The 274,986-nt window shown below is 42.4% G+C and overlaps 12 protein-coding genes and 1 long non-coding RNA gene across 38 annotated transcripts; 9 read left to right on the top strand and 4 right to left on the bottom strand.

Annotated features, from left to right (window-relative positions):
- Nucleotides 1–364: 364 nt before the first annotated feature.
- Nucleotides 365–11,819, top strand: LOC135255665 (uncharacterized). The gene is made up of 3 exons (XR_010330230.1): nt 365–944; nt 3,376–3,402; nt 3,547–11,819. It is a non-coding gene; the product is annotated as an uncharacterized LOC135255665 (long non-coding RNA).
- Nucleotides 11,649–18,661, bottom strand: bco1 (beta-carotene oxygenase 1). 4 transcript variants are annotated; one of them, XM_064337141.1, is made up of 11 exons: nt 18,544–18,661; nt 18,048–18,176; nt 17,667–17,796; nt 17,310–17,457; nt 16,519–16,666; nt 15,642–15,862; nt 15,231–15,488; nt 15,039–15,141; nt 13,938–14,032; nt 13,505–13,616; nt 11,649–13,004 (listed from the first exon to the last, which is right to left on the bottom strand). In XM_064337141.1, the coding sequence occupies exons 1-11, from the start codon at nt 18,605–18,607 to the stop codon at nt 12,850–12,852; spliced, it is 1,563 nt and encodes a 520-aa protein (XP_064193211.1). In that variant the 5' UTR covers nt 18,608–18,661; the 3' UTR covers nt 11,649–12,849. The 4 variants fall into 4 exon arrangements, with proteins under 4 accessions (XP_064193211.1, XP_064193210.1, XP_064193212.1 ...); XM_064337140.1 differs by having other exon boundaries at nt 15,039–15,144; XM_064337142.1 differs by having other exon boundaries at nt 15,039–15,144; nt 18,495–18,590.
- Nucleotides 18,662–25,668: 7,007 nt separating this feature from the next.
- bco1l (beta-carotene oxygenase 1, like) lies at nt 25,669–37,760 on the bottom strand. 3 transcript variants are annotated; one of them, XM_064337145.1, is made up of 12 exons: nt 36,905–37,760; nt 31,621–31,749; nt 31,403–31,532; nt 31,050–31,197; nt 30,814–30,961; nt 30,239–30,456; nt 29,598–29,864; nt 29,342–29,447; nt 28,702–28,796; nt 27,486–27,597; nt 26,772–26,950; nt 25,669–26,701 (listed from the first exon to the last, which is right to left on the bottom strand). In XM_064337145.1, the coding sequence occupies exons 1-11, from the start codon at nt 36,969–36,971 to the stop codon at nt 26,790–26,792; spliced, it is 1,581 nt and encodes a 526-aa protein (XP_064193215.1). In that variant the 5' UTR covers nt 36,972–37,760; the 3' UTR covers nt 25,669–26,701; nt 26,772–26,789. The 3 variants fall into 3 exon arrangements, with proteins under 3 accessions (XP_064193215.1, XP_064193214.1, XP_064193216.1); XM_064337144.1 differs by having other exon boundaries at nt 25,669–26,950; nt 36,905–37,759; XM_064337146.1 differs by lacking the exons at nt 25,669–26,701; nt 26,772–26,950; nt 27,486–27,597 and adding an exon at nt 28,082–28,481.
- Nucleotides 37,761–41,274: 3,514 nt separating this feature from the next.
- On the top strand, nt 41,275–75,181 carry pkd1l2a (polycystic kidney disease 1 like 2a). Its single transcript, XM_064338008.1, has 34 exons — nt 41,275–42,403; nt 44,356–44,514; nt 44,825–45,013; nt 46,153–46,263; nt 48,171–48,318; nt 48,863–49,092; nt 49,534–49,944; nt 50,180–50,322; nt 51,124–51,271; nt 51,728–51,920; nt 54,044–54,152; nt 54,560–54,701; nt 55,224–55,421; nt 56,289–56,434; nt 57,207–57,389; nt 64,084–64,221; nt 64,798–64,953; nt 65,098–65,222; nt 67,545–67,662; nt 67,842–67,973; nt 68,321–68,546; nt 68,998–69,188; nt 69,578–69,808; nt 70,048–70,149; nt 70,411–70,589; nt 70,762–70,908; nt 70,984–71,183; nt 71,430–71,665; nt 71,967–72,183; nt 72,500–72,951; nt 73,452–73,548; nt 74,104–74,244; nt 74,537–74,722; nt 75,156–75,181. Exons 1-34 carry the CDS (start codon nt 42,046–42,048, stop codon nt 75,179–75,181), a joined length of 6,168 nt encoding a protein of 2,055 aa, XP_064194078.1. The 5' UTR covers nt 41,275–42,045.
- Nucleotides 57,487–62,619, bottom strand: LOC135255671 (cystein proteinase inhibitor protein salarin-like). Its single transcript, XM_064337170.1, has 5 exons — nt 62,444–62,619; nt 60,563–60,592; nt 59,625–59,690; nt 58,972–59,114; nt 57,487–57,838 (listed from the first exon to the last, which is right to left on the bottom strand). Exons 2-5 carry the CDS (start codon nt 60,588–60,590, stop codon nt 57,779–57,781), a joined length of 297 nt encoding a protein of 98 aa, XP_064193240.1. The 5' UTR covers nt 60,591–60,592; nt 62,444–62,619; the 3' UTR covers nt 57,487–57,778.
- A 57-nt stretch (nt 75,182–75,238) lies between the features above and the next one.
- LOC135255669 (polycystin-1-like protein 2) lies at nt 75,239–80,266 on the top strand. Its single transcript, XM_064337167.1, has 8 exons — nt 75,239–75,515; nt 76,206–76,339; nt 76,795–76,922; nt 77,039–77,199; nt 77,643–77,853; nt 78,343–78,444; nt 78,574–78,705; nt 79,277–80,266. Exons 1-8 carry the CDS (start codon nt 75,280–75,282, stop codon nt 79,418–79,420), a joined length of 1,248 nt encoding a protein of 415 aa, XP_064193237.1. The 5' UTR covers nt 75,239–75,279; the 3' UTR covers nt 79,421–80,266.
- Nucleotides 80,267–80,360: 94 nt separating this feature from the next.
- On the bottom strand, nt 80,361–84,450 carry LOC135255670 (26S proteasome non-ATPase regulatory subunit 7). The gene is made up of 7 exons (XM_064337168.1): nt 84,273–84,450; nt 83,443–83,534; nt 82,839–82,931; nt 82,594–82,691; nt 82,051–82,131; nt 81,677–81,768; nt 80,361–81,027 (listed from the first exon to the last, which is right to left on the bottom strand). Exons 1-7 carry the CDS (start codon nt 84,344–84,346, stop codon nt 80,577–80,579), a joined length of 981 nt encoding a protein of 326 aa, XP_064193238.1. The 5' UTR covers nt 84,347–84,450; the 3' UTR covers nt 80,361–80,576.
- Nucleotides 84,451–84,473: 23 nt separating this feature from the next.
- Nucleotides 84,474–148,206, top strand: LOC135255668 (nuclear factor of activated T-cells 5-like). 18 transcript variants are annotated; one of them, XM_064337154.1, is made up of 16 exons: nt 84,474–85,027; nt 85,790–85,989; nt 86,458–86,526; nt 119,075–119,200; nt 130,310–130,997; nt 133,169–133,358; nt 134,673–134,863; nt 135,353–135,525; nt 137,592–137,726; nt 138,083–138,135; nt 138,736–138,868; nt 140,038–140,115; nt 140,415–140,536; nt 141,216–142,755; nt 143,083–143,334; nt 143,630–148,206. In XM_064337154.1, the coding sequence occupies exons 3-15, from the start codon at nt 86,460–86,462 to the stop codon at nt 143,322–143,324; spliced, it is 3,738 nt and encodes a 1,245-aa protein (XP_064193224.1). In that variant the 5' UTR covers nt 84,474–85,027; nt 85,790–85,989; nt 86,458–86,459; the 3' UTR covers nt 143,325–143,334; nt 143,630–148,206. The 18 variants fall into 18 exon arrangements, with proteins under 18 accessions (XP_064193224.1, XP_064193220.1, XP_064193225.1 ...); XM_064337150.1 differs by having other exon boundaries at nt 85,790–85,919; XM_064337155.1 differs by having other exon boundaries at nt 85,907–85,989.
- A 4,841-nt stretch (nt 148,207–153,047) lies between these two features.
- gcshb (glycine cleavage system protein H (aminomethyl carrier), b) lies at nt 153,048–158,222 on the top strand. Its single transcript, XM_064337174.1, has 5 exons — nt 153,048–153,330; nt 155,932–156,011; nt 156,463–156,526; nt 156,628–156,759; nt 157,640–158,222. The coding sequence occupies exons 1-5, from the start codon at nt 153,180–153,182 to the stop codon at nt 157,735–157,737; spliced, it is 525 nt and encodes a 174-aa protein (XP_064193244.1). The 5' UTR covers nt 153,048–153,179; the 3' UTR covers nt 157,738–158,222.
- Nucleotides 158,223–160,776: 2,554 nt separating this feature from the next.
- On the top strand, nt 160,777–165,036 carry LOC135255673 (large ribosomal subunit protein eL13-like). Its single transcript, XM_064337173.1, has 6 exons — nt 160,777–160,873; nt 161,719–161,836; nt 162,171–162,312; nt 162,613–162,786; nt 164,138–164,194; nt 164,803–165,036. Exons 2-6 carry the CDS (start codon nt 161,733–161,735, stop codon nt 164,959–164,961), a joined length of 636 nt encoding a protein of 211 aa, XP_064193243.1. The 5' UTR covers nt 160,777–160,873; nt 161,719–161,732; the 3' UTR covers nt 164,962–165,036.
- A 658-nt stretch (nt 165,037–165,694) lies between these two features.
- Nucleotides 165,695–181,927, top strand: LOC135255675 (sodium- and chloride-dependent GABA transporter 2-like). Of its 2 annotated transcripts, XM_064337175.1 has the most exons (8): nt 165,695–167,164; nt 169,020–169,123; nt 170,855–170,963; nt 171,965–172,127; nt 175,705–176,014; nt 177,107–177,170; nt 180,302–180,415; nt 181,854–181,927. In XM_064337175.1, exons 1-4 carry the CDS (start codon nt 167,006–167,008, stop codon nt 172,061–172,063), a joined length of 471 nt encoding a protein of 156 aa, XP_064193245.1. In that variant the 5' UTR covers nt 165,695–167,005; the 3' UTR covers nt 172,064–172,127; nt 175,705–176,014; nt 177,107–177,170; nt 180,302–180,415; nt 181,854–181,927. The 2 variants fall into 2 exon arrangements, with proteins under 2 accessions (XP_064193245.1, XP_064193246.1); XM_064337176.1 differs by lacking the exon at nt 180,302–180,415.
- A 303-nt stretch (nt 181,928–182,230) lies between these two features.
- Nucleotides 182,231–196,309, top strand: LOC135255672 (sodium- and chloride-dependent GABA transporter 2-like). 2 transcript variants are annotated; one of them, XM_064337171.1, is made up of 16 exons: nt 182,246–182,445; nt 183,399–183,983; nt 186,732–186,953; nt 187,693–187,827; nt 188,817–188,957; nt 189,384–189,474; nt 189,769–189,901; nt 190,136–190,270; nt 190,569–190,672; nt 191,349–191,473; nt 191,675–191,787; nt 191,947–192,084; nt 192,480–192,582; nt 193,635–193,735; nt 194,292–194,462; nt 194,571–196,309. In XM_064337171.1, exons 3-16 carry the CDS (start codon nt 186,740–186,742, stop codon nt 194,724–194,726), a joined length of 1,860 nt encoding a protein of 619 aa, XP_064193241.1. In that variant the 5' UTR covers nt 182,246–182,445; nt 183,399–183,983; nt 186,732–186,739; the 3' UTR covers nt 194,727–196,309. The 2 variants fall into 2 exon arrangements, with proteins under 2 accessions (XP_064193242.1, XP_064193241.1); XM_064337172.1 differs by lacking the exon at nt 183,399–183,983 and having other exon boundaries at nt 182,231–182,445.
- Nucleotides 196,310–203,745: 7,436 nt separating this feature from the next.
- On the top strand, nt 203,746–250,653 carry LOC135255676 (copine-7-like). 2 transcript variants are annotated; one of them, XM_064337178.1, is made up of 16 exons: nt 203,746–203,881; nt 206,672–207,483; nt 218,654–218,836; nt 220,146–220,220; nt 224,061–224,135; nt 227,796–227,879; nt 228,115–228,204; nt 228,683–228,781; nt 228,975–229,061; nt 230,073–230,132; nt 235,878–236,011; nt 243,253–243,307; nt 246,511–246,562; nt 246,950–247,083; nt 248,913–249,149; nt 250,393–250,653. In XM_064337178.1, the coding sequence occupies exons 2-16, from the start codon at nt 207,307–207,309 to the stop codon at nt 250,531–250,533; spliced, it is 1,683 nt and encodes a 560-aa protein (XP_064193248.1). In that variant the 5' UTR covers nt 203,746–203,881; nt 206,672–207,306; the 3' UTR covers nt 250,534–250,653. The 2 variants fall into 2 exon arrangements, with proteins under 2 accessions (XP_064193248.1, XP_064193249.1); XM_064337179.1 differs by lacking the exon at nt 203,746–203,881 and adding an exon at nt 203,892–204,026.
- The last annotated feature ends 24,333 nt before the right edge of the window (nt 250,654–274,986 follow it).

The following is a 274,986-nucleotide window of genomic DNA, read 5'->3' on the forward strand; positions in this document are numbered from 1 at the left end:
AACACTCAGGCACCTGGAATTTATTCCCCCAACACTCCACCTGACCTCACTGGTCTACAGTAATCAACCGAAAGAGGACAGAGAGGCTGAATAACAGGAAGGCTTAGTACACTAACTAGGCTTAGTACACTGCTTGTCTGGCTTTTGGACATTTCAGCTATCAGGCTGAATCCAAAAAAATGCAACATGAAAACAAAAATGGTTTTTGCCAGACACTGAGGTCACATGCTGGTTTTGCATACTGTTCGTAAATACATATCTAACAGCATTTCTTCACAAACCCACTATAACAATAATAATAATAATAATAATAATAACAACAACAACAAAAGAGACGCAACATAAGCACTTTTTTTGGCCACCCTGAAAAAATGGATTTAATTAATACATTTGACTAAAACAGGCAATGAGATATGTCATTGCCCATTCAAAAAACAGGCATCAAAAGCATAGATTGCAAAAGTATAACTGAGTAGCTTTAAATGTAACTTCAATTGTAATATGTATGTAATCCCCCAAAATATGCTTGAACACAGCTACTAACAATGTGGAACGACTGCCCTCCAGTGGAGAGAATGATGGTGGTAATGGTAGTGAGGGGTGGGTAGGTGGTACTCAATCTCCGTTGTTTTAAATATCAGTTTTTGCAGTTTATTGCTTTCCATTTTCCCTTCTACAGACTATCAGACAATATCCGTGGGATAGTTTTTTGTTTTGTTTTGTTTTTTTTTACAGCAAAGCCAATTCTTTCCTTCGTGCACACATTTTTTACGGAAAAGGCGTTACCAGATGAAAGTGAAAGTAAGATTATGCTGTATAGGAACAACAGGCGCGGTCGCCTTTCATTGTATAAGCTACTTGTGTCAAAATGTAGAGGACTGTTCTGCAGTTTTATCCGATGCAAAGTGATTGTTCTCGTTATTTTACCCTGACTTCGGTTGAAGGTAAGCTTAATTTCCTCTGCTTTTAATCAGGTAAATGTAAAGTAATCAAAATCAAGTAAATCAGGTAAAGTATCAAAAATAAAGTAGGGTATAGCTGTTTTGCACACGTCTTTTTGTCGTAGGCCTAGGTCGTATTTATCAAAAACGTCGTCTTGCAGAAAAATATATAGTTACAGTGCAGTACGCCACTTGTCTTTTTTCACATTATAATCAGATTTACAGCAAATTATATAAGTTATGTAATTATTCAAATCAACCTTTTTTATTAATCAGAAGTCTCCGTGGACTTTATGTGAGTTACCCACTATGGCTGGTTTAAAGTGTTAATTATAAGTTAATTATAAAATCCGCATCGGAATTAAATTTACATATGGGTTAGCGTTGGACATTCAGATGCTTTCATGTCAGTGACTCCTGTGACATTCGATTCACTATAAAGATTCGTTCACTGATTCGTTAAGGAGTGGGTTTACTTTCTTTTAGGCTGCGCTACTTCCTTTTAAATGCTACACAGTTTTATGACAAAAAATAATAAAATAAAATGATCAAGAAAAATGCTAGCATACAAAACTCACAATATTTATTGATGTTTGTTATCCAGTTAAGACATTTCGTGATTGATAATCCAGAAATCTAAGTGGAAGCAGGTTGACACTATGTGAAAAAAGAAGTAACGTTAAATTTGAGGTTATTTCGTCTAATTTGAATAGAATAAAGCAGATATATATTTTGAAACGCATGTTTTGATAGCAATTTTTGCTTTTTGTTGGCGAGCGAGCCATTGTATAACCGGGATAATATTCGAGTGGTTGAACTGAGGGAAATGTCCCTGTGAAATTGTACCGTGTTTGTTATGAATAAGTGATAATAGTAATTCATATAAATTTATGCTTTGAGAGACATGCATACTCATAAACATGCAAACACACATACATTATATATGAAAGAAACACATGGCATGGATTCAGTCATTTTCCATGAATGAAAAATAAATTAAAAGGTTTGTCATATTTTTAAATGGAAATAAAATAAAGTTTTTAATGGGGTATTGTTTAGCCTACACGACAGACCTATTCATACTCTGTAGGCTATGTATAGAGGTAGGCTACTGTAGGGAAGGCTTCATTTAGAAATGTGCTGTTGCAGGGTAGCATAGCCTAGTTAAAAAATAGTTAATGTAGAAATGGCACTGTGAGCATTCTCACTAAGAAAATTGATATACCTGCTGTGAAGAAGTCATTATCTTTTGCCAGTTTCCATACTACCGGTAATGTTATCTACTAGACCAAATCGCAACACAAGATTTTGGTGATTCATTTCCAAGCTATCTGTACTAATGTTATACACTTGGTCTGTCAACTCTTTAGCAAGGTAGCTAACGTTAAACTCGGTTAAAATGGCAAAAGCAAAACTGTCTAAAGTGTGGGTGTATGTGATTTGGATTTAAGAAATATAAATGATTATGCAGTTGCAAAAGCAATAGTTAAAATTTTTTAGGCAATTATTAGTAAGCAAGCAAGCAAGCCAGCCAGACTTACAAGTTAAAAACTTGCCTGAGTCTAACAGGGATTTGAACCAGTACCTGCCACTCATTCAGACATCCCATTGGCAAGTGAGCTACCCAGTGAGCTACTAGTGAAGTAGCTGCTGGAGCTGCAAACTTTTTTTTTTGTTAAACATGTGTACTTCTATACAGTATATGTCAATTTTGCGTGTGTATCCAATGTTTTTATTGGCTGATGTAGCTAAATGTCCAATTAGGGAGACATATTCTTTGTAGGCCTGACGCAATTGTGATGATGTAATTGGCAGGAATAAGAAGAAGGAAAAACAAAATTCCCTTAAAGGAGTCACGTTCAACCACCATGTTACTCCTTTAAGTCTGGGGCTTTTTACCCCTCGTACACCTTTGGGTCAGGTCTCAGCTGCTTTATTGCCTTTTTCTGACCTATTTATCACGATGTGGAGGTAACTGTACATTGAGTGCAAAGTTCACTTTAGGGTGTGTTTTACAGTTTCTGCAAATGTGGTCTTTGAACTATGGCTATATCAATGGTAATAGATTTGAAATGTACCACTATACGCTTTAGAGGTGCATTATAAAATAAACATTGAACGTTGAAAGCAGGCACAATGTTAGGCTTTAGCTGGGTTTGTTAACCTTGGACTTTCTATTTTTTCAGGTATTTTCCCCTTAGTGCAGTTTGACAGTTTATGATAGTTCCCATCATTTTTCAGTTTCTCTCTGTGAAAATATCTGCAATTTATGCCTTTTTAAAAAAATTTTTTACAAGTTTTACATTTTCCCATTTACAGGGCCTGTTTTATGTATAATACTTTAATTAATTCAGCATTGTCTAAGTTACGCATTATCGTATATTTTCAATTGTTTCAGTAATATTTTAATTGTAGCAATATTTTCCCCCCACAGAGCATGGACATCTGGACATGATCCTTGGTAAGAATGTCATTTAAGTAACAAGTGTATGTTGCTGTATATTTTTAGTATTTCTTAAATGTATGCAATATATAAAAAGCTTCTTTGTGATTAATGTAGTTCTTTTGTTATGTAACTGTCAATTTCACATGAATTCTTGCCCAGAAAAACTGAGAACTCCACAATGGATGCTGAAGAATGCAGTCCTTCACCAGAGTCTGAAAAAGTTGCCGCCTTGCTGAAAGACATCAGTGAACTTAGACGAAGGGGCAAGAAAAGGGAAGCCACTGAAGTGCAGGATAAAGAGAAAGAGATTCAAAGCCTCTTGAGAGTGCCTGAAAACAAGTGGCCCCCTTTAGAAAGAACAATTTGCGAACTGGAAGACTTTGTTCAGAAATTTGTGATGGAGAACGAAGCTTCTGCACCATTCAGAGTGGCAAATCAGAGTGGCTCCGATGTAATCCGGAATGCATCAGGGGGATTGGCCCTAAGAGGGATTTTCTTAAGCAAGGATCCTCAGGTGCTGTCTAAAGAACGAAAAAAGGTTCTGGAAGTACCCGAGAATGTGGAACTCACCAGCGCAAGCAAGCCTCCGCAGGACTTGATAGTTAACTTTGAGAGTCTCGAGGAGGAGCAAAATTTCCAGCAGTGCGTACACAGAACGGGACTCAACATTTCTGGAGGAATCTCAGCCACTGTGTGGGGCCATGCGGTTAAAATCAAAGCAGAACATGACTCATCACAGCACTCAGATGAAAGTATGTCATCAAGAGGAGAAACAGAATATGCCTCCGTCACAAAGTACTCATCAGTCCCGATGGCGAGCTGTGATTTACACCCCAGGTGTCTCAGATTATCTCCGTTGGCACTGGACAGTCTCAAGCAGCTTCAGAATACCCTGAGGTATGAATGTTCCGATGAAAGCAAACACCGCCGATGTGCAGACTTTCTTTATTCCTATGGGTCACATGTAAACTGCGGTACTATTGTCTTTGGGGGTATTTTTGAAATGAAAGCAGAGACATCCAAGTACAAAAGGAGTGAGAAGAGCAACATCTTTCAAATGTTGAGCGATGTGTTGCGAATGTCTGCGAGTGTGACTGGAATAGTGACATTCAAAACGGACTTTACAGCAACGTCTTCATCTTGTACTCAAGGTAACAGCTATGCTTCAGAGCAACAGAAAAAGACCACAGTGTCAATTCAAAAATTGGGTGGTCTTTCGACAGCATCAGACCAAACTGAGTGGAAGAAAAGTTTGCTATCGCAACCAGAAACATGGCATGTGATTGACAGGGGTTCCCTTGATGAATTACTACCAGTTTGGGAAATACTGCAAAATCATGTAAATGACCTTGAGGACAGTGAACTGCTTGCTCAGAACTTGAGGAAGTGCTGGGAAAAGGAGACAAATCTTTTAAACCAGTATCCAGATGACAACCTGGTATATCCCTTAAAGGAAATTGAGAAGAAAATAGCAAGTATCCAAATCTGGAACAGCCAATCACAGGACACATTTCTCAAAAACTGTGAGAAATATGTGAGTGAATGCCAACATCTGAAATTATCCCTCATGTGCCCAAAATTAATGTGGTATGAAAAATTTATCTGTAACACAGAGGTACAGCGCTTTATCGAAAGTGCTACACAATGCATTGATCAGTGTGAAAATAAAACATATCTCACAATGATGACATCCAGTTTACTTGAACCTGTTAAACTTATTCAAGTCAATAAATTCCCAACCATTGCTCAAATTCTTTGCAAACTCGATGCCTGTGAAGAAGAGGTGAAACTTGCGTGCATCACATTGGAAGGTGCAATGGAAAGTGTGAGGAAGACAAAGATTGACTTTCTGAAGCTTGGACCTGAGGACACTGAAAGAGCTCGGCAACTATGCTTACATCTGTACAGGACAATTGGTGCACTACAGCGAAACCTCAAAGAAAAAGAGAAGTATGCTGATGCTTTGGTGACTGGGATTCTCATTCTACCATTTAATGGACCGCAAGAGAACTCAAAATATTCGCTGACTAAAAAAGACCTGGAGTCTCTCCTCTGTCAAATGGAAAAGATCGAGAGTATCTTGGAAATCCTGTACAATTTGAATGACACACAACGTCAAGCCTTTCTGATTTATGAGACTTTGAAAGGTTTCAGGGAAACTGGTTGGGCAGAGAAAGACTGCACCACTGGAGTCAAAATCATATGCAATAAGTTAGGAAAAGAGATCTCTCCAAAAATTAAGAGGGTGGTTCTTACTGAACATGGCAATGTCAAACATGACCTTGAATCCCTTGAAGAAGAACTGTTTTTCTTGTACAAAAATGAGCTTCCTATTGGTACCAGAAAAGCAACTGAACAAAAACAAGAACTTGTACAGTTCTTAAATTCCTTGGATCAGGCAAAGTGTACAGGTGCTGAATGTCAGTCCAGTAAAGGGAACAGTGACCCTGCAATACCAGAACTACTGCAACAGCTTGGAATGAATAAATACTACCCTGGAAAACTTTCACTTTGTGACGTATTGGATCTCAGAACAGATTCTCTTATGGATCAATTAGGAACTGAAACTAACAGTATCATCTGGAGCTTTGTTCAAAAACTGCTAATGGCTAATTCAATGGCACGTAAAGCAGAAATGCCCCCAGGAAAAGATGTTAATACAGAGACTGAGCTGAGACAGGCTGAAGAATCAGAGCTTCTGGATGTTGATGAATTATTTAAGAATGAAGAACAGTGCACAGACATCTCCTTTCACCCTCTTGACATCACTGTCATTACACTTCTCTGCTCAGACCAATTGTTGCAGCAAGAGATTATGTCTAAAATGGCAATGTGCCAGTTTGCGGTCCCACTTCTGTTGCCAAAAACCTTTAGACAAAAAGTTTCTTTCCTTCTGTGGGCACTGCGAAGCATTGTTAAAAAATGGACACCACAATCACTAATTCCAAGAAAAGGATTCATTGAGGATAATATGGTTGCCATCAAAATGCCAACAGTGTCATTTGTACGTCTTGGGAACTGTAAAGAATCAAAGTCAAAGATCCTCAATGAGGTTCTGAGCGATGGTCATCTTAGTTTCTTTGTTAATCGACATATGGAGCAAGGTGACATAAAAAGAAAAATGTCAGATGGAGTGGCAGAAATTTGCTGGTACCTTCCCAGTGGCAATACTACATTGGATGCATTCTCTGAGGCATTTTCTGTGATCAACCTTCGTGGCGATGCTTTCCAGTATAGTACCCAACTATGCGTTTTAGCAGAAGTATCTTCAGCCATATTCATATTTGTTGACAAAATTGGTGAAGAGGAAAAAGAATTCATCACATCACACTCAAGCTCTTCAAGATCCAAGCTCTTTCTTGTAATGAACATCTCAAAGAGTGATAGACCCGAAACATCAAAGAATCTGAAAAGTCTGATTGAACTGTTACAACTGAAGAAGGATCAATTTGTTCAGTTTGGAAAATCAAGCACAGACATCTTAAAGCACCTCCGTGAAAGAGTTACTAATGAAGTGATGCAGTCAATGAAAACACAGGAAACACTTTTTAGCTTAGAAGAAATGGCTGATGTTGCTAGAAAGCATGGAATTTTTGTAGATGAAGATGAAGACCACTTAAAGAAGGTCAAAGCAACTGTGAAAGAAATGATGGAAATATTTGATGAGCAAAGTGTAACAGATTTCAAGAAAGATAATCTGCATTATCAGGGAGAGCAGTGGAAAACATGGTCTAAGGTTGACAAGGAACAGTCTCGCTTGAAACATCGTGGAGCAGAACCATTTGGCCAATACATTGATGACTTAGAAGTAAAAAAGAAAAGACTTAGAGAAAAACAACTTGGATCTAAAGTCTCACCATTTATGACTAAGTTCATTGAGCAGATACACAGCCAAGACGATTCCAAAATGTTCTTCATACAGTGGCTGAAACTTGAAATTGACTCCAGGTCAAGGAAAAATCTGAAAAAGTTGCACAGTGATTATATGAATCTCTGTGACAATGCTAAACTATCCAGCAAGGACGACACACTGAAAAACATTGACAAGAAGATCTCAGAAAGCTCATTAGGGCTAGAGCACTTGCTGCGTGAAGTCGGCCAAATTTATGAAGCAACAACAAGTTGCAGCACACCGCAAGAGCGAAGCCACTATCAACAATTGCCACGGCAAGCAGCTCAGCTGTTGTTGGGTGGAGTGCCTTTGGAACTGATTGATGGCGATGCCTCTAACATTCCTCTGCAGTGGATCGCAAATGTCCTTGAGGAAATTGTCAGCATTGTTGGCAGAGAAAGCCGAATGTTGGTTGTGACGGTTTTGGGTATACAAAGTACTGGAAAATCCACCCTTTTAAACACCATGTTTGGCCTGCAATTTGCAGTAAGCAGTGGCCGCTGCACACGTGGGGCATTCATGCAGCTCCTTGGGGTCAAAGGTGACTTAAAGAAAAAACTGAGGTGTGACTTTGTGATGGTGATTGACACAGAAGGCCTAAAAGCACAAGAACTGGCCCAGCTGGATGACAGCTATGAGCATGATAACGAACTGGCAACTTTGGTAACTGGCCTGAGCGACCTGACCTTGGTGAACGTGTCCACAGAAAACTCCACAGATATGAAAGATGTGTTGCAAATTGTTGTTCATGCCTTCATTCGCATGAAAGAAGTTGGGAAACGACCGAATTGTCAGTTCATTCATCAGAATTCGGGAGATATTGCAGCTCATGAGAAGAATGTCAGGGACAGAATGTACTTCCTTGATCAACTCAATGAAATGACAAAAGTTGCAGCAAGGATGGAGGAAAGAGAAAGGGACTACTCTTCGTTTGGGGATGTGATGGAATATGACTCGTCGAAAAGTAATTGGTACATTGGTAGCCTTTGGCATGGGAATCCACCCATGGCAGCAGTGAGCACTGGCTACTCCAAGAACATCCTTGACCTAAAAAAGCACATCTTTGACTGCCTTGAACAGCGCCAGCAAAACCCTGGCACCATCCACGACTTTGGTGAGTGGCTGAAAAACATCTGGGCAGCAGTGAAAAAGGAGAACTTCTTATTCAGTTTCAAGAATTCTTTGGTTGCTGAGGCCTACAATCAACTTTCTCTCCAATACTGTGACTGGGAATGGGAGCTAAGGGAATTTGCAATGTCATGGACTCAGGAGTCTGAGAACAAAATAAAAAACTCATCACAAACCAACCTCTGTAACTTGGTTTCAGATCTTGAATGTGACTTAAATGCAAAGGTCAACGAAAAGATTGCTTCCTGCATAGAGAAACTCAATGGTTATTTCAGTAGTGGAAAAGATAATGTTCACTTGGTTGAGGGATACAAGGCAGAGTTTCATCTTGGCTTACAGGCATTGAGCAAGGAGCTAAGGAATAGCCCAATAAGCAAATGTACTGATACTGTTTCAAGACAGAAAGGGTTGCAAAAATTGACCCAAATTCAAAGAGGTTATCAACAGCAGATTGAGACTGAAGTGAATAGCCTCTTAATGTCCTGTAAAAAACAGAAAAGGGCATTGGAAGAAAATGAGCTGGAACATGCATTTGAAGACATGTGGCGTAAGGTCACATCCACATTTCCAAATTCATCCTCTGAGAGGAGGAATATTGCTTGTGACATGCAGAATGCTCTCTTCAAGACCTTGCAGGCACACTCACACTTAATTCTAGAAAACCTGAACCTGATCAAGGAGGACCATCTAAGTACATTCAGTCTGAAACACATCCACGTGCACTTCAAATCATACTGGAAGGGAAAAGCACCAGAAAAAGTTAAAAACTATTTAAATGTCATGGACTTGCCAGAACAAACACAGAAAATATTTGTCTACAACATCCAAAAGATTATTGGAGACAAAGTAAAAGAAAACATAAATTATGACCAAAACTTCTGCCTGGAAATACTGAGAGAAATCGATTTGCTTTTAAAAAATCATGAAAATGATTCTTTCAAATTCACAGACAATTTCAGGACAGATTTCAAACTGCATGTCAGTGGGCATGCAGTGAAACAATTTGAGGAAATGCAGGACAGGTTTTACAAAGAGAATGACCTTGTGGAGAAACTAGGAAGACAGAAAGGGACATATCTTGAAATTTTCATAGACACCTACTGCACACGGGACCAGACCCACAAAAAAGCAGAAATGTTTTGTGAAGGTTCTTTGAAGCCGGCAATGGTGGAGTGCGTTAAATCAAAGCTTGGGGCAGCATTGCTGGAAGACCTGAGGTGCAACAGGAAATCCCTTGCACTTTCCACAAGTAAGTTCTTCCATGCCTCTCTTTTAGCGAATCTAATGGAAGCTGATGATTTCACTGAGTACTACCGTTACATCAATCATTACGAAGACTACGCAACTGAATGGGTGAAAAAATGTGTTTTAAAACATTGTGTGGATCAGACAGATGAGGGGGAAACAAGAATAGTGGGACTTGCCTGTCACATTTTGAAACAATTATCATACACAGCTAAGGAAGTGATCAAAGATGCAGCGACTTGCACCAATTCAAATAAGATTTCTGACTTTATCAAAGCATTTGTGAATAAAATGGACAGGGACCTTGTGATCCCCGCTGACAATCTGGATCTAATTGCTTTCCAAAGTGATGGGAACCTGAAAGATTTTGCAGATGCAGTTCTCACTGGTGTTAATGATCTTGAGAAGGCCATTGAAGAGGAAATTGGCAAATGGGATGTGGAAAAATCCATCAGTGAACTTCCCACCAAACCCACAGAGGAGCTCATCAAGTCTTTGCTCAACTGCAAGAAGCAGTGCCCTTTTTGTGGAGTACCATGTGAACGAGCGGGCCTGAACCACTCAGATCATTTCTCTGAATATCACATCCCTGATGGCTTGTCTGGTTATTCGGACATTATATCAGGGAAGCTGTCCGCGAACGTTTGCACTGTTTCTGTGTCATCCGGGGAGACCTTCAAGAATGAAGACACAGACTACAAGTATGTGGCATACAAAAACTACAAATCTGTGAACAGCTTCTACAAGTCCTGGCAGATTCAGCTTGATTCCAGCTACAAAGCAACATCCTATTGGAAGTCTGTGTTTTACAGATTTAACAAGGACTTCGCAAAGAAATATGGTGCAGAGCCAGCTGATATTCCTGAAGGATGGAATATCAGCGAGGGGCAAGTGAGGAAAGATTTGGAGGAAACTTACCAAGTCAGTCTGAATTCCATTGTATAACAGGGAGAATGGTTGCAAGTCAAGTGTTTTTTCCTTCATGTTTCATGTATGTATGTACACATGCATATGCACAGATGATCAAAGAGGTTTCATGATTGAGTAATTACATTTTAATAATGAGTATATTAACAAACTGTATTGTTTTCTGACACTTAGTATTTACCTACAGCCAATCAAGCTGTAATCACAAATTTTTTTAAATGTATATTTGTGTCTTACATGCTCTATTTTATTTCTCTATTTTATGATTAATATTTCAGTATTTTGAATCTTGACATGAACGTGATGTAATATGATTATATACTCAAAGCAATCAACACAACACCAGTGTATGGTAATGCACTTTGAAACTGTAATTGAAATACAGAAACTGTGCTAATATTATGCACTGTTTGCACTGCAGGGATCTTGAGAGAATCACATGGGGAAAACCAAATTTGATACAAATCTCTTTGACTTCACTGCCATTTTGCAGATGTTCTTCCTCGTAGCAATTTAAAACACAAACAAAAGTGCAAAGATTAGGAAATGCAGTGATACAAAGAGCAGTAATTCTCTATAGGGGAAAAAATTCAGTTCCAAAGAATACAGCAAATGCAACAAGTGCACTCTGTAGCATGCCATATTAAACATGAAACTGAAGTTACTGTGAAGTGGAAAACTACCCTAATGTGCATAAAGCTGTATTAAATATACAGTACTGGTGTTTAACTGTGTATCAGGATTAGGGGAACTTTATTGCAGTGCAAAATTGGAGTTGGGTATCAGCTGATTCGTAGCAGATCTGCTAATCCAGAATGATGTTTTAGTGGTTGGTAACTGCAACTACAACTGCACTCTCTTATTAAAATGTATTGTGGATATCGATGCGATATCAAAAACAACACAGGGAATGATGCTGTGAGCAGCTGTGGGTTCTATAGCACTCAAGATAAAATCCACAATAATGACATCACAAGTCACTCTATGTGCTAAATGTTCCAGCTACCAAGGTACCAAACTTTCTCGATCTACCCAAGTACAATTGTGATTCAGAAACAACATGAAGCAGTTGTTTGTATGGCCATTTAATGATCATTTTCATTAGATGGGGGCAGGGGTTGGGAATTAGCTTTTGACAATGAACACTTAATACAGCGTATCTGATACTTGGTTTTAACGTTGCAACAATGTTTTTCAATGTTCTTAACTAATAAACACTGGCTTACTAGTGTAACCTCAATCAGCTTGGATTTTTTCTTTGAGAAACAAAAGTGTTACTCCCAAAACCTACACAACCTCATTCATTAAAACTTAGTGACAATGGAAACTGTAAAACTCCTGATTGTGACAACTGCTTTTGCAATCTTGCAGCTTTGAAAAAATTGTAATTTAATTTACAGCATTTCAATAAATTAAAAAAAAGTAACATTGGTGAAGAACAGCTGCCCATATATGGGGCCAATATGGTCACAGGTGGGAGAAATGACTTGAGAGATAGAGGGAGTTAAATGCCACAGGGTTAAGCCAAGCTGCACACAGAACAGAGGAGGGGAACTTATTTAATAAAATCACAACAAATTAAATATATGAAAGTACTGAAATTTCCAATGAAATGTACAGTATATATACCAAATTCCACGGCGAGGAATTATATTCAATTTTGGATTTTACACTATTGTAGTGTGCTTATCAATGTGGTTCAAGCCATTAGAATGTATCACTTAAAATAATGTATTGTCCAGGAAAATAAATAATATTTTCTGTGTGAAAATAAAGAGAAAACTATTTCCAGAGTTTTGAAAGTCTTTGAACCTCGGTAAATATGCAGTGTCCATGCATGGCTTGTATCTCATCTGTGGAAAAAATGGAAGAATTTCCAGGATCTAATATGCAAGGGAAGGAACAATGAATTCTGATCCACTACCAAAATGTCTATAGTGATGATACTATAATGAGTTTGATTCTATGGGAACGGCTGAGTGCATTTATCATTAAAGCATCACTAAAAGTTCTAGTTTTGGGCAGTATGCAGCTAACAAATAAACAGCTCCCCTCTCTGCAATTAACTATTACAATAAGATCAAACTCAATGTTTTTGCGATCAGACTAGTCTTAAAAATCAACATTTTTATGTGACACACAACTCTTATATCGCTAGACCAAAGCAGAATGTGTGTATAAAGGACTTTGTTTCATTCAAGTCATGTTTAATCCCATAAAATTTCTGGAGCAGAGTTAAAGTGCAGAGGTGTTGAGACAGTGTCTACACCCTAATTATACTGAGGGATGAAGTGTCCATGCATGTCTATGTGGAGGTCCGCGTCCACGTATGCCCGGGCGATCTCCGTAAACGACCTGCCATCCAGAACCAGCAGGAAGTTGGATTTCTCTGGGTCTGTACAGATGACTGAAGCCAAAACCACACCTGGGAATTTAGAAGAATCGCATTCCATTGCAGTTAACAATGTCTTCTGCACCACCCCTGCTGAACCCATGTGACGGTTTCCATCCCGTGCCCAGCTGCCCAGCTGGATGTGATTTCGGTCATGTTCAAGGGCAGATGAACAGATAAGCCCTAGGAACCCACCTAAAAATTGTGTGAGCTACTGCTATGAAGACAACATGAAATTCATCACTGTTAGAAATGAATTACTGTCGCCAGCCCCATAAGCAAGGAAATACTGAATACAAGTTATAATCGCCAAATGACAAGCCAGCCAGCCCAACCCCCCCACCATTAACTACAAGGTCTGACCAGTATTTGCCCCACCTGCCCCCTCCATAACTGTACCAACCTGCATTTGTGGCAAGAACTTCCAATTACTCTTCTAATGTACGCAACTGTGTTGAAAACATTGGCGTCACCACATATGGCTTCAAACCCCAAGCAGGTGGCTTTATGGTGCAGATTATAGACTGGCTTACCATCATCCTCTTCAATAGCCATGGGATTGCCAATGAACACAGGTTCACAGACTAAACAGTTTTCTTCTGTCCATTCCACCGACTTCCTTGTTTCCACCTCAAACTTCATTATCTAGCAAAAAAAAGAAAAGAAAAAAGAATTTAAGCACAATACCTTTCACAGATTAATAAAATTCAAATAAACGCATATGACATGCATTCATTTAGGGATGGATTTGCTAATTATTACGGCAACTGGAATTCCCTTGCAATAAATAACCACAAACCAATTTGTGCTTTAGTATTGGATATACCAACTACACTTCCTGTGGTTTGAAACACTGTCTCCATTTGACTTTGTCTTAAACCATGTTTAAACAGTCATTCAAATGAGCAGGGATAAGTTAAGCAACCTGGATCTAAAGTCAAAATTCTTGTCTGAAGTGTCTCCAACCTTTGAAGAAACGGGGGACATTTCTGCACTGGTCCAGTAGACATATCCATGCTTCTTGCCATTGAAGTTGTAGTTAATTCTGGGAAGCTCCACACCTGTTTTGTTACAATTATCAGAGTAAATGCAAAGAGTTTATTTGAATGTATTATCTTGTCTGGTAACATATTTACAACATATGATATTTCATGATTTTTATACCAATTGTAAACAGATGTCCAGTTGTACTCTTTGTCCCATCTTATTGCTGCAATCTCCACCATCATTTCGGGGGACATGCTACGCTATGCTTCACTGAAAAAGCCTCAAATCCTGTTGATTTGACTATGAATTCTGTGATTAATTGCCTAATTTCAGTATGTCCTTTCAATTAGCTTTCAGGTATTAGACCATGCTATTGTCAGCAGTTTAACCATTAATGATCAATTGTTATTAATGAAAACGATATCAGATTGGGTTGCGAAAAGCATGGATTGATATCTTTGGGTCATCGCGAAAAATCACTCAAAGTTCTCAACAATGAAGTATTTCCGGCAGACCGGGTCTGCTCGGAAAACCGCCATGCTTCGGAATTTCCTGGAAACTCAAACACATCACTTGCGCTAATGGAGGGGCAGTTCCGTCTAGGCTATTACTCCAATTATTCGTGGAATATAAAGCTCCATGTATATGCAGCTACTGCAAGGCTGGCCACAGTTGGCACTGGCATGGACTGGACTCAATACCAATATCACTGCACTCACAGGGATGACCCATCCAGCAAAGTAACGTCATTTAACGCTGACATAGAAATACTGAACCAAATGAAGCAGGGCAAGAAAGTTGAGTTCATCAGGAATAATTTTCAGACACGGCAATACTTTCTCTGGTACCTGAAGAAAATACAGTATGTATTTAATTTCAAAATGAAAGATGGGATTCGTGCTCGCTTTTTCCTGAGATTGACACATGAGCCCATCCACGTCTTTGTAGGCACTCTTAACGTCATTCACTGCAACCAAATTATCTTTGATGATTTCATTACTAAACCATTACTGTAATCTGAGTGAATGGAAAAACTGTCATCTCCACAGAGTTTTGCTGTGAGCAAAGCGTAGACTTTACCTTCACAAAGGATCTCAGGCTGGCAGTGTATTTTACCCTCCTTCTCTTTCACAGCACTGGCTGTTGTGAACTTGAGCTTCACTAGATCCTCTCCAATCGGAGCCTGCTATGGAAGCACACACAATCAGTTATTGGGTGATATGGGGTCAATGTTTAAATGCTGGCTGATACACTAATAATGACAGATAATACCGCATGTGTCTGTACAGGCAGGACGAATCTCTTGCACTTTGGTCTGGAGTAAGCTTTTCTGTTTTCTTCTGAATCCTCTTTTATTTTGCTCAGGTAGAACATATCATATAGGCTGTTGTCATTGTAGGCAATGACGTCGAACACCACGTGGCCATCCTCCTCAAATGCATTGACATGATGGTACACCACCATGGAATCTGTGAAGAATTTAGTCTCCACCTGCTTCCCAGTCTTTCTGTCGATGAGGTGAATCAGTGTCTGGATTTAACACACACACACACGCACAAAGAGTGTTCAAGTCAGTGATGAAAGGAAGTCATTATATAATTGGTTAACTGGTAACGTTTTTATCAATTCTGGGAAGTAACCTTCTAAATTACATCTCTAACGTGAAAGGATGCGTCTTTTTACATTGTCTTCAGGATGGAATTTGAGACAGCTGGCCCAGTTGACCCCTCTCATATATGCAGTGGCCATCTTCAGGATGTCGAGTTTGAACGGCTGCTCTATGAAGATGAAGTAGTTGTCTGTCATGCCAAAGCTGTGGTAATAGCTTGGAGTAAGCAGGGAGCGACACGGAATAGTGCTTATAACCTCCAGGTTCTTCAGAGCTGGGGTTTCCTGAGCGCTACCTGGAGAAACAGCACAAATGGTGGATAATATTTAATATATAGTAATAGTTTATTAGTATATACGGATATATTCACATAATACAATGCCAGAGCCTATCTCTCACAATACAAGGAAGTGTTTTTTTACACAAATATTTTCCAATGTTTAAAACAGCCTGCCAGGACTCTTGGATTCTCAGTTCCACGACTGACACAGTCTCTCTAGACTCTAGACAAATAATGGGCCTAAATAGGCCTAATGACCTGTTCTTTTCCTGGTAAATTCTTAAGTGCTTTCGATGTTCATGTACCCAACCATGTTTATGAATATATGGGGACGCTAAGAGTGTTAGTACCAGCTGGTGCAGGTAATCTGCATGTTTCCCACTGACCAGTGCACATGCTATTGTGAGAGGAGGTGGGGAATACCGTCCCATACTGATTGACATGATGGCCAACTTTGCTGGATGACACGGGATTCCCTGACACAGTTGGCACTCTCGCATGGTGAGGATGCAATGCTGGGCCATGGGACCCCTTAACAGACTGAGAACCAGTGCTTTTGATGGATTTACCACTTGAGTACAAAAACATATTCCAGTTCACTTTGTGCATTGCGTAATGATACAAAACAGAGTCAGGGTCAATAACAGTCAAAGCTATGCAAACTCTCTTACCCTCTGCAGCTGACGGGACCTTGAATATAGTATATTTTGTCTTGCCCTTCTCTGCTATTGTGGTGCCCATGTTAAACGTATTGCCCTCTTTATCATAATGTGGGTGTGATGTCACCAGGTTCACAGTCAAATACTTCAGGTAATCCACCTTAGAAGAGAATATGTATATCCTGTCAGCATTACTTTTTAAATAGAAGTAGATTAGCCTTTTTCAGACCAACTTAAAACAGTCAAAATAATTGCACTAACTACTAAAACACACATGTGCACCCCCCTCCCCCTACACACACACACACTCACTCAATGTAAATCAAACAAATTGTTGTACCTTTTTCAATTACACAATTTTACATTCTGCTTATAATATGTATGTACACAGTATAAAGTAATGATCTTTCAGAGCATTACATTTTTTAAAGTCATTTCTCTCTTACCTCAGCTTTAATTAAGGTACCATAAAATATCTGCGCACAACATTTTGAAAACATCAGTTGAAAAGAGGAACATGTTTCAAATACTTCAGCATACAGACTGAATCAGTAAAATTCTACTGTCATATTTTTTCTTACCTTAAACTCAAAACTGGCATCAAAACTGCTCAAATGTTTTCATTTTTATCAGAGGAAACACCTCCTTTCAGTACTCTACTGCTTATGTCAGCTGCAGAAGTGCTCAGTGTTTTGACCACACTCATGTGTGCCAGTGCCTGTTTTATACCACAGATACTAAAAATGTGGTTGATTGTCCCAATGACAAAAAGGAAGTTTTCTACTGATGTCACATCTCTGTACCTTGTCCAATGTCTCCAGAGTTTCTGGGTCAATTTTTCGGATATAGTTGGTTTCAGAGGTGGCATAGTAATCCTTCCCATATCTTATTATATTATTCCCACAGTTGTCTGTGAAGTCTGGGATGGTATGTGAAAGAAAGGTGATCACTCTAGAATAGCAAAATAACAAACATAAAATGTAATTCAGTAAGCATTTCACATATGTAACAATGTAACAGACAGAGTAGTTAATCCTAATCTATTCTTCACTTCCTTGTACACTGGTTTAAATTGACATTTCATGTGAATGTGAGATATACTATGTAAAATATGACAGCAAATTAGACAAACACACAAAAAGGCCAAACAGATCACTTACTTGGTGAATATACTTTTGCTAGTATCTGGGTAGGCCATTGTCCCCATTTCAGACACCACAATTCTTTTGGCTTCTGTGTTTGATTTATAGGTGTCACCACAAAGGTATCTGCTTCTGTAGATCACATCACCTGGGAGAAATATTAACTCCAAATCACATTGTACAATGCAGCTGATGAGGACAGAAAAAAAACAGTCAACTGCATTCACAAGGCCAGGGATTTAAAAAAAAATGAATGCATGACCATTCATGTAAATCATGAATTACCAGTGTGTTTATTAGCAACCGCAGATTCAGTGATAGGGACCCCAGTCAGAAGCCGGTCACTGTAGTGGTCCCTATCTAGACTGAGGAGGAGACAAGTTCGCAACTTTCCCTCACCGTTTTTGATCGTGAAGCTGTGCATCAACGCCATACCATCAAACCAGTGTTTGTAGCTAGTGTCTCCCACGGAGAACATCCCGGGGCCATTACGCAACAGCGTTCCCTGCAGCCACGAAGGTAGAGTGCCTGCATCCGCACACGAAAACAAATGCAAAATACCTTATTGAAGTCTTCCATGTTATTATTATTTTTAAATTAATGTTTGGTGGAAGTAATTCGCGGGTTTTCAGGTTTCTTCCGAGAGAATAATCTAGGCCTGCCGTTTTACGACTATACTCCAAATATCTCAGATACCGTTGAAAGCATTCACGCGCCGTGACCGCGCGTGCCTAAATGAAAACCACCCATTCTGTTGCTGTGGTTTGCAATTTGGTTGAACCGCAAGTAGAGATATGGCATTTCCATATGATTAAGAAATGCATGCATTCAAAATAAAGCACTCACGCGTCTACACTGTAGCCTACTTCGCTGGTCAGCAAGTTTGCTACTCTACCTTTGACTTCAGCCTTTATAGGATCGGGGTGTTCCACTCTGTTTTTGCTGTGATCGTACTGCATCGTATTTTTTCCGTTGGACAAGTCCTTGGTTGCCGACTTTCAGTCTGTCTAACTGAGGGGAGCTGGCGTTTTATATTCAGCGACTCGCTCTCCTCCCCTTTAAGACATTGTAAGTGAGTTCGAATGATAAGAGGGGTCAAAGATTGATAATGTACCCAAATCACAACACAACGGTGAATGTATGGAATATTCGGAAGAATATTGGTTGAAGTTTTGTGTAAGCTACCCTTTGGCAGCTGCACATCTAATAGTGACTCCATCAGTAACAATATTGCTACCCTAACTGCAGTAACCGAGCAGAGAAAAGGGGTTTTTGTTTAATTATATTAATGCTAAACAGTAACATCGCCGATTTGTATCAAGTATTGGAAAGATGAAACAAAAGAGTATAGGCCTACTCTTCAAAACAAAAGTTTTTCTTTTCTTAATTTCCCAGAACTAAGAAACTCACCAAGGGTTGTCCAATACGAGGGACGAACATTTTTGAATTCATGTTTTATTGCTCTCTGTGTGTCAAAGTTTTCACACAGGTTTCATGTACACAATAGATATGTGTTAAGTGTGTTGTCTTCTTACCAGGAAAGCTCTAATTAGGCAAAGAGATAAACTGCTGCTTATCATTTTTTATGTATTACTTTGCCTGTCTAATCAAGTGACACCAACAATGTTATTATGTTGTAAATGGCAATCTTACTGTTGTATAAAATGGCAAGAAGGACATTTTTGTGGGTTTGGAAAATATATTTTATGTAGTGCTGATTTAATTACTGCTCTTCCTTTGTGCCTTAACTGAATCAGCTTGTGGAATATTTTCCCTCTCACACATGCAAAAAATAGCTGTTTGTGCCATTTACACTGCTTTTAATCTAGTTTACAACATTATCAGGTGCGTAACACTTAATCTGTGTTTTACTAGTTAAAGCTAGGCTGTTTGGAGGTTAAGGGGGGATGTGGGTCCCTCATAACCCCCTTTTTACGGAGTTATCCATCGGTACTCGCAAGTCAGCCATTGGCCAGTTGACGGCTGCTTCTATCCCCTGCCAGGTCACAGTACTTCAGCAAGGGATAGATCAGCATATGGTAACATATGAAAGAAATGGTTATCTAATCTTAGATATGAAGCATAGTTGGATGGATTTGAAGCTGTATTTGGACCAAATATTAAAATATGTACAGAAAACAAAACACAATCGTTAGTTTTTTCACATATCGTAAGGGTTCCTTACATTAAATCCCAGGTATTTTGGAAGCCTCTTTATGTGTACATATCACTTTCAGTTTTATTGTTGCATTATAGTAATTGAGTAAACACAGATTATATTTAACTGGCCTGTTTACAATCCTGACGGTATCTTGAGCAATTTCTTATCTGCTGGACTCTAGAACCTCTGTCTCTATTCACAAAGATGAATTCCTTATGAAATGTGAAATAGGAGAATAAAGGTTCTTGTATGTCATGTTGACTAGTGCAAAGCAGACAGATGGGCAGTTCACTGAAGATGAATCAGCATTTAGCTATCATTCAGGAACAGACAAATAACATCCATCTCTACTGAATCATTTTAAGAACAAAATGGCTAAAGCTCCTGAACAGTATGATTTATTTATTTATTTTTATTTTTTGCCATTCTTTCCCATTTTCTCCCCAATTTAGTCGTTATACCAATTCTCGGTGTGTATCACAGTCCTGGTCGATGTGCTATCCTCTGTCGGTCTGGGGAGGGTGTAGACTACCACATGCCAGCCTTCGATACATGTGGAGTCACCAGCCGCTTCTTTTCACCTGACAGCGAAGAGTTTCACTGGGAGAGCGTAACATGTGCGAAGGTTCACGCTATCTCCCCCAGATCCCCTCCCTGCTGAACAGGCGCCCCGACCAACCAGTAGGAGTCGCTAATGCAACGATCAGGACTCATACCCTCACCGGCTTCCCACCCGCGAACACTGCTAATTGTGTTCGTAAGAACGTCTGACCAAGCCGGAAATACCGCTGCCGGGGATTGAACCTGGGTCTGATTAATTTTTTTAATTAGATAATTTCATCTGTTTTATAAGACAAATATCGCCTCAGCCTGGTTTACCAACTTTCTTTTGCTCATTATCTGTCCTAAGGATATAAAATGTTTTTTTTTTTTTCCACAAACCATCACAGCTAAGGTTAGTGTAGCCAACACATAACTTCAGCTCTTCGGTATTCTGTGTTCTGCCATTTTAATGTGTGCAGCTACTTGGAACAATACCAACCCAAAATATACAGGTCATGGGTGCTTCACAAGAATGATACACTGGTTTTTACATGTAAAACCATCATCTTTTGTTAGCCTCCATACAAACTATTGCATTGTACATTGAGTGGGTTAGGATTGGTCGATTTTATACGACATTGTAATGCAGTACAAAAATGCAGAGTAGGAATCCTAATATGCACCAGCCTCAATTCCAAAACATTGATAATTGAAGACTTTCAGTTGTCTGCAATGTCCTTGTAGCTAGGGAAGTCGAATTACAATAAAAAAGTTCCATGTTAAGTGCAGCTACAAATAATATAGGGATATTGCAGTGCACTTCTCCTATTGGTGATCAGGTCCTTATACAAACTGACTGAAGACTGCTCAGAATCTTGCATAACTGACTTTCACAAGACAAAAAATGGGTTAGTTAGAGTGACTGGGGGTTATCACTCTAATTAAGATAAAAGCACCCAAGGTCAGCCTGTCATACTTGGGCTTACTGTTGTAAAAGCATGTCAAGTTCATCTGCTTTGATCTGGTTAGCTGTACCAGCTGTTTTAATGCCACGGGAATAGAAATAACACTCAAAACTGTTGTTTATCAAGGGTGTGAATGAATTTTCTGGGCATTGTATATTGTATTATACATATGTTTTATATAAGTTATATATCGGCAATATTGAATTTCATATAGTAGCTACAAACATGACACTGTGCACCTTTCTAGTGCAAACAGGATAAATTGCTATTTTTCCATAATTATGTAGGTTTGAGTTTGAGCAAAATATTATCATTCCATATGCCTGCTAGAGGTGGAATGAGTTATCTGCAGTCAGTTGAACTGCAGAGTCACTCATTGAACCACTCACTCACCTTGGATTACAGGACATAGAAATGTCCATCATCACCAACAGTAATACCCAGAATTGGATCAGTCAGTAATCTGTGTGCAGCATTGTAGATTACACTGCGCTGTGGCACTGCACAGAAATTGTGTTTATTGGTAGTCCTCAGTCATGGGCTGAATTTTATATCAAGTTACTGAAGAATAGACATGCATTATACATGTGTCAAAATATACCCTATGGATAATCTAACTCACTGTCATTGATCTCAAGTGTTATTGATCTGAAGCACCATGAGTGCTAATAGCTGCCCTTTGTAGAGAATCTTCAGCCTGCGTGTGTGAGTTACAAGCCAGGTCCACGAGGTGCTTCACATCTAAAACAATTAATTAATTAAATGTTAAAAACATTAGCTGGGTTCCATTTGTTTTGTGAAGTGGGGGATAAATGGATTACATTTTTTGTTGAATAAAAATGAGCCACAATAAAGTTAATTGAATTGCCAGCTTTTTTCTATCTAGTTGTTATGAATAATATCTTTATCTTAGAGGGTGGTACCTTATTGGCAAGCTCACTAGATAAGATATTGCATTTGTTTCTGAGAGTAACACATATTTAGCCAAGTGCAATTTTATAAATGTGCAATTTTTAAAATATCAATTTGTTCGTTCCCAACAACATTGTTCTAAAAACTCCTCGTATGCTAAAATGACTGGGATGCCAGTAGATATGACAGGGCTAGTAATCTGGGTAAGGTGTTAAAGTTTATTATTATCTACAGCAGTCATGTGAATAATGGAGGTGGTCAGGACAGTATTTAAATGACACAGTGACAGACCTGAAAATCAGTGTATATATTCAAAAGTATATTCAAAGCGCAAGCACATGTATTTTAGTTTTAACCAATCTGCATAAATTATGGGTGTTGTATTAGATACTGTATGTTCATCCCGTGTTTTGCAAGGCATACTGTTTTGTGAGATGTTTTTTCATGAGTTATGATGAAAGCTGAATAATGATATTCCTTATCTTCTTGATTAAACATTCATATATCTATTCAGTTATACATTACATTATATGCAGTTGGTTGTCCAAAAGTCACTTTATATGACTGCCTAAGATGTGGCTGTTCTAAGGGTGGTATCAAACTCCAATAACTGCTTTTTACTGCCTTCTCTGAAAGGCTACAAGAATCAAGTTCATGCAAGGTGAATTAATTTCAATTGCTTGCAATTTATGTGAACTGCTATCACTGGAATCTTGACCGCACATTCTAAGGACAAAGCATAATTATCCAATCTCGTGCCATGTGAAACAGTCTTCAGAAATGTCCTTATGTACTGGTGATGTGATATTTATTTATAGGTAGCCGTGGTGTTGCCTTTCCAGGTGTAGGGTTCATTCCTGATTATAAAAGTATGAGAGTGAGCCTTGATGAATGGAGAGAATGAACCTTGGCCCAGGGGAACTTTTGGCTGCTGGGCTACGAAGATATCACCTGCAGTAATTAATCCGTGGGTCATTACTTCTTTTCAAGGACATTGTGTTGGTGCCAGTGTGTAATCGTTTTGGCTCAGTCAGCCATCATTACCTGTAAAGGGTCAGCAGACTAAAATAGAGGATTTGCAGTCTTCTGAATGATCTCCGATGTTGTTTGTTTAGAGTGTCATAGCGGAATACTCAAGAATGCTGGGAATTGTCCCCAGCTCCTATTCTGGTCGCCGGAATCAATGTTGACTCTAACTTGACTCTGACTCCATTAAGAAACATTATAAAACTGTTAGATGCCATTTGGAATGACTTTCTGAAAGGCAGGTAAGTTAATGCCCTATGGTACTGGACAGTTTACTTTTACATATAGCTATATGTATATACTAATTGTTCTGATTTCTTAAAATAACTTGGAGAGAAGTTTAAAAGTGTTGTGCTTCATGTGTCTGAAAGTTTTGCATGCAAATATATTTACATCAATATGCACTGATGCAAATGCATGACATTTCATTCATTAAAATTAAAAACGGCAAAAGCAGTGTAAGAAAAGCAATGTGGTGATAAAGGCGTACTCAATATGAAGGCATGACATCTCAACTGGTTAAGGTTTTTTTATTTTCATTGTATTTATTATACTGTTTCAGTAGTACTATTATTTTAAACATAAGTGAATCTGTCTTTTATGACCTTACACTATAATATACAATTGGAAGCATGCCACTTCTAGGTGATTACCTAGTAGTGGTAAAACAACTTACAGAAAAAAGACGACAGTAAATATGTAGAATAAATCAAACTTGAGAATATAATTTGAAGTAATATGCATTTTAAATGTTTACTGAAGAGAATTACGATTGTAGTGTATCAAGGTGTAATTACAAAATTTCTGTCAGTATTAGCAGCAACCTTATTGTGGGGTAAAAATGAAAAAAAAAATATTCCTTGTGTTCACAAGCAGACCTGCAACAAAAAAATTGTTGTATTTGAAGTTTTATTTGTCAATAGTAATTCTGACAAACAGTTTAAAATATACTCAGTGACCACTTTATTAGGTAAACCTACCTAGTAATGTGTAGAACCCGCCATTTTTCTTCAGAACAGCCTGAATTCATTGTGGCATGGATTGAACAAGGAGCTAAAATCATTCCTTAGGGATTTTGGTCCATACTGACTCAATAGCACCACGCAGCTCCTGCAGAATTTTATAGCCTCACATCATGCTGTGAACCTTGCTTTCCATCTAATTCCAAAGATGGTCTATCAGATTCAGCTTTGGGGACTGTGTAGGCCATTGGACTAAACTGAAGTCACTGTCATGTTTGTGGATCCAGCTCGAGATCATGTACACTTTGTGACAGGGCACACTATCCTGTTGGAAGTATCCTTTGGAAAATGATAGACTGTGGCCATAAAGGGACGCCATGATCAGAAACAATGCTCAGGTATGCTGTGGCATTCAAATGATGCTCAGATGGTATTAAAGAGCCTAAAATACGTAAAGAAAACTTTCCCCCCACCATCACACCACCACCAGCCTGCACCGTTGACACAAGGCAGGATGTTGCTTTGCACTAAATTCTGACCCTGTATCTACATGTTGCAGCAGGAATCACGATTCGTCAGACCAGGCGACATTTTCCCGTCTTCAGTCGTCTGGCTTTGGAGATGAAGTGTCCACTGTAGCCCCAGCTTCCTGTTCTAAGCTGACAGGAGTGGAGCTCGGCATGGTCTTCTGTCTCTATAGCCCATCCGCTTCAAGGTTTGGCGCATTGTGTGTTCACAGATACCCTTCTGCACATCAGTGTTGTACACAGTCATTTCAGCATTCCTGGCCTTTATGTTAGTTTGAACTAGACTGTTCTGATGAACTCTCTCTCGATAACAAGGTGTTTTTGGCCACACAACTGAAGCTCACTTTATATTTTTTGTTCATTGAACCATTGTCTGTAAAATTTCTAGAGTGACTGTACTGTCAGGACAGCTGTTTTCCAAGATGCTGGAACCACCACATCAGGTACCAACAATCATTCCATGGTCTAAGTCAGTTATATCGCGCATCTTGCTCATTCTAATGTTTCTTTGAGGACATTATATAGTCAGTTGCTGCCACGTTATTCGCAATTTGGAGTATCCGGCTATTCGTGTTAATGATCAGGTGTATCTAATAAAGAGGCCACTAAGTGCAAATATGATCAACTAAAGCAAATATTTGTTATAACACTGTCAGCAAGGTGAGGATTAATAGAAATGTTTAATTTTCTGAACCCAACAGTTTTAACTGTTAACACCCTCGTTTGACGTCCAGCACTCTGAATACCGAACACGAGTGCATCAACAGTTAAATATATTTTACATTTTGGATGAGTGAGCTGTTTTATTTGATTTAATTTGGTTATTATTATCAAAGATATCAATTATCAATTAAATCACCAAATCCATTGATAGGCAGAGCAAACTGTTGATTCAAACATCAAAATGTACAACTCACAACCAGATGAAAATTAAGAAATTTATAAAGTTACGACAAATATTCACGTCTAATCTAAAGACGAGGTTCAACTACCTTAAAACAATTCATAAAGGTTACAGACATGGATAGTCACACAAGAAATTAATGAAAGAAGACCACAGCTTATTTGTCCCAAAGAAATACAAAATTCAAAAACTAAAAGACAGCAGAATATTACAAAATAACCAGAGGTCAAATGCAGAAAGCCAGTCCTAGATGCAGGACTCAGATGCCCACTTCCGACTAACAGTTACAAACTTCTTTACAGGTTGCCCTGCTAACTAAAGGAAAGCCACATATTTTATCTAGTGAAAGAAAAGAGGGGGATAGACACCTCCTCTGACACACACACACACACACTCTACACACAGACACACATACACAGACACAGACACACCTGAAATTGCAACTCCCCCAGTTCCTGCTTCTTCTCTTCTGGCTATGCTGGCTGAGCACTTTGAAGCTTCCTATAGCTGAGAATGGCCAAATGGTGAATCACATGTCTGACACTACTCAAATATTTATCCCACTAAACAAATATATTTTAAAAGTATTTTAAAGAAATCTCACAAAAAACGTATTATTGAAAGTATGAATATTGATAAGTTAAAATAAGTTTGAATGTTTTAAACTACATTTATATTCAATATAAACATAGAAGATCCAAAACAGTTAAATTAATACATGATGACTGAGGAAGATCACAAATGAGGAGCAGAAACATAAAAAAGATGGTTAAACCTCCTTTGACTTCAGGTTAATTATTCACCTGCTGTATGCTAAAATTCCGTTTACAGTAGTCGAATGTATTGCAACTACTTTGTAATTATTTAAATATTTGTCTATGTTGCAATCAAATACAGTTAAACACACAGCTGCTTTCTGGAATGTGTTTTCAAAATAGTTTCGCAACAATTGCGTCCTGGGATCCGAAGGTATTCAAGTACTTTTGAACAGTTACTTTGCACAAACAATGTTTAATACTTGTTTTAAACAAAATGGTCACAACATTTCAGCAGGTAACAACAACCACTGCTGAAATGTTGTGACCATGTTCTTTGAAGCAAAATGGTCACAACATCTCAGCAGGTGACATCGACCGCCACCTTATTGAGGGTCTTGTCGAGGAACAAAGAGCCCGTGTAGGTCCATGTGTACGGTGGAGCTGATCTTAGCTCGCGCCAACTCTGTGAAACTCTTCGCATCGAGCACCAACATGAAGGGCGGTTTCTCGGGATTGAGTGAGACGACGGAGGACAGAATGACCCCTGAAACAAATAATGTACATAAGACTGCTCAAGGATGAAAACTGTATTGGCATATCCTGCAACTTTTGAATTGGTCGCTATGCTGGTCTGGTTGACAGCTGTAGTATTCAGCAGAATTACCTAGTAGTGTTTCTGAAACCATTAAAGATCAGGTACTGAACTACTGAACTCATACACATGAATTTCCTCTCTATATTGTCAGAAAAGCAGACGGAAAAAAAAATCAGTCTACCAAAGATGGTGATAATGATAGAGTCAGGCAATGGGTTTGAACAGGCTAGAACAAAGTTCAAGACACTGATTTTGGCCTGAGTCCTGATATTCAACCATGTCATAGTTTATAAATAATCTGTATGTACTGTATGCCTGTTTTACCTGGACTAATTGTTGGTGGTTCAGGTGAGTTTCCCCCCTTATCTTAGATGATGAGCTGAAAGTCTCATATCTTATTATAAATCAATGTGTAGTTGTATGCAGGTGTAAAATGATGAAAAAACAAAAAGTTGGGGTATGTGGGGGTGGGGGTGTCCCTCACCATCATCTTCCTCCACAGCACCTGGTGAAGCCACAAAGACAGGCTCGGAGGGATAGCACTCCTCCTCAGTCCACTCCACACACTGCCTTGTCACAATGTCCAATTTTCCAATCTGTCGGATGAAGTAATGCTTGGTGAAAAGATCCGGTTTTGGACTCTCAATGTTTTTTATAATATGACCTGCCAATCTGCCAGTATGCGGTCTGTCCAGTGGTGAATGTATTGTCCTGTCATATCCATCTGTATTGCATTACCTGTATTGTATTGGATGTTTTTTTCATGTCTATGTTCAAAGGTTAGAGGAGCACAATGGAAATAAGCCTGTTGGTTTTCTTGTGTTTCTACATCTTCTATCCTCGACAGTTTTTAAAGAATTGCTGTCTGCTATGCAGTCTTATGAAATCCTGTTTTTAAATTGTTAAAAGAATGAATTAATTCATTCACTCATACACTATATGGGGTTTCAGAAGTGGGGTGGGGATTATCTGACTGAATGTGCAGGAAGAGGACCGCATTTACAAGAAAAAAAAAACTGTAGCCCCCTTGGGAATCTTTCTGATATTCATGAAATGCAACAGGAGAGTGACCCTGTAAGCTAACAAATATGCATTTATTGAGTTTGCACATGCAATAGAGTACAGTCATTTTGCCAGTAGTTGGCAGGCTGTCACAAGTGACATCACTCCCTGAGACACGGAAAGCAATTGTTATCCTCTTTAGCTGGGTTCAAATGGGCTAACATGCTTTTCAGGTGTGTGGTTTGGTGTGCTGTGGTTTGATCCCCCCTGATCTTGCATAAACAGCATAGAATTCTTCCTAATGACCCAAATCCCAATCCTGGACATCCAGCTGAAGAACAAAAAACAATTATTCATCTACTTCATAGCAGGTCCATCTGCCATTGAAGACGCAGATGTGAAATTGGAATTCTTCAAGGGTGTAGTGTGCAAAAGTCTGCCTAATGTTGAGTCACTTTGCAGGGCTGGTCTGATAAACCTGATAAAATATAAAATAAACATACTTACCAATGACTGAGTATAATAGCACAAAGGCTAATCTGCAATCAGATGAAATTCCCACTTCTGTCTAGGCCAGTGGCCACAATGACTGTTACCATAACAACCACAAACATCCTCTCATACACGTTTCAGTCACACCCCACCCACTGTAAACGTAGGTAATTCAGGCCTTTCAGCCATCCAAAGGAAACGATTACCTTATTTGGGTGTGGTGACCACTCCACCCTCGAGCCATAAAAGTAGCGGTACTTTCTGCTGTTGAATTTGTAATTAATCCCAGGTAACTCCAGTCCTAAAGGGAGACACAAGGGGGCGCACTTGCTTCACCTGTTAATCATGTCAAAAGGCTGTCATTTCACATGATCACATTGTTGTCAAGCCATCCTGCATTCATTTAAAGAAAATTATCTAAACTGTGTTAGTATTCCAAATGTCCTGCAGGTAGCATGGAAATGAAAACAGTGCCTCCTCAGACCTGATTTGGACCCAGCAAACCACCGACATTTACATTTGATATTTATAGCCATTCAGCTGATGCTCTTATCCAGGGTGAATTAGAATTAGTGGCCAACATCACCTGTAGCTGTGGACTGAAAATAAATGGCAGCTGCCAGCTTACACTTTGATACAGCTGCAGCTGCAGTAGGATTGCAGGCACCAATCTGATCACAGGGGGCAGGCACTGTTGCTTGATGATAATGGGATAAACCTGCCCACTGTGACCTTCCATCCCTGGGTAACAGCACAGTCATTTGTACGTTCATTCCTTTCTTTACTTATGACCCAAATTCGACTATTACAATGCCTTACAACTGCATGCCGAATAGCATTCCTCACCGACTAATAACGTGTCAGGCTGGCAGTAGACAGATTTGTCCTTCTGCAACACTGCTGTGGCTGTTGTGTCATTGAGTTTCACCAAATTAGAGCCCACTGGTGCGTCCTGTGATCAACAAGAGCACATCAGGCTTTCCAGCAAAACTAAACAGGAAATTCCTCAGGGTTAGTTCAAATTCAAAAGGATTGAATGTGGTGAATCTGAGTAAAGTCCGCTCTGTCATAGCTGATTTGACACTTAGGATGTTCTCGTTACCTTTTCAATGTCGAGGGGAAGGACGAATCTCTGGCACACGGGCGGAGACCATTTCTCATTGGCTTTGGTGAAATCCTCAGCTTCACGCCCCATGTTTTGCAGGTAGAACATGTCATACAGGTTGCTGTCCTTGTACGTGATCATGTCGAAGACCACGTGGCCTTCGTCCTCGTAAGCATTGATGTGGTGGAACACTACCAGTGCGTCCGTATAGAACTTGGTGGAGAAGGCCTTACCGGTAGTTCTGTTGATCAGGTGGATCAGCGTCTGAGAAAAAGCCAAATAAGACAGCAGTGAGATTGTTGCAGTCTGCGTCACTCAAACTGAGGTTTACATTTTGCATTAACGCTTTGACGGCATTTTAAGGATAAAGAAGTTCAATTGTGTTTTTTGGCATACACTATAAACCAGCAAGGTAGCCACATTCATCTGTGATAATTCATTGGACATCATCGGGAATTACTTCAACCTAGTCATTAAAAAAGATGGAAGCAGTAATAGCAAATACCAAAAAATAAACTATTTTTACTGACGCTCAAACTATTTTTCTTTGCCTTTCCTGGAAGAATTTTAATGACCATGGATGAGAGGGAGACCTCAAATATGGAAAACAAAAACCGTTTTGGGGCGGTGCCTCTTACCTCATCGTCTTGGTCATACTTGAGGCAGGTGCCCCAGTTGATCCCTCGGAAGTAGGCGGTGGCCAGTTTGAGCATGTCTAGTTTAAAAGGCTGCTCGATGAAGATGATGTAGTTCTCTGTCATGCCGAAGCTGTGGAAGTAACTGGGGAACAGGCTGGACCGGCAGGGTACAGAGCACACTTGCTTAACGTTCTTCAAGGCCAAATTCCCCTTCTGACCTGAAAGGTAAGTGTGCATACGGTCAAGTGAATTGCTGAAAGAGTGTTTATAAGAACAAGTTCTTATACGGTTCTTTGACCGAGTCTCACTGAGGTGACACTCTTATCGTGTCAAGGTTCCCAGGCAACCACACAGAGGTTGACTTCTATTTTGGATCAGTACCCTGCAGAGGCACCCAAACCAAATGATTATTGATTTCAAAATGAATAGATATTTGGCATTATTTTTTCGGCATTTGCCTGGCAGGCCACTAGGTCTGTACAGAGCCACTCATATCCAACCAATCGATCCTGACCCACAGTTTACAAACGAATACATTTCAGTCCGCATTACAAAAACTTTGAAAGCCCACATACCTGAGGCATTAGCGGGGACCTTGAAGATAACATACTTGGGACCTCCGAAACTCATGATAGACGTGCCCATGTTGTAGGTGTTTCCATGCTCATCATAGTGAGGGTGGGCAGTTGCAAGGTTCAACGCAATGTAGTTTCTGTAATTAGCCTACAGCAAAAACTGGCCAGTAAGCCATGGCAAAAGGAAAAGGCATCAAACTGGCAACTATTCAGACTGTTAACTGGTCTGAACTCACCCTTCCCACAGTGTCCAGGGTCTCAGGGTCAATCTGATTGATGTAATTTACTTCAGCTGAGGCATAGTAGTCCTCACCATACCTTATGATGTTTATAAGGTTATTGTCTGTGAAGTCAGGAATTGCATTGCACAGATGTGTGAACATTCTGTAAAAAAGAAAACAGAAAAAAATAATCATATTTAAAGCAAAAACAAAAAAAGATAAAGAAACATATTTGTTTGTCTAAGTCATTTAAGGGACAAAGTCTTGTTGATTTCATCCAAGGTGGATAATTTTGCAGTGCACAAATAATCTGCTTCATTCTACTACTTGGTTTAAAGAGTATGATTTAAAGTTTTCTTTTTTTTTACTTTGAGAAGATGTTTTTGCAGGGGTCTGGGTAGATCATGGTCCCAAATTCAGACACAACAATCCTGTTGGCTGCAGTATTCTTTTTGTATGTCTTACTGCGGAGGAACTTACTCCGATAGAAGACTTCACCTGGAAAACAGACGCAGGTTGACACTGTAAGACTTGCATTAGTGTTCGGCGACGGCCCACAGTGACTCACTCCTTTCTCTTCTCATACCGTCTTTGAAGGTGTAACTGTGGATCAGCGCCATCCCATCAAACCAGTGGTTGTAGGTTTTGTCTCCGATAGAGAAAAGGCCAGGGCCATTGCGCAACAGGGTCCCTTGTAGCCAGTCAGGGACAGAGCCTGAGAAAACAATAACACACACATGAACACACACATGCACTAATACACCCGTGAACACACACATACATTAACACACACAAGAATACACACATACACTTACATACCCATGAACACACACATACACTAACACACACATGAACACATACATACACAAACACACCCATGAACACATACATACACTAACACACACATACAAAAACACACCCATGAACACACACATACACAAACACACACGAGCACACACATACACAAACACACCCATGAACACACACATACACTAACACACATGAACACACACATACACAAGCACACCCAAAAAAATTCAAACCTTTATTCACTTATCGGTTCATCAAGTCAGCTTTCTACGAAGACGTAGTTAATTAAAAAATGCACTGCATGGATCTGTCCTTTTCAGAAGCAAAGGGTATGACAATGGTACTCAAACTTGACCCAGGGGACCCCTGTGTATGCTGGTTTTCACTCCAAACACAACTGCTCTCAGAATTTTAACAAGCTGTTACTTTTTTTTGTAATTAGAAGCTGTTTATGTTTGGAAGACTTTTTTTACCCTCTTAAACCACATTCTGTGAGAAATAGCTATACATACCATGATGAATAAAAGTATCATATTCACATTGTGTTCATTTTAAATGATTATATAAAGAGAGGTAAACCATTTAAACAATTCAAATTAAAGACTGGGGTGAAGGCTCAATAGGCTCGGAGTCCTGATTTGAGAAGGTGTGGAATGGATGTCTGGCCACTGAAAATATCCATTTGGTTGATAATGAAGAATTCAAAGACAAAGCCGTTGATGACATGCCAAAACTACTTTGTGTTCATATGCATATATTTCATTTGAACTTTGGAGGAGACCCACTGCTAGACTTCCTATAAAAACTCAAAAGCATACCAGCTAGTCTAGCAATTATTATGGAAATATTGGGGGTGACACATTTGCATGTCTCTCCCCAAACCTACACATGAATGCGTAAAGGAAAAATTATGAAAACTTAAAATACATATGTTCAACAACATTGAGCAAGAGACTGGCTGTAACACAATCACCACACTAGGTGTCCCCATGACCAAGGTTTAGAACCACTGGGCGGTGAAACACTCACACTCGATTCATATAACTAACTAACTACCTAGCCTCCACCTATTGTATATAGTATAAATGACTTCCATATGTTGATGTAGCTAGTCCAGGATTGGCTCGTAATAGCCAGTTAGACTCTGTGCTCTTTGTGTCAGATTCAAATTATGGGCCACAATTTGGCTATAAAATGAGCGTATAGTATAGTGAGCTGCTTTTTGTGAGCGCAATGGCTCATAAAAGTGATCCGCCAGGCATGTCCTTTGCTGAGACTCACTAAAGTGAGGCTTCAGAAGTGAGTCTTCAAATTGAGGAAGAACCCTCACGCCTTCGAGAGAGACAGCCAGAGGGTATGAGTGAACGGAAGAAGACGACAGCGTGGATAGCCACCCCTCGGCGAGAAAGGGCTAGCGGCAAGGCGGGACTAATGGTTTTGCAGCTGGGCGAGACTAAGCAAGAATTCCACGAGCAAAAAGATGTAGCCCTGTAGCATGGTAATAGCAATATGCCGGCTGCGGACTGCGAGAACCCACCGCTTAGCCTACCGAACCCTACCAGCGAGTCGGTGGCACGTTGTTCATCATCTCTCAAAGAATGGCTGCCCCCGAAAGACAGGAGGCCCGGGGAGAAACTGGGCCGGAACGCTGTTGACATGCAGCGGCTAATCCAGCGGGCCTACCCACAACTCAGTGGCTCAGCTAGAGCCAGCTTGGCCCTCCACACGTTCCTAAGGGGACTCCGTCCGGTTCACACGAGGCAGCCGATCTGCCTCGCCCATCCAGCAGCCTCAGCGAGATGCCGGCTCAGGCTTAGGACTTAGAGGTGATCCTGCGCGACCAGCAGAGCAACAGCGCTCTTCTGAGAGTTCGCCGGGCGGTCAGCTCAGAAGAAGTTCCGGCTTGGGCAGTGACGAGACCCCGGCGTGACCCCAGTGCTGGTGTTGCATCAAGGAAGGAAACCTGATGAGAACGTATGTCCGGAGACTGTGGGATGATGAAGAAGGGCAGCGGTAGCTGGGAAACGGGGGCAGACTGATGTAGGCGGGGCACATTCCGTCTGTGGGCAGGAGCGCCCCACAGAAGAAAAGGGTGGGCCACCTGGGCTGCAGCGAGAATAGCATTCATGTGTGTTGTGAGGTAGCTGCACTAATCAACACAGGTTCTACTGTTAGTTTAATTCAGCCGGGACTATTACTTTGACTAGTCATCGGCATACCGACATGTTTTAAAAGAACATTTATCATACCAGTGCCTAAAAAAACACCAGTGACATGTCTAAATGATTATAGACCAGTCGCCTGAACTTCTGTAGTAGTTAAGTGTTTTGAGAAACTAGTTAAAACCTATGGAATATAATGTAATAATATACCAACCACCCAAGATCCATTAGTTTGCCTTCCAGTCAAATAGGTCTGTTGAAGATGCTGTTGTTCATAGATTATAGCTTTGCGTTCAACACCATTATGCCAGCAAAGCTGGTGGCCTAACTCGGAGGGCTAGGTCTAGGTAAGTCCATCTGCTTGGGTGTATGATGGTAGACCACAAACGGTGAGGCAGGGAGCAAACTACCCATCTACTCAGATACTTAACACAGGAGAACCAAGGTTGCAGCCTCAGCCCTCTGTTATATAACTTGTTTACATATGACTATGTTGTCAATTGCGATAATAACCAAATTGTGAAGTATGCAGATTATACCACAGTGATTGGACTGATCCATAGTGACAACAAAGACACTAATTGAACAGAGGTATGGGAGCTGCTCCAATGGTGTACAGATAATAACTTATTGATTAACGTGGGCAAAACCTAAGAAATGATCATAGCCTTCAGGAAGAATAAAGCCAGCCACATTCCATTAATTATGAATGGGAAGGCTGATGAGATTGAACTCCTTTAAGTTGTTAGGAATACAGGTCTGTGACTCTCTTACCTGGCCTGTTGACACCATGGGAATACTAAAGAAAGCTCAACAAAAGCTTTGCTTCTTTAGACTTATGTCTTCAGAAATTTGCCATGTCAACCAATACTGATGAAATCCTATACAGTAGATGCACCATCGAAAGCATTCTTATTGGTGGCCTTCTAGTGTGGTACAAGCAGCTTCAAAGAGTTATTAAACAGGCCTCTATGATAACAGGTAGCAACCTTGCACAACTGACAGAGAGCTATACCTTCTACTGCAGGAAGAGAGCACAGGGCATCATTAAAGATAGCACTTATCCTGGGCATCATCTGTGTACCTTATTATCATCATCAGGGCTATGTTACTGCAGTACAAATACACACACCACTCGTTTTTATAACAACAGGCTGTAAGGATTATTAACGGACAGGAATAAGTCCTACATACTTCCTCGCTTAGTTGCGGTGGTCGTGAAATGTATGTATACTGCTGTGCATATAAGTGTGTGTATTTGGAGAGCACAGATGAATTACGTATAATGTGTATGCATGTGCACATATATGAAAACACATATGAATATGTATGTGTGTTTATATCTGTGGTATATACTGTATGTGTATGGTGACAGTGTAATGTGTTTATTTATCCAGAGAGCAGCCCAGATGGGGTCATTCCTATGTTTCCAGGGTCCTATGTTCCCCAGCTCTACATGAAATCTTATCTGTGTTTAGTAGATAGAGACAGAGACAGTAAATCAATGATTTTCTGTCTTACTCCAGAAAACAATGTCAGCTAGGTGTATCAGCAAACAAATGGCTTAGCTATGCTCAGAAGTCCTCAATAATAATAGTATTTTCCAAGAAATTATGAAAAATTGTTCACAACGTTTTGTCAGGTTCAGTGTCTTTTACCACTACCACAGAGTGGTAAGTGAATGCAATGATGAGAAAACTTTTGGTTACGCTGAGATATAAAACAGTATTCCAAAAGCAAAATTAGACATGTTATATATCGTTATAAAGCCTATACTCTCACCTACTGAATAAATGAATTGTCAATAAAGACAGACTGTACTAAAAAGGGCGACAACATTGTTAACAATACGTGTGGTATTACACACAGGGTCATTAGAACTTACGACCCTGGGAACATAGATACGCTCCTGCGCAGAGCAGGGCACAAGTTGTTCTTTGTATTGGAATGCACTTGCTTTTAATGCACATGACAATAAATGACTTTACATAACTTGACAAGCTCACAGAACAGGACAGTCTAAAAGCTAAAATGGTAAAAGTGTGTAGTGCGTAAAAATCGTCTGTCCTCGGTTGCAAAACTCGCTACCGAGTTCCAGACAGTCTATGGAGGCAACGTCAGCACAAGAGCTGTTCATCGATAGCTTCATGAAAAGAGTTAACAAGGCCAAGCAACTGTGCACAAGCCTAAAATCACCATGCGCAATGCCAAGCGCCGGCTGGAGTAGTGTATAGCACACTACCATTAGAGTCTGGGAGTCTCTCAGCAGTGGAAATGCATTCTCTGCAGTGTAATTAGAGGTATCTTCAATTAGCGTTTTGACTAGTCATAAATGAAATACAGATATCAGGCTAATAAATGATAAAAGGGGCTGCCATATGGCTTCAGAAAGCCAATTTACTGCTCTCATTATTTCTTCTTATCCTTATTCCATAGCTATCATATGTCTGTACGCTAACCCCACAGCTTTAAAGACAGACCTACCAATTTTATATCGGAAAAATTCCTATTGGTTAACACTGATGGAACAATCTGAATACACTTGCAGCTGACGTCACAGCCGGCCGCTGCAGCTGCCACAGCATGTCTCTTGCAAAGCTTCTAATCTGGCAAGATAACGTTATTGCAACATAAATGCGAGTTCATTTCACACAAATATTAATTAGTTTTTTGTTATAACTCATGTGTATGCGTATTTGAAAATTAAACAAAATGTTTAGTCTTGCAAAACATTTACAGTAGTCGGTTCATATTTAGGCTATAAAACAAGCTACTTTGCTCACATTTAAAAAACTTTATTCTATTATATATTTCTACTAGTACAACTACCATGCTTTTCCCAGCCAACTTAAAACTTGTCCTCACACTTTCCTTTATAGTTTTACAATATGGACGTACCTTCAATGTCAGCTCTGACTGGCTCTGGAGTCTCAGTCCCATTCTTGCCGAATATCGTCTTCAACATATCCGTGCAACGTTCTGAACTATGATAGCTTCTCCCGAGAGGATCGATTACAGGGGTACCTCCGGTTTTTCACCGTCTGCTACTGTGCTCCGGGTAAGGTCATAAAAGCTACGGTTTTCTTGTTAATTGTATTTATTCTCCCAGTTATCTACCAATACGATGGTAGTGATTAACTTCGGCATCCAATGATAAGCCGAAATAGGCGGAACTAGCCATGAGCACAATATTTCTTAAACGAATGAGCCGTCTTCTGTCATTACAGTAAGAACATGTTCACATTTAATACTGTTGGGAAGTTCAATTCTTTAACATGAATCAGTACATTCGACTCCGTTGCCTACATCAGAAGGAATCGAACTTTAGATTCGTCCGAGTTATTTTCTCATACTTGGCCACTAATAAAACGCTAACTGTCGAATACACTAGTTACTTTTTCATCCTGCCTCTCCTGCTCTAGTTCTAAGTATTCACTCGCAGCCGCAAGCAAAACGTTGCTGGTCATGACAATGTGTCAAAATCATTAAAGAGAGACCATATTTTTTCTACCGCTTAAACACATCTAGGCTGAGCTCCATCTTTAAAAGACGTGAACGGCAGTCAGTGCAAAGACGTGTTTCGTACACACAGCCAACTCTCGCATGGCGTGAATTCACCCTTCGTCAATAACTATCTAAACAAAGGGTACTGCTAAGCACACTTTACGACTACAAAACTTGAACATTTTAGCAATAACAACATTTGTTCTGCAATAAGAATCTTCATCTTGCTGCGCCGCCTATGACTGGGGAAGTGGGCGGTGCTAACTAGTGGCTACAGGATGAAGCTTGAATGAAAAGCTATCGGTGGTGATGACGTCCCGGCTGTGCATAGGTGTATCAAAAAAATAAAATAAAATAAATAATAATAATGTTTTAAACGTGAAATGCCAAGTTAGTTACGCACGTAAAACACAGTCTATACGACGGTAATTAAAACACTAAATGTAAGCCTGCCATTAAAAGTACTGACATCGAAATGAGGCCAAGTTACAACAAACGATATCGGCTGTCTTAGCTCACAATGACTACACTATAGGTTTGAACGTCTGCATCCATTGCTTTGGGTGTATGAAAAGCACATCGCGAATAAAAGATTATTATTATTATTATTATTATTATTATTATTATTATTATTATTAATAATAATAATAATAATAATAATAATAATACATTACAGGCATTTGGCAGACGCTCTTATCCAGAGCGACGTACAACAAAGTGTATAACCATAACCAGGAACAAGTATGACGAAAACCCTAGAGAGAAGTACCGGTCCAAGTGCAGGGAACAACCGCATAGTTCAACTTGGACCCTGAAGGTTAAATTGATTAACACTAACACAACGAGAACTGCAACAACGCAGTCTATGGAAAAAATACAAGCAGTAGTTAAGACAGACAATGCACCTAAGTTACATACGAAACAGCTGCCTAGTTACAACCCTAAGCTTACAGTCATTTACAGGGAGGTAGGGAGGGATGGGGAGAGGTGCAGGTGTTCTGAATGTGCAGGTGCGAAGAGGGGGAGGTGCCAGGCGTCCTGAGGTAGCAGAATGGAGGGATCTGACTGGCATGTAGGGTTTGAATAATAATATTATTATTTTGTTGAGAAAATTGTGTTCACAAACAAGATTGTTTTATTTTACATATAAGAAACAATACTATTGCACTTATTTGTCTAAACTTTATATGACCCATCAGATGAAAAACACAGGGCCAAGTTACTTGAAATAATTTAGAAAGTATCAGGTAGCAGTGCTTTGGAATGTAACATTTTTGTGTTCAGTTGTGTGAGCTAAGATAGCCAATATTGGCTATCTTAACGACAGGCATAGATTTTGCAAGTTTTACACAAGGCACCAAAGGCAGACCTGGAATATCTGTTGGTGTTAAAGGTGCCATCTGATTACCTGTCATATCAAGATAGGACTACCTTGTCTTGTCAATAGCAGTGCGTTTGTTTGTGTTTTTATTGAGTAGATAATAATAGTTTAATTCATTATTACTGTTGCACACTGTAGTACACCCTTCCTGGACCAAGGCCTTGTTGTGGCGGAAGGGCTTGCAAGGTTTTATGATACCCAGAGCTATGTCGTTGGGGGCTTATTTGTCCCCCCAGTAGGGTCTCCAAAGGTGAACAGGTTTGGTGTGAGGACCCATATGAACATGATCCAAATTGACCCCTACTAAGGGTAAAAATAAATAAATAAAAAACCAAAAAAAAAAAAAAACCACAGAGCTCAGTTTACCCGAATAACAAATGTGCTACTATTTTTATGTCCAAATTCTGATTTTTCACTCTTGTTGCTCTGGTTTTCAACCCTGCGGTGTTGTCACCGAATATATAATGTCGAAGCGTAACTAACTTGGCTGTATCTCTTACGTCATTTTACGAATAGCTGAGTCCAGTGTCTTTTGACAGTTTCTAAGAATAACCAGGTGACCATCAGATTAGAAATGTTACACAACTTCAGACTGAGTCGCTAGAAAATAGTGAACAGATTTGAAAACTGTTAACCAGCCCAATCAGCCTGAAACCTGCCCGATCTTAAAAATTTATATCTTAAATAATTTGCATGAAGTCCACAACCCATTGACATCACCCAACGTTTGGTATCATTTGAAATGCTTTTCCAGGCCTTCACTGCAGCCGCTTTCAGTTGATCCTTGTTTTGAGGGTTTCTGTTTTCAGTCTCCTCTTCAGCAAGTAAAATTCATGCTTGATCAGATTTGAATCAGGTGATTCAAAACTTGTCCAGTCCAAAACTTTCCTCTTTTTCTCATTGATGAAGGCAGTGTGTTTGTGGTCATTGTCTTGCTGAAAGATGAAGCTGTTGAGGTTGGAGGAATTTCTTTGTGCATAACCAGACCAAAGTTTGTCTAATGTCTTCGAAATGTATCACACTACTGCTGTCCATTTAATCATCAATGAAGATGAGTGAGCCTGTTCCAGAAGCAGCCATAAATGCCCAGGCCATGTGACTACCTCTGTCATATTTCACAAATTAGTTGATATGCTTTGGATTATGGGCTGTTCCTTTCTTTCTGCACACTTTTGGCTTTCCATTGCATTCCTAAAGGTTCATTTTGGTCACATCTTGTCCATAAAACTTGGTTCCTTCTGGCTTATCTTTGTATTTTATTTTATTTTGCAACTTCTGATCTGGCCTTTTGATTCTTGCTGCTATCAAGAGGTTTGCATTGTGCAGCGTAGCCTCTGTAATTCTACTCTCAAATTCATCTGCGTACAGTAGAAGTGATATTTTCACTGTTGCCCTCCAGAGACTGCTGGTGATGTCACAGACTTTTGTTTTATGTTTTTCACAGCTCTTAGGATTTGTTTCTCATCAACTGCAGTTTTCTTGATTAATTGAAATATTTCTGACTTTCGTGTAAAATAGTGTCACAGCAGTATACATTATCATGTTTTAACACCATACTTTGGACTTGCAGTTGAAAGTGGGACTCTACGAGATAGAAAGTAATTTTATTCTTTGAACTATGAACTGTCCTTTGTTGTGTCAGACACTTTATCGTGGGGTGTTCTCTATGTGTTAGTGCTCGTGGGTTTACTTCAATACAACTTAAGCCAGTCCTTTGTAATAACAGATAAATTGGGCATTACAAAGTTTTTTGGTTTCAGTGATTCACTGTTAATGACCTGGGCTGGAGAATCCTGAATCCCAAATCCCAGCCTGGGCCTATCTGTGTGAGGTTTGCATGTTCTCCCTGTGTTTATGTGGGTACTTCGGTTTCCACAGTCCAAAGATGAGCAGCTAGGCTAGTCAGAGACCCATAGGTGTGAGTGCGTGAGTGAATGGTGAGTGTGCTCTGTGATAGATTGGCGACCCTATGCAAGCTGGGAAAGGCCCCAGCACCCCCGCGATCCTGACCAGGATAAGCGGGTATAGACAATAGATGGATGGATTACTATTACCCATTTTCTCTGTTGTTAGCCTCTTTTTGCAAAAGCTAAAAAGTACCTTTTATGCAAAAGTTAAAAGGTACCTCTTAGTCTTTTGTAAATGGGAGTTGAATTTGTCAAGCACTACATCCCGTAGACTCTGCCCACAGCTAGCCCAAAACACTAAGCCTCACAGATTCTGCCCACATCTGGCCCAAAGCACTAATCCCCACAGGCTCTGCCCACAGCTAGGCCAAAACACTAACCCCCACAAACTCTGCCAACATCTGGCCCAAAGCACTAATCCCCATAGGCCCTGCCCACAGCTTGCCCAAAGAAGTAAACCCCACAGATTCCACCTACACTCCGCTGTTGTCATAGACACTGCACCACTAGCAGTGCATTATACTACATTAATCTCACAATGTGCACTTGATGTGGGACTGCAGATCTCATGTGGCTAGAAGTGTGGTAGTTAATTAAGAAATTTAGGCAAATGTTTCTATATAAGACTCCGTTGAATCACTTGTTGGTTGAACAGAAGTCAAATCTTTTAAGGCATTGCATTGTTTCTAGAAGTAGCATAAGATATTGGAAAGAGGTGAGAAATACAGGTTTTATTGTGAGTGGTAAGTCCTTTTCCTGCCATGAAAAGTCTCCGCTTTGGATTCCTTTGATGTGGCTTTTACTTTTTCGGCCGAAAAAAAAACCTGGCTGACGGCTTAGATGTCACTGGTGGTACTGAACTGGAGCCCCTTTTTTTGTGAGCATGACATGGGCTTATCTCTCCCCACAGTTGGTCAGGAGCACGTTAATGGCTGCTTGTTGTGGCAGGGGCAAAACATAGGGATATTTACACAGGGTCCATGAGCCCTTATTGCGCATCTCATTATTGCTCTCACAATGGGCTGCCACTCTGTCTGTTTGCTGTCAGGGATAATGTGTCCCATTGGAACCTCACAAAGAAGGGCAATCAGGCGGCCAACCCATTGTTGGCAGACGAAGCGGGTCGTTCTGTGGAGGCCAAAAGTGGTGTCGAGTGGACTGGCTGTGACGTCATCCCCCTTTAAAAGGGCGGTTTGAAGCGAGGGCGCTACCAGTAGTCCTATGTGTGTTCAGACTGTGGTGCAGCGATGGGCGCCACTCTTCTTCTGAGTTTGCTCTCTGCCGCGGTGTTGTCCGCTAGCCTGTCCAATGCCACAGACGACCCCATGACCACTGCCAACCACGAGGCCCCCGTTGACCCTGTGGCCCCGTCTTGCCCAGAGCGCCAGGAGGCCTTTGACGGTTCCTGCTATGAGTTTGTGAGGCTGAAGCGCACCTTTTTGAGTGCCCAGAGCTGGTGTGAGAGGGGTGGCGGGCACCTGCCGTTCGTCCTCAATGACGAGACTCAGCAGTTTCTGCAGAAGCACCTGGATCCGGGGCTCGACTGGTGGCTGGGCCTGGCGCCCGCCTCCCAGAACCTCACCCTGGACCCCGCGGCTCCTGAAGGTAGGTTTCTGGCTACCAAGTTTGGGGTTAACAGAACAGTTCCTGGGAGTTTGTGTAGGTGTTCCCTGCATGTATATGTGCCAGGGTCCCTGTATGTCTCATCTACACAACTTTTAAATTAGATATTAAATTTCAGGGCTTTTTAGAGCATTATGCAGTTGTATTTTTCCAGTTAAAAATAGTAATTACAGGTTATACTGCAAGGTTTGCAGTGTTCAGAAAATTTTCTATTTTAATACTTACTGTTCTGAATGTTCGTAAAATTTAATTAACACTTATACTCCATCATGTTTTTTATAACTAAATTATAACCCTCAGAGAATGCTATGCAGATTTATATACAACATGCCTGGAATGTTTTTTTGTTTTTTAGTAGAACTTGTTGGAAGCTGTACATTTGTGCTTAGAATGTTTGTGGAACATTCTGACCAGAACAGCATCTCAGTGAAATTGTAATCAAACAGGACTGTACCCCAGTGTTCTTGAATTTTAAAAAAGGTTTTGTGTTAACTGGGGATATGTTTTATGAAGAGACCCTGTTTTAACTGACTGCGTTGGGGCGTGGGTCACACGCCTGAAATTTCCAGATCCCGCTTAAAATGTGATTCAAGGCAATGTATGCACCCAAAGAAAATCGTGTAACAACAATGGCCTTCTTTACAAAGTTGAACTTGCTGGATTAAGTTGTTTTCTGCTTTATGATCTGCCAGTATGCAGCGGTAGGGTCATATTAGACCCGAACAAACAGTGTGACCACATTGGTGAGACCGTAACGTTCCGCAGTCTTGGAACAATATTGGTGCCTCTTTCATGGTCATTTATGCACTTATTATGAACTTAGCTGTTGTTGTACATTTTGGTAACACTTTCTGTAAGTGATACAGTACTTCATACAAGCCATGTGACCAAGTGCATCATAAGCAATACATAAAACCTTCACAAGCACAACTCATTCATAAATGCCTGTCAATAACCATTGATAGGCATTTACTGTGTGTCATTTGGTATTGTCATGCTAATATAATTTTCTGCATCATGCTGCATCTTTTTACATCATATGTCTATTTGCAGTATTATCAAAATGTCCAAAGTGTTTAAAATGCCCCTATGGAAAACTGCTCGAGCTACTTTAAAATCAAAACAAAAAAAAACAAAAAATTAATGTTGAATGATTTTTCTAAAAAAAAAAATAATGTTTTGAGAACGGACATTTTTGGGTGTGACTAACAGGCTAGCAAACAAGATTAACAATCTTTTAAAACAACGTACAATTGGCCTCTGTGGACTTGAGACCATGAGATATGCTTTCAGAATAGAAGGGCTGGACTGGTTGTTGTTTGCGAGGGCATTTTGTGCATGGTGACTATCTCCAGTTGCAGCTGGCCATCCCATTATAGCTTTATCTACCTAACTCACCGGGTCATCAATAGACCCTCTTGTCTCATTCCTTATGGTTTATCTCTCTTTTTATCCATCAAACAAAGAATACGGACCCTTCCTTGTTTGTTACCATGACCACCAGTGCATCACAGCCATGACTCCGCCTTTGCGGAGTTATCTCGTAGCAGTACAGCTGTCGTTTCCGGCGGAGGTTGATCTTTTTTTGCCATGTTTTGTGGAACCACTTTCACTGATATCTGCTTGCCCGGCCAAGGAACAAAAGCTTGTTTTTTTCCAATACCTATGGAACAGCCCTTAGAGCTGAGTGAAGGTTTTAAATCACGTAACTTAAAAGATGGTTTATGGACTGACTCCACCCAACGATGCCGCTGGCATGGAGTTAATACACATGGTTTTCTACACTGGTATTAAAGAGCCTCTTTAAAGAAAGAACCAGACATGGAGCAACACAGACAGACTACAGCCCTATGTGGCCATTTTGTATGTACTCTGTTGCTCCAGAGGATTCTGGGTATATTGACACACAGCTTGATGTTGGTATGTGTCGGCAGGTCCCCTCTCCTGGCTTGATGGCTCCGACGTGAGCTATGCCAACTGGGTTAGGGACCCCCTGGATGGGGCTGGGTGTGGCCTCATCCTGAGGGACTCTGGGTTCCAGTGGGAGGCAACTGACAACTGCAGCCAAGAACTCGACTTCATCTGCGAGTTTGGTGAGGGCTGCTGTTAGTGTGTGTGTGTGTGTGCATGTGTGTGTTTGTGTGTATGCGTGTGTGCATAGCCTGTATGTGACACTGAGAAGACTGTGTTTGCATGTTAAAGAGAGATTACTTGTGTATGTGTGTGCATGATTTGGTGTGAGAGGGACAGAGAGTGCATATGTGTGCTTAACTGTATGTGCTTGTGTGTGTGTGTGTGTGTGTGGTGTGTGAGGAAGGAGGGACTGTGTGTGTGTGTGTGTGTGTGTGTCTCATGCCTGCTCACTCTGTGTGGACTGACATGTTCATCTCTGCCGTGTCCCAGAGTCTGGCCACGCCCTGGCCTGTGCGGATTACAACGCGACGCTCCAGTGCGGGTCCGGGCAGGTGGTTCAGATTGACGACGGCTTCTACGGCCGGAAGACCGTGCATTACTGCCAGGCGAGCCGGGGGACCTCGCCGTCAGCCGCCCAGGAGGAGTGCAGCTGGGTGGACGTGGTGGACTTGGTGAAAGGTGCTGTGCGAATCCAGCCGCCTCAGCAGCATGGTCCTATGCTGTGAAAATAAAGCGCTTCAGCCACCAGCTCTCTGGCTGCAAAAGTCTCAGAAATGTTGCAGGTCATGGCGGTGTTCTCGAGCTTTAAATGCTTGTGAAACACCAGCGTATGTAGTTGTACATAACAGTGCGCAAGTCCCGGCAATTATCAATTATACGCAAATGAACTGAAATGTCAGATACTTAAATGACAATTATTTACTCTCAATTTATTATTTATTATTGACACATATGCATTATTATATAACTTATCTAATTTTTTGGTTCATCAAATGTATATTTGGATTATTTAATATTTGATATTTTCATCAATACCAACACAACATTAGAAACTGTCACGTTGCTTCAGCCTATTGAGAAAAATAGGTTGTTGATAACGTGGTGCTGAAGCAGGCCGCTAATGAGAAACTCACCCACACCTCTGAAAGTTTCAGCAGTTGGTCATTGGTCAGTGAAGCAGGATACCACCTTGTGTGGGCACACTACACTGGGCAATCAGAGGGGGAAAAAAAAAACATAATGGGTTGCAGAAGGTCAATATGATTGGCTGATACCTCAATGCATTGTTGCCTGCTCCATTTCTGAAACACACAACAGAGCTGTTACTGATGCATAGTAAACATCACTTAACATACCTAACAGAGAGCTAAATGCAGCAGTAAAGAGCAACGAAACCCCTCTTTCAAATATAATTCCACTCATACAGACGCCTTACAGTGCGGATACAAAGATGACTTTGTATGTGACAAAGCCACAATAGCCGTACCCTGCACTTTGAAGGGACGGACTGCATCTGAAATCCAAATGCATTTTGATAAATATTGACTGAGGGATTTCTGACAAAGGCCCGCTTGTGTTTCCAGATGGTATTGCTTGGGGTGGAGCAGATATTACTCATAACTATTACTCTGTGATTGATTGGACTACATTTAGAATATTTGAATGATGATCCTCCACTTAATTCTGAATTTGTGTTCTTCACACGTGTACATTGTTGAAGTACCTTTGTGTTTTCGAAGCATGGACGCCCATTTTGTTGTGCTGGTTAAAGGAAAGAGCACCCTCCTGACCCCTCCCTGACCGCTCTGTGTACCCAGGACACTGCCATGGGCTGCAGGCGTGTCAGGTGGCCCTGGATGTGGCATCGCTTGGGGAGCCCTGTCCAGGACTGGGAAGCTATCTGTCTGTGGAGTACCACTGCAAAGACGGTCAGACCCCGCCAACCCCCAACCGCCCACCCCCGCACCACGCACCCCACGCTGTATACAGTGTTCTACTCAGAACACTCGATACTCTCACTGAAACTTCTGGAACGTTCTCTGTACTGCATGTCTCATGACTCACAACCCAAAACACTATCACAGAATATTCTGGGACATTCTAAACAGCCAGGGACTCAAAGTGCTTGCTGATTGGAGGTAATCTGTTCAAAGAATTTGATCGGCTGATAAAAAGGTAATGTACATAAAGTAATCAAATTATCTTTTTTATTACTTATGGTTGAATTGCTTGATTTACCTGGTAGCCTGATTTGTTTATTATCCCACATAGGTATGGTAAATGAATAAAGGAATGTAGAAAGTGCACCAATACTGTATGCGGGCATATGCTGTACAGTTAGCTGACTTCCATCAAGAGTGTTAATTTAGGTGCTAGATGGCTACTGGGATAAAGTGTTGTTATAGTAATGTATGTCTTACAATTAATGGTGCTGTTGATTAACTATGAAATATGAGGCACTGGAAAAGTAATAATAATAAACTTTATATATGCAGTGATAATCGGTGATAACCTTTGCCACAGCAGGGAAAGCTAATATGAGTTATGTAATGACAAATAGCATGGTGGAAATAATATTACAGTAATCATATTCCATCACAGAAAGGCAAAATTAGCCTTTCGGTATTTACATTACATTAATTTAAGCAGATGGCCTTATCCAGTGTGACTTACGATATAGGAGAAACAGAAGTGCACCTGATGAATATGATCAATTGGGCCCGACCTGACTAACAAAATTCCCCCGACCAATAACCAATAAGATGTGACATTACTAGAGCACAAGTAGTGTGAACCAATAACTAAAATCCATCCATTACAAGCCTTCAGAAGAGAAACATAAAGCCACAAAAATATAACCTTAAACCATAAAATACCTAAACTTGATGGGAGTCGAGCCAAGATGCTGTCTGAAAAGATATTCCATGCTATGTGTTCTTGTTGCTCTTATCACTCCTGTGTCACTTATTTAATGTATCCTGTTATGATAAGCTTGTTAAGGTGCTCTTTGGGGCAATAAAAGTATATTTGACACAAGGCTGTAAAAAAATTAACAGCGTACACCATAAACTTGCTAAACACTCTAGGTTTAGCATGCCTGTAGTTCCAGCTGGCCAGAGCTGAGGGTAGGGCCGTGGACACTGTGCGTACTTTAGACTGACTATCTGTGCGTGCGCTACGTGTCTGTTCTGTGAGTCCGAGCACATACTCACCCCCCCCCCCACCCACACACCTCACTGTAGGCTTATCTGCTGCTGAACTGAACATAGCAAATTAGATTAAATTTTCTTGTGTCATTGTAAACTGAAATGATTAAAAGTCCTCCAGAGGAGTTCAGTCAGTAAAGGTGCTCATCACAGGTGTGGGGTGGGCTGCATAGTTATTGCTTTGAGCTTTGCTCCCAGGTACTTCCTCTGTCCACTCTGACTGTGAGTGTTTCAGACAAACAAACAAAAAAGATCTGGGTTTATGGTTATTTTGGCCTAGGTTCAGCTCTTATGTGTTTTTTCCTTTACAAACACAGTTTGGTGAGTTTAGCAATCGCACTAAAATAAACTTGCCAATCTTTTTTTCAAGTACAAAAAAAGGATTTCATTATGATTTAAAAGGTAAGGTCAAATGCTGATTTTATCCTGGCCTTTCTGGTACATTGTTGTGAAAAACTACTTCCTACACAAATAAAGCTGGCACCATCTGGCAATTTGTGGATGATGCAGGTATGCTATATCGAGGCTCAGCTGCATTGCCATGTTTAAACTGTTGTAAAGATAACGCTGAAATTGAATTAAGTGAAATAAAAACCATCTAATGTCACTGTGACATCTGTTGCTGGCAGGTCTCCGACTGTTAATGAGCAAGCTGGCTGCCGTTTTTGACAATGTCACAATCACAGTCAAGTGGCTACTCCACCCATTCCAGGGAAATCTCACCTGCACCCTCAGCGCTGGCGATGGGCACACTGTCGACCCCTACAGTCCAGAGAAGTGAGTTGCACCATTTTGTCTTACGTCACTGGCAGCCTTGCTGAGAGCGCAACCATGGTGGCACGTTAAATGGGAGCTCTGCAATGTTGCCCATGGGGTGGGTTTCAGCATGTGGGTTTGTTCATGTCTCCTCGCACACCAGTGGCCTCCTCTGGTCAGTCAGGTACCTGCAGTCTGCCTGTGGCAGCCACACATGAGGTGTTCTCCTCTGAAACGATGAATGTTCAGCTGAGACGGTAGACTGCAACCCAGAAAGAAAGGGCGTCTGACCGCAGCACATGCTCTGAAGGAGTGTGCGTGCATTTCTGCACTCTCCTGTTCTGATTAAATGATTTGCAGCAATAAGAATGAAAAAGATATGAAAGTACACCTTCCAATTTGGGAGAAAAAAAACCTTTCAACAGTTTAAAATTCATGAGTATTAAGTAGAACTTTATTTAACGTGGGCATGTTGTGACAGCAGTCGCTGATACATAATGTTTTTTTGTCACACATGGTGAGTTCCTGGGTCTCATGTATGATGTCCATCTTGTCTTATGTTTAGGTCAGAAAGCAGCATGGTTCACAAGTATACCCGGCCTGGCATTTTCACGGTTGGGGTGGAGTGCACCACCAGCGAGTGGCATGTGACTGCACAGAAAACCATTACCATTCAAGAGCCAATCGGCGAGTTTGGTGTCATTCGGTGCTATGGTTTGAACCAATCAGGGGACAGCACAAACTGCAAGGCCCTTTATGGCAGCACTTTGAACATCCAGGTGGAGGTGGATGCAGGTAGATGGCTTGAATACTGTCAACATTTCTGACTTGTCCTAAAATGAATAAATGGATGTTTAATTGGCTTGTCGGTTGGTGAAGGTGAAAAAATAGGCATATTTTAACCATTCTAAAAATTAAGAGATTCTTGCTGTAACAGGTTATGAAGCTCTTGTAGTTCTGATAACTGGCAACAAAAAGTAATATATTGCCATAAACAGTACCTTTGTTCAAAGGCTTCAATCAGACTGTACAAGTACCTCTTACCTAGGAAACGGTATAGGAAATAGGAAGTTGCATAATCACACCAGTCATAGGAAAGCAAGGCTGGCAAAGGAAGCATAAACCTGTATACAACTTCCATATAAAGCAGATAATAAAGATACATAGATTCATGTACTAAAAGAGAACCCCTTTAATAATACACCTTAATTTAAAAAAAACTAAATGCGGTTCTAGGGACCAACATCACATACAAAGTCCAGAGCGGTCAGACCGTCCTGGCCACGGCGACCGCGGTGCGAGGGATCCACCCTGAGAACATCACAGTGGACCAGGACGCCCAGCTGCAGCTGGGACCGGGCTGCCACCAGCTCACCCTGCTGGCCTCCAATGAGGTGACCGCCGTGGATGTCTCTACGGAGATTCTGGCCTGCTTCCTGGAGCCGGTGGGGGGCCTGGAGGCCTGGCTGCTGTCGTCGGGGGACGAGCTGTGCACGGGGTCCGAGCTCCGGGTCAACGTCTCGCTGGCCCGTGGGTCTCCTGCGCGGCTGCTCTTCCGCATATCCAACGGCAACAGCAGCGTCTACGAGACGAGGGAGATGATGAACAGCAGCCTCCAGGAGTTTGGGGTCCCAGCTGATGCACAAGGTGTCTGTCTGTCTGTCTGTCTGGCATTTGCAATCATTTTAAATATATAAGCGTAGGTATCCATTAGCAGATTTTATGGCAGTGCCTATCCCAGTATATCACTCCGAGATTAAAAACAATGATTCATATTTTACGATTTGTCACCTTGGTGATGGCAGGATTAATTTTTGACAAGAGGTAAGCGTTCATGATCGATTAGAATGAAAAAATTATACGTTCTCTTTTTCAATTGCAGCAGACAGACTGGTGGATATTTACATGAAATATTTTCCAACTGCAACATTCCAAGTGAGTGTCAGAGCAGCAAATGACCTATCAGAGATGGACTTGGATGTGGGAAGCATAACTATGGTTTGCAACAGTTCTCAAACCAATGAGGTAAGATGAACATGCTATGGTTGATACAATTAAATTGTGCTGCGGGTCTGCAGGTTCACAAAGGATGATTTCATACTTCATATCATCTCCCTGCCAAACCCCTGCTTCCAAAACATGTTTCAAATCATGTTGTGCTATGGGCATTCACAAATGCAAGCCTCCCATAGCACACCATGCATGCCATGAAGTTCAGCAATGACATCATGCATGGACCATTGGTAGTGCGTTATTTAACTGAAAAGGGAATCACTGTCATCTACAGTACAGCTTTGCCGTCCATACCCCCTGATGTTCACAATCCCTTAAAATTGGTGATTTCCCATAATTATTATGGAATCATTTCTATCCTACAGTACAGTTCACAGAAGCTATTTAGTTTTTGCACTTTTCATTACGGACTACTTAAATTGGAAATAAGCATGCATCTCATATGGTAATGTTTTGTTACACTTCCAATGTCTGTTGGACTTCCAAAAAAATGATTTTCATAATTTTTTGATAAACCTTGCAGAAACATGAAGCCTTTTTGATCTTATAGCACACAGTGGACTACAATTATTATAAAGAAATAGCTGAATGTGTAGGTGTGGTGGCCACACTAATGGTAATATTTGCCACAGTGAATTTTTATTTTTGCACACTCTGCTTGATCCATTTATCTTCAAACTACGCAAAGAGACTCAGTGTCACCATCTTTTGATATTTCCAGAGTCCCAACAAATACTTACGCCATGCTAATGCCATGCTAATGATAAACTAAGTGTAAACCTTTGATTCTGAGGCATTTTCTGTTGTCGACAGACCAACGAACATTCCAGAGTCCCCCGGGACGATTCTAACGTTAATATCGAATTGTCACCAAAGAATCCAGTCATCGGTGACTCTGTTACACTCCAGGTGAAAGACCTGCCAAAAAGCAGTAGCGATTACAATTTTGCCTGGAACTGCAGTAAGTTAGAGTTTTTTTTTTTAATTGAAATAAATTTGGGGAAATTGTGACCTCTAGAGGGTAATAACCTCACAAGCTAAACCTAAATAGACAGGTTTCATGGGAGAGTTATTCTAAGTATATCACGCAGTCTAACTATGATAGAAGTGTGTGTTTTTTATTTTCTCAACTGATCAGAAAGGACCTTATCCTGATCTACTGTAATTGGTTGGTTCATTCAAGACTGAACCAAAAAAGTATAGATAGTAGTGAGCATCACAGTTAGATGGTTGATGACATCATGATTCATATTAGACCTGTCATGCTTAGGTATTTGTGTTTAATTGAGTATTATGGTAATGTGATAAAAACAATTATGTCATGGGCATTGTTGGTTTGATTTTGATGAGTTCTAAAAACTTCTGAACAATGCTTATAATAATGCTGGTCTTACCACTGTTCCATCTCTTACCATAGGTGGCGGGTGTAAAGATGGCTGCCCAACAGGCAATTTAGAAAAACTGAAAATTCCCAGTGACTGCATGCCAGACACATTTGACGTTGCTAAGTACACTGTCGAAGCATCCCTAAAAAACGGTGGTTCAGGCCCCGAGAGAGCATCCCAATGTATAATTGTAAAGCCAAAGGAGGATTTGAAAATAAGTATAAGGTAAGGACTGCATGGCAATTGTAGCCTTGTATAGCTGCTGGTTTGGCAGTATAATATAACGATTATAGCACAGGGCTTATATAGATAGAGTTCCATGGAACCACTCCTTACATTTCCATGCTCTAGTTCAGGGGTGGCCAACCCTGGTCCTGGAGAACTTCAGGTTGTCATTTTTTACCCAGCCCTTAATTGATTGATGAAAGCAATTAGTCACACAGTTGACTTACCTCACCTGGTATCTTAGGTCTGAAATGGAGTAAAAGCAAAAACCTTTCAGATCTTGTAGGTTTCCAGGACCAAGGTTGTTCCCCAAGGTATTGGCACTTTCTTTGAAAACATGAGTCAATGGGTCAAAATAGTTATTATAATGTATTTTGCAGAGATTACACCTCTCTGCAACTTTCCTTTTTTAACTACTGTTAGTTTTACTAGACCTAATTATTTTTTATATGTGATGTCAATTTTGTGTCCTACCCGTTGGTGTTGTAAGCTATTCCTATGCTGTAATATGACATTGTGAAGCCGTAGGCCGACTTCCTTGACCATTACCTGTATTTCCTGATCTGTAAATTTAAGTTTTCTTGTTTGTGGTTCCCTCGTTACCCGCTACTTGTGCCTCAGTGCTCCATATCTATTTCTTAGCGCCTAGTAATCTGAACATGTAAGCATGCCATATTGTTTCTGAACCTTTTAATGGGTGCCTCCTACCCCAAAATTGCAAATGAGGGTGTGTATTTATTTTATTAGTTTTGGTAAATCAGTCAATAATATGCCAGTATCTTCAACCGCAACGGAGACACAATATTGCGAATGTTTTTGAGCTGTGTCTATTTCCTTAGTAAATCTGGTCATTAGGGTCAGATGTACTAAGCGCTTTGTGACTAGTTTCAGACACGGATGTGATGCATTCTGCTCCAGAGACATGCATGTTAAGTACCAAACAGGTGCATGGAGCTGGAAGTGCAGTTTGCATGTTGTATATGTGAGTTATGGCAATGGCCGCTTCTATCATTAATGCAGTGCATTTAAGGGAGGATTGTGCATAAAACAGGCAGAGATATTATAAGTCTGGCTGATTATGTATTCCATTGAGTTTACTAAATTTACGCAATTAACGAGGGTTGATGTTTTGCATGAAATTTCTCCACCTCTAAAGAGCAGGTGTAAATGAAGACGAAAGGCCTAGAAATCTTTGCAACAAGAATCACACTGTTTCAACTCCCTGAACAATAAATCATCAAACGGTACAGATTAAGTAGTCACACAACTAACTACTCTTCTGGAAGAAATAAAAGATAGCCTAGAACCTCCCACAAAATGTTCCCATTCCATCCCGGAAATAGCCAAGCAACATTACTTTGTCTCTCCTCTGGATCATTTCAATCGACAACTGCCACCACAGAGGGAGCGTTTTGTTGTGTGCTGTCCGTAGTGCTGGATACACTCTCACTAGCAAATACATCAATTTCCTCACATCCAATGAAAATATTCAACGGAATAAGCAGGAGTTTAACTGTGCCTTCTGATCTCTACTTCATATGCAAAACTGTTTGCATGTACGCACTGTGCATACATGCAAACATTCCCTCATCAGGCTACAATTTGTGCTGCGAGTTTTGTGTATGTGCATCTGGTCTATATGACTTGTTCAAGATGGTAAACATTATTCTCTGAATATGAATGTGTAGATGTGGGTAATTGTTACAGTAAATGGTCTTCTAATCATTTACAGGTTTGTTAATGTTTTTTACATTTATATACGCAGCTGTGATTTGACTCCTTGAGGTTCAAAGTGTGAATATCTGATGATAACACTTGTGGTAGGTGCTGTCTAGGTCTGTTTACCATTTTCAGGCACATGTCTTGGGAAGTTTATTTTATAATGTCTTTTTGGAAGATGACCTCCACAATATATCATGTGTAATCACACACGGGTCCCCAGAAAAGCTACTCTTATTTGGATAAGATCAACTCCTCAACCCGAAATCAATCTCAAAGTGAAGTTTGGTCATGCCGTATTCTTGATGTTATATATCCAGTATACAAGTGATGCACAGTGAGAGTGACTGTACACTGAACAGTCTCTGCCCCTTAAGTGAAAACAAACATCCTTCACTCTGCAGCTGTTCTGCCTGCAACCCAGTGAACGCCAATCAAAACATTAACCTGCAACTGACCTGCGAGGGCTGCCAGACTATTAAATGGTACATAGTGGACATCAATAATGTGGAAGTAAGTAACCCTGCCTGCTGTACCTATTTATCTCACCATCAGACGTAATGCTTCTTGAACTAATATTAATATTATGCATGCTATTGTTTGTGTTCTTCATATTATGTATAAGCTTAATTGAATAAGATCATTCCGGCAAAATGATTTTAAACACATGGTCATGTTATAGTGTAAACACACAAAAAAATAATAGCAGGGAATTAATTTTTAGGGGACTGTGTAATGTAATGTATTTAGTGTAAGTGCAAAATATGATTGAATAAACAGTAAAACATTTTTTATCTCAAATCTCTAAATACCTTAAATAATCTAAGTATATAGAAAAAATAACAAATGTCACTCTACTGTTTCTATACTTTTGGAGGGCACTGTAACCGTCTGTGGTTGAACATGTTTTAATTTTTCAGGATGGCCTGAAGCGGTGTTATGATTCCAAGATGCCAGGGAAACTAATACCCAGGAGTACGGGCACCAGCAGTCTGGAACTGTCAAGTTCCGAGCTAAAAGCTGCCGAAAATCAAAAGGCGAATATCAAAGTTGTGGTCCTAGGTGGGGTTATGCACACGTACATTTGTCTAGTCTAGTTGCAGGTCAATTTAAAACACCTTTTCTTTAAAAGAAGTTGAAATTTAATACTCATCTACATTTTCTTAATGTATTAATGACCAAAAATTACCATTGTTAGGTCAGGTCAGAACTGTTACAGGCTTGACACTTATGTTAACACCTTCCAGAATTATAACAAATAAAGGGACATACACTAAGTAGCTAAAGCCAATAATTATGAACAGGATTGTAGGAGAAACTGTCACTGTCTCTCCCTGACAACTGATGGTCCGTGGGTGCCTGCCATGTTGTTTCGGGGGGGATTAATGCTAATGGAAACCAAAATAGCCCCGCCTTTACCAACTGAGTGCCTCAAAATTCTCTTTAAAAAACAAGGAAAATGTATACAAGGCATATTGTTTCCTGCTATTTTAATAGAGATAATTCATGTGAAATAACAATAATAATAGGAACTTAAATTTTTGGGGGGTTTTCTTCATGTCAGTACTCTTTGCTCTCATCCAGGCATAGCTAACGGGAAGTCTGGATCTGACACCTATACCATTGACCAGAATCAACCCAGCACCAGTCCCCCCTCTTCTGGCTTCACGTGTAGCATCGACCCTTCGAAGGGGACAATTCTGACACCTTTTACTGTGAACTGCTCCATGCCCATGCCATCCTGTTCAAGCCCCTGTACTTTCTGCCTCAGTGCTGGGAAAGGTGAGGGCCTCTTGGACCCTTCTTTTGTCTGCATTCGTTCAGCAAAGACTTTATCCATGTTTTATAGTGAGAAAATGATGTGTGCAATTGAAAATAGGCATTAAAATGAATGGATAAGATAAGAGCAGCAAAACCTCAAGAAATTGAGCGGTAAAACTCTTAAGGTAAGAAATCCTAGCCGAAATAAGATGGATTCAACTTTATAAACAACTCGACTGATAACTTTATTTAAATCAACAGACAACACACTCAGCTATTTGAAACTGATGAACAAGTAGTATGTTGGTAGTAACCACATTCCAACTTGAAGTTTTACCGAAAAGTTATTTTAATGCAGGGGTCTGCAAACATAGTCCTGAGAGCAGCAGGGTCAGTTGGTTTCTGTTGTTACTCAGCACTTATTCGATCAATTAATGTAGTTAGTCATAGTTATTATTATTATTATGATTATTATTATTATTATTATTATTAATAATAATAATAATAATAATAATAATTACATTTATATAGCACTTTTCCAAATGCTCAAAGTGCTTTACAGTGAAGGGGAACTCACGTCACCCACCACCAATGTGTAGCACCCACCTGGGTGATGCACGGCAGCCAATTTGCGCCAGAACGCTCACCACACATTAGCGAAGGTGGAAGTTAACTCACCTTTCCTGGTGCCTGTATCACAAAACAGGATGACTGAGTTAGCTAACTCTGTAACCTTGCCTTGCGATACAGGCCCATGATCTCCTGGGTCTAAACTAGTTACTGAATTTAAGGTAAAAACAAATATCAACATACTCTGTGCCCCTCCAGGACCAGAGTTGAGAATCCCTATACTAATGTGTTCTATTGTGCTCCTGTCTTTGCTTTCAGGTAAACATCTAGACTGTGGAAATGTTCCTGCCATGACGTCGCTCTTCCTCCCTCTCGGGGATAAGAAGAAGGACTACCGTCTGACTCTGTCTGCCACTGTGGAAAACAAGGCAGGGTTCAGCGAGAGCTACTCATTGACTACCCAGGTGCGTTATCAGGACATGGGTCTCAATTCAAGGTTCTACCACGATGATTTTAAGGAGAACCATCTCTGAATACTTGGACAGATTGTGTTTTGTGTGACCAATCTGAAACAGATCTTGCGCGTGAGGCTTCTCTGAAGATGCATGCATGTGAGGTTCCCGTCGCCTTCAATGTATTTCTCAGTGCACACAAGCTGATAGCGGATGGGTGCTTTGTAGGCGACGCCCAATTGGCCACAGTGTCGCCCAGGATGGGAGGGTCTCGGTGGGCAAACCCTCATCTTATTGTTCACGAGTGACTTCTCTGGTCAGACGGGCACCTACAGTCCGCCTGTGCCAACTCTGTGTGAAGTGGCCTTCTCCGACGCGTTGAGTGCTGGTGGTCTGCCGAGTGAAAGGGAGGGGTGACCGGTAGACTGCCCGGAGGCAAAGGCCCTACTGTACTGGCAACCAGGGCAGGGCCTAGTTTCATTTCAATTCAGCCAGTTCAGGAAATTCATTTAAATTCAGTCCATTAATTTGAAAAAACTTATTGGGATTTTTCTGAAATAATCTTATGGGGATTACTCAATTAAGTAACTGAACTGGAATAAATTTCCTGAATTTACTGCATTTAAATTCTATTTGCCCCAATGCTGCTGGCTGCTACTACTGACTGCAATTCTGATGTCATGAGATACCATGTTCTTTGCCTAAACCTTAATGGACACAATTTATCCATGTTTCTGTGGATAAGGAATAAATGCCTGAGTGTATGTGTTGGTGCTTGGTGCAGGTGACGGACACCAGTTCAGGCTCCAATGTGCAGGACCTGCAGACCCAGGTTTCAGAGCAGGTGTCAAAGCTGCAGCAGCAGGGCAAGCTCTCTGGGACAGTCCTGGCAAATATGTACCAATCTGTGTCCGCCAAGCTGAACGAGGGCACTGGAGGGGAAAAGGAAAAGAGCACCAGGATGGAGGTATGACAAGCAGTGTGTGCATGCGTGTGTGTGTGTTTTGTAGGAATTTCTTCACAAAAATGATGGTGTTGAAGATAAAGATAACAAACGACAGAGGTCCTTTAAGTACAGTCTTCAAAAATATAAAGTCAAATACATGAGTTTATATAGTTTTCAGAGACAAAGAACTGTTGTTCCAACCTATGAGATTCATTTAATCACCATATGCAGAGATTCCAGACATATGTGGAGGAGAAGACTGTTATATAGATTACTAGATTATATAAATCCAACTAGTGTTGGACACAGCTGAGCTAAATAAACAGGGTGCAACTGGCGCAAACCAAAGAGAAAAGCAAAAAACTGAAGGCAGAGACTGGTATTCACTCTCCAGGTGGGAATGGACAACCTCACCCTCTCTCCTCACTGGGACTTGAAAGATGTCCCATTGGAGGAAGTTCACCTGGAAGCTGTGGGAGGAAAGGAACAGAGTCAAATTGAAGTTACCCTGAACTGCTGCCCATCCCTTTCTTTAAAAAAAAAAAATTTAAACACAAAAATTTCTTCTCTCTCTCTCTCTCTTTCTCATGCTTTTGAAAACGCTTGACTCAATCTCCCGCTTGTTCACTTAAAAGTAAAGTTCCCTGGGCAAGGCCATTGACTAGCAGACCTCTGATGAGCTGACAGTGGTACGTGCACCAGGAGGTCTGCGATACCTGACATGCTTTCAAGACAGAGGCCGTTCGCAAACATATTTAAACATATTCAGACTTTTTTCTGTTCGCCACAAACATTAGCTAACGTTACCTAACAGTCTGAAAAGGCAGTGTGCCGCAAACAAAAATGGCTGCTGACAGGAAAGACACCAAGAGAACAAATAAGTTGACAATCATTTGGCTGTTATAATTCACTTTGATAAATGTATTATATGTTCTGACCTTTCAAAAAAATCCCATGTAAACAAAAAATCAGCTGGCTAGCATTATTAGACTTAATCTAGCTAGGTATTTTCCACTTTGATTAATGTTGGCCAAGTTGATTTTTTCCATTTAGTCACATCCAACTAAATGGAATGTTCATTTAAAATCGTTCAACTGTTAACTGCAAACTTGCCACGAACATTTGTCATCTTAAATGCACGTCTGTACAGTTGATGCAGACAGAACCCAAAATGTCTTTACTGAGTGCTATAAAATGATACCAATGAGTTGATAACCTGATGGAGATGACCTGTTTAAAATGCATACTGTCCCAGCTAATCACTGGACTACTATATAAACCCAGTAGTTAAATCCAGACCAGTGCTACTTCCTACATCCAACACTATACCTTAGTATTAACTGTTATTATTGTTATACATTTCAACATAGTATCCACTTATACAGCTAGATGATGCAATTTAGGTTAAGTACCTTAAGGGTATATATTGAACCTGCAACCTTTTGGTTACCAACCCAGTCCCCCAACCATCACACCACAGTGCTGTCCCCTGTACTGCTGTGCGTATTCTCCATGATGGCTTGGGCTTTATAGACCCACTAGCCACTCTGGATAGGAGCGCCTGCTAAAGGCCTAAATGTTAATGTAAAGAAAGGGACCATACCATGTCAGTGAACTGATTAACCCCCATGGAGTAACTTTCTCTTCCTTCCAGATACTCCTTGTTGTGCTCTGTTATTAAGGCCCGTGTGTCGAGCCATGCTTTCTTACGACGCTCCTCTTCTTCAGGGGTCCCGTAGGACTTCTCTGGTTGTGCAAAGAGAGGCAGAAAACAAGGGCAGGAAATATGACTTTGATAAGAACTAGATGGGTAAATTGTACTGGAGTTTAACATGCATGCATTACAGCCCCCCAAATCTGGAGTTTCACCACCATATTCTGTAATAGGGAGCCAGGGTCTATTGAATATTGCACACCAGTGCTTAAAAGGCCAGCAAAGTCCTTTCAAAGTTCTCACGGATTTTTTTTTAATGCAGTTTAGTACCAATGTAAAAGGTGAATTTCAGTGGCGCTAAAATGCTACCACCTTTCCTGAATATACCACCAAGTTCTTATGAAGAAAAAAAAATCTGAACTGAATAACACACAACATTCTATTTACATAATCATGAAAACTTATTACAAGTTTTATTCTATACATCTTTGATCAGATATTTGCCAAGTGAAGTTGTTGTTGGATTTCAGTTGCTTTGACAGAGTGAATAGTAAGTTAATTTTGTGTTTGAGTTAAATGAAACCCCAATGCTCCAGTCTTACCAAATGTCTGCTTCCACTCCTTCCAGGCTTTTTCTACTTCTTCTTTGTTGTCATTATCGTAAAGTTCTATGAAGACAGTGAGGTCACATACACAAATTAGACCATCCAAAATATAAGTAGCTAAAGTGGGCACTAAGTGTAAATTCTCAAAGTTAACAAGCAATTAACATCAGCATGGTCCAATTGGAACACAATCCTTTAAATAAATAAATAAATAAAACTCAACTATTCCATCAATCACTCCAGAATTTACAACCATAAATGATCACACCATAGTATTACATGAAAGTACATACAATATGCAGTGAAAACATTTTCTTTAAAAAATAATTTATTTTTTTTTTAAGATAAATGGATGTTAACTTGACAGGGGGTTTGAATCTTGCACACCCTCAAAGCCAGTTCAGATCAGAAATGCATCAGCCTATAAAATGTTTGGTAATGTTTATCAAATAAATTGTGAATTAATATTACCAGGTGATATTTTGTTCTGTGTGAGTTGCCCTAATTTAGAATGACTGTCCACGCCTGCTGTGGTCTGTGAGATTTAACACATGAAATTTGGAGTTCAGAGTTCAAACAAATCCACTAAACTAACTCAAAACTGGAAACAGTTATCTAATTTGTTGACTGTTATTTTGACTGAAGACTGTGTAGCTTTTCCTACATTTTTTTCTTATGAAATTTTGAGGTTGGCAGAGGGGTAAAGTCCAGAGGCCAGAAAGTTAAAGTACAAGCATATATTTCTTCCACCCATAAACTCAGCCAGTGGATTTCATTAACTAGTTCTACCCCATGGCTGAAGAATTGTGCTAATTAGCAAATCCAGGTGAACAGAATACTGCAGTGTGCTTTCACTTTCTGAACCTGGATTTTCCACTGTTGCTTGTTGGCTGTTGTAGTTTTGATCTGAATTGCTCTGTACACTCTCATCTTACCAGCTGTCCGTTCCAAATCATTGTCCATTGCTGTAAAAACAGAGAGGTCACACACTTTGCAACACAGACTACAATAAGAAGTTTGAAAAGAGACATTGTTCATTAAACAACATCAGTAATTTACTAATCCACTGTTGTTAATGTCCAGCCTTTGTTTTTTTCCAATCTGGCGCGAAATGTGGGGCTGACTATATACAATTCTGACCCAAATTTGTAATAGCCAATAGCTATTTTCAACTGCATTCTTGCGCAATCCTTCACCACCGTTTCGGGAGAGACGTCTGCAGTTCTCCTCTAGAACACTCGGTGTCCCCAGCCTGCTTCTTTTGACACCCGAGACTACTGCTACGCTTACAAATGTTACAGTTATCACGTCTTTTTTTTTGTAAGCCAACTCGGGAGTTACTTCCCCCATGGGTTGCCTCGGCAAATTTCCAATTCATGTTCCCATAGGGATTTCGTTTTCTGTCGAAAATAAGGTCTGTGGTTAACGTATGTCGACGAGAGTTACACGTTGTTCTACAAAATAAATTACACAATTAATATCCCAACCGTAAATTTAGAAGACGTTATGTGCTTTAAAAAAGTACGTTGCTAACAAGTTGCTCTATTGAAACTACAACGGTTGTCAGGTGCAGGCGGGCTAGTAGGGAAACTTGAGTGGCGATTGCTAGAAAGCGGCCATTGTTGTAGTTTCAATATAGGAACTTGTTAGCAACTTTTTTAAAAGCACATAGCTTAGAAATCCACGGTGGTGATAATAATGGGTGTAATTTATCTCGTAGAGCAAAACGTGGAGTTCTCTAAGGCTTACGTTCACGTTCAAGGTCTGTGACCTTATTTTTTAATGTATTGGAAATCTGACGAGGGAACCCATGGCTCAAAAAAGCGAACTTAATTGCGGATTTTAGGACTGGGTGATTCTTCAGTTAACGGAGTTTTTCTGTATCCCGGGTAGATTTTCAAGAAAAACAATATTTTATAGAAAAAACAATTATTGTATTTGTTAGGGTTAGGTTGTAGTAGCTATGAAAAAAAGAACTGTGTCTCAATGATAACATTTTAATACTTTTTCAGTATGTTGAAAATTCAAATGTGCCAGAATTTCACTGTTTGGGCCCATACTTTTTAACGTCGTTTCTATAATAAAGTAATAAAAATGGTTAAATTCATTAAAACTTTACTTTGCATTTTCTCATAACTTTAAAAGACATATTTCAAATTCATATGGTTTATATATGTGCAATTTGCACATTTTTTAGTCCTTACAAACACTATGCATGCATGCTTACAAACAAAATGTACACTATGCATGCATTTTTCAGTGGCTGTTAAATCTCACCGAACAAAACGCCAATGCCGTCCGCAGTTTCATTGCATTATTCTTTTAATAGTTCCAGTGGTAATCACCCATGTTTCGTTCTCTTTCCTGGAGCTTTGTCGGAGTCTTTTTTTTTTAAACCACTGACTCATTACTTCCTTTAAAAGCGGATCAAATTTTTCTGACCCGACCTTTCAAATTAATAAATAATATACATTTCTATCTTGGGTCTCACAAGATAAGAGATTTTACTACAGATTAAGGCAAATCTAGAATGAATATAGTTCCGAGGGATTTATGCAGACTCTTGTTCCACTGCATTTGATAAGATGCTCTGTGCGACATATCTTTGGAAAAACGTTTCAGATATAGGCTATATTTCCGCACACAAAACAAAACAGCATAGGCTATCTTTGCTTAAACAACACGCAATATGTTAACATTCCGCTGTTTACAGTCTCTCTTCTATATACACAGAAAACAGGTAACGTTTTGTTGTGTAAATTTGTCGTTTATGTTGTAGCCTATTTTAATGCCTGTAAGTGAAAAGTGAATCTTACCAGCGATGCCTTGTCACTCGAGCGGAGGCGAAGTCTGGAGGCGCGAGGATATGTATGGCGTCAATTCACTGCGAGAGCACAGAACTCACGCGTGTAAATTCCTACACCGCGAGTAAAACCAAGCGGCCAAACCCAGACTTCGTTTTTGAAGCTCATTTCCTGGTCTTGTTGTTCCTGGTTGCTCACTACCGCCACTACGGTTGGCTCCAGTATAGGTGTTTTCATGTCCGGTTTCCATGTAAGTCTACGGTACAAATGCGGTCAAAATACAAAGTCAATGATTTTTTCTCATGAGAACAAAGTCACAATATGTGTATTTTATTCGTCTTATGACTGTCCATGGGTCGATTTCATGATTTATTGTGTCATTTGGGCACTGTTATAATATTTGTTGTGGACCAATGAGGTACAGTTTGCGTCACTTCCTGACTACTGCAGGGGACTAAGCTACAGTAGGGGCTACAGTCTATGGTCACATGTTCTTCCCCTGTGGTTCATATTGCTAATGCGTGAGCTAACCACGGATAGCCTACCTAGCTCACTGGCAAGCTGATATGCTAGCTAAGCATATTCGTTTTGCTGAGAAACATAAATTGAAGATGACTGAACATAATTGTATTATTAATGTCATACATATAACGTGATTACATGACACAGTACAGTAACAAATGGAAATTAAACTCCGTAAACATTTGATAAATATATTTTAAAACATAACGGCAGACAGTCAGCTAGCCTTAAGTTCGTTCTGCAATCGTTCGTTCAGGTTGTGTCAATCACAATTGTAAAAATCACAGAACCGCTTAACTCTGGTTTTGGCTCCAAATCGACAACATGGCCGCGCCCGGACACAATGCAGTGTCTCTTGAAACCCAGCGTTTGGGTGGGTATTTAGTGGGTCGGCTGTAACGTCTTGACAGTTAGCTAACGTTATTAGCTAGCTAGCAAGTTAGCAACCGCTAACGTTTTTAGCTAGCTTGCAATCGTTTGCAATAGACCTGGCTGGTAGTTGTAAGTCTATATGTCTGCAAGGACGTTTCATGTAAATTACATTTGTTGTGTTGCAGTTGATTTAATCTAAAAAATAATAATAATAACTAAAAAAAAAAAACGTACAAAAACACCAAGTTGCATACTAACCACTCTCTATATGTCATGAATTAAATGTCTATGTTTTTAAGACATGAGAGTCTATAGTCATTGTGGTTATTTTTGTGTGAAACCCTGTAAAGTGCTAAACTCTTGGTCCCCCGACTGGCCGTAACTTGGCGGATGGCAAACCAGTCATACAAAAAATGTGTGTGTGTGTTTGTGCGTGCGTGTGTACATGTGTGTGAGGGAGAGTGGAGGTTGGAGATCTGTCTATGTATGTGATGGTGCAGGTATGAAGGTTTTTATGGGTATAGGTGGAGGCTGGAGGCATGTGTGTGAAAAATAACTAAACCTAAAATATTAATAAAATAATCCTTCAATGATTAATCATGTGACCAGTAGCTGCTCACATAGGATGTTCTAAATGGAATTATGGCCGTTAAATGCTTAAGTATGTGAGTATGGGTGGATATGTGCAGTACTCCTGAGTGTCTTTATAAAGACTTCATTACAGTGATGTGTGATGATCGGAATTTCTTCCTCTGAAGATGCGGGAGGAGATGCTGGCCAACATGTCTGCAGTGCTGCAGAGTGACCCCAGCGGTGATGGCCTGGACGTGCTGGCTACTGCTGTGGCCTTGGAAGGACTCACTCACCTGAGTGATGAGCTGACAGCCTCTGCTCAGGTACAGTGTCCTGAGGAGTAAGCTCAGCACTGAAAGGGTAGACCGTGGTGGGAGGGATGAGGGATGGTTTGGGATTGTGGGATATGTAGTCCCCTGTAGTAATTTGAAGTAATGTGGCAAGAAATTAATAGATAGCTAGGGAAAAATCCTAGTTGGGACATCAGGCAGTAATGCAAAGCATTTAACATTTAATTGCAAATGTCTACAGAGGTTATACATAATAATAATAATAATAATAATAATAATAATAATCATCATCATCATCATCATCATCATCAGAATCAGAATCAGAATCAGAATCAGGTTTTATTGCCAAGTAGGTTTACACATACGAGGAATTTGTTTTGGTCAACACACCGAGGCAGCCATCATCATCATCATAAATAGAGCAGTTCTCCAGCCCAGTGACTGCACAGCTCAGCTGGCAGACTACAGAATGAAAAAAATCAGTGGTAGTGATGGGACTGGCCTTCCAAATTGGGACAAAGATTCTAAAACAGGGGGATGAAGTATGTTCAAAGAGATCATGATTATTGCTGCTGTGGCCTTGCGGTCAGTTTTGTGGTTCTCCTCCAGATTCAGGCGAGCACACTGCTGTGCAACCTCAGCCTCATCCTGATGTCCGTTAACAGTTCCAACACGGAGGAGGCCGATCTAGTGAAAGAGGCGGCGGGGCCCATCATCATGACTGCCAGCAACATCTTAACGTCATCCTCCAGTTCAAGCAATAAGGTGCTTTACCGCTCTGGGGCCTGGGTCACAACAAGCAGCGCTCTTTGACACGGTGCTTCTCCGAGTTCCATTAGATTTTTTTTTGCATTTTAAGTAAAGCTTAAAAAACGAAAGGGAAAAGGTTCCTCTCTCTTTCTGTCACAGCGCGAGATCTCTGGTGTCCTGCTGAACACCATAGACCATGTGCAGTCCGCTCTACTGGATGGGACGAGCACCGGTGAAGAGCCTATCGTCTACAGCTCCCCAGAGATCACCGTTTACGTCAACAGGTCAGAAATCCACCTCTTCCCCAAATTATGGGCTACAACAAAAGGTGTAGCAGGGTTTATGATTATACTTTTTTAAACTACCTGATAAACAAATGCACTGTACAGGACAGCATAACGCCTGTGACAGTTTTACTATTTGACTAAGGGCTAGATCTTACTGAAGGCAGGCTATGTATAGATTTGCACATCATGTCTCTGAAAATGAAACCATTCCAATTTATTTGTCATTTCTGTGATTTCTTTAGTAGTAGTAAGAATAAGGCATTATCACTGGGAAAGTTATTTGGAGTATGATGCTCTTATATGGACCATACTGTATGTACAGTGAAAGCTAAGTTGACTGGCACAAAGAGCAGGGTTTCCCCCAGAAAAGGTGTTAGGCCCGGTGGCAAGTATCTTTTGACGGGGGCCGGCGGCCCGGCGGCCAAGTGTCTTTTTTGACGGGGGCCTGGCCAGTGACAGACTGATGGCAGGATTAAGGTAGGGCCCTATAGTTTCTGTGATAACAGAATTACGGACGGAATCGTGGAATTGAGAATTTAAAAAAGCTATAACACAGAATCCATAAGGCCCTTCATTGAGTCAGTGCTAAAAGCTGACTGGAGATTTGAAAATATGACTACGTAATGTGAATGTTGTTATAAATAAGTCATTTATTCAACACGCATTTAAAAAAATCAACAACTATTTACAGCATAGCAGAATCTTACAAAGAATCTGACAACAATGTACAGTCTCGCTGTGTTTAACAACAACAAAATTAATTAAATTAAATTAAATTAAAATAAATAATATCAAAATTTTTGCACTCTACAAAAAACTTGAAAAAAGTTCTGATTGGCTACTGAGTCTTACAACAAGCCTTGGAATGCTGGGCAAATTTAAATAGGCATGGGAATCGAGAACCGGTTCCAAGTTGTCCTATTCATTGGAATCGTATGCCTCCGAGCTTATCGATTCCGCTTATCGAAGCCAGCATGTTTTTACGACAGCTGCGCATTGCAAAACAATGACGTAACGCGTTGGGGAAGGCACGCACGCAGGCAGCCTCTCTCAGGTGTTTGTTTTGGACGGCAGCTGTCACAACAAATTTGATTCGGGCTGCCAGCCTTGATACATTCTGTTGCGATAAAGATTCTAAACCAACTCAGCAATTTCTCTGGATTAACGGATTATTTTCTAGCCTGAAATACGTATATATTTGTATTACTAAATAGCTACACACGTCATGTAACATGCAAGTAGTTGGCTATCTCTCTGGATATGAAGTAAATGTTTTTACCAATAAATAATTATAATAAATGCGATTTTATCCATGGAAATAGCTAAAAGTTTGCTCTCTTTGCAGTGGTTTGGGCTGGAAACGAGCTGGCGGGATATGCACAACACTGCCTATTGACTGGATACTGAATCTTACAACAATGTACAGCCTTGGAATGCAGGGCATATTTCAACAACAACAAAATATCTATGTATCTGTGCTACTGTTTGGTTAGCTAGCTAGCTAAATGACCACGTTGTTGTGCACATCAATGTCATCAAGTTAATAAACAAGTGAAGTCGTTATTTCGATGGCTATTAATAAGTCATGTAATGTTACAATGTATCGAACGTTACATTCATGCTATTCGTTTAAGGTTACCTACACACTGCTTAAGTTGATATAAAAAGAATGTACTTGCCGACGAGATGAAGTGATAACGCAGTTTCTAACGAGGTTAGCCTACTAAATAAGAAATATTGGCTTGCTAGGTAACGTTAGCTTGTGATAGTTGGAAGCGTGCTGAACGTCACTCTACGCCTATTTTTATGCGGTCTATGCTCTACGCACAATGAGGGTAAAGAACACTGATCACAGACCTGCTGTTGTCCTATAGTGCGTTCACGTTTTAACCAACAGATGTCGCTGGGGAGCTTTCCAACCGAGCCGCCCCACTGTATCTAGTTTTAAAAACATATTAAAAATACATTTAAAAAAATAATAAATTCCCCGATACTTAGGCCCGGTAGGGGGTCAACTTAGGCCCGGGCCGCTGAGATGCTACAGGACTGTATACAGCAGTGTGGCATAACGTGGACCGAGGTGCGGGAGGGCGCGTTGGTGCCACGGCCCGGCCTCCTCCTGCTCACCTTCCTCACCGCCACGTACATGCCCCACTTCTCCATGCTCACAGGTCTGACTGGCGGCATGACAGGGACAGCCAAACCTACCTTCTAGCCTCGCTTTTCCACCTGCAACTCAAGTGGAGATCAAGCTCAAGACCCTTGACTTCCTGATCTTAGTTCTGTGGTCCTTATGTATTTGCTGATGCTGCCTTTCAGGATGGAGCCAGATCAGCTCCAGAGTCAGGCCGTCAAAGTTCAGAACAGCACCACAGCCAGTTTCACCTTCCCTCCCATGCAGGAAGATCTGGTGTCTGGTGAACCTGTGGATGTGCGGGTGGGTTTGGCTTCACTGTGTGTGTGTGTGTGTGTGTGTGTGTGTGCATCTGAGTTTATGTGCTTGTTTGAAGGATCCTGAGAATAATGTCCATCCATTGATGACACTGAGTTTATTTCACGTGTCCTAATTCCCTGCTTGTTTCTGAGTCACCTGTCTCTCCTGTTACTGATCCTCAGATGATGAGCTTTGCGACAAACCCCTTCTCCTGGCATGAGGAGGAGCCAATCAGTGGGACAGTGGGATCCCTGTCCCTCACCAGAAATGACGGCTCTGTCATTCCTGTGGCGAATCTGACCAAAGAAATCGAGGTCAGAGCAATGTATCCCCTGGCAACAGTCCTACAGTCATATAAATGTGCATTGTGTAAGGTTTACTCATTTGAAAAAAGTAATAAGTAACAGAATAAATAAAAAAACATATGGGGCTTAGTACTTTCTTTTACAATGTAGTCAGTCTTGAATAATGATAAGAGGGGAAAATCCCTTTGGAGGAACATAAGTATTTGAACATACAAATACTTTGAGGGACAGCAAGGAGAGAGCTGAGCCTTGAGTGTCATGCTACAAATACAGTACACAAAGAAACATGCTTTACTTCACATTTCACATTGTACCTCACTCACTTGTTTGACTTGCGGCTCGTGCTCCTTCCCCAGATCTTCTTGCCAAGGCCCGATGGACAGCAGGTGAACAGCACAGTCCTGGACCTGAGAAACTTCAGCACGGTGGCCATTAACATGACCACGCCCAACATCTCCCTCGTGGTCCGGCTGGACCCCTCAGAAGACATCACCCTGCGCCTGCTCTTAGGGTTCCAGTACTACCCAAAGGACGCCCACTACGAGGCACAGACACAGCTGCCCCACCCAGATGTCCCGCCAGGTGATGTCCCCCCTATGCAGAGCAAAGGAATGGGGGAGGAGGTTTAGCAAGCAAGGCCCTCTGTTGATGATTGAGCTTTATCCTATTATAAGTGTCCTTGGGCGTCAGCTTAGTTATATATCAACAACTTATTTCATGATGATGATGCTGATTCCTTATTTTGATGATGGTGATGATGCTGATTGCTTATGATGATGATGATGATAATGATATTGATTATTACTATTATTTGAATTATTATTAGTAGTAGTATTAGTAGTTAGTAGTAGTAGTAGTTATTATTATTATTTGTAGTAGTAGTAGTAGTAGTAGTTGTAGTAGTGGTGTTAGCCTAATATGAGGAAGAAGACAAGAATTATAATTATATCAATAGGTGATATCAGCAATACGGTAATATTTTTATTATTATGAATGCACATGTCATTGATTGTGGGATGTCTTGTCTGTGCAGAGGAGCAGTACACATGGGTACTGGGTCCACAGGAACTGGCAGCGGGTGTTGGAGAGTACTTTATTTTGGTGAGACCCGTAGTGAGTGCGGGGGTTAACTCCACCAATGCCAGAGTGTCCGTCACCTCCATTGCCGCTCAGTGCAAGTACTGGGACGAGGCTGAAGCCGGCTGGAACAACCACGGATGCAGAGTAAGCAGTACACATGAACACATATGTCTCTGTTCTTCCTTATCTTTACTCTAGGTTCCCTCAGGACATAGGTGTAAGTGTCTGTGCACCTGTGCCATTTGTCATAAAAATACGAAAAAGGAAATGCAGCTAAGCCCATCCCCATGTTTTGCAGCCCCTGTGCTTGTCAATGTGCTACTTCTTGTAAATGAAATCATGTAATTTATATATCTTAGAAATGCATGAAAAAGTCATCAATGTCTAACTGTATCTATTATGCTATTCATGCTAAGATTAGAACTTGAATACAAGCAGTCGGGTCCATGACTTCATTCACTTTGTGCCATTAAATGGCAAGGGCCACCTGCTGCGCAATGCTCGCGTTCCATTGGATGGCTTTCCCCCCTCAGGTCGGCCCCCTCACCAATGCATCGGCCACTCAGTGCCTGTGCAACCACCTGACCTTCTTTGGGAGCTCCTTCTTTGTCATGCCCAACAAGGTGGACGTCTCGCGCACGGCCGAGCTCTTCGCCACCTTCGCCAACAACCCTGTGGTGGTCTGCTTCGTGGGCTCCCTCTTCCTGGCCTACCTGATAGTGGTGGTGTGGGCTCGCAGGAAGGACATTGCCGACACTGCCAAGGTCTCTGTTCAGTCACCTCCCGACCAATCACAATGCCAGTTGTGTACACATATTTGTGGTGTGTGTGTAGGTGTATGTCTGTATGATTTACATCACTTTTAATGTTGCTGAAGGACAGTATTGTACCGATGTTTTGTTTCTCGTGATTAGATCATCCACTCATTATTGAAGATTATTTAGTTCTGGTTTGTCAGTGTGTTTGGTTTTTGGTGAACTCTGCCCTCTGTGCCCCTCTGCAGTTGAAGGTGACCATGCTTCAGGATAACGACCCCCTGGCTCAGTACCGCTACATGTTGCACGTCAGCACAGGGCACCGGCGGGGGGCATCCACTTCCGCACAGGTCAGCTGACATCGCACCTCATTCAGCGCCCAAAATTCACCTCTGAAGTATGAACCAAGGGGTTCGCTGGGTGGTTTGTCCTTGTAAAGCAGTGGTCCAGTAAGCTGATAACCCCCATAGGCTACTATTGAATCCCAACAGTCGTGATGGTTTATTGGTTTGTCTCCTTGGTTTATTGTACATCAGTGACTCCCTTGCTCTCCCTCTCTGCCGTTGCTCTCTGTGCCTCCCTCTCTATTACTCACTGGCGCCGCTCTGCAGGTCACTGTCACTCTGCTTGGATCGGAAGGGGAGAGCGAGCCGCACCACCTCACTGACACAGACAAGCCGGTGTTTGGGAGGGGAGACACGGACATGTTCCTGCTGACCACGCCCTTCTCCCTGGGGGAGCTGCAGAGCATCAGGCTGTGGCATGACAACTCGGGGAGCCACCCCGCCTGGTGAGGGGGGCTGGGAGGGAGGCGGTATCGCCCTTCTCATCAGTGACCGTATTTTTAAACGCTCTTCATGAAATGAGTATTTTTATCCAGTAAAAAAGTAAATGGATGTTATAAGAATGTCAAACTGAAGAGTTACTTGTGGGTCAGAACTTGAAAAGCATTTCTCCAACAGGTATGTGGACAAGGTGATGGTGCACGACCTTGAGACCGGACAGAAGTGGTTCTTCCTGTGTAGCTCCTGGCTGGCCATAGATATGGGTGATTTCCTCCTGGACAAAGTCTTCCCTGTCGCCACAGAGATGGATATGAAGAGGTTCAGGTGGGTTATCTTGGTTGCTGTTTTTTGTGCTCCTCGTTGTTGATATGATTGTGACACACGTCTGTCCTCTCGCAGCAATCTGTTCTTCATGAAGACAGCCAAGGACTTCCGCGACGGCCACATTTGGTTCTCTGTGGTCAGCCGGCCCCCGAACAGCAACTTCACCCGCGTGCAGCGAGTCTCCTGCTGCTTCTCCCTGCTGCTCTGTACCATGCTCACCAGCATCATGTTCTACGGCGTCCCCACCGACCCGTCTGAGCAGAAGATGGACCTGGGTATGTCTGTGACCATTTGACGGAAGCACTTGATTTTCTCTTTTATTGGCACTAATTATTATTATTATTATTATTATTATTATTGTTATTATTATATTATATTATTATAATAATAACAACAACAATAATAATAATAATAATAATAACAACAACAATAATAATAATAATAACAACAATAACAATAATGGTAATAATCATAGTAATGATACTATTTATTCATGGAGCACCTCTCTCTCCTTCCCCCAGGTCAGATTGAGTTCACCTGGCAGCAGGTGATGATTGGCATCCAGAGCTCCATAATAATGTTTCCCATAAACCTCTTCATCGTGAGCATCTTCCGGAACACCAGGCCGCGAGAGAGGAAGCCGAAGCAGCCCAAATCAGAGTCTGGCAAGCAGGGAAAGACGGGTCGGGTCTCCCCTTCCCAGCCTCCCTCTCCACAGACCGGCCACAGGGACATCACCCCCGATGCCATCATCAAGGTAAACCATGCCTCTGCTCAGGCTTTGGGTTCCAGTGTAATGATGCGCTCCATGGCTCCATATGAAATCCTGGCCGTACCAGTGCAGAACATGCCCAGTAGAACCGCCCGGGGCGGTGCATCATCAGTTGGCGGGATTGTGTTTGAGTTCTCTGTTGTTCTGCCTCCAACTCCCATAGTTGAGTAATAGCACAGTCCAGTCTCAAACCCACAATATGAAAACTGTAGGGCCTTGCCTGCACTCACCTTGATTGCTTTTATCAGCCATCTCCTGAAAAGATATACTTATGGAATTCTCTCAGGACATCAAGAGGATAGCGCAGTCACTCTCCAAGACCATGAAGAGCCCCATCCCAAAGCTGGAGACAGAATTCAGCAGGACGGCCGACATCAATGACCTGCTGTCGCTGGTGGAGGGTATCATCAGGCAGCATAACCGAGCGGGCGAAGAGTTCTACAGCGACAGCAGCAAGAAAGATGGAGCTCTGGTGCTCACCCTGGGAGCAGTCAACCTGCAAGGTACAACACCTCCACTCCGCTGTCACTCAAACCGGGGCAGGAATTTTATCGTTCTGCCCAGCAACACTGCAGGAAAATTTCAGCTGTGTAATATTTGAGTATGGGAAATTTGTGTGGCTGATTTGCAGTTGCCATGTTGCCATCAATTATCTAACAATAATAATGGTAATGGTATGCATAAAGCTTCTTGTAAGGGAGGATTTTGAAGCTGTTATGTATGTAATGTATAATGTATACATTACCTGGCTGGTATGCTAAAATCATATTGCTGATGTGAGGTTAAAAATCAGCTTGACTGTGACTCATGTTCTGGCAGAAAGCAGCCCCGGCGAGCGGCCGGACTCGGCGACGGGAAACGGCCAGCGGCGGAGCGACTACAGCCAGTACCTGCACCGGCAGCTGCTGCATGTGGAGAAGGAGCTTGAGCTGCTGGGCCCCGCCCGCTTCCCAGAGCCCCACAGCCACGCCCGGGCGGTGCAGCAGGTCCAGCACATGAAGGGCCTGCTGAAGTCTCACCTCTCCTCCTCCGGCTCCTCCTCCGAGGACCAGCCTGAAGGCGGAGGCACCAGCGGCGGCAAGTGCTGCAAAGGCGGCCTGCCCTGGTGGTTCGTGTTCGTGGGCTGGCTGCTGGTGGCGGCGACCAGCGTTGTCTCGGCCTACTTCACCATGATCTACGGGCTGACCTATGGGCTGCAGCGCTCGATCAGCTGGCTCATCTCCATGGTCGTGTCCTTCTTCGAGAGCATCTTCATCACCCAGCCGCTCAAGGTGCCACCCCAGTTCCACCCATAACCTACCCCCGATGTACCCGGAGCTGAGGCAGGGTCCAGTGCAAATTATTGAAGAGCGTAAATGATTATCATGATGCACATGAGTACAGTGGGTACAGCAAGGCAGGACATACCTTCATGCTTTGTAGGACCATACATGGTGATCATAGTTAAAAAAAGAGAAAACATTTTAATTGCTGTAGTCCCTCTCCTGACACAGAAATGGTGATCACCACTGTGCTGGTGCGTATACCCAGTGATAAGCCTTAACCCCATATGTACTTCAGGCACATAATTTGACTTTTGAGGCTTTTGGCTTTATTGCCTGCAAACCAGGTCAACTTTCTGGGATACTACAGGAGTCTCCGCGAATCACATTGTCAGTATTCTTTACAGTAGGCAGGACCACCACATGTTGTTATGCGGAGTTTAGTTATGCATCGGTATCGTATCAGTGTGAGGTTGGTGCTGATGTATTTATTGGATTTTACTCTGCAGGTCTTGGGTTTTGCTGTTTTCTTTGCCCTGGTTCTGAAAAAAGTTGATCAGGAGGAATATGGAGATGCTCCCGTCGAAGGAGCACTTGTAAACTCAGGTAACTCACTGTCCAAATATTTTTTTAAAGAAGCGCTTGAGGATCGTGTGATTCTTGAAAGGGGAACAGAAGCAGTCGGCAATGTGGTTTCTTTGCTTTTTACCTTGGATAAGATATGGCCCCGCATTCAAATCTGAAATTGGCCCATATTTGCTAGAAAACTAAAGTTAGCTTTTTTTATTGCATAAGGAAGGGTGCAGCCATCTTGGAACTAGCTAGGTTGTGATGTCACTGGCAGAATTTGTCTTGGCTGCTCAATGTATTCCTATTGCTAGATGGCCGACAGGTGGGCAGTGATGGAAGCGAATGATTTGTTCTTCAGGCCACAAACCGAATTAAGCCAGACGCTCTGATTTTGTGGCAGGGCAAAACTACTATCTTACGGTTGACTGGCTGGTTGCTGCCGTCTATCTGGCATAAGGAACCGACGACGCAGTAGTTGCGGTCTCGCCAGGGGCGACTACTTCAAATCACAAGTCTTAAAGAGGTCACTGTATTTTAGTATTGCTGCTGTAAAAATAGACAAATGTCTCTCACCCCTCCCCCAACCCCCAGATGACCCAGATGCAGTGCTGAGTGCTCGGCGGGACAGTACCTGCAGCTTCTACCAGCCCCCTCCCCCCACTGACATCGAGAAGATGAGGAGCAACATGATCAAGGAGCAGAAAGTGTTCGCACTCTTCCGGGAGATCATCAGTAAGACTGTCTTCTCTGCCACATTTAAAACTGCTCCCCATTTAAAGCTGCTTTTATTACAGCTGGGATAGCGGATAAAAGTCGAACTGTGCCAAAATGCTGACACAATGGCCTGAGCACAACTACAGTAGCACAAAGCGAATCGGTACAAGACTGTTTTCTTAGTATAGTGTCTCATTTTCTTTCCACTTTAATTTTGTACAATTACAATTACAATAGTTTAAAGCAGATTTATCCACAGCTCATTCTTTGTTGGATCCCTCCTTTATTGTGGCCTCTTTGTTCATTATAGCCTACTTGGGGTTCCTGTGGATGCTGCTCCTCATAGCTTACGGTCAGCGGGACCCCAATGCCTACTTCCTCACCCAACACATACAGCAGAGCTTCAGCAACGGGATCCCTGACACAATGAGCCAAAAAGACGTCTTCACTTGGGCAAACACCACCCTGCTCAGCAACCTCTTTGGAGAGTACCCAGGTAACAGCCTTTCCATTTAAACTGGCCTGTCAGTGAAAATAAATCTGTGGACACAAATGCAGCATGCAGCCTGCGGACATTTTACAAAATGCTGGAAATCGACTGTACTCCTCATATACAGGCCTCACCCTTGCAAAGGAGATTTCACTCTCTGGGAGACTCTCTAGCCAAGCTAAGGTTGAACAAAAATACAGTAAAATAAAAGAGAATCCATCATTGATGAGTTTCAAGAAGAGGTGGAGCAACTCTGTCGTGTTTTTCCAAAGATTGAGCTGATTACAATTCCAGGATCATTTAGATATTACATTGGATGTTACAGGACAGTGCTATGTTGTGACAAGCCTTTTTTCTGGTGTAAATGTGCCAGCAAGTCACAGGTTTCCATGAGGGGTCACAGGACTCGCTTTAACCTTTAAATTGACCTCTTGACAAGGATTCGAAACCACGGGAACGGTGTAAAGGAACAGTGCAATGCCTTTTGGTGGTTTGCCTGCAGGATTGCACGTGACGTTCGGCAAGTGAGGGTGCAGAGCAAGTCCTGCCCTATTGCCCGCTCCATGCGCCACTCCGTCCTGGACTGCCAGGCCCCGTACTCCTGGGATGTGGAGGACATGGGCTCGTATGGGCCAGGATGGAACAGCTCGGCCCACACCAACGTCTCGCTCCCCCCCAGCCCCTGGCAGTACCAGAGCCAGGGCAAGCTCCGGGCACCCCCCACATGGGGCAGCGTGGTTCTGTACAGAGGTGGGGGCTTTGTGGCTGACCTGGGGCCGGACCTTGAGACCGCCATGAGGTGAGCCAGTCATGGGCCAACAGTGACTGAAAATATTGATGGTAAATCCAAAATAGGGATGGAAAAAATAACCTCTGTATCAATTGTGAGACGGTCACTGATGTTTGTAACAGAGGGCAGGAAAAGGTTTTTTGTGAAACGATGATGTCACAAAACAGGGGTGGAGTCCTTTTTTATGTAGCTATGACACATCTATGAATTATTCCTGGGTTGTGAGACACTTTGTGCTGACTGATCCAGTGGACAGCTGCAATGCTATTGTTGTGAGATGCCTCTGGATTCGGCCAGACACCGAAGAAAAAAGACACACCTTCTAAATACAAAATAATATGGCATTCATTATAAAATTAATAAAATAGGCCTTTAAGCTGCTACAGACCAAATGGGCTAGAGGGAAAAATAATACAACAATGCATATAGAAGTGGCAACTAAACATTGTATAATTCCCACATGTATTAGTGCAAGGATTAGCATGCAACCCTCAAAACAGATGGGATACTGAGCAGACAGACAATAGCTACTATCTTGCACCCATGACAATGACTTCACTTGATTTACACAATTAAAATATTTTGCTGTATGCTCAGTAACAGACTTACAAGCCCCTGGTGCACTATGTGCTCGAATTCTCAGTATACTGAGCAGTCGTTTGTCTTTATCTGGAACATTAACTCCCCCCTGTTTGGCAGTGTCCTTCAGTACCTGTTTGACAACACTTGGTTGGATGTGTACACACGGGCGGTCTTTGTGGAGTTCACGGTCTACAACGCCAACATCAATCTCTTCTGCATCGTCACCATAATGATGGAGACCGCGGCTGTGGGTGAGGAGCACCTCTGGCTGCATACTTTATAGAAATTCATATTTTTCCTCCTGAGTGACAGGTGTAGTTGAGGTATCACAGAGTACAATTGGTCATAGTATTACCCAGGGAGGGAGGGTTTCAGACAGCAGGATATCTCCCTGCCTCATTGCTCATTAGCAACCAAATGTTCTACAGCCTTCCAGCATTGCAACTGGACAGCTGAGCTAGTGGGTTTTAGAGTGAAAATTGTCTGACTGCATGCATATCAGAACATATGGTTTACTTGCTTCTGTGTGCCCTACTGTATTGGCAGAGGACAATGCTGTGATGGGGCCTACAATTACAACTGGAGATGTGCACATTGAGGAGAAAAATGAGGAATAAAAACCATTGAATACAAAAAAAAAACAGTATGAAGGGATCTTTACATATTAATTGCCAGACATGATGACTAAACTATTGTCTCATACCAGGGGCTTTCCAGTTCTACTCTAAGCTGCAGGCTGTACGTCTCTACCAGTCAACTGGTGGCCTAAGCGCCTTCGTGATGGCCTCGGAGGCCATATACTTCCTCTTCATCCTCTACTATATGTTTGTTCAGGTCAGTCTCTGTCTAGGCACTTCCTCTCTCACCTGGTTCCACATAACATTGTTCTCAACTTTCAGCTATTTCACATTACAATACTGAAAATGGTTTCCTCCTGGCTGATGTCACAGGGGAAGCTGATGAAGCAGCAAAAGTGGGAATACTTCCGGTGCAAGTGGAACCTTCTTGAGCTGGCCATTATAATCCTGAGCTGGAGTGCACTGTCAGTCTTCATCAAGAGGACACTGCTAGGGAACCGTGACATGGAGTTCTACCATGACCACAAGGACGAGTGAGTGGGCCATTACTGCTGTTCCTCACCAGCACTGATCTGTGCTTACGTTTGGAGAATCTCCTAGAAGTTATGTGGGATGCTCTGGGAGAATGAGGTTCAATCAGTACTATATTCCAATATTAATCACACAATTATTACCCCTCTGGTCAGTTGGATGCCCTTGGTTCCAAAAATTAATTTTGCTATTACTGTTGCACTACACCTGGTATACCAATCTCTCAGGATATTTGACTTCATAAATCACTCCCTCTTCATGCAAGAGGGCTGCAGGTCTTATCAGGTGTTTTCCCAACCCCTTCCCTAAGCACTTGAGATATTGAGATGTCAACTTCTATACAAAATACCGCCCAACTTATTATGAATTAGTACTACATCTGCCATAGCAGTGGAGTTGCTGTGGCATGCCTTACCCTTTGCTCTGTGTGATCCGGCTCTGGCAGGTTTGCCAGTTTCTACGACACGGCGGCGGCAGACTCTGTCCTGGGTTACCTCATTGCCTTCCTGGTGCTTCTGGCCACCGTGAAGATGTGGCACCTGCTGAGACTCAACCCAAAGCTGCACATGATCACTGCCACGCTCCAGCGGGCGTGGACCGACATCTCCGGCTTCATCATCGTCATGATCATCATGTTCCTGGCTTACTCCGTCGCTGTGAGAACCCCACAGACCTGCCCATATCAGCAGAAGTTTCCATTAGGCATGACCTTCTGAACCACAGCTGTAGGAACCCTGGCTGTTTCTGTATCAGGAGCTGTTGTAGTTAGGCCTGGGCCACTCTATTGCTTGGTTTAAATTAGGCCTGGCCTGGTCCTTAGCTGTAAGGGCCCTGGTTGTTTGTACATAAGTAGCTTTTTCCATTAGATCTGTCGGCTCTATTGCTACACTGCCGTTGGGCCTGGTCTACTCCATCCTTTTGAGAGCTCTGGGTGAATACCTCTAGCTGTTACCCATTTTATGTGCACAAAATTGTGATTTGACCTTCTAAAGTAGCATGAATTCACACAAAATAATTCACACAATTCAGTTACTGCCAACAGTGCATGGGAAACAAATAGTGTTCAAAGGCTGTCAAACGTTTGAAGGAAGCAGGAGGTAGGCATGAGTCTGATATTATCTGTTTCCCACCTGTCCCTGTTGCAGTCAAATCTGATGTTTGGCTGGAAGCTGTATTCGTACAGGACCCTTATGGACGCAGTAGTGACAATGGTCAGCTTGCAGTTGGGCATCTTCAACTACGAAGAGGTGAGTGAGACTAGGATGTATTAAACTCTATTGAGAGTAATTGTTATCTGTAACTGTTTAGCCAGTGAAAAGAGCTTTATGATTGGTGATGCTTCATTTTTGTGATTGGTTGGTTGCTTCTCCCCCAAGGTTCTGGACTATAACCCTATGTTAGGTGCTTTCCTCATTGGCACCTGCATTGTCTTCATGACCTTTGTGGTGGTCAACCTCTTCATCTCTGTCATCCTGGTGGCATTCAGTGAAGAACAACAGTACCACAAGGTAGAAGTGGCAACCCCACTCTGATTTTAGAATTGCCGTGTGGCTTATCTGGCAATAACTAAATCTACTGTTCATGTTCTCTGTATCAAGAGTTTGTGAATATTCTGAATTTTTTTGCTGCGACTCTTTAGCAATACACAAGTTAAGCAAAAATATTTATGCACAGCTGAAATATTAGTTATGAAGGGAAAAAATGAAACGAGACAACTATGAAGAGATTATTCATAACTGACAAGTATAATTATATAATGCGTATTAATATCAATGCAGTTTTCACCATAATGTACCCAATCAACCTCTCAAAGTACTCCTAAGTCATAAGTCTACCCAGCTAAAACAAAAATTGCTGCCATGCAAAGGCAATGTTATAATATTCGCAAAACATTCCAGTAACATTATGAGAACATTTTGTGTTAGCTGGTAAGAGTTGTTGCTATGGCCATTATTAAAAGTGACACAACTTTGTTTTTCATGCAGTCAATTATAAATATTTTATTTGTAATATTTAGAAATACAGGCCCTGAAAAAACTGTGTATATTACCCAGCATTCCCTGTATTTCCCCCCCATAGCCCTCTGAAGAGGAGGAGATTGTGGACCTTATGCTCATGAAGATCTGCAGCCTCCTCGGAATCAAGTGTAAAAAACAAGAGAAAGATGAAGGGAAAGAAAACAACTGCACGGCCTCCGTGGGCAAAAAAGCCCCAGTGGATTAGCATTATAGATCTATCTTCACAAATAGTGTTGTACAACCTGAGAGATCATTTTCATGAGCTGTGAACTTTCTGCCTCTCAGATTCTCAAGTGTTTCTCTTTTAGACTACGATATGATTAAAGATTTGAATGCATATTAGACACTCTGTTTGAAATGTTGGAAATTTGTTTTCTCTTGTAATTCAGAATATAGCTGTTTTACAGCTTTTATGTAACAGACGAAAAAACAACTCACCCATAAAATGGGCCAGAAAAGAATGCTTGAAAAACCATGTTTCATGCATTACAAATATATTGATGGAAACTGTACTGTTAAGACATGACAGAAATGTGACTAAACAGCAGAATGTAATAAAGTGATCCTGCATTATGCAAGGGGAAAGTGCACATAATTTAGAGGCTCAGAATCCATGGCAGACTTTATGTTGAACTTTGCTGTATTGGTAACAAGCAGTTGTTGTTAATCTTATATCAGATCACTGCTTTGGGCATAATTGTATCATGTTGAAAATGTAAAGACTGTAATTCAAGTTTTAAGTAATCATGAACATGAAAAATATCTTGAGGTCCTACTTTTCACCAAGTTGACGTGGATTTATTTTCCTGTTCAAACCAACTCCCTTCTAACAAATCAAAATCCCTCATGCATATATGTCAGTGCTAAAATTCTGAAATGAGAATTTCAATCCTCAACTGCAACTGTGCACTGCCCTTTCACTTGCATTGTGACTAAAATACTGATTTACCCAGTTATGCACTTGTCCTTTTGCTCTTTGTCAAATGTGATTTGCAGTTCATAAATTTGCACTCTATTACTGTAGTAACTATTAAATAATGTGTACATGTAATTGGGTCACATATTATTTCTTTATTTTATGCCCTAAAAGATTAAATTCTATTTTCTGGAGAAGGGAAAAAACAAAACAAACAACAAAAAAAAAATCACAAAAGAAATCCATTTATTCCCTTCCGTCTTTTAATGAATACAGAAAACATGGAGTCCTTATCAAAAATGATAAATACAGTGCCCATCCAACTCTGCACAAGCTGGCGGGACCTTACAAATTCCAGCTACAAAAATGGAAAAAAACAAACAAACAGAAAAGTTAATCCTCCAACACTGCCGAAGTTGTGTCAGGAATGGCTGGCTGCACGAGTTCATTTCTTGTCCTTCTTGTCATCTTTCTTGGCTGCGGCATCTCCCTTCTCCTTCTCTTTCTCCTTCTCCTTTTCGTCCTTCTTCTCCTTCTTGCTGTCGTCCTTCTCCTGGCCCTCTTTCTTCTCAGCGTCGCGGTTGGCGATCTTGTTGTTGATGAGGTTGTGCAGGGCCACCACCGAGCGGATGAGGGAGGCCAGGTACACCACCAGCATCTGGTCGTTGGTCTTGAGGTAGAAGGCCTTGATGAACTCCTGCAGATTGACGTCGGGCAGCAGGTTGAAGACGTCCTGCAGCTGGTAGATTATCTGGTGGTTGATGGGCAGCTTGCCGGTGGCCACCTTCTCCAGGTAGCTCTTGATGTCCAGCAGCTTGGAGTTGAGCCCCTTCAGGCCGTGCACCTGGTTGGTGATGCGCTGGGACAGGGTGCCCACCGTCGTGTCCTTGATGTCTCTGCAGAAGTGCAGATGGGTCACAGTGAGAAAAAATAAAACACAAAAATGAATTGATGTTTGTAAATATGCATGCTTATGTTATAGAATTTTGCCAGCTGAAACCCACTGGTGCTGTGCCAGCAATAGCTAGCATAGGTCCATAACCACAACCACCAAGCTAAAGCTACCCTGTAAGTTAGCTGCATATGGAAGCAAAGTGGGCGCTTTTGCCATCGCATATGTCGGTTGAGCATTTACGCATACTTGTGACTGCATGACTGTGAATGCAGCTATTGCTATATATTTGAAAGAGACGTGATTCCAACATTGTGCAACATGATGCTATAAAGCTACCAATATAGCCAGCCAGAGCTACATCTAGTTGTTTCGTTGGTGTGTGAGTTTCGCCATCTTGGGTTGTAGGTGGGGCGGAGAATGAGGGAGACATTTTAAATTGTAAACACAGGAGCAAAGCAAGGAAAGAACTTCTGCATAGTATGTATTTACTCAGATGGGTCAATTAAGAAAAAAAATATTGTTTATTCTTTTGACATCCTGTAATTTGATTAAAACCCATTACATAAATTCTAACTGTTTTTAGAACGGTTATCATAATTGCGCATAGCGAACTCAATAAATGACCAGCAAACGAAGCACAGAACTGTTACCTGAGTAAGTGCTCCACACCAACTTCCTCTGCCTCCTCGGCCCCGATCTCGCTGGTCACATGTTCAAACGTCTTAGATGTGGGGGTGCCATCCTAGAGAAGAGCATCATTACTGTCAGGCGTTCTACTCATTGGCTACTTGATTAACTTGCTATAAATGAATATGTACATTGCATTGTATGTTGTGATATTTTCCATACTGAACAGCCTTTGGGGTAGCCTGTTCACAATGGTTCGACAATCATATTTCCTTTCAAAAATTTTGTAGTATGCAATACTGGGAAACATTCATTTGAGGTCCACTGAATTAAAAATTAATTACATATCATTTCTCTATTTTCATACAATCTTTGATATCAAGCAGAGGTTACTTACATCATGAACTTCCTCTACAGAGATATAGGCTTCAGTGGGTAGACCAAGGTCCTTTGGCTTTACATCAATAATAACTAAAACCTGAAAAACAGAAGTGCATAGAATATTTAATCTTCCCAATGTAGCAGAAATAACCTCAGGTTTGATTAAATCTATGTAAGCATGATTATTGCGTTAGCTAGAGAGCTGCACTGAGTAAAACCCTGAACCCTCCCAGATCTGTAACATGGTTTGAAGTAAAAGAGTAAAAGAGTTATCCAGCTAACTCACTAATTCTGTTTCATGAAACAGGAGCCTGGCCAAAAATCAGCAGTAAATGTATCATAACATTTGCACATAGAACACAACTGAGAAACCACATATATTTATGTCCAAGATATATAAACTCAGCATATTTTATTTTTGGCGTTAAGATATCCTTTGTAGCATCTAATAAAATATGCAAGGGTCACAGTCGAAGGGATTTTGTAGTGTAAAAGAGCATGACAGATTTTGTATTTTTTGATTTTGAGGAAATAGCTGAGATGTTAGGAACTGACTTACTGAATTCGAGCAGTACTGCTTCATGAGTTCATTGATGGCAATGTCATTCTTGTGTAGTTTTGGTCCAGTATGGTACCAACCAACTATCCTTTCTCGGGCTAGTTAAAAAAATAAAATAAAATAAAATTTAAAAAAAGTCAATTCACCAAAATATGTCACAACTGATGAAACTGACATTATAAGACAGGTGAGGAGAAACAAGGATTGAAAGGTGCTCATATGCACATATCCATCAATGCTCTTACCATTGACCTTTTTAAACATGCCATACATATTCTCCAAGTAGTCATGATCAAGGAACCAAACTGAATCATCCTTGTCGTCCTCATCAAAAGGCACTGCAAAGACAATCACAGTTACACAGCTACATCCATCAAACCCAATGCTACCAGTCAACACATATTTCAGCTCCCAGATTTCACTGGTTTTTTGGCAATATTGCATAATTATTAGAATACTTTATCTGCTTACTACAGAGACACCCTTATACAAAATTAAGTTCATTTATTTTTCTTTTTATACAAGGTTACTATAATACTAAGGTTACTATAATACAAGATGGTATTTGTTCTGAAGTCATTAAGTAAAGAAACGTGTTCATTGGGCACAAGGGCAGTTCCCACTGTGGGATCTGGACTAGTTTTTGGTCGTCATGCTGTTCAGATGCAAGTATCTTTCTGCTATGACCAGGCAGTGGGACACCTCGAAAAAGGTCAGCCCTCCAAGTGATTTTATGAGCATCATTCAGCGTGCCAAGACTGCATCTGCGCAGTATAACATAACGGATTAAAACAAAACCTGGTTGTCACAAGGACTCGTGCTGCTGCTGCAAGTCATGGTGAAACTCACCTGCAAAACTGTTGGACACATCAAGGATTTTCTTATGCCAGGAACCCAGTAGAACACCCACAACTCGCTTCTGGTTGCCAACTTTTCCTATTCTACACGAAATAATAAGACGATTACATTTTATTTCAGACTAACAAACAAAACTGATTATATGTGCTTCTTGGTAGTTCTGGGAGCGCAAGTATAAAATCGAGATTAAATCAGACAGCAGCTAGATAGTGACTGAACTGACATTCCTTGCTACTTGGTAACTTACTAACATCTTCACTGAAAACTGAGACCACTGGCTAGCTTAAATGGATAGCTAGCAATTTAACGAAGCTATCCACGTAACTTTGCTTCTTGGTTTTAGCTAGTTACTTCATAATGTTACACAGCTACTAAATTATCCGCATTTAACGTTACATACTGTGAGCCCGCAAGTCGGGTTTATGACGAGTGACTAACTCTGAAAAGCATAGACCATTCACATCAATTAACCAAAGTGATAACAGTGCAAGCTGGCTGGCTAAATATCTCCCTATACAATTATAGACAGATAGAAAAACTACGCTAACACGCCAGCTAACGTTAACTATCAACATGAAACGAACACAATTCAGTGTCAAATTATATTTGTAGAATACGCTAAATGCACTGTTATCAGATACAAAGTCGTCATAAGCACCAAACTAGCTAGCTAGATTCCGTACGTTAGCTTTTTGATTCCACTTTCTGTCAGCTAGCTAGCATGGCACAAGCTTGAAGACTGACTGGGCCTGCAGTCCACAACAATGAGTTCACAGTTTCATACAAATTCACAACTATCGCATTGTATCGAATCAGGTCACCTGTTAAAATGATCCACCACACTCAGCAACACCAACGGATGGACAACAACCCTCTCCACGGCTAATTCCGGCATTTTTATTCTGTAAAATGAATTCTAAATGAATGAAACTAGCCGCTGAAATCCTCACTGCGGACTGTCACGATTCCGCAATCCCATAATTCCCAGAGACACCGACACAAAGGTCACGTGCACAAAATACTTCGATGCAACCAATGAACTAGGATGCAACTACGTAGGTTGTATAAATTCCTTTTTCAGCGACTGCTGGGTTCGTCATATTAATGCCATATTCGTTATTTGAGATAGGTGCTATTTAGCAAACATTGTCACACGTATTTATTAAAAAAGGTCAATTTATCGCTATAGAGTTTTACAGTTTGTAGTCCTAAAACCCGGAAGTAAGTTCGCTTTTTGAGGCATGGGTTCCCTCGGGAGATTTCCAACGCATTTTTTCCCGTAGGGACTTCGTTTTTTGCCGAAAATAAGGTCTGTGGTGAACGTAAGCCTAAGAGAGTTCCACGTTTTGTTTTACGGGATGAATTATACCCATTAATATCACCACTGTGGATTTCGAAGCTGTTTTGTGCTTTTAAGAAGTAAGTTGCTAACGAGTTCATTGGCTTGGCTGTGTATGTACTACCTTGGTGAAGTCAGCAAAACTAGTGTGGCTAGTTTTCAGCCAGTGCAGATCCACTGCAATTTTCCACTCCCAGTAAGAAGGAGAAAACTGCAACAGACCATGTCCACGGCCTGGTGAGGCACTAAGCACACAGATGTCGTCGCATTGCCCTGCCCGTGCGCTACATGCTTTTCAAAATACAGTAAATTGCATTTGTTGACGGAAAGCATATGTGAAATGTTCTGAATTGTATTTGTGTTCACTATGCATGTCTGAGCAAGCAAATAATGTATGAAAAATATACAATTGTAATAATGTTAAATGCACTTTTGTATTACACATGCACTTTTTAAGGTGTCCACTAGAGGACAATCTAAGCAGCTACTGTGACTGTTCAGTTATAGTCTTGACAATTGAGTGCATATTTATTTGACAATACGCACTGGAAAATACATTTTGAAAATGCATTTTATTTATCCAGTGCAATTCATTAAATTAATTTGTCATGCTTTTAGACTATGCAAAAAAGTTTTGAGGAGATTTTTATAAACCAAACTAAGTTTATGTTTAAAAATAAATAAATAAATAAAGAAATTCCAGCAAGATACAGACTCCCCAGAGTGCAGATCCAGCCTGCTGGAAGATGTAATGATAATTACAGAAAGGGAGCTGTCAAAGTCCACTTGGAAGCTTTAATCCATTCTTCTTTAACCTTTTAAAAATGTATAAATCAAAGTATGTGTTCCATGCAATAGTAACAAAGATACAAAACAGGTCATTCACATCAAAACTGGGCTGCAATAGTCACAACAACTTGAATACGTTGCTAAATATGCACTGCACAAACTGTCTCACATCATTTTCTGTTTTATCTTTGCTTCCATTCATGTGCAAAGGTGCTCATGACCTTGTGCTGTGCCACGAGCATAGCTGAACGGAAATTCCATACATCGTGTCATCTGGGCTATTCATGAACAGCAGCCGTCTTTTCATTCTCTCTTGCTTCATGACAGATACCTCTGGGAGGTAAGATGAGGCCTTGCATCGTTTATCTATGGTTCCATTCACTGGAGTGGAGCTCTCTGGCAGTTCAGGGGTTAGTACAGCGTTGCCCTTGCTTGCTTTTTCCATGCCCTTCAGGCCGTGGGCCCCCTGCTCTGGTGGCATTGCCACATGCAGCACATGACCAGCCTCACTTGTGGTTTTTAGTTCTTCAATTTCAAATGTGTTAATTTTATGTTGCCAAATGTGTTGTGCCCAGGTTTTGCCTTTGGAGGTAGTATGTAATGGTTTTGAGCTCAAGAGAACTTATAGAAGGGTGTGAGTCTTGAGGATGGATTTTCCATTAGGTTAAAACTATTTCTCAATCAGTGCCAGTGTGTCTCAATCAGATTTTTACAGCAGAGATTAGAAATGTGTTACTGCTCTTTAAACTTTAGTGTATTAGTTAATAGTCTTTGTGAAATACAATGGTTTATGAAAGACTTCTCACCAAAAAACTCACTCACTCAGCTGTATTCATAACAATATCATACATATCTTGAAAATAATTTTATTCTTGCAGGAATGAGTCAGTATGTAGCCTATCTGAAAAAGGAACTAGAAGCACCAAGCAATCAACGATACACTACAGGTAAGCAATGCTTTGGATGTCTGAAAAACTTTTACACTTTCAAGGAACAAGACCAGATGTTTCATATGATTTTCACAGTCTCATGGGCGTCCTACTGATTATCTTAATTACTTCAGTCTGGAAATGTCAAAGGAATTTATTTATCAGTGCTGGTGGTTGCAAGTACGTGATGAAGAATGGAGCCACAGCTGGAATGGAAAAAGCTTTCAATGCTTGTCTGTACATTTGTGTGTGTGCGCGTGTGTTTCTTTCACCTATTGTATGCCTCCGTCAATGCTGTTATTCCCTGCAGAGGAGGTCTGAGACAGACATATTTAATTATAGCACTTACTCTCTGGAATATGTAAATGTTTTAAAGCTCAGTTTAGAAAGCACTGTTTTCTAGTCTCTTGTGCATTCATCATTTCCTGCCACATTATACAACACGTAGATAGGAAATAAAACCACGCAGTGGCCTATCATATGCAGAATGGGTACATAACACACACTTCATGCAGTTGCATTAAAAAAAGAACATAGTTATTATTACTTCATTACATTGTATTATTAACATTTTTGCAAGATTTCTTCATGTAGAAAATAGGAAAATAAAGGTGCCTTTGCACCCCTTTAGTACCATTCAATTTGAATTAGCATTCTTTCCATTGAGGTGAAGTGGAATGTCTGTATCTCATATTGTGAACTGCGATGCACATGAGGAAGGCTGTAGAATGAAATTTACTTGATGATGATCCTTAATTTGTCTTTTCCCAGATGTCAGCAATTAACAAGCATGTCATCGGCATGTCCACAATAGCATTAACTTTGTGCACTTTATATCACTTTAATAATAACACACTAAACATTAATTAAAGTTTAATATGATTTCAAATGACTTTTTCCCCCATTTGTATTTGTATACCAATTCTCAATAATTATTTACATGTTAATAATCTATTGTTATGACTGTTGTGAAGTTAAAAATCAATATACGATCGTTTGAGGACGTACTTTACATTATCCGTTCCCCTTATTTTAAGTCTATTGGTCACCACTGGCTCTCTTCTCAGTAACCCGCAAACTACAGAAGTTCTGGCCTGTTTTTCATCATCCTATGCTTCCCTTACGCTCACCATGAAGGTCTATAGAGGTTAGCTATCGTTACAGTCCTACCACAAGGGGGTCCCTACTGCACAGGGAAGGCAACACTGTAGTGTGACTGGGCCTTTGCTCAGCCTTTTCCTCATGGAGGACTGACCTCAATGTCTTATCTCATAAGTGTACAATATTACAAACTACAATGAAAGGTATTGAGAAAAAAAGCTGTGGCAGGGAGAGCCTTTATCAGGCCTAAATAAAAGCCAGCCCCATAAAGGCATTAAATCTCAAGGACAAAACCATTAAAGTGAGAACCCTGACTCTGTTTTCTTTTCTCTTTCTTTTTATAGAAAGACTAATGAAGCTATAAAACCTGAAATAGCTAACAGGCATTTGGTGTTCATTAACTTTTCATAATGAGTAAATACCAAGAGTTGTGATTAGGCTGGGAAGTTTAAATTGTAGTGGGGCCCTGTGATTGCCATGTCTGCTGCTTTTTCTCTGTGATGTATACGGAGAGTAGGATGGAGGGATGCTTGAAAGGGGTGAGAAGGTGATTGGGGATATGATCAGGGTTAATAGGTGGGAGGACAGATAGGGGACAATTTGAGGAGACCGAGTTGCAGATGACATGAACCTTTTTTCTATAGTTAGAGAGGGCGATGACATGGAAAAAATGAAAAGGTAACATGCATGTTGAGATGTATACTGTATTTTGCAGAAACATCTGCGACCACAGATTATGTAAAAAGAACCAGAACCAAGATTTACGTGTTTTTATGGAAAGACGGGACTCGCCTCTCGTGTCTTTGTGCCCTCAGTTCCTGTCCCAGTGCACTAAAAGTTTGGATGTGTTTTATTTTTCAGACCTCATATCTATCATAAATATATGTCACAAGTTTAATTGAGTGCTAATTTGCTGAGGTCATCTCTCCTGTACCAGTGCTACCGGGTGAATGCTGACCCCCATTAGCCTCACCAGGGCTACAGTGGCATGACAGGTTGTTTTAAAATATTGGACACAAATGAAGTGTATAGCCCTGCTTCACACCTTGAAGGGAATATCACATTAGAAAATCATTTCTGTCAATATTGGCTCACCTCTGCAAGTCTACTCTCCCTTCTTTTCTTCAGATAAAATGAAACTAAATGCAGCTTCACCTGAGGAGCATATCCCCTTTAGACATTTAATATATCTTGATTCTTGCATATTTACAGAGTGACTTATGAATGTTGAGTTAATAAAAGCATATTTTTTCCAGCACTGTTTATTGCTATTTAACTGAAACAGAGAGCTGTGTGAAGTGAATGCCCGAGACAAGCCTGAACAATGAAACGGCAATAAAAATCTCTCAGCCTTCTCAACAGAAATATGCAATAATTCATTCTGCTTTCAAAATCGAATCACCCATACGAGGGTCCAACTTCAGTCTTATTGTTCTTATGATTGCAATGTTGCAAAACCAATCCCATATATCTGAGAAGGAAATGCAAGATGAATGGCATGCAATCATTTATTGGTCATGTGGCCCACTTGTGTGACAAATTGCATTGTACAGTAAATTGTGAAACTGAGACCCTGATATCCAGTATGAACACAAGACACAGCGCTGTTCACTTTATTGCCAGAATAACCATAACTGATTCTCATTTTGATATATTGTGAGAAGGACATAAAGTGTTTAGGTCTATTTCTATACACCAGCCATCATAAATGCATCTCATAGGATCACATGATGTGAAGCCAAGATTCTTTGGCATAGCTACAGGCAGAATAGATCAGCCATAACAATCAAACAGCCAGAGAGACAGGCTGGGATGGGGGACAGTGCCGGGTGCAGCAGCAGCTGCTGTTGGGGCCCATTGGTGGGGAATGGGGTGTCCACCGGGGGGCTACGGTTCACAGAGTGCTCATAAGGCATGGGGATATGGAACTGTGTTCAGCCTAGATAACAACTGTGTCATTAAACACACTTAGACTTGTGATAAGGGGCATGAGTGTGCATGTGCGCCTTTTCTTTTTTTCTTTTTCTTTTTTTTTTGGGGGGGGGGAGGGTTAAATTCCAAAATGTCAGTCCTATTTTTTATTTTGTTATGCACTCCAGTTTGCTCTTGCCAGTTGATGACAGATGAGAGCAGAAATAAACCATGATTGGCAGTATACAGAGAAAGAGATGAAGGAGCTATTTTTAAAAAACAGGCCACCAGAGAGAGAGAGAACAAAGCTGAGTTTAATAAAGAGCTATTTTGATCCTTTTGGTCCGTTGATTGCAACCGCAATGCTGGCAGGAGTTCAAGGTATTTAGTGTTTTGCAAGTTGGGTTTGACTTCTCAAAGATAAGGTGGCCTCAGTGTGTATGCAGACTAATGCACACGCTGGTTTATAATGCTGTTACATACCCAAAGAATGTGTGTATGCTACTCATGCATTGATGGTGATAAATAACACACCAAAGTCTGTGCATGCTTGTAACAAGGAAAAACAGCAACATGATGGTCAAACATAAAATGCAAGCAAAATATATGTTAGCTACTAAGGGTTAAGGAATTCTCAGTTGTGTAAGGGAACATTTATATCCAACTATCTACTTACGAGGATGATTAAAAGTGCTGAAAACTAAGGTGACATTATGAGAATCGCAGCACAGAAATTGTGTAACATATTTGTAAAATTCAGAAGCACATCAAAGGACGGAACACCCCCTATGCAGCATGCTGAACCCCTTGTAATCAAAATGAGTCTTCGTAGTCTCAAAATTAAAATTTGGAATTAAGCTGTTATTTGATTTATCAAAGAAAATATTTTCAAAAAACATATGAAATCACAGCAACAGAGTTTACTAGTCAGAGGCCATCTGCAATGAATAGCTCAATTAGGGACAGTTGTCTTTTCTTTTCAGATGTAAAAATTTTACATTTTTCTCCCAACCTTGGAAACATTTTCTTATAATTGCAATTATACTACAAGGCAGTGATTCATGCTCACACGGTCATTTGTGGTCTTTCAAGGTCAGTACAGTCCCAATGCCACTAATGCTAAAAAAACCGACATGGGAAATTCAAATAGGCTACAGACGGACTTGGAAGAACCACCATGCTGAATCATCCCGCTGTTCCTCAAGAACATACTCTGGGGTTCATTGCAGAGGGGCCACAGTTCCCAAGCATTCATTATGTGAAGGGAACATAACACAGGGACTTACAATTGATTAAATGCTGAAACTGTACAGTTGGGAACATTTAAGACAAACCGCTTACATTCTGAGACAGAAAAAGAACATGAGAAAGCATTTCTTGTGTTTGTGTTTTCACAATGTTTTTCTTGGCTTTTGTTGTTGAACGAGAAAGTAAAATGGCCCCAGTGGGCTATTAAATCTTTGCATTTGAAAACTCATGCTTTGTTATTTGTTTCTGCATAATAGACAGCTATCTATGAAGGAATTTCAATTTCAGCTGTTTCTCAACATTGTGATATTGGCATGTTTTATCACCCCCTTTATCCTGCCCTGTAAAATAAAACCTGCAATAGTTATTTGCATGTATTTACACTCATATATTTCAGTATTTATTGGTACATTAGTTGTAGAGTAGTTTTTACATTGTCACTTGTGGAACATTCAAAGGAAGTTCAATGGTAAATACAGGCCATTCTGCCCTCTAAGGCTCAATAGTTTGCCGCTGTTGATTTCCTTGTGAATTTAGAGGGTGACACCATGTTTTCCAGTTTTGCCTTTCAGTTTTTGGTAACCTGATGGAGCCCATCATGTGAACATGCCAAAGTAGCTCAGTGGAAAGGAGATCGCAGGAACAGTAGCAAATGTAAAGAAATGTCAACAGCTTCAGCAACTTCTCTCATTTTTACTTTCCACAAACACAATCGCTTAAAGGGACCAATGAAAACTGATTAAATAATGCAAAAACAGGAGACATATGGGATAAAGTTATGGCCCAAAGATAAACAACTTCCATTGTTCAAGTTGCTATGTTAATTATCTACCTAGTTTTTTTTTTTTTTTCCTTTTATCTTGGTTAGTGTCAGTAACTGTTCAGTGGCTGGATTATCAAGGGACTCTCAGCAAACAGTCAGGAAAGCACCTGAACAAGACACAAGTATAACAACGAGTTATCAGCAATTTGACTATGAAATCAGAAAGGCCATTTTTACAGGGCTCTCTTAAGCCTGGAGGTTGCCAGAGAGGAATGGCAAAAATTCATATGTGGCAGCACTGCATATTACCTGAAATGGACATAGGCGGCCTGTGAGTCTGTGGGTCCCTAAGCAAAATCTTGAAAATGGACCACAAAATAATACATTTTTAAAAACACCTCACTAGGGCCCCTTAACAGCATGGCCCACGGCACTCTCCTTTATGGCCTAATGAACGAGCCAGCTCTGGAGCACCCAGCGTTTTAGAATATTCATACAGTAGGAACAGAGGGCAAGTGAGAATGTATGCAAATTAGCTCACCCACAGGGAGCTGGATTGCGTCATGTGACATCGCTTGAGGTGGTGAAGTTTATGACCGATGCACCCAGACTTGTCCAGACAACCAAACTAGTCTTTTACAATAACTATGGTATTTAATGAAGTCTTCAAGAATGACTTGCCATTCTATGCATTGAATGACTTATACATAGTTTCTGGAGCCTCTCTGGGTCATTATAAATTTGCCAGGTTGGAATCACGGTGTATAGTGATGGCTTGCATTTTTTTAAATTGATGATTTGTACACAAAGAAAGTGGGATTATTAGTATGCCAAGTCAGGATCTGCTACATTAGGATCTCTTGGCCATAGTCAAAGGACCCAGCTCTGGACAGTTAACATGAAACATTTCTCAAACATCTTATCAAAACATAACAATGGAAATTACAACAGAGGGATTACAGTAAATATACTGACACATGCTACAAAAATAATTCTGATTGGCAATCAAGACCTAGAGCCCAAATTGTATTTTTCTCGTATGCCACGAATAAGCAATATAATGTTCATTTCATTGTATACATCTACACAAGTCATCTTAAAATACTCGAAGTGCACACTACAGGAGGCTGAGAAATGCTTCTATAATCTAATTATAGCATTATATATAGAGCTTATACATTTCTTTGTTGTGAGTTGGCCAGTGATATCCTCTGAACATAAATCACCTTAAAAAAAAGCTTTAGGACTTGCTTTCTTGCAATTGTGGGGGTCCTGAGAGAGAGAGAGAGAGAGAGAGATCTGCAACTTGGCAAATACCCAGTGAAAATATATCTGAATGACACCACTTCCCTGTATTATTGGTTACATGGCTTTTTCATATTCCGTTAGGTAATTGTAGTTCGCATCAGGTTGGAAACAGTCAGGAACTCACCATGATTTCATCACTCATGAGTCATTGCAGCAAAGCAGCACCTAATGTTTCAATACAATGGAAGGTACGAATTTACTCTTGTGGTTAGCGCTGGCTGACCTACTTTTAAGGCGCAGGATTTCTGTCAGTCTGAAATTGGCATTGAGAGAATGTTTGACTGTGAAATGTGTACAGTTCTGCCAGCATGTGCAAATTCCCTTTCAAGTTCCTGAATTTTTTGTTCCTGTGTACTTTCATTCATTGCTTTTTTTAAAAAAAATACACATATGCATTCAAACATTATAATTTCAGTGTTTACAGAGATTAATGCAGTATGTGTAGTGCCTGGTTATATCACCTTGTTCAGTGAGATGATCTCCACGGTCAAAACCTAAGTGCTGAAAGCTTAAGCTTGCAGATCTTTTACTGCTCTGGTTTAATTTACCCACTGAGCTTCATTTTTACATGTACATTGAATTTATGTATATGTTAATTCCTTTCAACAGGTAGAAGTGGCATGACATTGGTTAATATAAATTTTAATATGCCATGGTCATCTGATTTAAATGAAAGAATCAAACTCAAATGAAAACAAAATGCAAATTTAAATTATCCTATTTGAACAAATGCCCTTTTTGTTTTTGTCAGTATATATAGATATATGGGTAATATGTTAAAAAGTGTGCATCTCAAAGCCTTCAGTGGTTGACACTGCAGTTGCTGCACTGTAGTGGATGTATCACATATTGATTTTTATCTTAAACAAGCAGGTTGTGTAAATTGTGAATGTAAAAGAGGTAAATTGGATAATTGACCTTGTTGCTGTCATACATGCTTCATTGGTAACAGTCTCCGGGCAACTACTCGTGTGTACACCAAACGCAACTGGAGGGTGGAGCTTGAGGTGTCTTTGTAGGGAACTTCAACCTTTGTAGTTTTTGTCAAATTATCACTGTGTTGGGACTTGATCTGAAGTATTCAAAACAAGTTCCATTAGGGATTAAGAACCGTGATCTGGTGTTAATACAATGACTGTATTCAGTTACAAAATTTCATGTGCAAATGTCTGTGGCTCCAGGGCTACAACATGAGTTCTTGCCGTATGTCAAGCCTGCTTGAATGCATACATGTACACGTACAGCACAGGCCAAAAGTATTAGGCCACCTGTGTTCGTTTTTTTTTTTTTTTAACCTTAGGTAGAAAATTATCCAGGTAGTATATGTGCATATATTGAATAAGAAACCAAAATATTTTTTTTTTCAATTTCTACCTACAATAACACAAAGATAGATTTTACTTAAAGGTAATCTGAGACATAACTTTCCTTGAAATAGCCTCCTTTGGCTTTAATTACATTTAAATTAATTATTGGAAGTCTATCCATATCTATCATTTTGCTAAGTGGGAGGAGGAGGGGTGTGGAAAAAGGTGGAGGGGTAATTAAATTGAGTGAAATCTGATCAACCTTAAGTTTTTTTAAACCCTAGGTAGCCTAATACTTTCAGCCTGAAGTGCAAGTAAAATGCAAGAAATATAGCAAAGAAGAAGGAGTTATTCTTAGATGTGCAGGGCCAAGTAAACATTGTGGAAAGAAGGTTATTCCTAGTGAGAAATTGCGGAAAAGCTTAAGATTTCCAGGTGCAGTGTTCAGTACACACTCAGAAGGGTCCAGCTGATGGGCAATCATGTTAACAGGAGAAGACCAGGAAGATCAAGAGGCAGTAAACGTATATGTTGTGGTGTCTAGCAAAAAAAAAAAAAAAACATTGTAAAATTGCATTGAAAACTACAGGAAGAACTCAGTGCAACTAGAAAGAAAGAAACCAGTTCCCCTGACTACAGTGAAACGGCAGCTAGGCTACGATCTGCTGGTCTAAAGGATGTTTCATTATACGATTAAGTCATTTTGTCTATTACAGCCAAGGTTTTTAAAAAATATCTATTATAGCTATAAGTGGGTGTTCCTAACAACATCCCAGTATTCTTCAACAACCCAGTATTCTTTGCTTGCATGACAAAACATATGCTGTCTGCAAAAGTGGACAGACAACTTTTTTTCAAGAAAGCACATATACAACGAACCTTCCTTTACTAATCTGTTACAATTATTAACTCTTGTAGACATTTTGATGCATAAATACAGTACTTGTATTGAGATGGCAAGTTACGCCTTGGCGGGGCGGCAAGCCCCATACCTATATAGCACCGAGAGTATGGCACTTTTCATGGTTGTTAACATAGAAACACTTCGCGGGTTACATTTTAATTCGTTCATTTAGCTATGTTTCACTTTTCGAGCGCTCCATGACCACGTGACATGCGACTACCGAATCTAAAATGTGACGCGCCTGCGTGGAGTGGGAGGAGTCACCAAGGAAATAGAAAACTAGACGCACAGAGTGTGGTTAACTAGTGTAATTAGCTCTGGATACGCCGTAAGTCATTGAGATACGTTTAACCCGTAGATAACGCGTGAAACGGTTAATTTCACTTGTTTTCATTGTTTCCTACTTTTTTTGGCTCCGTTTTTATTTCGCAAACGATCTGTCGACACAGTGATAGTAAAGCAAGCTACGTTTTATCCAGAGGGTGTCCGATTTCCCCTCCACCAGAGGCATTGCGATGCCCTCTGATTTTATATCCCTGCTCAGCGCTGATTTTGACGTTAATTCACCAAAATCTCTCTATTCTAAAGGTAAAACATTTTCCTGCTGCTGGGTGTTTGTGTGTTCTTGTGTTTTAACTATCGCTGCAAATGACGCTGTATTGTCTTGTCTATGCAACTGCTGGGTTCTGCTCGGTGTGTCATTCTGTGTTGTGTGTGCGTGGAGGCGTGTTTTGTTTTCTTGCCGTGGTGTCACTGAGTATGAGCGGGGCGCACATCTCCCTCCAGGCACGGCCACGTTTAATTTTCCCACCGTCCTCAAATAATTCACTTATCGTATGCGAGTTTATTGCTAGCTAACTGCTTTGTTTAGACTAAGAAATGTGGGGTTTTTTGTCACGGTAGCCAGCTTAACGGTCTGATGCTTGAATATATGCAGTAAATAGCTAGACTAACGTTATTCTCATGTTAAAATGTTTAGATTGCTAGTAGCTAGGAAAGCTAACATTGACTAATTTACCCACATTTTAACTACAGTCCAGCCCTGAAATCACCGGTAAGTCATTGAGAAATCCATCTAGCAGTCTGTTGAACTCTTCAGTTTGTCGTTAGACTAACGTTACCTGGCTAGCTAAAGGGATTGCCAGCCAACGTTAATGGCAGCACAGGTCAGTAAAATTAAAAGTAACTGGCAAGGTCGCAACTGTCACAGTCGTGGAGAGTGTAGACAACAGCAAGCAAAATACAGTGAGGCTCTTTGTGATTAACAACTGGTAGACTATGGTAAACGGCCCGATCTACCTGTGTGTTGTTGTACGTCGTTAGGTAGCAGGTACCTAGGCAGCGAGGTAACTTCAGCAACGTTGGCTAGTAATTCAGATAACGGTTACTAGGCATTTAGATTGCTAACGTTAGCTAACTTAAGTTGCACTGTCAGAGATTAATTCTTAAATTAAAATGATTTGCTCAATCATCATAGACAACACCGCGACACTAATTATTGAGTCAAGATGTTGTACAGTTGGTGATGATATTGCATAATGGATTTAATGTGTCTAGTAGTTATGTGGTCCTCTCGCTTTCACCTAGCTAATATTGTTAACAGTGACGTGCTAGCAATTTAGATGCATGCCTGGATCCAGTTTAATGTAATGGTTTGCTGCTGGGTGTAGTTTTGTAATATGCTTGGGGTTGGATTTGAATCATCGGTACAAATACTGAAAACAAGCGCAAATCCGCAATAGCTGCGACCGCACACGCGCATGAATCCATGTGTGCATGCATCCTCGCACACACCCTCACACAAACACGTGACCTCTTCTTTGGCTCATGACCAACCTTTCCACAAAATTTTGTGCAAATCTGTGAATCCATTCGGGAGTTATGTGCCTTTTTGTGATAGGCCACGCCCATCGCCATGCCCCCTCTTGGTCAATCGGCTTTGAAAGTTACTCAGCTCTACCTTCGGTCATGACCAACGTCCATGCCAAATTTCAGCCTCCGTTGCGTTGTAGCTAACTCTGGAGATTTGCCATGTCGTAGCTAGTTTGCCCTTCAACAGGACGCATTTAGAGTAAGTTATGTGCAGTCAACGCATTTTCAATTCAATAATGTAGAATATTGCGGAATAATAGAAGATTTTGCTTGTCCCCAAAAACCTAACACTATAGAGTTAACGATTTCCCCATAGCTTTTTTTAATGTAAAGGAAATATATAAATCCATGTTGTCTCCTTAGTAAAAATGCTTAATAAACATCAACAAGGCTGGACATATCAGCACGGTGTACGGAAAGCACAATTTAACTTTCCAGTTATGAATGGCGATGCTTTCAGAATCTGAACAATCTTTCTAAACACAATAGGCCTCTGCATTTCTTTCTGATGAGCAAACGTTTTAGCTCCCCAATGTTTTGTCTAAAACAACGTCCTAAAAAGACTGGTGGTACCGGTCGGACGGTCTTCTCTGTAAACTGTGTTTTAAAAATAGTTGAGTTTCTAACTTTTGTATGAAGCAGAGCATATATATGCAGCACAAAGTAGAACTTGCAGTATTTGGTGAAATGACCCACCACTTTCAAAACATTGGCCTTCCACCAGAGGAGCAAAGTCCTGTAGCATTCAGGTACTGGGCTGGGTTCAGGCTAGGATGCAGACACACAACACAAATAATGCTGGCAAAAGGAAAAGATGGGCTTTACTTGATAATCCATGCTAGGTTCTTCTATTAAAGGTTGATATCTGAAATTGTGGAAGGAGTATGGATGCTTTTTGGCTGCAGACTGGGGTTGCAGGTTTTAAGGTCTTTGAATTAAAACTGGTGCATGTACTTGCTTGTTCCTGCAGGCAGTGGTAAGGTGAGAGCACAATTTCCCATGTGTTTCAACAAAGAGCACACATAAGGGGGGGGGGGGGTATTTCACTAAAATGTGGTTGGTGAGCTTACAGTACTGTAAGCCTGACCAGGTGTACACTGATTTGATTGATGTTGCCTAAAATCCAAGAATGTGCTTTGCTAATATTAAGTGGGGTGTTACTTCTGAATCATTTTCTTGAAGTCATGTTCTGGTTGGAGACAGCTAATCTGAACTGTATTTCAATTTCAATCAAGTAATTGAATTGAAGACTACCTGGTTAGTGACCCTCAGATCTGCAGTTCAGCCAAAAAGAGGGCGTGGGACTGATGTGCAGTTAGAATTTGGTCCCATCTCCGCATAGTTCTGCAGTTCGGCTGTGGAACTCATGGAATGCTGTAGGCTGAAATAAGTCTTGTATTACATGAACCCACCAGTCCAGTGAGAGGAATCTATTGGATTTAAGAATACGCTACATTGATATTTTTTTGGAGAGGCAGTGGTATAGTAAAGTACGGAAGAGGATTAGGGTCACGTGAAAATATTTTGAGTTCTGACTTTAGTCAGAATTCTGAGATTAAAGTCAGAATTCTGAGAATAAAGTCAGAATTCTGAGAATAAAGTCAGAATTCAGAATTCTTTAATCTCAGAATTCTGACTTTATTCTCAGAATTCTGACTAAAGTCAGAACTAAAAAAAAAATTGCACATGGCCCTAATCCTCTTCCGTAGTAAAGCACCATGCTTAAAAGGCACATAACAGTTTTGAAGTACACAGCCTAGAACTTTGGTGCTATAGCCTCATTCCTGTCCATGACAAATCTTTGGTTTTTAGGCACAGACAAAATGAATACACTTGGGCATTAACACTGGACTGTCATTTGAGAGGTCCCTGGCTCACTGTAGAGATGATAGTGGTACAGGTCACCCTAACAGCTGTGATGACAACAACATCAGCCCATCTCTGTCCTCAGTGAAAGCCCCTCAGAAGTTTTTGCTAGTGGACAACTTTCAAATATTGGGGCTGTAAGCTCTGCATGTCTAACGATACTTTAACACGTTGTTTGAGAGAAATGGCTCTTCTCCATTTTCCCAACTTCTGTCATCCGTGCCTAACTGGATTGCTTTATTGTAGTGCTGGTATCTGGCTTTATTTTCAATTTCCTGTACCCCAGAGGAGTTTAATATAGTCCTCCTTCACCTCTGGAGGATCTACTGTCTTCAGACCTTTGTATCTCATTGGCTTCAGGCATTCCAATAATCTTGCAGGAATCCATGGGAAGAGAACATGAGATGTAGACATGAGATTAGAATCTCAGTAGTGCTGCTGCTTGATTTAACTTTAGAAAAAAAGGTAGGCCTACATTTTAACCCTCCTAAGAAGTGACTGCTTTCAGTCATGCTCACTATAATTGAAAATATTTTACATTTACATTTACTGCCATTTATCACAGTAGAAGTTTACACTGCTATAGTGGAGTTTAGGCTACATTGCTGAACAGTGCTTTAATGATTCAGAGAGCAAGGCCCTATAACGTAGCAAGTATGAATCACTACAGAACTCTCGCTAGAGATGTCTGTCACCAGTTCAGGCAATTTACTAATCAAACCTGGTTCATTCACAGTATTTGAAGTTAAAAAAATCTGCAGTGGGTGTAGTGTAAATATTTAGCTCCTTTATCGGAAAAGTCTTGGTTGAATAACCAGTTTTCTTTCATCAGTACGCCCGATACTGCATGCACATTACATAAGGAATAATCTTGCATTTAATCCGCAGCCGACTGCTGCTGTGCTGTTGTTGTTGAGGTATTTTTAAGCACAGCTATTGAGCGAGTCAGTCAGTGGTCCCTGTTGCCCTCTGTTGCTAGTTACCGCTGGTGCTGCTTTCCGAGCCAGAAGCTTGAGTGCTGCCTCTGCTTCTTGAGTCGAATGAGAGGGTTTTCAGTCTGGCATGTTGGAACTTTGTGGGGGGGGAGCATGGCGATTTGCGTTCGACCTTTCCCGACTGCCGTTTGTCATGTCTCGGAGCCCCAACAGAAGTTTGTTTCACTGTGTTTTTTTTGAAGTCCTCGAGAGAATTTGAGAGTAAATATTAGCTGTAAGCCTCGCGGCTTCATTCCGAGCACCGCAGGCCGAGCCCAATTCGGTTCCACTCCTTCAGGCTTTCTGACATTCGGCCTCTATAGGTAAAGGGCCTTCAGTTACCTTTTACATTACATTACAGGCATTTAGCAGACGCTCTTATCCAGAGCGACGTACAACAGAGCGTCGTACAAGCCCTTTTACAAGGACAGGTGTGCAAACCGCTTAAGTGCTTCATCTGTTATGCCCCTTAATTTATTTTTTCTAATTAAGTTCATCTGTTTAAAGAGGGTGGAGAAAATGCTTGCCAGCAATATTTAACAAAACCCTTCGTATGAAGGAAAGAATTTAATTATGTTGTGTTTTTACCTGAAGAAATGGTTGATTTTTGCATCACTTTGGAAGCAGGGACGGCACATTCTGTACGTGGTCTTGATGTTTATTTTGGGACTTGAAAGGATTCTGGGATTGGTTGCATTGCCATGCTGCTCTTTTTTGTTGGGAGTTGTCTCATGTGTTCCTGTGGGAAAGGTAAAGGTGGGGCTGAATGGTTTGTTTATGGGTCTGATTGTTGCCCCGTTTGTGCTGCCGTCAGTCCCGCTCACAAAGAAGGAGATTTATGGGCTCACAACGTGCCATCAGGCAGAACGGTTTCTCACTGTTGGCATTTATTCACTGAGGAATGGCCTGCTCGGGTTTCTGGCTTTTCCTCCAAATCAGAATGCACTGGTTTCTGCAGGGCCCGCCTGAACAATTGTTGTATGTCTGAGAACTGGACTTCTCTTGCTTTTTGTTTTGTTTTTTGTTTTTTTGACTGGAAACTTATATGGTGTTTTTATTTCGCTAGAACAAGGATGGGCAACCTTAGTCCTGGAGAGCCGCAGGGTGCAGTTTGGTGGTTTGTGTTTGCACCATAAACTCAGCCACCAGTACAGACCCAAGAAACCAGGTGAGGTGACAAAAGAGAGAGGGCCGTTTCTATTGGCGACGGCAGCAGTCCGGCGCAGGGCCTGGCTTCTTACGGGCAGATGATGGGTTTTAAGAGGCTGCGTTCTTGTGCTTCTTCTTGATAGACTTTTTTGTCCTCTTCAATAGTGATAGCATTAAGGGAATATGTAGAATAAAAAAAAAAAAAAAAAAAAAGCATTTCAAATGGACTTCATGCTGTGTCATGTTGCCCGGGGTTATTTACAGTTTAGCTGCTCGTCTTTATATTTAACTTGATCACTTGTCACCATCACATGCCTAGTGAGAAGTGACAGTTTGTGGCTGGCTTCCAGTATGTTTTAGAATGTTCAGCCTGCATCTGAGTGTAATTGCCTTCAGCTCTCTACCCCCAAGACTGCTAGGATCATCCCGTGGATTGTACGGCCACTTTCCCTGGATTTGTTCCTGATAAGCCCAATCCCTTCCTGTTTGCATATTATGCTTGCATGTTCTGACCCGTTATTGGGTTTTTCAACCACTTTTCTTTTAAGGCCTCACTTTTGCTTTATTCCCTAGTTTCGGATGGCCACTGGAAATTTGAAGGCTGTCCCGTGGCCGCCATGTCGTATGACAGTTAGCCTAGCGCCACTGTGTACTGCCTGAGCTGCACAGCCGTTGGGCTAGAGGACGGCATTTCTTTGTCACCTGCTGCAGGCAGACCGCTGATGCCTGATCGACCAGAGGACTCACTGTTGAGGCAGGGAATGCCCTGCTGACTTAGCCCCTCCCTCCCTGGGAGATTCTAAGCCAGTTAAGCTCCCCTCCTGTCAGGAGGTAGCACCGGCATGGTCAGGACTGGATTCTGGACTCGGGGTTCAGTATCTCACTTTTTGTGTTGGGAGTTGGGGCTTGGTCATGCGGTCCTGGATTGACCTTTATTTTCAATTCGTTTGTTCGTTTGTTCATTCGTTTGTTCATTCATTCATTCATTCATTCATAAAATTTTGGGTAGGAAGCTCCAGGAGCTTCGCTGTCTACTTGACATGACATAACTGTGGTCATGTGACATTTCCTGAGTGGGGACTGTGTTTACGATGATTTTAATGATTTTTATGTAGAATGGTGCTCTGAGCTGGCTGTGTGTTCACGCTGTGTGTTTTCCCTTCTCTCATCGAGACTTTGAGCACCTTTCAATGTTCCCAGGCTATCAAAAGGCAGCCTTATCAATGAGGGCTAGCAGTGATCCGTGGCAGCTATTGTCAGCGCCATACAAAACGGCTGGTAGTTTAGGATGTGTTTATCATTTTCTGTTTTATTGGCTTCTGACAGCAAAAATGCTCTCCCTCCCCCCAAGTCGTGCAAGTGGAAAAACCCTGGATGGAGTGACAGCATGGCTTTGGCATTCAGCAGCAGGAATGATTTGTTCCTGCATCATTCTGAACAAAAGCTGAAATTGATCTCCTTTTTTTGCACCTTGATTGTGCAGTTCTTGTGCAACTAGAGGTTTACGTAATCTTAATCTGAGATTCAGAGGGGGCCTTGATTGGACGAGAGTGGATTTGATTGGACTGTGTTTAAACCTATCCTTCCTGACCCCTAGCTGGCATCTACAGACTGGTAATAAAGCAAATCCACAATTTATTAAAAAATAGTCCACAAACATACCACAAATTCGAGGTCAGCGCCTGCAACAGACTGCATCGTTGGCCAGAAGTATTTGAAGAGTTTGAAAAAGCGGATATCAATTAGAGGCTCCATTTTTATGTTTATAAAGTGTTGGTTTGCTCAAAGCTGGGGTCCTAAACAAAGTTATGGCCCCACTGGAGGTCAGGTAAGTTCATTGAAAAAGCGAGTTTAGTGTTTTGCATATTCTTTCTTATTCCGCATCAACATTCTATTTTCCACTCGTCCAACAACTTTTCAGCAAGACCTAGCAAGTTTGGCTAGTAGTACAACCAGTTGCTTGCGCTTTTTGTCCAAAGCGTGCAGATGTTTATGATTTCATATCAGATAATTTTCCATTGATTAACCGGTTCGGAATGTGAACAACACACTTGCAGATGCAAGCTTCAATTGCCGCTGCCGCTGTCGTTGGTACAGACTCTCTCTCTCTCTCTTTTGCAAAGCTTCTAATGGACGAATTCTCAGTCAGGGTGATGTTTGCAGCAGTAACGTTGGCAACAGCAAAGAACTAATATTTGCTTTCAGTTATAATTCCTACCATGCACGCCATGCAGCGTTGAAAACATTATCCAAAATTTGCAATTTGGAGAGTTTTTGGGAAAAATGCTTGCAAAATTTCTCTGCTTTTAGTTATCTATATATATATTTTTTTGCAGTGGTGGGAAAGAGTTTGGGAGTAAATTTCTTATGATAATTTTGATGCTAGCTCGTGAAATAAATAGTTGCATTTTTATCTACATATTGTGTATACCATGAATAAGGCTTCATTTAAGATAGTACACCCAGGTGAACATTGCCTTCATAAATGCTTCGGGGGAAAGGGTTAACAAGGCAGGCCAGACCCAATTGGACTCTTTTATTTGTTAATCTATTCATTTCAGGGATAAGCATTTAGAAGCTCTTCTCATTTTGCAGTGCCTCTGGGTGTAGAGTCCAGCCAACATTTGTACCCTTTTTTTTCACACAGCATGTTTTGTTGTTACGGGGACTAAATTTGAAATTAAAACCACATCCTGCTTCATACAATGCATTCCACTTGTATAAAGTAGGTTGTTAAATGCTCGTCTTACAACTGAAAATGATTTATGAATATATTTCTTGAATGAACTCGGTCTAAGATATATCTCATTTTTGGGTGAAGTTGCCTCTAATACTTTACACACACAAATCCTGTCACAGGCAGATGTGCATTTCTTTATGAGCATTTAATTATCATGCATGTTGGTCTGGTTGGTTTATATACTTATTGAAACTAAGAACAAAGGTAGAATATCTGGGAAAGTACCACTTCTCTGAGCATTGTTCCTCATTCACGAAACATGTGTACGATCACAAGAACATTTCGGCATTCATCATTTCTTTCTTATCTGAATTTGTTCATGGCTGTTTTTTATGCTAATGACATGAACAGGGTTACGCATAAAATTTACAAACCGCCAGCATTCATCATCTCATACACATGGGATACGCGCAAAAACAAAGCTCTGCACGTGTCATAAATCCCATACTGGTTTTTCATGGGAACATTTTTAAGAACAAAAGAAAGAATAATTCAAGAATAGTTTTGCGAATGAAGCCCATTGTGTCTGTTTTACATTTTCCTCGGAAACAGATTTAGTCATTAAAGATTTTTCAGAAGTATTTGAATTAAAAAATCTTTTTGAATGCTTCCATTTTTATTTGCCAGTTTGCCATGGACCATGAACTCAATGCCCAAATTCCAAGCTGTTAATAGGCTATATCTATAAATGATTTCTCCTTCTGATCATTCAGATCTCATGTTCATTGCAGATGTGAAAGTCTCTGAGTAGGGTCCATGAATTTTGTCAGGAGGCGTTACAGTATTCTTTGGAATTACATGAACCGGTTGGTTTTGTCCATGATGAGCACACTGGAGCACACCAGCATGGGTGTACTGCTGCTTTGTTTTTCCACATGCAGATGTTCTCTCTTAATCCCTCCCCCTTTCCCACCCTGACCGCGCTGAGCCTAACAGGGGGGATCCTGTTCTTTCATGAACCAGAGATCACGTGACACCACTCTGTGATGCAAGCAGGTCTACGGGGGTGGAGCCTATCACGTGGGCAGCTTCCCTGTCTCTAGTGAGACCCCGGGGATGCTGCATGTGTTTGTTTTTAGGGTGTCGTGTTGTTTTGAATAAACATTCTCAGTAATTAATGATTGGATAATAATAATAATAATAATAACGTTAAACCATTGCTCAAAGGGTTTTTCAAAAGGATAGTGTGTGCATGCACATATGGAGGCGTGTCCTTGGCAGAGGCCACAGGATGATGTCATTATTATTCTTATGTCATAAGGCTCCCTCATTCAGGAAGCCTTACAGTATACACACTGTGAGCGTCTGAACACAAAGACAGATCTGTGCGGTAGATAAGCAGTGGTGCTTCATCGACAGCGGTGTTAAATGCCCAGTGGCTGTGCTGGCTGTCCTTGCAGAGGTTTCTTATTCCAAATTCCCTTTTTTTTTTCCGCCGAAGCATGTGTGCTTTATCATTAAGCGCTTCACGGAATCGATCTCCACACGTGAATTTGTAGCCGCGTTCTCAGGATCTTCACTTGACTTTGTAAAACTTTGGTTAAATGCATTATTTTAGCACCTGGTTTCTTGTAGACTCTACTATGATGCCGTAGAACTTCATGAGTTTTGAGTTGTTTTTCCACTCTGCATTTGGGGACAGGAGTGCGATTGGGAGAATCATCTGTCATATTCTATCGAGTCTGTAACGTATAGCCTACACTCAACTGCTGAATGCTCTTGAGACAGGGACTCATAATCAGTCTACTGTGTGTGTGACTGTGGCTGACTACCCTGTGACTGATGAGGTTGGTCACTGCATACACACACATACACATGAACGCTTGCTCACACGTGCATGCACACACACACACACACACACGTACACACCCATCTCTAAGCATGCACACAGAAAAGCGGGGGTGGGTGGGTGGGGATTAGTGATAGGCCTACCCTTTTTCTTAACCTTTAGGATTAGGGTGGACTTAGGAAGAGGCTTAAATTTAAAAGAAATTAGCTCTTTCATTTACTGTTTTCTAAGCCCGCATTCCACTGTGGCTTCATCTCATGAGAGAGCTGCGTATCGACACCAGCTCTTCCCTGTGTTTCTTAACCTCCTGAGCTTTTCTGTCTTTTTTTTCCATTTCATAATTGGAGACCCCTGCACGCAGGCTGAAACGGGCAGGCCTGAGTTCTGTGTGCTTTGTTTCTCCCCCCCCCAAGGGCAGATATAGATAGGCCTCTTTTCTCTTTATTTGTTCTGAAAATGTCTGAGTGTGTGGGGTGGGGGTGGGGGTGGGGGTGGGGGTGGGGTTGGGGGTGTGTTTGCCTCTCGAGAAGAGTGTGTGGCCAGGTAGCAGGGCGTGTCCGTCGGGCAGGACCGTGGAGGAGGAGGCGTGGTGTGAAAGAGGCATTGGGGTCAGTATTAAGGGCAATGTCCCGAAGGTGACTGATATATAACTGAAGTGAATGCGCGTGCCTTTGCCAAGCGGCTCTCTTGCTGAACCCTCTGGCTCTGTGTCTCCCAGCTGGGTCATGTGATCCGCTCATTTCATTCACGGCATGCACTGCAGCACATTATTCTTCCCTGACTGTCTACAGAGCAACGCTTTCTCCATTTAAAGAACCACACAAGGAATTTCTTGTGTGGCTGAATTGCAGAATGGCGTTCATTTAAAGCAAGGTAGGGATCTGAGCCATCAACAGTTATTGGCCTTGGTGAGTAGCAAGGGAAGGCATGCTAATTAGTTCTCTAATATTTTTTTGTTGTTGAACACAATGGAAAAATGTCAAAGCACGGCAGGCATTTGTTTGTGTGTGCGGGAGGTGTGGCCTCTGGGTTCACAGCCAGTAAGATGTCATGTTTCAGGATGTGGTTGGTGGTGTTCGTAGGGTGCAAGAGATCGAGGGCTTGTTTGCTCTTACACCACCTCTTCCAGTCGGCTTATCTCTGGCGGCAGGATCTGCTGTCTTACAATTATGAAGTCATAGACGCCAGTGAGCTCAGCCTAAAAGCAATGTGAAGACTGCAAGATGCGCTCGATATGAGAAGAGAACTGAACTGCTCACGATGCTGCATGCCTGGAATTTGATTCACTCCGCATTCCATTCCCCCTCTTCATTTAGTATTGAAATATTGTCTTATGCATATATTCTTAAGTTGCAGTGAGTTTTATTCTTCGCTTGAGATATTTCCAGGTACTGAAGTCCCTCCTCTGGCCTTCGCTGGGATTATTTGCTGGGATTGTTTGCAGAGACACTGTGGTTCGGGGCGACGTAGCTCAGGAGGTAAGAGCGGTTGTCTGGCAGTCGGAGGGTTGCCGGTTCGATCCCCTGCCCTGGTCCTGTCGAAGTGTCCCTGAGCAAGACACCTAACCCCTAATTGCTCCCAACGAGCTGATTGGTACCTTGCATGGCAGCCTTTCACTGTTGGTGTGTGAGTGTGTGTGTGTATGGGTGAATGAGAGGCATCAATTGTAAAGCGCTTTGGATAAAAGCGCTATATAAATGCAGTCCATTTACCATTGACCATTGGGGGGGGGGGTTCTGTGTTCCTCGCTGTCTTTGTCCTTTGGGGAAATCGATCGCTGTTGCGTCTCCTTCCTGTTAGTGAATTTATGGGCGCTGCGTGGGCGTGGGCAGGCAGTGACTTCGTCACACGTGTGCTGTGCGAGACGAGATGCGCCGCAACGCACCGTGACACGCCGTGACGTGTCCGACTGGCTGTGGGCTCCAGCTCCCCGCAGGCCAGCCGAAACCCCGCCCCTCTGAAGGGGAAGGAAGTGTGTAATCATGACCCCTGCGTCCACAGCCTTGAGCAGTGGGCCTGTCCTGTCTCCCGCAGCCTGAGGCCTCTGCAGTGCTTCTGCAGCCTGTGTCAGTCTGTGTGAGCCGCTGGGGCGGGGCGGGGCCCGGGGCGGGCGGCGGGCTGGGGGGGGGGCGGGGTCTCCTGCTGCTTCAGTGTGTGGTCGCCCAGGAAACACAGAACGTGGGTGTTAATGTGGGCGTGCTGTGTGCTCTGCCCAAGAGGAGTGGGAGGTAACTGGAAACGTGTAATGCTATGTGCAGTATGTCTGCCATGTGCTCTGAGGGCTTTAACATGTCAGTAGGGATTGCACAGTCATGACGTGGCGCAAACCCTCAGACATGTTCTGTATATTTGCATTTCATCATTGGGGACTGGGGGTGGGGCAGGGGTGGGGAGGGGGGTGGGGTGGGAAGGTAATGTGAAGGAGAAGAAGAGCCATTAAAATGGGGCAAGAATTCTGGGAAATGTAGACCAGAGGTGTCCATTCCTAAAGTTGGGTCGGTGAAGCATTGCGTTGATGAACACATCTAGCTCCAGGAGGTGATAAATGCTCTGTTGACTCAAGTGTAATAGCATGAAGGAAGGGGGAAGGGGAAGAAGCCACAGCCGACAAGTTCTTAAATATCCTTGTTTTGCTTATAGCACACTGTGACTGACACTGACATGAGTTATGATGGGGAATACTGACAGTACGGGTGAACTTACTCAAACCATGCAATCCGATCCCCCCCGTACGCCGTCCCGTAGACTATGTAGTCCATGAGCAATGTATTTTCCTGTAAATAATGGCAATAATTAATCCATTTTAAGTTTTATGAGCTTGTCCTGACCCAAAGAGAACCCATGTGTAATTTCTGATCTAAGGTCTGCTGCAGGCATCAAAATGGTTAATGGTTTACTAACCGAAAAAAGAAACAAGGGGGCGCCTCCCCCTGAATGAAATTATTATCTTTTCACATTGTTTGCATATAAGCGTTTGACTTTGTTTAAGCGTTAAAGATGTAGAATTACACAAGACGTTGGCCCTACCTGTTTTTCCAGCTGTAATCTCAAGTACAGCCCGTCTGTGTAATTGACTTTCTGCTTTGGCCGTGTGAGGCCAGGGGTTGAGGTGTTTATGTGCTTCTGAAACCACTGCTAAGCAGTTTCTGCACAAAATGATGTCTGTCTTTTTTTTTCTGACTCTTGCTTTCTCACTCTTGCGTGTGTACGGTGCTCTGGCGTAGCTTAGCCTAGCATTTCCTGCTCTGCCACTTCTTTAAAATTGCACATTTATGGATTACGGTCCTGCAACTGTCGTGACTTCTGCTCTGAATGTTTTCCTCGCTAACGCATTCCTTGGCGGAATTCCGCGGCTGCTTCTCTGTACGATAAGGCCCTTTTGCCGTTTGTGACTCTTGTTTGCGTTTTTATCGCCGTTTCTCGTGTCCCCCCCGGCCTCGTTGGCGGACCGCCGCTGTGTTTTTCCCGCCGATCCCGTGTCATCTGGGCTCGTTGCGCGGCGGGCTGGGTGAACAGCCGGGCGCCTGTCCTCCGATGCCGCCCCTCCGGGCTCGGGCGCGAGGGGCGGCGGCGCTAAGCGTGCTGGCTGGGTGCCCGGCACGGTCGTCTGCTTGGACGTCGTTCAGGAGGGACGGAGTCCCGCCAAACGGTCTCCATTCAGACCGGCTGCTCTGCCTGGGCTGCCGGCCGGGGCTTTGCTGGCGGTGAATCCCTGGCGGACCCTGGCTCTTCCGGGGGTTTATTTTCAGGCCCAGGCCTCGCGTTGCAGGGGCTGACTGAGTGGCCTCAGTGAGCACTGGGCTGCCTGTGCAGTTGGTCCCTTTGGGAGGGGGTTTGGTAGTTGGGGTTGGTGCAGGCCTGTTGTTGGTGTGTCTGTGTTTATCTGTCTTTCAGTCTTTCTTCTGTCTCTCTCTGCACGAAATGCTTGGTGCTTTCTTTAAACGCACCGAAAGCTCATCTGAGGAGCGCTTAGCCTGCCCCTCACCTCACACCCCCACACTTTCCAGAACCTCCCGCTGAACAGACGGGTCAGGACGTGGACCTTCGGAGGATCTACCTGGGCTCTTTCGACCTTAATGTGACCTGCTGAAAGCCCTCCGGCTCTGTCCCTGCGTCACCGTTCGGCCGAGGTGACGCACCGAGCTGGTGCACACACACACGCGCGCGCGCGCACACACACACGCAGTACCTACTGTCTGGCTCTCTGATCCAGATTTGCGAGCCCGGCGGTGCCGAGCGATCCCCGTTGAAGCTGTCCGTGCGCTGAGGACCTTGTGCCACAGCCCGTTGCGTAACTCACATTCCTGCCTTTTACATGCCTTCCCCCTGACTCACCTGTGATGTCACAGAGGGGGCTTGTAGGTATGGCCAATGGCAGTGATGATACGTAAGCTCTGTCTCTCTCATGTTCACAATCTCTGGTTATTTTTCCTAGTGAAAATGGACTTCAGACAATAATGCGTTTTGAAGTCCTTTTGCGAATTGACTTAATGCGTTTCTGCCAATTACTTGTTCAGTCTTTTCACCAGATTTTAAAGTGGATTCGCCTTTTTAGGTTCTTAAAATGCCCAGTGAAGTTCGTCAGAGGGATTACTGACCTTCCTTCGCGGTTGGAAGCACTGATACATTCCACTTTCATTTTAGTGGTCAAATAGGCAAATCTGAAAAAAAAGATGTTTGGCTTCTGTCAGCGTTTAGAGTTGCCCAAATCCCCACTGGCGTGCACCGCCCCCAGGAAGCTGGGTAATGACTGTTTATATTTTGTGTACGGGCCCCTCGTCCTGCAGGCTGTTTGCTGTGATCATGCGGTGTTTATAAGTGCGTGTGTTCTGGAGTAGATGAGTCCTCTCAGTAGATGAGGTCTTTGGCTGCTTACTGTTTTGCGGCTGTTATAGCCGTGTGAGATTCTGCCATTCAGCTGGGGAGAGTGCCGTTTCCATCAGATCGCCCTTAGGCCTGGTCTGTTTGTTTGATAGCGCTGTGCGCTCTTCTGGAAATTTCTAATGAATCAGCTGCAGACATGCTAAAGCCTTAATTAGATCTGGGGCTAAATCCTCTTTGCCTGATTAATACGCTAAAGGTGCAGACTGAAACGGGACTGAAGGGCGTGCCTGACGCGCTCGCTGGACTGGCGGACAAGGAAGATAATGAGGTCGAGTGAGGGCACGGTTTCGCCGGTGGAGAAGTGCACTCCTGGGAAATGATGTTGAACTGCCCCCGCCACGTGCACACACATACACGCATGTACACACACACACACACGCACGCATTCAGCGTTAAGAAATAAAATTTGAAGAGATGGGCACAATTTGTCGCCCCTCCTCCTCAAGCTAAGAATGCCTCAGGGCAAAAATAGCTGTGCCTATTACGAGTTATTAAGGCCAATTATTTTATCGGCTTAACCCAACACACTTATCACCAATGTCAACAGAGAGCACTTAAATAAAAACCAAGGGGAAACACACAAAGATTTGGAATGTGTTCTTATGGTACCGGTGTTTATTTTGAACCATCTGAACACAACCAGTCTCTCCACTGGGCCTTGGGAGTGATGCTTGCTGCTGTTACATATAATCAGCGATGGCTGGTATTTCAGTGCTGTTATATATAACGTACAGTGATGGCTGGTATTTCAGTGCTCTTGTATATAATGTGCAGTGATGGCTGGTATTTCAGTGCTGTTATATATAACGTACAGTGATGGCTGGTATTTCAGTGCTCTTACAGGCTATATAATGTAAATTGATGGTGGTATTTCAGTGCTGTTATGTATAATGCACAGATGGGTGGTGGACTGTTTAAGTAAATAATAGCAGTTCCACTTGGTGAGCTGTGACAGAAGGGCTGTGTTGTTGTTGTGTTGCTCTTGTTTTGGTGGAGGCGGGAGAAGGGGCGTCTGGCAGTGGGCGGGTCGGTGAAGCGCCGGCGGTTGAGCCGGTCGTCGGTCTGGTCCAATCAAATCGCTGTTTCCCACCAGCGGTCTAAATGCCTGCGGTGGGCGCGTGGGGTGAAGTGTTAAAATGACACTGCTCTGCTAATGGAGAGCCGGGGCTGAACTGGTGACCCCAGTACCCGGCCTCGTGGGCGACGAGTGTGCAGGGATCAGGCATCTGGGCTGAGCGGGATGTTGGCCCTGACAGTTATCTCAAGGGCCCCTGACACCTGCTCCGGGCAGTCGGCAGAGTGCAGACCGTGTGCCTGTGTGGGGAGAGAGTGTGTCGTGGTGTGGAGGCGTGAGTGAGAGGGTGTACATATGTGGTTAAACACCCTTGGAGCTGGCTTGTGTAAACAGCAGGAATTCCATAGCGTTTGCTCCTGCCTCTGTTGCGGCTGGGGGGGGGGGTGTCCACTGACACTCTCATTTGTAGGTTGCACATGCAGGTCAGCAGAAGATGAACACACTACACACTCGTGCTGTCGTACAGTACAGATGTTCAGTTTTGTGGATTAGCCCCACCCTTCACAGTTCCTTCATTAACACTGTTTGAAATGCAGTTCTTCCAGCAAAACGGCAAAAACATGGTGTTTCCTGGCATTTGGCCCATCAGTTGCAGAGCATGTCTGTTTATCTCTCTCTCTCTATCTCAGTTATCCTTGGCAGCTATCCGATTAGGCCCACTTTAAAAGACAGTGAAACCCCTCCAGGCTTTTTCCCCCCCTCTTTCTTATGACATTGCCCTCTCAATAGAGGGGGGCGAGGGGGATTGCGAATGTCAAGCTGTGAGGGGATTGGATTATTTTCCTTTTGGATGAATGTGGTTGGCTGGAGAAGGGAGGAGTTGTGGAAGAAGGTTAATGAGTACTCAGCTGCTGCTTATGGTAAATGCTGAAAGTTTCTCAATGAGCCAGGGAAGTGTGTGTGTTTGTGGAGGAGGAGGAGGAGGAGGAGGGAGGCTGGTAAGAGAAAGGGTTGCACAGTCATGACTGGAAAGAACTGTCCTCAGAATTAAAATTGGAAAACTGGAGTATTTTGTCATTGTTGCCAGTCTTTTTTTGTGGAATAAAAAAAGATTGAAAGAATAAAAACAGGACAACCTTGGGTTAAAGTCAATTAGCTCTATAATTTTTATTATCAGTTTGAGGATTTGCTTCCTTACCTGAGCCAATCAAACGTTAGCCTCTGAACGTTTCCTCACAACTATCATATATATGGATATCTATCTATCTATATCAAGAATGTGTACATTTTGCCATATTTCAAACTCTAAAACCCCTCTCCACATTTCTCTTGGCTCTGCCTGCCACCCCCAGTAACCAGCTTTGGGTGCAGTTTATCCCACCTGTGACCATAACTGCAATGACTTATGAGAATCCGTGAGACTATGTACAAGGCATTCCCACAGTTGCAGGTTGCTCATCGTGGAGCACCATGCCCGGTTGGTTTGAGAGCAGGAGGAGCTTGCCGAGCTGCGTCATCACCGCAGATGTTCAGCTCCCCGTGAAAGGCGGATAATATAATCGCATTGTCCACTTCGCTGCATCCCTCCGCTCCATAAAATGATGCTTCGTTAGAACGCTGTTAATTAAAGGAGATTCACTTGATGACGCAACTATTTTAAAAATATCTTTGCAAACAAGAAACTCCTTGATTATTCACTTTTGAGCAGGTTATGTAAAACCTCTATGGTTTTTGCTGCTGTCAGTAATTGGTGAGTAGAGATTTCGGGGATGTGGCCTATTGGTTGATGTAGGCCTATTTTATTTTATTTTATTTTAGTTCTTCTGATGACTTCTCTTTTGATTAAAATTTTACGAGGCATATGTGGTCCTCGGACGTAGGGGGGTGAAAACAGTCCTCATGCAAATTGATTCAGTGTTTTGAATATGTTTTGAATATGTGGGGGAGTGGCCTCTGTTCATTACATTTCGGCTGTTTTTCACCTTCTCTGCATGGGGATTGCTCGAGGCTTTGAGCTATGAATAAACTACAGATGTTGCACGGTTATTAATTTTAAATAGTCAAATTTTATTTCCCTTTTTGATCTTTTGTGGTATTCTGAACTTGGCGAGTCAGTTATAGATAGGATAATCATCAGACCTGCAAGCTGCAGACTTCAGTCTCATGTGCGCTGTTGCACGATGTCATTTCCTCTTTTTGCCTTTCTTTTTTGAACTTTTTTTCTGGAAAGTGCTGAACAGAGCCAGGTATGAAAGGTACTTTATAAATAATCATTCTGTGTTTTTACTAAATGACCACTTTGTGGGACTCTGTGGACCTAAACAAACCTTTTCTGCTAGCCGGGAGTGTAAAAGCCTGCCCTTTTGAGAGGTTTGTCCTGCAAGACCACAGTACTGTTTCTCCATCCGTTTTTTTTGGGGGAAAAAATGAGTTCTAAAATGAAGTGCTAAAATTCAGCATCCTTCTGTGTTAAAGTAGCGAGGGAAACGGCCGTACTTCATATTCTGAGGAATCATAAAGAGGCTGGGCTGTGTTTATGTGTCTGCTGTTGATAGGAGGTTAAGTGCCCAAATATCTTATAAGGTTGGGCTACAAACTCACTGTATTTTTGTTGTCACATGTTGCTGCTTGTGGTGGATGTGTCAGGGGTGTGTCCAGGTCGCGCTTTTTCTTAGTTATTTATTTTTTGCATGTGTTTTGAATTTAATATGTATTCGGAGAGTGCATTTACTTTGAAACAAATGGTTTAAGTCATGAAAAGAGATGCCAAACCGATCTTTGTGGGCACTTGCCATTGCATGCTAACATTGATGCACCTGTTACGCCCAGCCTAACCACCGCTGATCCCCTGGTATGCGCTCTTTATGTAAACGTTATTAAGTCATGGTTGCAGGCTATGCTGTGTGCATAAATTCTCCTTTCAGGCACCAGGCCTGGCAGAGTCGAGGTTTCAGCTAGTCATTGGGTTAAAGGCTCCTTTCTGATCTCCACAGTCAGGTGTACAGAACATTTCTGTTCATGTTTATTTTTTTATTATAATTACCTGGCAAAATGACCCGTTACTGTGAAAACAGGTCCACTCTGGGGGGAAAAAGGGGGGGGTGAGTGGTGGGTTGTTTGTGTTTCTGTGGAGCTGTTTGTTTAGCCTGAGTGAGTTCGCACTGATGGCTGGAACTCCGTAGACAGGGATTGAATTCCACAAAGAGGTGTATCATTAAACGTTCATTGGCCAGTGGCTCACTGTGGACGGCAAGCTCTCAAATGATTCCCCCCACCCCCCCCACCCCACCCCCGGCCAAGTTTACGCGCCAGAAATCAGGTCATGGACCCGGCACCGGCATTGAAAGGTTGACTGCGTAATAGGATTTGGCTTTGCAGGTAGGAAAATGATGGCGGGGTAGCATGTTATTTTGTTTAGTCAAAGGTATGGCCTGTTGTCCGGCATTTTGAGGGGGTTGTCATGCCAACGGCTGCATTAGTGCCGCGTGGGGGGGGGCTTGCCTTCATGAGTACAAATGTGGGGCATAACTCCCAAACAACATGTTGCATCTGTGATTGTTCCAGAGTTTTCCTCTACGCTAATCCAATCATGTCTTCAAAAATCACCTAGTCTGTAGGTCCTGCTTATATGGTCATGGCTGTGGATATGCTGAAATGCTAACTGTGCGCATAAACAGAGATCCTTCTATTGTGAAGGACTGCATGTGGATCTCCGAGTTTCAGTGACAGGTTGATGTGATTAGAGAAAGGTTTTACCATTTTTCTTTCTTGGTAGCATTTTGTCATGACATCAAGTTTCAGCCCACTCTTTCTGCTTTAAATGTTAAAAGTGGGTTTTGATCATTTTTAGTGATTGTCGGCCTCACAATTAGGCTAACGCGTTTGTTCGCAAGCAACTTTTTCCAGGTTCCTAGAATGGTTGGCAACTTAAGTGCTGCTAATGTGTTTAATAAATAAATAAATAAATAAATAGTATTGAGTATGGATGTATGTCTCTTTGACATTTTGTTGTGGCTACTGACTTGGTTGCTTGGCTTGATGAATGCAGGTTTTAAGGGAACATGTCTGTACATGTTATGAGGCCTTGTGCTGTTCACCTCTCCCTCCTCCCCTCAGCGTTCAATTACACGGGTGAAGGGGAAGCTTCTCTCCCGTCTGTTTGCACAGTGGGTATTATTTACATGATATTCAAGTTCAAAACAAACACTGCAGCGCGCGAGTCGACTTCCCAGAAGCCCCTTTGAAATGCAGAATCGTCTCTAACTGGAGAAGTGAAGCTGACGTAATGATGGGCGGTCGTTTACACCACGCCAAGGTCAGTGTCCCCCTGGCGTTCTGGAATAGTGCAATGCTATAACCGGGACAGAGGTTAGGGGAGAGCCATGGGTATCATTTTTATTTAATTTCATTTGTTTCTTTTACTAGGTCAGTGCCCGTTAATAACATTTTGGCCTTGGGATACATGTCAGTGAGGTATTGGCTATGGCTATGGGCACCCATTGGAAAGCCAATGAGCGGTTTGTGGGGAAAAAGGAATCACCTTGAATGAATGATCCCATTGTCATCATGAAACATTCTTGTTATTTGGTGTTATTTTATTTCAAACTGTCCCTGAAAGTAATGGAAAGTTCAGTGATTGAGGACAAGCAGCCCATCCAAAATGAGACATCGCCAGTGGACAAAGAACTACCCCTGTGAAAAAGCAATCACGACTTTCCAGTGGCTTGTCTTGCTAGGTTACCATGGAAATTGTCAGCCTGTATCAAGCCTTTCAGCCAAAGGCTAGCATTGCCAACTCACTTTTTCTTCTTGCAAGAAAAGCACATGTACACATATATATAAGCAAAGGGTAATTGTTAGCTGGTATGATGGTGTACTTCTGCATTAGTTTTGAACTTTGTTAACCCCCCTCCCCCCCCAACTACTTTTGTGGTGGCAGTACCAACCTGCTTGACCAGTTGACAGAAAAACGGAGAGGGCCATGTTGACGTGGTAAACAAAGGGAGTGGAAAACCGTTCACAATGATGGAATTTACTCTCAGTGTTGTATTTGCTGTGTGCATGGCAGGCGCTGGAGGTCACGCTTCTGTTTATGGCCACTGCCACCCCACCCCTGGGGCCTTCACCAGACTTTAAATGTTTAAAAGGACTAGGGCTATGCAGCCTACACGATTGCTTTTTGCTCCATTATTAATTTTTTTCGTCAAAAAGTTTTATTTTCATTATGTTTTTCTCAAAACCAACCGGTTGTGTTTACGTTCTGTTTCTGGCCTCTGTTTGTGGAAGGCAGCGGTGTGGCTGAGCAGGAGGGGGTAGGAGCACTGTGCTGTGTTTGGGTGGGTGGGGAGGGCGTTCGCTCTGTAAAGCCCCCCCGTTTGTGGAAGCGTTTTGAGACAGGCCAGTCTCTCATTCCACTGCGGCGCTCTCCAGAGTGGAACAGCACATTTTTCTGTGCGGTTGGCGGTGTGTTTACCGGAAAAGAGCCGTACCGGCCGCACGTGTTCCCTGCACGTGCTCTCGGCCTACAGGAAGGCCTGGGGGATAGGAGTGGGGATCTCTCTCTCTCACTCGCTCACACGCATGCACGCACCCACACACGCACGCACACGCACACACCCACACGCATGCACACACACACGCACACACATGCACGCACCCACACACGCACGCACACGCACGCATGCACAAACACACGCACACACATGCACGCACCCACACACGCACGCACACGCACGCATGCACAAACACACGCACACACATGCACGCAGCCACACACGCACTCACACACCCGCACGCACATGCACGCATGCACGCACACACATGCACGCACATACACGCACATACACACGCACACATGCACACCCAACACACGCACACGCACACACACACACACACACACACATACACACGCACATGCAGTAGGATCTGGAGTCGGAAGCACTTTGTATGAATGGTAGAACACTCCTTTTGGGAGGATGCCACACAGCGGTTTGAGAAGTGGAATTTGGCAGATGTTACTCGCCCTGCACAGGCAGATCGGCGCGCTGGTTCTGAATCGTCTGCGGGGGTGGCCCCCCAGGCAGCCAATCAGAACAGTAGGCGGGCCCTGTGCTGCGGGTTGGCGAGGTGTCGGGTGAGTGTAATGGCAGTAGTCAGTTCGTGCCGCAGTGTTTGGGTGAGAAATAAGACGGAGGCGAAAACACTGGCTTGTTTCTCTAAGCCTTTTAACCTCTCACTGTGTCCCAAGGTGAGGAGCACCAAGGAGGGGAGGGGGTGGGTCTCTCTGTCGAACTTCCCTTCTCTTCCTGATGTACAACCCAGAAAGGCAAATGGACCTCATACCAGGACATCTTATCATGGGCATAATTTTCTGTATTATTCAAAAGAATTCCTTTATAAAAATTTTTTTTTTTACATTTTTAAGCCATTGTTTTTCAGCAGTGGTGTAAGGGGAATTTGAATTATTCCAGCTGCAAACTTGTTTTGTGGAATAGAGAGGCTTGGGTTGTCTCCAAGGCGGCAGGTCTGAACCGCAGCTGGCTGTCTTGCTGCAGGGGGTGGGTGAACTTCACTCGTATAGGCTAATTCACAGATTAGCAAGTAGGACCAGTTTTTATTTAGAGGCCTGTTACATAAGCCAGAAAAATGAATGAATGAATAGATACAAAAAAAAAGGTTGCACAAGTCTACAGTACAGAATGGTTGAATTTGCCGTTGTTGTGCAGGAACTTCTAGAATGTTCTCCAGTCATGAGATAACAGATTTAGGTGGTGGGATCTGGCGTCTTTAATTGGATAATGCTGGCAGGGTTTGCCCGCTCGGGGGAACACAGTTGCCGGATGGTGAGAGGAGGCGTGAGTTGGTGGCATGGTCTGAATGACGCAACTCGGAGCGATTTAAGGAGCCAGCCCCCCCCACCACCAGCGTTTTCTGAGAAGCGTTCATCTGCATGCCGAACTTGGACGGATACAGATAAACGCTATGCCCTCCCCATGCCGTTCCCCGAAATACCCCCCCCCCCCGCCCCCTGGCACGGCCGCGGTGAGTGGCAGCAGAGCGGATTTGGCGCGGGAGCTGGGGAGGTTAGCTCATGGAGACAGAGCTGGCACCTGGGCTGAGGTCTTGAGCTTCCAGCCTCTTGTTTTTTGAGCCCCGTTTTAAACCTGTCTGGAGCTTTTTCCATCCCGGTGTCCAGGACCAGGACAATGGGCATGCCCCAGTGACGTACGACAGGCCGCGGGTTAAGTCCGGAGCCAAGACAGGGCGCAGATTTATGAAGGGTGCTTTTGTGCTGGAGTTAAATACGGGCCATGTGCTCTTGGGTTAGAAAGTGGGAGTCAGGATGGATTTAGTCTGAAAACAGAAAAAGTAAAAGAACCCTAATGTTTGCTTTATGGGGGTGGTCGGGGGAGTTGCTATAAAAACTGCTTGTTTTTTCCTATTTAAATGTGCGGCTGATTCCATTTCCAGTTTACGCTGTAATATTGCCTTGTCTTACGCAAACTGGAGGACGTCTGCTGCTGCGTGGCATAGCCGTGTGTGTGAGCTGAAAGGCGTGATGAAGACGAGGGAGGAAGTCTCTCCTCAGAGCGGCACCAGGGGCCCGCTTGCACCGGCACCCTTTTGTTTCTGAACCGTGCGAGGACGCGTGCGGTCGCTAGAAGGCTGTTGCAAAAACGATCCTGATTTTTCCCTCCCTCCTTGTCTCTCCTCCTCTCTCTGCCTCTCTTCACAGAGTCCGTCTATGACCTTCTCCCCAAAGAGCTGCAGCTGCCGTCCTCCACAGAGAGCAACAACGCAGCCATGAGTCAGAAGAGTGGCGGAGAGGCCGGACCCCCCCCTCCGGCAGCGCTCGCTTCGGGTGAGCCCCCCCCCCTCCTCTCCCTCCTCTCCTCAGTCTCCATCCTCCCCCCTCCCCTCTCTGTAGCTCCTAGGAGCAGTGAGCAGTGCTGGAAATGGTTCCATCCTGTTTCCTGAGGTTTTCTCCTTCAGGCTACCTGCAGGAACCCCCAACTGTAGGACAGGCCACAGATCTGGGAAGGAACCTTAGAAGGAAGAAAGCTTTGGAAGTTCCATCTAAATACCTTACCAAGAGGCACACGTGTGGTGTATGGGGAAATATGTATTTGTATATATTTCTAGCTGAATACATTTTGGGCAAGGAGCTGTGGATACCAGGGCGTCCCTGCCCCCCTCCTAGGGTCACCTGCAGCCCTGGGAGAGCACACATTCTGTACAGCTAGACTCCTGGGGTCGTATACCCCTTTTTGAGGAAGAGAACACTTTGCAGTCTGTTCTGTTGGTGAGCAGATTTACTGGCTGTATTTGTATCTTGTTTTTATTTTATGTCTTCTTTTTTTTCTCGCTTCTCCACAATAAGAGCTACATGCTAATGTTTGGTCCAGAGTGTGCATTATAAGTACCTGACTAAGACCTTCAGGATGTATTCAAGCTCCCAACCTTTGAAAGAGCAGCAACCACTTCCACAAAGCTCCTTTTTAAAGTTCTAATGAGAAGGCTAAACGGAGTATGGGCAAAATAAATTATTTTTCTTTGTATTTATTTATTTATTTCTCTTTCATTACAACAGAACTTAACACAAAACACGTCCATCTTTCTATGTGCCTTTAGCAGCACACAGTGCAATTGGAAAATAGATCAGAGGTGTTGGTCAAGTGTCCAAATCTGAATAGGGCTGTTGTGCATAACAGTAGTGTTCTTATCAGGTTATTAGAGACAATAGTTGTGTCCCAAAAGGAACTATAGTGTACAGTACAGACTGTTATACAACACTGCAATAGACTGTAATTTGTGTTTGTATGGGGCAGATGGGGTCCTGTGTGTCTCTTGTTCCCTGATGTGAACACTGCAGCTTGCAGTTGGAGTCTCTTTTTTCTTTTTCTTACGAGGCTGCTCAAAGCGATGGCAAATTGATCTGCCTCAGTCTTCTGGGGGTAAACCAAATGCAGAAAAAAAGGAAAAAGTCAAATAAATGATGTTGATTGAGCTGTGGGCAAACGGACCACCTTGGTGAATTTGCAGTAGCGATTGGCTGATCATTTCTTTGAGACTTGCAAATCTCTCAATTTAACAACACAAAGATACACGTTTGATTTGAGCTGTGAAAAGTAGAAGCTGGATACAAAACCATTTGGGTACTGCTCACAAATCTGTTAAAACATTGACTGTTGTATCTATAAAGGGAAACACCAAAAAGACTGATATTACTATTAAGCTACATTGGTTTTACAGCACTTTTTGTCACACTGTCATTTTAAATGATTTACATGCATTTTTTCCAGCTCAGATCTTTTAGCTCAACAGTGTATTCACACGGTAAAGGTGTGTGTGCTATCACTCAAATGTTTAAATTAATGCTTTTTAAAAAATAAAATATCTTTAATTTGCAGGTATTAATTGCTTTAAAGTGCAACATGTACTGTGCATTCTATTACATGATCCAAGTTGAACTAGTTAACCACCCCCTTTACCAGCTCTGGTCCTACATGCATTGGTAATGAAAAAGGGAAAAATTAACTAACATGAAAAGACACACGGGGGCGTACAATTATTATTATTTTTTTAGTTCAACTTGCAATATGTGCAACATGAAAATTCCAAATGCCGTTCACCTTGGCTTTTTTACTCTGCCCCTTATCGAAGTGCCCAGGTTTAGAGTGAGTATGTGTAGAACCAGAAGTCTGTTGCCTTCGGACATCAGTACCTAACTGCAGCCAATTGCATCCCTCTGGCCAGGCGGGACTCGCTGGCTGCAGCTCATGGAAGGTGAAGTATTTTTCACTTTAAATGAATTTCGATTCGGGACTGCAGAGTTTCACGGCAAATTGGCCTTACCTCCTCTGGCTGTCTCCTCTTCTTTTTTACACTTTGTTTCTTTTTGTTTTACCTCCCCTCTCCATAAAAAAGAAGAATAAATCAACAATCACGTATGGCTGTTGTTGAAAACGGCTTTTGGCCTGACAGTCGATTGGAGTGCATTCTGGGGCATGCAGTTTAATCAGGAGGAGCGGTGTGCTCCAGGAGCTGGCCTGGGCAGCATTACTGCAGGTGGTGGGCAGGAGGGGGAAGCACTGATCTTAGTCAAGGACCAGAAGTCCTATCAAACCCGCTCAGGCAGTCCCCCTGCAACCCTGTTTCCATTGGTCAGTGAGCAGACGGCGTCTGCGTTGAGTCTGCGTTGCGTCTGCGTTGCGTCTGCGTCTGTTCTGCTCGGCTGCCTGCCGCACATTGCATGCGGTGCACGCATCTGTGGCTGCGTCTGCAACCCGCGCCTGTTTTTACCAGACTGGGGCTGTTTTTCCCGCTTCCTTGCCTGTCCTTACCCCTTCCTTGCCTGTTTGGCTTAGGCTCCTCTGCAGATTTATGAGGCATGAGCCACCTCCCTGTCTCTATCTCAGTCTCTGTCTTTCTCACTCCCTGTCTCTATCTCAGTCTCTGTCTTTCTCACTCCCTGTCTCTATCTCAGTCTCTGTCTTTCTCACTCCCTGTCTCTATCTCAGTCTCTGTCTTTCTCACTCCCTGTCTCTATCTCAGTCTCTGTCTTTCTCACTCTCTGTCTCTATCTCAGTCTCTGTCTTTCTCACTCTGTCTCTATCTCAGTTTTTGTCTCTATCTCAGTCTATATTTGTTTTTCTCATCTATCTCTTCTCTGTCTCGTTTTTCTCAGTTCTTCATCTCTGTTCTGTCTCTCCGTGTCTGTCTCATCTCAGTCCTATCTAGATCTCTATCTGAGTCTCTGTCTCTCTCTCAGTGTCTGTCTCCATCTCAGTCTCTATCTCAGGATCTGTCTCTATCTGAGTCTCTGTCTCTATTTCTGGTCTCTGTTTCTGAGGAAGATCAGACTCTTCTCCCCTGACCACTCCCACTCTGTGGAATGGCTCTGAGTAGTGCTGAACTTGTGGTTGCCTCCAGTGCCATTTAGAAAAACTAAGATCTTCTCCCTCCCTCGTGCTCTGCACTGCATCAGCTGTGCACCATGTATATTTTATTTGTTTATTTTTACATTCCCAGTTTGCTTTCTTGCTGCCCTCTTGTTTTTATTTTATTTTATTTTTTTATAAGCAAGATGTTATTGATTCTATTTATATAAGCCTGAAGTGAGCGTGAATTAATGATTGATGTTGTCTTAAGTCAACTCTCTCTTTTGCCCTGCAGTCAGTACTTCAGTGACTTACAGAAATAAATGTAAAAGAAAAACCGAAACAAATAGGAACAGTGGAGAGAGTGGTGAGGCTGGGCTCTAGGGGAGGGGAGAGAAAGGGGCGGGGCAAGCTGCAACCCCACACAGAGGGGCGGGGCAAGCCACACAACTCCACGCTGAGGGGCGGGGCAAGCCGCATAACTCCACGCAGAGGGGCGGGGCAAGCCACATATCCCCACACAGAGGGGCGGGGCAAGCCTCATATCCCCACACAGATGGGCGGGGCAAGCCGCATATCCCCACACAGAGGGGCGGGGCAAGCCGCATAACCCCACACAGAGGGACGGGGCAAGCCTCATAACCCCACACAGAGGGGCGGGGCAAGCCTCATATCCCCACACAGATGGGTGGGGCAAACCTCATAACCCCACACAGAGGGGCGGGGCAAGCCACATATCCCCACACAGAGGGACGGGGCAAGCCTCATAACCCCACACAGAGGGGCGGGGCAAGCCGCATAACTCCACGCAGAGGGGCGGGGCAAGCCTCATAACCCCACACAGAGGGGCGGGGCAAGCCGCATATCCCCACACAGATGGGCGGGGCAAGCCTCATATCCCCACACAGATGGGTGGGGCAAGCCACATATCCCCACCCAGAGGGCCGGGGCAAGCCTCATATCCCCACACAGATGGGCGGGGCAAGCCACATATCCCCACACAGAGGGGCGGGGCAAGCCTCATATCCCCACACAGATGGGCGAGGCAAGCCTCATATCCCCACACAGAGGGGCGGGCTCTGTATCCGTTTGAGGCGGCAGGCACTGTAAGTGAAAACTGCCATTTATTTTCAGTGCCAGGCAGGATTGGGTTCTGCTCAGCAGAGACCCTCTGGCGAAATGGGGAGGGGGGGAAGAGACTTGTCACCGAGCACATTCTCATTGCCCCGCCCCGACACCCCGTTGGGCCTGTGCACATCACGCTCTGCCCCGCCCCCTCCATGCAGCCATCTCTCCCCCCTGCTTTTACAGGACCGGGGCTGGCTGCTGTCAGGTAGAGGTGCCAGGAGGGATCAGACTTTTAGTTCTGCAGACCAGGTTTGTTGCATGAGTTGGCAAAAAAAAGATAAAAATAAAAAAGCATTTCTATAAAAAATGTAATCCTCCAAATTTCGAAGTACACAAACATCAAAACGCAATCATGCCAAAAAAATAAGATGACAGCTTAAACCTGGAATGGCTTTAGTTCTAGGAAAAAGTGTTTTATTTGCATTTTATTGAAGCATTTTAATGTATGTGCTTAGTGTTTACTTAATAATATTCACTGCATTAGGCTAACCCTTTGTTGTTTTTAAAGAATGATGTGGAAATGCACAGTGAAAGTGAATTGATCTCTTGTGGCTGGGATGCTAGTTGTTTTTGCTATTAATACACTTGACTTGCATTCTAGCTCCGTCGCACAGAGACAGGCCTGGTGCTGGGTTGTGTGAGAGTGTCTGTCTAACAGTAGTGAAGACATTTAGTCCCAGAGACACTTAAACCATCAAATCTCACCCAGGGTACCGTGTAGGTCGGTCTAACTTTTTAGACTTCTTGTTTTTTAAAAATTGCATTTTGTTTGTTTTTCATTTCTTTTTTATTTTCAATTTTTTGCTTCATTGTTTTGAAATAGTCATTTTTACTCCCAAAGTTGCGATGCTTTGATATGGCTTTGAGATGGAGATGTTTTGCGCAGTGTAGTGTCAGGGGCTGTGTGGCAGGCAGTCATTTTCTGCCAGTGGGGGGGACCAGGCAGAAGGGGATCCTCATTGGACTTGGGCATCCCTGTCCCCACAGGTGCAGGCAAAGGCTTCTGGGAAACGTTGTTCTGGAGGAGTCCCAAACTGCTGACTGCAGGCTGGGGCCTCACAGCCCCCGGGGAGTTGTCAGTCACCACAGTAGGAGGGTGTCTTAAAAAGGCACTGTTAGTTGAAAAGAACTCAGTACTCCGGTCCTTATCCCTGTGGAGTATTTGGTCCACTAGTCCTCCTGACTGTTAGTGAAGCTCGTGTGTGCCTGTGTTTCCACTCTCTGGGAGGCCAGTCTCCTCTGTCCTCCTGAAGCCTGGTGCTTGCATCTGTTGGGACGCTTGTAACGGCCCCCACAGAGTATGGAAATCTCTCATCTCCTCTCTTATGATTTGCCAACAGCCCATGGTAAAACTGAAAGCAAAAGGAAAAATAATGGGGTTTGCAGCCAGTTTGAGCGTTCTTATTATTTTTTTTACAAAAAAATGAAGTAAAATAAAATGAATTTGAAATTGTAAGACGGTTTAAATGGATTGGAGTGCAGGGGACCCTTTCAGTGTTTTGTAGAGTTCCGTGGGAGCATCATTATGCAGTTAGTCTCCATTCATCCTGTTCCTTCGGTGCCTTAATGAAACAATTCTAAAAAAAAGCCCTTAAGATTCATGCTATTTCAGCACCTCTTTCTCTCTCACACTCTCCCTGTCTCACTCTCTCTCTTGCTCTTTCTGTCTCACTCCCTCTTTCTTGCTCTTTCTCTCTTTCTCTCTCTCTCTCTCTGTCTGTCTCTCTCTCGCTCTCTCTACGCCCTTTCAGGCACTAATGTGTGCAGGGTGTCTCTGAAGCTCCAGCTGAAAGGAGACACACAATGCGGCCCGCTCTTTCTCTAATGGCAGACCCGCCGTTCCAGCAGCACCAAGGTGCTTTTTGTTAGAGGCCCTGCCTCCTCAGAGCTAGCTGCAGTGTCCCCTCTCTTTCAAACCGGTGAAACGTTTCCTTCCATTATTCATCTGCCTCTCGAGAGGCCCTTACCCCGGGTGACCTGCGCGGCCTCCTTCCCACCTGCTGTCCGGTCCCCTTAGCCCTGGTGCAGTGCCACCGCTCTGAGAGGTCCAGCCGCCAGACTGCTGCCATTTGCAGTTATGTCTGTGGGGTTTGCAGCCTCTACGCAGACAGGTGCCTGATTTGTGTGGCCCGTAGGTGGTCTAAACCACTGCTGTCACTTTTCAGACTGCGCTCTGACAAATGAAGCCACAGCAAGGGTTGAAGCCTGGCCCTGGTCTGTGTTTGTGTTTTGCGGGCTGTGTGCACCGGGCCTTTTGGGAGCCTGTTAAAGGAGACGTTCTGTCCAGAAAATCCGCCACGCAGCCTTTCAAAGTTGCCAAATGAATTGCACATGGATGCCGGTCCAGCGGCCCGCCTCAGTTGTTATTTCACCTTGAGGTGAGTTTAAAGCGGGGCTCAGCAAATTCTGCTTCTCTCATTACAGCTCTTTATGAGACCAAAGGGCAGCCTTTGTTTTATTTTAGTCTCTCTCATTAAGTGCCATTAGCGTGCGTTTATAGGTAAGTGCCATATTAGAAGGAGGAATGCACGTTGACCTTCTTTGTCGAGCTGAGCGGCTAATTTTGGGGTTTACATAAAGCTTGTACACATCCACTTCCGTCTACTTGGGTCTCTTAAGCGTCGCCCAAGAATGATTTTGATGGCCATTGAAGGCAGAGAAACCCGACTTTGGCATGATTTTATGAGATATGAAGGCAATATTTGCACTCCTCTCTCCTCCAGCTCAAACACAGCAGTTGTTATAAGGCCAGTTCTTACTGAACCGCACAGAGCTATGGGTGAACAACACAAGCTGACTTCTCTGCTCTTTGTTGGTCAGGGATCAGCTCTTACACTGAGAATATAAGATGAGCAGAGCCTACCAGGACCATGGAGGCTAAACTGTTTTCACTGTGTTCACCTAAGCTTAAAATGTTGTTGTTGAGGGCTGTTTATTGTGGTGTAGATGCATGCTGCTTTTATTTTAAGCTTATTGACACTAGGCTGGCAGGCAGTGGTAGTGAGATAGGGGCGCTCAAAATGGCTGCAAATTATTCATTGTGATTGCATTCATTTTTGAGTACAAGGTATGCTGCTATATAAATATTTTTATTTAATTTTATTTAATTTTTTAATTTATTTTTTGCATGACGAACATACAAATGTTTGAAACAGAGTGCAAAGAAATTTATTTTTGTCTTTCCTTTTTTCGGTTTATCGGACTGATTCTCAGCACCACTGCATTGTTTTGTTTTCCCCCTTTTCCTTTGAATTGATGGTGGGATATGAAATGTGTGAAAATGGAACTCGCTCTGCCAGTATTGCACTTTGTTTTGAGAAGTTTTCCACGGTGGGATTGGGTGCTATGCTTCAGGGGCGGGGCGGGCGGGGCGGGGGCTGCAGTATGGGTTCAGGAGAGCGCTGGCTACCCCAGTCAGGAGGGAAGGTGGCCCCCTCTGCATGCGGGAGGGGCGGAGCTGCACTTCCACAGCCCGCCCCCCCCCCTGCAGGCGGTACCTCTCTTTGTCATCGGGACAGAGCGGTGGCCCAGCTGAGATCAGGAGAAAAGAGCAGAACTGAAGAGGAACGGCCAGCCGTCAGTTGGCTCCTTGTGCCTTTAAGAAACAACTGCCAGTCTGTCTGCCTGACTGACCCTGTTTGTAGCTTTGTCATTGCGCGTGTAGCTGCGTTACAGGAAAAAACATCCTGCCGCAAACAGCAGCATTAGTTGTCCTTCAGGTACCAGGACAACGGCATGTTATTAACAGCGAGCGCTTCCTATGCGTTATTTAAAACTAACCAATGAGAACGGTGGCTGTGCAATCTAGGGATCTTAATTAATCTAGCCCACCCACTGAGTCTGTTTGAAGTCTCGTTGCTGACTGTGTGTGTGTGTGTGTGTGTGTGTGTGTGTGTTTCCTAAAGGCACAGATACTCTAGCTGCTGGGTTTAGCCACATTGTCTCCAGAGCCCATACTGCGGTTGGAAGGGAAGGCAGAGCTTGGTGCGGTTTGAAAGCATTCTTGTACATCAGTGTGAACCCCAGACCCTCTTCCACTTTGGGTTCCGTTTCAGAACAGCCGTATCTTCACCTGTCATTCACATTGCGCCACTTCTGAGCACGCAGTATTCTGTCCTCAGTAAACACTGGCCAGTTTCCATCTTGAATGAGAAGATAAGGCATTGCATCCTTTTCTGTGCGGTGGTGTAGTAACAAGATTTTAAGTAAAGTTAAGTAAGAAGTTAAGTAAAGAAACTTTGTTGTCAGATGTGTAGATGGTTAGGTCTTTGTGCCTTTGAGAGATCTCATGGCCTGTTCGAGTTAATTTGTTTTGTAATCACAAGGAAATAGGACACCGGTGCTGCTGCTGTGTTTTCTTCAAATCTCCTCATTTTACCCATGAAAGGGGGACTCTTCTGGCATCATGGTCTGAAGAGATATTCCATTTTACCGTCTGACTAAACGCTGCCTATTTTCCATGAGGCATTGCAGCTTTTCACCATATCCTCTTCTCAGTTCTCTTTCTCGTTCTGTCCATCTTGTGGTTTCCTCTCCTAATCTCATTATTCATTAAAATAAAACAAATACTCATTTGATATATGCACAGAGATCCATTTGCCTAGCTCACACCAGTATCTATGCTGATGCGTTAGGAATAGCTTATAGAGAAGTAATGCTGTCATCCTGGAAGATGGAAACTCAAGAAATTACAAAATGGTGTAAGAAGATTAATGTATATACTGTAGCTTTATGATATTCCACTTTTGGGGAAAATATGTTTTTAATGTCCGCAGAATATTGAGCAAACTTTTTTACACATTGTCTCAATATTGATATTAATCTTAATATTAACTTATGCTTTGCACAAATATGATCTATGAATATGAGGCATGGATTTATTTATTTACCAGTTTCTGTGAGCCAGCAACCTCCATTGGTGTTGCCTGGCAACCACCTGATTGCTGTTGTTTTTCCCTTTATTTACATTTATCCTGTGGAGGAAGTTGAAGCAAAAGGAAAAGGGCCTCCTTGTAACCTGTCCCATAGGAATTGAGCTTTGGTCAAACGTATATGTTTACAGTATAAAGTAGGTGGTGAACCAGAGAAGTAGGAAGTCCAATTATAAACACTAGGTCAAGGATGCCCTTTTGGTGCTGCCCGTGTATAAACGAGAGTCGTTTAAACAAGGTCATTGACGTAGGTAGCCGTCCAGTCTTTCCGGCAGATAAATATTCTGGTGTTGAGGTTCTTCCCAGAAGACCCCAGGCCTTTCACCTCAATGTCCATCTACTCTTAACAAGGCTTCCACCCCCACGACCCCCTCAGCAGGCAAACAGAGGGCAGCCCTCTTCTCCGTGAGGCTCAAGCCTTTTTAAACATGAATAATTGATATCAATACCTGATGGATTCCTACTTTGGTGACATTCAGAGAGTGCCTGGCTAGCTTAGTCATTGGTAACATTTGTTGCGATAGAGTGCTTCCTGATATTCATTTTAACACGTATAAATTAGCGGTGGTAATTAATCTTTCGCTTGCTGCTTTGAATAGGTTATTTCGAATAGTATTGGAATGGCTTGCTTTATGCATTCTGATGCACTGTCCTCATGAAACCTCAAAACTGAATAGGATTAACCTTTTGCAGAGTATGTTTTTTGGAAAAAAAATTACCAATAGTGATTGTTGCATCAGCAATAGAATGGTCAGTTAAGAACATTTTAATCACGTGATGAAATATGTGATTAGAATGTAAATAACTGATCATTCTAATGCTAATGTAACAGTCACTGCAGGTAATTGAAAGCAGCGTTCTAGAACACTGAATTTTGTGGGGGGGAGAAACATTTTTTTAAAATCCACTCTTTGAAGGGTTAAGAGGCTAGATCAAAAGACATTTTCTACCATTTGTTGTAGCTGTAACAAACGCTTAGCCACGCCTATGCCCATTTCCCACCCTCTCCATCCAACTTTCTTTCATCAACCACATCCACCACCTGCCAGAAGACTCCCTCTTGTACCCCTCCAGTTGCCCCCCAATATCAAAACTTATACATCAGTACCTGATACCTATAGGAATGCTTTCAAAATGTAGACAGCCTTTGCAAATAAAGCCCCTCTCCTAGTGTCTGCAGTAGATCTGAGACAGACAGTTAACTGTGGGACAGGGTGAAAGATTCCCTTTTAAAAAAACGCATGGTTCCATTTTCACAGTTTTTTTTCTTTTCAGTTCTTTACAAAAAAGATAAATCTTGAATGATCAGCTTTTTGTTGCTCATTCGTTGTCTCGTTTTTATTCCAGGAAGTTCCCTCTGAAGCAGGGAGTGTCTGCATATAAAATGGTCTGCAGTTCTCTGCTTCATAGGTCAGAAGCTTGTTTATTCTGTTTCTGTGGCTACGCTCAGTCCCATCTAAATTGTCTGAACTTATGAAATATGAAAAAAGCTCCAATTGGCATGCATCATCTGACACATGATAATCTGCATTTGGTCTGAACTTTCATGAATTTCAAATTAACTATCTAGTTTTTAAATATTTATACTATTGTTGTAAAATGCATTCAAATCTCAACCTGAAACAACAAGTTGTGGTCTGAATGCTTCTATTTTTTCCGCAGTTATTTGTCGTAAAATTTCATAAAGCTGTCACTTTCTGTTGAGGCAAGCTCTCCATTTTTAAAGGCAAATTGAACTTAAATGCCCAAATTTTTCCATAAGTGCACACGTACAAGTAGAAAACACAAAACACACAGACACACACACATGCACACCCCCACACACACACACACACACACACACAAACACCAATTATGATGCAAAATGAAGTGGAAAAAAAGACTAATTAAAAATTGGGAGACAAAAAAACGTACAAAACGAACAAAAAAAAGAAAAAGAATCAATGCTGAAAGATTTCGCTGCTTGAATGGGACTGCTAGCCAATGCTGGGGGAGGAGCCTGTACTCACTGTGCGATTGTACACACCGCAGATGCCACCTCCGCGTCCTCTTCCATGTCCGTGGGGGGTCCCTGCAGTGCTTTTCCCGCCTCTTCCAGCCCCACCATGCACTCCTCTACCTCAGTCACTGACCGGGCCTCCGCTCACAACGGCTGCTCTTCTGGAGAGGGGGTAAGTAGCCAAGGGGCGGCGGAAATACTCGGCGTGGATGGAAGGCTCTCGGGATCCGGCGGGTGCGTCGGCGTCGATGGTGGTGGCGGTGGTTGCCAGGCCGATGGCAGCGGAGGAGGGGCTGGCCTGGTGGGAGGCGGAGTCGGAGGCGGAGCCGGATCCGGGGCCCAACAGCAGCAGCAGCAGCACCTGCAGACGACGCCCTCCAAGCGGCGGACGGTGCTGAACATCTCGCCCCCGCCGGAGGACCTGCTGGACGACAGCCGCATGTCGTGCCAGGACGAGCCCCTCCAGGACTCGGAGCAGAGCGGCGGCCTCTGGGTGGAAGACTCGGCCTCCAACTTCAGCCTGGTCAGCTCCAGCTCCTACAACGACAACAGCGAGGTGCCCCGCAAGTCCCGCAAGCGCACCCCGCGCCAGCGCCCGGGGCCCAAGCCCGCCGCCGCCCAGGACGCCAGCATGGACGTGTTCGACGCCGACAGCGCCAAGGCGCCCCACTTCGTCCTCTCCCAGCTGGGCCCGGACAGCAAGGCCTGCCCCAAAGGAAGGTGCGTACTCTCCCTGTGGCTGCGCGGAAAGGGGACAGGTAAGCTGGCCAGTTAGCGCTTCCCCCCTGGGTGGAGAACCATCTTCCCCTTTGGAGACCGTCTCTGGCCTTGATCAGGTGGAGGCGGTAATGTACTGCATCCAGAGAGCGCGTTCAGAGGACACGTCAACTATGTTTCTTCTTTTAGATGAACAGTTTGCTTAAGATTGCTCTCTTGATGCTTGCCTATTTTATATTGCTACGAAGATGGCTGAACAGCTTTTGGTAGTTTGGACAGGCCGATAGTGAAGACCAGAGTGTGTGAAGCCCAGGGTGAATGAACATAAGGCTGTTTAGAAGAGAGGCCTTGTGTGGATGTTTACCGGCTGTAGAGGGTAAAGGAAGCCAGTCACGTAATCAGGACAGCTAGGCGGGGCTGGGACAAATTTCAGACAAACCAAATGTACTGATCTTACAAGGTCAGTGTAAGGAAAAATACACATCAAGTGTACGTGAAGAGATTCATCAAACTCCAGCCCCATCGTTTCTCCTGTGAAGACAATGGAGAGGTCAGAGATCGAGGTGGGGCCGTTTACTCAAGTAAATGAATACTCGCCGACAGATTCTTAGTCGCTTAGGTTGAAATGTAATCAGAAATTCAGACACAACCTATATACAAATACACATAAGTAAATAAAAGCTGCTAACGTGCAGTGCTTTCTGATTTATTACTCTTTTAGTGTTGTGTGTCAAGTGAAGCCAGAGCAGGTCTGCTGCTGTAGGCACTCAGAAAAAAAAATTAAATAAATAAAAAAAAGGTGTTTGGGTAAACATAAGGACAAATTAGCATGTCATCTCGTAGAGAAAACTGATAAATGTTCCACCCCCAATCAGTGGACAGGGAGGGGCCAGTGTGGGCCAGTGCGGTGGTGATTAGCCCCCAGGAATCCTGTGAAAATGCCTGTGGGGAGTGTTGAAAGGGAGAGAGCAGATTCAGTAAACAGATTAGTTTACAACAGGCTCTGATTAGTGCTTCAGCGCCGTGCTAAAGCACATCTGAATGTCACAGTCATTAGTCATAGGCGGAGATTTGGAAAGTCGTAAATCGCGTTTGAGTCAGAGCGGTCCTTTCAGGTAAACTGCGGTACTGTGTTGGGTCGTGCTCCAGGTCCCCTTAAACCCCCCTTCTGCTCTGACAAGGCCCAAGCCAGGCGCTTTCCTTACCCAGCCCTGGGGGACTCCTGTGGATGCTGTTGGCTCACACTGGCTTCTGTTTCACCTGAAATGGCCCTTGCCAGCGTCTTAATGACCCATTAATTGCACTGTAGTCTCTAAAGCGGGCAGTGTTTTGTCCTCCCAATTGACTGACTGTTAGATTGACCGATTCATTGATAGAAGAAATCACACCGGAGAGTCCTAAACGCTGAGAGTGTGAATTCCTGGCCACTAAAACCTCTCTCCCATCTGAGAAACCCAAAGCTTGAAAAGCAGATGGCAGTGAGCTGAGCCTGGCTGTTAAACAGACCGAGCTCAGAAACCTTAGACGTGCATTACCACAGGTGCATGTTCTCAGTTACCTTCCCTCATTATAGGATTGGCTGGAGTTAAAGCCAGTGCACAGTAGTGTGGTAAGCTTGGCCTCCCTGCCTGTAGCTAAGTGAACAGGATGGAGGCTGGCTGTTCCCGCTGAAGGTGCTTTGAGGCCGTCTCCGCAGTGCAGGAGGCGGATTAGACGGGAGGGTCCGAATGTGCCTGTCCTAAGGACAGAGCCAGACGCGGCGTGTGCGGTGATGAGATTATGACGTCCCTTCAGAGCCGGCAGCACAAATCCAGGCCACAACGGCTGGCGTGCGGCTCATTTTATACTGCGCAACACAACTCAGGCGAAGGGAATGTCTGAGCTGTGTCCAATCAGAATCGGACTGATATTAAACTCATTAATTATACAGGTGCCTTACAGGAAGCCAGCCAGAAACTAGCTCCCCATTCAGAACCGACATATTCCAACCGGAGGCAGATTAGAACAGTGGTTACTGTTCCCTAGAAACGCAGGTCACATGCAGACTCATTGCTTTGTGCTAAACTTGCCTGTGGTGTTTTGGCTAGCAGAGGCCTAGCGGAGCTCGCTGTGTGCGGTGCGAGCGGCGGGCCGCGTGGAGTCTGAAACGGGCCGTCTCTCTCTCTCTTTCGCAGCCTGGCGGAGGCCCCGCAGACGGGTGGCCAGAAGGGCGGGGCGCTGTCGGTCCAGTACCCGGTGAAGGCCGAGGGGAAGGAGCTGAAGATCCTGGTGCAGCCGGAGAGCCAGCACCGCGCCCGCTACCTGACCGAGGGCAGCCGGGGCTCGGTCAAGGACCGCACGCAGCAGGGCTTCCCCACCATCAAGGCAGGTCCCCCCCGCCCAAACACTCTGTCAAACCCCCGCCCCCCGGCTCAAACACTCTGTCACCCCCCCCCCCCCCCCCCCCCCCAGGCCCAAACACTCTGTCATACCCCCCCGGCCCACTCCCTGAGCCGAGTAAGAGCTCACAAGAGAACTGGCTCAAGACTGGAGGACAGAGCATAGCATTTACTGCTAGTGCATCAGTACTTAGGAGTAGTCTTTATTTTATTATGGCGTCACACTCACTGTATTTTCTTAAAGCTCTAAAGACATTTTTTTAAACTGGCCTCCTTTTATTCCTGTCACTCACCCCCAGGCTGTGACAGACATCACCCCACTGCTCTAGTCACGCCCCCTCAGCACTCGGCCACGCCCACCTTGTGCTCAGTTGATCCCGCTTCGGCGCTGTAACCTTCTCCGTTCTCCCCTGGGTTGTGCCACGCCCACCTTGTGCTCAGTTGATCCCCCTTCGGCGCTGTAACCTTCCCTGTTCCCCCTAGGGCTGTGCCACGCCCACCAATGCCCAGTGCTCAGTTTGTGTACAGTCGCACACACGAGACCCCTTGTGCTTATGTTTTCCCTCTCCTTATCTGTCCTCTTGCCAGTGGAGTGCTCCGTGCACTGTTGCTAAGCTGAGCTTTAATGAGTTAAGCGCACATGTCTGTAACTGTCCCAGGACTGCGTGAAGTGGTACTGCTCACCGCTCAAAGACATTTTCGTTTTCCCTTTTTAAGTGTTGCAGCTGCGCTTCTGTAGATGTTTATCATTGCTTGCACCCATGAAGATATGACTGGCATTGCAGTGAAACGCTCATAGCTATTCTAAAGGTTTCGCGGCTCCAGGTTTAGCATAATATTCACAGGAACTTGTGCTGCTGAACGTGTGCTCGCTTCTGTGCGCTGCAAACATGCCCCACAGGAAGTGGCGCTGTTGCAGGTTTATAAGGCCGTTATCAGCGCAGATTAGCGCTGTGTTCTTTTCAGAAAATTGTGGGCACCGTGTCACTGTCGAAACGTGGCCCAGCGACATGAAAGTTATCGCGTGCATTGAAGATTAGAGGCGGTATTGACTTTTTGTGAATTATTTAGCCCCCTTTGCACTTAGTCTTATGAACCGCTCCGCTCATAACCGCAAACTTTGCCCGTACGTCACGCCTCCCGTGTGCAAACCAACCGATCCAGTCCGCAGGCATCCGCAGCCATCTTTTTGAAACGGGATTTATCTAAGTGACGTGCTTTGCTGCCAGCTTGTGCTTCGGTGTGCCGAAGGTTGATTTCCTCCGTCCGAATGACCGGTGTGCGGGCTGTTTTTCCCCAGCTGGAGGGCGTGAGCGAGCCCGTGGTGCTGCAGGTGTTCGTGGGTAACGACGCGGGGCGCGTCAAGCCCCACGGCTTCTACCAGGCCTGCCGAGTGACGGGCCGCAACACCACGGCCTGCAAGGAGGTGGACGTGGAGGGCACCACGGTCATCGAGGTGTGCCTGGACCCCAGCAGCAGCATGACCCTCGCGTAAGGACCCCTACCCCCACCCCTATTCACATGCCCCACGCTGAGACTGAACACCCTTCAGCAGGAATCCTGAGTCCTGCTCCATTGGGCTTTCACAGTGGTAAACTCTGAACGTCTTATTTTGTGGGGAAACATTTAGAAATGTCATCGTTTGCTCCTTACCATTTGTAAATGCAGTGGAATTGGCAGCTTTTGAAAGCTTGTAAGCTTCACTGTGGTCACCACAGCATGATATGACCTTTATGGGAACGTTCCGGTTCAGCATAGAAAGCAGTTAATTGAGTGTTTCTGTTTGACTGTAGAAATGCTGAGATGCATTTGTGTGAACTTTGCCTGGTCACTGCAAGATCGCATTAGTAGATGCAGGAATGTGTCGGTTAGGGCTGAGGGTCACACTATGTGTCATCCCACGTTGGTGGGAGGGGAAGGGGGTGGGGCTGTATGTGCACATCGTCATGGAGACGGCGCTGACTGTTGGTACCTCTGCAGGGTGGATTGTGTGGGGATCCTGAAGCTGAGGAACGCAGACGTGGAGGCCCGCATCGGGGTGGCGGGTTCCAAGAAGAAGAGCACGCGGGCCAGACTGGTGTTCCGGGTCAACATCCCTCGCCCAGACGGGTCCATTCTCACCCTACAGACCCCGTCATCCCCCATCCTCTGCAGTGAGTGGCTTTGTTAGTTCCAGGGAATTTGCCTTCTGGGAACCCTCTGTGTGGGTCCATCAGCTGTGATAATGGGGGATGTCTGCTGACCGTTTCACTCATGGTGGAGGCTGTTGTAGCCCAGATTGGGCTTTGGCTCTCCTCAGCTTGTGCTGTTAACATTGGGAGGGGGGCTGAATTGGCCCGGTAAAATGTGTGATCGCTTAAATCGAGTCTTAAAAGCTGAAGTGAAATCCGCTTACGAGTGTCTGGTGGCTGGGCCACGCCTTTTTGGACACAGTCCCTCAGTACATACAGGAGCCTCCACTGTGCTTCAGTGAAAATGAAATGAATTGCACAAAGCCTCCTGTAGGACTTATTTGTAATAAGCTTTGGCTCGCTAAAGCAGCCCTGTCCTCCCCTGTAACCACACTGATGCAGGACAGGGAGGCCGCATGTGCAGAATTTCACAGTTTGATCTCATTGGATGAGAGCCCCTGCAGAAAACCACGCGGAGATGTACCCTGTCTGCCGAGCCTGGCTACAACACACCAGAAAAAACGCTCTCCTTCAGAGTGCCTGGGTGTCCCTGGATTACCGGGAGGATATTAGCGCCATTAGCGAAAGTACAAGAGAGGGACAGGAGATTTGGCTTTATTGGGTCATAGTGCCAGCTGCTGTCTGTGTAGATTGTTTGTGAGGTTTTTTTTCCCCCTTGAGATGAATATTTTCCTTGCAAATGACCTGGGCTGTGAGCATTAGTCTTTGCTCTATACCTCCAGCTGTTATTCAAGCCAGGTGGGTCACGATCCCGTGACTGTGGAAGTTGCGAGCATACGTGAAACTGAATCCTGCTTCATGTTAACGGTGAAGTCGTAGTCCTTAGAAGTGCATTTACGTCTGAGAAACTTTAATGTGGCGCTTGCGCCCTGTTTGCTGTGGCACCTGTTCGAAAGTTCCATTTTCATATTGAAATGTGGCTCCGTAAAAGAAGCATTTCACTTGAGCTTTGTTTCTGAGTGGACTTTTCCAAGCCCCGGTGAAGGCTTTTCTTACCTGGGCGCTAGTTTAGGCAGGCTGGTGGTAGCGTTTGTGGTGTTGTGTCAGCGTCTCTCTGGCCTGGCCTCTCTGGTGACAGAACGGAGGCCAGCAAACAGACTCCTCTTTCCAGACATTTACAAAGCAAAGTACAGAGTAAAATGCCCCGAGCCCCGAGAAGCCGTGTCCTGGCTGCTTTTGCTGGGTTTGCTTAGGCTTATTATGTGGCATTCTAATTTAGTTTCTTCCTGTGAAATTATTTTAAAGTCTGCATGCCTGTGTTTGGATTGGAGTGCGTGTCTGTGTGTGTGCGCGAGTGTGCATTTCATACAGACACACCATGGCATGGGTGTGGATATGATTTGTGTGTTGTTTTAGGCCTAGAGAACCAGTGGATTATACTTCCTCATGTTACTTTAAAGCTTGTGAGGACACAGGTTTAGTAAATGTTACTACAGTATGGTGTGCCAAATACCTTAAGCAATCCTCATAGTGTTGTCTGGTTTGGCAGGCTACTTTTCTTCTGTAATCAGTTGTCTTTTAGTAGGGAGCATTATTGGTCCGAGAGTGGGCATTAAAAAGAAAAACTGTGGACTAATGCATGACATTCCCACACAAACAGGAAAAACCGCTCAGGGGCACTTCAACCCCTTCAGGCATTGTTTACTTAGGATATGGGAAAAGTCCCCACGGAAAGAGAGCGAAGGAGATGCAGAGTGGTTAATAAAAAGAGGAGCGGCTTTCCATTGTTAAAACAAAGTAAAATCCCACTGTGGGGCATTGCTAGTCAGTTAATAAAAATAGAAATATACAGGGCATGTCTTTCTGTGTGTGGGGCTGAGATTTAGCCCTGAGGAGGGCTCAGAGAGAGGATTAGAAAAACAATGATGTCCAGCATTCACAAAATACTGAATTGCAAAGGCTTTCTCAAAATGGCTGCCAGTGTTGACAGAGATGTATATCTATACATCATTACGTATCACAAAAAATGTGCAAACATCGTTCCACAAATGATTTCGGGTGATTGATGCCCTGTGTTGCTTCCACAGCCCAACCCGCGGGGGTGCCCGAGATCCTGAAGAAGAGTCTCCACAGCTGCACGGTGAAGGGCGGAGAGGAGGTCTTCCTCATCGGGAAGAACTTCCTCAAGGGAACCAAAGTCATATTTCAGGAAAATGCGTCCGGTAGGTTAATAAACCAGGAGAATGCATCAAATACGCTCATAGACCAAGAGAATGATCGGGTGTACACTCATAGACCAGGAGAATGTGCCAGATACACTCATAGGCCAAGAGATTGGTCAGGTGGACATTCGTCAGCCAGGAGAATGGACCTTGTATCAGGTACACTAATATACCAGGAGAATGGTGTGGTTCACTCGTTATACCAGGTTGCATGCAATGTCCCCAGCTTGTCCTGAGCAGAGTGTCTGGGTCTTCTCCACTAGAAAGTAAAAAAGTTACCTTTTGTTGGTTTTCTTCTAAGTATTTATTTTTCTTTCAAAAATAGCGTGCAAATAATGTTTGTATTTTCCTTGAAGATGAGAAGTCTTGGAAGGCCGAGGCTGAGATTGACATGGAGCTGTTTCATCAGGTGTGTACCCGGTTCTTTATTGTGGGCACGCAGTAGTGTGTCTCTCTGCGCTTTTCCTGAGAATCATTCACAGTCAGTCATGCTCAAAGAGGGTTGTTTCAGGGTCCTGATTAGTGCCATTGTGTCTGGGCCTGAGGACAGGCACGTGGTGACTGGACCGAGACTTTGAGCTCAGCAGGTCACTGGACCGTTTTAGACCTTTTCTGGCAGTGAATGGGATATCTGGGATATGCGCTCAAACACTCATTCACATTTTTAAACGCTGAGCTGTTACAGGTCTTGGATGTTTCCTGTACGCCCACAAACCACAGTCACGCCCTTTTGTACCAGTTAGCTTCCATACAGCTGTGTGCAGTGGTGTATTTTTGTCAACAAAAAGAATAAAAAGACAAGGTAAAAGGACTAAAGTGTCACAATGAAGTGTAGTTCTCAGTACTCTAGTTTGAACTGGCTTAAAAACCCTCTCACTGAATTTCCCAAAGGTATCCACGATTCTGTTTTACTTGTGGCATTTAAACGATGAGAATTTTAGTAGGACGCACGGACCTGTTCCTCTTTTTAATGAACGCACTTTTTTTTTGTATTTCATATTTCCAACAGAATCATTTGATCGTGAAAGTCCCTCCATATCAGAACTTGGGGATCTCCTCGCCCGTATCCGTGGGGATCTATGTGGTAACCAATGCTGGGAGATCCCACGATGTGCAGCCCTTCACCTACACTCCAGAGCCAGGTCAGTGGACCGTGGTGTTCAGCATGAAATGAAGGAATGGATGAATAATCCATCCAAATCAGGAAATAATGTGCCTCAGTTTATCATTAAGGGAACAACACGTGGTCAGAAATGAACATGGAACAAGCTCTGTCAGCGTTAGAACAAGGTCAGATGGTTTGCAGTTCCATTGTTTCCAAGTCTGTTCCCCAGTGCATCTCCAGAACAATGTCATTATGTGCTCTTTCCTGTTACACTGTCCCAAGGCAGTCTGAAAGGGTTATTTTCTCTTAGAGGACTGAAGTTTAGATGACCTTTCTTGAGAGTCAGAGCACGCTGTACAAAGCTCTCTCCTGTGTCATCACTTTGATGCTCTGTAATCTGTGCTAATCAGCCATGATACGTAGAATGCATGGAGAACTGCCAGATGATGTAGGGGAAGCTACACTGGGATGTTCACTGCCAGGGTTGACATCATGGTGGGTTCTTCCATACTTATATAGACATGCTTATATTGGCAGAATGGTCTGTTTTTGTCATCATTCTTATGTGCATACCCAGAAATGGAAAACTCAGATCGCCTCCTTTCCCCTCTCATCAGTCAACTGTCACAAAATGAATGCGTGTGATTGAAGTTGCGATGCACATAAAACAATGAAACAAAACTGGGAAGTGTAAGCCTTCCTCTTCAGAACATCAGCTTTCAAGTTTAAAATCTGATAAAGTCAGTCTCCTCATGTTCTTATTCCCGTTTGTCATCAAGTATACTTTACATTTCCTCTTGTGTTATACGAAGTTCATGAAGTATGAAATGCACACATGCACACACACACGCACACACACGTTCACGCTTCTCCAAAATAGTTTCTTTGCACATTTATTTTCAAAGGCCTACTGCTATCTTGTGAATAAACAATGAGGTTAAATTACCAGTTATTTTAGGGGAGGCGTTTCTATGTCAGTGTTGTGCTGTTGTGCATCTCTAGTTTTTATACCTTTGCTACTGCCTGTGACATTTTTCTGCAATTTCCAAAGCATCACTTTGACTGGAACCGAAAAATGACCCCTCTTGGCATTTCATGGCCCAAGCCACCCTAGAGTAGCTGCAGTGAGATGCCTGGGGTGCATCTGACCGCATGATAGGCTAATGCTGTGCATGTGACCCTAAAATTGCAATTTTTCTTATGCAGCAAATACGGTGGACATTTACATCAAGAAAGAGGCTCCACCCCCAGCGAAGCCATGCACGTTTGAAGGACAGATTAAAGGTACGCATGCATGAACCGCTGTGAGTAGAGCTAGTTTTAACCGACAAAAAACCTGGTATTGCACTGATGCTGCTCTAATCACCATTAAGTTTCCAAAGCAGGTTCTTATCAAAGTGGGTATTAATTAGACACATGAAACGGCAGTTTTCACAACCTAAATATTGAATGAAAAACAGAACTCAAGGACATTGTGCAGCAGATTATGAAGAAGCAAAAAAAACCCATTGTCCAGTTCATCGTTTTCACAGGTTTCACATGATAGTAACATTGTTCTTGTGTTGTTGGTCCTGCTCTTGAAGTAATCCAGAGCAGTAGCTGCTTGGACAGTGCCTTGATGAGTCCCATGATGCCCCTGGTCAAGAGGGAAGAGGTCACTCCCATGGAGGTATCCAACACCCCCTCTGCATCCAATGTCTTCAAGGTAAGAGGGGCATCAAATGTCTTTGTAATCAGCAGTGGTCTGCCATCACCTATTGGTTGTTCGCTAACTGATTTACAGGTATTGATGGGCCAGTTTACACTGTTCTTAACCAAGTGTATCCTGGATGGATGGATGTATAGCTTTGGCTTTTTTTGAGGGGCACATCCCTGTTAAACCATGTGGTTTGCCCATATAAAATATGTTTTTCTTTTCATATTTTAGTGATATATGGCTTAAATTGTTTGAATATTGGAAATCTATCTTGGTTTGTTTTAGTAAAATTGTGCAAATGGATTAACCATGAAGGTAAACAATGGCTATAAAAATGTAATTTAGTTTTAATAAATTATTTGTTGAGCATTAATTAATCATTTGTTGTGCTTGCTGTTGTTAGCAAACTAAAATACTAGCACCGTATAGTAGTACAATTTAGCTACTTTGTGTACAGTCAGCAGCTATTTACGTAGCTGTTTTATCTGTAGATTGTTACTGTGCTAGGTAATGTTAGCTTGTTAGGTGAAGTCCATATGGTTTTCAGTGTTTTTATATGAGCTTGAAAGATCTCAAATGCTGGCAGCTGTCTCAAGGGAATGACTGGTATGCACGTATCATTTAAAGGAAGTATAATTTTACCTAAAGACTCCTTTTCCAATGTTTTGATTTCATCGCTGTTTTTCAGCCGACCTCGGACATCATTGGGTCACCCCAGCAGTCTCTGGAAATGAGCTCCAGCGCTCCCCCCAACCCCAGCCCCTATCCCAGCCCCATGACCCGCCCGCCCGGAGACCAGGAACCGCCGCAAGGCGTGGTCTACGCCAGCGCCGAGCCGTTGAGCACCATCCAGAAGCAGGACCTGGCGGGCGCCGGCTCGTTCCCGGGGCCCGGCGACGCCCTGCTCCAGCAGGTCCCGCAGCAGTTCCTCCAGGACGGGGTGGCCCAGCTGGAGAGGGCCGTGCGCCAGCTCCAGGCGGGCGGGTTCGGCTCCTCGGCCTCGGGGGCGGGGCCCAGCCTGGTGGAGCAGGTGCTGGAGGCCGCCGCCCAGCAGCAGCTGAGCTCTGTGCTGTTCAGCGCCGCCCCCTCGGCGGACGGCGCGGAGGTGCAGGAGATGCAGCAGGCGGAGAGCTCCATCGCCACGCAGCAGCAGCAGCAGCAGCAGCAGCAGCAGCAGCTCCAGTCGGAGCTCTTCCAGTGCGGGCTCTTCCAGGCCGGGTCCCGCAGCGGGACCCCCGAGCAGCAGGGCTCCCCGCAGGCCATGGTGCAGAGCCACGCCACCCTCTTCCAGGCGTCAGAAGGCCTGCTCCACAGCGCCCCCCAGCAGCAGCAGCAGCAGCAGCAGCAGCAGCAGCAGCAGGCCGCGCTTTTCCAGCAAGCCGAGGAGCTGCTCTCCATCCAGACCTCCTCCTTCCTCCAGCAGCCCCCCTGCCACCCCTCCCCGCCCCAGCAGCTGTTCCACAGCCCCAGCCCTTTGGACGAGGCAGCGGACCCGCAGGGGGCGCTCTTCCAGGCCACCCTGACCATGCTGACGGGCTCCTCCCTCTCGTCCCCGGAGCAGCAGCCGTCTGGCCCCTCCCTGTTCCTGCCCGACGCCGGCCAGCAGACGGCGTTCCTCACCCCCATGCAGACGGCGCCCTCCGAGCGGCAGCCCGCGCCCCAGCCGGCGAATCCTCAACCGGGGCCCCCGCCCGCGTTCCAGAACCTCTCCCCCCACACCGCGGCCAGCGCCCTCCCGCCCCCCCAGCAGCAGCAGCAGGCCGGGCTCCTGTACTGCAGCGACGGCCGCGGGGGCCGCGAGCAGCCGTCCGGCCTGCTCTTCAGTGGCCAGGCCCCCGGCGCCCCCCCGCAGGAGCCCCGCGGCGCCCCCCTCCTGTTCTCCCGGGCGGGCGCCGTGGAGGCCTCCGAGCCCATGTCCTTCCAAGACCAGAGCTCGGAGGCGGGGGCCCAGCCGGGGGGCGACGGTCCCCCGCAGGCCCTGTTCCAGGACCAGCAGCCCATGCAGGTGGGGCCCAGCTCCGGCCCCGCCTCCGAGCAGCCCGTGAGCCTCTTCATGTCCCAGACGGCCATGTTCGCGGCGCAGAACGGCGTGGCGGGGCTGCAGACCAGCAGCTCCTCCCCCGTGCAGCAGCAGCCCGGCTCGCTGTTCCAGACGGCTGTGAGCGGGACCCTGAGCCAGCCCGGCCAGACCGAGCAGACCAGCCTCTTCCTCTTCGGGATCCAAAACGGTGAGGCCTCTCTGTGTTTCTACCATGTTTGTTTCTTTTTTGTTATTCCTTTGTTCGTAGTTTAACTTATAATTCCAGTTGAAACATTCGGTAAGAGTAGCGTTCTGTTCCTATGAACTGTCAAGTAGCAATGAGTTAGCTTGATATATTTTCAACATGCAGTGATGTATGGAAGTCTGGAAAGTTTTTAAGGTGCTGTTGTTGAGACAAAAGGAGGGAGACTTTGTTTGGTCGTCATGGTAACGGGCATCCTCGGCCAGCCGCCGCGGAGGCGGCGGCACCCAGCCGCGAGTGGCGCTTGACTTCCTCCCCCTGTCTTCCTGCCAGAGTGCGGCCAGCTGATAAACTCCACCGGCCCCATGCTGTCTGACCAGCTGATCGCCATCAGCCAGTCGGGCCAGAGCCAGCGCGAGAGCGACGCCCAGATCCAGTCTCTGCTGGGCCAGTCCCTGTCCGAGTCCTCCGGCGCCATGCAGGGCGGCCTGAGCGCCTCGCAGAACATGGAGAAGATCGACGACCTGCTGACCAGCCTGCAGGAGCAGAGCAACACCCTCTCCCGCTCCTACTAGGGGGCTAAGGGTGAGAGACGCTCTCCAGCAGCACAGGGGTGGGGCAAAAGAGAAGAAGGGTGGCTGCTGATACAAGAGGAGTTGACGTTTTAAAACTGGGCTTATAGTTTTATGCAGGCTTCTCCTTTGGTCAGCTGTCTTGTAGAATACCGTGAGGAGAACTGTCTCAGGTCTGTAGATGTGAAACTAGAAGAGAGTTGATGTACAAGTACAGCGGAGCGCAGTCAGTCTCTGCTTCCAAATGGGGAAAAGGGTTGCGATACAGAAGACAAGCACTTCATGATGCTTCTTGCTCTCTCTTGCAGGACTTGACGGGACTCGGGCGGTGGTCTTGTCGGGTGCCGAGGAACACAACGGTGTCCCCAGCCAACCAGAATCCCCAGCAGGACTCCAGAACTTTCTGTTCAGTTTTAATATTTTAATGTTGCAGCACTGCCCCCTATCAGCCAGCGCTGGGGCGCGGAGTAGAAGCCCCAGAGGTTTTCCGTTTAGCTTGCCTTGTGGCATGGCTTCGTGGCGCAGCCTTCTCTGGTTAGGCCTCAGCACAGATTGAAGTCCTGTGTTTGGTGAAATATCCGCGACGCTCTAAAAAGCATTTCTCAGCCTCGTAGGCTGTCAGTGAGCACACGCACATCCCGAGATCTTTTTGGCGGTACACCGCGTCGGCTTGACTGGGCTGTGAAGCTCAGTTTGTGTGTCTCTTTCGCTTTTTAAAACAACACTTTTGGTAAATGTAAACAAAACCTGTACAAATTGAGAAAAGTAGACCTTTGTAAGAATGTTTTTGACCTTCTACGTTCAGCACTTTATAAAGCTCTTCTTTGTGACAAGTTGCTCCTTATATGGGCATATAGCTCTCCATGGTCTCTGAAGTCCGTTGTGTATGTGAATTTGAAGAGACAGAAAAACGTATAAAGCTGTATTGTTATATGAATTTCTCTGCCCTATTTACTGTACATAGTTCTATTTTCTTGTATGTCTCTGAGTCATGACTAAGATTTTATATGGAGTCCATTACACTCCTTGTGCCACCCAACTGTCCCTTTCCTCTCCTGTTCCGAGCTCAGATGTTTTTCACCTTGTGCAATTGGCATTTGTGATAAAAAAAGGTGATGAAGCTAAAGGGGAGTGTTCACAGGAGGAAAAAATCAGACCAAACAATTTGCCAGGGTTCCCACTTTTTGAAAATATGTTAATTCTGGGAAATGATGGAAAGTAATATTGTAATATTCCACTGGCCAAAGGAAGAAAACTGTTTATTGTGATCAACATGCATCCGTCTTTCTTGCTGACACACTAGCTTCAGGTCATGTCCTATCAAATACAGCATCTGTGTGCTCATAATGTTAACAAATTTCTAACTGGTTTGTAAGTTAATTACACTCACAAAAGTACCGTAGTAGTAATGTGAATTAGTGGACTTAAAGTCTGTGTCTGCCTCGCAAAAGTAGCCCAATATCGCAAAGTAGCCATGTCAATTGCACTACAAACAAATCTGGGGTAATTTGCCATTATAAATGGAAAATGTAAATGAAACTTCAGTGGGAAGCCAGAGTTTAGGCCACTCAAAAAAATATTCATCATTACGTTTGGTTTGAATGTAAGTCTGTCTTTGAACATGCTGTGGGCATAATGATGACAACTTGTGTGACAATGGGGTCATAAACCAGCATGTTCTATTGGGATAAATTAAGACGTGTTATACTGTGTTAAGTACAACTGTACATACTTTTTTTTGTGCTAGTTCATGTGATGTTCTCAGAGCGCCTGGAGCTTGTGTGGTCAGTGGGCATTTGGGAATTGGAGAGCCCCAGTGTTACCAGTGGAAAAGGAAAGGAAGCCGCTCTTTTGCATAATTTGTTTTTAACGTTTATTTTCGGTCTGTATCTTACCGTGAAACACGGATCTCCACAGGGTAGGTGGAGGCTTATTGTACGTCATTGACGGCAACATTACTATTTGCATACGAAGGCCGTATTGTCCAACGGTGACCATACTGTGCGATATAGAGCGTGTGCGAATGTCTGTATACCGATGTCTGTGGATCTCTGCGTTGGCTCCCCCTCTGGTTGATCCTTTAGGTGAAGCTGCGGGGGAGGTGGGAGTGGGAGAAGAGGGGCGGCTCATGTTAACAGTTACACTGCAGATATGAACACGTCGGGGCGCGCTGGAAAGCCGCCAAACCGGACTTTTGTTTACTATGCTCTGGCAGTGCACATACGGGACCGTCTGTACCTGACTGGAACAAGGCCAGGTCTCATCTTGTGGGGGGTTTTTTTTTTGGGTTTCAGCACCCAAGTGTGTCTCAAGTGTGGCAGAATCTTATTGCTGCCATTTTAATCATTTTAAGTGGTCATCATCACCCTTCTCCGTTTAATAAAGGGACAGTGGCGTGCAGCGTGGACTGTGGTGGTTTTGGTGTTTTAAAGGGACCCTCTGCTGCATGCGCTCTGGGGCCGCTGGGGTAAACACTATGCGGTCGTTTAGGGCCAAAACCATCTCTGGGCCGCAGGTTTTAGGGCTGGGTGTGACTGGTGTTGGAGCACCACAACAACATTCTTTTTTTCGGACCACCAAAACCCTAGGGCCTACTCTGGCGATTAGCAGTCTTTAACTTGTCAGTTAGTCAACACTGTTGTTGTGATCTGCCACAGATTTTTATGTGAAATTTTGAACTTTTGGAATGTGTTTTAATGTTTATTTTTTTAGTTTAACTGTTATTTTTGTGGGAGCTAAGCAGAGAAAAACATATCAGGTTAATTAGTATTCGTGGTACTGTCCCTGTTCTTACCACTTTAGCAATTGGCTTTTTTATATAAACTTCTCTTCCTCTACTATAAATGCCCTGTTGGCAGTGGGGTCTCATGATAATCTCAGTCTATTCAGCACATTCTTTTTAATCTTTTTAATTGTACCCTGTACTTTATACTATGATGTAAAGATACAGATGAACTTACGTAGCTTTCTTCATATAATTTATATTGTTACATTAGATCCATTATGATACAAGATATATTTGTTCCAAGCTAAGCTGTAACAGCAGTTGGATAATCAGTGTTTCGTTTGTGGAATCCTGACCCCTTTACTGTCAGTACTAGAGCTTCGAGAACTGCTTGTAGACCGATAAAAGCACAGGATGCTAGTTCAGGCAATGCCAAACATGAAGCCATACATACAGATAAAATATAATCCATGAAATACTGATTTAAACAAAATGTGTATACGTTACCTCAGTTGGTGTAGGTTGCGCGCACACAGCTGCTACATATGATGCCGGACCAATTTAAGTATATTTAAAACGGAATTTGGACAAGTTTTATTTGTACACAAAGTTTATTTTTTTCCAAACTCAAGCACTGAGTTACAATTCTGTTTTCCAGTTTTAATGTTTAGTAAACAACTTGTTTATGAGGGGGCCAATTAAATGCCTTTTGTTAATTCTTTGAATGGAGGGAGGGGAACATTTCTGTAAAGCAGTGTTTCCCAACCGGTGTGCCGTCATGCAAGGTCAGATGTGCCGTCTGAAAAATCCTTTTAAAAAATTTTCGAAGTTCAAATGAATTTCAAAACAAGTGAACAAGTCATAAACAAAGCCCAAATAAATGTCAATAAAATGCATATTGCTTAAATAAAATCCCCAAAAGTACATTTGGGCCTACTGTTGACACGCCCCATCAAGGTCTGTATATTGCTCGCTTTTGAGAGTGGTGTGCCATGAGTTTCTGTTCATTTGTAAAGTGTCGTGGAAGGAGAAAGGTTGGGAAATGCTGGTCTAGAAGGCCATGTTTATTTTTTATGTTTTTTTTTTTTTTTTTTTACTTTACAGAATTACACCTGGGAGGGAAATCGCATGTGTGCACGATTACAGCCTCACATGGACCATGTAACTTGTTTTACGAGCCAGATTAACCAATTATAATACAACTTGAAATTTACATGTTGGAAGAATGTTCAGCGGGTACCAGTCAATATCTTTTTTTTTTTTTAATGGAGGAAGAACATGTGCCTTGACAACTTGCATTTAGAACAGAAACCCTGTTTCTGTACATAGCTGCCTGTTAATGTTCACAAATGGTACAGCTGTCAGTAAAGGTTGTCTTTTGTTAATGACTGTCAAACCATCAGACTTTGGTGTTGCATTAGGTTCACTTCAAAATAACTCAAAATCAGTGACTAGATGAGTGTATAGTTTCCTGCATTTTTGTCGACTTTTAATCAAAACCATCCATTGCATTTATGTTGTGAAACTTAAGTGCAATTGAAGTCTTGTCTCAAACTGCTATGCAGCTTGACTCAGTATAACTGTAAATCTGTTACCTTTATCTTTTCTAAAAAAAGAAATTATATTTAGCCTCTTGTGATTTTATTCATTATGAGGGAAAGGGGAAAATGATAACTAATTATTATAATTATTTATGTAACTTAAAAAAGCTTTTTCTTTTATGTGGCACCAAGGAGATTTTCTGCAGAGTGTTTGTGTTAAAGGACTTTGTTGACATCAACAAGATGATATATTTTACTGAAATTTTAAAGATGGGTGTCACCAGCTTTTTTATTTTAAGTATTATGAGTTAGCCAGACAGTTTACAAAAACATTCCTTATGTGTTTTAGCTGTCTGACCATCTGTGTGAAAGCTTGCTTTGAAACCAGTAAATGTGTATTTTGTTTCTTGGTTTTGTGTTGACATATAGCACTGACATGGGTTGGGTGTAGTTTGTCTGTGTTTTTAGCTACAATGTGAACAAATTTTTAATATTTGAGTTTACAGTATAAATCTATTAAATATGTTTTTTTGCTTTTGTCAGGACATTTGTATACCTGTAATTATGTTTCTGTCAACTTGATGCTGTCAATATATCAATAAAATAGATTTTAAGTTGATCTTTTTTTCCGTCAAATTATTTTCACATTTTCTTCAAATTACTGTCATTTTTTTCAAGAAAAACATTTCGTTGTGATTTCTCATTTGGAAAACAATCTTTACATTGAATAAATAGGAATTATATGTACATTAATGCCTTTGAGAGTGATCAAACTTCCTTTTTCTGTAAATTAACAAAGCTAATACTCCCTGAAATAGCTGTAAATTGGCCACTTGTGACATCTCACTGACCTGACCCCGCTGTTAACAGCTGCTGGACGACAGCAACAATGTACCAGGTTAATGATAAGTATATCCATATATCTTTAATTTATCTCTCATAATGTGTTTAAGCAGAGCAGCCAAGTTTGGTGAGGGCATGAGATTTCGTTTTGGGGTGATTTCACAGCAGGGTTCATGCCTGGCTGTCATCCATTATTTACGTTTAGCAGTGGACAATCTCATTGGTCCAACTTCTTGACATCTCAGCGGACATATGTATTTTTCATGTGATAAACGTAGCAGTTGCCGATGACCACCCAAACGCAAACACCGAGTATATTCAACTTTATGAGATGATGAGAACGACTGAATGCAGCATCATGCTAGTGAAATGACGAATACTATGCCACCACCTGGTTAGTTTTTGCTTCGCAGATACAGAGCAAATAACACCAGCCTGCCCTCTTGAGCATTCCACAGGAATAACTTCCCAGGGTCTCATGGAAATGTTCCTTCTAACAGAGTTGCTTTCTCGCAATCCCCAAAGAGAGAGGTGGGTGGTGGTTTATCGTAAACTATTATGTTGGTGGTGATGTGGACACACATTTTTGTTGTTGTTTTTTTATGTTCTACTTACTCTTTGGCTTTTTAATCCACAATTTGTATTGATGCATATTACATATTACAAATGTCCAGGCATCACTGGGGCAAGACCTCAATGAGGTCTTTTTATTTGTTTTGCGTTCTTCTAAAATTTAGAATGTTTATTGTAAATATCTAATTGTGCTTCATGGCCTTTGTCTAAAATTGGACGTGACAGTGAATACATCATATTCACCATCTTTGATGGGTTCTCTTTGGAAAGACATGTCTATTGATTTGACTTCGTATGCCAAAGTTTCACATTGGTAGTCAAACAGTTCTCACGTGGTTAAAGCGGTTTCCCAGAATTTATTAAAGGGTAGTTTGAAACCAAAATGTACGAAACTACCCTTTAATAAATGCTGGGAAACTGCACTTTAACCACATGTAAATTGTTTGAGTACAAATCTAAAATTGTTGAGTACAACAGAGCCAAACCCAGAATAAATGTCTTTTTCCCAAACCTTATGGAGCTCACTGTGTATACTGTGTGTACAATGGGAAAAAGTAATAGTTTTGATTCAATCTGGGAAAAATCTTGAAATCAGTAGTTCATCTGCATGCCAAGAGGGCCTTAAGTGTTACTCTGCTGTTCTGTGACCTTTGAAGCTGAGTGTGCCCATTGCAAAGGGTGGCCTGGCCTGGGACCTGAACTGCTCTACCTCAGATCACTACAAGAGGTAGGTAGGCTTTTCTTCTAGCAGACACTTATAATGCTTTCCACCTACCAGCCCACTGAGCTCAGCATTTTTGGCCGAGATAATTATAAACCTAACATAAAGCAAATGGAACACTTCTAGTTGTTGAAAAGGTGTTGAGCCGCTGCAATCTTCACCTGCCTTTGCATCCTCTGTATGGACAGTGTCCAGCAGGGGGAGTACTAGACCAGCAAACAGAGAACGTAAACTATGCGCCATGCCAGGCTCAGAGATAAAAAAAAAAAGTAACACAATGGGTTAAGCAGCAAAATCTCTGAATAGGATAGGAGTGGCAATGCATGAGCATCTGGAGTTTTGATAGGATGCGGTTGATTTTAATGGCAATACCCTGTTTATCTTTTCCTTAAAATCTCAAGTGCCCACTTTTTTTCATTGCCTCACCCACCGAAGTGTGCACGGGTGGATCTTCTCTCCACTCTGTACAAGCTGAGCAGTTTGGCATAGGTACCGCACGCAGACTGGAGGCTGCTTATCGACCAGAAAGACGGGACGATCCCTACAAATTAAAGTAATTACCTAAATTAATCCCGAGAATACTGTGCAGGCCAGATTTCGTGTTTGTTTATCCGCCCTATAGGTTTCCTGGGTGATGGGCGGCTTAGGCAACGGGGAATGGTTTTTGTATTTTTCAGGAGAGCAGAATGCTGTTATTATGACTGGTAACTTGTGTGAACGAATTATAAAGGGATAATATTAATATTTGAATGAGGATCCATGATGGTTCTGAATGGCCTGTAACTGCCAGCAGATATGCTATTAAATTAACAATAACAATAACAATAATAAGGAAAGAAATATGACAATAAAAATAATATTTTTTTCTTGCTGTGTTTATAATTTTGGCAAAAAATTCCTTTGTCAGGATGATTGCCAGTGAGCAAGCATAGCACTATTGTAGGACTAATTTAAGACAGGTGAGACAAAACCATGCGATATGACAACACAATAAATATTTAAAGAAGTATACATATCTACAACAGATCTCTTATGTACACAAGATAAACACTATATATGTAAAATAACAAAAGTTATGAATAGTGGACTATAAGTAGATTGAGTGCATGTTTGCAAACTGCTTGTATGAATATGTAGAGTGTGTATGTTATTTAGTTTTTCAGAGACGCAAAAATTCTTGTGCTGAAAAGATTTTTTCATTTGAGTTTGAAAGAAATGTAAAAGGAGGAGAGAGCTTTCACACCTTTTCTTGTTTAAGCTGCACAGCACCGAAGAGGAGAAATGAGTGGGGAGGTGGTGAAGCTTGCATCCCATTGGTTGATGGGGCGGACCAGAGCTTGCCGATAAAAATGTGACCTCAAAGAAAACATCGTGAAAAGACATTAGGAGCTTAGAGACATGTGTTTCCCCCTACCCCTAAAGAGTAACAGCTGTGAAAGAATAAATATAGATTTTTTATTTATTTAGCTGAGGGTGTGCAACTTGCATCCAATAATGTTGATGTAGGAGCAGTTGGTAACTAATGCATTAAATATGAGGGATTTCCCAATTCAAACATGCATGTACTTTTGTGCATTTCCTTTTTTCCAGTGAGATTCTACTGAGGATGGATCAATGAAGTCTCCTGGCACACCCTTATTAAAACAGGAATCAACTTGCAACCGGGCTTTATCACGCCCTTTATAGAAGTGTTTGCAATATGTAAACAATTCTATAACTAACCAGGCAAGGTCCTATGAAATTTAAATATGAAAAGCCCTGCTATGAATGGAGATTAATGGGTCTACTCAGGAATTCACTCTGAAATTGAAGGCATACTCTTCAGATTTTCTTGCAAAGAACACTATGTCTTCTCTCTGGGAAACACCAAGAAGGTTGTGTGCTGTCTGTGCTACTGCAATCCCTACCACATTCCAGATGTAATCCGTAGTTGCAGTGTTCCCTGTTGTATTAATTCTTGTAGAGTGGGACTCCTCAATAAGAAGTCCACCCAGCTGAATATGTCCCCTCAGTTTATCGCTTTACTAATTGCCTCACCCTCACCCCCACACCAAGCTCAATACTACAGTACCAAAGTTCATTCATGTGAGGAAAAGCATTCATGTATACCAGGTTCATTTGTATCCCCTTATTCAAAAAAAACTCTGTTTTTACAGTTTTATTTACTCATCTATTGTCCACTCACCCATAGAGTAACTCAATTTTCTAGTGACCCAGCTGAGGGAAAATCCTTTCAAAATTAGATTTTTTTGCTCAGCCGTTTTATCATAACCCGACCTTGCACCACTGGCTTCACAACCATGAAAACAACAAAAAGTTATTTCAACACACCTAAAAATGTCCATTAAAGTTTTATGAGGAAATTACAATTAAGTAATTGAATTTCAATTAGTCTAATAACATGACTGAATTGAAATTGAATTTCCTCCAGCCCTGGCTACAACCAAAGCAAAACATTATTTATTTATTTATTTATTTTTTGTTTGGTTAGAGATGTGCCTTTTCTATGATTAGTACTATCTGTGATATAGATTGTGTATATATAAATATTCACTGGCTTGACAGGAAGTTCTTCAAAGTAGTGCACATACTTCAGCCACAATGTTCCTTTTCAGTAATAAGACATTGAAATATATTGAAGTTACTAATGCATCTTGTGTTGACAACATATCTCACTTTAGGAGACACTGAGTAATTTGTTTAATAATTAGTGACCACAGGAGAGCCTGGTGACCTTCACTTCTGGAATAACATGTTCATACTTGATAAACAACTGCTAAAGGCTTAACTTTAGTTATAAAATATTATGTCAAAATAGTAGGAAACTGAATACCAGTACACATATGCTACAGGATATAATACAATGCAAATCAGGACACATGTTTAAAACACATTATGAATTTTAGAAATCACTTCATTCAATTGTTGATAATTTACAGCATGTGCAAACAGTATCTGTGTTTGTGTGCATTCTTGTATCTGTGTGTAAAAATATGTCTCGCCACTTAACAAGTTGGCAATAGGTCAGATACACTACATGGCCAAAAGTATGTGGACACCTGACATCCAACATCTCATTCAAAATTATGGGCATTAATATGGAGCTGGCCCACCCTTTGCTGCTATAACAACCTCCACTCATCTGGGAAGGCTTTATACTCGATGTTGGAGCATTGAATGGAAGCAAATCCATGGTTTTGTTGAGAACGGTGTGGAAAAACTGCGTTCGTGGCAAATTATATCCTGAGTGTGTTGTATATTATTCTGTTACTTTCGCCGTCACAGTCAGTAGGCCTAGTCACAAGTGGATACACAGGATCACCTAAATCTCCACGGTCACACATCACGGTCACAACCTCCCTTTAGAAGCGGGATCGCGCCTGTGATAATGGTGCACGCCCCTTTCACGCTCCAGGCTAGGGCAAGTCATTCATTACAGCCTGTACACAGTGAAGATGGCGATGTTTGTCTCGCTCCGGTGCGTGTCTGCAAACTTTCCTTCAGTACTGCCTCTATTTTCGCGAGCGGCCCAAGCGCCTTCGTCCAGACTGTTATGGAAGGCCTGCAGCCCGCGAACACTTAGCACGGCCTCCCGATTGTCTGCAGGTAAGACTTTGCTACACGTTAAGGTTAACAGAGTCTGGGTGGATGAACGAAAAACCTTGGTCTCTACTTGCCGACTGTCTTATGAGCGAGTGCATCTGTGAAGTTAGCTTGCTAATAGGTAGATAACGCGCTGATCTGGAAAGGAGTTGTAAAACAGTTAGCTTACTGCTATTTTGAACAATTCCGAGGTATGGCTACTTAGCCCGCTAACGTTATGTAGCTTGTTGATTGTGAACCTGAACTTGAACGTTCATAAGTTGGTTAGCCAGTTGGCTAACTAGCTATTCGAGACACCTGCTCTGCTGCGACAGAAAAAGTTCTCTGGCCAGAGTATCAAGCTATCGATGCCTTTGATATTTCTGGCTGATTTGCATAATTTGCGCCGAATTACAATTTACAAATGCTTGCCTAAATGTATTCTATTTAAACATGACTCGCTTTGCTGTCACAGATTCTCGCTACTGTAGCTAGATAGCTAGCTATATTCCATTGCTGTTTCCAAAGTGTTAACTTCTTAGCTAACAAACTCGGTTAATTTCGCTAAAAATAACGAAGCTCGTAGCTGTACGTGCTCAAAACTTGAATGAACATATGTACCGTTAAAGCATCCTATTTCGTGTATTTACTTTGTGTAAAGCCCACGTGCCGCTATCTTATAAATCCCACTTCGCAGTCTGTCAAGTCATACGATTTTACTTATAAAAAGTAGGCACAAAGTACGTCGTGGCTGGCTGACTAATCTCGACTCCATTCTTTGAAATAAATATCACGTGTATTTCATTGTTCTCTGATCTCTAATTTAACTTAGCTAGCTAAATATATAAAGGCCGTGTAGCTACCGCTTAAGACCACCATGCTGATGTTTGCCACTTTTGCTTCACTAGCACCGGGGAGCTAGTCATTAGACGAACTTTGACTCAAGTTATTGCTGTGTAGTATTAGCTAATGTACATAGCCAAAAACATTGTCTTTACCGTGTCATTTGAAAATATATATATTATTTCCCGGATCAGAATAGCACAATGCTGTGTCATTTTAATATGGCACGGGTTAGCTAGCTAGTTTTTTATATCTTTGAAGTAATAGCCCAGTTTTGTCATGGACGTTCCCTGACATGCATATTGTCCTCCGCTATTACTGGTTTCGCTTGTAGTTCATCGATGTTGGTGTAAAGCATTTATTTTTGGAACGGTAACATTGCATAGCGATCCATTCTAAGCACACACACACTTGCAGGAGCTCGGGTTTGTGCTCACTGTTGTGCGCTGTCTAAGCGCTGGGCACAGTTCACAATCTGGTTCAAACCTGTATTTTTCTGCATGGGCTGATGCTAGCATTGGAAACTGCTGAGGCATTTTAATTGTCCCTCAGGGTATCGGGATAGCATTGAGCTTAAAGACCGCATTTTAATTGGAGGATGTTGTGACCGCTCTCTCTCACGCCTTATTGCAAAAATAATATTTCGTACAAAATTTGGACAGATGTTAATATTAATGGTGCATGCACTCTTGAATTGGATACACTAGTTTGGCTATTATGGCTATTTACTCTGTTCCTTATTGTAAATGCTGTTGCATACACACACACACAAAATCACTTGCACACTCTAAGGCTACAGTGGCCTGTGTTCTGGAGAGGCAAGCGTTTGGCACATGTTAGAGGTTGTCTGTTGGCTATGACTGGGTTTCACATGACCCCGCACGTTTCAAACTTGATGTCACAGATTACGGTTATAATAGACACATTCCTGGGTCAATTGCAAGCTCTTTGTATCCTAGAAGTCTGTCTGGACCAGTAGGTCCGTTCGGGTTCGGCAGTTTACTCCAATGCAATGTATTTTTTGTAGATTAGCAGCATTGCACAAGGTCTCTGGCCTTGGCTCACAGTGCATCAAAGTGTCCTTTGAACAGTCATGGACAAGAGCAGTGTGTGGTGTGAGCGAGGGATATTTGCAGTATTCCTCCCCCCTCTTTTGACCTATCTCCCTCCAGGGAAGGCTGTAAATTCTGCCTGGGCCTCCCACGTGAGCTACCTCCCCCCTCAGCACCTTTCTGCATTGTGATTTGACACCCTTACTCGGAGCCCCCCCAGCACTGCAAAAACTGGCGTATTCAGCGTTTCTCTAGTGGTTGTGCCTCTAATTTAGCTCAAAAATATGTATGCCTGTTGTCTTGCCTTAATTCCACACTGGGAATGTTTTTAGGTTTGTGTGTTGTTTTAGTATGGGGGGAAATGTATAGAGAGCCAGCCCCATCCAGTGTTGGTTGGTTAATTTGATACTCCCAGATAGACAGTACTTGCACTGGTTAGACCATTAAAGACAACTGAAAAAAGTGACTTCCATTTACTTGTATAAATGATCTAAAATTGTCATATGATAAAAAAATAAAAAATCACATTGGCTACATTGTTTGAATACCTTTTGGGCTATAGGCTAATTCTTTGAACCATCTTGGACAAATTTCTTTGAATTTTTAAGTTGTAGTCAGGTTCCTGTAAGCCAGTCTGAAATATGCTCCATCTCCCTATCTTTAATTTTCCTTAAATTTTTTAGTTTTTGTAGGCTATATGGCTTATGGTATTTTTTTCATTTTCCTGCAGCACTCAAATTCACAGACAAGCATGAATGGGTACGGGTAGAAGGTGGAGTTGGCACAGTTGGCATCAGTAATTTTGCTCAGGTAGGTAACTACACCTGTGCTAGTGTTGGGTTATTGAATTTTCATGGCTACATTGTCTATCACAGATATTTATGACCCTACTTAATAGCTTTTATCCTCTCTCCCTTGAACCAGTTTACAATCTAAGCTTTGCCCCTTGTTCTGTTCTAGTGTATGGTTCAAATGTGCCAGAACAGATGATTTCACAACATTTTATGGTGTGATCATTGAGGGTAGTTTACTTTTTGTGATTTCTCTAAAATAAATAAAAAAATCTTTTTAATTTTCATTTTCTGCAAGAATAGGATTCTGTGGACTGTTCTTTCTGTGAAAATGAGTTGCCGGCTTGAGGAATGCCAATTTTTTAAATCTTTAAAAACTAATTGGTTAAACATTTTGTTCTTTTGGGTAGTTAATGGCAATATTCACAGACCATTTTGTCTTAATAAATCCATTTCTGATTGCATTATAGGAAGCATTAGGGGATGTGGTATACTGTGGACTACCTGAAGTTGGAGCAAAACTTGACCAAATGGGTGAGTACATGGAATGTTATTTATATCTATAGCGTTGCATTTGTTTTGTTGTGGCATTTGTAACGTTGCTAGTGCATAACTTACGTTTTCTTTTGTTGTAGAGGAGTTTGGGGCACTGGAAAGTGTGAAGGCCGCTAGTGAGTTATACTCGCCCCTGACTGGGGAGGTAACAGAAATCAACCAGGAGCTGGCGGACAACCCTGGCCTGGTCAACAAATCGTGCTATGAAAAGGGTGAGGATGTGGGCACAATTAGTCTGCATGCTAAAATTTGGATAACAAATCATGTGAAGAAGAAAAAATATGCAGAACACAAAAAGTAAACTTTAATTCTCTGTTAATTCCTTGCCACTTCAGCATTTGCTTCAAAAAGATTGTTCTGAACTGAATGTTTCCTCAAGCATTATGCTGAAATGACAAAATGACAGGTCATGTGTTCCATCCAGCCATTCCGTGAACAAAAGAAACAGACATGCCAGAATTCCAGTTGGCAATCCATCCAAAAAATATGTCAAGGCAAATTAATATAAATTAAGCTAAAAGAGCCAGTATTTTATTATTTTATAAAATATTTTGTTATGTTTTGAGTATCATAAAATAGGCACTGTGATTCAAGTCTTATCTAGGTCATATTGCAAAATTCACTTATTCCACCAAACAGAAGATGGCAGCAGATTCAAAGGATATTCTTTGTGCCTCAGCTTAGATTTAGTGTGGTCAACTTTGAATCTTCTGCCTCTAGTGAGGTGAAATATCAGTGTATGTGTTCACAGTACTCAAAGAGAGTATGAATGATATCTGAAGTAATGCCTGTATGCTAGTCATTCATGTGGTCTTGTAAGATCTGGTTTTATGTGTTATGTAGCCTACATACTTTATACATGATAATCAGGTCTTCCCAAACTCAAACCTACAGCCTGGTCCCTTTTGTACTCTGGTTCCCATAACTACTGCTTTTATAAGCAGTTCCGTTTTGAAAAGAAATTCTACTTCAATATATTTTGTACATCTTGAGAATATATTTGTAAAAAAATATTTGAACTCTTTATGTTCTTCTCTCAGATTCCTTTCTGTTTAAAAAAACGTGGTAAAATGTGTTTTTTTTTTGTCTCAGGTTGGCTGATCAAGATGACCATTGACAAACCAGAGGAGGTGGATGCGCTGATGGACGAAGCGGCCTACGAGAAGTTTATCAAATCGATTGATAACTAGGAGCCCTGCTGGAAGTTACGATAACCACAGTTAGAACTCACGCAAACTAATCCCACCCGGTTCCGCCGCGAGCTCCTTCGGCTGTGCCACAACGGGAAACTCCCGACGGGACCGCACCGCCGGGACTTTTCCCTAATCAGATTTTCAATGTATTTATTTGTGATTTTTCTTTTTTTTCTTTTTGGTTTAATCCACAGAGTAATTGAAATCGTAACATCTCGTCTTCTAACGGGTGTCATAGCGATGATTTCTAGAGATAAAAAAAATTCCAGCAGAGCTTCAGATTTCTTTAGGGCAGGTGCCCATGACAGACCTTGGCCTGGCCTGTGTGCTGTTTCAGACCAATTTCCTGGTGCTTCTTCAGAGCCGGAGAGTGTAGAGATGCAGCAGCGTTGAAAAGTGATTGTTGTAAATGAAATGCCTGTTTTAATAAAAACAACATTCAGATGAAGTGCGTGCACTCTTCTGATGTATTTGCCTATGAACCCGTAGTGACTTCTTTTTCCCATGCTACAAAGCCAGATGGCATGCTACATGAGGCTTAGAACCAGCTGGTCGAGAAGTTCCAGCTGTAAATGCATTGGCATGTCTGGTGGGACAATGCAATGCTGTACATGTACATACAGTACACTCACAACAGTAAGAGGTGAAAAGGATCCTTCTGAACCTGTTGCCTTCTGAGTGTTGCGTCATTTCTGAATATAGCTGCTGATATTTGTGACTGTCCACCAACTTACTGTATTTACATGTCATGTACATGACTAAAGTAAACTTAAACTTAACTCAGCATGCACTTCTATTAACATTCACTTGCCCTCATTCTCACTCACTGTCACTCCAAATAAGGCCAGCCAGCTAGCTTTGGATAGTGGGAGGCACTACTTTTGCACACAATTGTAATTTTATTCTTACACACGTTTTTTTTTCAATCCCTGTTTATGACAAAATTTTGTCCCAGAAGGGTGCTGAGTTTAACTGGAAGAGCCTAATGTGCTGAACTTATGCATTATCTCACGTGGCCATAATGTAGTTTGGCTCACCTCCACCTTTGCCTTCTGATAGTGCAGGTGCTTATCAATAATTGATCACACGAGTCAGTGGGCTCACCAGCTGGAGGTGGGGCAGTGAAGTCAGCAACCTGCGCCACTACAAACGAATGCACCAGGGTCAAAAGTCAATGCTGCAGCAGTGGAAGCATGACCAGTCCAGTTGGTTCTATCACACGATAGCAACTACCAGTGTGCATTGGAAGGAAGTATTTATAAGAACCACATGAAAACATTTTATTAGCACTTTTTTTTTTTTTTAACCAAAAAGACCATGTACTACCCAGACTTGCCTTTGCTAGATTTGCTTCCTGATGTTCAGGTACATTTCAGTAAGTTCAGCTTGATATTAAATTCAAGTGATGATTTTATTGACACAAATAGCAACAGAATTTTATGTAATTGCATAAATGTTGTCAAACATCTTATGCTTTATAAAATAAGGATTAATCTAAGGCTTAATTTACTAACAACACTACAAGACATCTTTGCTGATCTGGGTGTATTAAAGCAGTCAAATAGGTCTGTGAATATGCACTGTACCAGTACAAAAATATATTGATGTTTGATCCTTAAGAAGTAACATATAAATCAGGGCTACCCAACCCTGTTCCTGGAAGCTACCTGTAGGTTTTCACTCCAGCCATAACAAAGTACACATCATTCAACAACTAGAAATCTTATTATTATTAATTACATTTATATAGCACTTTTCCAAATGCTCAAAGTGCTTTACAGTGAAGGGGATCTCACCTCACCCACCACCAATGTGTAGCACCCACTTGGGTGATGCACGGCAGCCATTTTGCGCCAGAACGCTCACCACACATTAGCGAAGGTGGAGAGGGAGAGAACATTTGGCCAGGCCACCGGGGAACCCCCTACTCTTAGCAATAATGGGATCTTTAATGACCACAGAGTCAGGACCTCGGTTTAATGTCTCATCCAAAAGATGGCATCTCCTACAGCACAGTGTCCCTGTCACTGCACTGGGGCATTGGGGTTTATTTGTACCAGAGGGAAGATTGCCCCCTGCTGGCCCACCAACACCACTTCCAGCAGCAACTCAGTATTCCCTGGTGGTCTCCCAACCAAATACTAACCAAGCCCAAACCTGCTTAGCTTCAGCCATTTGGCAGGAGCAGAGTGCATGGAGGTATGGCTACTGGCTATCTTGTTGAGCAGCCAATTAGTAGAGTCAGGTGTGTTAAATTAGGGTTGAAATGAAAAACTGCAGGACGGTAGATCTTCAGGAACAAGGTTGGGCAGTCCTGTTCTAAATTTTCAGTAACTCTTCAATGATCAAAAACAAATTTATGACACCTGGTGAGAACAAAAATGCTATACCAGATTTTCTAAACTCAGCACTGATGGCTCTTATGGGAGTTGGGGTTAACCTGACACTCATGGAGAAACGCTTCATGCATGTGACTGGTTGAGGTGTACTGACATCTTGTGGTTAAAATAGGAACACATCATTTCATCATTTTAGTTGAGGATGACTAAGATTAGTTTGACTGACAGTGACTGATGATTTTAGGGATGCTCAAAAAAGGCCACTAAAATGACAAAAGGACGTAATCACCCATATGCATTGTGTGAAATGTTTGTGATGCGCACTGCAGAGAATTTCTGTCTCAACTGCTTTAGTTCAGCGTGTGTATAGCTGGGTAGCTGAAGATTTAGTTCTGCTTTTATAGTGCAGGTAACTAAGACACGAGGCTAGCTAACAAGCTACCTTTCCAAAACCGTTTTTTTTTCAGTGTAACGTCACATATATGCTATAATTATTTATTGATGAATAAATTAAAGAAGTCTCCTGTAGATATCCACTTGCTGGAGTCAATACCAATACACAACAACAAAAAAACGTTGATGAACAACCAATCTACTTACTGTGCATATTGTGCACAGAAACCATAGGAAACAGAGAGGGTCTCATGTAAAATCTAGTTAGTACTTATGTAATAGCCAGTTGTCGAACCGGAAGTAATGTACTCCACGGACGTTCCTGATTGGCTGTTTCTGAAGGTATCCCACAATGCATTTGTACAGATTTCCCTTTTCTTCCGACCATTTCCCCCTAAACGGTACGTGAAGGTGGTTTCATAGACCATTGAAAATTCGAAATAAAACCCACGTTCATCCTTAATTTCAAATGAATATTTGCGTCGCGTTCAAATTCAGTGTTATACGTAACAATGTGGTCAATACCGAAGTGACATTATTGTGGTTTTATCGTTGAGGATGATTGAGTTGTAGTTATTTCAGTGTTGCATGACTCTAGTAGTGTTATGTAGCTCTCATAATGTCCATAGTGTGGTACCCACAGCTGGGTTGCATATAACATACATTTCTCTGGTAAAGGTACCATGACTCTGAATACGTACTACGGAATAAAGTATTGTATTGCTTTAGCATAGGGCATACCATTTAATATGATATATCCTGGTTTTGTTCTGTATATGGTGTAGCTAGTCATTTACTGCTAGCACAAATAATATTGGCAAATAAACAGGCAATTGATGATGGAGGAAAAATTTGTAACGTTATTGGCTGACAATCTAGGTAGCCTTGATAAAGCACCCAAGTGATTTAGGTAAGCATAACTAACTCGATTTTGCTATTGAAAATGTAGGAAGAGTACTGGTGATGTTAATTGGTGCAATCCATGACACTTCGTTCAACACCTCAGTGATTTGATTGTTTCTGTTCCTACTCAAACAAATAAAGCGTGCCAATTTCAGGTTTAAGGTGTGAATTTCTTGGGGTGGGTGGGGAGTGAAGGGTAAAAATGCTCTTTTAAATGCCTTAAAAATAGCCTAGCTGGGCTAGCATAAAACAATTTAAACAGAGCTATTTGGTTGGCCAATATTTTTGCTGAAGAACGTTGAGTGGAGAGCCCATGTCCAACTTCTGTCTGATCTCTTCACAGGGAAATAGGTAACCATGGCTCCCAGTAGGAATGGCATGCTTCTGAACCCTCATTTCCACAAAGACTGGCAGAAGAGGGTACGCACCTGGTTTAACCAGCCGGCCAGAAAGGTCCGCAGGTAGGCCCAGGACTGGACTGATGGGGATTTCAGCATCGCCTTAAAATGTGGTGTATCAGGCTTGTTGCAGGAGTCCTGCAACACACTTTTACAAGCACTCCTGCCAGCCTGCCAGGTTGATAGGGCTGGGGAAACAGGTTCCCTTAATGTGTTGACCCTTTGCATAACTGCAGAATTGTGAGGTTTTGTAGTGAGGACTTCTTTGCGGGGTTCAAGTTGGCTGCACTAGGTATTAGGTCAACAGATGTGGAGGGTTGAGTTTGGGAAGCCAAATAATTGAAATATTGCGCTAAATTCATAAAGTGATGTAACATTGTCGGTGCCTTCGTTGCAGACGCAAGGCACGGCAGGCTAAGGCTCGCCGGATTGCCCCTCGCCCCGTGGCTGGTCCTCTTCGACCCGCGGTCAGGTGTCCCACCATCAGGTACCACACCAAGATGCGTGCAGGGCGGGGCTTCACCCTGGAGGAGCTGAAGGTATGGGCCGCCTTGCGGTTTTGCTCAGTTTATTCATAGCATTCGCTCATCTGATCAAACGCAGAGAAATTACAGAGGGCTCTTGTAATATTTCCGACTGCAGTGGTTGTCAAGCTCAGTTTTGGGGACCCATTGTATATGCTTTTTCTTTCTTTTTTTTCACAGCCAATATCTTTATAAATTAATGTTATTTAAAATGTGTATTAAAAAGTTCTTAAAACTAGTGGTTGTATCGACTAGCAGTCAATGCAAATTGTAAATATGTCTATAAAAAAGTTCTAAAACCTGCTAAATGTGCAGGCAGCTGGCATCCACAAGAAAGTGGCTCGCACCATCGGCATCGCAGTGGACCCCCGTCGGCGAAACAGATCTACTGAGTCCCTGCAGGCCAATGTTCAGAGGCTGAAGGAGTACCGCTCCAAACTCATCCTCTTCCCCAAGAAAGCCACCGCCCCCAGGAAGGGAGACAGCTCTGTGAGTGGCTTAGCTGTGGAGGAGGGGGCGGGAATATGACTCTGTAATGCATAGGCGTCAGATGGCAGTACTGGAGAGCTGCAATGTCTTTTGGTACACTTTATTGCCAAGGCCTTAATTGGCCCCTGATTGAAAGGAAAAAACGAAACCTGAAGACACTGCGACCCTCTAGGCCTGGAGGTTGACACCCCTGCTTAACATGCGGGAGAGGGCTGGGTTGGAACCTTTTCTGGATTGTGTGCTTTTAACCTGAAATATTTTAGTAAATGCATTTTTACTCTGGTTTCAAGGATATTAGCTTGAGCTCAGACTACATGCCAGTTTGTATTACAAGGGGCAATTTTAAGACATTTTACCACTAGAAGGCGAAGGAGTGGGATGTGGGTCTGAACTGTGGGATTCCATTTGATTTAGGTGTTAGTATAAAAAGAACATTTTGATGAAATCTCTTTAAGTTTGGGAAGAGGAGGTGTTCATAGTTTTGCCAGACGAGGCATCGTATATGCTAATGGCTGTTAGTTATGTGATGTGATTTATTTGAGACTTTGGTGCCATATTGTGTTTTAGAAAAAGTTGAGGTCTTTGGCAGTCACTTCTTTGAGGTTTTCCATTGAAACCTTTGGCTGACTGCATAAACTCCCTGTTTTTAGTCAGCTGGGCTCCCACAGTTCTGAAAAAAGTGAAACTCCACGGAAAGACAGCCGCAGTATTTAAAGGCAGTGAAAGTGGTATAGATTTTCCACATTGCTTGAAAAGTCGGAGAACATTGCTCAATTTTTTCTGTTAAAAGAAAATTACTTTTCCCCCACTCAGCAAAAGTGTTAAATCTTTTTTGATAACTTGCTGGCTTGATATCATTTACTTTCAGATCTAGCAATGTCAGTACAAAACGTTTGGCTCACTCATTGGCATGTACATTGATCCCTCTTCTAAAAGTTTTGACATCTGCTAATGTGTGCCTTCACGCAAATTTATTTTAAAGAATTGCATCTCAAGAAGGACTTTCCTTCCTGATTCCATCTGTAGAGTACATTGATTTCACCTGACTTCACATTTATGTGCATACTCCTGTAAAATCTCACTTAATTGAAAAAAGAGACCTTCACATCTATGAATTTTAGAGTGCACAATTATGAAACAATAAAACAGACAAAGGAAAAATAGAACCCAAACCACATTTGACATATACCTGTTCTCAGATGGGTGAAATGCTTTTAGACCTCAGGTCTCTTCAGTCAGCAGTGAGGGGTAGTGGAATCAGGGTCTATGTAAAATCCATATTGTGGGAAAATGATTGATTGACCTGGGACTCCTGGTCATCCACAGTACTGACCTCACTTTGTGTCAATAGGCCGAGGAGCTTAAGATGGCCACCCAGCTGTCTGGACCCATCATGCCTATCAGAAATGTAAGTATAATTTTCATTCCAAAGACAATATTATTATGTAAGATCGAGATATTATTACATAGAGCACTGCATATGGTGTGTCATATTTTTTTATTTAAAAAAATCTAAACTGGTTATTTTAAACGAGCGAATTAAGAAGTAGCAAGTGCGTTTTGTTGCACAGAGTAACAAATATTTGCTTAACTGTAACCAAAGAGACTGTACACAGGACTTTGTAGGGTTTGATTGGTGTGAACAAACATCCCTCTGCATGGAAATCAGTGGCCTGAGAGCTTTTCTGTTCTTGGCTAGTAGGTGGCACCTTAACAAGGAGACTATAGCCTCCTCATAAACATGATAGCCAATGGAGCTTGTTGCCTAGAGCACCAAATAAGGGAATTAAGGGCTGTTTCAGAAGATTAAAAACATTTTTTTTGGCCACTTAGTGCCAGATTTTCCACATGATGAACACCATGGCAAACAGTTAAGCAATGCACTTAGTTCTGTAATCTGAATTTCTTGAATGTTTGTGATGGCAGATCTCAAAATTCAAAAAAAATCAGCAAACTCTTTTGGAGTGGTGGTACCTAAAAGGGCCTCTGGCCCCTTCGTTCTTGTTTCCCTCACAGGTGCACAAGAAAGAGAAAGCACGGGTGATCTCAGAGGATGAGAAGAACTTCAAAGCCTTCGCTAGTCTGCGCATGGCCCGTGCCAACGCCCGCCTCTTTGGCATCCGTGCCAAGAGGGCTAAGGAGGCAGCTGAGCAGGAGATAGACAAGAAGAAGTGAAAAAATATAGTTTCTGTGGAACTGAAAAAATTAACTAATTTAAAAATCCAAAAATAAAAAAGAACAAAAACCTCATGCATAAAGTACATCATTTCTGTTTTAAAGTCAGTCAGTGGCACCTGCTAGCAATTTCACAATTGTTTTACTTTCTTGACAGACAATGCTGATCGGTATTGGTTTTACTAATAGCATTGTTTCTGGTGTATCGTTACCATTACGTAAATGAGGTTCGAGTCTTTAACATAAAGTGGATGAGCAGTTCCAGTTAGAACAGGCGTTACAGGGATGGTCACGTCGGTGGATATTACAGTGAAATTACAGTGAGAGATGAGACTAGAACTTGTGCAACCGAAGTGGCTCCCAACTTGTACACAAACACTAGAATCAGAACACAAATGCCCACCTCCTGCAAGCCAACCTACTGATGTACGTGTACATTTGGCAGACTACCATTTTCACACAAAAATCCAATTATCTCACAGAAGAAATAACAGCACATTTTTCCACAAATAAATCGTCACACGTATATTATCAGTTATAACTCAATATGTAGTAATAACATATCTAATTAGATACCAGAAAACATTACCAAAGACACACGGTCTCCCCCATCTACAATTGTAAATTGTCCTTGTCCTGCGCTTCCAATAAAGTTGCACACGATCGTGACGATCTGTTTACGTCATTCCAGTTTGAACATGGGACAGGAACAAACACAACGGTTAGTAGCAACTCCTAACACTGCGTTGACTGAACATGCCATTATGAAAATAAATGTTACAAACCAGAATTATATATGCAAGTTATTTGCAGTACATTACTAATGGTTAACAGATGTACCGAATATCTTGTAGTTGATGACAAATCCCAGCAAACAAATGGTGCGCACTACATTTATGAAAGCCGCACCAAACAGCCGTTAAGATGAGCAGATTACTCGGTTAAAAGCGGTTTGGTAAAAAAAGTGTCCTAGCAGGAACGGAGGGTTCGCTCCGTTACAACGGGATATGGCGAATAGACTCACTCACCCAACAGAAATGCATCTCCCTGTTCCTCAATGCCTCCCAATCTAGAGGGCCTAAAACTAACCACAAAAATACATTGCGCCACTGCAACTTTCACAGAAGTGTTTCAGGAACAGCAAACTGTAATCATTTTGCTATAATTTCTCCTTCATTTCTGCTGAAGGTTGTCTTGAGCAGAAATATACGCACATTATTTTTTCACCAATAGATGGCAGCAGCGATACACATTAGAAAGGTTACAGTGGCTAGCATCTGGAACAAGTCCTTCCATTAGTTCCCTTTCCCCTACGCTTCGGTTCTACGTCTAGGAATATTATGTCCTTGAGCACCAAAACTTTGATTTTCTGCAACTTTGTTGTCTACAAATAAGGATATGAGTACCCCAAATCCCACTCTGCCTCTCACTATGGACAACTCTTAAGTAGGAGAGAGACCACCCCCTATCTCAGTTTGATTCCTGTACTAACGCTGCGTGTAGAGGTGAGCCCAGGTATATCTAGTTAATACCTGTCAAACTCTCACGCCAGCTCTGGCTCTTTTCCCATCAGTGAGGTAAAAATATGCCAAGAGTTAGTTTCTGTCATCTGAGCAAATGATTCCTGTGCCTACTCTGCTACTGCCCCTTGTCTGTCAGTCATTGCACCCGATCCTTACCCTGAACCTGGCGGGTGGTGGGCCCACATGGTCTCTTTGGCCTAAGCCTGTCCGAGGTACGTGGGCTACTCGGCCACCAGGCTTGGCTCCAGGGGTGGGTCTCGGTAACCCTATTTCGGGAAGGGCAGACTTACTTGTATTTTTGCATTCATGCACACACACACACACACACACACTTACATTACACACACATTTACATTTCCTGCCCCTAGTTCCAATGTTCCAGTCCCAGTTCTAATGTCTAGACCATGCTGTCCTTGCCCTTTGAAGTTTCCTAGGGCTCGGAACAGGCCAAATGGTGGATAAGAGGTCAGACATTTCACTCCCACAGATCATGTCAACAGTTCAGCAGTCACCACAGCTAAATGCTGTGTCAAACTGCAGCCGTGGTGTTCTGTGATCACCATGGTAACAGCAGAGCCCCGCAAGTTTATGAGAAGGCCATTTCCTGGACAGAGGCCGAGGTGGGGCAGGTTCAATTCCATGAGCTGAACAATGAGAAAATTGGAAAGTGCAGTTTTGAGGTAAACACAGTGTCAGTAAATGTTTTCTTTTTCTATAGCTGACTGAATCTAATATAAGTACAGGTACCTCTCAGAATTTACAGTGGTAATAGGTTTGCATGCCTTTAGTTTTTAATAGAAAAAGCCTACAGGTTATTACGCACACCTGAACACATTTAGGTGAAGGCTAAGAGTGATGTTCTTGTATTGATTGTAGCAAATTATGTGCTTATGTTTTACAATTTGCAGTAAAAAATAATGTGAGCTCGGCCGAACAAGTGTTCTGACTAAAGTTTTTTCATTCCGAACTATTCAATGCTGGTGGGTTTTTAGCACAGAGCCAAAGAGGATAGTGGGAGTATTATGCAAAGCCTCCACCACATACCCCATCATCAGTGTTGTCTATTTGCGGCACTGCCACATTAGATTGGAGAGGATTCTGTTACAAATGGAATAAGAACTCTCAAAAGGCCTTTGGACCGTCTTTGCTGTGACTGTTCTCTAGACATGTCTACTTTGGAAGCCTCTGGAATGGTCAAACATTTGGACGAAACCCCAAAGTATATCTGTTACCTTCTGGTTGTCTTAGGCGACATCATAAAATGTGGCAATCTGGGCTTGACAGGACATTAGAAGCTCTGTTGTTGAGGAGGTAGGAGCCGTTGAAGGAATTTTTAATTTTTTTCCCCCAATGTGGTAGACTTTTACAATTTATTTATAATTTATTAAATTGACCTGGAAAAAAAGAAAATGATTCAAATGGTTTTATACCAGCGGTTCACAAATGCCATTGTGTACTGTTTACTGGTTTTTGTTCCTACCAAAATTGCAGGTGAAATCAGTGGGGTGTTAATTGCTGAAATGGCTGAAAGTGCTGAAATGTTTTCAATGACCTTAATTGATTAACAGATTGGCGGTAACCCAGACCTGCATACACAAAAGCCAAGGGACTTTTGGTTTGGGAATCATCTTGTTAAAAACCTAGCTGCTAATGGGTGATACATGGACACGGAGAGTTCATAAATGCCCCTTGTATTGCCAAAGCTTCACAAACTCATTGACCACAGACCTTTTGGTTCTTAAACATATTAGCATCCTGCAACCCAGAAGCCGAAACATGGGGGGTATTTCACGAAACAGGATTACTGAGTTACTGTAACTGGAGACTGCGCTGAGAAAAACCCTGAACGGCTCTTTTTACTTCAGTGTACGTTCCAGATTTGGGAGGGTTCTTTGTTTTACTCGGTGCAGTTGTCCAGCCAACTCAGTAATGCTGCTTCCTGAAACATGACCCTGATCTTTACATTGACAAATTTTCTCCTAAAAATGCTCCAAAATCAATGAGGGGTTGAGGTCAGAAACTAGAAGCCCACATATAAATCAATGTTGCCAAGAATATCCTATATCAAGGCATTCAGGCATGCGACTGGCTGCCCGTTACATAATCTGCAGTACCAGCATTCTTTTTGCTTTAGTTATATATAACTTCTCATTTTATTAATATAAAACCAGCAGCCTAAACAATTATCACCCCTACTGGAAACTTACACACACAAATAGTTTGAAACACAATAATTGTTAAAATTGTGTTCTAACATATTAGACCCACAGATACTGTAAACCCAAAATTATAGTCTAGCACTGACACAGACACTGAAAACCTTTCATTATTGTCTAACCCTGATATGACTGTATAATCCTGACACTGATACTGTAAACCTGAATAACTCTCTAACACTGATACAGGTATTGTTAACCCAAACACACAGTTATGCAGTTATAATGTAAAACAACTTTGCTCTCTGCTTCTAATTATTCCATCTTCCATCATTCCTTCTTTCTATCACGTTTTTACCCTCTCTCTCCCCCTTTCCAGGTGTGGATGGATGCCGGCACTCAGATTTTCTTCTCCTCTGGTATCTGCATGGGATGTCTCGTTGCTCTGGGCAGCTACAACAGATTTAACAATGACTGCTTGAAGTGGGTGGTGCAGACACACATACACATACTATGAGAGTGCAGTGACTAGAAGACACCATTGCTGTACAACCATGTGCAAGGCCTTTTCTTTCTCATATGGACGAATGAATTGTAAATATTTTGACCACACAATGAAGACCTTATAGTTCAGACATTCAAAACAACGCATGACTCAATGTATTCAAAGGAAAATGAATGAATTAGAAGAAGAGCAAAAGATCCTATACTGACATTGTGTTTGATACATTTGAATCATCAAAATGACCAGCATAGCCAAAAGATTCAATTATGTACGTGCGTAAGCAAAACACAAAGGCTGAATATGGATTACGAAAGAGGTCTGCACTCAGAAACAAGCATATCATTCCTTTTAGTGGTTTTAAAATCATAAATATGCGCAGAAACATACTTTACAGCTCATACGCCTTTATCAGGAGTACAAGGACTGAAATGGATAAAAATCTTTTGTGGTTCTTACGTAAGAATGCATGTATTCGTAAGGACTTGGGGGTTGGGAAAGCTATAACATAAAGCAAGAGTTGGCAGAGTTCTTCAGGAAATGACTGTTCTACTGACATGACCCAACATTGTATAACCAGTTAAACAGGTTTAGAGGTATCATTGTGAGAGTTGTCATTGTTTATGGCCAGTAGATTGCATAAAAGTAAAATAAATATGCGCCTTTGAGTTTTCTTTTGTGGATTTGGGTTTTTTTCTCTACACAACAAGGGGTTAAATGTGAAAACTGGCTAAAGATAGATTTTAGGCTGATAGGAGAAATATCTTTTTTCAAACATAAATTTGAGGTGATCGACAACACATTTGCACACCCCAAGGTGACACAGTTGGAAACTCAATTATTCGTTCAAGGCTTGTCATTTTGCATGTTGTCTGGAATCTAGACAATGAGGAAAATGACAACCATACATGACCTGAATGACCTGTTCTCATCATCATGTTGTTATTTTCTTATTGTGATAGACGTACCTGTTAATTTGAATAAAGCTTGGGGACATTCTGTGAAAAATGAGTCAATTTTAGCCTTCATACAGAAGACAACATACTTCTTTTTTTTCTTTCTAGTTAAAGCAATGTGATTCAGTCCTTCCTGGCTAGACCTGCACAAAGCTGAAACCATTGCATTTTGCAATAACAGTAGTGTTAGGAATACACATGCTGAATATTAGATGCAGGGACCAGTAGCAAATAGGCAGCTGGGTCTGTCCTTCTTCTGCAGTCCTTGTTATTATTATTTATTGACAGACCATGTCTGTGTGGCAGGGGAGATATATATACACACACTTGTGTTGTGAGCTTCCATATGGCCAATTCACTTGGCAAAACTTTTCATCAACAGAACTATGCTGGCGGGCTTAGTCTGAACCTGTCATATAATATTTTTGGGGCCACTTCAAGACTCAAGGTTTTTTTATTTTTTATTAGTACCCTTGGGTAAATTTATTTTTGAAAACAGGAGATTCAGCAGACCAGAGTTTAAAATACAGATGACATCACCACAATACACCCAGTCCCACAAAGTCCCTCAACCACAGCCGATACGGCACACCTTTGCAGCACTGTTTAGGAAGAAACAGGCCTCCTGGGGAACTCTTAGCAGAGGAAGGGCATTGTAATATTTTAAAAAACTGTCATGTAACCTGTCCTATGCGTATGTGAATGTAGAGCTGTGTTTGTGTCCATCACACTGCATCTCTGTGGCTTGTATCTCAGGTCCTGGGCGTTCATTGTGTTTCCCTGGGCGATTGCCATGATGCCCTTCCCACAGTTTTGGAGAGTCTGCTTCTTTCTCATGATCATCCTGCTTGGATTGGACTCTCAGGTCCGACTCACACGCACACATACACACACACACACACGCATACATGGTGTAAGTGCTGTGTCGCATAATTACTGAGAGAGGTAATTAGGCGTGGTTGAAGGCCAAATGGAAACAAAGGGTTTTTTAATGTACTGTCTGCTGTACTTGGCATAACTGAACAGTATGTGAGGTTCTGGAAAATAATGTATGTAATGTCATTAAGACTCTTTCTGTTTTATGGTTGCTGGTTTTGTATTGCGGAGTGCTGTATTTTTCGCTCATGCTGAGCAGTACTGCCTCTTGGCCAGAGCTCCCTTGGAAAAAAAAAACTTTTTATCTCATTGAGGCTCCCCTGGATAAATGAGGGATTAGTGAAATTAAAAACAGTCTGCATGCCATGATCCCTTGCAATCACTGATAAGCCAACAAAAATGTATTCAGAATGATTTTTTAGCAGTCCATGTCGCTGGAAACCTGTTTTTTCTTTTATGAGTTTTTTAAAAACATTTTTTTCTCTCCTTTCACCTCAAATAACCACAAGCTGGAATGGCCCAGAATCACCAAATTTGCTAGGCTTGCTTGGATGGCTGAACCTGGGATCCTTTAGATTATACTGCTGATTGAACACCTGGTGGCACTGTAATGCATGCGTGCGCATGCAATATGCGCACTCATATACCCAGCCCCTGTGCCCTGTTCACCGTAGAGTCACAAAATTTGGTGCATAGGTCCCTCACCTCAGGAGGAACAAAATTGCCTCAAGAACTCATGAAGTCCACCATATTGGATGGTAATAGAAGATAGTTGCATCTCACCCTTTTTCTGTTTCTAAATGATTGTTTCTATTTTACGCAATATTTCTAGTGGGGGAAAAACAAACTCAAGTCCAGTGAGAATATATAATGTTAAATGCATATTGAAGTGCTTTGAAGCGTTAGAAGGCATTTTTTAAACTATGTGTTTGCTAACCATATAATGTTTTTAGTTATCCAACATTCAGTTTCTTTGTAATGTTCACTCAGGGGATCTTTGTGTTCTCACTGGTGTGGTGGCCTCCTGTAACCCTGGCCAAGGGGGTGGTGGCTCCAGGATGGGTGATAGTTCTGGGCTGGCTGCTCTAATGCGTCTCCACTGCCCCTGTGGACCACTTATGGCCTGCTCACCACTCCTGGCAGCTTGCGCCAGGTTAGTATCCTCCTGCCCCACCTATATCACATGTCACACTGTCCCCTGTACTCCACTGTTCATAACCTCCCTGTACTATGCCACCTGTTGCAACCCTATGCGATTCCTAACACATTCCCCAGAGCAATGGACCATCACCACACTGGCTTTCTGGCACTTGTAGTTTGGACTTTATAAATAGAATCGATGCTGTTTTTACAGGCAGCATGTTGCAATGTGACACATCACAGCCAGAACTTTTTTTTTTTGGTTCACCACTGTTACATGATTTTAGTAAATGTTCTGGAAAATTCCATCCATTCTTCCATTATCTATACCGGCTTATACCTGGTCAGGGTCGTGGGAGGTGCTGAAGCCTATCCCAATGTGCACTGGGCGATAGGCAGGAATACTCCTTGGATAGTTTGCCAGTCTATCGCAGTCAGCAAAAAACTTTTTTGCTAATAGGGAATCGAAAGAGTGAATGCATTATATATTTCTAAAGTGATGGATTTTGGCAGTGTGGACAATTGCACACACACAGAGTACAGCAGAATGATACTGACAGAATCATCAGCAAAAAATGGCATAATTGAGACCTTTGGGTGCAATACGAAACGCTTATAGGGTCATTTATTTCCAGAGATTGTGTGGATTATTTTCATTGGCAAAGCCCTTCTGAAGCTAATGAAAGACACTGTATAAATGGGAGTACAATTCCTTGTTTGGTATAGGAAAAGAAATTCAGCAGTTTGAGGCCTACAGGCCTTCCCAATTTAACACAGATTATGAAATGGCAATGAATGAAGTCATGTGGTGTGGCATGCTGTCCATTGGATGAGGATGACTAGGGTAAGAAGATCTCGTACTAACCTCAGGTAGTTTTGTTTCCCAGAACATTACGAATAATTCAGGATAAAATTCTCAGCACATGAATTTATCTGGTTTCCTGGATGTTCAATGAACATTTGGATATTTTGTGAATATTTTTACACCACCATGAACATTGCAGATATGCTCTTAAAGCATACAGTATTGTCCAGTTTTGTTATTCCAGTTCCAGTTCAGAAATAATTAGAATTATCGAAAGTAATGGAAAGCCAATAACATTTTCCTATAACTTTGACTTAGCTTGCTTGGGACAACACATATGTTGTGATGTGGCACAGATAAGGCAATCAAGATGTACAATTAGACTCATGGGCATACTTACTAAGCAAACAATAGACTGTTTTTTTGTGAAAAAAAACTCACAAAAACTCACAAAATCTATTGAGACAGGATTATGTGAACACATGGTCGGGACAGAGCCGGTGAAGACTGTGAAGGGAGGTGTCTCTGGGGAAAACATCAGGCTGTTGGAGTCAAAAATATGCCTCCATTTTCTGGGTGGAAGCCTTTGTATCTCATGCCGATGAATTACATTACATTACATTACATTCATTTGGCAGACGCTTTTATCCAAAGCGACGTACAAGAAGTGCATTTTCATGATCGTAGACAACTGCTAAACACGGGTTCAGTAAGGTACAATTACTTATTTTGTACAGCTATTTCTAGCTGAGAACAATGAACACTATCCTGGTCTAACATCTGCAAAGCCAAACTAGGCAGAAGATTAAGCTAGAGTATTAGGACAAATACAATTTACCAAGAAGTGCAGGGATGGGGCAACATGTAACAAGTGACAAGGAAAAAAGGGTTTTTTTTTTTTTTTTTTTTTTAATATGTATATATATATATATATATACACAGCATGGTGGTGGTTATTCTAGGTATAGTCTGAAGAGATGAGTCTTCAGGCCACGGCGGAAGATGGATAGTGAGGGGGAGGTTCGGAGAGGGACGGGGAGTTCGTTCCACCACTGGGGAGCTAGGGTGGAGAAGCTCTGTGATCCCTTTGGGCGGGTGGGAGGGGTTACAAGACGCCCTGCTGCTGCAGAGCGGAGTGGTCGAGCAGGCACATAGAATTGAGTCATGTCCTGCAAGTAGATGGGGGCTGTCCTGTTGGCGGCAGTGTAGGCAAGGGTTAGGGCTTTGAATCGGATCCTGGCAGCGACCGGTAGCCAGTGAAGTGATCGCAGCAGAGGAGTGACGTGGGAGAATTTGGGGAGGTTGTAGATGAGCCGGGCAGCGGCATTCTGAATCATCTGTAGTGGCTGTATGGCACAAGCTGGCAGGTTTGCAAGGAGAGAGTTGCAGTAATCAAGGCGAGAGGTCACCGTAGCCTGGACGAGCAGCTGGGTGGAGTGCGTCGTCAGGTATGGTCGAATCCTCCTGATGTTGTATAGGAGGAATCTGCAGGACCTTGATGTTGCCTTGATGTGCTCCTTGAGGTCCAGTTGGTCATCCAGGACCACCCCCAAGCTCTTGGCAGAGTGAGAGGCAGTCACTGTGGTGCCATCAACCGTGATTGAGAGTTCACGAAGCAAGGAGGTCTTGTGCGGGAAGAAGAGCAGCTCAGTTTTGTTGAGGTTGAGCTTCAGATGGTGGCTGGCCATCCAGGTGGAGATGTCAGCCAGGCAGGAAGAGATCTTATCATTGACCAGTGTGGCCGAGGGGGGGAAAGAAAAGAAGAGTTGTGTGTCATCTGCATAACAATGATAGGAAAAACCATGTGAATTAATGACTGAACCAAGAGATCTGGTGTATAAGGAGAACAGCAGAGGACCCAGTACAGATCCCTGCGGCACTCCCATAACAAGTGGATGAGAAGCAGAGGCAGACCCCTTCCAGGTGACCTGGTAGGTCCTATCTGCAAGATAGGAAGCGAACCAAGACAGGGCAGTCTCGGCAATTCCCATCCCAGCCAAGGTGGAGAGGAGTATTTTATGGTTGACCGTGTCAAAAGCTGCAGACAGGTCAAGAAGGATCAGGACAGAGGAAAGGCGTGAGGCTCTTGCAGTGGCAAGTGCCTCCGTCACAGCTAGGAGTGCAGTCTCTGTTGAGTGCCCAGATCGGAAGCCAGACTGGTGAGGGTCTAGCAGGTTGTTCTGATGGAGAAAAGAGGTTAATTGTTTAAGAACTGCTCGTTCGAGGGTTTTGGACAGAAAGGGTAGAAGGGAAACGGGCGATAATTTGCTACATCGGAGGGGTCTAAGGTGGGTTTTTGAGTAGTGGGGTAACACGAGCCGTCTTAAAACAGAGGGAACATGACCAGAGGAGAGAGAGGAATTAACAATGGAAGACAGATAGGGAAGGAGCTCGCTGGAGATAGATTGGAGAACTTTAGATGGGATGGGGTCAAGTGGACAGGTGGTTGCGCGATGAGAGGTGATCAGTTGTAATACATCGGAGTCCTCCAGCATTTCAAAGGAGGTCAGTGTGGCTGTGGGGTTGTCCTGGGGGGTTGGGGGGCTCACTGGATGGGTGAAGGAGTTCCGGATTGTAGCCACCTTTCCTTCAAAGGCGGCCAGAAAGTCATCTGCGGAGAGGGAAGAGGGAGGTGGGGGTGGAGGAGGAATGAGGAGGGAAGAGAAGGTGGAGAATAGTTTACGTGGATTAGAGACACATGCACTGATCTTGGATTGGAATCCTCAACCTACTGCAGCTGCTGTCCTTTATTAACAACATCCGGCTCCCATTGATTTAATTATAGGTGCAATCAGTGGGGCGCTGTCCATGCCGATCAGTTCCGACACACGACTGCTGCCCATGGAGCTGCAGGCAATGGGAATCAGGAAGGGAGGGAGAGACAGAGAGAGAGGGTGCCTCCCAATACTCGACAAATGCATCCTCCTTCCCTCCACTAACGCCTCATCTCCTCCATGCTGTGGAAGCTGATCTTTGCATCCTCCCTCCCTTCAATGTCGCCATGTTGGAAGAGACGAGTGACAGACCACCCCACTAAATCTGACACAGTCCAAACCTTATAAAGTGGAGACAGCAAAGGACTTCAGTTATGAAAGGTATTTAGCCAACTTTGTGTGTGGTTCAGTAGGTTATCACATATAGCAGGACTGCTTACTGTGTTTACAATAAAAGGAGTCTTCTCCTCCATCTTCAACCAGGCCCACTCACCCCCGAGTACCCGATTGAGTCACAGCCACCCGAATTCATTAGAAACTACCCCCATCAATTACTCGGGCTGGAAATTAGGCTGCATTGTCTGGTCAGGCCCGCGAACCAGACATGTACAAACATTGAAAACTGGACATTCCGTTCAAAAACTGGACATCTTGCTAGAGAACAGAAAACAAACCAGATCCGTGTCACTTTTCATCCCCTTGGTGACCCCCTTCAGCTGACGCCTTCAAGAAAAAGCAATTCCAAGGTTACAGTAACTCTAATACTTAAACAAGCCCTGTTGGCTTGTTTTTTTGCTTTGCTGTATCTGGGACATCACTGTAACTAGCTAGATACAGCACCAAACACTCCATGGAAATCTGATCCCAAACCATAGGGTCTGTAGCCACACCCTCCCCTCCCCACACAGAAAACATCCTGAAAACAGTTTTGAATAACAAATACAGGAAAAGGTGCACAAATTCAGCAAAATTACATAGATGGCAGTTCACCAAAAAATGAAATTAATGCATGTTTCCACTTACCCGGAGTAGTATCTGTCCATCCATATAGTTCTGCTGAAATGTCACAAGTTTTTTAAGATTTTGGCTGCATCTCAACCTGATAAAACTGACCTTGCTGGTCCTTGCTGGTCCATCTTCAAGTGGCCTCAAAGTGCCGAAAATTTACAGTTGAAAAAATTCAACAGCAAAGTCTCACTCCAAATAGAAGCCCGCGGTTGCTCATGAAAATCCACAGAGCTTAATTTTTGCATGGTTTCATCTGGAACTGCTTCCTTTACCAAAATTTTAGAATGTCAGTTTTAGGTGGAAGTTATTAATATTTATTTTCTATGAAATGCCTCAGGCCTCTTCAGTCTGTAATGAGGGATAGTGAAATCAGGGTCTATGTAAAATCCATATTGTTAAAAGGTTAACCCGATTGATCTGGGACTGCTGGCCATCCCCTGTACGGATTTCACTTTGTGTCAATAGGCTGAGGAGCTTAAGATGGCCACCCAGCTATCTGGACCCATCATGCCTATCAAGAATGAGGAATGTAAGTATAATTTTAATTCCAAAGATTATTTTATTATGCAAGAAAGAACTATTATTACATAGAACACAGAATATGGTGTTTATCATATTTTTATATTTAAAAATATCTAAATTGGTTATTTTAAATTAGTGAAGAAAAATAGTAATATTTTGCTGCACAGGGAAAAAATGTGCTTAACTGTAGCTAAAGAGAATGCACACTATCAGGCACAAACATCCCTCTGCATGGAAATGGGTTGCCTGAGAGCTTCTCTATTCTTGGCCAGTAGGTGGCACTTTAACAAGGAGACTATAGCTTCTTCATAATATGAGAACCAATAGAGGTTGTTGCCTAGAGCACCAAATAAGAGGATTAGGTGCTGTTTCAGAAGATTAAAAAATGTTTTTTAAAAATTTTTTTGGCAACTTAGTGCCAGGTTTTTCACATGGTGATGAACTTCATGGCTGACAACTAAGCAATATACTTAGTTCTGTAATCTGAATTTCTTGAAAGCATGTGATGGAAGATCTCATAACTGTAGAAACTGAGTTTAAGTTTGACACCAAATCGAGAAAAAATCTGAGAATTCTTTTGGATGGGTGGTATTGTAAGGGCCCCTGGCCTGTGTAACCATACCAACATGATGTCAATAGCTCACATGAGCTACGGCGTAGATGGGTAAAACTGTCATCTCTTTTCTTTTGAAATTTTTGAAGTTCTTCAGGTTATGTCTGCTCTGTGTTATGGGGAAGGCCTTCAGGCTTGTTTGCTTGCTTGTTCACACATTGTTCAGATTTATTTGTGTGCTTTCATTATGCCCTATTTCATTCCTTCTGAGAAACAACTGTTTCGTTGGTAGTATGGCTTTGCAGAGTAAATCTATCCTGCGCAGCATAGCATGCCAGTCCATTTCCATCATCTTGCCTGTCATTTCTACTGGAATCTCCTTCTGTGCCTCATTTGAGGTGTTTCATTTCTGTCAGATTTCTGTGGTGTTTCCATTACGGTGTCTGAAATGATGGTAACTGCTACTGCTAAACCTAGTGGGCCTGAAACCAACCACAGAAATACAGTACTCTACTGCAAATTTCACAGAAGTGTTTCAGGAACAGCAAATTGTCATCATTTTGCTGTCATTTTTTCTTTATTTCTTCCGAAGATCGTCTTGAGCAGATACATACACACTTTATTCTCTCTCCAACAGGTGGCAGCAGCAATACATATTGCGATACTGAAATCAGTCCTTCCACTAGTTCCCTTTCCCCTACCCTTCAGGTCTTCAAGAGCATGTGTGAGTAGGTCACAGTAAGAGTGCCTGAAGATTCTCAGCAGGTTATTAGGTCTAGGAACATTATGCCCTTGTGCAACAAAAGTTTGATCCACTGCAACTTTGTTGTCAAGTCACTGTCGGGGATATCCAGCAGTGCTTGGTCATACAGAAGACTCTGGTGGTTGAATTTAGGCAGAGACTGTGCTGGAAGCAGGATCTCATAGGTGTGAGTGCAGCTCAAATCTGAAAGCTCAACTGTACTGCAGTGTCAGCAATACCCAATTTTGAGGCTCAACCAGGGGTGAGAAATAGAAAACTCCCAATTTGTGAAAAAATACTTAAGTCGTAATTTCTAACTGAGAATCAGTGGTTGGCAACATAACTGATCTCCGATGGCAGGATGATTGATGAAGAACTGTGTAATTTAGATATTGTTAGTCCCATGAAAGACTTCATATGCAGAAGTGAGGCTGAGAAGGCAGTTAATATGTTTTATTGCATTTACCTTGCAAAGAAGGAAGAGTATTATACCAAAACTATTTTCATAATTAAATTTTTTTAAATTTATTTTGGCCTGTATTCACTCAAGCAATAGAGCAGTCACCCTTTCCCGTATATGGAGCCATGCATGTACAGTGAGCTCCATAATGTTTGGGACAAATACATGCTTTAAAAAAAAAATTGATTTGGCTGTGTACTCCACAATTTTAGATTTTTAATCAAACAGTTCATATGTGGTTAAAGTGCGGATTTTCAGCTTTTATTTAAAGGGTATTTTACATACGTCTTGGTTTCACCATGGAGAAATTACAGCAATTTCTATACATTCTCTCTCCATTTCAGGGCACCATAATGTACAGGACAAGTGGCATCACAGGTATTTCTGATTAGTCAGGTATGTTCAATTGCTTTCTTAGTGTAGGTTTAGGAGAGCGTTCAGCTTCTAGTTTTGATTCTAGACTCAAATGCCTCCAAACTCATTGCACAGCACTTCATCCTACCACAGCACAATGATCCCCAACATACTGCTAAAGCAACAAAGCTTCTTAACTGGCAAAGTCATTTACCCAATATGATTCCAATTGAATGTGCGTTCCATATGCTGAAGAGAAAACTTAAGGCAGCTAGCCTCCAAAACAAGCGAGAGCTGAAGATGGCTGCAGTACAGGCCTTGCAAAACATCACCCTAGAAGATACTCAGCACCCGTGATGTCTATGGGTCACAGATTTCAAACAGTCATTGCATGAAAAAGATATACAGGAAAGTACTAAACATGACTACTTGTATTTGCATAACATTGATATATCCCAAACATTATGGTGCCTTGAAATGCGGGGAGGGTGGCTATGTATAAAAAGTGCTGTAATTTCTACATGATAAAACCAAAGTATAACAATACCCTTCAATAAAAGCTATGGATATGCACTTTAACCACATATGAATTATAAATCTTAAATTGTGGAATCAGAGCATAATCTGGAAAAAAATATGCCTTGTACCAAACATTATGGAGCTCGCTGTATATAGAACTAGACACTGGATTACCACTGAAGCCTATAAATTCCCAGACTCGTGGCTCATGCCTCTTGAGATTAGGATCTCTTATTTAAGGACAGGAGGCAGAAAGCAACGGAGAGACGGGTGGAATAACAACACAATGCAGAGAGTGTGAATGTAGGGTCAAGGGGTCTGAGCTGTCGATACAATGTCCATCAAATTTGTGTATCTCGCAAGCTGTTAAGTACGTGTGTATTTTTATTTTTTATTTTTTTCCTTTCTGACGAACAAGCAAGCATCTTAGAGAACCACTGTTTTTATTTCTGATGTCTGAGTGCAAGGTGTGTGCCTGATGCAGGCACTAAATGCTGTGTCAAATTGCAGCCTTGATGTTCTACGATCACCACGGTAACAGCAGGGCTCTACAAGCCTATGAGAAAATGTCACCGCAGTGGAAGGCTGTGTTAGGAGGCGGGCCATTGGCTGGACCGAGACGAGGTGGGGCAAGTTAAATTTCATGAGCTGAACAATGAAAGAATTACTGTAGAAAGTGCAGTTTTGAGGTAAACACAGTGTCAGTAAATGTTTTCATTTTTCTATAGCTGACTGAATCTATGTGCATCTCTTGGAATTTACAGTGGCAACAGGTTTGCGTGAATTTAGTTCTTAATAAATAAAGCTTACAGTGAGGAGTGAGGCTTTCCTTGCTCACTCCTAAACACATTCAGTCAAGGCTAAGGATGACGTTCTAGTTTTGACTGTAGCAAATCATATGCTCATGTTTTACAATTTACAGTAAAAAAGGTCTGACTGATGTTGTTCCATTCAGAAGTATTCAGTGCTGGAGGCATTTTAGCAAAGAGGCAAAGAGGATAGTGGGAGTATTATGCAAAGGCTCCACATACCCCATCATCAGTGTTGTCTATTTGTGGCCCTGCTACATTAGATTGGAGAGGATTCTGTTACAAATGGAATAAGAACTCTCAAAAGAAGGCCTTTGGACCCTCTTTACTGTGACTGTTCCCTAAACCTGTCCACTGTGGAACCCTCTGGAATGGTCAAATATTTGAATCTGTTGCCTTCCGGTTGTCTTGGGTGACATTGTAAACGGAGGCAATCGGAATCCATAAACAGAAACCTGATCTTTACATTGGCAGAAACACAGAAAATTTGTGAGGTGTAGGTATTGGTTAGTGATGCTATGGCCAGCAAAAAATGCTCCTGAATCAATGAGGGATTGAGGGCAAAACCAAGAAGCCCACATATAAATCAATGTTGCCAAGAATATCCTATATCAAGGGATTCAGGCATGCGACTGGCTCCCTGTTACATAAACTGCAGTACCAGCGTTCTTTTTGCTTTAGTTATATTTGCTGCTTTCCGCAGATAATGAGATCATTATGTGTTACAGTGCGCGGCATAACCTCTCATTTTATTACAGACCTGGCAGCCTAAAGATTAATTATCACTGTATGCTTGAGAGAGGTGCAGTGTAAATGAGGTAAATGAAATCTAGGTTAAAGATTTTATTTCCAGGGAGATATTTTTAATCTGTCTGATCCCACAATCCAAAGTGAACACACTCGCTGACTAATTTCAAAATAAAATGAATAACAATAAATAATACCCATGCCATTGCTTAACCAAACCTTTGCTTGCTTGAACAGAGCAATATATGAAGAGCAACATATGAACAACATGTTGTGCACCTGTCAAGGTTTTGTGGGCATGCAAATGTCAAACGTTTTTGCTATTGCTGCTGGTGCCATTAATATTAGATAATCTTTGTAAGTGTCATTTATTTCTGATCTATCTTTCATATTATAATAAATATGCCTGCAAGCAGCAATTGTTGGGTCCAAGCAGAAACATGCTTCCAATGGGGAATAATGTCCATTCATCCATTCATTATCTATACCCGCTTATTCCTGTTCAGGGTCACAGGAGTTGCTGCAGCCTATCCCAGCATGCACTGGGCGAGAGGACATGTTTCTTCCACACCAAACCTTAGATGGGTAAACATATCCGTTTATCAATGGATCTCATATTCTGTCTCATATGTCTTCACATCACTGAAACACGGACATGCTCTCTTTAGCCCTCACCTTATTAAAATGTAGTTCAACGTGTCTCAGTTGCCATGTTTTTTTTGTTTGCTTGTTTACAAACATGAACAATTCAAATGAATTTTTTCTGGTTGTACTGTCTGCATGCACCTTCACCCTATTGGCTTAACAATTTCACTGTATTCCCAACTCAGACTGTTTTGTCTGGCAATCATTCACACTCTCTGATTCCTTGTGGATCTAAACTCTACTCCTCAGTTTTCATTGTGCATTAGCTTGGCTTGGCGTAGCTTAGTGGTCATCTGTCATTTCCTCTGGATATTCAGGCCGGACTTGTCCCATGTGAGCCCCGTCTGTGACTGTACCATTTATCATCTCTGGAAGACGCTCCTGGGAAAACAGTGTCTCATTCTTAAAAGACACCAAGGAGGGCCAATTTAGTGCACCTGAGCAATCTCCACGGTAAGTGTTGGGTCATTTCTCCCACCACACGCATGGTGTATTTCCACACAATTACATTCAGCAACATTCTTTTGCAACGAGCCAATCTTTTTAAGTTCATTTCCTTTTGTTGAATTTGGAATTTTAATTCTGTTTCATTTTCAACTTTCAGTTTTTCCCTGCTGGTATTGTAGGAAAATTTTGAGACTCCCCATGATTGTGATGACGTCACATGTTAAAGTTAGGGTATTGCCATCAATGTTGATCAGACTGTTTCCTCCAAACTCTCGATGCGGCATGATAAAAATATATCACATGTATAACTATATACCAATATAATCAATATGTAATCCAATAAACCTATATCAGTAGTTGCAGCTAAGCTTATGGAAACGCTAGAAACCACAGTGTACACTGTAGAAAAAAAGCAAACGCAGAAGGCTTAAAAAAAACCATACTTACTCAGCAGAAAATTATTGCCAAATAGAAGTGCTAGAAGACAAATACTTTACAGTGACCCCTGTGTAACCTGAATACAGTAAAAAGTACAGGAGGCTATAACTCTGTAACTTGTATGCTTAATAGAAAATTACAGAAGGCGATGACGTGTATGCATAATGGAAAATTACAGAGTGAAGACTGATATTTTCTAAAGGGAAAGTTGGGGTAACTTTCCATAATGAAGAGATCACCTTAGAACAGAAAATCATTTTGGTTCTAAGAAGGTCAGGTTGACCCAAGAGCAGGAAATTAAAATCATTATGGTGCCAAAAAGACCAGATGGCTGGTATTTTTAGAAATGTGTTAAGGGGAGTTGTGGGGTACAATTTGTGTATAAAATGTATGCAAAACTGACAATCGAGGTTCAATTCGGCTGAATTTATCCGACTTTGTGCACCTGTGCAATAAAGTCTAAGCTTTCTGAAGAGCTTGCTGCTGTTGTGTCTTTTCCCTCGTGAAATTGTTTTCTACAGATTGGCGATTGGCGTTGAAGTCTGTCGGTTCCTAGACACGACATTTGGGGGCTCGTCCGGGATACGAAAGAGGGATCGCTGAAGCTCCCGGCTCCTGGAGACAGAGGCAGAGGGTACTAGCCCCTTAAAAAGCCGTGCAGCTTATCAAAAGGTAAGAGTATTTAACTATTTGTTTCGGACTGGGGCCCTGTCCCCTCTGACCTCCTCTCCATGAACGCCGGGAGTGAAATCCTCTCGTAAAACTAACCCGGACACTAACACCGAAAACTGAGGGGAAGAAAGCAGTGAGCTCTTCAGAAACGTGCGCAGCGAACCGTGAGTGAATTGAGTGTGGTATGAGTAAAAGGACGATATATATTGTTGTGTTGCAAGGTGTGCTGGAACTAGGAATAATGTTTGAATACATTGTTGCTGCTGAAGGTTTTCACTGTTGCTGTTGTTTTGTTGCAAAGTGTGCTGGAACTAGGAATAATGTTTGAATACATTGTTGCTGCTGAAGGTTTTCACTGTTGCTGTTGTTTTAAAAAGAGGTGCCAGAGACTTGGGAGGAGAGAAACCCAAGAAGGGCCACCTGCAAGAGCTCTGGTAAAAGCGTGTTTGGGAAAAACACTGTCCTCTGAGGTATAAAGTAAGAGAAGGTAAAATATTGTTAAACTGTGTTTATGCTTAGATTAGATTCTTGTGCTTGCGCGGAACTAACGTTGTATTGAGGCAACTGAGGAAAAATTGTGATTTATGTGTATGTGCAACTATAAAGGAAAAAGGGGGAAAATAAGTAAAGAAACGTGAAGTGTGTAGAAGGTATAAAATAAAGGTTAAATATATAATAATATCTTTAAATATGAAAATAAAATAAAAGTATTAGCCTCGGCTGAGAATAAAGGTTATATAATAAAAGGTTATATAATAAAATATAAATAAGAAATAGAATAAAAGTATTAAAGTAAACATAAAATAATGGAAAAAAGAGAGAAAACGCTGGTTGAAATAATCACGGGAAAATATCCTAAATGTAAAAAGGAGATCGAACATATATCAGAAAAATGGAAAAAAAGAACTAAAAGAATGGCGACAAAATGGCCTAAGGGGGGTACGTTTGATAGAGAAATATGCGATCAGATGGGAGGGGTAATAGCAAATTATAGAACAGGAGACAAGTCAGAAAAAAGAAAGCTAAAAAGAGAACAGGAAAAAACAATTTTAGGATGGTTTAGGTCCGCTTCCCTAGAAAAATATTTAGGAATAAGTAGGGGTCGCAGTGAAGTAATGATTCCTCCTCCGTATGCCCCGCAGTCATCGGGACAAACGGTAATAAAAAAGAAAGGCTTGTATCCAATAGGCCCGGTAACATCTGCAGTAACAGTGTGTCCAGTAGTAAAAGGACAGGTTCAGATACAAGGGTGGGTAGAACATGAGGAAAGTGAGGAACAGCTCGGGATAGAGAGAGCGCGGCTCGAGGAAGAAAAGGGAAAAATAGAAAAAAGGGTAACAGAGCTAAGGAGAGAGTACAAGGAAGTGGAGGAATTAGAAGAGCTGTTAAAAGAAAAATATAACCAGTATGATGAATACCAAGCCAAAGCTTTCTGAAAAAAAAAAAAATAAATAAATTGTTATACATGGGATATATTTTTATCATGCCGCATCAAGAGTTTGGAGGAAACAGTCTGATCAACATTGATGGCAATACCCTAACTTTAACATGTGACGTCATCACAATCATGGGGAGTCTCAAAATTTTCCTACAGTAGAAAGAATGTTAAAGATTTATCTGCATAACTGTAAAGAGAATGTTTAACTTTGTTTAACCGGGCACGTCAGAGGTGTCAAACTCAAGGCAATGGAATGAATAACCCATAAAGAATCATAAAGTCCTGCAACATCCAGTCCCACAGTGCCTGTAGACATTTGTGATTTCCTTTCAGTTACCCGCTGATTTTGGCCTTGGAAACAAGCTATGTGGATTGTCGGCCAGTCAATGACTTGAAGTTAACACTTATATACTGGAACATGCCGAAAAGCAGCTGAGCAGGTGTGAGCAGGTGTCTTTTGCACATGTAGCTGTTACAGTAATACATTACCACGCCCAGGCAATGTGAGGATACTTGGGAATGTAATAATACAACTTCTCGACATCATGGTGATTTTGTGTTCTGCATTTGGCTTTGACGTTATTATGATAAATTTGGTTTCCCGATGGGGTGCTTCAGGGTTAGCATTAATCATGTTAAAAAACATTTACACCGCGGTTGTGATTCTGTCTGTGATTAGCAAAGCTGGAGGGGACTAACTTTTAGCTAAATGTAAGCAAGCTCCCTAAATCACACACTTCTACCATTTTCCAAGTTTCAAAAGTTTTATATCACGACCTAACATTAAGGACAGTGTTTTACTTGCCCAAGGTGCATTTCCACTGGCCCAGCAGCCAAAATAAATACTACCACTTTTTTTTTACAATGACAGACTATTTGCATTAGAAATAGTCAAACACCAATTTACAGTGCTGGTTAAAGACTGTTGTCCTTTATTAAATATGAAAATCTGACAGTCACCACTGCCACTTTCTTAGCGGTTTCGACTAATCACAAATGCATGTTGGAAATCGTGGATGACTTTGCCTGGGGATTTAGAATTTCGTGCTGCGATGCTTGGAGTTTAATTTAGGATAAAACAATTACAGCAATAAGTCAGCTAACATCTACTTATTTTGTCAGCTTGCTTGCAATAAATAATAGTAGATGAGTCTGGTAGAGAGCCACCGTTATTATTTTAATGTCACTTCAGTAAATAGCTGTTTTATCAGGCAAGTTAATATGCCAAGGCGATTAGTTGTGTTACGACCTGGGCGTGGGTCAGACCACAGGATGTAGGATAAGGGAAATGAGTGGGGAGTGAGCACTACCTAAAATCTGCCTAGTCTTCGAAGGCTTTGAACGCTGAACTTCAGGTCAATTAGTCTGTAGTCTGAAAACCAATAGTCCGACTAGTGTACCCCAAATGGAGTTTCACAATTCCACCCTGAGTACCTTCAAAAACAAAAAGGAAAAATTACAAAGTAGTGTCATGATGGAAGGATTTGTGGTAACACACTAACTAGCCGGAGTCACTATACAGTGAGCAGAGGGCAAAACAGGTTGAGGTTGAAAATGGCAACCAGTGGCAACCAGTAAGTTACTGTAAATATAAGTGAGTTACTAAAGTACAACATACTTTGAACTGGATCAAAAACAAGGACTTGGGGACCTTCACAGCTTGATCCTAGTCACTCAACCGGACGCAAAGCATTTATACTGTAAGCCTTTCCTTTATAGCCTTATCCTGTGTTTTGTGTCCCAGCCCCAGCCATGTCCACACAGATACAGAATGAACAGGGCGTCGGCCTGTTGACAGGATCCTCTGCTCCAAACAATAGTTCTGAGGGGCCCAAGAAGGACAGCCCCCAGAAGGCTCGGGGCCAGTGGGCCAACAAAGCTGAATACCTGCTGGCTGTGGTGGGACACATAGTCGGGCTGGGCAATATCTGGAGGTTCCCTTACCTGTGCTACAAGAATGGTGGAGGTAAGAGTTCTCTGCACACCTGGGGCTGCAATAGCAGGTGGAAGAGTGTGTTTCGTTTTTCAGTGACGAGTATTGATCAAGAAGGCTGCGCAAAATTGTGGTGGTTTGAGGGCGTGAGCCAAGGTGTACAGAGATATATCATTTGGAGCAGAGAAAAAATAGAGTTTGATCTGTGTCTGTAAATGGTGTGGATCCATAAAGCTTTGAAGCTGGAGCACAACTATAGGGAGATGGGAGAGTGGGTTAAGGACTAAACCTTGTGGACCTAAAGTTATTGAGCATATCATTTTAGGACTGAGCTGTGGGACAGTAAGTGGGTGATCAGAACAATTGGGTTGCTTCTCTATACCCACCAGATACTCCCTAACATTGAATGTTCAATCCCCTAGCATTGAAGCTGAAACATTCAGATGTATTCCATATTTTGTATATGCATGAATGGGCATGGCCAAGAACAATACTGGAGCAACGAATGTTCTATACTGTAATATAGCACCAGAACACCTGTAGTTAGGAAGCGGAGTGGATATAATGACGGAAGGGAAGAGTTAACATCTAGTTTGTGTACAGAATCTAGGGTTTTACTGGGTGGGTGGTGCTGTGGTGCTGGGGGAAGGGCTGGTCAGAAGGCTGTGAGGGGTGAATTGTCATGTTGGAATCTCTAGGCTAGGATAGGTATACTACGCTGGCGATGGCAGATGCTGGGCAGTGTCTCACACTCCCTCACACCTCTCCACAGGGGTGTTCCTTGTGCCTTATCTGCTGTTCCTGGTGCTCAGTGGCATCCCCCTCTTCCTGTTGGAGACCTCTATGGGCCAGTACACTAGCCTCGGGGGAGTCATGGCTTGGAGAAGCTTTTGCCCACTTTTCGGAGGTAAGACTTTAACCCCCTGTTTGCTAGGCAGGTGCCCAACACAGGCAAATTGCCTCTGTCAGTTTCAGTATTGTTGTGGTACTGTAGTTTGCATCACATCCTCTTTAAAAGTCAACAATATTATGATTGTTCACAGATATTTCACGGTAATGTAAGATGAAAGAAAGCTGAACTAATTCATATATAGAGGATGTGATGCAAACAACCACAACAGTACTGCCAAAAGGTTCATATAAAAATGAAAGTTGTGAGCTTTTAGCAGTGCACCAATTTTGATATAACAAATTAACACTTCTGTGCACAACATTACTTAACAGTGGTATCCAAACATGAGTTGCATGGTCCAGCAGTTTGGAAGAAGTGAAGGATTAAAATAAGAATGCATGCAGATTCACTGGCCTCTCATTGGCCAAGAGCAGTATTCAAAGTGATTTCCTTATTTGTATGCATCCCCATTTACAACCTAATTTGCATGCTTTTCCACTTGCCACCCTGTGTCTCTGCTTACAACCTGATTGTTACGCTTAGCTGTTTCCTGTATGTTCTATATCCAGCTGTCAGAATTAAATTATTCTTTTTCTTTTTTTTGTGAATTATTTTTCATCCAGGAACCATTCCTGAAACTTTCCAGTTATGTTTCATATGTCCTCAGTGACATTGCATTTATCCGTGGTTTTGCCAGCAGTGGGATGTAAAATCTTTTTAAATGTATAACCGGACAAAATTTGAGCCAAAAATATGAGTAAAAGTCAAGAACAGTTACATAACAACAGAAGTTTTTATATGGCTTGTCAAAAACAATCCAGTCTTACATAAAATAAAATATGAAGTCAGAACTACAGAAGATAAAAAGTTAAGATACCTTTTGAGTACTTGTAGGGATTAATCAAACATGTAATTCTGCTACACTGTGCAGCCCATGCAAAACATATTTTATCAGCTTTAAAATCTATGTTCAGTCTAGTAAAAGTAACTGTGGGACTTTGCAGGTGTGGGCTATGCAACTCAATTACTGGTCCTTCATGGAAACGTGTACTACATCACAGTCCTGGTCTGGGCTCTTTTCTACCTGGTGAACAGCTTCCAGTGGCCACTCCCCTGGTCCCACTGTAACAACACCTGGAACACAGGTATGCTAACATAGATTTAACACCTGGAACACAGGTATGCTAACATAGATATAACACCTGAAACACAGGTATGCTAACATACATATAACACCTGAAACATAGAAAAAGACTGCAGATATAATACCTGGAAACTGGTAGACCAGCACAAAGGTAAGGCCTGGAATATACTGTAGGTATTCTAGCAAACATATAACAGTTGGAACACAGGTAGATGATCACACATGTAACACCTCGAACACAGGTATACCAGCGTACAAGGAAAAACCTTGAACTCAGGCATTGGAACACACAGGTAATGCCAGAAACGCAGGTAAATTAGGCCAGGCTGAAATTCCAAAGTTGAAAGAGAATTTACATTGTGATTCTTATGGAGAAGCTTGAGTTGTGCCCAAGTGATGTTAGTGATGCTCTGGCTGTCTTTGGTAGAAAACTGCTTTGTGTCTGAGGGACGCAACCTCACAGCCAATGGAACTGCCCTGCCAGAAAACGGCATGTCTTCCGTCATGGAATTCTGGGAGTAAGGCCAGCCATTTCTTTTCATCCTCCTTGTAAAAAATAAAATAAAATGAATGAATGAATAAAGAAATACATAAACAGCAGACAGCTGAACTGCATCATGCTGCAAAAAGCTCTATATAAAGACCATGTAAATATTATATATTCCATACAGTAAATACTGTATATATAATACATTGTCATAGATGTGGTACAGTGTCAGATTCATACCAAAGCAGTGTGTGTGTGAGTTCAGCAGAGAGGTGTACTGGGTGGTGTCACACTGCAGAGTGTGGGTGCGTGGGTTTGTCTGCAGGAGGGAGGTGTTGCAGCTCTCCAGCCGAATGGAGGACCTGAGTCCAGTGAGCTGGAGGCTCGCTCTGTGTCTGCTGGGAATTTGGATCCTCTGCTACTTCTCTGTGTGGAAGGGAGTGAAGTCCACAGGCAAGGTGAACTGATCTGGTACCCCTGTGTGCTGGGACAGAAGCCATTAAAATTTAAGAGCCATACATACCTGAAGCTAATGGTGGCAGGGAATCATGCTGTGCTGAATGAAACCATAGACCTTTATTTAAGTGTGTTTCCATCAAAAAACAACGAGGCCTCTCTAACTGTCTGTCTTACTTGCTCTCTCTCTCTTTCTGTTTCTTTCCCTCCCCCATCTCTCTCTTTCTCTCTCCCAGGTGGTGTATTTCACTGCCACATTTCCCTATGTTACACTCCTGGTTCTGTTGATCCGTGGGGTCACCCTACCTGGTGCAGGTGACGGCATCATCTATTACCTGAAACCCAACTACGTCCGCTTGGCTGACCCACAGGTACTGTAAACTGAAAAAATTATAGTCTAGCCCTGACACAGAGGATGAAAACCTTCAATATCTGTCTAACTCTGATATATCTAATCTTCACGCTGACACCGTAAACCTGAAATAACTGTATAACACTGACACAGGTACAGTTAACCCAAACACACCATGTATACTCCAACACAGGAGCTGTACCACCTAGCAGACAGCTGTACAGACAATGTAAAAGTGGTTTTCTCTCTGTTTCTATTTATTTTGTCCTCCATCATTCTTTTTTTCAACATCAATTTTTCTCCCACTCCCCCTCCAGGTGTGGATGGATGCCGGCACTCAGATTTTCTTCTCCTCTGGTGTCTGCATGGGATGTCTTATTGCTCTGGGAAGCTACAACAGGTTTAACAATGACTGCTTGAAGTGAGTGATGCAGATACAGACAAACATACACATACACACACACACACACACATACTATAAGAGTGCAGTGCCTACAGAACACCATTTCTGTACTATCGTTTTCAGTGTGCAAGGCCTTGTTGATGATGGAGAATAGATAAGTGACGCTGGTGGTTACAGTGCTGAACATTCTAGCTCTCACATTCAAAATGTTGCATAACTCAATGTGTTCAAAGGGATATCAGAGGGATATATTTTTTGTGGTTTTCAAATGCTGAATATTTACAGAAAAATTAAAAATGTATTTCAACTTACAGCAGTTCATCAGGAGTTCAAGAACTGAAATGGATTAAAAACTTGTAGTTCTCAGGCATAAGGATTTGGACTTGCAGGTTGGGGATGCTATAATATAAAAAGTGGTGGATAGGGGAGTGACTCGGTCCTGGCTGTCATCTGGTGTATGGATAATTTTCACTACTTTAGTTTGAACACATTTCTTCTGAACTGACACTCATGTAACTTCCAAACTTGGAAAAGAGGTTCAAACTGTCATCTTCTGCAAATTATTTGCATCAGGGTTTTTTGGTGTTTTAAGAGGTTCTTATTTGGATGGGTTTTTAATTTTGTCTTGTGATAGATGAACAGTGGGTGATTAAGTGCTTGATTGATTGACTGAAACACTTTCTCTGCGTGGCAGAGACTGCTTTACCTTGTGTATTCTGAACAGCGCCACCAGCATCGTGGCAGGCTTCGCTGTTTTTTCCATACTGGGTTTCATGGCCCAAGAACAGGGCATTGACATTTCGGAGGTGGCACAATCAGGTGAGCGACATTTTTCATTGGCTACTACAGGCCTCATTGGCTGTTTAATTTCCTACTTCCTGTTCAGAGCTGCAGGGCACTCACCTTTAGTTTTAGGCCCTGTATCAGTAAGAAAACTGTCATGTAACCTGTCCTGTGCGTACGTGAATGTAGAGCTGTGTTTGTGTCCGTCACACTGCATCTCTTTGACTTGTATCTCAGGTCCTGGTCTGGCCTTCATTGTGTTTCCCCGGGCGATTGCCATGATGCCCTTCCCGCAGTTTTGGGGGGTCTGCTTCTTCCTCATGATCATCCTACTTGGATTGGACTCTCAGGTCCGACTCACACGCACACACAGTCACACACACACACACACACACACACGCATATATGCATCCATGACGTCAGGTGCACATAGGCACACCCCTGTATTCAGAAATATATACACACATTCAAACATATGCTCATACCTCTCTCTTCCTCTCCCTTCTCAGTTTGTGGGCATAGAGTCTTTGATGACATCTTTAACGGATCTGTACCCAACATTCGTCCGCAAGGGATATCGCCGGGAGCTGTTGTTGCTGCTAATGAGCATAGTGAGCTTTCTTCTGGGCCTGATCCTGACCACCCCGGTAAATCATAGCGCCCCCTCTGACAACCTCCAGCAGTACACCTTCCAGCAGTCTTCCAAACACAAAAGACTTATATTTGTATAGCCCTTATAACCCCATATTTGTATCATTATCCTTCATTCGGTGTATCCCAATGAGTAATGCCCACTATTATCAAATCCTTCAGTTCAGCTCCTGCATTTAGAAATTCACCATAATGGGACTTATTTACCTTAAAATTGTTGTGTGAGTTGGCACTGGCATGAACAAGATACCATTCATTTAGACGCATCACTCATCTTTTCAGCAGGATGAGCTTTATGGTAGCCCCAACTTAACTCTAATCTATTATTATTGGTGCACGCTTTATCAATAAGTTCAAAATGCATCTGTGTGGTTCATTCTCGCTCTCCCAGGGTGGTCTATATGTGTTCCAGATCTACGATCACTATTCATACTCTGGGCCTGGTCTTCTACTTCTGTCAATATTAGAAACCTTAGCCGTTGGCTGGATATACGGTGAGAACAAAGGCTGTTACTCTCAAAATTCCAAGACTGCTAAAACAATTAGCTTTCACCCCACACAATTCTGTCTTGGTATTGAAGTTGTGAGTTTTGACATGAGAATTGTTGACATGAATTCATTTCTAATGACTGGCATTTTGGAGAGATATTGTCTGTAACTTGTGCAAGTGCCGTGTCACCTAATTAGAGGGAGAGAGGTAATTAGGCCTGGTTGGAGGCCAAATAGAAACAAAGATGAGTTTTTATAGCTTTATTTGCTCCAGTTGGCATAAGCAAATGTTATGTATCTAGAACATCATCATCATGATATGTAATATCATTAAGACTATTTCTTTATGGTTGCTGGTTTTGTATTGGATTGTGCTATATTTTTCTTTTATAATGAGTTCTACAGCCTCTTAAAAGCCTCCCTTGAAAAAGATATTTTATCTCAATAGGACTCCCCTTGTTAAATGAAGGATTAGTCAAATTAAAAACAGTCTACATTGTCCCTTGCAATCATTGCAAAGTAAACAAAATGGTTTGTCCAATATTATTTTTAGGGGTCCAAGCTGCTGGAACCCTGTTGTTTTTGTTTGGATTCTTTCTTCTTCCATTTCACCTCAAATAACTGTGAGCTGGATTTGCCTAGAATCATCAAACTTGGTAGGCTTGTTTGGATGGCTGAACACTGGGATCCTTTAAATTATGGCACAGATTGAACACCTGGTGGTGTTGTTTTTTTCCTAGAGTCACAAAACTTGGTATGCAGGTCCCTCTCCTCATGATGAGGAAACTAGTCCTAAAAGCTTAGCCCAATCAAACCATGTGGTGGCACTATAGAGAAGAAATATTTTAAAAATCACTGCTGCATTTGGGGTCCACCCTCAGAGCCTCTGTGTTTGGCAACTGTTGCTGATGCTGCTTGGACCCCAGGAATTGCTGCTTGCAGCTAGTTTAGATATTGTAACAGGGAGAAGTTGTGAATGGTAAATTTGTGTTCATATGATTTATTCTTCTGGGGAGCAATGTTTAAGAATGTCCTCGTGCTTCCCTTTGGTTCCCAGGTTCAGACCGGTACTGTGATGTCCTCCAGAGCATGACTGGCTATCGGCCGTGGCCCATATTCAAAGTGTGTTGGAGCTACGTGACTCCAGCCTTTTGTGTTGTGAGTTTTCCTTGAACTTTACAATGTCTGTGACAATGTGCTGCCAAGACACACCTGCAAAAGGTCACCATTATCAAATCAAATCACCGGTGTGCAGTATTCTTTCCTGTGTCTATAACATTTCCAACCAGCCCGCTATCTAGTTAAATGGAGCATCACAAGAGAACATAATTGTCTGTACTGAATTTGTCCAAGCACAGGACCAAGACATGCGTCTTTATTGAGACTTTACTTGCCAAAATAGAAGGTGGTAGTTGTATCTAACCTTTTTTCTCTTTCTAAATGGTTTCCGTCTTACACTATTCAATGCTAGAGTGTAATGAAGAAGAAGAAAAAAAACTAAATCATGTCCAATGAGGAAATATAATGTTAAATGCATTTTGAAGTGTGTTGAAGCAGTAGAGGGGCATTTTCTAAACTCTGTGTTTGCTAACTGTATAAAATTGTTTTCAGTTATGCAACATTCTGTGGACAATATTATCCATCTCTGAATTGAACATTGTGGGATGTGTGTCTTTTTGAGCACCATAACATTCTCTTTGTAATGTTCACTCAGGGGATCTTTGTGTTCTCACTGGTGTGGTGGCCTCCTGTAACCCTGGCCAAGGGGGTGGTGGCTCCAGGATGGGCGATAGCTCTGGGCTGGCTGCTCTGCCTGTCCAATATATCTCCACTGCCCCTGTGGACCACTTATGCCCTGCTCACCACTCCTGGCAGCTTGCGCCAGGTTAGTATCCTCCTGTGCCACGTATACCAAATAATAATGTGAATAGTGCATAATGCCTTGCTCCTTTTGTCCACTGCCCCCCCCCCCCCCCCACACAAATTTCCCCAGCGCATCTGTCAGCTGAGGAATGGGGCATTCACCCCCAGTCCAGAAAACGAGTTCCAAGCCATTGAACTTCAGCCTCCTGCTCCTAAGACAGATGCCAAAGTAACCAGTGACCTCGATGTTAGTGGGCTGGAAACTCCATCTGAAGGACTTGCCTGAGCCAGATCCGAAAGCACATGGTCCTGGGAAAAGTAATAGGTGATGGGTTAAAATTCAGGGTTGAAGAATGTTGGCAGGGAGGAGGGGTTACAGGAAAAGGATGAGTGCTTTGTATCCATTTGCTGTGATTGAGTGTCAGTTGGTGTTGAAATGAGACAGCCTTAGAGACTATACTACAGTGATACTACTGGATTCCAGCAGTACACCCAGGAGCCACCCTAATCTATCCTTCAGATGCATATCTTCATATCTATGGCTTTATTCTTTGCCACTGCTGTTTGTAATATGACAGTGACTCATCAGACTCTGAAGGACACTGCAGCCATTCATGACTTCCACCTCCACGGCCAAAAAGAGGTTAATGTTAATGTGTTAATGTTTAATGTGTCTTGTAATCGTTCACATTACCTATTTACTGCACTATGTCACTGTAATTTTAACCTGGTTAAATAAGTTTGAATATTTACATAATTGGCTGCAACTGAGAGCAGCCAGCAAGCTGTATAGCAGCATTTGGATGTATCTCAAGCATGTGTTTTGATTCCAGATTCTGACATTGGACTTACAGTATAAGAAAGGTGAATGATGTAATTTTTTTCCCTGATTGGAAAACTGATTGATTGATTGGCACACATGGAAAACAGTTTCTGGATAGAGGTATCTATAAGGAATACTCATTTAATACAGTATAAAGTATATTTAACTTGCCTTTCACCATGAAGAATCTTTTTTTTGAGATTCAAAACTACTTTGCATGAGAGACCAGGCACCAGTGAAATAATTGTGCTAGAACCAGGTTTATTCACATTCGCACATATCCTGTCTCAGTTTAATTGGGCTGTTGGCTAAACTCAAGCCCTAAAAAGAAACAATGAAGCCCTCCTAAGAAGCAAATGAAAATAGTGTGGCTTTTTTCAGAGTAATTTGGACAGTGAGTGCTTGTGTGTAGGCATGGGGAGGTGGGGGGGGTGCACTGCAGGGTGCACTTCCCCACCTGGGCACAGAGGTTCATAGATCATTGGCGGTTACCATGGTAACCCTCATCAGAACGTCCTTCCCTTCCTTTGTTTTGCTTGGCAACAGACCTTTGGCAAAGTGGACTCTGCCCACTCTCATCACCTTGGATCAATGTTCTCCAGCCCCAGTCCTGGGGGCAGGCGGTGCATGGGTGGGGTTTGCACCAGCTGAGCTCTCATTGGGTCAGGCTCTGTGGAGCTATTAATGCGACACTGATCTGGATTTGACAGTGCTGAGGATAGTGGGAATTGTACCTTAATACCAACACTATTTGGGGTCCAGAGGGGCTCCAACAGTATAAATGGGCTAAATTTTAGATTAGGATACAAGGAGACACGGTGGGGTCTGTGTCTATGTATGGGTCATAGGGGAACTCTATTGTAGGAACCTTTGAGTGAGACAGCACATCTCTGGCTGACCAGGCATGAGGGGATTCATAATAATGAAATGAGTAACGAATGTATGTATTTACATGATTTTATATAAATACCCCCTACCATCATTCATAGTTCCAAGTGCTTCTTGACCACCCCAGCCCTGCAAAAATAAAACATTTTTAGACACTTGATGAGATCAGATCCATTTTGTCTTCACCCAAAAGAGCTGCTCAGGGAAAGATACAGGAAAAAATATCAGCTTCTGTTTTACATTATTTCTTCTCTTCTTTCCCACAACCTCTCATTTCGTTTGCATCTCCTGCATCTCTTTGTGTTTGTAGGGCCTAGTAAATTACTGTGCATCAATACTGATCTGGCAGTTGTGCCAGGTCTTATGCATGATTTAGGATTTTTACACAACTCAGTTTTGTGAGGGTGTAAATCTATCAGTGTTATCATCTCTGAAAATTCCTGTGTTCACCAAAAAAAGATGAGTTTGTAGGTGGGCTTAAAAATGGCCATGCAGGAATAAGTGCAGAGCTCTGTGTATTTGTGTGAGGGTGTTTTGGGGTTTTAAATTTAGTCAGGGAATGAAACACTTGAGACTTGAGTGGCTAAACCCAATAGTTTTTTTTTTTTTTTGGGAAATTTTATATTTTTCCTTTTGACCTGTACTGAGATGAGGTCACTTGACATCTGTGGTTAACAGATGTTAAGCAGTCATAGTGTGGGTATTTCAAAGAGAAGAGAGTGGTGGAGCTGGAATAAATAATTGAAAAAAACAAAAAACAAGCAAGGTTGTAGGGATCCAGAGAAAATCATTTGCATGCATGTGTGTGTTTGTGTGCTTGTAACTGGGGACCATGGCGGTGCTACACATCCAGAAAGAAGGGACCGTGTATAAAAGTGGGGACATTTTCTAGGTCCCCACTTGGCAAATGCTTAAATCTTAAAATGATAATGAGACCTCTCATTGAAGTTTTATTAAAAAATTAACAAGTGAGGACATGATGTGTCTTAAGTATGTAACTTCAGTACTCAGTGTTGGCCCTGTAGGCTGAAGCCGCAATTTAAGTCACACATGTTCACGTCTTTTAACACTCATCCATTATCTTTATTGGCTAAGAACTTCAGGCAGGTTTTCAGACAACTGGGGAGCCACCCGTCTGACACACTGCTGAAAACTCCAAATGTCATGTAAGTTTTTAGTAATTATTTTTGCCTCATAATTTATGTCACAAAACTTTTCAAAGTGCTATTTAGTAAATTTATGAACAATTATACTTGTGAAATATGCACATTGGGTTGAGGTAATTTCGTATCTCCTTAAATCATGATCAATGCTGCAAGACTAGTACTAGTAGCAATATTTATTAGATAATACGGCCAAAATTTAGTTAGAAATTTGATCAGTTTTTTTGAGCAGTACTGTTGTGAGGGTTTATGCATTTTTAGAAATAATACCCATTCTTAAAGCATAACAATAGATTTTTGAAGTGTGCAGTAGGAAAATAAAAATGCACTACCCTTCATAACGTGGTCCACACTTGGACAGTACAGAATGATGAGTCCTCACTTAGGTCCACACATGGATGCCATAGAACAATGTGCACCTTGCAGCATGTGCTTAAAGACAAAATTAAGGTTTATTTTATTTTATGTGGAATTGTGAACTTGAAATCCAGCTTTATTCAAGTATAGCCAGGCAGCTTATGAGCAAAGGATTTAATATCCTTCTACACAAATAAAATCAACTCCATGTATAGAAATCATATCAGTCTGTTCTTCTTTCATTACCAGACTTCTGTGAGTTTGAAATTGAATCCTGGAAATCTGTTATTTATGTGAATATGAACTTAGAATGCCAGTTTTTTTGCCACAGCTATGGCAAGGTATTTGTCATCTTCTTCATATCTCATTATAGTTTTTGTCTTTCATCAACTTTTTGAAGAAAAATTTTTAATAACTAACAAAGAACTTTGTGAGCAAGTATTCTGCAGTCCCAACCAAAATCTCCCAAAAAAAAAAAAAAAAAAAAAAACAGAAACCAAGTGGAATGTTCCCCAACATCCTTGAAATATTAAAGAATGTCGGAAGGCAAAACCCTTGTCTTGGTGTATCCTGCCGCACAAGGGTCTCTCCCCCTCTTCATAAGAAACTGGCTGTCAAAATGGTGGACCGTCACCACACTTTCTGCCTCTTGTCGTTTGGGCTTTATAAATAGAATCGACGCTGTTTTAAAAGGCAGCGTGTTGCAACATCACACATCACAGCAGGAACGTCTTTTTGGTTCACCACTGTCTAAATGATTTTGATAAATGTTCAGCAAAAACATTTATTTCTAAAAAAGGTGGGTTTTGACAGTGTGGGCAATTGCACACACAAAGAGCACAGACAAAGACCGCAGCAAAAAACAGCATTTTTTAGTTTAATTGAGGCCTTTGGGTACAAAACTAAACTAATTGACAGGAGGTCTGGAGGGTCATTTATTTTCAGAAATTGTGTGAAATTATTTCCACTGGCAAAGCCCTTCTGACGCTAATGAAAGACACTGTATAAATGGGAGTACAATTCCTTGTTTGGTATATAGGGTAATGAAATCCAGCAGTTTGAGGCCTACAGGCCTTCCCAATTTCACACAGTTTGTAAAATGGCAATGAATCAAGTCATGTGGTGTGGCATGCATCCATTGGATGAGAATGACTTGGGTATGAGGATCTCATACTAACCCCAGGTATTTTTGTTTCCCAGAACATTTTCAATCATTTAGAATAAATGGTCTCAGTGCATTCATTTATTTGGTTTCCTGGGTGTTGCCTGAACATTTGAATATTCCGTGAATATTTTTCACCACGAACATTGCAGATATGAATTAGAAAAAATTTCTCTACTAGCATGTGTACCGATGACCATACAAAATGTGTAATAAATGCATGTTTTTTTAGGGAGAACATTTATGTTTTTTAAATGACCTCATACATATTATTTTGTATTTGTATTATTGTCTTCATGACATCAATGGGTTTTTTGATGTTTTCAAAGGTCCCAATGGCTTCAATTAGGGTTTAGGGCTCAAACTAGGGTTCAGCTAGGGTTAGGGTTAGGAAAATGGTAAGTCTGAGGGTTGAGTCAAGTTTACAGTTGTGTTTAGCAGCTTGAAGAAAGGGTAGGACATGGGTTTGTTAATGATTTTGAATGAACCAAAAAAATTGTCTAGTAGGATTTGTACCTCTGACAATAAAAAGTATCTAATAAATGCATATTTTTTAGGGAAAACATTTTTTGTTTCTTAAATGACCTCAAATATATTATTTTGCATTTGAATTATTGTATTCATGATAATTACCTTGTTTTCCATCAATATTAAATGGGTTTTCTGATGTTTTCAAAGGTACCAATGGCTCCAATTAGGGTTTAGGGCTCAAACTAGGGTTCAGCTAGGGTTAGGGTGAGGATAATGGTGAGTCTGAGGGTTGGGGCAAGTTTACGGTTGTGTTTAGCAGCTTGAAGAAAGGGTAGGACATGGGTTTGTTAATGATTTTGAATGAACCAAAAAAATTGTCTAGTAGGATTTGTACCTCTGACAATAAAAAATATCTAATAAATGCATATTTTTTAGGGAAATTTTTTTTTGTTTTTTAAATGACCTCAAATATATTATTTTGCATTTGAATTATTGTATTCATGATAATTACCTTGTTTTCCATCAATTTTAAATGGGTTTTCTGATGTTTTCAATGGTACCAATGGCTTCAATTAGGGTTTAGGGCTCAAACTAGGGTACAGCTAGGGTTAGGGTTAGGGTTAGGGTTAGGAAAACGGTAAGTTTGAGGGTTGAGGCAAGTTTACGGTTGTGTTTAGCAGCTTGAAGAAAGGTTAGGAGATGGGTTTGTTAATGATTTGGAATGAACCAAAACATTTCTCTAGTAGGTTGTGTACCTATGACCATACAAAAATGTGTAATAAATGCATGTTTTTTTAGGGAGAACATTTTTGTTTTTTAAATGACCTCATGCATATTATTTAGCATTTGAATTATAGTATTCATGATATTTACCTTGTTTTCCATCATTTTAAATGGTTTTTCTGATGTTTTCAATGATACCAATGGCTTCAATTAGGGTTTAGGGCTCAAACTAGGGTACAGCTAGGGTTAGGGTTAGGGTTAGGGTTAGGAAAACGGTAAGTCTGAGGGTTGAGGCAAGTTCACGGTTGTGTTTAGCAGCTTGAAGAAAGGTTAGGACATGGGTTTGTTAATGATTTTGAATGAACCAAAAAATTTCTCTAGTAGCATGTGTACCTATGACCATACAAAATGTGTAATAAATGCATGTTTTTTTAGGGAGAACATTTTTGTTTTTTATATGACCTCATACATATTATTTTGCATTTGAATTATAGTATTCATGATAATTACCTTGTTTTCCATCAATTTTAAATGGGTTTTCTGATGTTTTCATAGGTTCCAACGGCTTCAATCAGGCCCGGCTCCAGCTGTCCGAGTCAGGGTGGGCCGAGTGGCATTTTGGGGTGGGGGGGCAAAACACCATTAAGAAATTCTATCAACCAATGTTTGTTTTTATGTGAAGAGGATATATCCAAATATGTAATAATCACGGCTATCACAACCTAACCTAATTTAAAGATGATCTTATGTACAGTCAATTTGTTTTTCATGATGTCAAGTTTCAATATAGCTGCAAGCAGTAATGCGGGGCCCTACGAACATGTCCAAGCTGGGTGAATACTAGGTGAAGGAGAAAAGAGTCCTAGCGGCATATATTTCAGGATTTTGGACAATCTACATACCTGTGCATGAGATGATCCAACTTCCGGTTCATGAGAAACATTACTTCGAAACATGAATGTGCATTAGAATAATGTGCTAACTTTGTCACGCCACAAATCACACTATTTTTAACGAAACAACTTTTCCTTATCACCCTTGATGGAGAGGATACCCAAGAGTACACGTGCTGTGGTGACGGAATCAGGTAAACCGTTCATGAGAAGATGAGTTTCAAAGCGTTATATTAGCATTAGCTTCCCGCCAAAATGTCAAATGCCTGTAATTTCCTTGTTTTTTGAGATATCTGCAACTCGACATGGTACAACATGGTAGTGCCCTCTTCATGCCCAGTCCGTTTCAAGTCCCTAGATTATTGTTGTAAAAAGTTGTAAGCGTTTGAAATTTGTGGCCAAATTTTGTTTTTTTAAAATACCAGTTTCTCTGCCATCTTGGAATGGATCTCTTAGCGGTTAATGCCCTATAGGGAGACATACACCATACACGTACATGGGCTACTTCGTAGGACCCCTAATTATGGATAGTAATGTAAAGTGAAGCAATAAACCTGGAACCTTTTTGTATGACTGACTGAGCTTGCTTGGAGCAATACCAATGATCTTGTTGTCAAATACATGGCAATGGAGAGATTAGCCCATTTAGCCAAATTAGCCTAATTAGCCTCTAAGGCATACTTACTAAGCAAACAATAGACAGTGTCTTTTGGGGGGAAAAAAAACTCCCGAATCTTTATTATGTGAACACATGGTCAGGACAGGTGAAGACTGTGAAGGGAGGTGTCTCTGAGGAAAACATCAGGCCGTTGGAGTCAAAAATAAGCCTCCATTTTCTGGGTGGAAGCCTTTGTATCTCGTGCCGATGAATCCTCAACCTGCTGCAGCTGCAGTCCTTTATTAAAGACAGCCAGCACTCATTGATTGAATTATAGGTGCAATCAGTGGGGCGCTGTCCATGCTGATCAGATCTGACACATGGCTGCTGCCCATGGGGCTGCAGTCAATGGGAATCAGGAAGGGAGGGAGAGGGAGAGATGTGCACACTCCTCACACTGCAATCTTTTAGGGCACATGTTTGGCAATATGAAGCCGAATGTTCCTCAACATTCTTGTACTTTTAAATTTTACATGCACATCCAAAAATTCAGCCCTAGTAAGAGGTGACTCATAAATAGAATAATATCCTGCACAGATTTTAATATTCCTAAATGGTAACTATTCTTAAAACATTTCAACCAAATAAGTCTCCTGTTCTTTTTTTATTTGCCCATTTCTTAACCAATAAGATGGCTCAGGCGATGAGTGTGAGGTTGGTACAATGGATTGGGAAGTTGATGATGGAAAGATCTATTATTAAGTGCAATGCGGCAGAAAAAGGAACGCTGCAACCCAGAAACGTGGACATGGTGCGTATGATTTCTCCCCAAACGTGATGGACTGGTGGCATGAATATTAGTGTCTGGGGTGTTGTGGGGTGGGCAGTGTGTGCAGGAATCTGTGTGAGTGAAGCTCATTTTGAACATTTTGTGCTGAGTGATATGAGATCTATGAAAGACTTTGTATTGCATTAACAGAATCTTAGTGGACGAGCTCATTGTGAATGTATTTGAACAGATCTGGGTTCAGAAGTTGGTATCAGTGGTGATTGATAAATCATTTCCCCATTGATTGATCGGGGAATGCTTTGTGGAGGTCCTAAGTGGTAAACAGGTACATACATGCGATATATATATAATCCTATGTATTCCCCGGTGTTCTCTGCTCATCTGGTAGCCTTAGACTAAACTGACCGCCTGGTCTGGTGCCTGGCCTACTCTTTGCTATCATTCTTTCCTCTCCTATGACCAATTGTGCAGACAGGCACAGTCACTTCAAGGTCTGATGAGGTAACAGATGGAGATTTGAAAGTAATTGGTGGATACATTCGATGAGTGTGAGCAATGTGTAGAGAATCTGAGTTTTGCCATTAAAAGATGGATGTATCAGGAGGTTATTCAGAGTTCTGTAGGACTTCCTAGTAGGCACTCTCCCTGTGTCCCCAGATTGGTTTATAAAAAGTCACTGATTGGACCTGCTGTTGCCATCTCATTTTTTGGAGTTCCTGAGTCTGATCCTGGGGTGTTGATCACTACATCACCTATGTCTGCCCCCTTAAACTTAATAACTGGTTACATCACCTTTAGCAGCAATAACTGCAATCAAACGCTTCCTATAATTTGATATCTGTCTTTCACATCACTGAGGAAGAATTTTAGCCCACTCTTCTCTGCAGAACTGCTTTAATTCAGACAGATTAGGTTTTTGAGCATAAACTGCTCTTTTCAGGTACTGTCACAGCATCTCTATGGGGTTCAAGTCAAGACTTTGAATAGGGCACTACAAAAGTAATACTCTAACATAAATTGCAGTATATTTTAGTTATTTTATTAATATTATTCTTTTAATATTCTTTTTTTCTTATTCATAGTTTATTATATAGCCCCTCTGCTTCATTATGCCTATCTGTCTTTGATGGGGGAGACCTAATTCAGTTTTGTAACATCTTCCACATATCTTGTCCAGTGTTAATTCAACTCTAACGGTGTTAATTCAACACTTAATCGATTACATTTTGTTCCACATTCCAGAGTCTGACCAAATGTTATCTGTTAAGAGTTGAATTAGCACTGTTAAAGCTGAATTAACAGAGATCATTTTACTGTGTAGTGCTACAGCCCTTTGCCTGTTCCATACCTGGTGATGCCTTTCACTTATGACTGCGATTGAATACTAATGTCCCCCTCTAGCGGTAAAAAATGGAATAGTACTTGAAATAGCTGGAAGAAGATATTCCCCTTTTTCATTCGCGCTAACACACACCCCTTCATCCCCCTCCCTCCCTTCTTTCCCGAGTTTCGGAAAACTGGAAGGTCGTAGAGGAAACGTTTAAACAACTGCAAGTTCTGGGGAATGCAGCAGGTAAGAACTATTCTTAAACAACAAACGACTGAACAGCGAGTGACTAATAGCCTAGGCTATACCAATAACCATGGATTTATTTGGATAATTGTTCGGATATATTGACAACTGTTTGATTGGACAACATTAGTTCAAGGTATTGCGTGTAAGTCAGTATTATTTTTTACCAGAAGTAATCAGAATTATGAATTATGGTTATATATCTGTTTTTCATTTCGTTATTAGCATAATGAGAGAAAGCGCAAGCTGGCTTCTGCACATGCGTATCAATATTACGCCGTTTTCCATCTGAGAGATTCTGGGATTTATGTTTAGTAGAGAGATCAAAGTTACTTGAAGCCAAAAGCATTAAGTTGCCTGAGCGGTAATAGCTAGTTGAACTTTGTTTTTTCGGGGCCAAAATAAAGGTCTGAGATACTGAAACAGCAGAATATTGATAATTTACCGTTTGTTTTCGTGTTAATTGGTGGCTTGTGAAACGTTCCTCTGTGGATCGTACGTTTCTGAAACGTGCGATCAGCTATGTTCATGGAGTATTAGCCTACCAGCCTAAATGAAGATGGTTAGTGTTGTTTCTAGGAAGTAATGAATGGTGATACACAATATATTTTCTGGTTTAGATGTGATGTATTTAATGGATGAAATTTACATTTATATCACCAGGATGTCCAATTGAATAATCTATTTTGCAAAGGAGACCTGGAGTAGGCTACAGCACATTAGAATGAGGGACTGCTACATTCCTAGCAGCGACAGATTTGCAAACCATAACCATTAGGGAACAGGAAATAAAAACTAATGAAGTAACTAGTCATATCTACTGTTTTTTTTCTTCTTCCAATTGGTTTTCACGGGGCTTTAGACATGTTTGTTGGTGTCACCATTCTTTGACATGACTTGCTTCCACACCTTCCCGAAATTGCCGTGTAGTTAACGGATGAACTGGTACCAGAGGCTCAATGGCGTTTTATGTCTGCCTTTAGGGATTATTCATAATATTATTTTTTCATTGACCATAGCAAGTTGGATCGTAATGTGATTTATTCCCGTTCATAAGCTCAGCACCAGTTTGGCCCGCCGAAAGTTCGCTAGTTTTTAAATGGAAGTTTGTTGGAGCCTGAATCCACAGTAGGTGGTGATGAATTTACAAACGATAAATGGTGTAGATTCAAAATCTGTGTAATCATCCAAGATTCTGCATTTTGTAGCAGCCTGGATATGCTGACTTTAGGCTTGTAGCACATCAATTTTCATTATATTTCATTTATGCATATTAAATTCTATAAATACAGTTTAATTTGATCATTTTTTACAGAACTGACTGAACAGTTTAACGACTGTAAAATGTATCTAATTATTCAAGTCTGTAAAAAAATCTAAAGGAAAAAAAACGTGAAATAGCCTACTCGTTTAATCCAATTCGTCCACTTACACTTATTGAACCCCATTAAAACGATCTTTAGCAGTAAAAATGGTACTGTCGCTCCTTATAAATTTAAATGTATTTTAACAACTCTATGCGCTATGCGTATTAATGTGCGATCTCAACATATGTTAGTTGTGTCTGTATTCTCGCACAGTTCCATGCTAGCTGTGCAACAGCAAAAATGACGGTTGCTGTCCACTGGCAATGGTGCTGATGTCGTACCGTTAACAACAATTGAGCCCATTGGACATTAGGGGGTTTGGTCGATCGGACTGCAAACATTACTATGAATTCAGTTTAATGGGAAATATACAGGCAATAATTTAAAAAACTGTCAAACATTGAATATTTAATCTTTGGTCAAATTGAAATGAATGAGGAATTTAAAAATATGTATAACTAGATACAATGCTACTAAATATGATTTATGATAATTTATAATAATCTGCTTTATTCGGAAGTCACCAGCCACTAACTACATATAAGTATGTATGCAGAGATACAAGGATTTACAAATACCAGCTCCCTGCTGGCCTCATATATTCATTTATTAGTAATTCAGGCGATGCACCCTAAATGTACTAATCCTCATAGCCAGCATCCTCTGCTTGAACCACAATAGCTGTAATCTGAGGAAGAACCAGTCCATCCATGACAGTTTTCAGATTACATGCTGTGCAGCCGAGTCCAATTAAAGCGTTCTTCATCTTCTTATGAATACTGGAACATATCCACTTTAATCCAAAACGGGTGCTAATGACTAGTTTACCAGAGATATGGCAGATGTTTAAAAGTATTCACCATGTTCAATAAAATGGTTGGAGAAACAGCCCCCACCATACAACACCCTCACTCACCACTGTCTCTTCAGAGTGTTGAATGCTGATTTCTTAAAAGCATATATAGCTTTTTTGACTGGTTATGGCACAGAGATTGGCCCTGGATGGAATGCTAAGTCCATTCACCAAAGTGGAAAAATGGCCGTGTTTGTCAGTATTACATATTGGGTCCCAAAAATTTCTTACACTGGTAAATGCAAACAAAGGGAATTAGAGTAAAGAAGGAGTTTTTGGAGAGGATATAAAGTGGACGGAGATCATTTTAACTGCCATATAATCACTGGTGGTCATGATATGCTACAGTAACTTGAGCATTATTGGCAGAATGCTTCTCTGGTTCATCTAATGCTGTGGAAAATAAATATTTTCAATGATTGATAGAGCAATGCACGATAGCTTAGGAAACAGGACGGTCAAATAAACAGTATACTTGCAGACTGACTCATTTGATTCTATACACCTGTCATCAGCTGTAAGAGCAAATTGATTTTTTTTTTCAAATGTTCTTTTTTGTTTTCCTGTCAGGTTCCTTCATTATTGTGGACACTACGCAAGAAGCCATTGCCAGATGCTGCCCATATTTGGAAATGTTTCAGATGTCAGATTAATGGACTGCAATTTCCTGAAGACTTGAACACTGACATATCTGAAAAAAAGTTTCCCATCATCCCACGCTTTGGAACCCTAATTCTTAAGTCATTTTTTCTCTACTGCCCCCTGGTGGCCGAATCACTGTGTGTGCTCGCGCACTACAAACGGCCTGGCACTGCCCAACTGAATGGTCTTGAATTTAATGTGGAATGACACCTGCGTGCTGTTTGACTAAAGGGCGTATTACTCATAACAGGGAGACAGGACACATATTATCATTAGCATATCATTGATTAAGAGCTTCAGAAGGTTGCAGTGTCTCTCTCCCAACCACTGGCCTTCCTTCTGCCCAATCCTTTGACTTCTTTCAAGGTTACCCTTCATGTCAGAGGAACTGCCAAATGTGGGCATTCCTGTAGTCTCCGTGCTCTCCAGGGCTGAGGTGTACTAACGGTCCTTAGGGCCACATAGCTCTGGGCCTCTGCTGAAGGCTCCTCCCCTGCTCAGCTCCTCCGACCCACCCCAATCTCCTCTCCCCGCCCTGCCCCGCCCTGCTATACCTGGTAAAGATGAACGACACCCAGGACCTGGCGTCCCCGGCGGCTGCCCTCAGCACCGTCCCCGCTGCCTGCGTCTCCAAAGTGGAGCTGCGGGTGTCCTGCAAGGCCCTGCTGGACCGGGACACCCTCAACAAGTCCGACCCCTGCGTGATCCTCATGGTGCAGGCACAGGGACAGTGGACCGAGGTATGTGAGCCGCGCCCCCCCCCCCCCCATTTGGTACTTACTCCCACAGTCACTCACTGACTACTTGACAAAAATGAGCTCCACTGCAGTTAGGTGTCTGAAATGCACTTGATGGGGTCCCAACCTTCGTTGGCTCTTTAGTCATTTTTTGTAGTTAAAGAAGTAACGATCCAGAACAGGTTCGTTATATAATTTTTTTTTTGTTGGCATTTTTTCCAATATTTCTACATTTTCCCTTTTTTTCCATCTGTATTTGCTAATCGTGTTAGCACTGTGCCATCCATACCCACACACCAGGAGTGCCACAGCTTAAGGCTTGGCTCGCTCTCACTCCGATGCGCTCACCTGCGTGATTATTTTACCCACTGCAGCTTACACAATACTACATGAGAGAGCAAGCTGTGGCTGAAAAAGAGAGGCCAATCTCACCCGAGAAACTGCCAGGAAATGACAGAATTTTATGAGTTTATTATTTGATAAATACGTGGTACATTCTGTGGTGGTGAGAGAACCACGTTTGGGAGGATGGGCGAGCCCATCGCTGCTGGGACATCATTAAAGCCATGCTGCTGCATGCACGAGGCCAAGCTGCGAGCCAGAGATGTATGGCAGTGCTTTGTTTTGCTCGATGGGACCTGGACTGGCGTTTTCCACTGAGGAGAGGGGCGCTGGAGCAGTGAATTGGACCTGGAGATAGGGCTGCAGTTTAGGGATTGAGCCGTCTGTTTACGCGGTGGCATCAGAATGAAGAGTGAAATCTTAATCCTGCCCCATTATCCCCACAGTACAGCATCAGAGAGAGAGAGAGAGGGAGAAAAAGAGAGGGAGAATGGGAGAGAGAATGAGGGAGAGATAAGTGTATGCTCTTTTCTTTCTTTATTTGAGAGACCTCTGACAGAGACACGTGCTGATTTAGACGTAGCGAACATACTGTCACCTCCAATTTGTTTTTGTGAGACGGATTCTGTTTTGTCTCTGTGTGAGTGTATCTGTCATGAAAACGTATGGCCTTTTCAGTGTAGCGTTGCATCTAGTCCCGCCTGAAGCTGAATTTAAATAGCCAAACAGATGGTTCATAAGCAGCAGATACCGGAACTTTCTGTTTCATACATCTGCTTGGATAGCGATTTTTCTGCCATCGTGTCTGCATAACTCGTGTCACTTACAAAAGATGGGGGGGATTCACACATACAGTAAAGGTCCATAAGCATTTTGACAGTGACACCATTTGTATTGTTTTAGGTATGTAGTACAGCATAGTGGATTTGAAATTAAACAGTGAAAATGAGATTAATGATGTCAGCTTTAATTTCTAGGTATTTACATCCAAATTGGGTGAACCACGTAGGAATTGCAGCCCTTTTTATCCATAGTTCCCCCATTTTATGGGGACCAATAGTAATTTGACAAATTGAGTGGTCATATTGTTGCAAATTCTTTGTTTTTGATGACAGCCTGAAATCTGTGACCCATGGACATCACCCAACATTGGCTGTTGTCCCTGGTGGTTCTTTGCCAGGCATGTGCTGCAGCCATCTTAAGTTCCTGTGTGTTTTGGGGGCTTTTTGCCTTCTGTCTTGTCTTTAGCAAGTGAAATGCATGTTCAGTTGGATTCAGGTCAGGTGATTGACTCGGTCAGTGAAGAACGTTCCACTTTTTGACCCTGAAAAACCCCTTTGTTGCTTTAGCAGTATGTTTGGGGTCATTGTACTGCTTCAAGGTGACATGCTGTCCAATCGATTTTGAGGCATTTAGTAGGATCTGAGCATAGATGATGTTTCTGTACACTTCATAATTCATCCTGCTTCTTCTGTCAGCATATCAATCACTGTTATTCCCTCAATGAAGGCAAGTGAGCCAGTTCCAGTGGCAGCTAAACATGCCCAAGCCAAAACCCTTCCTGTGTCACGTTACGCCGGTGAGGAGGGCTGCTTTGGATCGTGAGCAGTTCCTTTCTTTCCATCACTTGGTGCAGATTTATACTTGTCTCATCTGTCAATAAGACCCCAGAACTCAAGAACACTTTTTAAAATGTACTTAAAAAAAATAAATAAATAAATACATTTTTTTTTTTTAGCAAACTCTAACCTGGTCTTTCTGTTTGCATCTTGTGGTGAATCTTTTGACGTTATTCTGGTATCGTCTTTACGGTAGTCTTTGACACATGTGCCTACATCTTGGCGAGTGTTCTTAATTTGTAATACAATGTGCCGGAGTACAGAGCCAAAACAATAAGAATTGTGTCACTGTCCAAATTCCTATGGCCTGCCCTGAATTTTCATGGTGATCACAATTCTTTTTTTACCCTGAAGTAGCTATAGCTGCTATTATGAGTGTGGGCGACTGCTTGAAATACATTAAATTGGATTAATATAGCCATTGTATGCTTCAGTATTTATTTATTTATTCACAATGTGCTAAGTTTGTTTCTTTTGAATACACAGCATTAATTTGGCTCTATTTGTAATGATCCATTGAAAGCGATGAGATTATTCAGGGAACGTGAACTTGCATTGTTAAGTGGCTCAGAGAAAATAATCAGGATCTGGGTAAGCTTGTGATATCCTATTGGCCAGCAAATGTGGATAACTGCTAGTTAGCGATTTGCTTAAATACTTCTTCACAAACATCATTTGGCATCAACTTTGGTGTTTATTGTAAGATTTTGACTTTGATTGATCATAATGTTTATTCACTTTCTCTAATGCCATTCATTTACATTACTCATTATCATTTAGGGTCCACAGCCAGTTGACAAAAATACAGTGAAATCAATTCTATGAAATACCCATTCCATTTTCCATGAAAGTGTGCCAAAACATATTTATTTTTGTAATTTATTATCTAAATTTGTCATTCTACTGTTGCATGCAGTCAAAGAAAGATTAACTACATTTTTCGCAGCATAACAAAAGCCAAAACCCCAAAATATTTGCCTCAGGGAGATAAATTATGGGCTGGCCACTAAAAATATCAATTATTTCCAGCTTCAGACTAGTACTGCTTCATTAAATGTCAACAAAATTATAACTGAATGAACACCTTCTCATTTGGAACTTTGTCACAGGGAATTTAAAATTACAAATTACAAACAGAATTTCTGTTGTGTGCTAAAAGACATGATGAATGAGCAGAATATGTGCTTACTGTCAGTGATAAAAAGCAGAGACAGATGCTCACCAAATACAGACTAAGTGATTACATCCTGGCCACTGAAAAAGGATAGACACCTACAAGCCTGGTGCCCAGAAGAACAATCTATCACATATTAATTTGTTGCACATTAACTCATGTGCAGCGCCCTTTCGACTTGCCTATTTCATGACATGCCTGTTATTAATTGTCAAGCTTTGACAAAATGAAAAGAGCAAAGTAAAGCAATTTGAATTTGAGTGAAATTGAATTAAAGAGATAAGAAAAGAGAGACAGAAAGAGAGAGCATGGGGAACCAAAGAGAGTGAGGGGAGGAGGGGGTAGAGAGAGGGAGAGAAAGAGAGAGAGGGAGGGGGAGAGAGAGAGACGGAGGGAGGGAGAGAGGGTGAGAGTGATAGGGAGGAAGAGAGAGAGAGAAAGGGAGAGAGATGAAGAGACAGAGAGAGAGAGAGAGAGAGAGAGAAACGGAGAGAAAGAGAGAGAAGAAGAGCATGCATGTGAGAAAGCAGTGATTCTGACAGGCCCTGCAGGTCATCAGCTGCTTCCTGTGGTCTGTGTGAAGACCCTCACAGAGGTGTAGGATCAGGAGCGAGGGTCACGTGACCTCTCTCATTTCTGCGCTCCGGTCTGTGCCTGCCAGCCGCCTGCTCTGCGCCGCCTGTAAATCAGCTCCACGCTGCACGCTCGCGTCCTCTTGCTGCTCCACGCTCGCGTCCGCTCCACGCTCTTACCGAGCGCCCTACAGAGAGCGGCTGTGCTCGCAGAACTCAGCCATAGGACCCCACGCCGCTCTGCTTGGATGTGCTGGGTCACACAGGGAGAAATATAGGCTGCAGTAAATGAAACATCTAGCGGAGGCTCAGGGCTGATAGCACAGAAATGTAGACAGCTGGCAGATTTAATTCTAGATGTCAAACACCAGCAGTGGTGCTCTCTATCGGAGAGGCACATCTATCACCGTGCTTCTTGTGCGCATACCTTGGGAATGGGGATAGGGCGGGGGTCTTGAGAAATGGGATGACTTTGCCACCGCCTTCTAAGATCCCTTTGCCTTGCAAGGTACTCATACTGTATTTGTGCTTCTGTATTGGATCTGCAAGACATATACCGGCATAACACCGTGATTCGGAATGACTGTCACTCACATATGAGCAACAAACCAAACAATGCAAGTGCAGACTTGTTTTTAGAGTTATTATTTTTTTCAATTTCAAATATATTCTGGAGTTGCCACTATGCCTTTTACAGCCTGCATAAGGAGCACTGTTGTTAAAGTGTGCTTGTTTCTGAACCAGTGACTGTTTTGCATAATACAGGCCATACGCGCTACAGGAGTGAGGTAGCACTGACTCCAGCATTGCCCCTCCCTGATGACTGTGAATAGCCAATGGGCACCTTAAATTGGTGCCAGTCATGTTCTGTACTGACAGCTGTGGCGCACACCTGCACAGTAAAATGTCCCCTGTTAAGTCAACTCCAACTGGGGCCATATGTTCTTTGAAAGGGTTGATTCAACCCTGAACATTTAAGTGTGTGTGACTATAGGGCAGACTTGCCATGAACGGTGAAGACCTTTCTATCATGCCAGCAACTGCAAGGAGACGTTTAGAAAATTGCTAGAGGTCTTGCATCAGTCGACATGAATGTAAAGGACTAATTTCCTGAATTCTTTCCGCATATACAGGTAAGCCTGGGTGGGTAACTGTCACTTCCCTAGAGTTAGCCAATAGTACCTATTTTCAAGATTTCTGAACATGCTTATTGCAATATGGACCAGTCAAGTCAACTTTGTGCCATAGTCATTTGCAAATTTATAGAATTCGTCTTTGAAGAAACTCTCCATTGAATAGTAAGGACCCTTTTTTTTCCAGTAATCAATTGAATTTAAATTCATTTTGAATATCGACTGAATTGAAACGGCACTAACCTGAACCTCCCATGATGGGTGAGAGGGGGTGGGTAATAGTTTCATTTCACCCCGAGCCCAGTGAAGATGTCTCAGATTTCCCTCACTGGTGATATGATGGACACAGTGCACTTTGTTGCCAGTAGTAGCAAATTGATAATGCTCCATAATCTCTCTTAGAAAGGGTGAAAAGCGCAGTCTGTTCCTCCTGGACAGTACCTTCAGTTTTTTTTTTTGACATGGTTTTACCGCAAGAGTACTCATATTGGTATTATCTCCTGCGCCGTGTAACTGTTGTACAGCAATGTGCCAGTTTATTTTCTTATTTTGTCCACAAACACGGGTGCCTGTCACTGCCTGCCCGTCAGACTTAAGAGATTTTCGGGAAGGATGCTGTACATGGAGGAGACAAGCTGGAAATTAGCATAGCCCATTTACCTTTCTTTAATTGCCTGCGACATGCTGATCGTCAAATTTTCTGATGAAATGGCGACGCGCAGCCGGCGCCTGCCCCACGTCTACCCGCCCCGACAGGAAGCTCGACGGCGGGATTTGTCGCAGGGGGGAACTCACCGGAAGTTCGCAGAGTGGCGGATTTGCGTACTCGCGCCTCGTTTGGCGGGGAGCGCTCTACGGACTGAGTCACACGTCCGCGGGCGCACCCGCGCTCGGCGTCAGCGCGTTCACACCGACGGTGCGAGCTGCGCCGTGCGCTGGCTTGTCGCGGGGGCTGACGCTTTGTTTTAATTTCACCTTCGGGTTTGTGAGCGGATGCGAGACAGCGCCGCGGCAAATTGAACTGCTTGAGCGAAGCACATAACTTCAATTACCCCTACAGACACCCAGCTGCGCACGAGAATATTGTGTAAAAAAACAAATGCGAAACAATGGCGGTTTCCCTCGGTAACTGCGTCACCCGTTCAAGTCAATCAATGAGTCCCAGCAGAACTGCGCATAGGCAGAAAATGTAGACGCATCAATGTGTTGATTGAAAGCATTTGACCATTGAAGCGCTTCTGCATTATACTAAATAAAGCATGTGATCTCAAGCACCCAGAAGCAGCCGATATCTCAATAGGAAGAGAAAAATATAGAATGGAATCAATGCTGAATTAAGAAGAAAGATGGGACAAAAGAAATTATTTTTTCCATAAAACTCTTTTTTATGTAAGACAGGAATAGAGAAGCGCTTTCTTTGTGAAGCTGTCTCCTTGGTGCTGAGAGCCGCATTCCGACACCTTGTCTCGTCCAATCAGATTCGATAGTTGGCCTTCCAGGGCTCATTAGGCGAGTGGTGACGTGTGCGGCGGCCTTTGAGATGGCGTCCTGGAATGCCTCAGGTTGCTCTAAAGAGCCTAAGCCTTGCAGGCTGACTCCCTTTCATTAGCCATTGTGACGCATGCTAGGGAATATGCTCGCGTGTTATTTTTAGCGCTTTTACTGCATGGCCCGGCCTTGTAACCTGATACGTCCGTATTGCCAATGATGGCCTTGAGGCGTAAACCGCGGTAAGTGTGAAAGCTCCAGGAGCTGGTCTGCGCATCGTGCGCGTGTGTGCGTGTGCCGCTGAGCAGCTGCTTCACTCGCGTCCAATGACCGCAGAGCTGCCCGTGGCCGTGGGTCGCAGAGGGAATCCGATTGGTTGAAATGGAGCATAAAATGAGACCAAGCTACCGAAGTGACGGCCACCCTACGTGCACACAGAAACGACGGTGTCCACCGTTCAGACATGACGAAAGATAAAATGTGTTTGAAATACTCAACAGAAGAATCCTTGTTTTGGATGGTCGGGATGCTGCCCGTGAGGTGCAAAGCCAGGGATCCACAGGCTGGACTCATTAATTCATCACTGCTGTAGATGGTCTTTGGTATCTAAGAATGATGGACAGTTTAGGGGACTTGTGGCAGTTTGTGTGCCAAATCTACATGGCGGAGTCGGGAGCTTCAGAGCAAAGCTGTATAGTAGTGTGACAATGAGATCTGAGTAGTATATTGAGCTGGTATGGGCTCATAACCACAGTAAAATGTTGTTTTTCAGTCCCCTAGGCCAGATATTATTATTGCACCTTTTAGTATTTGCTAGTTTTAATTTGATTTTTTGACAATGTCAAGCTGGAGAAACAAATGTTGTGAGAAATACAAGCTTATAAAACAGCACTGCTAATGAAATAAACAATGCCCTGATGTTTATTTTCCCTGGTGCTTCCTTGTGCCACCATCTTAAAAGCCTCCCGAAATAGCCATGTGGAGCTGTGATTGAGATGTGAGGAGGGTGTAATCTTGCTTCAGCAGTAGTGTGACGTGTGTGCTGGGAATACACGTGGGATCTTGCTGTTTGAGTCAGGGAAGACTTGCTGCTATAAGGGGGTGGGGGGGTGCGGATGGGGATGGGGGGGTGGGGAGGGAGAGGCGTGTCTCTGGTATGCAGCGGGAGGTGTGGTGCCGCTGATAAGGCTCTGTTCTGGCACTGTGGTCCCGTGCCAAGCAGACGTCTCCCAGTGTGAGCTGGCACTGCGGGTGGGCGGTGCGGTGCGGTGCGGTACGGGCTGACCCTCCGTTCTCACCTCCCTCCCGTCGACGGGAACACCGGGAGTGTCGCCTGCTTGCTGGAGAGAGCAGCCAAAACCGGATCTGTCCCTCTCTGCGACAGCGGCGTCCAGCCTGGGTGGGCTCAGTGAGCTGGCGATCTCCTCCCTCCCGAAGCTGTTTGGTCTCAGCTCTTGCATGTACATGAGCGGCCATAGCACACGGTAATGGGGTTTGGCCCGTGTGCTCCTATGTAAGTGTGAGGCGATTTTCCCACTCAGGCTAATCCAGTTTTGAACTCACATTGACATCGCTCACTGGAGACGGGGGATTTCTGTCTCCTGACCTTAGTAGTAGCACCTTGCCTTTGCAGGGATATTTTTACGCAAAGATAACCTGGCTTTTCAGCCTGAAGCGCTGGCTATTAGGCATGACAACCCGGAGGAGATCTTCAAAGAGCTCTAACAATGCCTCTGAGGGAAATGGATTCTTTTTTTTGGTTGACATTTTTCCTTTTGCTTCCTGGCTCGGATTCCTCAATTGTTTGCCTCATGCCGTATCGCTATGCAACCTTGAACCCAACAGCCAGGAGTGCAGTCAGGCACTGCTGTCAGACAGTGACTGTTTAACACCATACAGGTAACACAATGGCGGTAGGTGGGAGGAGCTGATGTAGCGGTAACAGCAGTAACACGCCCCACCCTTATGGACGGGATGCTCACGATCATCTGACGACCGAGCGATGGCTCATTCCTGAACTTGCAGATGAAGGGCACAGCCTCCGCCTTCATGACTGAGACCCTCAAAGGTGCTTTCATGTCTTCACGCTTTGTGATTAACCGGCCCTGAAGTAACACACCTCAGCGTGCATTCAATTTCTTCTACTGAGATGGTGATGAGGGGTCCTTTCTGCAGTAGTAAATCATTAGCCTCAGGGCTTGCGCAGTCCGTGACTACAGATGTGTGGGGTGTGCTTGGCACACATCAGTTCTGTCCCAGAAGACGCCGGATCGGACCCCGCTCTGTGACCTTTAGCATGAAAGCACAGTTAATTAGGCTGTGGCCTGTATCTGTGCGGCTCTTTCCGACGGCTCCCGAAGATTACAAGAGACCGGGCGCAGAGGCCTGTTCAAACAGCAGGATGAAATGGAGGCGAATGATTCATCGGGTACCTAGAGCTCTGTCTCTTTCTCTCCCTGAGTCCCATCCCCCCCCCCCACACACACGTCTCTTGTTATCGCTTTTGAGACACGCCCCAGTCTGGTGCGCCTCTCTTGTCCAAATCGCATAAATAAACACGTCTGTATTTACAGAGCTGTCCTTTCGGATGGGAGCGAGGGAAGGCCCATTATGCAGTGTACCCTCTGTTACTTCCCTCATGCAATTAACAGCACATCCGAACGTCAACAATGAATCATTCGTTATCCGTCACGCTAGCCTCGGTTTTCACTCTGTCAAACATTCTACCCCACCCCCTGCCATCTTTAGTTTTACAGGAAATGCGACAGTGTGACAACTTCTATGGTGTCTTATGTCATTGTTTAAAAACTGTTGCCTGTTTCAGAGTGAATGTCTTCTTATGCTCTAAGTCATACATTATACCAGGCTAACAATTTGGAATGTTAGAAAAATGATCTTTAACTCACAAGGATCAGCCTCATAATTTTACTCAGCTGTATTTGAATTTGAACTGTGGATGGTGGTTCCTTTTCATTCTAGCAGGAACATTAGCAATGCTAAACAAATCTGCCATTTTAAGGCTTTCATAAGGAAGATTTGCCGCAAATCTGTCATGATCTTCGTCATGTCTAAATGATAAGCATCAAGGGATGCTACCAGAATGTTTGTTTGCAACATGCCAGAAACATTTATGAGACTGTGACAACACTTTCTTGGACCCAAATTTGTGGAATGCTCATATCATGTTATTATCTCCTAGGTCTATGGGGCTTTTTTTTGCCTTAACTACATAATGCATGTATTGCCCTTTTAAAATATGCAGCATGATATAATTGTTTAATTACATTCAGCGACTACCAAAATTGCAGCTTTCATTTCATTTAATTTTTGATGGTACAGCTAGGAAGATTTTCGGTCCTTGCATCCTTAACATGGAAAGGCCAAGGCTGTATAATAAGGAAAGTCTTTTTTTTTTAGAATTAAAAATTGAATAAAGGAATACCTAAGCAGGAATGAGTGTGGTGGGAGTGTGCAGGTGGTGTCAGTGTCTGACCTGAGCTACTGAGGACCTTGCCTGGGTAAAATATTCCACTTTATATGCACTGGGTGATTGGCCCTAAAACGGTATAATTTACTTCTCTGATTTATTGGCCTGTCTGTCCTCGTAGCCATTTATTTTAGGTCAAACCATAGACAATTGGCAAATGACCTTTTCACAATTGTTCAGCGGTTCAAGGCCTTTCCAGCTATCGCCTCAGGAAAAAAAGAAGAAGAAAAAAACCTGCACTAAACTTTAGACTCAGGCACGAAGTGAAGATGAACTAAAACACCTATTTCTCTGTAGATTTTGACTGGCAGTTGCCTTTGGTAGAGTCAATTTAGATAAAACATTTTTCTGCACCATTATATTAAAACACCTTGACATATTAAGACAAAGCCAGCAAAGGCCAGCTCAGTCTGACTTTTATGTCAGTCAGCAGCTTCTCTGAAAATGTTGTCCAGAGGTCATTTAAATTTCAGGGAATATCCAAAAAAAAAAATCTGTGGTAGATAGTAGCTCAACACGTCTTTGAATGCTAAATGCACAGCAGGCTCTCACCTGACAGAGTCGTTTATGTGACTGGAAAACATTTCAAATTTGCAAAAATCTGACAGCCATAAATGTTGGCTTTCAAGTCCTTCTGTCACTGACAGATTTTTATTTAAAAGCAGGGGGTGATAAAAATAGAGGTTTGGATGGATGGATGGGGCGGGGAACAATCAAGTGTGTGAGGAGAGACGCCACTGCGCGTGGTGAACTGGTGAACAAGCTGCAGGGTCGTCTCGGGTGCCTGTCCTGGGATGGTTTCCTCTCATTTTAGACATAAGCTCCGACATCAAACAGGCAGAAGTGCACTGAGCTTCGAAGCAGGCGGAGAGAGCACATGATTTGGGGCTCATTCCAAGGTGGGAGGTCCCGAGAGGTCCCGTAAGGCTCTGCCACGCCTGCTGCAACGGCGTGACATTCTTAAATCCTTTCTCAGAGCCTCTGGATCCTTGAATCCACAGCCTGGGCTGAATCATTGTGTGGGTGTGTATGGAATCAGAAATGCCCCCCCCCTCAAGAAATGCACCTTCTTACATCCTTCAGACTTTTGGGAGGATTTATCAGATGGAGGCTTAGTTGTGGGGTGCAGGCTTGCCCACTGAATTTTCCCCTGTTATTCTGAGTGGATCCTGACACCTGGGCACACTGTGCATGTAGCGTAGTGCATATGGAACGAGGCCATACTAGGTCAAGGTACTAGTTGGGGCACTGCCACTGTACCCTTGTGCTAGGTAACCAGAACTGAGTGAGTCCAAATAATAAAAGTCGCAAATAAATGACAAAACATTGTAAATAAGGTCCCTCTCTCTCGCCGGCAGCTGGACAGGACCGAGGTCATCAAGAGCAACCTGCACCCCGTGTTCGCCAAGGTCTTCACCCTGGACTACTACTTCGAGGAGGTGCAGAAGCTGCGCTTCGAGGTGTACGACATCCACGGGGCGCACAGCATCGGCGCGCGCGACGATGACTTCCTCGGGGGCGTGGAATGCACTCTCGGCCAGGTGAGTGACGGGCCAATCCCTGAGCTTTGAAAGCGCTGCTCACAAGCTGATTCGCTGGAATCTTGCTCTATGTCAAACAGCTGTCCTGAGCTCAGTACATTGCTTTTAATACATTGCTAGCCAGTCTTTTCCTCTTCTGTATTTTTGCTTGTACATTTCTTCATCTATTCATTTCACTTGGTAAGCTAGCAAAGTGAAAGAAGGTTTCTGACAGATTTGCACCATTAAACAAGGCCTTGAGGAATTTGTATCCTAACGACTTTAATTACAATGACTGGGAGAATAAATTAATGGTACAAATGGATTTAAAGTGATTGCTGTTGTTGTTGAGAATAAGAGAGATCCTTTACCACTTTTCCTGTTTATTGGAATTATTTGTTGACGATGGGAAAAAAAAAAAATTCATTTCAGTGTTCTATTGGTGCAGCAGAATGGAGGAAATGTGAGTGTTCATGCTATAGGCATGTTTACAACAATCTCCAAGGCTCATTTCTCCAAAGCCGCAAGCAAATTAGTATGTATGGCTGTGCAAGTGTGTGTGTGTGTATGTCTGTCAGAGACAGAGAGAGTGAGAGAGCCATAGAGCAAGAGAGAGAGAAAAAGAGAGAGAGCCTTGTAGCTGATGGAAGCAAAGGATTACAACCAATTATGCTGTGTGTGTGTGTGCTATTTTTGGCAGCTGAGGTTCTGCTAATGTGTTTTCACTCCCGCTGAGACAGTAGGTTCACCTTTGCATCGTTGACCCACCAAACAAACAAAGGTGTTGTCCTCAGAATATCAATGCCTTTCAGTGTCTGCATGTGTCAGAATTAATTTCATTTGAGACCTAATTAAAATTCTAAATGCTTCACAAAAAATTGTCCTTCATGAACATCTCTTTTTTTTTTTTTTTTACCACTTGATTTCAAACAGCCTCTTTTGCCTGCAGACCGGAGGGGCACTCGTGGATCGACAGCTTTGTAAATATTGAACAGAATTAAAGCTTAAAATGCCACAGATAATGAAAATATTTATACTGCTGCAATATATTATCCAGGCTCTGTATTCTCCTTGTGCAGTACCGCAGATGACCTCGCAAAGTTATTGTTGGAGCTCTTTATAATTTGTGAGATAAATTGTTCGGCCTCATTGATGTTGACTCTGGGTGAAATGATGTTTAATGACTGTTTGGTCCCTCAGGTAAGAGATGTATGCTCACCCTTGGCGGTTTTGAAGAATGTGTACTCATGGGTTGTTAATTATCTTGAATATGATCTGGGGCAGGCCTTCATGCCAGGGTAGATCTTCACAAATGTCATCTGTTCCTCAGATTGTAGCCCATAAGAAGATGATGAAGCCACTGTTCTTGAAGTATGGGAAATATGCGGGCAAATCCACCATAACGGTAGGCATACGACCCCTCAGCATACTTATTACAATGTGAAACACATGAAACACTATGGAAATAGACAAGTAATTCAGATCAACATGGAACAAACATTCAGAATGAAATGAGCCAATTAATCTAGAGCACAGCAAAATGTTCAGCATAAAATCAACTGTGACAGAGAACTGCAATGCTGTTCCCACTGGGCTCATATAAACTCTCCTGGAGAAGTATTAAGCCCGAAATAGTTTAAGTAATACAGTTTGTTTCAATGTATCCGAGCTAAGCTGCCTCATAACCTTGAGGGTAGAAAGGAGAGTGAGAGAGGGATTGAAGCAGAGGGGGGGGAATACTGTTTGTGATCCTTTGGCGCTTCCAGTAAGAGCCACCTGCCAGGCGGAGATTTCCCCGGATTGTTCAAAAGGAGAAAAAAAAAAACCCAAACTGAAAGGGCAAACAAATGTTAATGAGAAACCTAGGCCCGGCACTACCCTGAGTGTTCCCATTCAATGCCAAGGTGGCGGAGGCTTTCTGTTGTGCTCGGCTGGAACCAGGGCCTCTGCCCCCCCTCCAGAGCCTCTGCCCCCCTCCCGGCCCTGCTCTGGGGGGGGGGGGGCAACGGGGAGTGTGACGATGGAGCTCTGTGGAGGGCTGTGGGTAAAAAATCAGATGTGACTCTCACGCGCGTTGAGATGAGGCAGACAGCTTTCAGCACCACAGGGACTGCAGGCCGGCTGGACGAGGTGTTTGGGGGTGGGGGTGGGGTGGGGGTGTGTGTGGAGACATGGGGTTCAGAGGAGCACGCAGAGCAGGATCAGTGAGGAAGCACAGTGGCAAAGGGATTTACATCATCCCTTCCTCCCCCACCAGGCTGGCAAAGCCGAACATCGCACGTGCCCATCGCTGGGGGCCCATAGCTGGGGGCTTCATACTGAGTTAAAAGGAGGCTTGGGGAATGTTAGCTCTCTTAGCCTCAGCCTTCTGAGCGGCACTCCCTGCTTCAGATCTCCCTGACACAGAACCTTATCTTCAGGCAGTCTACAACCTTTGAGAACCTAACCTAAGATTCCTTTTTTTTAAACTGTCATTTAGAAATTAGAAGCAAGAAATGGCCCTGCATATATAGATATTAAGTAGTTTTTGATTGTCTTTTTCAGGTGTTGGCACAGGAAAAGCTCAATGACCTCAGCTGTTGTGGATTTAATAGGAGAGTTGATGGAGCTGTGAGTCACAGCCCATTTTCCGGTGACTGACAGTTCATAACAGAAAGGCTTCAGTGGACAAGTTCCCTGGAAGAAGCTTCCTGGCTGTGGTTAATGTTAGGGCATTGATATAGAGGTGCTTGTGATGATATAAAGAGCTGTAATATCGTTAGCCTCCCCAATGACTGTGCACTAATAGGGATGATGATGTCACAATGGGCACCACTAATGCTCCACCCCTAATGTATGGATTCCAATGTGCCAACTCTGCCCCCCGCCATGCACTGCACAACTGTCCCTTCAAACGACTGGTGCACATGGCTCATGTTCTGTGTCACTTTCTCTGCAGCACTTTTGGAAATAGAACCCTTAATTATTATGGAGCTATTAGCCACCGCAGGCCCATCACTGCTTTGATGCTGTAACGCAGTTAGACCATAATTTCATTACTCAGCCCTGCTTGCTGCACCTGCAGGGGGGTACATTAAAACAACAGACACATTGTCTGGGTCAGGGTCTGGCCCCTGAAATGAGCCACAACACCTCAACTCAGTTTGAGAGTGTGTATTTATAACTAACTTGCTCGATCTTAATGGTAATGTTTTCTTCTGGGTGATCCTTGTCAGAGTGCACTCACGGGCATGTCTTGAAAGTTTTGGTTTGATTGCCTTGTACTTCATTCACACAAAGGTTAGGAGTAGCTCAAATGTAAGATTAATTCAGCTTCACATATTATTTAGTGACTGTCTTGTAGATGGTGATACACCAAGTTATGGCATAATGTGATAGTCGTGCTTCATGCTCTGAAATGCTTTTAAGTTAAATTACAACTCCGCCTTCACCTGTTATCTTTGTGATGGCTGTACGATAATCTGGTTTTTGAAAAGCATTCATCCTGAAGTATTGCATTTATATAGGTGATCTTAAAACAAGATAACAAGGAGGAAACTGTTTGGTAAGGTTCCTCATCACTGTTGCATTTGAAACGATGTATTTATGGTGTATATATTTAGTTTCGGGTTTTGGCTGAGATGTGTTTTCAAACAAGTTGGAAACCGGACAAGAAAAACTGAAAGCTGAACTACTTGAGATATTCAGCAATCCAATCTCTATCTTCCTCTCACCCCTGCTTTCACACTCTTTACCAATTTCTGTTCCTCGCTGTCACACACACACACACACACACACATGCACACATGCACACACATACACACACACACATGCACATACACACGCACACACACACACATGCGCACGCACACACAGACATGCTCTCTCCATGTCCCTTATTTCCTTCTGTAACTCTCTCAAATCCAATAATAAAAAATCATTAAAATTCTCACTCTAGCCACAACAGGCTGTGTGAGAAAGTAAATTGAAAATTAAAATGTTTACAGTTTACTGGCTCTGGGATGTGGTAATGGCAGCTGTCTGAGTGCATAAACCAAGGGAAGTTATTTTAATTATTGCCCTTTTAGGATCTTCTGTGATTTCAAGGGCTTTTATACCATGCTGGGGAAAATGGAGTAAAAAATAGCCTGCCTGTTTTTACTTGCAACAACAGTGAGCTTGCATTCTATTGCTTGATTGCCTCTGGTAATTGCATTGAATCAGCACTCGCGTCTCAGCAAACACGGTTTTTCAAAATATACACAGGGAAGGGACATCACAGGGGTGTCTCATCGCCCTTGACCTGGTGCTGCACTGATGTCGTAGTAGGGTTCAGTTTTAATTGGTCAACTGTTACAGTAGAGGAATGTATGCCGGTCTATCAGTGAATCAGACACACACGCAGACACAGTTAGTTAGTTGAGTCTTTACGAGTCTGTGTGTTTGATCTGTAGCTTTCTCGCTGATGCTTCGACATGAATAATCTCACACGTTTGAAGGCGGATTGTTTTGATTTCCAAAGTTGTGCTAAACGCTTCGTGAAAGTAATTTGCGTGATTTTGCTAGCATCATCAACAGGAGTGCAGTGTGCAATGTTTCAAGAATATTTCGGTTGACTGAAAGAGCCAGCAGTTAAATGGGGAAGTTGCACACTGAACTTAGCCTTCCACGGCCTTTGTACACTCCCTTCCCTACTCCCTGCTTGCTGAATCCCTCAGGGGGAAGTTTTACATTTTTCTTTCACTTTTCTGACCTTGAGTTCTGTGCTCGCTTATGAACCATCACAATCATAAAATATTTTTAGCGGTGCTCTGTCCCTGCAGAAGCCTGCTATTGATATTCGCATTATCCATATAGATAGAGCAGTACAATACAAAACAGACACTGTTGGAATACAGAATAGCCACCGTTTTTGTTAATGCAGCATATTCAGTTTGCTATATTTGCTCAAATTGAATGCGCAATTTCACCCTTAAAACCACTGTAAGCTAAATCAACCAAAATAAAAATAAATACCGATGTACAGTACTGGCTTTGTGATTTCTTCTCTCAGAATGATTTACTTCTCATATAAAACTGAAAGAGCAGTACACATGCCCTGTCAAAGAGAGCAGACAATTTTTAGGTTCAGACAATGACATGGTACAAGACAGGCTCTCAGGCCTTGTCCCAAAAGAGAAGTCGGAGACATTTCTCTCCATCACTCCACTGTCTAGTGAAAGGTCTTTGCTGTAAATGTGACTTCTGTTTGTGCTGTAATTTTTAGGTTCATGCTGAGGAAATATCGGGGAACAACGGTTACGTTGAGCTTTCCTTCTGTGCCAAGAAGCTGGATGATAAGGTGAGGCTTTGTGACTGCACATTAGCGATCAAAAAGATTCTTATGCGAGTGACTTTGAAGAATTGCAGCTGGTTCATATTTTCTCTGCAAAGGGCCCGCAGACAGAGCTGAAATTGTAGAAAAGTTAATTAATACTTGAGGCTGTAATAAGGACAATTACACTGCAAAGTGTTCTGCACCTGTGGCTGCTTCCAGAAACCCCGTGTAACCTGAACAAAAGACAGATGTTTGCTGCTGATTTGTGTTCCCTGAGGATTTATTATTGCGTTTCAATTTTTTCTTCTTCTGTGATTAAGTCTTTTTTGACATCACTGTATGGAGTGTTAAAGTCCCGCTCACCTCAAAAAAGTGGCTGGACCTAGGAAGTGTACTGAAGCAATAGAATTTTCCATAGAGGAAAACTTCAAAAATCATATCTTCTCACAAGCAAAAAATTACACAACCTCTTTCTCCAAATGTGTTTCGCACACATCTTCTTCCATGTGTTTCGCGTATCAGTTGGTTGTAAAAAATAATATTCTTAAATTTTATCCTCAGATTCACCTTATTGTTAAAAAACGACATAACTACAGATGATATTAGCGTTAGGTACAAACATACCGGAGCTGTTTGTACCTATTCAGTGTGGTTGAATTTGTTACTCTGTATACAGATCCCTGTCTGTCACAAAAAAATTAAGCCTGGGGAACATAAAGAGGGGATGCCTAAGATCTTGCTCCGGCTGTTTTCCTGAGAACGGTCAGGGCCATGTGAGATACGGTGTGTCCTTGGTGTGTCTGTGTGTGTGTGTGTGTGTGTGTGTGTGTGTGTGTGTGTGTGTGTGTGTTTGTGTGCATGCATGTTTCTGTGCATGTGTGTGTGTGTGTGTGTTTATGTGTGCATGCGTGTGTGTGTGTGTGTGTGTGCGTGTGCCTGTGTTCATGTGTGTCTGTGTGTGTGTGTGTGTTCGTGTGTGTGTGTGTGTGTGTGTGCGTTCAGTGGCGAGAGGCATCTGTATGTAAATGTCCCACCCACACAGTATGGTACACAGCTGGCCCTGGGTGGGTGTCTCTTCCTCTCACTTCTGTCTCTTCTGTCTCTCTCTCTCTCTCTCCTCCAGTCTCCCTGAAGCTAGCCATCCCCTCCCTGGTTTCCTCTAAAATCATTGCTTTTTGTTCTCTTGCTGTACTCTGAATTCATTCATTTCCAGCAACCTGTTTCAGTCAAAACAAAAACAAGGTGTCGGTTTACACGCAATGTCTGCTTTCCGTTGCGATGACAACTACGAGACTGACGAGAAACACTGTAGTGAAATATCTTTGATTCTGCTTGGGGATCTGTGCTAACAGATGTCCGGCTCAGCTGCTTGGAGATTCTGCACATACAGCACACACCAGTCCTCAGGCCATGGCACATTACCTCCCCAGCCTGCATAAAGCATAAAGCCCTTACAACAGTGACGTGCCACCGTTTCCACTCTGGCCCCACAGAATGATGGACCGGTTGATGCAAAGTGGTCAAGACTCTTTGCCAGGTTTTATAGGAACTTTAAATGTGGGCACTTTATACTTGTGGCAAACTATAGTGATAATGTAAATCTCCCTGACTAACAAAGAGCGTACATCAGACATTAATGACTCCAACTGTGTGGTGACATGCGCACACTACAATCCATTCGCTGTCCCTTTAAAAATGGAACATTTGTCACTGAAGGAATGAAATGTTTCTCACAGTAAGATTACCTTTTGCCTGCAGTATATTAGATGCACAGCTCCAATATTAAAGTTCTTGTGATATATCTCATCTCAGCAGTGCTTGTTGTAGTCTTCTGTGGAGGTACTGTACATCTGGCCGTCCTCGGCGACTAACATTTATAAGGATAGACTAACCATCAGCAATGTATTTTCCAATGTGTATTATGCGGTTATCAATCATTATTTCATTTTCGCTATAAGCTGATTCCCCCACGACAGCGTTATCGCCCTTCAATCTGCACTTGCGGCAGAAGCATTGGGTTTAGTAGATTATTCTATGCGCTTAATGCACGCGCTAGTTTCACCGTCGTCATTTTAATCGCTATTGAGATGCTAATGTCAGTGCAGAAACCATTTTAATTCCTCCTTCCATTGCTGTGCAGGCTTTCAATGCCATTGGATTCCTTCCATTTACATTCCATTTTCAACAGATAAACATTCACGTTCTTCGGAATGCCAAGGCTCTGGGTCATTTGTGCCAAACAGATATTTTTCTCAGAATATTGAACTTAAAATATGCTTACTGTATGTTTTTACTGTACTTCTTGAAGCATGGTAAGAACATTAAGGTAATGACCATGAAGCGCACAGCTGGAGAAGCCTTCTTAAGCGCTCTCTTTGTTGTTATAATCTTCAAGTCCCATAAGCGCGATGGTGAAAAGACCGTCCTCAGTCTAGAGCACGGGGGCTAGCCAACAGAACGCTAACACCAGACTGACAGCAGAGGCGGAAGAACTAAATGTACAAAAGGGAAGCCAAATGCTTGGACAGATTAATCACTGCTCTGCAAACAGGACCTGTCAGTCAAAGGATGATGATGATCTCGTTAGTCTGGGGGGAGTGGTCTCGTAAGAGCCTACATGCACTTTGGACACAGCCACTCATTTCATGAATGGGCCTTGACACTGGTAACGATCTGTAATGTTGTATTTGGGTTTAATGAGGCTGCCAGCAAAGCAGGCGAAGAGCACAGCCAAGGACAACATATCATGTTTGCATGTATCACAATGAATGGAACACCTACAAGTCAGCGCATGATCTAGAACATTCTAGCAAGCCTGGGCTTCACCAGTCATTTGTTTCAGCTTCTTCCTATCATCAGATAGCTTCACAGTGACATTACTTTTTTCATGTTTCAAATAGCTTTTTTGAAAAAGTCCAAGACATTAATCTTGAAAGATGTTGGCTGTATCAGAAGATAATAATTGAAGTCTGAATCAAATCCCTCCTGCGCCAAATCCCTTTCACTGATGCATAAAACATTCCAGTGACGTCAACGGCATGCACAATCATCCGATGCCTTTATCATTCATCCTGTGGAAAAAACTAGACTGCATGAAAAGTCATCAAGACGAGTGACGAAGCAAAGCAAAGGGTTCATAATAATCTCTGGTATTTAAAGTTGCAAATTTAGAGATGTGATGTACGGTTGAAGTCTCCATCCCTGGGGGGTTCAGGGTGGGGGTAGATTAGGTGTTGACAATCACACATCTAAATCAGGCCTCTGTGATATCATTGGCGAGTGGTTACCATGACAACAAGATTGGGGGGGGGGGGGTGCTCTCGGCATTATCCCCGTGGAGACGTAGTAGATTAAAGCTCAGGGAAATGGGGATGTTTTTCCTCACGTAGAGCAGAATCAACTGACCTCTGGTAGAAAATCAAATCGATTGCGGTCTTAGGATTCCTCCATCCAAGACTTGGTGTTAGGTTTTTTCAGGTCAGCTTATCTACTTATTCTTCACAGAAAAGTGCAACAGCACAACTGCCGCCATGTTGTGCACCATGAGGAGCACATAGTCACTGCCTGTAATGGCATGCTGGTCACATCTGGTCATGTCTGGTTATGTGAAGGGTGCACTTCCCCTGTGGGACCTGTGGTCACTGCAACCGTCCATTAGCTATGGCCTGTGTGTCTGCTTTTCAGGACCTCTTCAGCAAGTCAGACCCTTTTTTGGAAATCTACAAGATCAACGATGATGGATCCGAGCAGTTAGTTCACAGGACCGAGGTGAGGGGGTCGGGGAGCAGCGTGTGGCTTTTGACTGTGTGCCTTACTGCTTTCTCTGCTGGTTTTTCCCCCCCACTGTTACGAGCCCTAAGCTGTCCCATGCCTCCCCCTTTCAGCTGTAGGATTACTCTGCTCGTTGCATACGCAGCAAGTTCCTCGCATGCACTGTAAAGCTTTGCGGTCAGAGCTGGGTGCGGGAGGGGCTGAGGTTTCTGTGCGCTCTCCCTCTTTGCAGGTGGTTAAGAATAACCTGAACCCTGTGTGGGAGCCCTTTAAAGTGTCCCTCAGTTCCCTGTGCAGCTGTGACGAGGACAGGCAGCTGAAGGTGAGCAATCTGCCCAGACACCCTGGGGCTGGAGCAGCTCAGCTCGCAAAACACTTTAAGTAACACATGCAACTGAAATGATTTTACACTGTAATATCTCTCGACCCCCCTCTCTCTCTCTCTTTTCTCCTCCTCTCTCTCACCTCCCTGTCCCATGTGTTCACACCCGATATAAGAGTTCCCTGTTTCTAAATATGACAAGGGTATATTGTACTTGTTAATGGCAACAGAGTTTGCTGAAATTTTTTTGCTTTAAAGTATAATATATCAATCTCTTATTACTGGGGTATTTTATCACCTTTTTTTGATAAAGTTAACTTAATGGTATCTAGATAAATGTGTGGTGTTCGGCTGCGATGTGTAGATTTTCTGGGAAGCCAGCTCAATAAGGAAACAGAAGCAGTAAGCCACACCATTATGAAATTATGAATGGACGAATAGGTCGATAGGTAAAGATTTATCTCTTCCTGCCTTGTAGTGCCTAGTCTGGGACTACGACTCCAGGGGTAAACACGACTTCATCGGGGAGTTTTATGCCACCTTCAGAGAAATGCAAAAGATTGGAGGAGGAAGCAAGGTCAGTGTACAGAGAGGCTCAGTGTCATGTGACATTTGTCACTCAGATACCTAACAGGCATCATTGGTGCTCCTCTTTGCCCCATTGAGGAAAGTTCCAGACTTCATGCCACTGTAATGTCTTGCTGAGTCAGTGCTGTCTTGGCTCATCTTGAGGCTTGACTCGTTTCTCCCCGGGCTTTCCGACCCCCAAGGTCACATGGGATTGCGTGAATCCGAAGTACAAGCTGAAGAAGCGGAACTACAAAAATTCAGGCGTGGTGATTCTCAGTGATCTCAAGGTAAGGATGCTGCTCTTAACAGGGTGGAGGTCTCTTGGTGGTGCGTCCAGCTCAGGTTCTTGTGCAGGGTGAGGGTGGTGTCCTCACTATGCCAGTGCAGTGCATAGTGGTACAGGATTATTGTTCATCTCATCACAACAAGGGACGCCTCTGGTTAATCAGGTACCTGTAAGTCACCTGACCCAGCTGCATCATATGCGCAGACCTGCGGTACAAAAATAATGAAGCTGTTGGATTGCAGCTCAAACACAACTGGCAGGGTGTGGTTTAGAGTCATGGCTCATAGTTGAGCCCCCTCCCCTAGGGCAAAGAAATAGGGGTGGGCCCACAAACTTTGTTGGGAATTCCAAATTGACGAAGAACAGAAAAACAGAGGGATTGACTGTTTTTTCTAAAAATAAAGACGACTGAGATCTAAGCACCTTATGGCTTTGACTGGCGGCCCTTGTCAGTGCTTTTTCACCTCATCTGCGACAAAGTGCAGCATGGTGTCCACTGCAGTGTGACCACTGTCACGGTGGAAATCACACTGCAGTGGGAGGGAACTTGTACAACATCTCACATGGGCTCAGCTCTTTTTTTGGGTTGGGCTTTCCATGAGATAAAAGAGCATAAAAATGGGACTTCAGCCACATACAAGGGTCTTTCTCTTCCATGTCAAGCAATGCTGTGGGTACCATTTTGTCCACGCTCACTAAAAGCAGCTATAGTGTGATCACTAATACGCTCTCATTAATCTGCTGATTGTACCTTTATAGCTTTTTTTAGCACATTGCCATGCAGTGGACTAATTAGCTTATTACTGCTGAGATTTTCTCACACCTGGCAACATCGCACGGAGAACCTGTCTGCATTCCCAGCATACCCCGAGATCTCTGTCTGAGTGGCAGAGCTGCCTTGGGCAACAGCAGTTTTCCTTCTTATGTTTGGATGGCCTAAATTAGAGATTCGTTGATGCTGCTGCTTTTGGGCCCACACTGATGATAGTCTTTCCTGATCTTTCTCCCACAGCTCCATCGGGTCTATTCCTTCCTGGACTACATAATGGGAGGATGCCAGATTCACTTTACAGTAAGTGGAGGTTTGGCTTTACTGTAGCTGTGCCATGCCCACGTGTCAGCGCGACACTTAAGCACTGAAAACTTCAGTGAAGAATGAGTTTATCGCGCACAAATTGCTCATAGATTAGCAGGCCGTGCGCGCTAGCTGGCATGCAGCGGCAGATAAAGAGATTTATGTCCGGAAGAAATGCCACAATGACTGCTTTTTCCTCTCTCTCTGTTGGCATTGGTGACTGTGGGTTATACCCCGATCAAACTTTTCTCTTCTCTCCACCACCCCCCCCTCCCTCCCCTCTGTGTTACGCAAGGCTGAAAATAATTGCCCGAAAGATCATGTGTTTGCCAGAGGCAGCTTTTACAAATCAATTCAAATTGCTTTTAAACTCTGCCCCTCCCCCCTGCCCCCAAGCTTCTACCCCCACAGGAGCGTATAATTCCCTGCCTGGGTTACACTGGCAATGATGAACATTAATTATGGAGCTGCTGCATTTGGAAACTTGCATTGCCTTTCTACTAGCTAGGAGACGTGCAAATTTGCAAAGTCCTCTGGGCTTTGATGAAAACTCAAGAGGCAATAGAAGGTGCAGGTCTTTTGAGGGTGCACCAGAATGTGTGAGATCTCTGCAGTATCTGATCATTCATGTGTGGTCACTCACGGTCAAGTGGTCACCAAAGCAATGACATCTGCCAACACAGCCACAGATTCTCTATTTTAAGTATAGAATTAGATGGGAACAAATGGATAAATGTCTCCTTATGTTAATGATGTAAATGGAAAGTGCACATATCTAGCTATATGTAGCAAAGACAGTAACATGCATGTGCAGGCTTGCTGAATTCAAGTCAGGATTTTTTCTTGAAAGCAGGTAAACGAGCAAACGGTTCCACTGAGGCTGAACCTTTGGACAGTACCCTACAGGAGCAACATTACTTTTATGTGGTAAATATTGAAAGTAGCAATCTCAGTAACCATGGACAACTTCAGCCCACTCATTTGAATGAAGCCAATGAAGTCAGCTATGTCCTGTCACAGCCAACTCCAGGTTAATGTCTAGTTAATGAGACGTGACTGGAAGAAGCAATGTGTCAGTAATAGGGCTCAGCTTGCAGCTTTGGTGAACTCTTGGCATATGAGCCACAAAAGAACTCAGATTCTACTTTTTGCCACCTCACCCTGGTAGGTTTAAAACATGAAATAACACACATCAAAAAATGTAGTCAAATCATTTTTGAGTTTTGCAATAGATTTATTCAAATAAACAAATGCAATCAATAAATCAATCAATAAATCAATAACTAAATGTTCTATTTTTTGGGCACTGAGTTGTTGGTGATTCAACTCTTATGCCTCTTATTCATTTGGTCATCCTGTCGCAAAGACTTTCAGTTTGAAGGAGGGGAATAGAATTCTGAAGTTGTAGTCCATTTAATCTCTGGCTGGACCATCTTCCTACAACACAATGAACACATGGTCTTTGGTCGTCCACTGGACAAGCCATTGCTATCATTACTATTGTTATAATACAGAACATTTCATCTTCTTACATTGAGCTCCCCATTTGCCCAGTGTGAGGAAATGATCTCATTCTTCTGTGGTGCTCTGAAAGACAAATCCTTATGATTAAAGGCCACTGCTTGCACTCTCTGTATGGAACATACCCCATTGCACTATAGGTATGACATATACGGAAAGCTGAATTAGTATTGGATGGACTTGCTCACCTCCACCTCCAGCTCCTCCCTCTTAAACTTCATTGACTCTTCCTGCAGTACACAATCCACCATCATCTTGACATCTTTCTCATGTCTTTCAGAATGCACCTGAGACAGCTTCCTATAACACAGAGATTATGGACAATTCATCTTATAATTCCTGCAGCTGTATTAAACCTTGGGTTCTTCTCACAGCTGTGCAAAATTTAACACACCTCTTCTCCAGCAGAAGGATTAGGTGGCAAGGTTTATTATTATAACTTTAAAAAATATATATTTATTTATTTTTATTAAGCTTACATATTTTTGTCAAAGACATTTGATCCTAAATGAAACAAAGATGCTTAACTCAAAACAACTCTTCTCATTTGTAAAGACTGGAATTGCGATAGGCCAGTTCTGACTGGACAGTATTTTGTTTGATGTCTTACCGCTGTAGAGTATCCATTTCATGCTGCTGCAGCTCTAGGATGGTGTCATATGTGCTGTAAATGGATGCAATATTTTCCTTTTGCCTGGTTATTTCATTCTCCAGTGTAGCTTTGAAATTGTTCATTTCCTCAGTCATCTGCTTTCTCACTTTTTGGAGCTCCCTCTTAGATTCCTTTTAGAAATATGGAGATGAAGCAATTGTCAATTCCTGCCTAGGATTCAATACAAATCCTAGTGCTTTCATGTTCTGAGGTGCATCTATCACAATGCTAAAGTTTTTTTGGTCACTGTTTATTTTGTGGTCCTAATACCAAACATTACTCGAAAGGGAGAATTCTGAAAATGTACTTTTTCATGTAGGTCCAATGCCGATGCAAATGTCTCACAGATGTCCTTCAAAACCATATTCTGTTCTTTCAGCCACTCATTTTCTTTTGCTAAGAAAATAAATAAAAAATAGATCAAACCTTGTAACACATTACATTAGGGCATTAATAGCATCTTAAGATGTTGAAAACTACAAAGACAATATGATAAGGAAAAAAATCTTACCCAGACACTTCCATCTTTTGACCTAGAGAAAAAGACAATTGAAAAAATCCATCAAAATGAATAATTTCATACAGGGCAAGGTAGTGCAGAGCATCTGAAGTGGCTTTACTATAAACTATATAAGGACACTTTACAGAAAAGATAAAAGATGAATCAAGGCTTACAATGAGCGCTGCTCTCCAGATAAGGGCCAGAACCACGAAGATGAAAACAGCAGCTTTCATGCCTACAGCCATCCACATTAATATGGTGTCTTCCTGCCACTCCTTTGGTGGAATGACCATCAACTGAAAGTGAAAATTAAACAAAAAACAATGTGTTACAAAATAGCCTGGTATAGCCTGTTATAGGTCAACTTAAAATACACAACAGCGTAATATCCAAACGTTTCATGTGCATGCTTTTATAATGCAACACAGAAAATATTAGGCCTTCGATTAATTGAGATTTCTTACGGTATAATTACACTTGGAAAGCCACGTTCAAATTGTACAGTAGTTGTTCTGAAGAGACAGCCGTCATACTCACTGCATTGGACACCTCAATCGTTTTCTCAGGTGTCCAAAGCGGATCATTCAAAAACTCAGGTTGCCTTCGATCCTAGACAAAATGGTGATCATGATATTACAGATTTTCTAGGTGTAACAGCCAAACCTAATTTTGTAATGATATGTTTAGCTACTTACATCCCCTTGCCACCGTCGCGACTCAAAAGTCAGTTGGCCGCTAGGCCCACTGAACTCCGGCTGATATCCGATTAAATACGGTATTACTGGGGAGATGAATGAATGAATGAATGAATGAATGAGTGAATTTTGCAAGCATCTCCTGACGTAACACTTCACAACACCTAATTGAGCAGACCATATCAAACAAAAACTGGACAAGTAGACTACAATCCTAAAATGAAAGATAAATAGCCTACGTTACTATTGCAATTAGGATTTTTAATTCAATTAAAACGATATCGTTTCATATACAACGAAACCTCAAATACCATGTTAAGTTTCTCATCGAAATAGTGCTACTTTACCATGTTTCTTGGCGTTAGTAAATGTATCCGTAAACTGCAGTATCCACAAATTACAAAGAAAAAACAGCAGACTCCAAACAACAGCCGCCATGAACGAAGTGAATATGAATTAATATGCTGAACAGATCAAGCAAAGGCGTTATATAGCCAGACCGTTTCAATTCATAATTTTACTGTGACATCACAATTTCCGCCTATGATTCCGCCGGGCAACAACAACTTTTGCATTCAATTAAATTGTTCTGAAATTTGACATAACAAGACTTCTGTTTACCTGGAGCCATCGCCTCTTTTAAGCCAATGGCAGACATTTGTGATTTTTTAAACGCACCAATATTAATTCACAGTTTCTAACAATACACAAACATAAAAGTCAAGACAAGAGAGGTAGTTAACAACCAAATTAATTGTACACCAGTAGCATAAACTCATTTAAGAACTTAAAGTCTCACATCAGTGATCTAACAAAGTGATTCCGACTATGTGCGCCTGAATTGCTCAAAACCTAGATGTCTCATTGGGCTGATTTACAGTTTTACCAATGACTTGGCCAGCCATCAGAGCGACTTGTTGAAAATCTACCGAAACTCAGATGGTTGTGTCGACTTCTTTGATGTTGCACATATGTGACCAAAAACAACAAAACCTGTCGGTTTTCGACGTGATGGTTTTATTTGACGCAAAGAAAATAACTACCAATGTAGGCTAGGTGAATGGACGTTTGCCTATTGTTTTAAAGTAGGATTGCAACCTGATGTCTCATTTAGACTAGGTAGGCCTAGTACTACTAATAGCCGAGTAATACTAATACTAGCGTGGGTGACGTAAAGTGCTTTCCGACGGCTGGTTTCTAATCGGCAAAGCGACTTGTTCAATGTTCTGAGGTCGTGATAAAGCTGTGTTTTTAGATGCCCCACAAACTTTTAATACATTCTCGGGGTTGTACGAATGTTTCCGCGCAATCTTAAAGTGAGACAACAAACAGATATAGAAATCGCGTGAAACAAGTCGATTTATCATTGATTTTCCGAACATCTTCGGCTAAAGGTTTGCAAAAATCAAGACAGGACGTCCAAAATAGGCCTAGCTAACTAGTGTCTAACACTGTATCTAACAGGTTTGCCTTTTATCAAAAGTAGTGTAGACTGAGCTACGGTTGGATTGCTTATTTGATATAGCTCACATCGCCTACAGAAAGCAGGGCCCTGTTTCACGAAGCAGGATTGCTGAGTTATTTGGATAACCCAGTAAAACCCAGAAACCTCCCAAATCTGAATGAAAAAGCCCGGGTTTCTCACTCATCTCAGTTACCCAGCTAACTCTGGGTAATTCTGCTTCGTGAAACAAGGCTCTGCTTTATGCAGGGGAGGTTCAATATCAGAGACCTGCACGCAAAGCATGATCGCAGGCGCTGTCCAGTTCTGAAACAGCAGCGTGGCGGTGCATCGCTGTTAATTTGAACTTGCTTCAAAAGCCCCGTTGCCGGAAGGAAATTTTGGATAATGACTTTCTGGCTGCATTTATTGACAAGCTTATGAATGAAAGCTGAAGTCCTTTTTTTGTTTAGCTACATGCGAGCTGCCATTGTTGAATGCAGCTGGTTAGCTAACAGAGGCAATATGAAGGTATTTGGTGGTGAAAAAAAGGAATAGCCTTCCATGATCAGGGTTTCCCACACCTGCACTTAAACTAGAGAAATTAACTAGAGAAAACAGAAAGGAATGCAGGAACAGACCATCTGAGTACTATAGGAATTCTGTGGTCATAGCCAAATGTCACATTGCCTCTTGAGTAATTGTTCATTTTTCATAAAATTAAAATGGCCCCTGCATATCATATGGATGTTTACCTCCTCAAAGCTTTGGTGAGCCACATTCACGGTAGCAGGCCACGCGTTTTATGACAAGTGGATGTCACAGATTGCTCAGCTAACTCTACCTACAGTACCTCAGATGCGTCAGCAAGCTGGTGGCTGTTCCTGTGCATGAAACAGACCTCTCACTTATCACCTCCTGTCATCCCTAGGTGGCCATTGATTTCACAGCATCCAACGGGGACCCTCGAAACAGCTGCTCCCTGCACTACATCAACCCCTACCAGCCCAATGAGTACCTGAAGGCCTTGATAGCAGTTGGCGAGATATGTCAAGATTACGACAGGTAGGTGTCACTCATCTGCTCTCACGCTGACTGTGAATGAACACAGTGTTCAGCAGTTGTCTACGATCATGAAAATGCACTTCTTGTACGTCGCTTTGGATAAAAGCGTCTGCCAAATGAATGTAATGTAATGTAACACAGGGAAGACAAATTTAGTCTTTTCTGTATCCACAGTCTGTTACATATAATGTTTTTTTCACCTGAGTGGAAAATGTCACCTTATATCACATTGCACATGTCAGCCATGCCAGCTGGGACTGTCAGCTTCATCTGATCTGATGGGAAAAGATATGGAAATTCTTTCCGTAAAGTAAGCATGACAAGGAAACATGATGGGGTTTTAGATGTAGATCTACCTGTTGCCTGAACTGTATACTGTGCTTGCCCCGTATACACTATGATAGTTCTTCTTAGCAATGTACTTTGGTGCAGTACATTGTTATTGGATGAGCTTCACTTTGTATTTTAATTGTTGACACATCTGTCCTATTTCTAATTTATTGTCCCCAAGGGCTCAAAGAGTGGCACAGCTGTGGTACCCTTTGCCATGTGTTGCCTGAGGAAGACCAGATCAAAACATGTTGCAGGAAATCACGCTGAGTGCGAGTATTTTTAGTTCACTGTATGGAGGGCTTATTGCAGTTTCATTGGGCACAGTGCTGCCTGACAGTAAACAGATGGCTTGTATCTTTGTGTCTTTTTGCAAAGCAGATTGCAACTCCATTTTGATTGTTATTTACCCCGTATACCATGTGACCCCAAAACACGGGAAGTGCTCTAAGGAATAGCCAACCACAGTGGCCCAATCTCACCGGCCTCTCATGCTCATGAGTGCATTTGTTACCTTCGCTGGGGATTTGGGCTTGGGCTTGCTGGTGCCGTGTCCTGACAGTTCCAGAGGCCTAACAAGAGCTCTGAGCCCCCAGAGATTCACCACCCCCCCGCTACCCCCCACCCCACCCCCCCCCCCCGCTACCCACACACGCTGGCACTCAACCCATTCTCTGATCCCCAGACAAACATTCCTTCTCAGTCAGAGAGCAGAAAACGTGAATAAATAAAGATTTCGATGATTTTTCGCAGAGTTGCTCCCAAACGGCCTAATAATGTTCTGTGGCCTTTCCTCTGCTTTCCTCTGGTTCCTGGACCTCTTGTAGCTGTGCGGTGCTCTCCCAAGCAAATGAGACACGCAAATGCTGAGCGAGGAGCCAGATTAACCGGCTCGTGGGAAATCTGCAGTTGGGACGGGGTGAGAGGTGGCTCAGCCTTTTCAAACGGTTCCCCTGGTGATTCGGCTGCGCCGCACCGCCTCCACAGCGTAATTAGTTTGGAAGGCTGCCGCCGCCGGGCGAAGCGGGCCGTGGGTGTCTTGCCGTCACCTGCCATTTGCTGTGTGTTGTCTTGCCGGCGCGGTGCCGGGCGGTGTTCTGTTTCCTCCAGAGGTCTGGCAGAGTGCCCCAGTCGGCCCCAGTGCCTCTGATAGCTGACAGGGTCTCATTAGCACAGTGCCAGCGAGCGCAAGGTGAGAGCACCCGGCCTGGCAGACAGTCTGCTCTGGAGGAGGGACGGAGAGGGGAGGGAACGCAGGAGAGGAGACTGGGTAGGAGGGAGGAGGAGACCGTTGGGGAGCCGGAGAGGAGGAGTTGAAGGGGGAAGAGTGAAAGAGAAGATGTTGGAAGAGAAGAAGGGAGATCAGGCACCATATAAAAGCAAAGGGAAAAATGGAAACACAGCAGTGTTCCGGCAGTGAGGGTTTTCTGGTGATTCTATGATCATGTGGTGTGTATTTTCCTGGTATGATTCAGGTGTGCTCACACTCTTAGAAGTCGAGGTCAATGTCAATCACTAATTAGTGGTCATCTTCATCCCATTCTGCAGAGAGTGGTGTCTTTCAAAGTGACTAAGTGCACAGACAATTAATAACAATGACAGTGTTTCTTAGTGGTATAAGGAGCATGATACTGATGGTATTCATATGTCATTTATTTATTTTGCTGGTCTATAAGTATTAGGAGACAAGCATGGAAATTTGTGCTTTTGATGAGGAGTTTGTAGAGGAGTTAGTTCTTCTCCTTTCTCTTTAGATTTCATCTTGTCTATCTTGTTTGTGTTGAATTAGATTTTTCATCTTCATAGGGTTTACCCCAGGCAGCTGTGCTGCAAAGGGTGAATTACTAATTATTTTGTAATTAGATCTTTAATAATGAAGGTCTTTATCTGGCACAGACCCAAACAAGGAAGTTCCACATTAGTGTGTGTCATATTAGGAGGCCCCTGCTACAAGCAAGGGGGGAAATTAGAGAAGCGTGAATTAGAGAGGCATGGCATCATTATCATTACACATGGTGTTTTGATGAGTAGCACCTGATATTTGATAATTATTTATGGAGATTTATGAAGACAGTTTATCTGGTTTCCTCATTAAGCATGTAGTTATGCTGGCTTGGCTGCATGTCTCCTTCTCTCTGAGAGTCTAATCATTCATTTCATACAAATCAGCTCGTTTTCTACTACTACTAATTGTACCACTACCACTGCTAGTAGTACTACTTTGACTACTATAATAGTCTATAATAATACTATAATAATAATAATGACATAGCATATCAATGGACTTCATGTCCCATTAGAACTCCATAGAAGTCCATAACAGAAGGAAGTAGTTTCTCAAAATATATTTTCAAAATGTGTTGCTTGGGGTTTTGCTTTTGTTTTGACTATAGGAAAATAGCTTGAAGTGCACCAATGAAGGCACCAATGAAGATCCTGCATTCTGCAATCTTCCATCATAGAATCTTATCACTAAAAATAAAAAGCATATTTCTAAAGTGTATTTCTCATTAACCTGCTCTATGAAAGACCCTTCAGGCCCTCAGCTCCATCTTCAGCAAGTCTCAGTGGGCTTTGGATTTCATTTATGTAATGTAGTGGTCAAGGAAGTTAGCTTGTTCCTCAGAGGTTTCGATTTGAAGCTGCAATCTGTGATGAAATGCTTTTGCTGGGCACTTAATTTGAATATATTCACTCAAACTATCCAGGAATAGTTGGAGATTTTAAATGAATTTACTTAACTATCTTTATTTTGGGTGAATCACGACTTTGGTTTAAAGAGTTCATGCACGCTGCATCAGAGAAATTAACTGAAGCATTCAAACAAGCAAGTTTATGAGGCAGTTTTTTTTTTTTTAACAGTTGATTGGCTCCTACATTGTATCGTGTCTACTCTTCATTTTCATAAATCTTTGGATGAACACAGAGATTCAAAGCACATTAGACATGAGCACACAAACAACAATTGCTCATTTTTTAAGTATAGTGCATTTTATTCACCACACAATAGCTATTCACTGTTGGAGATAGGGGTGTACGGAAACCACTGTTTCTCTTTGTTTCTGTTAACCAGCAAAGTGGTCTATCTGTATTTGGAATGGGGCGGTGTGGACATTGTTGACCATGGAGGGCAGAGCTTGTCTGCTCATCTTTCAGTGTTATTTAATACATGCTTCTGTTAATGTGTAAAAAAAATGCATGAAAACATGTTTTTGCTGGCAACAAATTACGGTTGTTTCCCCTTCCTTTTAATGCTCACTGCTTCTGGTTATGTCACCTTCCAAATAACTTCAGAATTTCATTGGTGAAAGAAAAAGTATCTGTATGCGCTGCATTATCTGCATTTCCAAATGTGATAGTCAGGCTCAGATACCCCCTTGGTTGGTGTGTGTGCGCTTTTTTAAAGGAACAGATAATATCACAGTTTGTCATTTGAAGACAACTATCTGCAAGTCTTTGTAGGAAAATAGAAATGTAGTGCATTTATTCGTGAAACAGGAGAGAAGTACTTATCAAAATATTTTGATATTTTGATAAGTTCAAACTGAACCTGAGAGACCTTACATAGTTTGATATGTAGTACAGAAATCACATGTAGCTACCCTGGAATGGAAAATATAGCTGAGACACTGATTTTTAGATTAGCGATTTTCTGTTCTGGATCTAATCCAGCAAAATGGGGGGTCGTACTATGTGACAGAAGGATGGAGGCTAAGGGAGATAAAGAGTGACAGGTAGAGAGAGGAGGAGGGGGTAAATGGTATGAACAGAGAGGGAGGGAAGTATGGACAGAGAGCTAGATAGACAGATAATTTGCTGGTGAGATGTAGGCAGAACAAGAGAGAAAGAGGGGGAAAGAGGTGGAGAGATGTTTCGCAAGAGAGGCAGTGAGAGAGAAATTGTGTGGCAGAGGTCAAGAGGTCACCGGTCCCCCACCCTCTCCTTCCTCCAGTGAACTTTATTTACTCATCTGTTCTAATAATTTGCCAGTAAGGGGAGTGTGCTTCGGCGGCAGGTGTTGTGTCGAGCCCAGCGTTGCCGGGGCTCTCCTCTGGCTCCCCGCGGGCTGTTCCGGGCACTCGAAGACGCCGGCATCCTGTGGGATCCATTAGAGGCCGGATTACCCACTTACTGCCGCCTGCCAAATCCCTCCCTTTGAGGCAGGGAAAGAGGAGGCTCTGCTTCTCCTTGCTGTAGAGCTGCGGTTGGTGTCTTCCTCCTGGGACGGCGAGTAAGAAGCTACACAGGAAAGACAAAGGCGGCATTTGCGCCTCTTAATGTTTAAGTGGAAACCCCCTACATTTGTTTTCTTTCTGTCCCTCTCGCAGGACAGGGATTTTCACCGCTTTCCCCTCGGGTTTTACTCAACAGAGGGCTGGCTGGGCAGGCTCAGCTTTTTCATGATAATAGCCTGCTACTGTGGAGCGTGGAGTTTAAGCGCATTTGAAATGCTTTTGTGTCACGCCTTCAAGCTTTTGAGGAAGGAAGCAAAGGTTAAATGTGTCTCTCGGTGTCACATTATTGGTTCATGTGGGTGTTCTGCAGGCAGGTTTCTATTAAAAATTCAAAGCACGCTCAGTCACAGAAAACAAGAGAGAAAAAAAAAACAGTGTGACCAAACTTATTTCCCTTGCCGAAAGCAGTTAGTTAAATATTGTTTCAAAATTGCAGCTCTGATACTGTATTTTGTTTTTACATCGGAACATTTGAAGCAGTACCACCTCGCTGGGTTTTTTCAAAAGAAGTCAAACAGAGTAATACAAACGTTAAAATGGCAAGTCCTGTTCTTTAAGAGCCACGTCAGGTGAAGGCATAGGCTGCCTGCACAGGGTGAAGAAGACCACACCAATCTTCTTCCCATTACTTCATCTCAAGTCGATGAAGTTTTCATTTCATTAATTTCTTCCTAAAATTTGTTTATGCTGTGAACCCCACTGCTGATACGAGAGAGTGTAAACATCCGTTGTTCTCCTCCAGCTGCTTCTTTTCACACCACAGACTACACCTAAGCTTGCATGAAGTGGAAACGCAGGAAGACCTTTCCTATGGGGGTGTCGCACGCAGTCCATGGGCGCCCAGTTGATCAGCTGGGTTTGCAAGATAACGATGAGCTCAGATCCATAACTGACTGAACCCCCCGTACCCTAGGTGACTCGATTATCAACTGCGCATTGACCCTGTTTTCAAAGAGAGGTGGTATTTTAGTTCAGTGTCATTATGGAAATTGCAAGCTCAAGCGGTTCCTGTGAGGCATAAAGAAGGATCCTTATCTGGATACCTTCACGGGGACTAACCTGAAATAAGGCGAGCTCAGAAACACGACACCAAAGTACTGAGTGCCCCAGCTCTGCTTATTTATTTTGTGATAGATGCCGTGAAGTAGTCTGCGTACGGATTCTTCTTGATGCATCTTGGTCTGTCCTGGCAGTGAAGCACCTATTTTGTCCTCTGTTATTAGCTAGGCTGAAGCATGCTTGGTGTTATTTTTATGTGCAGCAGTGTGAGGCTTAATGGCACCTTTGCACTGTGTTTGCCCTCAATGGAGACAGTATTGCCACGGCAAATTACACATTTTTCCTTGTAAGCCTGCACTGCACAGCTTGCGCGAGACAGCTCCCCATAGCAAATATTTATCACCTTTGATAACCCCTCCCCGAAAGGTTACCATGACTCAGCCTGTGGGGCTTTAGTGAAAAACCGAAAAAAAAAGAGTGTTGTGTCAGAGGGAAATAATCCGCTAGTTTGACGTATTTAGGCAGAGCCACTGCCTCAGGAGGAAAGCACAGAGACTCACTGCATGTCGCACACCAGTGAGATCGGGAAGCAATGATTTCCTCTTTTTATCCATTACTCATTTTTAATGATGTTTTATTACTCTGGATGCTTCGTATTGTGGTAAGAGGCACAGCCATTGCGGGAGTTAATGCTGCTGCATGTATGCAGTGCTTTTATGTCTTACATTTATTGCAGTAACCCAGTTCTCATCACGGAGTGCTGAATAGTCAGAATTTAGTTTTGTCCGCATTTGCTTGCCAGCGACCGGCTGTCTCAGAGCCTGTGCAGATATCTGGGCCCCGCCCTGGCCGCCTGTCACTCCTTGTTCTGTTTTACCCACCTCTATAACTCACTCCTCTTGGCTCCTTTTTACAGTGGATTAGACCCCTCCAGTAGTGTCTTTGAAGTTAATGCTGTCCAAACTACCAAAAAGAGCTGATTCCTTTGTTGCAGGAAGCACCGCCCCCCCACCCCCACATGTGTTCTGCGAGCAGTCACGTGATCAGATCTGCACTGCATCTTCTTTCCATCTGCCGGTCTTGCGTTGTTACTCTTTCACACAGCAAATTAAGAAATGAACAGATGAACCTCATCAAGGGGGTGAGAGAGTGAGCAAGACTGCTTATTTTAGTGCCTGGCATTTCATACGGTAACAGTAGGCAAAGAGCAGAGAAAAGGCATTTTAGAATAAATTACTTGAGTCCTTAAGGTCATAATTCAAATATAAACCATCTGAATAATGCATTATGGCTTGACCTTTCCATTAAGCAAAGCTACAAGCTAAAATGTAAATATAAGTGGCTTGGGAAATTGCAAAGCCATTGTTTCTACACAGTAACAGATCACTAATAATTTAATTCTGCCAACTTTCCCTGGCAGGTCTGCAATCCTCAAGTCCCCCACAACAAAATGAAATAGTTCAGTGCGATTCAAAAATGCTATTTATCAATGATTAACTCAGAAACAGTAAATATTTAACTGCAAATATTTTGGTTCATTAAAATAATTGCGCTCAAGTAATTTTCACTTAGTCATTTGTTAAAATCCGTTTCTGCAAATGATTATATAAATATATTTTGAATTTAATATTACTGAAATAACAGGCTGTTTTGCATTTGATTTTTGCTTTTTTTTAGTGACAAAAGGTTCTCTGCTCTTGGTTTTGGTGCAAGAATTCCACCAAATTATGAGGTAAGTGAATTTACCTGCTGTGCGTCGTAAATGCTGTAGATTTTCAGCTTTGCGTTCTTTTGATCATGCCTGTCTCCTGTCTGGTGTACTAGCTATGGATGCTATAGAAATGACCACCGGTCAGACCACTTTCAGCATCAACAGTGGCAGAGACTTCTTTTTCAGCACTAACCTCACCCAGCTCCATTTTCAAGGAATGTGATCACTCATAAAAGACGGTTTTCCCATCTCCTCATATGAGATGGCTTACTCATTCAAGTGATATAGATCACATGGAAATCTCACGGTCATGCACAGAAATGGAAGCCTTTCATATGCTTTTACCTGTCTTAAATGATGTCATCTTTTTAAAAAAAAGATTTCACAATAGATTAGTTCTCAGTTCAGTGACTTGATATGAAGCTTTTGAAAGTGACATAATTTAAACTTCAAACTGAATTGAAATAAGTCTCTGACCTCAAGTGAAGGCCCATTCTAAAGAAGTGATTGGGCCTCATCTGGCACGTTACAAAGTGGGGAAGCAGATATTTTATTTTATTTTGTAGTGGTCCTGAACATATCCTTTGATCTTTTTGCAAAATGAACCTTTGAGCTAATTTAAACAGAAATAATCAATCGCAGAAGGTTCTTTTCACTCCACTTGCTGTCAGTAATATGGCACCCCTGCTATACCTCTGTGAATGTTACATTAATCTATTATATTATTGCTATTTTTAAAAAATCACATTTTATCTATTTGTTACATTCAAAACTACTCACACTAACTCCAGATTCTTTATTGTGATTATGTATTTATGTAATGGAAATGCAATTATATTGCATTGGATACAATTGCAAATAAGAGAACCACTGCTCAGTGACAATTACTAAAACTGGCAGGCTCTTGAATCATTAAAATAATAACTCAGGACTGTTTGTGTATGTTCCTTGACCACTATGTTTGTAGTTTTATAGCACCAGTGTTATATACATTACCTCCTGGACATTGTAAAAGATAAACCAACTTTAGTTTGAGGTATAAACAGAGAATGGGCTGATTCTGTCTTTTTTATTGTGTATACTGTTGCTTCAGTCCTCCTCCTCCTTGTTCTCTTCCTCCCCTGTGACACCTGCCTGTCATGTTCATCTTCCTTTTTTTTATTTTTTACTTATGGCTTCATTTTTATTTGAACGGCTATATTTAGTTATTGCAATCAACATGATGCATTTTACAACATAATTTGCCACTGTCAAAATCACACATTAATTAATTAATAAATTTTTTGTTCACATCTCTCTCTCTCTCTCTCTCTCTCTCCCTCTCTCTCTGTGAGTACGTACTTTGTGTAATCTAAATAATTAGAGGCACAAGCTGTGGATTTCTCAGCTTGTCACAAGTTTTCCATTTTGAGTGAGATGCGTGCGCTGAGCGAGGAAACTCACCCACAGTACCGTCTGGGTTCAGACGCCGTTTAAATGTCAACAGACTCATTGGAGCTTTCCTGAGCCGGCGGCAGGTTAGAGAAGAAAAGCTCGGTGATTCACTGGAAGCACGAACATCAGCTCCCGCCACAGCGACTCCAGCACCACAATTATCACTGAATGAATCATGCAAGCGGGTCAAAAGGGCTCACAATCATTTACAATGAAATACAGGGAAATTTTCTGCTTTTTGTTAGAAAAATGTGTCTTTATTTACTCTTTGAAAGGTAGTACAGAAGCAGTTGTTTGCTTTGTATACAAAAATATGGACTGCTGTTTAGTTCATCCTTCATCCCACACCCCCATTACAGTTATTGAATCATATTACATCCATATTTGGTGAACCATGTAGGAATTACAGCCCTTTTTTGTACATAGTCCCCCCATTTTAGGAAAGAAAAAATGTAATTGGACAAATTAACATAATCTGAAATAAAGTTGTCATATTTAGTACTTGGTTGCAAATCATTTGCATTCGATAGCTGTCTGAAGCCTGCGACTCATAATCACCAGACGCTGGGTATCTTCCCTGGTGATGCTCAGTCAGACGTGTGCCAGACTTGTCTTCAGCAAGCGAAACACATGTTCAGTTGGATTCAAGATGGGTGATTGACTTGGCTAGTCACTTTTTGGCCCTTGAAATCTCCTTGGTTGCTGTAGCAGTAGGTTTGGGGTCATTGTCCTGCCACAAGGTGAGAGATTGTGCAGATAAGATGTTTCTGAGTACTTTACAACTCATCCTACTGCTGCTGTCAGCAGTTAAATGATCAGGGAAGACAGGTGAGCCAGGTCCAGTGGCAGCCATACATGCCCAAGCATGTAACATTCCCACCACCATATTTCACAGATGAGGCGGGTGCTTTGGATCATGAGCAGTTCCTTTCTTTCTCCACACTTTCCTCTTTCTATCACTTTGGTACAGGTAATCCTTGTCTAATCTGTCCAGAAGACTTTGTTCCAGGACTGTACAGTTTTTTAAATGTACTTTTTTTTTTTTTAACCTGGCTGTTCTGTTTTTGAGACATAACAGTGGGTTTCAGGGAACACTCTGAGGTTTTTCTGGCATAATCGTCTCTTTATGGTAGTCTTTGAAACGTCTGTGCCCACATCCTGGAGTGTTCTTTATCTGTTCAACAGTTGAAAAGGGGTTTTTCTTCACAATTGAAAGTATTCTTCAATCATCCACTACAGTGGGTTTCTGTGGTCTACCGGGTCGTTTGCCTTTGCTGAGCTCACCAGTGCGTTCTCGCTGCTCAACAATGTATCAAACAGTTGATCTTGACTCACTCAATGTTATGCTATGTATCAATTCATTCATTGTTCAGCCTCATGATGGCCTGGCAATGTAACTCATTTGGTCCACATGCTGACAGACAACAGTAACTCCAAATGCAAATTCCACATCTGTAGACTTTTCCCTAGCTTTCTTGTGCATGAACTAATGATGCAAAGACACACTGCTAGCCAATCGTCCAATTAAGTTTGCTCCACTAAAATAGGGCAACTATGTATAAATATATGTGTGTGTGTGTGTGTGTGTGTGTGTGTGTGTGTCTGTTTGTACTGGGTATGACACTGACCATCCTCTAAGGACCTCCCGCAGTCTTCAAGCGAGGGCTGTGACCACTTCAGTGCCATGTGAGAAGAGCTCTGTTTACAGTCTGTTAAAAAGAAATCTCCCAGCAAGCACTGGGAGGCCAGAGGCCTTTCTTCTGAACCGTATTTTTACTCTTCACACCCAGGTCTCCCATGACTTTGCCATCAATTTCAACCCAGAAGATGATGAATGTGAAGGTAGGAGATCTCAGTCATTTTTCCCCCCTCCATGTGCTTGCCAGTGCCACTGCACCCCTCCCCACAGAGTCAGGAAACCCTGGCCCTGGTTTTATATTTGTCTGCTGGGGGAGAAGGATCAGAGAAAGAGCACTGAGCTGAGAATAGATATCCCTATTTCCCATAAAAATAAAACATACTCATTTCAGAGGCAGGAAAGAGCCGCCTGGAATATCACAGTCTCTCTCGCTGTCAGCTTAGCTTAATGCTTTTTGTACGCTAAAATCTCTTTCCCCCTGCAATTCCACCCCCCCCCCCCCACGCCATTCCTGGACTAATCCCATTGGTGTGTGGTGTGAGGGCGGGAATGGGGGGGGGATGTAACCTACCTGCTGTGTTTGGCTCCAGAAATCCAGGGCGTGGTGGAAGCGTACCAGAACTGCCTCCCTAAGATCCAGCTCTACGGTCCCACCAACGTGGCCCCCATCATCAGCAGACTAGCCAAACTGGCTGCAGGGGACGGCACCATCAAAGACGCCTCGGTGAGTGTCCCAACCATAGAGATATCAGAGACACAGATTGCACTGACCATAGAAACCATGCGACAGGAAAAAAAAGTACAGATTCTTATCAAATCTGGCAGGGTGGTGAATGGCAAACCCACCTACATTATCCAACTACATGGCTGTACTTGCCCCATCTGAGCTACATCTAAAACTGTATATTCAAGCCAATTTGTTATTTATAGCACTAAATTCTCAGTCTCCCTCTTGCACCTACTATGGCATGTGTGCATGTGTGAATGTTGCACTGTGTGTGTTGATTTTCCTGTTAATATTTAGAGTATGATGTGTAGAAGCTTTGGACAACGTCTAGACTGTGGCTGGCCTGATTGTATTTAATTAATATGCAAGAGGCAAGTTTTCAAAGACAAGCCTATGTGGCAAAAGTATATTCATTTCCTGCACATCCATATTTGAAATCATGTTCTTAGTAAGAAAAAAAAGTTTAGATAGAGCAAGAAAATACACTCAGGAAATGTAGGGAAAATGGCAATTAAAAAATTTTCAGAATTAAAAGTAGCCTAACCATAAACTAACCTCCATCTCTTACATTCTTGGAGTGACCTTCATTTATTATTTACTTTTCGTCAGTACCCCTTCCCCACAACCTATCAAATTTCAGTAAAAGAACCGTAAGGATCAATGGGAGGGAACTCAGGACAGCAGGCAAAAATGCAAACTGGGTAAAAATCACTGCTTGGATCCTTGGCCTAATGGGGCCTTTGAAACTGGGATAAATAGGAAACCCCATTGATTTAGCATTTTTATCCCCCTGTGGTCACGCTGGATGCTTTCCAATATAAGCAGACCTTGAAATGTACCCTGTTCATTCTCAGAACATGTAAAAAAAAAAAAATGCTAATCTCCTGAGAATGCCTGCACATCATATAAAGGAAGGCAATATTTACCTTGTGGGCATTCCTCATATCTCCAGAATGCCTGTGTGCTATGGGGATAAACCATTTGCTGACATAAGTTTTCTTCCATTTTCTACTTAGCACACACTCCTTGTCACTCCACATCAAAAGCACTGAACGTCTCTGTAAATATCTCATAAAGTCAAAATGGCACGCTAGTTAAGGAGCTATTTATGTTCTTGAATGCCTTATGAAAGTAGACACAATGTGGACAAAAAAGGACTCAAGTTAACGGAGACAGGATGTTCTGCACGCAAACATTGAATGGTGATGTTGTGTGCTTAATACTGAGAATGAGTAAGCAAGTACTGAAGGCCGTCTATTAATAAGTACTGCATTAAGGCTAAGAACTGAGAATGAGTACTGGAACAGAGTAATTTCATTATATGCATAGTGAAATTTACAAAGAATTTGTCACAGTATAGTCATAGTTGTCTGTGCCTTGGGCTACACACACAGAAAGGAAGCCAAAGGCTAAAATGGCAAGGAGAAACTGTCTGGATGGCATGGAAGTCACCCAAGCTTTAGTATCAGCAGCACATGCATCTAAATTTGAGAGCTGCAGTGCTTCATTGAGATACATGACTGTGCCATCCACAAAACAGTGAATCACCATACTGTTTCCTCATGATAATACAAATGGAGGGAAGCATGTACAATGAAAAGAGAAGTGGTCCTAGCATGAAAATTCCTCATTAATTTCAGCTAGCTGGTTCCTGCCACAGAAGTATGATTTAAAGCAGGAATGTGCAATGTCCAATAGAATCTCATGAGCACTGAGTATTAATGCTGTGAATAAAAGCTGAGTCCTGAGGATATGTGCTGTGATTTAGTAGTGGGCATACATATTGAGTGCGGTATGCTTACTGAGAAGGGCCTTTTCCCTCCAAGCGGTACCACATCCTGCTGATCCTGACGGACGGGGTGGTGACGGACATGGCGGACACGCGCGAGGCCATCGTGCGCGCCTCCTACCAGCCGCTGTCGATCATCATAGTGGGCGTGGGCAACGCCGACTTCACCGACATGCAGATCCTGGACGGGGACGACGGGGTGCTGCGTTCGCCGAAGGGGGAGCCGGTGCTGAGGGACATAGTGCAGTTCGTGCCCTTCAGAGACTTCAAAACGGTCAGTCGGCCGTCCGTCTCTCCCCCAGAGCCCCCCTCCGATGTTGCGCTTTCAGGTCCTGCCGCTTTTCGCGTGAGCCCTGTGATTACCCTTCGCTAGAGACAACGTAAAAGTTTTTTTCGCTCGGGCACATCAAAGTGAAGAGGGTTCAGAAGGTTCCCAGCATGCGCCGTAATTATGTTTTTCTGTCGGCAGTCATTTTGAAAATGTAACCTCCAAATCCTCTCAAAAAAAATAGCATTAGCATTCAAGTGGAGCTGTGTGGAAGCAGCCAGGCATGTTGGTGATGGAAACAAAATGGGCTCATCTTTCCAGTAGAGGAGAGAGATGGAGCATGTTATAAAAAAACCGCCATGTTCTTTTCTTGCTGAAGGACTTTTCCAGGCTGACAGTGGTCAGTCATCCTGTGGTTTGGTCTGAAGATGAAACACAGCAACAGAATCACTCCCAAGCAACACGTTCTTTTCCCTCTCACATACAATTACCTCCTGCTGTGGCTGTGTTCAATTGGAAATTCAGAGATGTGAGCTAAAAACTTTCAATATACCGTGGCTTGCAAGCGTACTCTGGCCCTTACATTACATGATTTTCACGTTTTGTTGCTTCAGAGCTTGAATATCTTACTTTTAAAAAGGAATTGATATTTACGACCTGAATGAATTATTAATTCAAATAAAAAATTGAGATTTCTTTACTGCATGAGTATTCAGAATCTTTCCTATGGCAAACCAAAATTAATTCAGGTGAATAAATATTATTAGAGTTGCGCAATTGATCGATCATTGATCATTTTATTTCAGAAAAAAGAATGAAATTAAACACATTTGTCTTTGTAAGGTTCACAAAAACCAAGGAGCCTCCCAACAACTTGGGTATAAAACCAAGACGAGTTGCTCAAAGGCACAGGTTAAGAGAAGGCGACCAAATGGCTTGCAATGTCCAATCGTAATGTTCTAATGAACATGATAAAGTCAATTATTAGGAAGTGGCCAAGTGTACCATGCCACTTACGCCCTGAATAGTACAGGCTGATCTCCAAAACTGAGAATTCAGTTTTTAAGATATCTTTGTTAATTTTTAATGCATTATTTAGTCTCAGTTCACTATTAATTGTTACAAAATCTGAAAATCGTGGTGAGAATAATTTTGCGGACCACTGTGGCCAGTGTGGCATTAGCCCTCTCTCAGTGTGGTGAGGCATGTGTCACGTGCCCCATTTGCAGCTGTGTCCTTTGTGTTCCAGGCCTCCCCTGCTGCCCTGGCCAAGTGCGTCCTCGCCGAAGTGCCCAAGCAGGTGGTCGAGTATTACAGCCACAAGGCCATCTCCCCCAAATGCCCCCACCTCCTGGATTCGCCCACCTCCCCTGCCAACACCCCCGAGTAGAGGAGACGCACGACCGCAAGCAACCCCGGCCCGGCATGGTCTCAGCTGTTCGGTGGGTGAAAGATTTGGGTTGCAAGGACGAGATCAAAAAGAGATTAAAAAAAAAAAAAAAAAAAAAAACTGTTTACATTCCAAAGTGAAGCACCGGGGCTTGGATTATGATCACTTCGTACGCCTGGCTGCGGTCCGTCTGCTCGGGCGCGGGCACTGCAGTGTCTTCCTGAGGCTCTGTGAGGAATATTCACATTCTATTCAGGCAGAAAGCACAGGCCCCACATTTCCTGGCGACCATCTTGAATTATTGCAGCAGCTTTTGCAGCTTCCTAGCTACTTCCCGCTAATTAAAGACTTCCGGACTGCACACCCCCTTTCTTTTTTTCCGAACGATCTCTCCTTTCTATTCAGTGGCTTGTCAACGGGCTTGTATAATGAGGAAAAGATGCCATGCACGATCTTGATGGTGATATCAACAAATTATTGTAAGAACTTAATGGTCATATAAAAAGATAGATGCACAAACTCATTTGTAAAATCTACATATTATAACATTATCTTGGTGGTAAGATATAAATATAAATAAACATGTGAGCTATATCAAGAGATTAATACACCATCCAAGTGGTGTTATTAATAGATTATTACAGGAACATGGTGGTGATATCAAAACATTATTACATAAAATAATCTTTTGATATTGCATGTGGAATTAGAGAAAACCTTTTGCTAGTCTTTGATTTTTGAAGAAGCCTTCAAAATAGTATTTGGGAAATGAATGTACATTGTGCATTTAAGAGTTAAGATTGCTTTGATCCATGTTTTATTCCAGAGATGTACTAATAATCCCTTTAATTAAGAGTCACCTGGTCCCCTCGATTTACCTCAATTTTTGGGAAGCAAAAACGGTGTCCACGGTGGCCCAATATTTGTTCAGTTACGGTAAAACAAATTCACACTTTATTTGAGAATCAAAACAAAGCTGTGTATTTAAGTTGTTTGATGTTGCATCTGGACCAATGTTTGTTTGAAGGACCCGGCTCCTCTCTTTGTTTTCATTTTGTTTTAAGATCAACAGATATGGTATTATCTCTCTTGAACTGAGGTCCAATCAACCCTTGCAAGGGAAATCTACTAAGGCTGCACCAAGAATGGCCAACAAAAATGAATCAAGTAAATCACGTATTCAGTATTACCGCAGAGAGCTTCATTAACTTCTCATCCCTAGCTAAGGAAACTGGAGCATTTTTTTTTTTACAGTACCAGCTGAATGTGTGAGCGCTCAGCCACCCGAGAACAGTTTGGAACATCTTTAATAAACATCTAGTGCCTATTAGAGTAACATCAATGAAGTATAACAATGACTTGAAATGACAGGATTTTAGATTTTATGATCTGTTTAAAGACTCAGTGCTGGATAATGTGTTCTGGAAAAAGGCTAAGACTAAGAGCTTTAGTGTTAGAATGAGCACAGTCTGCCTTTGTGAAAGTTCTAGAAAATGTATGACTTTTTATGCACGGGCAAGTTTATGGAGTTTATGCTGTTCCCTGAATGCAGTTTCCCTCATTATCCCCCTCCCCACCCACTCTTAAAAGTCAGATAGAATCAGTTACTCTTCAAAGCAGTGAGAATTGGGGAAGATTCTTCCAGGAAATATGCACTGGGCATTTATGTTTATTAAGCTCCTGTATCAGTTGGGCTAAACCATTTAATAGTTAACAGGTTGATCTTAATTATTCAATAGAGAGTCCTATTTTTCATCAATATAAATATCTTATGGCATGTATTTTCTTCATACAAATGTCATTATCCTTTATTTTGCCAAGCAAGTCCCATTGATATTAATACCTATTATGTACGGGTGTCCTGGTCAAGAGGCAATATACAGAACTCAAGTATACACACAGAAGAAAACAGATAAAATACAAAGGAAATCAAATCATGGAGCTCCGGATTCATTAGAAATGTGCACAAATGTCTCTTATAGTGTTTTGAACCAAACCTCTGAATTCTGTACCATACCTCTGAAGCAACGGGACTATCAATCTTTGTTTTTGCAGCATGTTCCAAGACCAGGGAAGATTATAACTGAAAGGCATCTTTCTGAATTCTGAAAAAGGACAAGGCACTTTGAAGAGCATACTGGCAGTGTTACAAAGATTATAGGCAGCACTACTTCCTGTCAAATGAGCAGAAATGTAATATGATAGTTTGCCTAAAATGGCCTTGTGAATGAAGATGTACCAACGACACAATCTGTTTGTCATTGGTATACTTCACCACTGCAGTAATTGTGTCCATGCATATTTCATTACCTGCTGCTGCCTAAAAGGCATTATAAAGATTGAGAATCTATGCCGCTTGATGTGATGGGAATGCAGGTAGATAACTGTCCTACAATACCTGAATATATGATGTGCAGAGACACAGATTCAGTGCTGCCAAACAGCCTCTCATCAAAAGCTTTGAGTAAAACAATTATTTCACTGGACTGACAACAGTGATGTTGCTGTCAGTTGTATTTTTCTTGAACTCTAAAACCCTGCCTCATTTTCTTGCCTGGTGAATGAAATTATGTGTTGGTAGTCTGCTGAATTTTTTCAGCTTGATGTTAATCCTGTTGGGTCAGAGTGGTTGTCGTTGAATCAGATTCAGAATATGGAATGACTGGATGTGTTGGTGATTGTTGATTAACAGTGATTGATTGATTGATTGATTGATTGATTGATTGATTGATTGAATTTATTTGATTATCATCAGATAAATACAAGAGGAAATTCAAGCAGGAACATCACCAACTACCAATCTTACCAGATCCAGTTCACTGTTTCTCTCCAGGTCATGGCTTACGAAATGCTTGTTATTTTTTCCATATATGGCGGTTGCGCTGTCTGTCTCTTTCTCTGATTGGTGGTTATCCATGCCAATTCCAGTCTTCCTCTGATTAGTGGCTATCTGTGTGTGTTCCACTCTGTTGGACTGGTGGATATCTGTACCTGTACTATCTCTCTGGTGGTTTATCATGTCCTTGTCCCTTTCACTGTCAGGTTGTTGGTTGTTTGTGTTCGTTGCTCATTACTGACACCGCCTCCACCCCTGTCTGCTCTCTGTGGTGTGATACGAAATCCACCATGCATTGGCGACTCTGATAACATCATTAGCGTCTCCACGTCAGCACTCTTCCTATGCCATTATGCCTACAGCTGGCATTATTGCTGATGCCGTGTCAATTATTTAGCACGCGCCACCGCCTAAAATGGCTGGAACGAAGGAACTATAGCGAGACGTGTCTCGCAGCATCCGATGCAGCGGGAATCAATCTATTTTACACGTGTAAAACAAGCCTAATTTCCCCCGTGTCTGACTGCTCGCATGCTGTGCTCAAAGCTCTTTGAAGTGTCAGGAGCAGTATCAGATGCTTTAGGCCGCAGCAAACTAATCTGAACAGGTTTGCAAAGCAGGCACAGAGTTACTGGAGGACACCCAACATTCAGTGTGTGAGGCAAGCCAGAGGCAGCTTGCAGGTCTGTATCAAAGGATATATACAGGGAAGAGGCCAATAGTATTTTTAATATCTAGGTCAGAATATGCTCAAGTGAACATTTCCGGTAATAACATCGAAGGTGTTATTATTCAGTTGAAATATTTATCTTGATGTTTTCTCAGAGTACCCTTTGGCTTTAGAGAAAAGGGCAATGTTAGTCCATGTCCATTTTCTGTAATATCATACAAACAGTCCCATGAAGAGAGATTTCACCTCAGGAAAATTCAGTTCCTTGACATCCTTTCGAAAAGGCACCACAGCACAGAAATGAACAAAGCAGAAGGTATAAATCACGATAAAATATTCGAGGTGTGCTTTGAAATCAGCAGTTTTCCAACCCATCAAGCGAATCAACTGAGTGAGGCCCTGTGCCTGCTCTCGATAGGACTCACGCATACACACATGCACCCAGAAGCACGCATGAACGCATGTGCACATGCCCTGGTCCGCAGCATTGCCGACCCAAGGCCATGCGCGGTTCTGATTGGGTCCCTAAAGGGATGAGCCATCAGCACCTCTCATATTTTCTCATTAGCAGTATAGCATCGTCCTCCCCAGTGGGCTCACCCTGGGACTTCTGACTCCCTTCCATTCAGGACAGTCCTTGGGGAAAGAGCATCGCATATGCAGGGAAAGGGGGTGGGCAATGGGGGATAACTTACTCTCTCTATACTGGAATCAGAGAGACACCTGATGGTAGAAGAGCCCTGCGGGTGGAAAAAGGCACCGTTTCAGATGTAGCTGGAGTGGGAGGGACTTTGGCAAAGCGGCTGACTGCCTCCTTTGAAATGCATAAGGCATGCAAATGAATGGTTCTCATATCAACACTGCAAAATATGCACACGCTTAATCCTTTGGGCTCAGACCGTGTGCAGTTTCCACCGGCAAACCCACGGTGCAGCGCTTTAAATGAGCTTTGGCAAAAAAAAGAAAAGAAAATAAAAATAAAAACTGCCAGATTCAGTGATCCTTTATGACGTTTCAGAAATGGGGACCAGATAACGGATCGCTGATGAATGACTGCATATGAATAAAAAAAGATTTTAAAAAAGGAATTTTATTGCATGCTTATTTCTGTGTTTTTTAAATAAAGTGTGGTCTACTCTGAGCCTGTAAGCCTGCATTTGCACAAACACTTGTTCTCGTAGCGTGAGATCCTTATTTGGCATTTTAGGTGAATAAACCTCTTACCTTAATGGAATGCATGACAGTGTTGCCAATGTTGTATTTGTCTGTGAAAAAGAGGAGAAAAAAATCAAGCTGCTCCTCTGTACATTTTCTGTGTTTTTAAAAGAGAAAAAAGATAAATAAAGATTTAATATGTATTGTCCTTTGATGTGTATTTATCACTCTCTTGTTTGGCTCTCCTGAAGCGAAGGTCTGTATTATAATCCCTTCTGACAGTTTTTGGAGTTCTGAATGCACCACATTTGTTATGAAAAGATGGTGACAGGTTTTGGGAATGTGCTTGTTATGTGCATTTGTTCCCTGTGCATATTCACCCCATGTTTAAGCTTTTATAAATTTTCCTGAGATGATACACCTGTATTACAACATAACATACACTCATTTCACACTGAAGCATCGACCTGGGTGAAACCTGAGTTTGCCATGAGTGTGATAGGGTCAACCCCCTGATCCGACCTTGGTCGGTGACTTTGCTCACGACGTGGGCTTTACGTGGGTTCGACACAGCTCAGCTTTGGGATGAATGGGGGGACATGGGTCAAACTACACAACATAGTTAGCCGACCCATAATCTTGTCATGTGTTTTACTGGCTCAAAGATCTTACATTTGCCCTTATGCAGAAGCGATATTCCAAAACAAATGCATATTAGAACTGAAGTAATTGTCCTCATTTGCCTTGACAGTTTTTTAGAAAGCCTTTGCACCATTTAGAGCACATCATTCAATAACTGATTCAGGAGTTAACATACTGGGCAAAAGTACATTGTGAAAGTCAGGCTAAAGTGAGGCTAAAACCCAACACCCAACTTTAACAGTTCTCCATACAGGAATCCACCCACCACACAGAGATCATGACAAGGTAAGTACAGGTTCTTTAACTACTTTATTTTTAGATAAGGCTAATTCATAAAACCATAAGACAGCCAATCAGCCTAACCCAAGCTCTTTCTGCCTTCGCCCCCTGTACCATTCATGGAGCACCTCTCTAAGCCCTCCTTCCGTCTTCAGGGGCGTCGCACAGATAGAGAGACCCCAATGCCAAGTAAGGTAACCCACTATAGATCTCCTTCTCACCCGCGCACACATGCGCTCACCTCACACTGCGCCCTCCGCACACTTCTGCACTTGTTCCCGCTCGTTCCCGCTCCCACGCAGGCCCACTCACACCCACTCGCACCACAAGACCGACAATGAGCAGGAAAAAAAAGAATAAGTGGGATGTAGTTAGGCCTGTGCCTCCATGCCAGGCCGCCCTACATCCCAAAATAAATTAAAAAAACAAAACTGCTGCATCACACTTCATAAAATCAACACAGCCTCAGGACCCAGTCCAGCAGCTCTCGCCACCCTGCTTCTTCTCCTGATGGCAGCCTGGACCGGATCCTGCTCCAACCGCCCTGGTCCAGAGTACCACTCTGATCGAGCCTCGGAAGGGAAGGGAGCACGGCAACTGGATCAATTCCCCCAGACCCCCACACTATATTTGACACACGCCCCCTCGAATTGCAAATTGAGTGTGCGCATTTTGTACGATACTGGGAAACAGTCCGGGGTTCGACCAGCGTTGCTGCTCACAGTCTCCTTCTCTCTCTTCATAGGTCCTGGTCCCACGTTTCTTTTTCTCCGGACTGCCGCAGGTAAGCTCGTCGTCACTCATACGTATACACAAAATTGGGCAAAACTCAGCTGACCTCCCAAAAAAAAAAGATGGTTGGGGGGATGGTAGGGGCTAGGGTGGATCTTAGTGCAACCCTAAAGCTTGCAGAAGGGTGCACCCAAGGAGGACTCAAACCCTGCCCCCCAGTCTAAAAGAAGCTGCTCAGGGAAACCGCAGTGCTGCACCAGTGCACCCCACAGTGCCTTCACTGTCATCTTCGCCAACTGGTCCCCCACAGGCACCGCCTTCCTGTATCTGTACAGCAAGCCTGTCATAACGAACAGGTACTGTAGTACCTTTAGTACCTCTGTGTCACCAGGGCGCCCCGGTGCTAGATGTTCCATGGCCAACATGCTTGCAGGTGCACCTCCTCCAACCTCCTGATAGAGTAAAGCTACCTGGCGCACCTCATCCAGACTATTGATAGAGTACAGCTAGCTGCTGCACATCCTCTAGCTGACCTCACCTATCGTTTCAGAATCTCCTTTATGGAAGAAGATTGTCTGCCAAAACCTAAAACTAAATTTTCAAAATGTTCAATTGAATGTTAAATTTTTTTTCATTTTCATTTTGACAGATAATAAATGCACTCCAGAAAAATGAAAAAAAAAAAAATGTCAGATGGATTACAGCACAAGTTTGGCATAGAGTGTACTGACACAATGGTTTGACGAGAAGTCAGCAGAAGATTATCCTGTGGAGACATTTCAACACTTACCAGTGCGTATTGAATTCTTCTGCTTCACATTGTAAAAATGTAACTGCCGGATTTCATCAGGAAAAAAATAGCAGCTTTATATGTTGTCTGCACTGAACATGCAACATTAGCTGATGTAATTAAAGGAGACACAAGAGAATGAATAGGCCAGTAACTCAATATCAATCATCTCAAGGCTTCATTTTGATGACATGTTCAGACTCAAATAGAAGCATCGAAGGGTGTGATATGAAGACTGCAGAGTGTGTACATGTTGATTGAACAAACTCTTATGGTAGTGATAGACACCATAGTTTCACTACTTGACCCACCCTTGTACTTGTATAACAATACCGCTCTGTCATATGTCTGATTTGTACAGCTTTTCACATTGCAAGGTGGTCAGCAGTCAGGGTGGGCAATGGTCTGATGATTTTTAATGACCACCTTGCCTGCTTGACTAGTGACTGATCAATAAAACAATAATAGAATTTTTTTTTAAATTAGAATGCATTGCACATAGAATTTAATTCAAGACCCTCTTTTCTGGCCAAGCATGGAAACATTACCTTATACATCACTGGTGCCTGAATCCAGTCCTGGACAACTGCAGCATTTGCTAGTTTTTAAAGGTGTTTCAGTGCCAGTGATTCATTTAATTAGTTAATTGACTATGCAGTTAATGTTATTAGTTAATGTGCATGCATGTTAATATCTATAGCGTTAAACCACAAACAGTGGCTTTTTGGGTCAGCTGCACCAGGGGGTTAAACCTGGTCCAATAGAACAAACTCATTTCACTACTTGGTGCTGTAATTTAATAACACTGCAACCCATTTTTTTGAGGTTGCCATAGATACCAACAGCACAGTGTGATTTTATATATCAGAGTGTTTGACTGGGTGGGAACTTTGATGTGCATTGTGATTTGATTAGTCAGGGTGTTAGATTGTAGGTTAGAGGGGAGGACTTTGATTTTGGATGAAATGTCTCATAAGAATACAGCAGTAATTTCTCTGTCTAATAAGGGTCTGTTTTGTCAGCACTGAACAATTTCAGCTGCGAAAATGTGTGATAAAGGAGGAATCACAGTACCCATTTACTGTATACCATATTCAGCACTGTGGAACACTTCAGCACTATTATTTCAGATGTTATTATTACAATAACAAGTTGCATTGCTGTTGTTGTACATTTATACATTTGGATGTATTTATTCAGTCGGTCAGGTTGCACTGGTTCACCTTGTCCCAGGGAACAACAGCAGAGTGATGTACCACCAGCTCCTTGAACTTGACCTTCTGCTTACAAGTCTATGTCCATAAATATAGCACCTTACCGTTCTGCTTCTCCGTCTCTGGCATTGTTTTGACGATAACAAGGCTTATAATATTATATACATAGATATCCAAAAGGCATTTGATAAGATACCATATGAGAGACTTGCTAGCAATATGAAGAATTAAAGCAGGTATTTCAGAGGGGATTCAGAACTGGCTACAGGGTAGTACACAAAGCGTAGTAGAAGGAGGGATATTATCTGAGCATGGAGCTATGGAAGTGGAGTCCAACAAGGATTGGTGTTGGGACCACTGCTTTTTCTCATTTATATGAATTACCTTGACAGGGACATATAAAGTACATTAGTCAACTTGCCGATGCCACAAAACTGTGAGGCCCAGATAATAGTTTGTAATCTACTTAAGTAATCAAAGAAGATTTAAAGAAAATACAGAAGTGGGTGGAAACATGGCAAATGAAATCCAATATAGCCAAATATAAAGTTCTGCATGTGGGGAATAAAAACATCGGATAGGATAGGATTATTTTATCGGAGGAACATAATTTGAATGTGTTCAATTTGAAAAAGACTAGGGAGTAATGGTCAATCAAAGCCTTTCAGGTTCCATGTTAAGGAAAGACTTAACATACTTAATATCTTCAAGAATTCGGGGTGATTTGATTAAAGCTTTTGAATTCATAAAGGTTATCAACAAAATGATCTACAAGAGATTCTTCAGGTTGAGTTATGTTCAGTTGAACAAGGGCACATAAATGGAAATTAGCTAACTTAAAATTGTATATACATTAGGAAAAATGTATTCACACACAGAGTAGTCAGTGTGTGAAATAGCCTGCCATGTCATGTAGTAGTAGAAGCAGAAACGGGGGATTTTCAAGACTAGGCTTGATACAGTGGTAGATTCTATCTTGTCTGTAGGTAATCAGAGCACTAGATATAATTTAGTCAGGAAAATGGTGAGCATTGTCAGGCTGAATGGCCTGTTCTCATCATTATGTTATGTAACGTTATGTTATTGTGCTCTTCTTTATTCTTTGGACAGGAGAGGGGTGGAGAGGAGGGAGGGGGAGGGTTCAAATTTGTAGAAGTATCCGTTTGTTCTGCAAATTATAGGAGTGGTGTTGCGCTTGGAGAAAATCCCTGATTTCTGCTGTAATTGCAGCCCACTGATTCAGTTGTTTGTGAGGGAGAAAGTTACTGAGCAACATTGATACAGAGGCAAGGCATCTCAGTTTCTTCATTACATCCAACTCTGCTTAAAGTGCTGGGGATGGCAATGTTGGGCTCTCCGGTGGTGTAATACAACTAATTTGGGAGGTGAGCGGCCATCTAATATTTATTGGACAATCATGAGAATACCTCTTCCTCAGAGAGCACAACTCCTGTCTGTTTTTATTCAGATTTAATAAGACAGCAATAACTGTGATTCCCAAAGATTGGCCATGCTTTAAAACTAATTGAAGCCACAAAGTCTCCTGCAGGGGGTTTATAAAAATCAGTGCAATGCAATGCAATGAAATGTATTGGGTAATAGTAACAGCAAAAGTGGCAGTATGGTGAACAGTGTGGCAGCTTTGTGAACTCCAAATTTGCCGGAGACACCATGTGCCCCACTTATCCGAGAGGATCAGTGACTGACAGCACGCACCAGCTCAAACCACTGCGGGGGTTCGTGGAGATGCATCCTATCATCTCTTGGAAGAAGTTTCATGTACATATTTTATATTGCTTTTCGCTGTTAACATGGTTTCCTATTTGATTAAAGATCACCTGTAAGCATTTGATTAAAAAAACACCAACAAACCCATTCTAACACTAGTTCAGACCCACCCTACCCTAACCTAAACTTAACCTTAACCTAACCTAACCCTAATCCACAAAAAATGTTCAAAAATTGAAAATGAAATGAATGAATGAATTGAAACATTTCAAATTAAAACTAATAATTCAAAAAGACATAAAAATGTATCAAAAATTAATTAATAACAAATGTGATTTTCATCAAAAATTCAATCATATGCAATATACTTGCTTATATTAAATAAAAAATATTTGCAGTAAAAATTGAGGTTTTCAGTTAAGTGATTCAGATTTTGCTTAATGAAACGATAATGATGTTGTAAATACTGCACAAAGATAATGCAGTCTCATTTTAAGCAATAAATGAAGTAGCCTTGAGGGTAGGATTTATCAAGTTTTCTAAAATTTGTCAAATGCAAAACACCGAAGGAAAGGTTGAGGGAAATAAACATATGGCACGTCCTCTGCCTCCCCCATTCATAACTCAACAGCTGCAGCTGCTCGGAGAGATTTGCATTTGCACTATGATCTTTCCTTCCAGGAGAATAGAACCTGAAAAATCATTGGGGACCCTCCCACTGATCTCCGTATAACAGAGATGAAGTAGCTGTAAATTATTATACTGTATATATTTATTATTTTACTGCTGATGACTTTGTATTGCTGATGTATTTTGGCCGATTTAAAAACGCAATGTCATCTGTTCAATACTTCCGCCATTCATCCTCAACCATGATGAAAATGATGAAATGTGTGTATTTGCATTTATTAATGAATTCATTTTACAATGGGTCAATATTTCATCAAGCAAAATTTCTGCTTCATTTCACACCTGTATTGATGATATTATGGATGGGCAGTCCTGAAAATTTAGACAAATATAGAAAAGCCCCTGGTTCAATTATCATGTTATTGAGTCTTTTACCAGCAAGTCTTCTTCCTGGCTTTCGTTAAATCCCTGGGGCAGTTCTGCAAATGCATGCATGTTCTATTTTACAGTGCACAGATTGCAATCCTTCGCCAAGCCATATTTACTTTTAATTTTCCGGAATGGTTTGACAGGGGGGTTTCGTTTTCCTCCGGGGATTCAGGACATCATTCATCCACAGTCACTCAGCATGCTTTGGCGATGCGGTTGCTGGAGAAGCAGGGAAAAGATACGGGCGCTAACTCCAGCTGGGTCCCGGTGATGATGGACCTCTGAGACTCTAAGCTTAAGATAATGTGACGCGGCGTGCGCTGAAACTCCTTTCATTTACCAGCCATTGTGCCACTCTGCACCGTGCGGGTGAACCGCGGCCGTCGCCATGACGACAGCCATGGCGCGATTAGTCGGGAGTGCCCTCCCTTTCCGAACAGGGAAAAAGGTTCTTCTCCTGGCTGTTTGGAGAGGAAAAAGAGGCCCTGATTGTACTGCTCGCATGGCTGCTGAAATGTTGGGGGGGGGGGGGCAGAAGAGGCAGCTGACAGCTCTAGCCTTGAGAGAGGGGAGAGGCAAGACTCTCACACAGCAGGCATTAGCCTATCGATTGCAGGAACAATATAACATCACAGCTCCAAGCCAGAGGCTTCATGAAAGGTTGAATTACAGTTTCTGTCCATAAGGGTTCCAAGTCTCCATGGGATGGAACAGTTCGAACAGTGGCAGTTTCAATAAGAAGGAATGTCAACTTTCATTTGAAAGCATGGAAAACTGTACTGCTCCCACTGCTGGTTTTGGTTCACCGGAGCTGGTGTGATCTTTGGGGTCAGGTCGAAGAGGGGGTCTTCACCCAATCACATCTTTTGACACACACACACACACACGCGCACACACGCTCCACACCTCTCTGATTAAGAAGCAATAAGAGAGCACTCAGCACTGATTGCACAAGTGCTTCCTGGCCACAGACTCAGAAGTATGTTTTGCAGTCAGTTCCATATTACAATTTCAAGTTGAGTCAGTTCAGGAAATGAATTCAACTTGAAAAATAGAAAAATCTGCATATGTGCTTTGCATAAATTTTTCAACCAATTAAATTCATTTCAGCTCATTTCCTTAATTGAGTAAATTGAAACGGTACAGGTCCCTGCTCTGGTATAATGACAGCCCCTAGACCAACCTGTCTCCTGCAATGTTCTTTGACCATGGACAGAAAAATCCAAAGTCTTTGACCCACTGTGGTTTACTTGTACTGCTGATGTATTTGAGCCATTCCCTGACCACCCCACTCCATGTCAATTGAGCCTCTTCAGCTAATCACATTTTACATACGGCACGTCCATTGAAAAAAAAAAGAAAAAAAAAGAAAAAAATCTGACTGCAATTCTAGCAACCTTCAGCAGCCAAAGATGCATTCAGACTGTGGAAGCAGAGAGGAAGTGGTTTTACAGAGGGGAGGGGGTTTAACAGCATGGAAGCGGGGAGAAGCGGGTCTCACATCAGTTCTGCTCTCTACTTCAAGGAGCTTCATGGCAAGTGGGCTTTTAGTGGAGATGAATTGGCTCACGATGAGTGTGAAGCCCTGGGAGACGGGGGCTGTTAAGGTCCATTTGCCTTGCTCTCCGTTGTCTATCCTGTTCAACAGAGTGATCGGCTGAGGACACCTATTACTTTCCCTTGCTCTCGAAAGGGGAAATGTTCCATCATTGACCGCTGGTACGCTGTCTGCAACACATTATGCGCATCTTTATTTATTTATTTATTTATTTATTTGTTATGTGAAGAATCAGCCGTGTCCGCTGCTGTGACTTGCGAGAAATATGATAGGAAATAATGGAAACCGTGGACTCGTATAAATATCGATGATTTGCCATAGTCAGTCAGAGAACGTTATACAATAGATTGGGCCCAACATAAAAAAATGTTCAATAAAATTCATTTCCAAGATCACAGATCATCTAGAATTAACAGATGTCATACCTGATCCTGGTCCAAAAGAGCTGATCTGATCCTTTTGAGGTTACTTCTCACCCACTCACCTTTTCACTTACTTGTTCATTCATTCACTCACTCACTCACTCACTCACTCACTCACTCACTCACTCCTGAAAGTTGTCTTTGATGAATGCCTGCTCAGTTATGTTTGACGGCTGTGAACATCGCAGGCTCTGAAAAACCCCTTCTGATTGGTTCACTTCAGCAGGCTCTGCCTACAAGTTTCTGTCAGAAGGAATGAAACTTCAGGATGTCCCCAGAAGCCTTGTGCGTGCTACAGACAGCCACATTATGTCACAACAGAGCCAATGCTGCAGCAGATGACAACACTATTCCCCTCTCTTATGCACAGACCACACTCGTCTCATCTGTACAGAAAGCACGGAACATTATGTTTTGATTTAGACTCTAGTCTTAGGCTGGTCTGCCAATCTAGTTCTCTTTCTTGTACTTCAGTGGACTTTTTGAAGGAAAAGAAAAATGGAAAACACATTGCAAAGATAATAGTGGCGATGTACTTGAAAATCAAAAGCAACTCCTGTGCTTCAGAATGTGATAGCCTTCTGTTACAGCGAATCATCTCTCCCTTCTTGCGAGGAGTGTGGAACATTGTGCAGTTTTCTGCTTCAGAGTGCGATAGCTTTCTGCTCCAGTGTTCTGTTTCTTGTCTCAGAGGGTTGATAATAAAAGTACAATTTTCTGTACAATTGCAGGCAGACAGAAGTTATATAATATGTATTAAAACAATTTCATAAGTGCTGTGCTCTGTACTCCATCTGACACACTGCAGGGGTGGCTGCCACAATGTTAAATAAGTCTAATGATCTTACAGTTTTGTTTTTCATAGCACAGCTCTTTTCAGATGATCTGCCTGCAAAAACTAGAGGAAGAACAAATTCAGAGTTTTCATTTGTCATCATTTTTTGCAGTGCTTGTGTACTGTATGTTTAGATGCGCTGACAAGCCTTCCTTGGAAAGCACAGTGAAAAACGGAGATAAAAGCTTTATTTTACATTGGCTTCGCTTCTTAACTGCCGGTCGTGACCCCTCACTGTTCCATGCACTCTGCCGCCATTCAGGGTGTGGGATTGAAGCGTATGCCAGTCACTGATAAGTGTGACATGTGACATGTCTGCACCTATCACAGCACTGGTGGTGTAGGTCTGCTGTACCGAATAGGAAATGCTGAGAGTCGGCTATTCACAGACAACAAACAGGGAAAAATACAAAGAGTTTATTGCATGAAGGTTGGTTGGCGGTACAGTTGCGGGTAATTTGTAATGCGATATAATGGGAAGGCAGAGCAAAAACATAACACATCAAAAAATACACATACATAAAATGTTAGATGCACATGAACGAAACAGCCAAATCGACAAGACTACCCTCAGGGAATGTGGTAGTTTACCAATCTTCTTGGGACAGCACTTCTTACCACTGCTTATTACAATTAAGTTATAATTCAAGTGTCTTCTATTTATCTTCAAAGCGAGAAGGAATATTATTTCTTCTCTCTTTGAAGATATATTGGTGATTCACTTGACCCAAATGCTGGAATTTTTTAAGCCAATGAAAGCATCTTGTAATGACTGCACTCTCACTGACCCTTGCAGTGATTCGTTTTTTTCCCATCTTACGGACGAGACGTTAAACTGAGGTCCTGACTCACTGTGGTCATTAAAGACCCCATGACATTTGTCGCAAAGTGTAGGGGGTTCCCTGGTGTCCTGGCTAAATTTCCAACCTGGCTCGGAAAAGTGCTATATAAATTCAATGATTCATTCATTCATTCATTCATTCATTTGCACTTTATTTTGGTTTCTCCTTTAATTTGTCAACCCATATATGCTTATGATGAGCCCAAAAATGTAAAGAAACATAGATTTGCTTATTAATGTCTTACTCTGGTTGCAGTTTTCACAGCAGTACCAAGAGAGAAAAGACCTGCCTGCAGACATTTCAGGGATTTTTTTTTTCTGGGTAGATTTCAGCTGCAATGCAGAAGCATGCCACGTGTGATTCTGACTCATCAGGAGACGGGTAGCACCAGAGGATAGAACTTGGCAGGGGCTCTGCAGACTAGACTTCCGAAAAGTTCTGAATTATCTATAAATATATTCATTTTGCAGGAGGTGGATTGTGATCCTACTAATGCCAGAGGCTTCCTTCTGTTCCAGCGAGTTCTATGCAAATTGTCATCTTGAGAACTTGAGCCAATTAGGGCAGGTCAATATTTGCAGTCTAAATCCTTTCACTGGCAATTTTAATCATCCTTTTCTGGTGTCATTTAAAAAAAGACCCAGAGCTCCCTGTTTATCTCCAAAGCCAAACGGAGCCTCCTTCCCCCAGAGCCATTGACCGGCAGTATTGTAGCACCCAGTCATTCTCAGCAGCGATAGGCCATACAATACCATCGATTAGACAAACAATCAAAAAAAAAAATTACTTTTACCTTACAATACAGAAGGCTCCCTCTTGGTCGGATTTTTAATGGAAAAGGAAGCCCTGCATGGGTTCTTTTGTTAAGGCACTTCCAGAGAGCGGCATGCTGACGTGAAGCTGATGTAGCATCACAGACAAGACTCCTGACAGGGTGGTGTCAGCCATTTTGGGTCCTGCTTTCTTCCCAAACCCTTCGATGTGGTTTACACCTCCAAGTAAAAATGCGGACAACACTTTGGAGGGGATGGTTTAGGTGTATGTATGCCTTCATATTTTAACTACTTGCTTACATATAGTTGCCTAGTTCGGGCTAATGACCTGCACAGGCTGATAAGTTATGAGAATGCAGGAGCACTTAATGAAAAACAACAACAACTAATTGTGAAAACATTTGCATCCTGGATGCAAATATTGATAAATGTGCATGTCATTAAAATTCTTTTGTCATTAATAAAAAAAACAGAAGGCATGAGTTACACTGAATCTCTGACCTCTTAGTTATAATGAAAATGATTTGATAAGAGTGGGACATTTAAGGTCCTCTATTCCTACAGCAGATGCAATTATGCAAAATGAATTACCTACTGATGGATGATCCTTTCTTAAATTGGCAAAGTCATTCATTATCAAGCAACCCCTTATTACTTGCTCAGGGGCAGCTACTGTGTGTGTGTGTGTGTGTGTGTGTTTGCATGCGTGTGTGAGTGTATGTGTGTGTGTGTGTGCGTTCGCATGCATGTGTGTGAGCGTATGCGTGTGTGTGTGTGTGTGTGTGTGTGTGTGTGTTCATGTGCATGTATCTGTACATGTGTGTACATGTACATGTGAGTATGTTTACATAAATCTACAATATCTTTCAGTGTCAGAGGTTTTAGAGCTTTGCCTATTTTGCTAAGTCATAATACAAACTTAGAAAGGCTCTACATGATTCTCAATAATAGTTGGTTTGAGGAGAAATGGTCCATCCTTGCAGGTATACGTTTCCTGCTTGCAGCACTGTATACAAAGCTTCTGACATCTGTAGCAGGAAATCACTTCAGTATTTGCCAAAAACATACATTTTCTATTGCAATGCATCATGGCCATGCACAGCTATGTATGAATAAGTGATAAAGATGTGCCTTTGCGTTCAGAGGTCTGCCGTCTCTTTAAGTGATTAATGTTGCTAATTTTCGCCTTCGGTCTGTCCGACCCCTGGGGTGCATTGACTTTAATAGCTGCGTACAGTATTTCTGCTCTATGTTTAATCTTTGATTCCTGTGCTGCATACCTAAATGCACAGCCATTATAATAAAAGTAATTATTCCCCAACCCCTTTTCCTTCTCCTGCTAAGGAAAACAAACACAGGGACCACAGAAACATTATGAACGGCAGCAAACCAACTGGAAGAAGTTATAGATTTCAGAAAGAATACGCTCATGTTCACTGCAACTACCTGATCATGGGAGTTTGAGTTCTGTAAGTTGAGTGAAAAACTGTGAAGGAACTAAAAGGTTATCTGTTGCTTAAATGTAAGTAAACAAATTGTTTATATAAAAAAAGAACACTGTAGTATGAGCCTCTGTGTTCTAAACATAAGGACTCCATGCATTTCCCCAGAAGTATTTTAGGGAATGCCATCAAGATCACTATGGCTCAATGGGGATCAAATCCACCCTTGCCAGTGACAAGAAAATCACAGTCCCAGCTCCTCAGCCGATTGGCTCATCCTGGAAACCTGGGTCTGTGATTTTAATGGAGGCGAGCGGTGGCCTGTTCGTTTCTTCAACTGCAGAGAGGCTTTTCATGCAAAGTGATGCAGATGCTGCAAAAAGTCTCCCCGCCACTTGGGGCCATGTTGCAGTAAAAACAGCAAAGTTGAAAGGACTGCGCTTCAGGGAATTTTTAAATATTTAATGCACCATGACACCAGTGGGCTGGTGGGATGGTGAATGCGGTGTTTCCATCGAGTGCATTACCCTCCCCTCCCCCCCCGCCCCCCCTCCCTGCAACATCCTCCTTCCCCACCCTCCCCATCTCTGTTTTAGGTCCAGACTAGATGGATTCATATCCCAGACTGGTGACACAACCCTTTGAACTTGGCCCCAGGGAGGTAGAAAATAAAGCAAGGCCACCCCCCTGGCCAGCAGCCATCACTTAAATCTTTGATTTTCCCTGGTCTCTGAAATGACACCGAAGCACAGATATGTCTATAACAGAACCCTTGTTTACAGTAGCACTCTAAATGTTGTTTTAAGTGGAGGCCTGCTTCCTGCAGTGCTTGAAGGATCAGAGTTCTACAATCTAATACTCGTTAGACATGGAGGGCAGCACAAGAAATCTTATTGCAATTAATTAACTATATTTTTTATTGCCATCCTTAATTAGCCTTATGCTTTTGGAAAGCATGCTGTGACAACTTTCATGGTAACTGATGAATTTATTGATACATTGATACGATTAAATGCTTTGCTGTTTCCAAATTAGTCTCATAAAAGCATTTTACAAACTAGTAACGTTCTGGCAAAGATACGTTCATTGATGAAAAATCTTTGCTTGAACTAATAATCTTTTTAATAATATGGCAACAACTGTCATGCGAATCCTAGTCACATGCGCATCCATACTATGTAGTATACTATGCAGGATAAAAGAGCATACAAATGAAAGTAGAATGTTCTTATTTGCACACATCAAGGACAATGTTCAAATCCTCAAGGATCAAACTCTCAAGGATTTCCCAACAGTGATTATTTCTTATCACATAAGATAATTTAAGACATGAATTGCCAACCATAACCTGTTCATTTTCCTACTTTGTATTTACAGATTGCTAACTTCTCTCTCTTCTGTCATTTAAGATCATAGTGGTCCCCCACATACTATTGTAGGTGTCTGAGTGTGTGCGTGTGTGTGTGTTTGCATGTGTGTGTGCTCAAATATAAATTTCATGTTGTAAAAGCTTCAGACTGCAGGTCACAAGACAAATCAAAATGTGGTTGACCAAAGAGTGAGCCAAGTGGTGCGGGTAGTGGGAATGACACCTGACCCCTCCCACCTGGCTGCATCCACCTACCGTGACCTCACCTTCCGATCCCATGCCACCCGTCTGTCATGAACGACACGCAACATGTCAGCCACAAACGCAGCCCTTGTATCGAGCGCAACACAGTGACCTAGATTGAATCGACCTTGGTCCTTTACTTTGGCTGTCAACTGAATTCCTTGGGTGGTTTTCTTTGCCGAGGGGGGAGGGGGGGTGTGGGCGGAGCTTAGCATTGTATGCATTGTATGGCAGTTGAAGCAGATCAGGCAGTCATCTCTAATCGATGGGCCTTAGAGGTCATTATAGAGATTTTGATAACCTCTTCCTTTCAGTCTCATCATGGGTCACATGTTCACACAAAACTAAAATATTATGAGAGAGTAACTTAACTGGGATAAATGTTGCTAGTGGCGTATTCTGTGGCCAGAAGTGATATACATTTGGCAAGTGGGTGAACAAATATCCTGTTGAAATACATTTACTTCTGTCTAGAAAATGTTATTGCAATGGTTTTAAATAGCTGCAGGCTGTGTAACATTGTGGGAAATAACACTGAAGCAAGGTCTATAATGATTCTTTGCAATTTTTTTGCTGTTCCTCAAACCACAACTTTCTAGCAATGAGCTTAATAGATTCTGAATAACACATTACTTTCTTCTTTAGGTAAACAATCAAAGGACATGTTTACAATACAGCAGGATAACAAGACTATTTGACAACAGTAAAAGAAACTGAAAAAGAAAGATTTAAACATGTTATTTTGCGCCCTGGGTGTCTTTGTGCGCCTAATATTAATGAAACTAGAGAATTCCGGAGCTGATTGACCCTCGCTGCAATGTTGTGGTGTCCTCAGCGAGCGTCACATCACACAGTTTCACTTTTTAAATTCCTTTCCAATTCCTTTTTCACTGGAATTAATCTTCACGAGATTTAATCCTTCAATAAATTTTATATTATTGGGGTGGTTTGTTTCCCACTGCAGAGTTCATTTGAACTCGAGCAATCTCCATTATTACTCAAGTCCATCCTTGTTTTTTCACATTTTAGCAAGCTCATTGTCCTGAGGGTGGTGACACTGTGCTGTTGATAGCATACAAAATACTTTGGCAATGTTGAATCAGTAAAAACAAGGAGATATATTCAAATAATGTAATGCACCCACAATGGAAAATGGGTCAAAAGGGTATAGCACTTACAGAACATCCATAGTCTGAAGAAATGTTTTGACTGACACTTTGATTCAGGTGAATCTTAGCAGGTAACATTAAAAGAAAAATACACACGCCTTTAAAACATACTTTAAAGATGCATCATCAATTTGTGAGGGATAGAGCATGTTTGTGGATCAGTTAGCTAATATTGATCATACTGTTAAAAATTGCCTACTGTTTTATATAATATATGACAAATTTCATAGCAGTAAAAGTGCATAAGTCTGTTTGTTACTCTACATGGAGTATGTGACATGGAGATATATTCAATGTACACATGTATTCATCTGTATAGAATAAACATATTAGTGGGAAGGATTCATATCAAATTTGTCATTTTTATGTATCCTTGCAGCTTCAAAAAGCTTTTGAATAACAGTTTCTTTTGATGCATCCCCCCACTCCCCCCCCCCCCCCCATGCAACTGCTGCTTCATTGTTCTTTCTTGCTTTCAGTGTCCTTTGCAGTTTACAATAGTAATATGCTACCCCATCCCAGCAAATCCCCTAAATTACTCGTGGAAGTCTGCAAACCTACAAGAGTTTGAGTGATGCCTTATTCCTGTGTGACCCAGAGGCTGAATATTCACGGGTCTGTAAAGTTATGGTCTTTCGTTTCCACGTGTAATTAAGTTGCCTCTCTGCTACAGTGCTCAGAGATTCATGGAGTGGACAACCTGCTTGATATCAATCCCGTTGGTATGTTAATGCTACTCACACTGAGTGCATACAGTAAGCAAATCAGGAAAACACTGAGAAACATGAATTTCCTCACCAGCTTAATTAATAATACAATATTTGTGTTTCTGCACTTCAACAATTAATTAAAATTTATGCCACAGATCAGTGATTTGTTTGAACAAATTCTTTTTTTTAATGTATGCAAAGGAAAACTCTCAAATTAAAAAAAATAAATAAATACCAGAACACTCTCCCTTTTCACTGTAGTCCAGGAGACCTTGCATTCAAGGCGAGCAAAAAAAGACCACAATTAGCAATCAGCATAAAACCAGACATAAGAAAATGTCACAGCCTTATTTTATTTGGTGCTGGCATTTGACACGGTGCAATATCAGTTTGTGAGTGCTTCTAGGAAAGTGCATTCTGAGACTGCATACTAATTCTACACATATTCGCTGAAGAAAATTTGCAGCAGGTATGGGATCAATGTGGTGGTCGGATGCAGGCAGGGGAAGGAATGTACCTGACACCTGGCCCCTCCCTTCCCATAGCATGCCCCTAGTGCATTGATCTTTGCCAATGGTGTGGGTCTTACAATAACCCATAAAACAGTAGATGGGGCCAGCATTTGTGTATGTGTTTGGAGTGAGGAAAGAAAGATGACTGAGACTGTTGCCACCTCCTTAGCTGCAGTTACCACAGCAACTGCCCCCTCCCCAACAACCCAAGGCCTCTGCAGAGACCCAGCTAGAGGGCCATGCAGTAAACTCCGATCCCGCCCTTGCCATCTGACAGTTTGGGCTTAACCGCAGTCTCTCGCTGTTTGTCAAAAGGCCGCGGCTCCATTTTTAAAGCGCAAAAGACTGTTATTGCGACGGCTGGCCCAATCGATGGTGGCTATTGGCTGTCATTCTCCAAAGTTGCTGCGTGGCAAAGAATGTGAATGAAACATAATGCTGTCTTGCCAGTTTGACAGAGAGGATTGAGGTAAGATGGGCTATTTTGCAAAGGAGCGTAAGAATTTCTATTTTTCTGTTATTACTGATTTTTAATCAGTAACAATTTTTAATGCATTTTAAGGTTCTCGTTGATTGCCAAATCATAGGTCCCTCTGTTGGCTGAGTGGCTCATTGCAGGTGCTACATGGGCAAAATGATACTGATTTCTCTCTCTCTCTCTCTCTCTCTCTCTCTCTCTCCTCCCAATCACACTTTTTTCCAATTTTTGAAATGACACTGAAGTGCTAAAAATCTCTGTACAGTAGGTTAACAATCCTTAAGAATTCCCTGTAAATGAATGATGAACTTATCATACATTGGTACTTTTTTTTCCAGAAATGGAAACGGTTCTCTCTAGCTGATGTCAAAAGGCAAGTACCTGCAGGGCCAATAGAGGTGACTCTACAGAGCTCAAACTCCTTCTGGTGGACCAGTGTCTGCTGATTGTGGGTGTGATTCAGCACATAATAGCTACATTCATTCATTGATTGCCAAAGAGGCTCACGGGTTCCCAAGGCCTAAATCAGCAGCTGATTGAAAGGAAGTCACAAAAACCTGCAGATTCAGATCCCTGACCCCACTGAGGTCCCTGCTGCAGAATGATTGCAATTGGCCCTGCAGTTTTTTGTTCAGTATGTTTGCTTAATTACCATTCAATCAGAAGTGATGAGACAAACGTAATTCATTAGCTGATTAATGCAACGATTAACTGAGGCAAGAGGGATTCAATTATTGTTTATTGTGTTGAGTTTGTTTTGTAAAGAAACATTTTTTATTTGTAAGGATTTCGTTTTTTTATTTGTATTTTGTTGTTGCATTGTTGCATTTTGTTGTTTGAATTTTGTAAAGAGCTTATTCTGTAAACAAACAAATAAAGTTAAAAAGCAGCTACTATAGCTGGTGGTGTTTATGGATTATGGTAGGAGAATGTGCATCGTCTCTCACTCTTTCCCCTGATTTAAAAGGCTAGTCAGGAATGCACTTTCAACTTTTTTCCTCACCCTCTCCCCATTTCACTAGAGAAAAGAACAGTGCAACTACCAGTTTTTACTGAGTAGAATAGTAATATCTCTCTCTCTCTCACTTAACTTTGTGTTTTCATTCCAGCTGAATGGCTAAAATGTCATTAATATGCAAAAATAATGAAGAAAGCCGTTCCTATTTGGATTTTAGATTGAACCATAGGCTAAAGCAACGGAAGCAAAGCGACAGCTCTGATTAAGCAGCATATTGAGATATGGAATCAGGGCAGATTGGTGCAGATGGACTAGCCACCCACTGTCCGGACGTGCTTTCTGCTTCATTCTCATCATTAGTGACGCAATGCACCTCTAGGGGGCCAGTGGGGGAAGAGACAATCAACATTTGTCCTTCAGTTTTACTTGAATTTTTTTCAGAAGAACACTTTTGCTGTCCCCTTTCCGTTTTAAAAAGATCAAGCCACATTTTTTCTATGAAGGAACGTGTTCGATTTATTTCGGTTGTTTCCAAAATTCTGAAGACGATTTCAGATTTTGTTTAACTCATCACTTTTGGCTCCCGGAAAGCACAATTTTTATCTTTCCTCTCCCCCATCATAATGATGCAATTTTACTGTTAAGATGTAAGGGGGAGCAATGTACTATTTACAAAATGCTGTTATGCAAATAATTTTGAATGGTGACTGGTTGGTACAATGTGCACAACAGATGATCCCTAAATGTGAGGAAACAACTACAGGATCCCATTCAAATAGGAAAAAACACCATGGTAACATCAGCAAATTTGTGTGTGAGAACAGCTAGCCTAGATAGCAGCGCTCTCATCTGGTAATAACCTTTTCCCAACTGCTGGGTGAAGGGCATGAGGGCTAAATCTAGTCCATCACCTCTGATCAGAGTTACTGTATATACATCTGTTCGTGCACAATAATGGCTCTTAATTCAATAAAACCCCATACTGTAAGACTTTCCATGAACACTGTGCTTACACTCCCCCTGGTTAGACACCTCAGGGCCCCTGTGAAATATTTTGAAAAAATAAGGGGACGAATAACAGGCAGACCAAAAGTGTTAAATGGTCCATTTTGTGTCTCCAGTTTCAGTCAATAAGCACTCAAGATACCACGTACAAATGAGGATATAAGCTATTTTATTAGCCAAAACCGAATCCTCGGTAGCGAAATGTATTTTCCATTACGTTACACATCCCTGCTGTGTGGATACAGTCCATATGAATGTAGGATCTCGTATGAGAAATGCATTGGCAGCTGGATGGCTCATTTGATTAAGGCGCCACGTTGTGGTGCATGAATGAACCCCACAGTCTCAGATCTAATCAGGACTGCACCAGAGAGCCAGCCAACTGTGGCCAGTAGCTCCAGAGGGCGATATGGTGATTCCTTCAACTGCAGCCACATTCAGATCACACTGAATGCGGCTGCAGGTGCAAATAGTTAATCGGACATTTCAATTTAGGGTGGGAATTAGACATGTACAGCCCCACGTTGGGCATCAATGTTAAAAAAAAAACAATTAAAAAAAGCAGTTGAATAAGAAAATGTAGCATTGTGCTGCTTGTGTTCCTGTCATGGAACACAGGTGTTGGTCAGATTTCAGGAAATTAAGTTTGTTTAAATGTTTTAATACTATATGACATCACCTTTTTAACCACCCACAATGCATGCCCTAACAAACACTCATATGCAAGCATGAACATGCGAACACATACGCAATATTCAACAATACAACATGCAGCATATTCTTTTCTTAGTTATCAGAATATAATTATAATTAGTACACGCTGTAATACACGACCATAATTAGTACATGCTGGGAACTCAAATCATGCAGAGATTAGCTGATTGACACGTGCGCACCAATTTGTAGGCCAGACGTCAGAGCCGCCTAGATTGGAGACCCTGGGACACACCAGGCTGCCATTAGACATAGTGAACTGAGCAATTTGAAAAGCGAAAGCGGTGGAAAGGTCCAACAGCCGCTGTGGAATTGCTG

The sequence above is a fragment of the Anguilla rostrata genome, chromosome 5 (assembly GCF_018555375.3).
Source record: "Anguilla rostrata isolate EN2019 chromosome 5, ASM1855537v3, whole genome shotgun sequence".
In the NCBI taxonomy this organism is placed as follows: Eukaryota; Metazoa; Chordata; class Actinopteri; order Anguilliformes; family Anguillidae; genus Anguilla; species Anguilla rostrata.

What these genes read in the sequence shown, in the direction of transcription:
- LOC135255671 (XM_064337170.1), bottom strand. Translation starts at nt 60,590, where the DNA reads ATGGACAATGATTTGGAACGGACAGCTG. An exon ending in TGATTTGGAACGGACAGCTG is followed by an intron (nt 59,691 to 60,562) that starts GTAAGATGAGAG and finishes CTGTCTTCATAG; the next exon opens with AACTTTACGATAATGACAAC. An exon ending in GGAGTGGAAGCAGACATTTG is followed by an intron (nt 59,115 to 59,624) that starts GTAAGACTGGAG and finishes TTGCACAACCAG; the next exon opens with AGAAGTCCTACGGGACCCCT.
- LOC135255669 (XM_064337167.1), top strand. Translation starts at nt 75,280, where the DNA reads ATGCGCCACTCCGTCCTGGACTGCCAGGCCCCGTACTCCTGGGATGTG. An exon ending in TCTACTATATGTTTGTTCAG is followed by an intron (nt 76,923 to 77,038) that starts GTCAGTCTCTGT and finishes CTGATGTCACAG; the next exon opens with GGGAAGCTGATGAAGCAGCA. An exon ending in TCCTGGCTTACTCCGTCGCT is followed by an intron (nt 77,854 to 78,342) that starts GTGAGAACCCCA and finishes TCCCTGTTGCAG; the next exon opens with TCAAATCTGATGTTTGGCTG.
- bco1 (XM_064337140.1), bottom strand. Translation starts at nt 18,607, where the DNA reads ATGCAGTACGATCACAGCAAAAACAGAGTGGAACACCCCGATCCTATA. An exon ending in TATAAAGGCTGAAGTCAAAG is followed by an intron (nt 18,177 to 18,543) that starts GTAGAGTAGCAA and finishes GTGCGGATGCAG; the next exon opens with GCACTCTACCTTCGTGGCTG. An exon ending in TGCCTGTACAGACACATGCG is followed by an intron (nt 15,145 to 15,230) that starts GTATTATCTGTC and finishes GTGCTTCCATAG; the next exon opens with CAGGCTCCGATTGGAGAGGA.
- gcshb (XM_064337174.1), top strand. Translation starts at nt 153,180, where the DNA reads ATGGCGATGTTTGTCTCGCTCCGGTGCGTGTCTGCAAACTTTCCTTCA. An exon ending in GGCCTCCCGATTGTCTGCAG is followed by an intron (nt 153,331 to 155,931) that starts GTAAGACTTTGC and finishes ATTTTCCTGCAG; the next exon opens with CACTCAAATTCACAGACAAG. An exon ending in AGCAAAACTTGACCAAATGG is followed by an intron (nt 156,527 to 156,627) that starts GTGAGTACATGG and finishes CTTTTGTTGTAG; the next exon opens with AGGAGTTTGGGGCACTGGAA.
- LOC135255670 (XM_064337168.1), bottom strand. Translation starts at nt 84,346, where the DNA reads ATGCCGGAATTAGCCGTGGAGAGGGTTGTTGTCCATCCGTTGGTGTTG. An exon ending in TGTGTCCAACAGTTTTGCAG is followed by an intron (nt 82,932 to 83,442) that starts GTGAGTTTCACC and finishes TTGTCTTTGCAG; the next exon opens with TGCCTTTTGATGAGGACGAC. An exon ending in CATGTTTAAAAAGGTCAATG is followed by an intron (nt 82,692 to 82,838) that starts GTAAGAGCATTG and finishes TTTTTTAACTAG; the next exon opens with CCCGAGAAAGGATAGTTGGT.
- LOC135255673 (XM_064337173.1), top strand. Translation starts at nt 161,733, where the DNA reads ATGGCTCCCAGTAGGAATGGCATGCTTCTGAACCCTCATTTCCACAAA. An exon ending in TCACCCTGGAGGAGCTGAAG is followed by an intron (nt 162,313 to 162,612) that starts GTATGGGCCGCC and finishes CTAAATGTGCAG; the next exon opens with GCAGCTGGCATCCACAAGAA. An exon ending in CCATCATGCCTATCAGAAAT is followed by an intron (nt 164,195 to 164,802) that starts GTAAGTATAATT and finishes TTTCCCTCACAG; the next exon opens with GTGCACAAGAAAGAGAAAGC.
- LOC135255668 (XM_064337147.1), top strand. Translation starts at nt 95,566, where the DNA reads ATGCCCTCTGATTTTATATCCCTGCTCAGCGCTGATTTTGACGTTAAT. An exon ending in AGGGCTTCCCCACCATCAAG is followed by an intron (nt 133,359 to 134,672) that starts GCAGGTCCCCCC and finishes GTTTTTCCCCAG; the next exon opens with CTGGAGGGCGTGAGCGAGCC. An exon ending in GTCATCCCCCATCCTCTGCA is followed by an intron (nt 135,526 to 137,591) that starts GTGAGTGGCTTT and finishes TTGCTTCCACAG; the next exon opens with CCCAACCCGCGGGGGTGCCC.
- LOC135255672 (XM_064337172.1), top strand. Translation starts at nt 186,740, where the DNA reads ATGTCCACACAGATACAGAATGAACAGGGCGTCGGCCTGTTGACAGGA. An exon ending in GAGTGAAGTCCACAGGCAAG is followed by an intron (nt 189,902 to 190,135) that starts GTGAACTGATCT and finishes TCTCTCTCCCAG; the next exon opens with GTGGTGTATTTCACTGCCAC. An exon ending in TGACTCCAGCCTTTTGTGTT is followed by an intron (nt 193,736 to 194,291) that starts GTGAGTTTTCCT and finishes ATGTTCACTCAG; the next exon opens with GGGATCTTTGTGTTCTCACT.
- LOC135255676 (XM_064337178.1), top strand. Translation starts at nt 207,307, where the DNA reads ATGAACGACACCCAGGACCTGGCGTCCCCGGCGGCTGCCCTCAGCACC. An exon ending in CACAGGGACAGTGGACCGAG is followed by an intron (nt 207,484 to 218,653) that starts GTATGTGAGCCG and finishes TCTCGCCGGCAG; the next exon opens with CTGGACAGGACCGAGGTCAT. An exon ending in CCAAGAAGCTGGATGATAAG is followed by an intron (nt 224,136 to 227,795) that starts GTGAGGCTTTGT and finishes TCTGCTTTTCAG; the next exon opens with GACCTCTTCAGCAAGTCAGA.
- bco1l (XM_064337145.1), bottom strand. Translation starts at nt 36,971, where the DNA reads ATGTTGAAGACGATATTCGGCAAGAATGGGACTGAGACTCCAGAGCCA. An exon ending in GCCTGACACGTTATTAGTCG is followed by an intron (nt 28,797 to 29,341) that starts GTGAGGAATGCT and finishes GTCTCCCTTTAG; the next exon opens with GACTGGAGTTACCTGGGATT. An exon ending in TGCTGTGGAGGAAGATGATG is followed by an intron (nt 26,951 to 27,485) that starts GTGAGGGACACC and finishes TATTTGTTTCAG; the next exon opens with GGGTCATTCTGTCCTCCGTC.
- pkd1l2a (XM_064338008.1), top strand. Translation starts at nt 42,046, where the DNA reads ATGGGCGCCACTCTTCTTCTGAGTTTGCTCTCTGCCGCGGTGTTGTCC. An exon ending in TGGACATCAATAATGTGGAA is followed by an intron (nt 54,153 to 54,559) that starts GTAAGTAACCCT and finishes TTAATTTTTCAG; the next exon opens with GATGGCCTGAAGCGGTGTTA. An exon ending in TGAGCAGAAGATGGACCTGG is followed by an intron (nt 71,184 to 71,429) that starts GTATGTCTGTGA and finishes TCCTTCCCCCAG; the next exon opens with GTCAGATTGAGTTCACCTGG.
- LOC135255675 (XM_064337175.1), top strand. Translation starts at nt 167,006, where the DNA reads ATGCTGTGTCAAACTGCAGCCGTGGTGTTCTGTGATCACCATGGTAAC. An exon ending in TTTAACAATGACTGCTTGAA is followed by an intron (nt 169,124 to 170,854) that starts GTGGGTGGTGCA and finishes CTTGTATCTCAG; the next exon opens with GTCCTGGGCGTTCATTGTGT. An exon ending in TGCTTGGATTGGACTCTCAG is followed by an intron (nt 170,964 to 171,964) that starts GTCCGACTCACA and finishes ATGTTCACTCAG; the next exon opens with GGGATCTTTGTGTTCTCACT.